Source organism: Rana temporaria, chromosome 3 (assembly GCF_905171775.1).
Source record: "Rana temporaria chromosome 3, aRanTem1.1, whole genome shotgun sequence".
Classification (NCBI taxonomy): Eukaryota; Metazoa; Chordata; class Amphibia; order Anura; family Ranidae; genus Rana; species Rana temporaria.
The window spans coordinates 179,749,805-180,038,162 of record NC_053491.1 but is presented as its reverse complement, the minus strand read 5'-3'; the positions used below and the strand labels follow the sequence as shown (position 1 = coordinate 180,038,162).

The 288,358-nt window shown below is 41.2% G+C and overlaps 1 protein-coding gene across 3 annotated transcripts; it reads left to right on the top strand.

Moving 5' to 3' along the window:
• The first annotated feature begins 99,403 nt into the window (after positions 1-99,403).
• On the top strand, positions 99,404-215,825 carry SLC38A4 (solute carrier family 38 member 4). 3 transcript variants are annotated; one of them, XM_040343910.1, is made up of 16 exons: positions 99,404-99,505; positions 159,154-159,375; positions 162,238-162,331; positions 162,807-162,922; positions 168,304-168,377; positions 169,730-169,822; positions 177,507-177,588; positions 177,674-177,756; positions 177,877-177,935; positions 182,154-182,423; positions 182,666-182,745; positions 184,733-184,833; positions 193,881-194,005; positions 206,832-206,976; positions 208,630-208,727; positions 213,968-215,825. In XM_040343910.1, the coding sequence occupies exons 2-16, from the start codon at positions 159,257-159,259 to the stop codon at positions 214,067-214,069; spliced, it is 1,641 nt and encodes a 546-aa protein (XP_040199844.1). In that variant the 5' UTR covers positions 99,404-99,505; positions 159,154-159,256; the 3' UTR covers positions 214,070-215,825. The 3 variants fall into 3 exon arrangements, with proteins under 3 accessions (XP_040199844.1, XP_040199843.1, XP_040199845.1); XM_040343909.1 differs by lacking the exon at positions 99,404-99,505 and adding an exon at positions 151,548-151,655; XM_040343911.1 differs by lacking the exon at positions 99,404-99,505 and adding an exon at positions 157,893-157,953.
• Positions 215,826-288,358: the final 72,533 nt, after the last annotated feature.

Sequence of the window (288,358 nt, the reverse complement as noted above, 5' to 3'; positions counted from 1 at the left end):
TTTCCTTCTGAATGTCATTTTGTGCAGGGGCAGTTCTAAGTGCGGGAAAAATGCGCTATTTCACATGCTGACATTACACCCCCCCTAGGTACGAAATTTAAAGGAATATTTCACTTTTATTGTTTCACTTTAAGAATTATTAATTTCACTGCTCCCGAAAAAACGGCCGTTTTAAAAAATTAAAAAAACATTGATACATGTCCCCTGGGGCAGGACTGAGGTCCCCAAACACTTTTTAGGACAAAACTAGCAGATTAGCCTTTAAAATTAACACTTTTGATTTCTCCCATAGACTTCTATAGGGAGTTTGGCGCGGCTTTACATATTACTTTCAATGCGCCGGCTGCTACGCTGGTTCATGCGCCCAATTAAGCCTCCACCCGGCGCACTAATTAAGGCATGAACCAGCGCAGCGCACAGAGCATAGTAAATCAGGCCCAATGTGTTTAAGAAGACTTGACAGGCCTATTTGTGTGTGGCATCATGTAAGAGCACTAGCGGCTTCACCACCATGTCTGCATTTTGCAGTAAGTGGGTCTCAGTATGCAAAACCACAAGCAACTCAAGAAATACATGTTTCTGTTGGCTCAGAATAATTGCTGGTAAAGTGACATTTCATTTATGCAATGTTTAAGTCTATCAATCATGTTAGTGTGTTGCTTCATTAATTTCTATCATTTTACAAGTCACTTTGTGAGCAGAAAGAACTAACACAAACGTTAAATTTCTCACTCAGTCTTTACTGCTGAAACAATAACCCCCTGAAGATTTATGGCTTTTAAATCAGAGAACATTTTATTGTCTAAGTTCCCGGCAACAACTTCACCTGATCATTTATTTCCAGAAATGGAACACTGTCTGAGGCCTCGTACACACGACCGAGGAACTCGTCGTAAATTAAACATTGGGGTAGATTCAGAGAGCAATTACGCCTGCGTATCCATAGATACGCAGTGTAATTGCTAAGTAGCGCCGGCGTATCTACTTTCTGTATTCAGAAAGCTAGATACGCCGACTGTAGCCTAAGCTACGACTGGCATAAGTCTCTTATGCCGTTGTATCTTAGGGTGCATTCTGACGCTGGCCACTAGGTGGCGCACCCATAGTTGTCAGCGTAGAGTATGCAAATTGCATACTTATGCCGATTCACAAACGTACGCGCGGCCGGCGCTCGTTTTTTACGTCGTTTGCGTACGTCGTTTTCGCCGTAAGGCTGCTCCTGCTATTAGGAGGCGCAGCCTATGGTAAGTATTAATGTCGTTCCCGCGTCACGATTTTCAAATTTTGCATCGTTTGCGTAACTCGTTCGTGAATGGCGTTACGTTCACATCGAAGCCAATGACATCCTTGCGACGTCATTTACCGCAATGCACGTCGGGAAATTTTCCCGACGGAGCATGCGCAGTAAGTTCGGCACGGGAACGCGCCTAATTTAAATGATCCACGCCCCCTACGGGATCATTTAAATTACGCGCGCTTACGCCGGCCCCTTTTACGATGCGCCGACGTAAATTACGGAGCAAATGCTTCGTGAATGCAGCGTAGCTCCAGTAATTTACGGAGGCGTAGCGTAAAAACGATACGCTGCGCCGCCGTATCAGTGCACGCCCCTACCTGAATCTGGGCCATTGTTTTCCTCGACGAGTTCCTTGTTAAGCTTGTCGAGAATCTTGACAAGCTTTCTTTGCGTACACACTGTCAAGACAAAATCTCATTGTTCTCAAACGTGGTGACGTACAACACGTATGACGGCACTATAAAGGGGGAGTTTGATTCCACTGGCGCCACCCTTGGGGCTGCTTTTGCTAATCTCATGTTACTGCGTGTTAAGTAAAAGTTCGGTAAGAGATGATTTGCGCTTTTTAGTCTGTTACAGCATGACAAATGTGCTATCTCCATTACAAACCCTTCTTTTACCGAAGGCACACTCCCATCTCATACTTTATTCTGAGCATACGCGGGTTTCCAAGCATACACACGAACGTGTTTCTCGTCGTAAACCAGCCCGACGAGAAACACGACGAGGAAATTGAAACTCCTGACGAGGAAAAAGAGAACTTATTCTCTTTTTTTCTCGTCGAGTTCTCGACGAAAAACATACACACGACCGTTTTCCTCTGCAAAAAAGCTCTGCTACCAAGTTTCTTGATGGATTTTGTCGAAGGAAAACGCTTGTGTGTACGAGGCCTAAGGCTCTGTTATAACTTATTAACAGTAGCAAAATGAGATTTAAAAAAAAAAAATGTTTCTTGTTTTCCTGCAAATAAAAATTTGTCACAGTAGTTTTATAAATTAGTCAGAAACTGACATTGAAAAACGAAATGTTCTATTTGACTCCAATCAACCAAAACTTTAATTTTGTGTGACTAATGTAGTTACTGTATATTCTGATTAAGGTTTTTTACATGTTTAAGCTCTTTACGCCTGGCAGATCTTTTTCTTGCTTCCTATTATATTCCTCAGAGAATGGTATAATGTGCTCATATTTTTTGGCTAAACAGCCTCTTATTCAGTATCAACCGTTCTGCCATTGTTCAGTATCAGTTGTTTCATCGGTATAATAAGAGCAAATCCACCGACTCACTGCCTGATGATCCACTTTATGTTATACATATTTTCTTTTGTTGTCACGTTGTTGGTTTAAAGTGGTTGTAAACCTCAGACATGAAAAATTAACAACGTGCATCCCTCTGTACTGTGTAGTAGCCTGAATCCAAAGCACAGTGTGTTTCCTTTCTGATTTCTCCTCTCTACTATCTGCACGACTCACTCATAATAGATTACACTCAGCTCTGTGCTCTAGCTCTGCTGCATGCGTGATGTCATATCCCTGCCCACTGCTTTCTGCTGCAGACAAAAATCCTTGATCTGGGTTGTTTTAGAAGGCTACAGATAAACAGGTACAACTTTATGTAGGAAGATTTGTTTCATCTCCATGTATCACCTGGGACTTTTCATTTTAGTGAGTAAGGTATATTTTGCCTGGCCACATCACATCGTAATTCCATCGGAAAAAAATAGAAAATGTTCTATATCTAAACTCCAATGGAATTCATCTGGATTTCCGATGAAAAAACTCTGATGGGGCTACACACGATCAGAAAACCTGATGGAAAAAGTCCATCAGAAATTCCGATCGTGTGTATGGGGCATAAGAATGTACTTAATTTAATACAAAAAGAACAGGCCATGCATAGAAAGCAATGGGCTCATGGGGAGAGATGTCTCCTGACCAGCCCTGCATTCCATATGTACCACCTGGTGCAGTGTTTTTCACCTGGAGTGCCACGGCAGCAGCCCGATTTGATGTTAACTCCTATGATAGAGGAGGGGGGAGAGCACTGTTAAGTCCTGTGTACAGAGGGGGCAGTAGCTCAGCCCACACCTTCTCCCAGCTCTCTCCTCTTCTCTGTACTATTGCTGGCAAAACAGAAAGCCCACCCACGTCCTGCCAACCAACAACATAATCAGTTACTAAGGACATGTTAAGCGACCCACACAGCTTTCTGTTTCTCTGGTAATAGTGAAGAGAGGAGGAGAGAGCCAGGAGGAGGTGTGGGATGAGCTCTCTCTCCTCTATTACAGACGTTAACCTAGGATTGCTCAAATAGGATTGTCCCGGCCCACTTCCCACAGCTCAGCTGTATTGACCTCTTTTAGCACATGTACAGCCAATCACACTGTTGCAATTTACAAACTTTGCCTCAAGCACATCAAGCATGGCAAAATCACCAGCCGTTTTTGCACCACATGCTTGACAAGGCATTTAACCTCCCACCACTCAATCCATTGGCAAGAGCACCTAAAAGCCACACAAAAGGGATGCAATTCTGCTCCTTCTCACTCCTCACCTTTATGGCCTAGCCCCACTATATCTCATGACCTCTCAGGAGCCTCCACTAACAGGAATGATGGTATAGATATGTCTGCCAGTAGCACATCACAAGCTGTAGACTATAGCAGGCCATTTCTCTGGTCCATCTGCTGCAGCAAAAAAAAGTAATACAGTCACTGCCACCCACATCCCCAGTGTCTAAATTCAAGATTGTCAAAGCTGCTAGCTTTACTCCTGCCCTTTCGCCTGGTGGATGCTGCCCCCTTCTGTGATTTTGCAGAATGTGCTGTACCACAATGGCAGGTTCCCAGTCTCTATTTATTTTCACATAAGACCATTCCAGCTCTCTACCATCACGTGCAAAGCAATGTTGTGGCATCACCGCAAGGTCCATGTTACTGCTGACATGTGGTCCAGCAAGCATGGCCAGGGATGATATATTTTGTTCACAGCACACTGAATAACTCTGGTTGCAACATGGAAGGATGCAGATGTGATTCACTCCACACCAGCTGGAGCCAGGAATGGTGGTGTGCGATAATGGCACAAACCCCCTGTCTGCCCAGGGAAAGTTGAAACGGCCATGCCATGTCCTCAATTTGGTAGTGCAGCATTTCTTAAATAGGTATCCAGGGTTGAAAGATCTGCTAAAGCAGGCCAGAAGAGTCTGTAGCCATTTTAGGTGGTCATACACAGCCATTGCTAGGTTGGCTGAAATTAAGCAGGAATTCCACCTGCCCGTAAACCGCCTGATTTGTGACATGTCCACCATATGGAACTCGACTTTGACAATGCTGCAGCGGCTGCACATGCAGCAGAGGACCGCCAACCAGAACCTGTGTGAGTATGGCACAACCACAGGATCAGGCCGTCTCTGCCTTTTTTCCCTGCACCAATGGCTGCTGTTAAAGGATGCGTGCACTGTACTGTCACAACACTGGCAACAAAAGTGAGTACACCCCTAAGTAAATATGTCCACATTGGGCCCAATTGGCCATTTTCCCTCCTGGGTGTCATGAAACTTGTTAGTGTTACAAGGTCTCAGGTGTGAATGGGGAGCAGGTGTGTTAAATTTGGTGTTATCACTGTCACTCTCTCATACTGGTCACTGGAAGTTCACAATGGCACCTTATGGCAAAGAACTCTCTGAGGATCTGAAAAAAAGAATTGTTGCTCTACCTAAAGATGATAACAACCCCAAACACACCTCCAAGACAACCACTGCCTTGCTAAAGAAGCTAAGGGTAAAGGTGATGGACTGGCCAAGCATGTCTCCGAACCTAAACCCTATTGAGCATCTGTAGGGGATCCTCAAATGGAAGGTGGAGGAGCGCAAGGTCTCTAACATCCACCAGCTCTGTGATTTCGTCATGAAGGAGTGGAAGAGGACTCCAGTGGCAACCTGTGAAGCTCTGGCAAACTCTATGCCCAAGAGGGTTAAGGCAGTGCTGGAAAATAATGGCGGCCACACAAAATATTGACACTTTGAAACCCAATTTGGAAATTTTCACTTACGGGTGTACTTACTTGTGTTGCCAGTGGTTTAGACATTTATGGCTGTGTGTTGAATTATTTTGAGGGGACAGAAAATTTACACTGTTATACAAGCTGTACACTCACTACTTTTCATTGTAGAAAAGTGTCATTTATTCAGCGTTGTCATATGAAAAGTTATAATAAAATATTTACAAAAATATGAGGGGTGTACTCATGCCATTAAAGTTCAAGTGCGTGCAAAGGCAGGCATCCCAATACTTTTGGTAATATAGTGTATATTAAATTATCAGTAGTGTTTCAGTAGTGTTTCACCTATACAGGGTGTAGTCACAAAACAAACTGCTTGTAAAAGGTACTCATATGGTCTATGTTTGTTTATATATTATGAATCTTTTATTATTTCTCCATTCGTGATGCAGTAGGTGTTATTGTCTCTTTATTTCTAGCTTACAGTACCATTTTATGTGATTTACTTATATATTATTTACAAAATTAACACATATGGGCCCAAATTCACAAAGGGCTTACGACGGCGCAACGCCATGTACGCCGTCGTAAGTCCTGATCTGGGCCGTCGTATCTATGCAACTGATTCTTAGAATCAGTTACGCATAGATAACCATTAGATCCAACAGGCATTTTTTTTTTTCGCCGCTAGGTGTCGCCTCCGTCGTTTTCCCCGTAGAGTATGCAAATTAGCTATTTACGCGAATTCCCGAACGTACGCGCGGTCGACGCAGTGAATTTATGACGTTTACGTAAGGTATGCGCATCGTAAGGTTGCCCCTGCTATATGAGGGGCAACCAATGTTAAGTATGGCCGTCGTTACCGCGTCGAAATTAAAAAAATTACGTTGTTTGCGTAAGTCGTCCGTGAATGGCGCTGGACGCCATTTACGTTCACGTCGAAACCAATTACGTCATTTGGAGCAATGCACCCTGGGATATTTTCCCGACAGCGCATGCGCAGTACGTTCGGCGCGGGAACGCGCCTAATTTAAATGATCCACGCCCCCTACCCGGATCATTTGAATTAGACGGGCTTGCACCGGGTGATTTACGCTACGCCGCTGCAACTTTACAGGCAAGTTCTTTGTGAATAAAGCACTTGCCTGTAAAACTTGCGGCGGCTTAACGTAAATCAGATACGTTACGCCCGCCCAGTTTTACGCCGCTGGACGAGAATCTGGGCCATGGTTTATTACCGTTACATACTCACTGGCACATACTTGGTTACATCAGACTGCCTTAGCATTAGTTAAGATGGTAGGCAGTGCTTGTAGCTATAATTAATGCTCAGTTGTTAAAGTCTAGCACGCCAATTCACACAAAACTTGTTTGAAAGCGCCTAGTGACCCACAGGCTGTTAAATCTTTTCCTTATGCTAAATATATTTTGAATGTGAGGTTATCCGTCCCCTTCTTGAAGTTTGCACTGGAGCTCAGGGGGCTTTTAGCTTTGTGACTGATTACATGTGACATTTGTGGTGATGTGTTCTGTTTAACAACTTCTTCTGTATAGTTCCTAGCACCATGTGATGCTGGTAGGTAATTTCATTTGACATAAGGTTAGAGAGAAAGGCCACTTGAGTTTTAATTTTTTATATGTTATTAATATCACGAATGACCCTGCCTGTGTATCAAGGGCAGCAGTTACAGTCATTAACTGTTCATTTTATTGTAATGTAGGATTTATGTATTGTATTTTCTTTTAAAACAGTGATTACATCATCCAGTGATCTAGTGTCATCTAAATTTTAATCACTATAAATTTCATTCATCCTTTTTCAGGTTTACCAAACTAAAATTAGTCAGTGGTTTGCAGCAATCTTCTAAATACTATGGTCTCCCATTTTCATTTTGCTCAAATCATTAAAAAAAACTAATATGGTTTTAGCCAAACATAATTATTCAAGAAGGGGACTTGCTATTATCAGAAAGGGTAGGCTTTTAAAAAATTTTTTTTTACATTTAACTAAAAATGAGCAAGTCAGTCAGAAATAAGGCGTCCAATAAGATGGAGGACCTAATCCTGACGAACCAAGACAGGCAAGAAGCGCATTCCAATACATGGCAATTACGGAATGTCTTCAGGTATTCTGCGGAAGGACAAGCGCTCAGGGGAGAGAGTCCGGTGACATGAGACGCTGGGACCCCCTCTTTCAGTGGTACACCGAGCCCTTACGGGCTCTCTGATATTGATACCCTCCCGAACAGGGTCGTAGATGGAACCCATGTCTGCGGGTCACCCCTCCCCCCTCACCTCCCCTATTTTCTGCTTCCACTTCCTACCCCCCCTCCCTCCCTTTTCTTTTTCTTCTCATTTCCATTATTTACATTTCTTACTCATCCTATTCTCCATTTTCTCGCTCCTACGTTTGGGGACGATGTACTATTCATTGACTACTATTCATTTTCCTTACTATTATATGTGTTATTAAAAAAAAAAGGGAGGCCGGGCTAGGATGTATTGCCTTAGGGCATCCCGAACATGGTAAAACCAGATCGGAATACTCATGTGTTGTCTGTTACAAATGCATATACCTTCCTGTGTGATGTACTTTCTTATTGTACCAATGTTACCACAGTTGCCTTGTATGTGTGGTCCATGTGGACTGGTTTCCTGTTATATAAAAAAAAAAGAAATAAGACGTGGAGGAAGGTGATTGGTCAGAAATAAAAAATAGAGGCAGGGTGAGTGCTGGAGACTGGAAGGGGGATCATAACAGCCCCCCCCCACCCCCGAGTGCTGGTTTTGTTTATTTTATTGTGGCTTCCCTGCAGAACCTAATAAAGAAAAGGGGAGAGTTCCCCTGGGTGGACTTTTTAGGCACTAATAGTATTGATTTCAAATATACAGAGTATTGAAGTAGAAGAAGTTTTTATTCATAATTAGACATAATTAACAAAAACTGAAATATTGAGTTGAAATATACAATTCCAATGAATATCATCATGCGAGGGGGTACATGAAGAACCTCCTTAACACCCGACGCGTTTCGAATGAAGGTGAAGGGCAGGGCATGAAATGTCCCCGCCCCCACCACCTATAGGACTGTGTCATACATGTAATTAAATTAAAGTTTAAAAAAATAAAAATAAATTAATACTTACCCATGATTGGTTAACAATGTTGACAGTTGCCCTAAACAACGATCCTCTAGCACCCTGTGTTTTCCCTCTTTGGACCACAAGGGGGAGGGTGTAAACACATCAATTTAACTTTCAGGCCCCATTATCACCTAGCATAGCAGGAGTGTACATTTTGGGGTGCAGAGCTGCAATCGGGGACGAAGCTTGTCACCCTGTCACAGCCCATCCCTGATTGCAGTAAAGAGCCAATGAAATTGGCTCTTTACCATGTGACCGGCTGTGTCTAATCACAGCCATTAACAGAATGTCAACAAACCGCGGTAACGAGCAGTTCTCCTCCTCACACACAAATCGTGTGTGAGGAGGAGATTGCGGTAACAGCTTGTTACTGCTTACAGTGCACACCAATCACACTGATTCCCCCCCTAATTAAAAGGGGCCTGTCACCACCTATCAAAGTAGCTGTCATCAGCCCATCATAGTACCTGTCACCAGCCCCTCTGAGTACCTGTCACCAGCCCATCTTAGTACCCGAGTACCTATCACCAGCCCATTTGACTACCCGAGTACCTGTCACCAGCACATTTGAGTACCTGTGTATCTGTCACCAGCCCAACTGGTGACAGACGAAAGTACCTATCACCAGCCCAGTTGATTACCCGAGTACCTGTCACCAGCCCACCTGAGTACCCGAGTACCTGTCACCAGCCCAACTGAGTACCCGAGTACCTGTCACCAGACCATCTGAGTACCCGAGTACCTGTCACCAGCTCATTTGATTACCCGAGTACCTGTTACAAATGAAAGCTAGAAAAAAAGGTGATCTTAGCCTTTAACTACTTGGTGCCTTGCGTCCGCATATATACGGTCTTGGCAGCAATCAGTTATACCAGGACTGTGGCTGCAGGAGTTTTTTAGAGCTGCAGATTAACTTTCCTGTAAAACTTCCTGTGATCTTATCGGCTTTACAGCAGCTGGACCACTTTTACAGCATTCAGAAGGGGCCCACCCTCCTGCCACCACCAGCTGCAATCCCTGGGCTTTCCTGTTCCACCGGGGAGCACTGGACCATGGTAAGCAGTTGGGTTGGCTGCCCATAGAGGAGATGGAGGAACAATAAAGCCCTATACACACGGATATCTGATGGAATCTAATCCAATGGATTTTTTCGTCGGATATCCGATGAAGCTGACTTTCATCAGTCTTGCCTACACACCATCGGTCAAAAATCCAACCGTGTCCAAACGCGGTGATGTAAAACACTACGACGTGCAGAGAAAAATTAAGTTCAATGCTTCCAAGCATGTGTCGACTTGATTCTGAGCATGTGTGGATTTTTGACCGATGGACTTCCACACAGACAATCGTTTTTTTTAATCATTTTTTTATCCATAGGAAAAATTGGGGCCCACACACGATCGGTTTGACCGATGAAAACAGTCCATCGGTCTGTTTTCATCGGACAAACCAATCGTGTGTGCAGGGCTTAAAAGAGATCTCCTCTGTGACAAATTAGGCCGGAAGGGATTCGAATTTAAGCCATGGAAAAATTTGATGAAACACAATATGTGTTTGATTAGCTGCCTTGGAAGACAAGGGAGATATCAGGGGTCTAATAGGGTACCATAGTTTGTTGCCATTTTACAGTCATGCACAGCTTTGAATTTTGACATGTTTTGTTTTTATCAACGCAACGTAACGTCAATTGGTTACTATAATGTGCTTGCGAGCACTAAAATGTGTTTAAGTGTATTTTTTCTAACATTTTATGTTTATTAAATGGCTGTGAAAATATCATGTGTTATAAAAAAATTCAACAGCCACAATTTTATTCTCCAGGGCCTCTGTGTTCTAAAATATAAATTGTTTGGGGGTTCTAAGTAATTTTTTAGCAAAGAATGCAGATTTTACCACGTATGTGAACATTTTTAAAAATCGCCACAGTAAACAAGCGGTTAAACACAATGCATATTTTCTGATCTGCAAGAGTGCTGATACCAGCTGGTCTCAGGCTGTCATTGTTAACTCAATTACTAGGACATAACTCAATCATATTTGTACTGTTCCATTGACTGTAAAATATGTACTTCTCTTGAGTTATCAAAATGAATTACAACTAGATTTAAAATCAAATAGACTTGACAAACAGAAGACATTGGATAACACAGAATTATAAATATAGGATTACATAAAAAACCTTTAATAAAAAGTCTTCACACAAAAAACTTAAAGGAGAAGTATGGCCAACGCTAATTTGGCCAGTCTTCTCCTGTGGGTCACAGGAGTGCAATTATCTCTGCACTCCTGTGACCTAGATTCTCGGGTCAGCTCTGTGCTCAAAACGGACCAGAGAACTGAGTGATCACCTCTCTCTGATCGCTCGGATCTCAGTGTAGAGGTGGCAGAGACATCTACATCAATGCCATCTACCGTGGGATTTTTTTTTATTTTATCCCCTGCAGATTTTGTAAGTTTGCCCACTTACAAAGAAATTAAGGTTTTATAACTTTAATCACCTGTGTATTTTAAATGATATAGACAGAATATAAAACAAAAATCCAGAAAAAAACGCATGATACAAATGTTATAAAATAAGAAGAAGCATATTAACCACTTAAGTACCGCCTCCTGCACATATACGTCGGCAGAATGGCACGGCTGGGCTCTTAAAGGCGACGTACCTGTACGTGCCTGTGCCCAGCCGTGCCATTTTGCAGACGTATATGTGCAGAAGGCGGTACTTAAGTGGTTAATATGCTTCTTCTTGTGGGTCCTAAGCTCCGTGACCATGGCCGCAGGACCCGCGGACCCGATCACCGCCGGTGTCCTGCGATCGGTCACAGGAGCTGAAGAACGGGGAGAGGTGTGTGTAAAGACACATTCCCCGTTCTTCACAGTGGCACTGTCATTGATCGTCTGTTCCCTGATATAGGGCAAGACGATCAATGACGTCACAAGTCCAGCCCCGCCCCCCTACAGTTAGAAACACATATGAGGTCACACTTAACCCCTACAGTGGTTAACTCCTAAACTGCAATTGTCATTTTCACAGTAATCAATGCATTTTTATGGCACTTTTTGCTGTGAAAATGACAATGGTCCCAAAAATGTGTCAAAATTGTCCGATGTGTCCGCCATAATGTCGCAGTCATGAAAAAAATCGCTGATCGCCGCCATTAGTAGTAAAAAAAAAATATTAATAAAAATGCCATAAAACTATACCCTATTTTGTAAACGCTATACATTTTGGGCAAACCAATCGTTAAACGCTTATTGCGATTTTTTTTTACCAAAAATAGGTAGAAGAATACGTATCGGCCTATATTTTTTTTATATCTTTTTTGGGGATATTTATTATAGCAAAAAGTAAAAAATATTGATTTTTTTTCAAAATTGTTGCTCTATTTTTGTTTTATAGCGCAACAAATAAACGCAGAGGTGATCAAATACCACCAAAAGAAAGCTCTATTTGTGGGGAAAAAAAGGACGCCAATTTTGTTTGGGAGCCACGTCACACGACCGCGCAATTGTCAGTTAAAGTGATGCAGTGCCGAATCGCAAAAAGGGGCAAGGTCCTTAACCTGCATATTGGTCCGGGTCTTAAGTGGTTAAGGTAATGGAGTGGCCTAATCAGTCTCCAGACCTTAATCCTATGAAAAATTTACGGAGGGAGCAGAAACTTCTAATTGCTTAGAGACAGCCAAAAAACCTTAAGGATTTTGAGAAGATCTTTAAATAAGAGTGGACCAAAATCCCTCCTGAAATGTGTGAAAACCTGGTCACTAACTACAAAAAATGTCTTACCTCAGTTTTTTTTTCCACCAAGAACTAAGTCCTGTTTTTCTTGGGGATCAAATACTTATTTCACTCACTCAACTGCAACTTAATTTATAGCATTTGTCTATGTGTTGTTTTTTTTCTGGATTTTTGGTTGATATTCTGTCTCTGTAACTTAAAATACACCTATGATAAAAATTATAGACCCTTAATTTCTTTGTAAGGGGGCAAACTTACAAGATCTACAGGGGATCAAATAATAATTTTCCCTACTGTAGGTGAGTATGGATGTTAGTTGTTCTTTATTCCCACACTTTTCTTTTAAATAATTCAACTAAAAACTGTACCATTCTCTAAAGCTCCCAAGGAGTGACAGATGACCATAAGGTTTTTTCTTTCTCAAATGTATTGCCTCCTTTTTTTTATATAAAGGAAGAACATTTTTATTTTTTCTTTGAAACTGTAGGTCTTGGTATTGAAAGTCGGTATGGGGTCATACAGAGAGCACAGAGAAACAAAGAAGGCAGGGAGTGAAAGTCACTCCTCTGGCTCATTCAACTGTGTGTGTAATTTCAGCAACAGCAGTTCAGCTCGGTAAATAATAGGCTTTTTCAGCAAATCAGTTAAATAAATGTATAATAAAACACCATATATTTTACCTAAAAATAACCATCTTGTTTGACATGCACAAGCGAATATGAAGGGAATTCAAAGCCAATGTACATTTAATATTTAAAATTAAAATGCAACTAGGATAACTAATACATGTACAGCGTGGTCTTCCTTTAAAGCATTGCATAGTACAATATTCTTTCCTAAAACAGATTGCATTTAACTTTGTATTTATTCTTGATGTGATTCTCTTTTAGATCTTCAGAGAAAAGAAAATATATCTACCGTGGGAGAAATCATAACAATTATGTATGGATAGCATTTTTCATCAGGGAGTTCTTTTTCTAAGGTATATATTTAGTCAATAAGGCCGCGTACACACCATCGGTCAAAACCGATGAAAATGGACTGAAGGATCGTTTCATCGGTCCAAACTGATCGTGTGTGGGTCCCATCGGTCAGTTATCCTTTGGTCAAAAAAAAGAAAACTTGCTTTAAAATTGAGCCGATGGATGCCTAACCAATAGGTCAAAACCGATCGTTAGTATGCAAAAGCATCGGTTAAAAACCCGCCCATGCTCAGAATCAAGTCGACGCATGCTTGGAAGCATTAAACATCATGTTTTTCAGCACTTCGTTATGTTTTACGTCACCGCGTTCTGACACGATCGGTTCATTAACCGATGGTGTGTAGGCACATCAAACCATCAGTCAGCTTCATCGGTTAACCGATGAGAACGGTCCCTCGGACCGTTCTCATCGGATGGACTGATCGTGTGTACGCGGCCTAAGTTGTATTTCTGTTTGTAGATGTTTTGACTAAGATTTGGATACATTGGTTGATTTACTAACACTGGAGAGTGCAAAATCTGATGCATCAAAAAAAATCAGCCCACTCGGCCTGGCCACTGATTGGCTTGAGCGGATGGATTGAGAGCAGCGCAGCCATTGCTGTCAATCACATCCAGTGACGTGGCGCACCGAGGAGCGGGGCCGAGGGATACAATGAGCGGCTATGGCCGCTCGCTGTATCACGGGAGCGCGCCCGCAATTACTGACCACCATGCGAGCTCTCGCATGACTGTGGTGAGTAATTGCGGGGAGGACCAGAGACAGCCGCCGAGGGACCCCAGAAGACGTGGATCGGGGCCACTCTGTGCAAAACGAACTGCACAGTGGAGGTAAGTATGTTATGTTTGTTATTTTAAATGACATTTTTTTTTCATTTACCAACGCTTTAAAGGGGTTGTAAAGAAATGTTTTTTTTGCATAATCAGCTTCCCTTACCTGAAGACATTCCTCCTTTCACTTCCTCATGGTTCGTTTTTGCTGATAAATCGCTCTATTTGTTTTCTGTTCTCTTCACTTCCTGGTTCTCTAATTGTAACTACACACAGTGAAGGGAGGCTTTACTCCTTGTGTGTAGTGACGTGCTCGCCCCCTCCTGGGAACTACAGCAGAGCGGCAGGACGCTCTCTACGTTTTAGAGACTCCAAGGAGGTGTGTATATTCTGATACCGCAATGCCTACTGGGAAATGTAGTTCTGTTACTACGGCGACGTCGCTTACATGAACGAGTGCCGCAAACAAGAAAGTACAGCACAGAAATTAAACTAGAACGCCAGAGGTGATCTAAAAGGAGGATTTTAACAGATATTGATTCGATTTCAAAGAGAATGATTACACTATTCTGTCTGTGTACCTAGCAGACATTAAGTTTAGCCCAATTTATTTTTTTCCTTTACAACTCCTTTAACCCCCTGAGTGGTAATCCTGAGTCTGGCTCGGGGTGGAATTTCAGAACCAAAAGTGGTAACCCCGAGACAGCCTTGCAGCGTCCACAGGCACTGTTACTTACCTTGTCCCTGGATCCTGCGATGCCTCCCCGCTGTGTGATCGAGCGACATCTCCTCGCTCGATTCACAGTGCCGAGGGCTGCCGAGCTCCGTTCCCTGCGATGTTATGATGCACGGGGGCGGAGATCGGCACCAAATTTTAAAAAGTATATAAACACAATACATACAGTATACTGTAATCTTATATATTACAGTACTGTATGAAAAAAATGCACACCCCCTTTGTCCCTAGTGGTCTGCCCAGTGTCCTACATGTACTTTTATATAATAAAAACTGTTCTTTCTGCCTGGAAACTGGAGATTGTCCATAGCAACCAAAAAGTGTCCCTTTATGTCAAAAGTGGTTTTAGACCAGCTAAAAAACAGCGATAATAAATTAGAATCACTTGCAGAATTGAGCGATAGTGATTTGTGGGAAAATGTGTCATCAAAAAATTAAAAGTAATAATTTTTATTATTATTATATTATTTGTGTAGCACACCCTTACTTTAAGTATGGGCACTACGCTAAAGTTAGTGGGGAATGGGAGAGTTATTTTTGCTCCCATTCACAATTTGCTAAATTGGGACTTCTGTCACTCCAGAAATGTCCACTGGGTCAGTCTGTGCTCCAGGGATGCAATACCATCCCTGGCCAGCAGTTGGCACCAGAGGGGTTCTGGCAGAGCAACTTTCCCCAGCAGCCAATTAGAGAAGTTTCTTCCTCGCAAGGCATGCTGGAGAGGGGTATATCTGTGACAGGTGTCATGTGCTAGGCAAGTTTTGCGGGGTCCCGGTTCCAGGTGCGGAATCCACCTTCAGGGTGACTTACTGGGTCTCCAGTTCTATTGAAAGGATCCCAGGCTGGGTGCCGTTCGATTGGGGGGGGTTGGCTTGAGGAGAACCCGGAGGCAGGTTGTCCAACAGGGCTTGAACGAACCAATCTGGGGATCTGGTGACCGGAATGTTGACAGGTACGTTTTGCTGTCATCTGGTGACCCATGCTAAAACCTACTGGGAGGATTCGCTCCATTTATCCATCTAGCTCACCTAAAGTAATTGGCCTGTGGTAGAGGCCCTAGAGCCAGGTCTGTGAGAGAGATCTGTTCCTCCCAGCAAATCCTAAGTGACACTTCGGCTGCCAGGCTTGTGAGAGGGGTCTGTCCGGGGGCACTTTACTCACTCCAACTAGAGTGGCGACGAATAATAATTTGGTACTCTATTGAGCAAGTACTGCTCAATTAATATCCTGACATCCTTATAGCCTGACACTGCAAGGTTCTCCCTTTTCTTCATCAACCTGCTCTTCCCATTTGATGTGATGTTGGCCATGTTTAGCCGGGAAAAAAAGCATTGGAAAACCTTTATTCACTGTCTGGACCTTCGCTCACTGCTTTGTCCTCCAACTGCACCCATACGCCACATTAAGGTAACTCAATATGCCGATCCCAATAACAAATCAGCGGCTCCTGCGGGGGTATCGCTACATTTGTTATAATTATTTATATGTAATTATTATATTATAATTTATGATTTTCTGTTTCAAATTTTATTATACCCGGGATGTCTACTAGACTCTTGTTTGGACAGATTTAAGTGAGTTATTCCTAAGAATTGCAGGCCTACAATACAAAAGGCCACATTTCCATGCAACCCAGGTTGGTTGTTGTAGCTGTCAGTTAGGTGAAGTCATCACGCAGATCGCGATACACGGAAGTGGTGGTTTGGCTGGACTACGGAGGCACGGAAACATCGCCCCGATATGCTCCCGCTGCACCAACGTGATGTGATCTATTGCCTTTGATTTTTTTATATATTGTAAGTAAAGGGGAGAGGTTTTAAATAAAAAGTTTATACGGTATTACACTATTGTGGCTTTTTTTACCTTTTTTTTTTTTTTACCTTTTTTTACCTCTATATCTGAGCACCAGTCGCTGGATGCGTTTATGTACCCTTTTGAATCTGGTTGGTTGTTGTACAGTACCTGTTGCCGAGAATGTGTTTCCAGCACGACATCATCGCGCTGATTCTCGGCGACAGGGTGCCGACATCTCGCACTCGCTGGAATAGACAAAGCACATTCCAGCGAGCGCGTTATAGAAGCGATGGGAATCCGACTTGGATTCCTGCCAATTCTAGCTGTGGCGTTTGGTATGAATCCTGAGGAGGAACTCCACGCCAAATTTCAAATAAAAAAACGGCATGGGTTCCCCCCCAGGGGCATACCAGGCCCTTAGGTCTGGTATGGGTTGTAAGGAGACCCCCCCTATGCCGAAAAGCCAGCGTGGGGGTCCCCCAACAATCCATACCAGACCCGTATCCAAAGCACGCTGCCCGGCCGGTCAGGAAAGGAGTGGGGAAGAGCGAGCGCCCCCCTTCTGAGCCGTATTAGGCCGCATGCCCTCAACATGGGGGGGGTTGGTTGCTCTGGGGCAGGGGGGCGCACTGCGGGCGCCCCCACCCCAGAGCACCCTGTCCCCATGTTGATAAGGACAGGGCCTCTTCCCGACAACCCTGGCCGTTGGTTGTTGGGGTCTGTGGGCGGGGGGCTTATCGGAATCTGGAAGCTCCCCTACCCATTCACCTGGAGGCAAGGTGTAAAAGTAAACACACGACACAGGGTTTTTAAAGTAATTTATTAGTCAGCTCCGGGGGGCCCCCCTCTCTTCTTTAGCTCTTTTACCAAGAGGGGCCGTCTTCTTCCGCTCTCCGGGGGTCTTCTTCCGCTCTCTGGGGGTCTTCTGAGCTCTCCGGAGGTCTTCTCCCATCTTCTCCGGTGCCTTCTTCTTCAGTGTTGACCGCCGCTATCTTCGTGTGTTAGCTCAATTACTAGCGGCGCCGCAAGCCAGCTCTTCTGTGATGTCTTCTTCTCTTCTTCTCTTTTTCTGCCTTCTTCCGATGTTGACACAACGCTTCTTCCCATTGAATGGCGGGTGCGCGGTTCGCACCGATTTATATAGGCCTCTTATGATGTCACAGTCCCATCATGCTCCGGTACCTACCCACGTGGAAATTGCACCAGTGTGAACCAGGGCTTATACAGAGATCTCATCCTTGTTTTTATATATATATATATATATATATATATATATATATATAAAAGTGTTGCGCTGTTACTCCATAATCATTATATGTAGCGTGCACTAAAATGATTGAAATTGGACAGACACTTCTTTTAAGTTCACCATATGGACTCTAAAGCCTCGTACACACGGGCCAAAATCTCGTCAGGAAAAAAACATAGTTTTTCCTGACGAGATTTTTAGCAAGAATCTCTTGCCAGCCGAGTGTACATACACTCCTTTCAAAAGAACCGCGGTACTTTTGAAAGGCAAGAACGCGGTGACGTCATCTCGTACGACGAGCATGCGCTCGTCACATTCGATGCCGTCGCTGCCATCTTGCTGCACCCTACCTATGCCTAGGAAGCTACCGTGCATGCATCAAAGTCATTTTGAGCATGCGCGGGTTTCCACTGCCGAGAATCACGGCGAGAAAATAGAGAGCAGGTTCTCTATTTTTCTCATCGAGATTTTAGGCAGTTTTCTTGATGAGAAAGCTGAAAGCCTCGTACACACGCTCAGTATACTCGGCAAGAAAGCTCTGCCAGCAGTTTTCTTGCTGGTTCTTGCCGAGTAAACCGAGCGTGTGTACGAGGCTTTAGTTGCAATCTTGGATATATTTTTCTTTTTCACTACATTTTAATAGATGGACTTTAGTGCACTCTATATATGATGATCATGGAGTGACAGTGCAACACTTTTATTTTGATTTTCTGTTATGATGTGTACATATGCTGCTGTTTGTCACTTGTTTTTTCACTTGCTTCTTTTACTTGGAATCATCATTTATTTATACATAGCGCAATTTTTTTCTTTTATATATATATATATATATATATATATATATATATATATATATATATATATATATATATATATATATATATATATATATATATATATATAAAAACTAAAATAATCGTAACATTAATAAGTGCAGCATACTACATAAAAAAAGAATCAAATGATGAAATCTAGCAATGAGAAAGATACACATAACGGGCCAGATTCACGTAGCTCAGCGGATCTATAGATCCGCTCGATCTACGTGAATTAAGATCCGCTCCCGCAAGTTTAGGAGGCAAGTGGCTAATTCACAAACCACTTACCTCCAAACTTGCGACGGCGGATCCTAAATCCCCCAGCGGAATTCAAATTCCGCGGCTAGGGGAGTGTCATATTTAAATCAGGCGCGCTCCCGCGCCGATTTAAATACGCATGCGTCGTCCGGGGAATTTCCCGGCGTGCATTGCTCCCACTGACGTCAATAGGACGTCAGTGGTTGCGACGTGATCTAGACTTGCGACGCGCGTGTTCGTGAATCGGCGTACGCAAACGACGTAGGAAATTTCAAAATCGACGCGGGAACGACGGCCATACTTAACAATACTTACCCCTGCTTTTAGCAGGGGTAAGTATACGACGGGTACCGCGCTACGGAAACGACGTAAGAACACCGCGTCGGGTCCGCGTACGGTCGTGAATTTCGCGTATCTCGCTGATTTACATATTATTCAGTGTAAATCAGCGGGAACGCCCCCGGCGCCATTTTTAATTAAAAAAAAAGATCCGACAGTGTAACACAGTGTGACACTGTCGGATCTCAGTCCTATCTATGCGTATCTGATTCTATGAATCAGGCGCATAGATAGGACCAGAAAAAATCCGAGATACGATGGTGTATCTGAGATACACCGTCGTATCTGCTTCGTGAATCTGGCCCACAACGTGCAATTAATCAATTTTACAGCACGCCATCTAGTGGCAGAACTGATAAATTACAGGCTGCTACAATATTGATTTTGTGAACAAAATGAATCTACAAAATTGATAAAAAAAAATGTATGATAAATGCAAAGAAGCACCATACATTAGGATATTAAAACAAACACAAAAAAGCTCTTTACTACTGCAGCTCACCTTTAAGTGCTATATTGCACCAATATCATAATGCTGATATGTTTATAGGTAATAAGAAAACAAATCATATTATATATGATCCTCATATTAAAACATCCTTTTTTTTCAAGTCCCACCAAAACATAAATATCAAACCATGCACTCATATACAGTACATTGCGTCAACATTGCTTTTTTTTTTTTTTTTTTTGCTTTTTTTTTTTTCTTCTCTTTCTATCCTTTGATGCTTAATCAGGGTGTTTCTTGGTTAAGAAAAATACAAGAAAAAGAGAAACCGTGTTGGTTTTGATCATAATTAAAGTTTGCTGAATTAATAAATTAAAGATAATATAGCCTAGCAGTATTTGCAATAGTAAATCTTATTAGCTATGAGATGGGCAAGACTCATTATAGATGCTATGTTTTGGCGATGAGCTGTTTTCTTGTGTAACTGTAACACTGTTTCTGTGAAAATAAGGAATTAATAAAAAAACAAAGCAACAGTCAAATTTCATGAATATATTAAAGTGTCCATAAATATCCTTCTTTTCTTCATCCACCTCTGTATATATAATCTTGGAACACCAAGATGTGTCCACTGCTTGTGCTAATGTAAATCTCAGAGTTGTATATCCTTATTAATGCTTCAGGTCAGACACCCATTCCCCCCTTTATCTGTTCAAATTCACCTCTAGACTCTATTAGAACCTCAGATAATTTTAATTATATGTATATAATGCTCCATACAGTATTATATAGTATTATACCATTAAAAGCACATGTATTAAAACCAAAAAAGGTAAATCCAAATGCACTCACATGCAACAAGTGCAACAACCTACAACCATATACTGTATAGATACCAAGCCACTGTGCAATGTTAAACTGTGCCATCCTGGCTGTCTCTCATCTGTTATAGTTCTCTTGCTCTGGTCTCTGGCATCCTCAGTCAGCAATAAGTGTTTTTAGTGCATATCACAATCAGTACTCCCAACACAATATTTGAATTTTGATGGGATTTGCAAACAAATGGGATGTATTGATGTGAGAATCACATTTAATAAGATTACTGTGCTTGTTACCTATTGTAGCGCCTTGTTACTTTTTAGAACCGGTGCTATTGAAATTTAGAGGGGGTTAGAGAGTTACGTGACTCTGACCATTGATAATTGGTTCAAATTTGGAGCTTCTGTCCCAGCTTGGCTGTGCTGTGGGCTCATGCTGTTGTTCTTGGGGTGCAGTTCTACCCCAGGTCGGCAGGTGGCAGAAGTGGAGTCAAGGACTGGATACTTTTTCCCAGCAGCCTATCAGGAGGAGGCTTCCTCGCTGTGCATGCTGGGGAGACACCATCTTCCTGGGTCTTCTCCTCGTGTGGGGCCCACCTTCAGGGTAGCCATTAGACGGCGCCCCGGCAAATGGCCTTCCGGGCCGGGGTGCACGTGCTACGCAGAGATCCTGGTTTCGGGACCACGCTGGCCCAGAGCATTTGATCTGCCGCTGGGGACTCAGTAATCGACTGAGTCCCACCTAAAGAGGTCCTGGGCTGTACGTCCTGTTGGAGGAAGCTTTTCGGTGGAGAGTCTGCCTGAAGAGTACCAAGGAAGGCTGGTGTTCCAATAGGGGCCTGACTATCCATCGGGGACCAGGGGAACCGGACACTGAGAGGCTGGATGTTGGCCACCTCTCAGTCAGTAACCTAATCTAAACTACCTGAAGGAGATCCAGGTGTTACATCCAGTCAAGAGGACTTTGGACCACTGTTTTCTGCAACCATTGGGAGGGTCTGTGGCAGAGACTTAACTCCAAGTTCGAGTGTCATTCTGGCTGCCAGGCTTGTGAGAGAGGCTTGTCTAGGTGCGCTATACCCATTCCGGCTGGAGTGGCAAAGTGAAAGTTTGTCGTTGGAAGCAGGACTGTTTCCCTTTTGCATACACCTGAATCTGTGTTCTCCATTTCTGCTATTCCTCTACTCTTCACCAAGTTCATCTGTTTTACCTTGTTGGGTAAATAAAAGCACAAGAAAGACACCTGCTGAGTGGACATTCCTTTACTATGGCTCTCATCAACTATCCTAAACGGCGGAGTCACAGAGGTAACATGCCACCCAAAACAAACCAGCAGCTCCTCCGGGGGTAGTGCTACACGATAAAAATATTAGGATTATACAATAATCAAATATGCACTTCAAAGATCTAGCCAGGATCTAAAAAAACTCCACTTAAATAGGACATAAGTAACAATTTAATTAGGACAATAAAAACATTTTAAATACGTTCTCTCAGATCCCAGCTGTGTAAGAGTGTGTTACCTCATCCATAGTAAAGGGTAACATCCCATTCAAAATTCATACCAGCTAGAATGCCACTGTGTAGTTACTCTGTCTGGTATCATGTTCAAAGACCAGTAGCTGAAACAGCAGGCAAGTTTGTGGATCAGTACAGACGTTGCGGTATGAGTATAGGAGCAAGCTGAAACATAGTCAGAGATCAAGTCAAAATCAGTTGCCAAAGGTATAAGCTTTAAGTGAAGAGCGATAAAGAGCGATCAGAGAATGGTCAGCCAAGGTTCGGTACACATGTAGTGGTAGGTAAAGATGCAGTGTAGCAGTAGCAACAAAGAGTAAGGTACTGGCATACACACAATATTCTGGTAAACAGAAAGTGCTGAGGCATGGCTTAAATAGAAAATTCGAGGGAACAGGAAGGAGTTCAGATTTCATCAAGACACAGGGTTTTGCTGAAGAATAATAAGAGATTAGGCAAGCTGAGCAGGAAGATCCACTGCCAGACACAGAAGAGAGACTGAGATCATGTTTTAGTCCTTCTCCTATCCTTCCTCTATCCAGGATGGCTCTGGGCACCTTCAGGGCTTGTTTTTTAACCACTTGAGGACCGCTGCATGATGATATACGCAAAATGGCACGGCTGGGCACAAGGGCGTACATGTACATCCCCTTTAAGATCCCAGCAGTGGGTCGTGAGCGGCCCGCCAGCGGCGCGCTCGCGACCGGTCCTCTTCTCCGTGACCGCCCCCACGGGAACAGCAGACCCGATCGCTGCCGGAGTTCCACGATCAGGTCACAGAGAGGAAGATCGGGGAGAGGTAAGTGTAAACAAACCTCCCTGTGCTTCCTAGTGAGCCTGTCACCGATCCTCTGTTCCCAGTCATAGGGAGCGATTATCAGTGACATCACACGCCCAGCCACACCCCCACAGTAAGAATCACACATTAGGGCACACTTAACCCCTACAGCGCCCCCTCCTGGTTAACCCCTTCACTGCCAGTGTCATTTTACAGTAACCAGTGCATTTTTATAGCACTGTTCGCTGTATAAATGACAATGGTCCCAAAATAGTGTCAAAAGTGTCCGATGTGTCCGCCATAATGTCGCAGTCATGATAAAAGTTGCTAATCACCGCCATTACTAGTAAAAAAAAATATTAATAACAATGCCATAAAACTATCCCCTATTTGGTAGACGCTATAAATGTTGTGCAAACCAATCAATAAACGCTTATATGCGATTTTTTACCAAAAATATGTAGAAGAATACGTATCGGCCTAAACTAAGGAAAAAATGTTTTCTTTCTTTCATTTTACAGCTACCACCACTTACTGACTCCTGTCAATACATCACTTATTGCCTGATGCCTGTGCAACCTGGGTGCGTCCTGTTTGGGGGTGATGTGTCCTATAGTATCCTGCCACAGTCCCAGGTAGGGGCTGGCCTAGCCCATGGGGACCTGTTGGGACTTCACTTCCATGATGGCAAAATTTGGTTACCTGATGAGTACCATCTGGGACCTTGAATTGTTCATGGTCTCTAAAATGTTAGATGCCCTGGATCAACATGAAATGTGCTTATGTCGTTACAGAAATACAATGCATGCTTGCTCCTGATGAGCGACCAAAGTCGCGAAACGCGTAGAGCTACCAACTTCATGCTTTAATATGTATTCACTGCAGTATATTTTTGTACCTTCTGTTTATACACTCGGGTCACTGCTTGAATAACTTTTTTTCCTAACCAAGTCTGTGAATTGTGTATGTTTACCAATTTCATCAATAATGCAATATAGTCTTGTACGATGCATTATGTGAAAGTATTAAAATATAAAATGTATAACTTATTCTAGATATATTATTTTCCCCCAACTAATTGTAATCTTTCCCCGCACATGCTTTATATAAAGTCCAGCTCTCTCCTGTTCTCCTTTATATCATACAATTATTAGGGATGGAGGTAATTAACCCATTACCTCATTTAAAGTCCCAACGTACCCCTTATCCCCCCCTTTTTCAATGAGGAAAAAAAATGTTTTTATATATTTTTTGGGGATATTTATTATAGCAAAAAGTAAAAAACGCAGAGGTGATCAAATACCACCAAAAGAAAGCTCTATTTGTGGGAAAAAAAGGAATGCCAATTTTGTTTGGGAGTCACGTCGCACGGCCCGCAATTGTCAGTTAAAACGACACATTGCCGAATCGTAAAAAGTGGCCGGGTCTTTAAGCTGCATAATGGGCCGGGGCTTACGTGGTTAAGGAAAGCTTTGATTAAATGCTATTGTTAGCCTAGTAGATTGAATTTTTTCTTTTGGTTTCCAAGATTATTCTTCTGATCTATATCCTTTCTTTTGAATTATATATTGTAATTCATTCCTGAAGTCAATAATTCTTCTTTATCTTCAATAGGTTGAAGGGGTGGGAGAACTCAGGTCTGGTTCATGAGAAAATCTCTGAAGAAACTCTTTTGTTAGGTTAGGAGCATAAACATTTACTTGGTTCCCCAAAAAAATCTTCTCTCTGGTCTCTATCCTTTCTAGTAAACCAAATATTGGGCCAAATCCTCAAAATCGTAGCCTAACTTAATTTTTCCCATTTAAGTTACACTGGCGGGAAATTTCTACCTAAGTGCCCGATCCACAAAGCACTTACCTAGAAATTTCACGCAGTGTAACCTAAATTCTCCCGGCGCAAGGCGGTCCTGTTATCCAGGGGGCGATGACAATTTAAATGACAATTTAAATGAGGCGCGCTCCCGCGCCGGCCGTACTGCGCATGCTCGTGACGTCATTTTCCCGACGGGCAGCGCGCGAAATTACGTTACGCCGGGCTTTGTGGATTGCGACGGGACAATAAAGTTGCGTCGGGTAAAAAAAAAGTTACGCGCCGAAAAATAAAATTCAAAATTTAAAAAAAATCGCGGCGATCGAAAAAAGGTCTGTTTTTACAAGGTGTAAACAGTTTACACCTTGTAAAAGCAGCCCTAATTTTACGTATGCAAACGTAAACTTACGCAGAAAAAACAAAGCTGAAAAGCTTTGTGGATCTCCGTAAGTCCTCATTTGCATACGCAAAGCTGCATTTCAATGCGAAATGCCCCCAGCGGCGGATGCGGTACTGCATCCTAAGATCTGACAATGTAAGTGTCTTACAGATGTCAGATCTTCTGCCTATCTTTGGAAAACTGCTTCTGAGGATCAGTTCCAAAGATAGGCACAGGGATACGCAGGCTGAACAGCAGTTCCGCCTGCATATCCCTTTTGAGGATTTGGCCCATTGTATTTATTTCTGAGATTTAGGGTTTAAAATTTTATGAACCACAGATTTTTCTTCACCTTTTACACCAAATAGTTGGAGGAGGTGAAAGAAGAGTGGGTCTTCATAGTTCTGGGAAGTTTTAAGTGAAAGGTGACTGCATTTATTTGAAGTTTATAAAATAAACATTTGGACCAAGATGAAACATGCATCTTTAGATATTTGGTAAAAACCAGACCAGATAGCAAGTTTCTGAGATTGCTGTCAACAGCCTTTTTGTAATTTTCCTGATCAACATTCAATGTCCTGACCATCACTTAGAGCAGGGATCAGTTTTGAGATTGGGAGGTTAGGAATGAAAACTTGGTGATAACCAGATTTACTGTAAGTAAAAAGGACTTTGAGAAGTGGAGCTGTGCCAGAGAATTGTTATAAGCAAACTCGGCAGTAAGGAGAATAATCCACCCAGTCACCCTGAAGCTAACTGCAAAAATAGCAAAGGTACGGCTCCAGAGATGAGTCCTCTCAGTCTGACCATTAGATTGAAGATGAAAGACAGAAGAAAACTAGTTGTAAAACTTGTAAAGCAGAGTTCCACCCATAAAATAACTTTACATAAATCCCCATTCTCCTTGAGCAACAACATTTGGAGACATTTTCTTTTTTACTTAGTAAGCACTGTTGCTATAGGGGCCCTTCTATTTTGCCACTGGCGGTCTGCGGTGATTTATGTAATTTCTGTCGGTGCCTGTGCTCACCTGTGCTCCTGGAAGATGTGTGTCATTCTTTCCCAGGAGTCAGTGGGCAGCACCGATGGCTTGCATTGCATTGTTCGGGAGATGCATGCTGGGTATACAGCATCACCATATCCCAAAATATGTAGACTTCTAAGTGGCTTTACATGCCCTTGTGCTCTGCAGAGGAAATATACACACTGGCCCAGATTCAGGTAGATTTGCCCATTACTTACACATGAGCAGCTCAGCTGAATTTCTCTGCGCTGGAGCAATTTTGCCAAATTGCCACCTGATTCAGGAATCGTTTGTTCAGTTAATTTGCTCCTGTTTAAGGCAAAGCTGAGGACGCAAGGCCGTGCAAGTCAAAGTGGGTGTGCCCCTATGTAAATGAGGAATTTTCGACTCAGCAGAGGTTTGCGCCGGGCGCGCGCATGCGCAGTTAGAGCGCTGCCGTCTGCGCATGCGTCAAACTGCGCCTAGCATAATTTCAGGGCAAATCCTGCTCAGCTGCTTGCACTGAGCAAATAAATAGGAGCAGACTTGCGCAGGTTCTTTGCTGAATTTCATCCTGCTTTTTCCTACCCCCCCTGAGCAAGGAAATTCAGCCCATTTTCAAGAGATGGCACCTCCCAAAGGGACAAAAAAAAGGAAGGCCAACTTTGTGGACATCTTAATTGCTGCACTCCAGCAACATAAAGAAGTTCTATATGGTGCCCAGCGGGAAAACACCACCGTTGCCCAAAGGAGGGCTATATATGAAGCCATAGCCCTGGACATCAATGCCCTGGGTAATGAAGAGCGTACCTGGGATGACATCCAAAAAAAACTCAACGATATGAGGCGCAGGGTCCGGGATAAACTGGCTCTTATCAGAAAATATACCGGTGGCACGGGAGGTGGGCCGCGATGTAAGATCCGGCTAAATCATGAGGAGGAGCTTATTGCCCAAACTTTCGTACAGGAGCAGGTGGAGGGACTCGAAGGGTACGACTCCACTGTTGGGAACTTGGGGACTGGTAAGTTATTTTTGTTTCATATCTGCTGTGCATCATGGGAGGGGGTAGAAGTGAACATATTTGTGGGTAGAAGTGAAGATGGAACTATTATTTTTGTTTCATATCTGCTGTGCATCATGGGAGGGGGTAGAAGTGAACATGTGAGCAGTGTGTTGCACCAGCAAAATATTTCGTTTTGGTGTCATCCACAGGTGGTGATGAGGAAGATGAAGCTGGGCCGTCTTCGGCTGCGGGTCGACCCAGCCCATCCATACCAGAGCCAGGGGTCCAGTCAGGCCCCATGGACATTCTGTCTATGCTGGTCCAGGAGGAGATCCTACCGGGGCCAAGTATGGTGGAGGAAGTGGTATTGGAGGAGGATTCCTTTTTCCTCATCCAGGAGGACTCTGGCTCCCTCCAGGAGGATACCACCATCCCTGGGCAACCCACCACCCCCCCGCCCAGCACGTCACCCCCCTCCAGGGCAAGCCCCTCCAGGGCAAGCCCCTCCATTGTGGACCCCTCCCCTTCTCCCTCTGTCCGTGCCCAAGCCTCTCCTCCCAGGAAGGCTCAGTCCAAAACGAGGCATTTATCCTCCAGCCTCCGTGACGGTCTGCTGGAGGAGCAGGCCCTGCAGACCTGCCATATAGGGGCCATGGTGGGAGAGGTGCGTCGTCTGGCGGACAGCATGGCATCCACCTTCACCTCTGTGCAGCATGCCCTCACCCTGCATGCGGACCGGGACAAACATGTCTCACAGAGCCTGGGGGAAATAAGTGGCAACTCCAAGGCCATAGTCACCTGCTTGGTGGCTCAGGAGACCACACCCACTTTATTAAGCAGGATGGCAGCTGCGGTGGAGGCCAATACCGCTGCTGTGCAGGCCAACACCACTGCAGTGCGGGAGGAGGGGAGAATGACCCGCCGTCATCAGCGGGATACCACCACCCGCCAAATGAGGATGTTGGCCCAGACCAACACCATCCTCGCCCGCCTGGCCAACGCCATGGAGGGCATGCAGCCACCACCTGAGTCTGGAAGTAGGGGTTGATGCTCCTCCCCCCCCTCAATCCCCACCCCATGCCTCCTCCGCACCACGGAGATTGAGGAGCCAGAGCCGGGGCACCCTTGGCCCAAAGAAAAAAACAAAAAAATAATATAATTTCAACATTTATTTTATGCACAGAATATGTTTTTTTTTTTTTTTGAGATATGCTCAGGATATGAGCTTTTATATTTATTTGTAGTCCCTACACACGGTGAGGAGTGTATACTACAGTGTGACTGGTGTGTGAATGGGGGGGGGTGGCACTCCTGCTGGAAAAGGGGTGTCACCCTCTGCCATGTGAAAGGTGTATGAATGGACAGCAACATAATTGGAGCCTTGACGCGGCGTTGCTGCTCCCTAATACCATGGGGTATTGTTGGGTCTAATCCAATTTGGGGTGCATGTGTCGGGTGTGTGCTAGGGACTACAGTGGTGTGCATACATGCATTATACTTGTGACAAGATCAGGGTGTGTTTAATGTGCAAAGAGACGTTCCACAAGACCATTCCGGATTGCTCTTCCCTCAGAAGATCCGGTAGTGTTTCTTGGGGGGGGGGGTTGCGTGGTTCGGGGGTAAGGTCATTGCGTAGCTCAATGTGCATGCCCCTTCTTTGAGCTAAATTGTGGAGAATACTACATGCCCCGACGATTTGGCACAGAAAGTTGGGTGAATACAACAGGGTCCCCCCTGATTTATCCAGACATCTGAATCGAGATTTAAGGATGCCAAATGTGCGCTCCACCACCGCACGGGTACGTGCATGGGCTTTGTTATATCTTTCCTCTCCTGGTGTTTGAGGGTTACGAAATGGGGTCATCATGTGAGGTCCCAGGGCATATGCAGAGTCACCTGGAAGGGAAAAGACAGGAGGATGTTAGTCGTGCATGTGCCCCTTGTGATGTGTGCATCATGGGGGGGGGGGGGCAGTCATACCTGACACCCATGTCACTCACCAATCAGCCAGCTGTCTCCATACATGTTCTGGTCAAACTCGCTTGGGATGGGGCTGTGTTGGTAAATAAAACTGTCATGGCTTGACCCTGGGTGTTTGGCACGGACATGCCATATGAGGCCATGTGCATCCACAATCATCTGCACATTTATCGAATGCCAATGCTTCCTGTTGCAGTAGATATGCTCGAGGAGCCGGGGGGGGGGGCGTAGTGCCACATGGGTACAATCTATTGCACCCACAGTGCGTGGAAATCTGGCTATTGCATAAAAATCACTGATTGCCTTCTGCCGCAGGTCAGCCGTGGTTGGTTTGATAAATTGTGTGCCCATGCGTCTGAGTATTGCAGGGATCACTTGGTGCACACACCTGCTCATGCTAGATTGGGACATCCCCGCCACCATTCCACCTGTGCGCTGAAATGAGCTACTTGACAAAAAATGAAGGGTTGCCACTACCTTCACCAGTGGCTGCACTGCCTGTCCCCGATGGGTCGGGCTGCTGATGTCATCCTGCAGGATTGTTACCAACTCAAGGATGACTTCAGGGCTGAAGCGAAACATGCGATACACCTCATTATCACTCATATGAAAAAGGTTGTAGCGCCCTCTGTAAATCCTCTCCCGTGCCCTCCTACGAGTCGGCTCAGTCAATAGAATATCAAGAACCATAGCTGCCCCTGGCATGTTGGTGCACAGATGTGAGGTCCCGAAAATGTGGGTGCTCTGCTTGTTCAGCTCGTCTGTCTAGGTGCTGCTGAAGTTGCGCGCTCCTTCAGATGACATTTGGCCATCTTTTGCTAACTTGCCCCTGCTTTTAGCAGGAGCAAGTTTGCCCGGGGAAAAGAGCTTGCGCGCTTCCAGCGCAAGATGCGCATCACACGCGCATGTTTCTGAATCATCGGCAGTACCTAATTTGCATATTCGCTGAGGGAATTCCATGAAGGCGCAACTTACACCCCGCGCAAAATTGCGCGCAAATTGCGCCGGAGCAGCTAGGCTGCGTGCGCGGGAAAATGGCCGCAAAACAGGCTTAACTGGTTTACAGAATCAGCCGCAAATTTGCATGGGAGCAAATCAGTACTTGCGCCGTGCAAATCACACTTGCTCCCGCGCAAGTGCTTCTTGAATCTGGGCCAGTAAGTACGAAAAAAAATATTATTGAGATTAATCATGTTTAACGTGTGTAATAGAATGGATTACTTTAAAAAAAAAAAAATTTAAGTCAGTGCAAAAGCTCTTTCGACATTTTGAGGTCAACTATATTCCTCAATAGTTTTGAAACCTTTATAGAACTGCAAAAAATTATAAGGAAGTTGAATCTAGAAGAAATACTTTGGGGGAAAGGGGGAGAGCACTAAAGTGGCAGAAACTCCAGAATACACACATCCAATTAAAAAACAAATCCACTTTTAACCCTAAAATGAGTTCCAATCATCACATAGAAGTGTTTAAAAAATGGTAGAGAAGGAAATAAAGAATATAAAACCACAGAATAATACAAAACAAGACAGAATATGGCAAGAAATAAAGAAATTAGAAAAACTGAAAGATATAGTGGTGAGACCAGCGGACAAGGGGGGAGGGCTGGTCATCCTAACCTGGCGGTGTGGACATTTCCGGCGGGGAGGGGGGAAGTAACGGCGGGTCACCCAATGTAAAGCGGAGCCAGCGGAATAGGGAACCCGGATGGTCCCATACTAGATGGCGGCCTATCTCACATACAAATAGGGGACAGTGAGGGGGGTTTACAGCACTGGCCGCAGAGTGCTAAATGCAACCAGTAGCTGTCATGGCGTAATGTGCATTTCTGGTGCCAGTAGCTAAGATAGCGAACATCTAAATGGTGAATATTGAAGGGGGCCAGTAGCTAAAATGGCGGATTAGGAGTTTCCGGCACCAGTAGCCAAGATGGCGGCCAGAAAACTTCCGGGATTTTGGGAAAACACAATCAGCACTACAGACAGAATGCCAGGGTATAAATACTGTAAACTAAGTAGTATCCACAGCTTTCCTGATGACGCAAGTATTGCGAAATGCGTAGAAGTTGTTTGGATACACACGAAGGGGGAGTGCACCGCATGTCGTAACCATCTGTTGAAACACAGGGGAACAGGAGTGAGGTACGCAAGCCTCTCGAGAAACAACACAAATGCTGGTGAGAGGCTATAACGCTTGACACTGCCAAGGATACTCAGTGCCGGTCAGAGGCACTTTTCTTGTAAGTGCATTGTTTTTATTATTTTAATAAATAACTATTTTTACATACTACACTATGATGAGCCCCTTGTTTTTGAGACAATAAGGAAATCTTGCAAGAGGGAGAAGGAGGATATACCCAGTGGCTGTCAGAAAAGAAATTATTTTGTGGCCTTTTACTATTCGGGGCCTGGTGAGTGTTCAGTCTAGCCGTTGGTGATGGTGGCACATGTTTGTCGCGTGGAAGAGACAGTTGCACCTTTAATCATTTATTTTGTATAAGAAGCACTACCAGCATTGAACCCTTCCCTCCTTCCCTCATTGGAACCCATCGTTCAATTGCGAAGTTGTTTGCTGTTCCATTATTAAACTTTTTAAGTGCTGTTTGCACATTTATTAGCTATTCATGGGACTTTGATCATAATTTAATATTTTTTTGGTATTTATTCACATAAGGAGTACTATTAGCGGTAATATTTCCATCACAGGAGCACAACGTGCATTGATTTTGTCCTTTGATGTTCTATGTTGATAATTAACCGCTGTTTACACTTTTAGTATTTTGTTTATTGCACATTCTATGTAGTTTTTACAACATTTATTTATTTATATATATTTTTTGGTATAGCGTGATCGCCTCATGCATGTTTATCCATATAGTATATCACTTACGTCGTTCCACTTGATATAGCACCTCATTTATGGTTGTTCGTGCACTAATTTAGCTTACGGCTTAATAGCACTTTATGAAATTGCACTTTTGGACAATTGAATCCACGCAGTAACATTTTTTTCTATATGCATCTTTAACCCACTGCTGAGGGTTCACACAGTATTGCAGCAGATCACTTATATATTTAAAATATAATTTCTTTGCGCCGGTGACATTTACAACACTTTATATCAACTATATTCCTCTGTCTGACACTACATTACATAACCATAATAGCTCTTGAACTATTGGCTCTGCAGTTTGTTTAGCAGTAAGTACCTCCTGTTTTGGAACAAAATTAAACATTTTAGTGAGATGGTTTATGACTACAGTATAGTGTTTATCACTTTAAGAGGTAGATCACCCACAAAATAAATAAACATACACCCCCAAGGTCTTGATCGGGAGAGTGACTAGTGTAAACCCATTGGAGAAGATCAGGGTGTCTTATTATGTACACATCAGACATGAAGCAACATAGACATAGATAGTTCTTGATATATTTTTTTGTATCATTGCCACCAAAAGGAACTTGCTCTTCAGCCTTTGTGCATCCAAAATTCCCTGCAATGTTACATTTATAAACCAAGCAGATTGGGTACATAGAGATGAATGAGCTACGTCAAAAAGCCAATTTTAAAGGTGAAGTTAATGTGCTTAGGAGGGCAGTTGAGGAGTAGTTTACTATTTTGTCTATACTTACGTAAAATCTGGAACGCTTTGGAATTTATGGTTCTTACAAAGTTCTTTTGAGATAAGATGGTACAGCTTATCATAAAGCTTATGCCTTGCCATTACTCAACCCAGGTTGATACGAGATAACAAAGTTGAACTTGGAGAAGAACAAGTCCATTGTGCTTGCCTGGAGGACAATCTTTTAACAGAATAGATAAATTCTATGGGGCAGATCCACAAAGATCTGCCCCAGCGCAGTGTATCTGAGATACGCTACGCCGCCGCAACTTACTTTTTTTGGTTTGAATCCTGGAAGAATTTGCGCCGTAAGTTACGGCGGCGTAGTGTATCTCTCGCGGCGTAACGGTGCCTAATTCAAATCGGCGAGTAGGGGGGCGTGTTTCATTTAAATGAAGCGCGTTCCAGCGCCAAACGAACTGCGCATGCGCCGTCCCTAAATTTCTAGCCGTGCATTGCGCTAAATGACGTCGCAAGGACGTCATTGTTTTGACGTGGACGTAAATTACATCCAGCCCGATTCACGGACGACTTACGCAAACAATTTTTTTTTTTTAAATGATACCTGGGAACGACGGCCATACTTAACATTGAGTACGCCACCAAATAGCAGGTTTAACTATATGCCGAAAAAAGCCGACTAGAGACGACGTAAAATAATGCGACGGCCGCTCGTACATTCGTGGATCGTCGGAAATAGCTAATTTGCATACTCGACGCGGAAAATGAGGGGAACGCTACCCAGCGGACGCTGAAGAATTGCATCTTAGATCCGAAGGCGTATGAAGACGTACGCCTGTCGGATCTAACCCAGATGCCGTCGTATCTTGTTTTCAGGATTCAAAACAAAGATACGACGCAGGAAATTTGAAAGTACGCCGGCGTATCAGTAGTCAGTCGCTTTGTGGATCTGCCCCTATGTTTTTATGATCAGTGAGAATAGTCACAGGATGATTTTCTCTGAAGCTGCTAATTCCAAAAGTAAAGGTGGTTTAAGATCTGAATATATCAATATTAGTGTGACACTGAAAATAGTGTTTCATTTTCTTAAAGCAGTCTGTGCCTCAGGCTACCTGAGGAAGAGACTTGAAAGTCTCGAACTCCCGCGCCCGGAAGTGACGTCGAATGCACGTCGAATGCAGCACACAGTGGAGAACTGATCCCTCCTTGTTGGTTCCGAGGGCGCTTTTGGTTCCTGCCGCCGCTGATGTACAAGCAAGAACAGCTCTGCACACCTGCATGAGGACACCTCGTCGTCTCCGGGAACCCCGCGGATGATACTTTGTACCCTGAACTTTGTCATGCCTTCTTTTACATCACCATTGTGAGTAGGTCTTTTATATGCTTTTATACATTTGCCACCATTAAATCTACCTGCTACGCTTAGAAGGCGCTGCATTGTGTTTCTTCTTAGTTTTACCAAAACGAGTGCTCACGTCTCATAGCTTGCTTCTGAGCATGCGCTTTTTTTTTACGTGGTCAAAGCCCACACACGACCATTTTTTACGACGTTAAAAACGACAACGTTAAAAACGACGTGAAAATTTAGAGCATGTTCTAAATTTTTAATGCCCATTTTTTACATCGTGAAAAATGCTCTGGAGCCCACACACGTTCGTTTTTTAATGACATAAAAAAAAAAAAACATTTTTTACATCCCGGAAAACGGCCGTGTGTACCCGGCATGACAGTGATAAAAATGCACTTCTGAAGTGGAGAAGGTTTAGGTGTTTACTGCCCTCTGTGTCCAGCTTCCCTCACTTCTTGTGTGGTCACTGGAATGCACTAATAAAAAATTGACTGGGGTTTTAACTCTTCACAAAACTTTAAAAAGAAACTGTTTTTAACAAATCTATCTCTTCATAGGATATACAGTATACAGTATTTGTTTAGTATTTAGTAATGCTAAGGGCTTAGATATTAGAGAACTAAAGAATTTTCACTTTGCAGCATTAATTCTAACTTGGCTAAGTAAATAAAGTAAAGATATGTTCACTTTAATAAACCAATATATGCAAGTAAGCTGTTTTTTAAGTATCCCTTGCACATGACTGGGCATTCAAAGTGAACCCAGCTTAATGTTATTTTCTAACCCAAGCATTTACTTTGTGAACAGAGCAATCGCCACTCCTCTGATTGATTGATTTATTTAGTAAATCAAAACCGCAGAGTTACTAGTCAATTCTGGTACTTGCAAACCTGAGACAGAAGATTGAGGTTTGTAAGAATTTATTGAGTATGACAGATTACCACATTAGGTAATATTTCAGTGTTTTGTACAAAAGGCTGTCAGCAGGTGTTTGTCAAGGAACAAAACAGCTGTACTTACAAATCCTTGTTCTAGTTTAACCTAAGCTGCTTTCAAAACGTCAGTACACAGCAGGCCTCACTGGCAGATTGCTTATGTTTGTTAATAGGACATAGCTGTCTTGAAATGGGTCCAAATGCTTTATAAATAGGCGAGATTTTTATGACTTGTAAATGGATTAATAAACATTTTCTGGAAGTTTTGCTAGATGTCTAAGTGTATTTTAAATGCTGTCCCTAATAATATATTTGTGATTGTTACACATAAACATTGCTTAAGCAGTCATCACTTTATATCAGTACTATTAAAATGCACATTCTTTCCATCAGATCAATTGTTTTGTTCTTGCACATTTGTTATAAAATCACAATAACTGTTTCATTCCATTTAATCAGTGAAAATGTCTCAAGGTTCTGGAGCAGGAGGCGGGGTCTAGCTGCACAGTCATGCTGCACTAGAGCTCCGCTCTGTGGGGAAAGAAAACCGCAAATAATTGATTTTAATAGAGCTGCAAACGAACAGAAAACGACGGGTCGAGTTCCCAGGAGGTGAGGAGAACCATTTTATTGAAATATGGTGCTGGGGGGTGCCAGAAATAAGGGTAAATCCAACCCTAATAGCACAGCCCAGCAGATGAAGGGCTCTGTAAAAAAGGCGGCATTCTCCTCAGCCACCTCAGCTACCTCAGAGTCTAATACTGAGGGGAAAGGCAAGCAACGCTTGTTAAAGGGAATGAAAGCTTCTCTGAGGAACATGGACACGGACAGTGAGGAGGAGGACTTGTCTAATACCCCACAAATAGCTACATTAAGTAAGACAGTCCCCTCAGAGCTCCTAAGTCAATTCGAGAAAATGCTGAATAAAGCGCTAAAGCGCACCTCAGAGCAAATCACCACTAGTCTAACTAAGGAAATAAGAGACTTGGGCTGCCGCACAGAGACTTTAGAGGCAAAAATGGACGAAATTAAAATTTATACTCAAGATTGCCAATCAGAACTAGATGCGCTTAAAGAGGAGAACTTGGTACTTCATAGCAAACTAGAAGATTTTGAGAACCGCGCCAGGAGATCGAATTTGAGATTCAGGGGAATTCCTGAGACGGTCCTGGACCTTTCAGGTACCATTCTAGCATTGTGTCAGGAGCTAGTGCCGGGACTGCCTGTAGAACGCCTGGAATTTGATAGAATACATAGGGCATTAGCCCCCAAAAAATCTGAGGGACCCCCCAGGGATATCATTGCAAAATTCCACTACTACAGAACAAAAGAGCAGGTTCTGGAAGCAGCCAGAGAGAAGAGCAGTTTAACATTCCAGGGAAACAATTTCCAGATATTCGCCGATCTAGCGCAACTGACAATTACCAAACGGCATGCAATGAAACCCCTTTTAGTGGAATTACAACAGCGAAACATAAAGTACCAATGGGGATTTCCCTTCTCCCTCAGATTTACATTCCAGGGCTCAAAGATAGTGTGCAGATCACCTGATCAATTACACCAAGCTTTAATTAATCTGAAGCTCATTGATCGCAGTATCACACACAACTCCTCCCGCAGAAGATCAGCATCAACATCTTCCCGCAATGGCATCATTCAACCTGAAAAGAACAATGGAACTCATCACACAAACAAACGAGGAAGATTTGTGTCTCAACCCCAAGACCAAGAGGATACCATGGACTGACCACCTTCCAGAGGACCTCATGAATTTCTTCTTCCCCTGGTCACAAGAACACTTCACAAAAAAAGATGTACAGATTGCATGGATTGAGAACTTGATGTTTTTTATTTTTATTTTTATTTATTTTTATTTTTTTTACTCTTATTTTTAATTTCTACTTTTAAATTTTTCTCTTTTGACCCAATTTTATTCTCATTTTCACCGCTTATTGCGATTCTTATTTTTCATTTTTTACCTTGCACTCCTACCTTTATCACATTCTTTCTTACTTTCCATTTTTTTTCCACTTTCCCCCCCCCCACTTTTTATTTCCTCACCTCCTCCTCACCTCAGGGTGGGGAGGAGGGGGGGGAGGAAACGACAAGGCCTGCCTCTTCATTCGCAGGGTCCCTCAGACTTATGACATCCCACACCATTTAATTACACCCCGGGTACCTAAGAGACACCTCTAAAACCCATTCTCTTATCCTCCTCTAGTTATAATATCCAAAGTTGCTTCACCACATTACACCACCTTGTGCACTAGTAGCCCAGTCAGCGTCCAGGCGCAAGGCGAGTTTTGGTGTGTAGAATCTGCATTGTTTTAATGGTCAATAGGTAGATACCCAATCTGACATATATCTGATCAATAGAAGCCTAATCTTACCCAAACTATTGGACCTACTTGAGGAATTTTTTCCTAAAATTCCAATGGAACACATGATCCAATTAAAACATCTTTGGTATAGGCTAATGAATTCTACAATCTCTTTATTTAATTAATTAAGGATAGTTAACCCCCTCTCATATCTCTCGCCTAAACAACAGAAGGCGAGTAGTTAGTGTTATCCTGTTCGAAATGTTATTAACAGCTTAGTTGAGAAAAAACACCTCAGACGGTGTTTACTTGAACATATTTACAGCGGTTTTCCACCGCACGGAACCAACCTGTGCTCCACCATGATCTCCTCAGTTCCCCGCAAGATTAAGCGGGGGATTGATGGGATCCCCTTTTCCCCTGGCGGGGGTAGTCCATCCCCGCCACGGGTAAACCTAACAAACTTTATTGGTTTATTGTTGACTGTTTATTTACAAATGTTTTCTGTGTTTCCCTTCCTTTTCAAGGTTGAATACCCCAGAGTCCCTTTTTCCTTTTCTTTCCCCAAGTCTGCAGGGATTGGGCTGGCCAGATGTCCTCCGGTTTATTACGGTAAGATGGACAGAGAAGTAAAGCTACCATGGCACCATTGAATATATTGTCGTTAAATGTACAGGGATTGAATGTGCCACAGAAAAGAACCAAGGCCTTCAGAACATTTCAGGCCAAAAAAGCCCATATTGTTTGCCTACAGGAAACTCACTTTACTACGAACACGACTCCTAGATTTTTTAACCCCTCCTATCCACAAGTCTATTCAGCCTCTGCTTCAGTCAAAAAAAGGGGAACCCTTATCGCTTTTCATCGCACCACACCATTCACTCTAAAAACGGAAATCAAAGATCCAGAGGGCAGATACATACTATTAACAGGCCAAGTGTTAGATACGGAGATCACGATAGTATCTTATTATGCTCCTAATCTAAACCCGTTACCCTTCTTATCGCATCTTTTCCAAATAATTAATTCACATAAAATAGGGACTCTCCTCATCTGCGGAGACTCCAACCAAGTCCTTCTTCCATTCTTAGATAAAACCCCCTATGTCACACCTAAACACCAAGCTAAATGGACCCTTCCCAACTTATTAGCCAAATACAATTTAGTAGACACGTGGAGAGAACACAATCCCACAAAACGTAACTACACATATTTTTCAAACCCACACCAATCCTTCAGCCGAATTGATCATATTTTTGTGACAATCGGTATGGTCCCTGAAATACTATATTCAAATATAATACCCATCCCTTGGTCAGATCACAATGCGGTGTACACCACAATGGCATCAACCATTCCGAAAAACCATGATCCCACTTGGTATCTTCCTGAAATTATACTCAAACACCCTGCCCATTGCCAATTGATTGAACAAGCTCTAAAAGACTATCTAGAACTCAATGCAAGCCCTGAAATATCCCCACTTACATTATGGGAAGCACATAAGCCAGTCCTCAGAGGAGCATTCCAGCGGCAAATAGGGATCTTAAAAAAGGAGCGAGCACTGATGGCAAGAAAATTGGAAACAGAATTCAACTTAGCATTTCTGGCCCTACAAAACTGCCAAACTCAAACTAATAGAACTCGGCTGGACAAAGCACGTCTGGAATACGACTTGTTCTTAACCGATTCGGCGAATAGAACACTTAATAGATCTAGACATGCTTTCTACAAGCAAGCTAATAAACCAGGGACATATTTAGCTAGAGCGCTAAACACACTCAATAAGACTTTTAAACCCATAAAGTTAAAAATTGCCAACAGGGTTCTCTCCAGCAACCCACTTAAAATAGTTCAAAAGTTTAGCTCACATCTAAAACAACTCTACTCAGAAACTACTGTATTTGACGAATCTAAAGCTGACTCCTTTTTTGCACAAATTAATCTTCCACAAATAAGTCAATCACAGAAAGAACAGTTGGAAGAACCAATTACGCAAGAGGATGTAGCTTTAGCCATTCGGGAACTCAAAATTAACAAAAGACCGGGACCTGGCGGGTTCTCGGCAAACTACCTCAAAACTTTTACTGAGTTACTTTCACCCAGACTGGCAGAGGCATTTAACAACTTACTAGAGCAAAAAACCTTCAGACCTGAAACGTTGCTAGCAACGGTTTGTATGATTCCCAAACCACATTCGGATGACACACTTTGTAGCAATTATCGTCCCATATCTATGCTTAACATAGATATAAAACTATTAGGTAAAATACTAGCTACCCGCCTTAACAATTTTATCGGTACTCTAATCAATCGAGATCAAGTAGGTTTCATGCCATCCAGACAAGCGGGCGATAATATACGCAGGGCATGCCTCTTGGCCAACATAGCAAAGAAAAGGGGTATACCGGCGTGTTTTCTCTCTCTGGACATCAAACAAGCTTTTGATTCTGTTTCCTGGGCGTATTTAAAATATACTCTACAGAAATGGGGCTTTGGCCCTAATTTCACTAATTGGATTATGGAACTTTATAATAACCCTAAAGCTTATGTTAAATACGCAGGATATAAGTCTGACACATTTGATATCAGAAGAGGAACACGTCAGGGCTGCCCGTTATCCCCGTTATTATTTGCCCTCCTTATTGAACCGCTTGCTCAGAAAATCAGATCAGACCCCACTATCCTAGGTATAGAATTAGGAGGTCATAAACATAAATTATGCCTATTTGCGGATGACATTCTTTTATTTCTTTCTTCCCCGCAAGTAACTGGCCCTAATCTCATCCCAATACTTGATAGATTCGCGACATTCTCAGGTCTAGCCATTAATCCCAAGAAATGTGTAGCACTAAACATATCCCTCTCAAGACTAGAATTAAGTGCAGCCACAGTAGGTCTTCCATTTACATGGTCGGATAAGAGCATCCCGTACTTAGGAACACACGTAACGGCTGATACATCTGATTTATTCTCTTATAATTATCCCCCTCTTCTTAAACAGATAACAAACTTACTCAAATCCTGGTCCCAGCTCCCATTATCCTGGTTAGGTAGGATCAACGCAGTTAAGATGACAATATTACCAAAATTGTTGTATCTTTTTAGAGTGCTCCCGAGTCCAATACCGGCTTACTTTCTGAGGATAATACAAAACAGAATGACGACCTTTATATGGGGCACATCTAGGCCCAGAATAAAGGCGAAAATCTTGCATCTCCCCAAAACTCAAGGAGGGTTAGGATATCCGAATTTTACAAACTACTATAGGGCAGCGCAAATTTCAACCTTGGCCAAATATCATGCAAAAAAGGAAACACCTCTCTGGGTAGCGATTGAGGCAACCGAGTGTGATCCCATCCCTCCAGCTAACTTACTATGGATTCTTCCCAAGCTACGCAGGAAAATCTGCAATCCAATTATTAAACATTCTCTCTCACTATGGGATAGCTATAAATCTAAGTATTCACTGGTGTCCCCTCTCAACCCACTGCTTTCATTTTATAAAAACCCAACATTTTATCCGGCATGGATCTTCCCTAACACATTCAAGGAATGGGTAAGGAAAGACTGTATATATGTCTATAAATTTTTGCATTCATCGGGTATCATGCCCTTCCCGACAGTATGTAAAAAATACGGTATACCTCAATCAGAATTGTTTCGATACCTCCAAATAAAAAATTTCGTGGAAACACATCTGACCTCTTCGGCTCTGAAAAACCAGATGTCACCTTTTGAAAGTATATGTAAAGATAATCCACATGTAAGAGGTACAATTTCGGTTCTGTACTTGCAGTCACTATCCCACAATAACACAACAAAGCTTCCTTATGTTCAGAAATGGGAGAGTGACCTGGGTATAGAACTTAGTACCTCGGATTGGAATCAAATATGGCGAAACACTAAATCGGCTTCCTCGAATATAATAGCATTGGAAGCGGGCTATAAGGTATTAATGAGATGGTACCTGGTGCCAAGCAGAATAGCTAAATATGCACCAAACTGCACCGGACATTGCTATAGGGGTTGCATCACCGAAGGTACATATTTTCATACTTGGTGGACGTGTCCAATAGTACAGAAATTCTGGGATAAGATTTTCAAGATGGTAAATGCGGTGACTAAATTGAGAATACTTCCAGACCCTAAATTGGCACTACTGAATTTAAAGCCCATCAATCTAACACACACGCACTTCAAGCTACTAACACAACTCTTTACGGCAGCCAAACAAACCATAGCAAAAGCTTGGAAAACTCCAATTTTATCAACGACGGAAACAAAAAATAGAATGAATATTGCTATGACGCACGCCAAAATGGAAGCGTTAGAAACGGACACGATCGCCAACTTTGAAAAAATATGGAACCCTTGGATACAATATGCTATACCAGAAAATTTTAATAAAGGTGTAATGATGCCATGGTAGCTTTCCTATACAAAAATAACCGTTGTACATTTCATGCTTTGACGACGGATCCTAGCCCATCCCTGCAGACTTTCTTACCTGACCCCCCCCCCATTTTCCTTCCTTTTCTTCCCTTCTTCCTTTTCCTGATCTGATACTGCATAAGGTAGTACCCTTGTGTATTTACCATTAACTTTGAAAAGGTAGCACATTTTAGAAATTTAAAGTTGATAGGTAGTAAGGTTACATTAAATAAGGACGTATTATCTTTGATATATTATCCACTAGCCACTAGGAAAAGTTGTAAGGATTACATATTTGGCTATGTTAACTACTTAAACTCTTCCTGCGATAGTACACAGAACATGGCTAAAATATTCCCGTTTATTGTTGTTTAAGAAAGATGATACTGTTAGTCAATCTTATGTTATAATAACCACCTGATTACTGTAACGAATGTATGCTTCATGTACAATTTATTCTTGCATTTAATAAAGATATTCTTGACAAGGAAAATGTCTCAAGGTTCAATTTACTAAGTTATAACAGGCATCATATTTGCCATAAAGGTCATTACTTTAACCTCCCTGGCGGTAATCCCGAGTCTGGCTCAGGGGGGAAATTTCAGTACTAATAGCGTTGACCCCAAGCCAGACTCAGGCAGGGCTGGACTGGGACAAAAATTTGGCCCTGGACTTCATCCCGACTGGCCCACTTTCATTTTGCAAACACGCACAAAAACATTTGAACAAGTGAAGTGGGAGGGCTAATGTCATGCAGGAACATTGCTACAGCCTCATTGGCTGTAATTTTAGAAGCCGCATTGCTGCACAGCCATTGGCTGCCTTTCAGCAATGCAACAGTGCTGAGGCTGAGACGGGTTGTGCACTACGAAGTGATGTGATGGGCAGTGCAGGTGACAGGTCTCTCCCATGCTTGCCGGACATGGCCAACCCTGATGGCCACCCAAGTCCCCCCCCCCCACCCTCACTGTCCATTAGCCGTTCTGCTTTATTTCTATTAAAGGCAGTACACAGTGGTGACTCTAGGAACATTATATATGGGAGACACATGAGATACCACAGTCAAAGAAGAAAACCCTTGGCTAAAAATGTGGCCATGCACAAGGACAAAACAGGGCTAAACTTTAACTATAGCAATCCATTCTAGATCTAAGCTAAATTAATAAGGCCCTCACCATTACAAATTGTCAGCATTGTCAAACTGCACTCCCTATAATGTGTGGACCCCTCATTCAGCTGCTATAAATCTCAATGCATATACAGTACCTTTAATAATGATACATTAAATATCATGAATAGAAGTCTCCCTGAAAATCTCCACAGAAATATCCTTCCACATCCACCAAGAATCAGTTTAGCAGCATCCCATCAATAAAATGTACACATCACCCAGCACTGGGCATATATGGTGCTCTCATGTCAGTGTACATGAGGAAAATAAAATTAGTACATACTAATACCGCTCTTATTAGACTTGTCAGTAGAAAGCAGATACTTTATTCCTGTTCTTATATCAATCTACTGCAACCTAACATGACAGCATGGAGTAATAGATCATTGGAGAAATAAATAGCTTAAACATATAGCACATCCAATCCATAGATAGCCAGGCAATGCTGTTTGTGACTTGACTAGAGTCCCAATGTGTTTCTTATCAATGGCATAAGATACTGTAGCTCTACTATAGTGATAAAATAATGTTATCTCTCCACATTCTGAATACTGACCCCCAGGTAATGATTCTGGACACTCAGATCAGCCACACCAGAGCACATAGTTAAAGGGGCAATACAGCAAAACTTTCAAACTAAGATAAGGGGAGAGAGAAGCTGCCAAAGACTCTAATCTTAAATCAGAGGTACAAATTAACCCCTTCAGTCACTATGGAGGGTAACTGACTACACTTTTACTAAGTTAACCCCTAAGGAATCACAGCTTTTAGAACTAGTTGTGTTTAATGTTACAGAGCTTACCACTAAAGCCGATCCTCACACTCTTCAATGATCTATTACCTTGTACATTGATGTCATCTGGTGTTGCTGATATCCCCTCCGACTCACTTGTCATATTTCCCGCTGCTTTCTGTTTGTTTCCCCATTGGCCAATACTGTGCTGTAGTTTGGGAGCTAGTATGGACATGCCTGAAGTCACCTGACATAGTGACAGCTTCCTGCAGATCCCGAACACCAACAGGGAGCAGGGAAAACAGCAGTGGGGACACAGCAGGCATAGGAAGTTCTGCTCTCCCTCTTGGCTCACTTAGTCAGCACTCAGGCAGTGCGGAAAAGTCATGCGCGGGCAGCAGAAGAAGAGGATCACACACAGCACTCCCTCTCTGAGAGCATGTCACCAAACCAGAGAAGAGGAGCAGGTGGGTGGAGCTAAGCACTCGGCGCGGAGGAGGAGAAAGTTAAGTCCTGCTCTGCTGTGAATGCCTGGCCGCCTCAGCCTCCTTCTGTGTCTGTGTGCCTGACGTCACTGGTTGTCAGATGCCAGGCGGCAGGTGTGGCTAGCAACCAGTTAGGAAATCTAGCTTAAGACACCAAATGTGTGCCTGTATCAGCTCCACGGTGGCCGGGTGAAGATGCGGGGCTGTGGGTACCCGCTACACAAAAAATAAAAATAAATAAGAGGCATTTCTGTAAAAAAAACTGAAACTGGCCCACAGAGCCATCAGCCCACCGGGAATCTCCCGGTAGTCCCGATGGCCAGTCCATCCCTGGACTCGGGATCGCATCGCAGTATCCAGGCAGAGAGTTACTTACCTTGTCCCCTGGATCCTGCAATGTCTCCCCGCTGTGTGAGCGAGCTGTCTCCTTGCTCGATTCACACAGGGCCCGGATGCTGCCGAGCTCCGTTCCCTGTGACGTTACGACGCACAGGGGAGGAGATCAGGCCCCAAATAAAAAAAATAAAAACACAGTACACATACAGTATACTTTAATCTTACAGATTACAGTACTGTATAAAATAATTACACACACCCTTTGTCCCTAGTGGTGTGTCCAGTGCCCTGCATGCACTTTTATTTTATAAATACTGTTTTTTCTGTCTGGAAACTGGAGATTGTCCATAGCAACCAAAAAGTGTCCCTTTTTGTCAAAAGTGGTTTTAGACCAGCTAGAAAACAGCGATAATAAATTAGAATCACTTGCAGAATTGAGCCATAGTGATTTGTGGGGAAATTCGTCTTCAAACACTGAAAGTAATGACAGCGACAATTCTGCAACTGAGCAAATTTCAGTGTTTTTGATTTGAATACATTATTGAATAATTTTTATTATTATTATATTATTATTTGTTATAATTATTTATAGTTATTTATTATATTATTATTAATGGTTTTGAGTTTCAAACTTTATCATACAAAGGATGCCTACTAGACTCTTGTTTGGACAGATTTAAGTGAGTTATTTCTAAGAATTACAGGCCTACACTATAAAACGCCAAATTTCCATGCAAAACAATTGTACCGCTTTCAGCATCAAAAACCTGACATAATCATACCGCCAGGGAGCTTAAGCTCATTGACTGTTATTTTCAGGTCCTGTTTCTGAAAATAAGAATTTTTATGTCATGTAGTCTGGGAGTCAGAGAAGCTATATTAGCAAGTTCCATCATTATAGAGTATATTATCAAATGTATTGTATATGTAAGAATTTTAAATAGTGATATCTACAGGCTAGATGTATGAACATTACACAATCCCCTCATAGTGCAAAAGACTTTTCTTCAATATTATAAAATACTAATAAAACAGTGTAAAGAATTACAGCACAAAATCGTAATAGGCATTTTAATTACATCACATAGTCCTTGGTCAACAAAGAAGGCATTCTATTGACAGTTTAGGTTCCTGGTCTCTGGTTTGATTGTTATTCTTATGCCGCGTACACACCATCACTTTATGTGATGAAAAAAAACGACATTTTCTGTGAAGTAAAAAATGACGTTTTTGAAACTTCAATTTTCAAAGACGAAGTTGCCTACACACCATCGTTTTTCTCACAATGTTCTAGCAAAGCGAGGTTACGTTCACCACGTTTTTCCATTGAAGCTCGCTTCATAAGTAGCTTCTGGGCATGCGCGGGTGAAAAAACGTCGTTTTAAACGACGTTTTTGCTACACACGGTCAATTTCTGTGAAGTAAAAGTTGACGTTTTGAAAAACGACACATAAAATTGAAGCATGCTTCAATTTTTTTTGGTCGTTTTTTAGAAGACATAAAACGACGTTTTCCCCCACACACAGTCAATTAAAGTGATGTTTTTAAAAACGTCATTTTTTTTCATCACATAAAGTGATGGTGTGTACGGGGCATTAGGAATAGGAAAATGTCCTTCATCAAATCAAACTTCTGAACTTCCTGCTTGGCAGGCAAATGGCCACTGACATTCAATATATATCTATAAGACAATTCATATGTGTAAAGTGCATCTTCTTCGTTCTTTAATAAATTTTTACTGCAGTTTATCAAATGAGATACAAAATGTAGCTGCCCATGGCAGCACAGAGTCATAGCATAACAACAGTAAGATTAACACTGGTTTGAAAAGAAGAAGAACAGAGATAGAATCAACAACACTCTTGGCAATGTTAAACAGGTACAAGCTGAAATTAATTAGTCAGGTATTAACTCAGTTAGTTCATGTTTCCACATATTTTCGAAAGCAAAAAAGGTATATTTTCTCAGAGCTAACATTCTTTCATACCGGAAATGGGTGGTGTATAAAGTCATTATTGATTTTCCACTCTAATCAGACTGTTTCAGTGAGCCAGGTTTCCTAACTAACTAGAGATCCAGGCTGGAATTGTGCTTCTCCTAAAACGCATGCCTTCCTTTTATCTTGGTGGCTTTTAACCATCTTAGCGACTGATTTCTGAGGGACTGGACTTTATGGGATTTGTGTCTTTGTAACATAGTTCAGCTGGTGATAATTGTGCAATTGCATGTCTAGTGATTCTGTAGATATGTACAAACTTCGTAATATAATCATTCCAAGATTTCCCTGTAAGATTTGCAGTCAAATGTGCTTATTTATGACTTCTATTGAATCTGTCAACATTTCCACTTGCTTGGGGGCAACAAACTTAAGGCACGTACACATAATCGGATTTTCTGATGGGAATTTTGTGATGGCAGGCTGTTGTCAAAAAATCCAACCGTTTGTATGCTCCATCGGACAATTGTTGGATATTCCGCCAACAAATGTTGGATAGCATGCTTTAAAATTTTACACCAACAAATGTGTGTTGTCAGATTATCCAATTGTGTGTACAGGAATCCTTCAGACAAAACTCCAAAGTACAAACCCGCATGCTCAGAAGCAATGCTAATCATAACACAACATTAGCAGAAGTTGCTCAAAGGGTGTCACTAAAGAGCTGAAAAAAAACACATAGTCCCACGCTTTGTCCGCCGAAAATCTGATCGTGTGTACCAGGCTTTAGAGTTTCCTATGTTCAACATTTCTCTTTCTCAAGAATGATCCAAACTCTAGGTAATAGGAAAAAGAGCGATCTTCTCCGCCGCTTCCGGGTATGGGCTGCGGGACTGGGCGTTCCTATTTGATTGACAGTCTTCCGACAGGCTTCCGACGGTTGCATCTATCGCGTCACAATTTTTCCGAAAGTAGCCTAACGTCGGTGCACAGGCGCCGTATAGAGCCGCACCGATGTTCGGCTTCTTTCGGCTACTCGTGATGCGATAGATGCGACCGTCGGAAGCCTTTCGGAAGACTGTCAATCAAATAGGAACGCCCAGTCCCGAAGACCATACCCGGAAGCGGCGGAGAAGATCACTCTCTAAAACGGTAAGTACTGCTTTGTTTTTAAAAAAACTAGCCGATTCCCCTAGACAAAATGAGCATGAATCTAATGATAAAAAAAAAATTCGGGTGAACTCCCGCTTTAAAAGTGGGGTATGCCTGTAGTTTGCTTATTTGTGATTTGTTTTACTTGTAGACAGAGCTGCTTTTCATATTTCTATTTTTGTCACACTATTATATAAGTGGGGATCACTTATTAAGTGATCGCCTGTTGTTCCTTATTTATCAATTCATCACGGTTAGGTACATAGTTTTGCAGATTATATTTTCTGTTAAAAAGTTGCTCTGTTAAGGTCTCTGGTACTAGTAAATGATGAGCTTAATGGACAATGTATCCATCAATCTAATCCTGTAGTAAGGTCAAAGAACAGGGCTTAATTTGTTTGCTGAATTTGACCATTTGCTTTGTACTTGAACTGGACATACAAGACAAGCTTGTTCTAGTAATTGCTTTAGTTCTTGGGAAACAGCTTTTTTTACAGATAAGAATAAGTATCTCATTTTCTGACACACTGGTTTCACATCTGATTATATTTAGATTTTGTGTACAAAGTTATCTGCACAGCCCAGTGAAGTGTCACTAATTAGTGAAACTTTGGACACTTGCAGCATATTGGAAACTGGATTGTAATAAGTCCATCCAATAATTGAAGATTTAGTGTAGCAAAAAATATCTTTACCTTATGTTAGAAATGTAAAATTCAGCTTGCAATCAAGTTGAATTTTTAAATTATATAGTCACTAGAAATGTGTGATTTGTTTCATTACAAATCGAAATTCAGACAATAGTTTAGTTATTTGGGGATTCAGATGTATCCAAATCTTGGAATCACAATAGTAATGAATTTCAACAAATCCAAAAGAAATTATAATATTCATTTGTTTCACTTGGATGACATGATGCAATAGTTTGGGCCTTTTGTTAAAGCGGGAGTTCACCCGAAAAAAATGTTTTAACCTTAGATTAATGCTCATTTTGTCAAGGGGAATCGGGTAGTTTTTTTAAAATTGAAGCAGTACTTACCGTTTTAGAGAGCGATCTTCTCCGCCGCTTCCGGGTATGGTCTTCGGGTTTGGGCGTTCCTATTTGATTGACAGTCTTCCGACAGGCTTCCGACGGTCGCATACATCGCGTCACGAGTAGCCGAAAGAAACCGAATGTCGGTGCGGCTCTATACGGCGCCTGCGCACCGACATTTGGCTACTTTCGGAAAATCGTGACGCGATGTATGCGACCGTCGGAAGCCTGTCGGAAGACTGTCAATCAAATAGGAACGCCCAGTCCCGAAGACCATACCCAGAAGCAGCGAAGAAGATCGCTCTCTAAAACGGTAAGTACTGCTTAAATTTAAAAAAAACTACCCGATTCCCCTTGACAAAATGAGCATCAATCTAAGGTTAAATATTAACTTTTCGAGTGAACCTCCACTTTAATGTTTGAAACACCTGAAATAATGTAACCACATACCAAATTATCCAAATTTATTTGGATCTTTTCATTTAAAGGGGTTGTAAAGGTCATTTTTTTATTTTCAAACAAGGTTCCTTTAAGCTAGTGCATTGTTGGTTCACTTACCTTTTCCTTCGATTTCCCTTCTAAATGTTTTTTTTTCTTTGTCTGAATTTCTCACTTCCTGTTCCTCCTCAGTAAGCTTGCCCCCATCATCCAAGCTGTTCTGGCTGGGGGTTAGTCAGCGTGCTTGCCCCCTCCCTTGGGACTACATCACTGCAGAAAGACGCTGTGAACAAAGCGTCTCCCTGCAGGGATGTAGTCATGTAACGTATATTAAAAGGTGAATTTATGCTTTGAAAAATAGTCCCACAATGTGGATCTAGTGTCAATCATGTCGTACAGCAATGTAGATCTACCTTCAGTTCTAATGAATGTCAACCTGACTACCTGTTAACACGAACACAATGACCTCATTGATTTGTCTCTTCTGATACTGTCGCCACAAATTACATTATCCCAGTCAACAGCTGAATGGAAGCAAAGTAGATAGGTTTGTTGGCTGACATAATTGACAAAATATGGTCATCATGACCATATCTGGTCAAAGAAATCACCTAGAATGCCTTCCTGCTGGCTTGTTCACAGTTTGAGATAGAACGGCTGGCAGCATTTTTAAGATTGTGGTGGCCACCTGCATCCTAGCTACTAATAATGGCCTGTGGCTGACTGCATCCCAGCAAGTAGTGATGCTTGCAGCTTGCACAGAATTATTGGTTGCTAGGACAAAAACAGCTGGGGCCGCACATGGTCATTGGTTGTTAGGGGGTAAGTAGCCCCCAGCATCCTAGCAACCAATGATGGTAGGACAGCCCTGAGCAAGAAGTTGACATTTAGTGGTGGGAACAATATGTTACTAAATTAATTGCTTCCAGCTGCAGAATGAAGGTGGTGGACAAACTGACCAAATCTGACCATTAGATTCTCTTGTTCAGCGAATGGCAAATAGCAAGGGTTTGGGTTGAAATCAAGGATGGTCCTTGGCCCTAAATGAAACTCTTTCTCATACTTATCACTAGAAATGACCAGACAATTAGAATTATCAGAAACAAGTCACCCTTTGTTAGCTGTACAGGTTTTCTTTCAGCTCAGTTACAGTATATTCCAAGACAGCATATAATTTAGAATGTAACATTTGTTGTCTATTATTATTTTTGCATTTGAATTTAATTGTAAGCCAAATTGGAAAACTATAAATAAATATGGTGATTACAGCATAATAACACAGTGGACTACAGTGAAATACATCCTCAGGCCCCGTACACACGTCCGAGGAACTCGACGGGCAAAACACAACGTTTTGCTCGTCGAGTTCCTTGTGAAGCCGCCAAGGATCTCGGCGAGCCGAAATTTCCCATTGAACAATGAGGAAATAGAGAACATGTTCTCTATTTCCTCGCCGAAATCCTCGTCGGCTTCCTCGGCCGAAAGTGTACACACGGCCGGGTTTCTCGGCAGAATTCAGCTCCGATCGAGTTTCTGGCTGAATTCTGACGAGAAACTCGGTCGTGTGTACGGGGCCTCAGAGTTCTCTGAGAGATCAAAATCATCATTGGTCCAGGACACCTCTTTTCAGAGTTTAGCTAAGGAATTGAACATTTTTGCAACTGAATTAGGGATCCCAAATCAAGAGGAGACCCCTTAAAGCTAGTTCAACATTAAGGGGATGGCCATGACAGCTAAAACAAAAGAAACACCCCTATTGGTGTTGCTTTACAGACACAATTTCATTAACCATCCAAGTAATGAGTAAATATATTTTTAGCACTATTGAGACCCCAATTCAACATATTTACCAGATTTGCTAATAGCTGTTAGATGTAACTACTGTAAATTGAACATTCCTTCAATGTTACATTTGCAGATTTCACATTTACTCTATGTGTATATTTTGAAGGTGCCACCAAATTAGAAAACTGTGTAGCAGTTATATATATATATATATATATATATATATATATATATATATATATATATATATATATATATATATATATATATATATTTTTTTTTATCAATAAGCATAAATGGATTATCAATAAGCATAAATGAATTAGTTATTTACATAAGGATAGACCATAATGATAAGATTACTTTTCATTTCCCAAAACTAGGGAAAAAATGTCCTACCCTGTTTCTGCAATATATTTGTTTCTCTAATCCAAAAATGTTCCGCACTCTTATATCATGCTGGTGTGTTTGTTTTTACTTGTAAAAATAAAAAACAACATACTTACGCAGTTAAACAGATGTTAGACAGCAAGAGGCTAACAATGTGTGGTATGAGATCAGATGAAGCTTTGAAAGTTGCAAATTTTGCTTTGCATCTGCCCTTCAGTGAACATTGTTATTTGAAGGAAATAACCGATTTCTACATAGTTTCCTTCTGTATTTATTATGGTCTGAAATGAAAAAAACAACATCCTAAAAACATTTTTATTTTTCATTTTTAAAATTCTCCTTTTGAGCCATGAGGTAAAGTTTAAAGTGGAGTTCCACCCAAAAACTTCCACGTTTTGCAACCCCCCCTCTCCGGTGTCACATTTGACACTTTTAAGGGGGAGGGGGGAACAGATACCTGTCTAATACAGGTATTTGCTCCCACTTCCTGGCATAGATCACCTCAGAGATCTACGGAACTTCCAGCGCCTACTCTGTAGCCCTGCTTTCTTCTGGGAGACACACAGCTCCAAGAATACAGAGGGGACCAGTATATGAATATTCAGATAGGAAGAATGTTCATAAACAATGTCAAATCTCTGCTCTTAGGCCCCGTACACACGTCCGAGGAACTCGACAGGCAAAACTCATCGTTTTGCTCGTCGAGTTCTGTGTGAAGCCGCCGAGGATCTCGGCGAGCCAACTTTCCTCATTGAACAACGAGGAAATAGAAAACATGTTCTCTATTTGGCTCGACGAGGAACTCGTCGGCTTCCTCGACCGAAAGTGTACACACGGCCGGGTTTCTCGGCAGAATTCAGCTCCGATCGAGTTTCTGGGGCCTAACACTGCTACCTGAAAGAAACAATTGATCTAAGTCATTGTGATTCAGTTCTACATTAATTAAACAAAACAAAAACAAAAAATTATGTGTGCTTATTTATTGCATTTTTCAGGTAGAGCTCCTTAATTGTTCTTAGGTGTAGTATTTAAGTTTAATCTTCAATATTATGATTAATATTATTATTACTATTATTCTCTTTTTTTTTTCAAACAAATGTGTGATGCTTTGTTAGATATTTTAATTGTCCAGCTTGAATTTTATTCTTTAATTTCGTAAGTTTTATTTTACATACTTATCACACTACTTAATTTAGATAGACAGATCCATGGTACAGAAAATGCTGGATGAATGTGTAGATAATCGTGCATAAAGCCCAAATATCTGTTGTCCCTGGGAAGACTACACTAGAGGGTGATCAGAGTGTAAAAATGGAGTAGAGGAGAGTAACAAAACCTATGCCATAATGCACATTTCTGGTTTAAAACACAAGAATTTGTTAAGTCTTGAATTTATTAGCTTCTGTTTCATAGGGCAAGTTTCAGTAAACTGAAATAACTGTAAATTAGATACCAATTCTATAAAGCCTTGGTACTTAACCGTGCAGCTTCTTCCTGCATCAAACATTGGGACAATTCCCAAAAAATATTAAACAGATGGTACTTAACCCCTTACAAAATCTCAATATTTTTTCCTTCTTCCTCTCCAATATGTTGGTGATGCAATAACCAAATTGGAACCCTATACCATACTTTATAGAGTTGTAAAAACCTATTCAGTTTTTAGAGCTCAGTATCCTCTTTCATTGCCCCCCACAGGGGATATTTACTCCCGCTATGGCTCTATTGAGTATCAATCTTGCCATTTTCCCTTTACACTACAGAATAATAGTAGCAAATACTTGTATATTAATAGCTGCAAGACTTACTATAACAAAACTGAGATTATTGCAAAACTGAACACCAAAGCACAATATGAGCTAATGCTAGCTCATAAATACTACACCCAGAAGCAATTCAAGAAATACTGGCATGTCTGGACTACCCCCCCCCTAAAGCCTCTAGATTTCTAAAAGATTCCTATAATCAATGTTAATAATCTGATATTTTTTTTTTTTAAAGGACTTTGCACCCAAGATACTTCTTGGAGATAACAATTGCAAGATTTCTCTGCCACAGTTCATTATGCCACCCTTCCCACTAGAATATGATGGTGTCATTGTCATACAACTACACTCCCCATTCTGTATGTATTGATTTTTCATTGAATATTATAAAAAAAATACATATATAAACTTGGGTACAAAGGCATAAGACAGTATATAGAGTCAGTATATATGAGTCAAAATAACGTCGATATAGGATGTTAATTTTTTTTATAAAAAACTGAATGACTTTAGTCTTTTGTGCCATGAAACAAGACACAAAAAAAAACAGCTTAACGAGAACATTAATGGAGCAAACACTGCAAAATGAAGCAGCTGTAAGCTGCAACTACATAACAGCCCATCTCTGGTAAAATATGGGTTATTTTTTGAGAAGTACCTAGAACCTGGAAAAACATACCTGAATCTGCTGCCATGTGATTCTTTAAGGCATCTCCTCTGGTAGTAGAAAAGACACAAAGAGAAATTCATCTTTACAATGTCTTCTGCTCAGTTGACCAGTCTTGTGTCAACTCCTCAGATGTTGAAATTTTTCACAACCCTGTGAAGACTCCTGTGAACCCAGAACCTTTTTCCCTGAGAACCTGCGTGTCTTTTTTACTGAGAACCTGCAAGTAATTGAGGCTTTTAGGACGATTGTTTAAAAAAATATATATATATACAATATACTAGTATTAAGTAAGTAGAGTAAGAGACGTTTTTTTTTTTCTTTCTTTTGAGATGTGCTTTAAATACCCAGACAGAAAGCAGATACTTTTGTGACATAAGAAATATGCAAAAAATATAGTTAGTATCAGGTGTTCTTTAAAGCAACATTTGTTGAAGGGAAAACTGTAACCATAGGGACTTAAGGTTTGGAAAGTGAATGGTTTACATTTTAGCATGTAGAACAAATGTTGCATCAAAATTGTTTCTATTATATACTTGCTCAGTGGAGCTAAAAATCTTCATCATGTTGCAACACTGACCAGTATGAAAATTTTATTGCAATGCTTGTAAAAAATTTCCATCAAAGGATCTGGGAACATATAGCTGGATTCGCGTAGGGCGGCGTATGTTTCAGCCGGCGTAGCGTATCGTATTTATGCTACGCCGCCGTAAGTTAGAGAGGCAAGTGCTATATTCACAAAGCACTTGCGTCCTAAGTTATGGCGGCGTAGCGTAAATGTGCTGGCCTAAGTGCGCCTAATTCAAATGAGGAACAGGGGGGCATGTTTTATGCTAATGAATCGTGATTGACGTTTTTAACGAACGGCGCATGCGTCGTCCGTGCACATTACCCAGTGTGCATTGCTCCAAAGTACGCCGCAAGGACTTATTGGTTTCGACGTGAAAGTAAATTACGTCCAGCCCCATTCACGGACGACTTACGCAAACAACGTAAAATTTACAAAATTTGACGCGGGAACGACGTCCATACTTAACATTGGCTAGGCCAGCTTTTTGTTTGACTAACTTTACGCCTGAAAACGCCTTACGTAAACGGCTTATCTTTACTGCGACGGGCAATCGTACGTTCGTGAATAGGCGTATCGCGATGATTTACGCATTCTAGGCGTAAATCAGCGTTCACGCCCCTAGCAGCTGGCCTAAATAGAAAGCTAAGATACAACGGCGCAGGCCGTCGTATCTTAGCTAGATTTAAGTGTATCTCATTTTGATACTGATACGCCGGCTTAACTCTTTCTGAATGTAGCTAAGAGTGACTTAACATATTTGTGAAATTAAGTCCAAATATATATTCCAAAATAGGTAATCATGTTCAGCTGATCCAATCATAACAGCCAGCTGGAGCTTAAAAAAGGTTTCAATCTACAAAGTAACAAAAAATTGTTTTCAGGATAAATTTGTAGTATTTGCTAGCTGTTTATATAATATGTTTTGCCTAGCTCCCTCCCCCTCAGATTTAAATAATTTTACTTGGACATAGCAATGGTTGATTGTGTGTGGCTGTAAAAATAATGAGAAGTTACATTTTTGGACAGGGTGTAACAGTGAGAAAAATAGAATCAAATAAGAAGACAAGGGTTTGAAATGCAATGCAATTTTTGAACATTTAGATGCATTGTATGACCAAAGAAAACGTTTTCCCATCAGTACAAAAATAGTCATATTTGGGTGGTTAAGTAAGGTGAAATATTTTCTCCCACATAGTAGCTCCAGAGTTAGTATTTCACTGTAAAATATTTGCTATTTTCTATAGTAATTAATAACATTTAAGACATATTTTTTTGAGTTAAAAAAATAATAATAGGTAAAGCTTCTGACTTTACTTTGAGTCCTAAAATCTTTTTAAGAACAGAAAATAAAATGTGGTGAAAGTCTGCAGGATTAGATTTTGTACACATAGTATTATCAAGCAATGCTAATTTGTCTCAGACCATTCTTTAAACTTAGGAAGTTAAGCCTACAATATGTTACAAATATTGCAGTGAGTGTTGTATATATTCCTTAAAGAAGAGGTTCACCCTAAAAAACAACTTTGTACCATACCATCCAGCATAATAGTGTCAGCTACAGTATGCCTTTATTTATTTTTTTGCGCTGTACTTACAGTTTAATCCTTTAGTTTTGTTTCAGACTCCCGCTTGGAAAGGCGTTCCTATGAAGAGGGGAACATGATTGACGGCCGGCTATGGCGCGTCACGCGTTCCGAAAATAGCCGGAGTAGGACTCGGCTCTTCACGGCGCGATATGGTGCCTGCGCACAGGCTAGGAGCTGACTGCGCAGGCGCCGTATAGATCCGAGTCCTATTTCGGCCGTCAATCATGTTCCCCTCTTCATAGGAACGCCTACTCCCCGCAGGAGTCTGAAACTAAACTAAAGGATTAAACTAAGTACAGCGCAAAAAAATAAAATAAAGGCATACTGTAGCTGACGCTAGTATGCTGGATGGCATGGTAGACCAAGAATTTTTTTTTTTTTAGGGTGAACCCCCGCTTTAAGCTATTTAGAATTAGGCAATGAATACATATATTTTAAAGTGTTTTCTACCAAATCTCCAATTGGATCTGTCGTTTGGGAAATGTAGCAGAGAAGGGGTTCCTAAGTAGCCTAAGGATATATATTGAGCCTAAAATCGGTTGAGTGTATGCCAGTATGGAAGGCTTACATTATTTGGCTGTCATAACTGCAGTAAAGTGACCTGAACTGAAACGTCTTGTAAACATATTACAGAACCGAAGCAAGATTTCCAACTCCTTTATTATTATTATTATTGTATTATTATTATAAGTTTAGGATACATAGTTAATTACATTCCATTATTGCTCTACCTGCATATAAAAAGACATAACATCTGTAAAATAAGCATAACAGAAGTTAAAAGGAAGAGCTAATAACATTGTACTAGATTCCCTGAGAGATAAAACAAACAAGCATGTGATTCAATTTGCCAACAATCACGTCTAAATGGCTCTCCATTTATCCAAACTAGAGTCTCAAACCAGCCTATAGGCAGGATGAAAAGTATTACATGGCACTCGTTGCTACTATTGCTCAAAATATTCATACCTCAGGTGATCAACGCATGCTCTTTTTGTTTGTACATTACTTTAACACGGGAAGTTTTGTAAAGAATGTGGAGCAAGTGTTACTTTAGGCTATTAGTACACACAATCTGTAAACTGAATTCTTTCCTCTTATTACTTGCAAAAACACTGACATGTTGGGAAGATATATGAGATCTTGCAAACTTTTATTACTGATTTAAAGGTCATGAAAAACAACTCATTAACAGGTGAGTAAACATGAGGAAGGAATTCCCTTATACTGTATAAAGGCAATATACATTTGCATGTGTACAAGTAAAAGTGAATAATAATTAGACAATCCTTTCAATATTTTACATTATAATTATCAAACTGAATTGGTGATATCAAAGAGAAGTAAAGAATCTAACAGTAGTCAGTTAAATATAATTCCAATATGTGTTGGTTTGTTTAAAACATTATTTTAATTTTGGGGAGCTTGTTTCCCCTTTGAGCTATATTGTAATGTCTGCAATGTAATGTAATGCAAAAGTGTTTTTAGCTTGTATCTGATTAAAACTCATACTTTCTCTCAGTATATACCTGTCCACTTTCTTGTGACAACTAATAGAAATTCTTAATTAGAAACCAGTGCTTCAGCTCAGCCTCACTCACCCTATTGATGCTCTGCAGACCACCAAACCTGCAATCCTACCTCAAAGGCTATGGTTGTTTTTGAGGGGTAAAAGGCCTCAGTAGCTAGAGTTTTGCATTTTCCTCATATGTAATACATCTTTTTTTGTAAAGATAAGATTCACATTTGGTACGATAGTAAGTATAGATAGATATATTTAAATGTCATAGATTTCAATCCACAACATACATAATTAATGCAAGTTCAGATTATGCCATAATGCTATTAGCAAAGACCTCTGGCTACAAGAATACCACACAAGTGAGGTTTCTATGTAGCCGAACCCTAAGACCCCATACACACTGTACAACCTTTGTTGTTTGATTTTCTTTAGATTTACTAAAACCATGTAGTGCAAGGGCCTGCCTGATTGCATACAAATTGAAACTCTTAGGCCCCATACACACGATAGAATCCATCCGCAGATAAATCCCAGCAAATGGGTTTCAGCGGATAGATCCTATGGTGTGTACACGCCAGCGGATCTGTTTCCGCGGAGAAATCTCCTCTGGGATGGATTCCAGCAGATCGGATATTTGCTGACATGCACAACAAATCCATCTGCTGCAATCCATTCCAACGGATGGATCCGCTCGTCTGTACAGACTTACCGGATCCATCCGTCCAAAGGGATTCCCCGCACGCGTCGTAATGATTTGACGCATGCGTGGAATTCCTTATATGACAGCGTCGCGCCCGTCGCCGCGTCATAATCGCGGCGACGGCGCGACACGTCATCGCCAGAGGATTTCCGCGCGGATTTCAATGCGATGGTGTGTACACTCCATCGCATAGAAATCTGCGGAAATCTTTGAGAGGATTTATCCGTGGAAACGGTCCGCTGGACCGTATCCGCGGATATATTCTCTCGTGTGTATGGGGCCTTAAGGTTTGACCTCATATTATTATATGGTTTTGGTAAATCTAAAGGAAAAAAACTACAGAAAATTGTATAGTGTGTATCCAGCTTTAGGTGCCCAAGCACCAAGATTCTTTACAGTGCTAGACAAAAAAAAGATTCCAACTGGGTCCACAGAGACGTAGGGCCAGATTCATGTAGAAATCCGGCGGCGTAACGTATCCCATTTACGTTACGCCGCCGCAAGTTTTCAGCGTAAGTGCTTGATCCACAAAGCACTTGCCTGTAAACTTGCGGTGGCGTAGCGTAAAGCCGTCCGGCGCAAGCCCGCCTAATTCAAATGGGGCGTGTATCATTTAAATTAGGCACGTTCCCGTGCCGAACGTACTGCGCATGCTCCGTTTTGAAATTTCCCGCCGTGCTTTGCGTGAAATGACGTCGCCCCGACATAATGTTTTGAACGGCGACGTGCGTTACGTACTTTCCTATTCCCGGACGACTTACGCCCAAAAAAAAATTGAAATTCGACGCGGGAACGACGGCCATACTTTAACATGGGCTGTCTAATTTTACACCACCTAAATAGCAATCGCAACTTTACGACGCGCGTACCTTCGTGGATCGCCGTAAACAGCTAATTAGCATACCCAACGCGGAAAACGGCGTGAACTCCACCCAGCGGGCGCCGAAGTATTGCATCCTAAGATCCGAAGGCGTACGAAGCCGTACGCCTGTCGGATCTTAGCCAAATGCCGTTGTATCTTTGTTTGTGAATTAAAAATAAAGATACGACGCGGCAAATTTGAAAGTACGCCAGAGTATCAGCAGATACTCCGGCGTACTTTTTCTGTGAATCTGGCCCCAAGATTTTGCACGTCTGTCTTTCAAGCAATCAGCTCATAAATGGCCACTGCTGCTTAGCCATAGCAGAATTGGGTGTAAATGCCTCACAACCTACATAGCATTAAATAATACCAATTAGCACAAAAAAAATCATTTAATTATACACAAGTTGAAAAAAATGTGTATATAGGAACAGGACAATGTAACCTGCTGCACAGGTTTAACCAACAAGTACAGATATTGTTTGCTTGAGGTTATTAAATAATTATTATTAAATAAAAATGCATGAAAACTATTATTAAAGTTTGCATGCATTTCAAAGTCACTAACCACTTTAGTAATACAGTTCCATGGCCATAGGACTGCAAATCTTTTTCTATCATTTTTTCTTCTAGGATAAGTACAACTTTTATTTAGAAAAAATACAGTTCAGTTAGTAGCAGATTTCAATAGATTTCTCAGATTGTGTTTTTTTAATTAGGAGGAAAAAAAGGAACATTTGAAAAATAAATTTGACCCTATAATTTTTCATTAAGAAATTTTTGCTTAATTATGCAGCCCAAGATATTTACAGAAAATATATATTTGTATATATATATATTTTTTTTAGCAAATGCTGTTAATAGTTAAATATGAAAATCAATGCTTATTGTTTAACCTAGAAGACACAAGAACGGCAGCAAGGTAGTAGCTGGCAATTGCAGGGCAGCGAGTTTGACATCAGTTGTAGTCAAGTTAATGGAATCACTCCTGAAAAGATGGATCATTAATCACTTCAAAATACACAGCTTGCTGGACTCAAAGCATGGCTTTACTGAGGGTAGATCATGTCAGACTAAGCTGATTTACATTTTTGACTATATTACCAGTGTTTTGGACCAGGGTGGTGCTGTAGGCATAGCATATCTTGATTTCAGCTAGTTATTTGATACAGTTCCACATAATGATCTAATACAAAAATTGTACAATCTAGATACCAAAGTGTGGCTTTAAATGGGGTTCATTCAGGACAGAGACTAGTCACTAGTGGTGTACCACAAGGCTCTGCACTAGGTCCTGTTCTATTTAACCTTTATGTAAAGTAAGTGATACAGCTAAAGATTTGTTGGGCAAGGTATGTGTGTTTGCTGATGATACAACGGTTTGTAATAGGGTTGATATCCCTATAGGTGTCTGTAACATGGAACATGATTTGGCATTGCTGGAAGATTGGTCAAAGCAGTGGAAACTGCAAGTCAATGTTTCTAAACGTGAAATACTGCACCTAGGGAAAAAGAGTCCCTTGAGAGAGTACAACATTGGGAGTACAGTATTGGCCAGCACTATAGAGCAGTGAGTGGTTCTCAACCTTCTTAGTGCCGTGACCCCTTGATAAAATTTCCCAAGTTTCCAGGAACCCCTAATGGTAAAATTATTTTCGTAGCGTGGGTTGTCAGCATCCAAGGCAAGCAATATGTGCCCCTAACCCATGGACATTTAGTGCTCCCTGAGTCCCTTCCACTCATACAGTATTAAAACCACTTATGGTGCATTTGAGGATGTACCCCTCTTTCTCTTTGTTCTCCTTTCTTTCCCCTTTTTTTCCCCATCCCTCTTTCTAGCCCTTTTTCTTTGTTCCTTCCCCTCTTTTTCTCTCCCTTCCATGTAGTCTCTATTTTTATTCTTTCTCTTATTTCTTGGTGGGGGGTGGGGATAATAGGATCAGTGGCAGTGCTGGGTGGAGTTCTGATCAGTCAACTTAGGTGCTTTTAATCAAGGTCATCTGCTGATCTGAGAACTGTAGTGGGGACTTTTAATGGCAACTATAATCACAGGTAGTGTTACTCCGCATTAACGGTGTCTCAGACTTTGTGGTGTCTCGTACCAGTGACACCTATGCTGAAATCAGGAGATAGGGTCTCCTCCAGCCTCTCCCACTTCACATTCCTCACGTCAGCTGATTTCTAGTCTCGGCCCCCCAGCCATGCCGTGAACTGAATGGGCGGCTGCAGGCTCCAGGAATAGCCCAGGATTTGGTGATCCCCTGGCAACTCATCATTTGACCCCCAAGGGGGTCCTGACCCCCAGGTTGAGAGCCACTGCTATAGAGAAATATTTATGGTTGCTTATTTCAGATGAGTGCAAAATGAGCAAATAGTGTGACCAGGCAGTGGGGAAAGCAAATTGAATACTAGGATGCATCGCTAGATGGCTCACCAGCAGGAGGAAGAAGATCCTGATTCTCCTATATAGCTCTTTAGTGAGACCTCATTTAGAATACTGTGTCCAGTTCTGGAGACCTCACTTACAGAAAAATATTGATAAGATAGAATGAATGCAGAGACAGGTAACGAAAATGGTGAAAGGACTGGGGGATCAAACATATCAAGAGTGACTTCAGGAACTTAATATGTACAGTCTGGATGAAAGAAGGGAAAGGGGAGACATAATTAAACCTTTAAATACATTAAGGAGATCAATAGGGTTGAGGAGGACAGTATTTTTAATATGAAACTAAAATTAAGAACACAGGGACATGACTTCAAACTAACTGGAGGACATTTCAAAACTAATCTTAAAAGAATTATTTTATTGAAAGTGTAGTTGAAGCTTGGATTAAACTTCCAGTAGAGGTAGTGAGATAGTCAACAAAAAATGGCTTAAAACATGCTTGAGACAAACATAGATCTATTCGCAAAAAAAACATAAAAAAAACACAAAACATGTATTTTAAAAAAAAACGGCATGGTCTTTTTTCTGCCGTCACTTTTCTATGTTTCTGTGTTTCTATATTTCTGAGACTTATTTCTCTTTAACCACTTGCCCTTTGAAAGATTTACCCCCCTTCATGACCAGGCCATTTTTGCAATACGGCATTGCATTACTTTAACCACTTCCCGACCGCAGCATGTAGATATACATCGGCAGAATGGATCGGACAGGCACATCAACCTACCTGTACGTGCCTGCCTAGACGTGACCCCCGACCCCCCCCCCCCGCTACATGCGGCGGTCAGATTCCCTCGGGGAGCGATCCGGGACGACGGCGCGGCTATTTGTTTATAGCCGCTCCGTCACAATCGCTCCCCGGAGCTGAAGAACGGGGAGAGCCGTATGTAAACACGGCTTCCCCGTGCTTCACTATGGCGCTGCATCGATCGAGTCATCCCTTTTATAGGGAGACTCGATCTATGACGTCAGTTCTACAGCCACATCCCCCTACAGTTGTAAACACACACTAGGTGAACACTAAATCCTACAGCGCCCCCTGTGGTTAACTCCCAAACTGCAACTGTCATTTTCACAATAAACAATGCAATTTAAATGCATTTTTTGCTGTGAAAATGACAATTGTCCCAAAAATGTGTCAAAATTGTCCAAAGTGTCCGCCATAATGTCGCAGTCATGAAAAAAATCGCTGATCGCCGCCATTAGTAGTAAAAATTTTTTTTTATAGAAATGCAATAAAACTATCCCCTATTTTGTAAACACTATAAATTTTGCGCAAACCAATCGATAAACGCTTATTGCGTTTTTTTTTACCAAAAATAGGTAGAAGAATACATATCGGCCTAAACTGAGAATTTTTTTTTTTTATATATATATGTTTTTGGGGGATATTTATTATAGCAAAAAGTAAAAAATATTGCATCTTTTTCAAAATTGTCGCTCTATATTTGTTTATAGCGCAAAAAATAAAAACCGCAGAGGTGATCAAATACCACCAAAAGAAAGCTCTATTTGTGGGAAAAAAGGACGCCAATTTTGTTTGGGAGCCACGTCGCACGACCGCGCAATTGTCTGTTAAAGCGACGCAGTGCCGAATTGTAAAAACCCCTTGGGTCATGTAGCAGCATATTGGTCCGGTCCTTAAGTGGTTAATTGAAAATTGTGCTGTTGTGCGACGCTGTACCCATGTATGTATGATGTATGTATGTCCTTTTTACCCACAAACAGAGCTTTCTTTTGGTGGTATTTGATCACCTCCTTTTTGCACTATAAACAAAAAAAGACTGACAATTTTGGAAAAAATAAATATATATTTTACTTTCTGCTATAAAACACATTCAATAAATAAAAATAAAATTGAATTTCTTCATCAATTTAGGCCAACATGTATTTTGCTACATATTTTTGGTAAAAAAAAATCCCCAAAAATGTATATTGATTGGTTTCGCAAATTTTATAGCGTCTTCAAACAATGGGATATTTTTGTTTATTTATTTTTTACTAGTAATGGTGTCAATCAGCGACTTATAGCGGGACTGTGATATTGCGGCTGACAATTGGACACTAACTGACACTGATTACACTTTTTGGGCATTGTACTAATGACACTGACTGTGAAAGGGTTAATATCAGGGATGAACATAGGGTTAACTGTGTGTCTAGTTGGTGTTTTTTTTACTGTGGGGAAGGTGCTTGTACTAGGGGAAGGCATGGATAATTAGGGAATTTTTTAATACAATACTTACATTTTTTATTTTAATATTATTTAGTTTTTCATTTATTATAATTTGCACTTGATCCACACCTGATCCCACCTCCTATATTCCTTTGCAGCAATTGTGATTTATTACTCAACAGTACTCACAGGAAATTGTGATGATGTCAGAGTGATCTCAGAGGGATGTCAGAGGAGATGTCACTAGGATCTCAAATGTAAGTACAGTTACATTGTTTTATTTCACTTTTTTAGAAGGGTTAAGATTTATTCTCAGTGGTTGTAGGGAAGGGGGGAGGAATTACTTCCTTCACAGGTGCAAAATTCTGTGGACCAAAATATTTTCGTGTTACTCTTTAACAACTAAAACTGTGTGGATAATTTGATGCAAAAAAATCATGCAGAATTTTAAAAATTCTGTTATCATTTGTGTTATTGTTACTTCAAGTAGAAAGGAAGGGACTAGTACATTTTCCATATTTACTGTATCATTCCTTCACTTTCCAACCTGAAGGACCCTGCCGACAGAAAGGAGAGGAAGGAAGCCGGAGGTACTGCAGGGGTGGAGGGCACAAAGGTGGCCTGAACATCAGGGGGAAACATATGGTTCACAGGGAGGCTGATCATTGTGGCAGGGGGCAATTACTGTAACTGATCCCCTGTATAGCTCTCTCTGCAGAGAGAACCATACATAGGATTGGTTCCAGCAATTGCCCCCTGCTGTGCCAATCACCCTCCCTGCCGACATCCAATTCACCCTGCTGCCTGGGCCCCATACAGGAGGACCCCATACAGGAGGACCAATGGCACCCCCTTATCCACAGCCCTGAATCCAAGGCATGTAATATTTGTGTACTACCTAGATTTTATTCTGCCACTAGTTATAATTGCCTTGTCCTCCATAGTGTGCTTGGGCTTGTTTTTTGTGTACTTGTAAAATTTAGATGCCCATATTGTGTTTGTATGGTACCTTGATTGTCCTTTGTGACTTTTCTTTTTCTGTAATGTTAAATCCTACAATACAAATACAATTATAAAACAAAAGGATTAAGATCAGAAGTCTTGTTGTATATGTGTAATTTAGTAGTGTGTTTAGTACGCTGTACATACAATGTACGTGTTCTAATGTAGTAGAGTAGTTCTGAAACTTGTTTTTTTTAATGTGCATGTATATAATTACCAGCAGGACTATGACACTTTGAAGTTGTTTTCTTACGTCGTGAAAATGACCTTAAGGGCAAAACTAAAGCAGTTTTCTACTGGTATATGTCAAAGGTGAAAGTATTTAAGGTGTGTTGTTATGTTCTTCCTCTACGAACAAAACAGGTGAAAGTGAATTATTGTGTGCAAGCTAACTTGTAAACATCTACACAAGGTATTTTTGTGCAGTTTCTAATATTGAAGGCAAAAGTTATGCTTAACTTGGGTAACGTTCACTCATTAATAGCATGTACTGTATGTCAAATGATTCCTTATAAGCACCTGAGGTTTTCAGTTGATTGCATTCACTGGTAGGAAAGGGCAAGCCATGCTTAGAGACAAAGTGTAGTAGTTATATGGTGTACAGGCCTCAAAAATTGTAGACGTGAAAGGAGAAAATCATTTGGAGAACTAAAACTGTTGGTAAATCTAAGATAACAGAAAAGGGACGAAAGATAATAAAACCTGTATAGTGATTAAATATGTATACTTATAGCTGGATTCAGAGACATTTCAGCGGGTGTAGCGTATCTCAGATACACTACGCCGCCGTAAGTTAGAGCAGCAGGTCCTGTATTCACAAAGAAGTTGCGCTCTAACTTACGGCGGCGTAGTGTAACTGGGCCAGCGTAAGCCCGTCTAATTCAAATATGTAAGATGTGGGCGTGTTGTATGTAAATTCATTGTGACCCCACGTAAATGACGTTTTTTACTAACGGCGCATGTGCCGTCCGTGGACGTATCCCAGTGCGCATGCTCCAAATTACGCCGCAAAGACTCATTGGTTTCGACGTGAACGTAACTTACGCCCAGCCCCATTCACGGACGACTTACGCAAACGACATAAAACGTGAAAAATTTGAGGCGGTCCCGACGTCCATACTTAACATTGGCTGCGCCTTCTTTTTGGTGGTTTATCTTTACGCCTGAAAACGCCTGAAAACGTGAATAGGCGTATCTAGCTGATTTACATATTCTAGGCGTAAATCAGCGTACACGCCCCTAGCGGCCAGCGTAAATAGGCAGCTAAGATACGACGGCGTAGGAGACTTACGCCAGTCGTATCTTAGCAATATTTAAGCGTATCTCAGTTTGAGAATACGATTAAATATACGACGGCGGGGATTCGGACTTACGACGGCGCATCTACTGATACGCCCGTCGTAAGTCTTCATGAATCTGGCCCTAAATGTATTACTCGAAATGTACTCAAAGGTAGAGTTACATCGTTACTCTGTATACTATGTACACTTAGGGTGAAACACAATACAATACCTACTTACAGTCATGTGAAAAAGTAAGTAGGCTCTATGGAAATTGTTCACTATTTCAAAATATTTAAGTAAAACAAATATTAGTAGATTTTTTTTATCAAACAGTGCCTGGTGATATAATTGGATAAAAACATATAAAAATATTGCCTTTTCTATTTTTTAGTCAACAAAAATAATCAAGAGATGTAATGGTGTACTATGGTGTAGTAAGCACACCCTGGACCCCAGAAGCTGGTATTGCCACCTTTTAGAGGAAATGCTCAGCAGTCTTTGACATTGACTCATTTTACCACTCCTCCATGCAAAATTCCCTCAGTTGTAAGATGCTTCTAGATTTCCTTGCAAAATCTTTCCGTTTAAAATCCCCCACAACATTTTAATTGTATTCAAATCAGGGTTTTGGCAAAGCCAATTTATAACACCCCATTTCTTCTTTTTGAGCCTTTCTTTGGTGGATTTGCTAGTACATTTTAGATTATTATAATCATGCTGAAAGATCCATTAACAGTTCAATTTAAACTTTGAAACAAAAGGCCTCACATTCCCATGAAATCATGGTTGACTCGACTGCTAGCTGCCTATGTTCTGAAGCAAAAACCAACCCTAAATCATAACATGTCCACCACCATGCTACTCAAATGGCATGAGGCTCTTTTTTCATTTGCACCAAGCGTCTATTGTTACTGTGGCCAAACAACTTGATTTATCAGTTCATGGTACATTGTTCCAGAAAGCCTTGTCCTTGCCTATGTATTCAATGGCAAACTGTAGTCTTGTTCTTTTTGGACAGATACAACTTTATCCTGACAAATCTACCCTGCAGGTAAATTGGTACAATCTCTTTCTGATTGTAGATGCATACACCAATACATCAATTGTTTCAAGGGTTACCTTCAGATCCAGTGGCGGCTGGTGATAAAATAATTTGGTGGGGCGCAAAACAAACCCCTCAAGGTTTATACCTGCAAACGGAGCCTCTAGCTTGGGCTGTCACTGCTCCTCTGATTCCGTGTTCCAAATCTTCAGCCTCCTGATTGGCCGGGACGAGAAGCTGGAAATTGGAAGTGACGCAATGCTGAATTTTGGTTCGCTAAAATCAAAAGTAAAAGGGTTCAGGCGCAGTGCTCTGCTCCCAGAGGACAACGTAAAACAAGCCAATTAGAGCCTCAGGCTGTAATCACGTGCTTGTTAAAAATTGACGGACCTTTTAGACACCTATTAGTCCAGCGCCCCACACAGTGTACTGTACACACATAGAAAGATTTATTTTTAAATAAATGATAATAAAACATGTTAGTCATATTAACATTTATTTAAAATAATCTATTGATATTTGGGGCCCCCCATTTAATAAGGGGGCCCCAGATCCTAGCCCCCACCCTATGTGAATGAGTATGGGGTACACCTGGAAAAAATCGCAAAAATAAAACACACTACACAGGTTTTTAAAGTAATTTGTTAGGCAGCTCCGGGGGTTTCTTCCGACTTCTCCTCCGCTCCCCGGTTCTTCTCCCTCTGTCTTCTGCCGGGTCTCCTCTGCTATCTTCTGCTCTTTTTTACGCTCTTGCCCGGTCTTCTCCGTTGTCTTCTTCCCTCTGCTCTTCTTCTAATGTTGACACAACGCTCTCTCCCACTCTAATGCTAGGTGCGTGGAGTGCCACTACTTATATTGGCAGGGGGCGGGGTCACTGTGTGATATCACCCGGGGGCTCCCAGATTCTGAAAAGCCCCCCGCTCGCAGACCCGACAACCAATGGCCAGGGTTGTCGGGAAGAGGCCTATGTCCTCATCAACATTGGGACAATGTGCTTTGGGGTGGTGGGGCACAGGGTTTTTGAGGGCATGCGGCCTGGTACATTTCAGGAGGGGGTTGCCACTCCCTTTTCCCCACCCCCTTTCCTGACTGGCCCGAGCTGCATGCTCGGATAAGGGTCTGGTATGGACTTTAGGGGGACCCCCACACCATTTTTTCTGGCATAGGGGGTTCCCCTTTAAATCCATACTAGACCGTAGGGCCTGGTATGTTCTTAGAGGGGAAACCCATGCCGTTTTTTTACAAAAATTTGGTCTGAGTTCCCACTCAAGATCATCAAAACACAAGTCTCATGCCAAAGTCAGATCAGGCAAGATGACGATCCGACTTTGATCCGTATTCAGTGATATTCAATGGGCTGAAGTAAGTTTAAAGTTGGACCAAAGTAGTACAGGGAGCTCCCATAGGGAAATATTGATTTTCACACGTCATGAGACATGAGATCCCAATGTCGGAGCGTTTGTCAAACCAGTGTGAACCAGGCCTTAAATAGCAAGTATGACATTTAATAAACTCTAAATCAGCAAATATTTCCTGAGTGCAATATTTCTTATTTACTTAATTGATTTTGGAGTCGGTGAGTGGCCTTGTCCTTCTAGTAGTATTGTGATTTCACTGTGGTGACTGTTAACATACACAGACTGGCTTGTTGCTACCTATTATATGCATACAACTAAACAGACAACTATAACAGACATTAGACTGATACTTTACATCAGTTTAATTATTATTATTTTTATTATACATGATTAATATAGCATCATGAGTTTGCACAGCACTTTACAGAATAAAGGGAGAAAGTACAGTTCTAATGCAATTCAATACAAAAGGGATCAGAGGGCCCTGCATGTAAAAACTTACAATTTAAATATGAGGGTCGCGTGAGGGACAAGCTGATGGAGAAAGTAAAAGTTGAGCTTTTTAGGTGGAGGCAGAATATGCCTCCCTGAGGAGATGAGTTTTTGGGAATATTATAAAAGAGGACTGAATCGAATAGCTAGGTATTTGGCTAGGAAGTTCCTGAAGATGTCCCAGAGGTGAGGCTCTGGAGATGTCATAGATGCGAACAATGGAGGAGGTAATGAGAAAGCTAAAGAGTGGGATCTAGCAAGCAGGGCATTTTTGGGGATGTTTTGGGATGACATTGGTGAATTAGCTGGGTGCAGATTTGTGGATTGATTTGTATGTTGCTGTTGTTAGTAAATTTTATTTTATTTGTTGGGCAAGCGGAAGCCAATGGGGGGGGACACTGAATGGTTGATAGGGTAGTTGAGCTTGGAAGCAGTGTTTGTGATAGACTGAAGGGATACTCTGTAAATGTAAAGGTAGGCCAACAAGATGGGCAGTGAAACTCCCCTTTCATGGCGTATACAAATGTCTTTGAAATGCTCTCTGAAAACAAAATATAACTATTACATCGATTATTATTATTGTATTAATTCTAATAAATGCAGTTGGTAAACACAGTATGATGATTTGTGTGCAAAGCCTGCAGGGGTTTATTAAAGGGTACTTTAAATGAAAGTGAACCTGTTTCCACCCTATGTTCTGGGAAATTTAAAATAAAGGAGAATCAAAGGAGCAAAAGAGCATCTCCTGCTGATTTGATGTAAAAAAAATGTATTTTAGTTTTGGAATGCATGGGGAAGGGTAAAATCCTTGTCAGGTTTAATTGTTATCCCTTTGGGAGATCCATTCTGACACCATTTGTCCTGGTAACCATTGTCACTGAGACAGAAACACAAAGGAATTCAACATTTACAGTTGCCACTGGAACAGAAAAAGAGGTGATGTTTGGGGGGGAAGGGAGGTTACCTAAAGCTGATGTATCTTTCCCAGTCCCATGATTGTGATTGCTAAACATTAAAGAGAGGAAAGATAATGAGTTATGCCACGTACACACGATCGGTTCATCCGATGAAAACGGACCGATGGATTGTTTCATCAGATAACTGATGAAGCTGACTTTCATCAGTCTTGCCTACACACCATCAGTTAAAAATCCGTTCGTGTCAGAAACGGTGACGTAAAACACTATGACGTTCTGAGAAAAATTAAGTTCAATGCTTCCAAGCATGCATGGATTTTTAACCGATGGACTTGCCCACAGACGATTGTTTTTTTCTATCGGTTTTTTAACCATCAGATAATTTTAAAACAGGTTCTAAGTTTTTTCACCGATGGGAAAAAAACGGATGGGGCCCACACACGATCGGTTCGTCCGATGAAAACGGTCCATCGGACCGTTTTCATCAGACAAACCGATCGTGTGTACGTGGCATTACATGCTTCAGTCCCCCATACCTGGAAGTACTGGGTATTTTATTCATTCCTAGAATGGAGCATTGTGGTAGTGCAGCAAAAGTAATGTGCTTGTGCAAAGAGAGACATTTTTAAAGAAATCCGTGGCTTTGCCCTGCAAAACTTTTTTTTTTTTTTTAGGATCATGGGATGCAAAGACAAAAAGCTATTTATTTTTTATTTTTTTTTGGATTGTATAAGCAGTGTTTATTGTTGCCTTTGACATGCACCATGGTTTATTGCAACCTGTTCTGCTGACAGTAGTACTATGTACAGGGCAGTATGAATGTAGTTGGTCTAAATGCATAGTAAATCCACCCATGCCTTCCCTAGAAGCCCCAAAAGCTTAGCTCCCAATGTTCCCTGATTTTGAGAGACTGACCCTGATTTGAAACAAAACCCTTCTGTCTCTCTTTTCTCCTCATTTGTCCCTCATTTAGGTCTGATCTATTTAGTTGTATATTAAATGCACTATTTATCTTTCAAAAAGTGTTTTACAGTGCTAAACATTTCATCCAATTTCTAAATTGCTGCATTTGTAAACTCTAAAAGCCAATATAAAGGAATAGTAGAGGTAAAAAAAAAGCACTTGTGGGTTTAAGAGACAATTTTTTTTGTACAATTCTCTTTTAAGGGGGTGCGGCAGGGTGTGTGTCCTATGCCTTTTGCTAATAGGTGTCCCTCATTCCAATCTCTGAAAGTTGGGAGGTATACTAAAGCATGCTTTCTTCTGGCTGCATTGAACTTGTTTCTGAAATTGACATCTGTATACACAATCCCTAGGGCAAACTGCGAAGGAACCAAGTTAAAACATGTCTGCTATGAAACAGTTTAGTCTTTAAATTTATGAGCCTTCAAAATGAACAAAATTGTGCTGATCATTATTATATTTTCTGTATTTCACTTCCTCAAAATATAATATGAACAGCACCATGAAAATGGAAATTCTGTATAGTTGCCAGCAGATGACACTGCATTACCATCCCCTGTGGTGATACATATGCAGAAAATATCAGCACTGTATTTACTTCCATAGGTGCTAATTACTTGACTATTCCTAATGTTGCAAATAAGTTCTATAATTTAATAAAATGCTATGTGCGAAGGAAAATATCAAAGGCTGATACCATTTCTGTTTTAACCAATGCAATAGCAAAATAAAATGAGTAGTGCACAGGAAAAGCACAATTTAATTTCTACCCAAATTACACTAATTTCTTTGCTAAAATTTTCCTAAAAAAAGGAATGAAGCATTGGAGCAAACATTTTGCAATTGTCTATAGCAAACACATAAAAAAGAAAAAAAGTGCAGCGCTAAAATCGCAAAAGGTATGAATCCTAATACAAAATATTCTTTGCAAAAATGCAAATATAGTACTCACAACCAAGTGAGAATAGATAGAACCTAAAAATGAAAAAAATATATGAATACCTAGGAGGTATATAAAATAAATATACAGTACATGTGAATACCATTATATACCACAAGGTGATGTGGAGGAAGTCCAATGTTAAAACAGTTCTACATATAAAACGTTCTAGTAAAAAGAAAAAAATAATAAAAAATGTCTTTGAGGTAGACTAAGTAAGGAAACTTGTGAGGTGAGTCATCCCAAAGCAGAAATCAGATGCATATTCTGTAATACGATCCAATGGTGGTTTACAGAGGTGAGAGGAATCACATCAAGGTGTCACCCATACAGTATCAGCCAATGCATTATCTGGTCGGTTATTTTGACATATGAATATAAAAAGTGCTGAGCTGTTGATACAATTATATGCAAAAGTATAAAAACGCACAAGCATAAAAGCAATGAGTATAAAAACGCACAAGCACAAAAGCAATGATAATAGGTGCAAAGTGCAAAATATTGTGCAAGTGGCAAACTATGTAAAGGTATAAAAACGCACAAGCATAAAAGCAATGATAATAGGTGCAAAGTGCAAAATATTGTGCAAGTGGCAAACTAAATAACGTGCCAAACAATCTTGGCCCAGATTCACAGAGAGCAAGGCGCACATTACGCCGCCGTAGAGCAAACACTGTACGACACGCCAACGTAGCGTGGAGAGACAAGCATTGCATTCAGCAAGCCAGTGCTCCCAACGCTGCGCCAGAGTGGTGTAGGTTTCGAAGGCGCACGCCGGCGTAGGTGGAAGTGGGCGTGACCCCATGCAAATGATGGGCCGAGCGCCAGACAGGTACGTATCACGAACTGCGCAATGCGCCGTGACGTGGATGCATACACAGCACCCCCCTGCGCCTGCTCACAACCACGCTGGTACAATTGCCTAAGCTACATCGGATCACCACGTACGCCATGAACATAACGTACGCCCAGCCAGACACACGTCCAACGCACAATACGCCGGCTTCTGTTCCCTGGTGCAGACCTGTGCATGTCTGTTGCCGGGTTGCACCTCATGTATGGGGAATAACTTTACGCCGGACGTACAACTTACGCGCATCTCGCGTACCATGCGCCGGGCACACGCACGTTCGTGAATCTGCGTATTTCCCTAATTTGCATGTTTGAATGGCTAATCAATGGGAGCGGCACCATGCGCCCAGCCCATATGTGCGCCCACCCTACGCCGGCGCGTGCAAGATACGCCGGCTGGGTGTAGCCTATTTTTAGGCGCATGTTGGTTTGTGGGTCTGCCGCACACATACGCTGGCGCATATTGGCACTTACGTCGGCGTAATGTTTTATACGTCGGCGTAAGTGCTTTGTAAATCTGGGCCATAGTGTCCAAATAAACCTCAAATGCTGAAGAGGTATGTAACACAATGCAAAATAATCATGGAAAAAACTTCAAATAGTACAAGTGCAAATAACATCTGCTCTGAAACAATCACATCTGCTGTGAAATATGTAAAATAAGCATGAAATGGAATGCAAAGGTGCATTAGGTGAACATAAGGTAAATTCCAAAGTGTGATGCAAAAAAGAAAAGAAAAAGTCCAAAATGTGCAATCGCACATAAAAAGTGATGTGTGCAAGGTGATGGCTTCTTCAGTGCCTTCTACTAAGGTGCAAATGTGCAGAGTGATGGCTGTTCAGTGCCTTCTGCTAAGGTAAATGGATGGCCCCTTACCTCACTGCTGTGAGGTTACACCATATAAGAAAAGCCTGGGGCCCCCGTACACACTCGATCGGAGCCGTATTCTGCCGAGAAACCCGGTGGTGTGTACACTTTTGGCCGAGGAAGCCGACAAGGATCTCGTCGGGCCAAATAGAGAACATGTTCTCTATTTCCTCGTTAGTCAATGAGGAAACTTGGCTCGCCGAGATCCTCGGCAGCTTCACAAGGAACTCGACGAGCAAAACGATGTGTTTTGCCCGTCGAGTTCCTCGGACGTGTGTACGGGGCCTAAGTGTATCCAGCGTAATCCAGCATGTCTGGATGGTGCCTTGGGTAATTCCTGGATGTGGTCCCTGGTTGTGGGGAGCGGCTGTTACTTCCGTGGTGTAAGGGGTCTCCAAATGCCGTGCACATATGATAGCAGGGAAGGTAAAAGGAATCCCAGCATAGTGTAGTATGTTTTAACTACAATTGCGTTTATTGCATAAAAAGTATACAAGTATACATTCAAACAGTAAACAAAACATGCGTATTCACGAGCGACGAGCTCGCCTGCGTCACTTCCGGTTGCCTCTATGTCCCTACATGTATACGTGACATATGGATACAGCCAGTCACATGGTTTGCAGTCCAATAAATCTAATAGTGACCCGCAACGCCCACGCGATGGGCAATGGCGCCCACCTTAAACAGGGATGGGAGTACACAAAAAGTGCCACAGTCATCCTGCGAGGAGAAACACCCTGCATGCCCGTACAATCAAAGATCCCCTAAGCGGTCCCAAAGACAAAATCAAAAAATAAACCTACGTACAATAGGATTGCCGAAAGCAGAAGCCATGGTAATAAAAAAACGATAGTAAACCTCCATCGAGGCAATCACACAATCATTGAGAGAGAATAACTACATGTAGAACCATATATATTGTCATAGTAATGGCATAGCAGAGGGAACATCATCAAAAAAGAGGTATATACAGGAAATAAATTTGAAGCAAATATAAAAAATAAAACACAAATATGGCTTAAAGCTCATGGCCTCATTCAAACCAGGATCAGGGATCAAGTCCTGCGGGAACGCGTGGGAACGGAGTTCCTGCACTTTTTTCACAGCAGGAACTCAGTTCATTAAGCGGCGATACCCAGCACGAGTCACTGTCAGGGGCAGGCGAACCTTAGTAATCCTTTATGTTACTGGCCGCTTCCTGTATATGGATTCATCGGGTAGTGTGCGGGTATTCCGTCACTTCCTCGATGCCGCAATGTCTCCTGGGAGCTTTTGCCATTGTTCCCAGGAGACATTGCGGAGGTCTGCCGCGAGTTATCATGGAATATCACGGAACTTGCTTCTTTCTAAATCCCGCGATAACTCACGGCAGACCTCCCAGGAGACATTGAGGCATTGAGGAAGTGACGGAATACCCGCACACTACCCGATGAATCCATATACAGGAAGCAGCCAGTAACATAAAGGATTACTAAGGTACAGTGGATCGAAAACAAAAAAAAACTTGCGGTTTAGTAAATATGCACATGAGCGTATCATTTTTTTGGTGGGGGAGTGGATCTTGGGTGGGAGTTCCCACACTTTTTTCCCCAGGACTTGACCCCTGACCAGGATACTTGGTGGCTGATAATTTAAAGATCCATCTTGCCTCACTCTGTAAAAGTTTTTTATCAATATTTCCACCTCTTTCATGGAGAGGAACATGATCCAGTGCGAATAAGTGTTCATTAGACAAATCAAATCCATGGTACAATCTTATGTCTACTAATGGGAGTTTCCATTTTCTTTTTGGAACATAGGGAGACATGGCTGCTAATTCGGTGGAAAAAGGGTATACAGCACTGTTTAGAGCACTAAATGTTATGTAATGCTGTGTTAAACACGGCACTACACTAAAACACTACACTGACACAATCCTATACTGACATAACTATACTCACACTACACTATTCTGATACTATACTCACACTATACTGACACTACACTAACACTCTACACTCAGAGTCACAATAAGTGAACACAGTCGCTAGTAGCAAACTCAGCCCTGAGCTATCTCCACTCCAACAACACACTGCAAAAGCTTCCTGTGGGAAGGAACTTTTTATAGTGTGGGGTGGGACTAGGAGCACTGAGCCATGATTGAACAAGGTCATCATCACTTTGTCCAATCAGGGCTCTGACAGTGCTCTGTGCCCTAATTGGCAAAGCCTTGCACCTGACCATTGCTTCATCCAATTGGGGCCCTAGAATGCACTGTGAAGCCGCAGGTCCCGGGAACTCCATGTTCCCGAGAGTCCCGCGATTGCGGACGGGAACAGGGGAATGCCTTTGTAAACAAGGTATTCCCCTATTCTGCCTATTGTCACTGTCACTGATGACGTGATCGGGAACGGTCATCAGTGACGTGTCACGTGTAGCCACGCCCCTAAAAGCAAGAATCACTTCCTAGGAAACACTTAACCCCTGCAGCGCCACCTAGTGGTTAACCCTTTCACTGCCTGCCAGTGTAATTTTTACGGTAAACAGTGCATTTTTATAGCACTGATCGCTGTAAAAATGACAATGGTCCTAAAATGGTGTCAAAAGTGTCCGATGTGTCTGCCATAATGTCGCAGTCCCGATAAAAATCGCTGATCGGCGGCATAACTAGTAAAAACAATTATTATTAATGAAAATGCAATAAAACAGTCCCCTATTTTGTAGATGCTATAACTTTTGCGCAAACCAATCAATAAACGCTTATTGAGATTTTTTTTACCAAAAATATGTAGAAGAATACGTATCGGCCTAAACTGTGAAAAAATAATTTTTATATATATTTTTTGGGGATATTTATTATAGCAGAGGTGATCAAATGCCACCAAAAGAAAGCTCTATTTGTGGGAAAAAAAGGACGTCAATTTTGTTTGGGAGTCATGTCGCACGATCGCCCAATTGTCAGTTAAAGCAACGCAGTGCCGAATCGCAAAAAGTGGCCTGGTCCTTGACCACTAAAATGTTCCAGGACTGAAGCAGTTATAAAGATATAACATGGGAACCTACAAGACTGTTATTTACTTTTATTTTTATTTTTACCTTAACCACTAGAGTACCGGGCCATCGTCAAATGACGGCTCCACGGTGACTCTGAATATTCAACAGGACGTCAATTGACGTCCTGTATTCCTGCGGGCACTGGGGGGCGCGCCAGCGCGCCGGCGCGTCCCCGAGATGCCGATGCGCGTGCCTGGCGGTCGCGATGTCCGACAGGTACCCGACAGAGCAGGGACGTGGAGCTCTGTGTGTAAACACAGAGCTCCACGTCCTGTCAGGGGAGAGAGGAGACCGATCTGTGTCTCTTATACATAGGGACATAGATCGGTCACCTCCCCCAGTCACCCCCCTTCCCCCACAGTTAGAACACAATACAGGTATACATATTAACCCCTCCCTCACCCCCTAGTGTTAACCCCTTGAATGCCAGTCACATTTATACAGTAATTAGTGCATATTTATCGCATTAATCGCTGTATAAATGTGAATGGCGCCAAAAATGTGTCAAAAGTGTCCGATGCGTTCGCCGCAATGTCACGGTGACAGTAAAAAAATCGCAAATCGCCGCCAATACTAGTAAAAAAATTAATAAAATAAAAATGCCATAAATCTATCAGCTATTTTGTAAACGCTATAACTTTTGCGCAAACCAATCAATATATGATCATTGCGATTTTTTTTACCAAAAATATGTAGAAGAATACGTATCGGCCTAAACTGAGGGAAAAATACGTTTTTAAAAAAAAAATTTGATATTTATTAAATAAAAAAGTAAAAAATAGTGTTTTTTTTTTTAAATTGTCACTCTTCTTTTGTTTATAGCGCAAAAAATAAAAAACGCAGAGGTGATCAAATACCACCAAAAGAAAGCTCTATTCGTGGGAACAAAATGATAAAAAAATTGTTTGGGTACAGTGTAGCACGACCGCGCAATTGTCATTCAAAAAATTGAAAATTGGCTTGGGCAGGAAGGGGCGTAAGTGCCCGGTATGGAAGTGGTTAACATACACTTTAATTTGATGTTGTTGTTGATTTTCGAGCATGAGCAGTGGTTACTTTTAGCTGCTATTAGCTTTTCTCTTTCTGAAGTGGACTTTTGAGATATTTGGGGGTTTTCATTTTGTTTGAGATCAATTGTTTGTTTCTTTATTTTTTCATTTATGCTGATTGGGCCTAGTTTTAAGTTGGGACGCCCAAATTGCAGCATTGACATGTTGCTGACCATGTATTTAAAGACCCTGTTTGCAGCAGGGTGTGACTAAGGAGCTACGCATGCGCCAAAACGTGTTACCTCCCACCACCCTCCACTGATGTCATCGGCCTTGTGCGTTCCAGTGTAAATCCGGAACCCAGGCCACCTCACTACCTCCTCGCTCCTGCACATCATTACAGATTTCCGACAGCTGCTGGATGGTTCTCCTTGCTCTCCACCCGCAGACAGAGGAAGGACTACGATCTCACATGAGGACTCTACATTTACATGTCTTATTATCTCTACAAACCTGTAAGTGTTTTTAACCCCTTGTGCGCTATATTAAATCTTTTAATACTGGCGCCTTTCTTTCTTCCATAATCCTCCAGAGTTGCTTCTCCTCCACAAAGTGCTGCCTGAAGTGCCATCTATCCACCATCACCCAAGACCAGTCATCCGCATCCACCAAAGCGCACTTGACTCCAGGGGTCAAGTCCTGGGAAAAAAAGTGTAGGAACTCCCACCTAAGATCCACTCCCCCACCAAAAAAAAAAAAAAAATTATACGCTCATATGCATAATTACTAAACCACATGTTTTTTTTGTCGACCCACTGTACCTTAGTAATCCTTTATGTTACTGGCCTCTTCCTGTATATGGATTCATCGGGTAGTGTGCGGGTATTCCGTCACTTCCTCGATGCCGCAATGTCTCCTGGGAGCTTTTGTCATTGTTCCCAGGAGACATTGCAGAGGTCTGTTTCGAGTTATCGCGGGATTTAGAAAGAAGCAAGTTTGATAGCAATTGGCCAGCTGTATAGTTTGCAATAGCAAGAACATGGATAGCCTCAGTGAGTCACTGGCCAATTTCCATCCACTGGTCAAAGAGGGCTGATGACTGCTTGCTGAAAAAACATGTGTTGCTGCTGTGTCAGTGCACATTGTCTGTGACATGTCAGGGCACGCTGTCACTGAGGTTGTCCATAAAAGTCATACTGTTCCATAACACCACATGAAAGCACCCCCCAAACATGTAATTTAAAGGATTTTTGTATTTTTAATTCTGCCTTCAAAGTGAAAAGATTTCCTCTTATTTATTTTTAAAAAGGGTTTGGCATCGTTACATATCCCCCTATGGAAGTGTCTAACTTCCAATGCCATTTTTGACAATTGCTTGCTTAATAAAATAATCCATAAAATGTCCAGAACTTACTATCAGGATTTGCCTCTGATAAACTTCAATTGGATTTGCTGCTAGGTCTGGGTTTGTCAAATCCTTATCAAATCGAACCTGGCCAAATTTGCTCATCCATAGTTATAATGCATTTAAAGCAAACCCTGCAAGCTACTGACTAAGATAACATGATGCCTCATAGATTCATCTATTATGAGGTGCCTCATGACATGATGTGATAGACTTCCAGAGTAATACAGCAAATTCAATATACCTACATAGTACAGTTACATTTATGGGTAATGCAAACAGAAGCCGTGCAAGCTACCATGCATGTTCACTAATAAGTGCAATAAATTGTGTATACAAAAGGTATTAACCACTTGCTTACTGTGCACATGTACCCCCTTCCTGCCCAGACGAAATTTCAGCTTTCAGCACTGTCACGCTTTGAATGACAATTGCGCGGTCGTGCGACGTGGCTCCCAAACAAAATAAAATTTTTCCCACAAATAGAGCTTTCTTTTGGTGGTATTTGATCACCTCTGCGGTTTTTATTTTTTGCGCTATAAACCAAAATATAGCGAAAATTGTGAAAAAAATGTTTTTTTTTACTTTTTGCTATAATAAATATCCAATAAAAAAAAATAAAAAAAATGTTCTCAGCTTTTTTATTATTATTATTTTTTTTTTTACTAATCATTGCGGCGATCTGCAATTTTTGTCACAATTGTGATATTACGGCAGACACATCGGACACTTTTGACACATTTTTGGGACAATTCACATTTATATAGTGACCAGTGCTATAAATATGCACTGGTTACTGTATAAATGTGACTGGCAGGGAAAGGGTTAACACTAGGGGGCGAGGAAGGGGTTAATGTGTGCCCTGCATAGTGTTTCTAACTGTGGGGGGAGGGAAGTGACTGGTGGAGGTGACCGATGGTTGTCCCTATATACAAGGGACACACCATCGGTCTCCTCTCCCTGACAGGACATGGATCTCTGTGTTTACACGGGTGCCTGGCGGACATCGCGGCCGCCAGGCATGTGCATCGGCACCTGAGTGACGCGGCGCGCGCCACCGGCGGTGCTCGCGCACCCTTCAGTGGCCGGAGGCCGTATATAGACGGCCTCCCGGCAGTTAACATCCACATTGCGGCCGTATATAGTCGTCTGGCCGGCGGGAGGTGGTTAAAGACCAGCTGCTGACACTGATCACATACCCATAAACATGTGCAAATATAATATACTTGTACACTTATGGATAAGTTATGGTTTATATATGTCGTTGTCGACATATAGTTTATCAAATACAATATTTTAAAGCCATTGGAATATTGAGTTGGAGTATGACGTTTACATAATTAGGTGTTTAAAGTGGTTGTAAACCCTCTCATATACCCAGTGGTCTGAATGGTCTCAGATGATACACAGAGATGAATAAAATTCTCCTACTTAAGTTAAAATGCTTATCTGCAGTCTTCTCTTGTTTACAACTTTTCAAAAGAGCACAACTGTGATAAAATCCTTCTTCATCTGTCAGGAGCAGAGAGGAGTGGGCAGAGAGCTGCAGTTACAGTGTGCGGGAGCTGATTGGAGGAAAGGGACACACCCCCATTCCACATAGGCAGTGGAATGAAGGAACATGCAGGGCTGTATTCTGCATAAACAAAGAAAAAAAAACACACAGAATCCTACAAGATTTGTGTTTTTTACACTCTAAATGTGGGGGGCTACTACAAAACCCAGCAATTAAAAGATACAGTATGGGCTCAACCCCTCCCTTACACATCTGGAAAGTTTTATTTCAGAGAGAACATTGTCCATGAGGAAAAAACATGATACAATAGAAAAATATATAAGTGTAAATATAATAGTATGACAGCTCCCAACTATATAAATATATCAACGTCTTTTTATTTTCCATATATACAGTGCCTTGAAAAGTATTTATACCCCTTGAAATCTTCCACATTTTGTCATGTTGCAAATGTAAATGTATTTTATTGGGACTTTATGTGATAGACCAACACAAAATGGCACATAATTGTGAAGTGAAACGAAAATGATAAATGGTTTTCAAAATTTGTTTACAAATAAATATGTGAAAAATGTGGTGGGCATTTGTATTCAGCCCCCTATAAGTCAATACTTTGTAGAGCCAACTTTTGCTGTAATTATAGCTGCAAGTCTTTTTGGGTATGTCTCTACCAGCTTTGTACATCTAGAGAGTGACATTTTTGCCCATTCTTCTTTTCAAAATAGCTCAAGCTCTGTCAGATTGGATGGAGAGCTTCTGTGAACAGCAATTTTCAAGTCTTGCCACAGATCCTCAATTGGATTTAGGTCTGGACTTTGATTGGGCCATTCTAACATATGAATATGTTTTGATCTAAACCATTCCATTGTAGCTCTGGCTGTATGTTTAGGGTCACTATCCTGCTGGAAGGTGAACCTCCACCCCAGTCTCATATCTTTTGTAGACTCTAACAGGTTTTCTTCTAAGATTGCCCTGTATTTGGCTTCATCCATCTTTCTATCAACTCTGACCAGCTTCCCTATCCCAGCTGAAGAACAGCATTCCCACAACCTAGTGACAAGTGCTTCCGCGCTAATATGGATCCTTAATAATCAATACCTCAACAAAATATATACAGTGCAGCAAAACCTAGCAGTGTTTACCATACACAAAAACAGGAATCAAAATAGTGAAAGTGATTCTGCGCAACGTATCTCACATCGCAGTGACACACAAAATTGAAAACACAAAAAAGTGAAACACAATAAAAATCAAAATATAAAATATAAATAAAAATAATAAATATAATGAATACTCCGTGCAATATAAGTGATATAAGAGAGATAATCCCACTCAAATATAAAACCAATTCTATAAGTGTGAACCAGAGTCCAAACTGAAAACCAAATCAATGGTCAGTAGAGTGATGTGAAAAAGAATAAGTCCTTAAGTGTAAATAAATTGGCAAATAAATTGACAAATACAAGCTGCCAGATGATAAGTTAGATGATGCTGAATCCAGTGAATAAAATGGCAAGCAGATGATGGAATATATCCTTCACTAGGCTCTCAAGCCTCTTACCTTCAGATAGATGTAAATAAGCATTAGATCTCTCACACAGTGGCAATCCTCTATGGATAATTCCTGTCCGTTCGCCCCTTGAGCTGGCACCACGTCTCTTTCATAGATCCATATAGTACTCCGCCCAAATAGATAAAAGGAGAGAAAGAGAACAGAGGAGCCTCCGATGGTGAAGTACAGTAAACCAGGGTGTACTTTATTAAAGGAAAAGACCTGTGCTTACAATTTAAAAAACAAACGTGCAGCAATTTTAAAATGAGCGGCGTTCACAGCGCCGGCTTACGTCACTCCAGGTGTACGCCAATCCCTACGCGTTACGACACAGGGTCACGTGTCTTCATCTGGGGCCTATATGGATCTATGAAAGAGACGTGGTGCCAGCTCAAGGGGCGAACGGACAGGAATTATCCATAGAGGATTGCCACTGTGTGAGAGATCTAATGCTTATTTACATCTATCTGAAGGTAAGAGGCTTGAGAGCCTAGTGAAGGATATATTCCATCATCTGCTTGCCATTTTATTCACTGGATTCAGCATCATCTAACTTATCATCTGGCAGCTTGTATTTGTCAATTTATTTGCCAATTTATTTACACTTAAGGACTTATTCTTTTTCACATCACTCTACTGACCATTGATTTGGTTTTCAGTTTGGACTCTGGTTCACACTTATAGAATTGGTTTTATATTTGAGTGGGATTATCTCTCTTATATCACTTATATTGCACGGAGTATTCATTATATTTATTATTTTTATTTATATTTTATATTTTGATTTTTATTGTGTTTCACTTTTTTGTGTTTTCAATTTTGTGTGTCACTGCGATGTGAGATACGTTGCGCAGAATCACTTTCACTATTCCCACAACCTAATGCTGCCACCGCCATGTTTTGTGGTGGAGATGGTGTGTTCAGGGTGATGTCCAGTGTTAGTTTTCCACTACGCATAGTATTTTGCTTTTAGGACAAAAACATCCATTTTGGTCTCATCTGACCAGAGCACCTTCTTTCACATGTTTCCTGTTTCCCCCACATGGCTTCTCACAAACTTCAAATGGGACTTTTTATGGCTTTTTTTCAACAATGGTTTTCTTCTTGCCACTCATCCAAAAGGCCAGATTTGTGGAGTGCACAACTAATAGTTGTCCTGTGGACAGATTCTCCCACCTGAGCTGTGGATCTTTGCAGCGCCTCCGGAGTTACCATAGGACTCTTGGCTACTGCTCTAATCAATGCTTTCCTTGCCCGGCCTGTCAGTTTAGGTGGATGGCCATGTCTTGATAGGTTTGCAGTTGTGTCCTTCTCTTTCCATTTTCGGATGATGGATTGAACAGTGCTCTGTGAGATGTTCAAAGCTTGTGATATTTTTTTATAACCTAACCCTGCTTTAAACTTCTCCACAACTTTATCCCTGACCTGTCTGGTGTGTTTCTTGGCCTTCACTAAGGTTTTCTAACAAACCCATTAGGGCTTCACAGAACAGCTGCTTTTATACTGAGATTAAATTACACACAGGAGGACTCTATTTACTAATTAGGTGACTTCTGAAGGCAATGGGTTCCACTAGATTTTAGTTAGGGGTATCAGAGTAAAGGGGTTGAATACAAATGCACACCACACTTTCAAATATTTGTTTGGAAAAAAAATTGAAAACTATTTATCATTTTCCTTCCACTTCACAATTATGTGTCACTTTGTGTTGGTCTATCACATACAATCCCTATAAAATATATCGACATGTTTAGTTGTAACATGACAAAATGTGTTTTTAAGGGGTGTGAATACTATCTCATGACACTGTAAATATATTAAAATACATGAATTTATGCACACAAAAAATTTGCTTCTGTCCCTGCTCCAATTAAATACCTCAACACTTTGTATAAAAGTGCTCCAAAAAAAGAGGTGCATATAATATATATCATGTTAATGACTGTAGGAGGCCACCCAACTAACATCTAATGCTATAGTGAGAGAGTCAACCAATAGATTTTCAAAGCATAACTGAAAACATAATAATTCCATATTGGGGGCATGGACCTATCTCGGGTCAACATTCATTCATATGCTCCCCCCTCATGTGTGTTACATATTCTTGGCTTTGCTGTATTGGAACAGCCATAAATCGTCTTATAAAGAGCTGCGTTTATATTTTTCCAAAATATTGCATTTAGATACTGAGCTTATGATGAGAGTAGGGTTCATTAGCTGTAGTCTAGAGGAGGCAACACGAAGGGATCCAACCCATAGGAGGTTATACAATGTATACAAACAAGGTATAACAACATGTCACAAATAAATGTCCATAGGTGAAAGTGGAGAAAAAAAGGAGAAATATTGTTTGATGAAAAAGAAGTCCTTAAAGAAACGGCAAAGTTTCTATCCACCCATAAAGTGAAAAACAAAAGGAATGAGCCAATTGATCCACAGAAGAGTCCAGGGATAAAAGGTAACTATCCCAGAGTAGTGATCCACCACCAAGAGCAAATATAGCCTCTTACCGGATAACCGGCGGTCTCTTAGCTAAAAGAAGACCCCAGAAAGCATGATAATAGATGAACCTTTGGAGATCAAATCGCAGGTGGGCTGAGCTGGAAGACAGTCTTTATCCCGTTCCAATGTATACGAACTCGATCAACAGGTCACATGAAAAGATATATAGGGACCGCAATAGTGTGATACCATAAACGTATTTATTTTAAAAGAAGTCAAAAACACACTTACATTAAAACAATGATAAAAGGGCATGTCAATTGGAGCTCCGGCCGGAAGCTGACCAAAAAAAACCCGTTCAATAATGAAGAAGTCGTGCAAGTATGCGGGGGGTGATCCGATGCAGCACTCGTTCCGCCCGACCGGTTTCGCGATAAATCGCTTCCTCTGGGGCACGGGTGACACACCGGATCAACCCCCCTTAAATAGCAAACATAATTATGAAATGGAGCTGCACCACGGCCGCGCATGCGCAATGGCAGCGCAGACCAAGCCTCGATCTGGGCCGCCAGTGGGGCGCAATGGTGATTAATACCCCGTGGACAAATGATAACAAAAAACCCCATAAATTGTTGTGAAAGCGCCAGAGAGTTGACAGACAGACCGAGAGACAACAAGGGGAATCAATTCTGTATCCCCGTGTGTCCTCCTCCGGGTCTAATCTGTCTCGTCCTGGAACGCAAATGCAGCACTTCCGCGTGTCGTCATCACGCGCGCACGTCATTACGCGTCAGCGCGAGACCACGCCAGCCGGAAGTCAGTTAAAGCCATAAGCCAATATACTGCAAGACAGTGCGGGCCAAGCCTCTATTTGAGTTAGAGGAAATAACCGCACACTAGATGCAGCAATTGGACAGAAGCGCCTCACTACAGGAGGCGCAAAGGACCAAATAGGAAAAAATCTCAAAATAAAAAATATACCGTGAATAATGTCTGTATGGCACTGCAGGGCGAGACCCGCTGACATCACAGGTTAACCCCCCGAGTGCCAACACAAATCACTTATTTTCCCAAACTAAATTAGGAAAAGAAGAATTTGTTATAAAAATGTGTTTGCATTAAAATCGGTAATTAAGAAATGTTTAAACATTAAAATCTCATACTATACAAGCTTATATGTGGTTGCAACATACAAATAACCCGTACTGTCACCTCTATTGTTTTTCAAGTACATATTATGATGTTATTATGTGTCAAAACTCCTACTAGTATAGAGAAGCTACAATAACATGAGATAGCAGTATATAACTGCCGCAAAAGAGAGTAAACCAAAAGCATGAATCTTCGAAAAATCATATGAATATTACAATAACAAAAAATAATATTTCATATATTATAAAATATTTTAAAATATTTTACTGTATCAAAAAAAGGGGGGGCAAAAATTATTAAGAATTATTAATAAAAGCGTTAATGTCTGTATCGATATTAAGCCCAAATGGCGTGTATGTTTTGACACGGTGAATCCACGCCATTTCTTGTCTGGAAATTTCCCTGGAGTCATTGTGTCAAAACAAATCTTTAGTCATTAGACCCGCGGATAAGGGTGGGGGGATCGTTGTTCTCGACCAGTGTGATTATCTGAAGGAATTACACCGTCTGGTTGATGACACCGACACTTACACCCCCTTAAATAGAGACCCTTTACGTGGGTACAAAAAAGATCTTGAGGCAATAGTGAAGCGGGGGTCTCAATGTGGCATTTTGAATAATAAGGAGACTTTGTTCTTGGTACCTAGTGCCCCACGAACGCCTGTTATTTACTATTTGCCAAAAATACATAAAAGCTTAACTTGCCCCCCGGGTCGACCTATCGTCAGTGGTATTGATTCTATCACGTCCCGGGTGGGCAAGTTTATAGACTTTTTTCTTCAACCGCTTGTCCAGAAAATTCCATCATATATTAGAGACACAAAACAGGTGATTAATACACTTGCTGGCATCTCCCCCAAATCAGGTACATGGATGGTCACAGCTGATGTGGCCTCCTTGTACACGATTATTCCACATCAATTGGGATTAGAGGCAGTCTCGTTATATCTAGATAGGGATTCTGTTCTTCCTAAACCCCAAATTGAATTCATTATGGATCTATTGAGATACGCAGCCACCCACAATTATTTCCTATTCGACAACGTCTTTTATAGACAAGATAGGGGTGTGGCGATGGGGGCCAAATACGCTCCAAGCTTGGCCAATCTTTTTATGGCTAAGTGGGAGGAGGACGTCATCGATCACCACCGCCGCCCTGAGGTCCTACTCTGGCGTAGGTATATCGATGACGTCCTCCTCCTATGGGATGGTTGTGGTGATGAACTAATCAAGTTCATGGCAGAGTTGAATTTGAACACCAGGGGCATCAAGCTTAACTTTGAGTCTAGCCAACATTCCATACATTTCTTGGACCTTCAGATCAACATTGAGAATGGGGAATTTGTTACATCCACTTTTTTCAAACCCACGGATCGTAACTCATTTATACCTTTGGACAGCTGTCATCTTCCAGTTTGGCTAAAATCTGTACCCCTAGGTCAATTTATGCGTCTCAAACGGAATTGCACCAAAAACCAAGTCTTTGAGAGTCAAGCTCTAGTACTCTCTAAAAGATTTGAGGAGAAGGGTTATGATACGGTCTCCTTGACCCAATCCATGGATAGAACCAGGAACACTGCAAGGGCCTCCTTATTAGCAGATAAAATTCCAACAGCTCAAAATGAGAGATTCTCTTTGCCTTTCATCACAACTTTCTCTGCACAACACTTTAGCGTGAAGAAACTTATACAGAAACATTGGCATATTTTAACCACAGACCAAGTTTTAGCACCCATTCTTCCAACGCAACCAAATGTGATTTTTAAGGGTGCCTCTACGATAGGTAGTCGCATTGCACCAAGTGTACAGGATCCACCAAAAGCTGCTAGGACCTTTTTGGAAAATCTGACTGGTTATTATAGGTGTAAACGCTGCCAAGTCTGTTCTTTGAACAGCTGCAGGGATAGGAGGGTCTGTTCCTTTCAGTCCTCAGCAACCCAACAAAGGTTTGCCATCGAGCCTCTGATCACCTGCTCTACAAAAGGGGTTATATACCTTATTCAGTGCCCTTGCGGGCTTCAGTACATTGGCCGTACTAAGAGGGCACTATCGGTTAGGCTCAATGAACACATCTCTAAGATTAGGAGTGGGTATGATAAACACTCGGTATCAAGACACTTTGATTTGAAGCATAATAGGGACCCTTCCAAAACCCTATTTATAGGGATCGACAAATATCGCCCCCATTGGAGGGGCAGTAATCTTGTCAGGGAAATTTCCAGACAAGAAATGGCGTGGATTCACCGTGTCAAAACATACACGCCATTTGGGCTTAATATCGATACAGACATTAACGCTTTTATTAATAATTCTTAATAATTTTTGCCCCCCCTTTTTTTGATACAGTAAAATATTTTAAAATATTTTATAATATATGAAATATTATTTTTTGTTATTGTAATATTCATATGATTTTTCGAAGATTCATGCTTTTGGTTTACTCTCTTTTGCGGCAGTTATATACTGCTATCTCATGTTATTGTAGCTTCTCTATACTAGTAGGAGTTTTGACACATAATAACATCATAATATGTACTTGAAAAACAATAGAGGTGACAGTACGGGTTATTTGTATGTTGCAACCACATATAAGCTTGTATAGTATGAGATTTTAATGTTTAAACATTTCTTAATTACCGATTTTAATGCAAACACATTTTTATAACAAATTCTTCTTTTCCTAATTTAGTTTGGGAAAATAAGTGATTTGTGTTGGCACTCGGGGGGTTAACCTGTGATGTCAGCGGGTCTCGCCCTGCAGTGCCATACAGACATTATTCACGGTATATTTTTTATTTTGAGATTTTTTCCTATTTGGTCCTTTGCGCCTCCTGTAGTGAGGCGCTTCTGTCCAATTGCTGCATCTAGTGTGCGGTTATTTCCTCTAACTCAAATAGAGGCTTGGCCCGCACTGTCTTGCAGTATATTGGCTTATGGCTTTAACTGACTTCCGGCTGGCGTGGTCTCGCGCTGACGCGTAATGACGTGCGCGCGTGATGACGACACGCGGAAGTGCTGCATTTGCGTTCCAGGACGAGACAGATTAGACCCGGAGGAGGACACACGGGGATACAGAATTGATTCCCCTTGTTGTCTCTCGGTCTGTCTGTCAACTCTCTGGCGCTTTCACAACAATTTATGGGGTTTTTTGTTATCATTTGTCCACGGGGTATTAATCACCATTGCGCCCCACTGGCGGCCCAGATCGAGGCTTGGTCTGCGCTGCCATTGCGCATGCGCGGCCGTGGTGCAGCTCCATTTCATAATTATGTTTGCTATTTAAGGGGGGTTGATCCGGTGTGTCACCCGTGCCCCAGAGGAAGCGATTTATCGCGAAACCGGTCGGGCGGAACGAGTGCTGCATCGGATCACCCCCCGCATACTTGCACGACTTCTTCATTATTGAACGGGTTTTTTTTTGGTCAGCTTCCGGCCGGAGCTCCAATTGACATGCCCTTTTATCATTGTTTTAATGTAAGTGTGTTTTTGACTTCTTTTAAAATAAATACGTTTATGGTATCACACTATTGCGGTCCCTATATATCTTTTCATGTGACCTGTTGATCGAGTTCGTATACATTGGAACGGGATAAAGACTGTCTTCCAGCTCAGCCCACCTGCGATTTGATCTCCAAAGGTTCATCTATTATCATGCTTTCTGGGGTCTTCTTTTAGCTAAGAGACCGCCGGTTATCCGGTAAGAGGCTATATTTGCTCTTGGTGGTGGATCACTACTCTGGGATAGTTACCTTTTATCCCTGGACTCTTCTGTGGATCAATTGGCTCATTCCTTTTGTTTTTCACTTTATGGGTGGATAGAAACTTTGCCGTTTCTTTAAGGACTTCTTTTTCATCAAACAATATTTCTCCTTTTTTTCTCCACTTTCACCTATGGACATTTATTTGTGACATGTTGTTATACCTTGTTTATATTTAGCGCATCTTGTTATTTTTTCTTATGTTTTCACTGTTTCACCGTACACAGTAAGGTGCAGCTTTTTTCAGACTAGTACTCTTTAGGAGGACTACCTTATTGCATTCGAATTTTATCAGCGCAGTTGCTTCCAATTTCTTTTCTATACAATGTATACGTTTGTTGGCTACTGTCTCTTGCACTAACACACACTTCCTCCCTTGCAAGAGTATCCGCTCAGCAAACACAGTGATAATGTCCACTCACAACCCCAAAAATATGGGTGTTGCACTTGTTCATTAACCCCAGCACAGCAATATGTTCGTATGTACTGTTCACATGTACAATAAAGAACGAAGCCTTTCAAACATACAGGATTCCTTGCGTATAGACAAAGCATGTTTGATATATTTTGGGTACTTGTCAAACTACAAATTGCATCCAAATTTGGTCCCCTCTGTATCAGCAGTACTTGTATGAAAGACAGTCCATAGTAAGCAAAAGGAACTTATCATATAGATGTAGGTGGTCAATGTTGTTGGGTATGGTTATGAGGAGTGGAGGTGGGTAGCAGGAATTGAGCCCGACTGTTTTTTCCGGTCATCTCAACTGCTCCAGAGGAGCGAAGGAACATGCAAAGCTGTATTCTGAATAAACAAGTGGTGTGCTTATCTCTCTCACTGTTACAAATTGTATCTCATGTGTCAGGAAAACTTGTCAGAAGTGACTCATGCAGATAACAGAGGAACAAAGCAGCCGAGAGAAACGACACTTAGAATGCTGGAGAAAGATAAATAAACACTACTGATACACAGTATGTGCTTTTTTCACATTTCATGACTGGGGTTTACAACTACTAGTCTTGTATTTCTTTTTCCAGCACTGTTATATTGTTCCTGAACATGTACACCTGTCCTAAAGCTAAGAGAGTAGTTGGGTGTAGAGGCACAATCAAACCAACCTCAGGCATGTGTCTAAATTAGCCATTCCATAGCATACCAAGTGGCTGAATGCTTGGCTTGGCTGAACACTCGTGTTAATGTTATACAGAGAGAAGGGGCACCAAGCCACTGACAGGGCCAGCTTATCAGAGAATAAGAATCAGAACGGGTTTGCTATGAGTCATGTACAATCCTCTACTGTCCCCAATAGTAGTTTGCCCCACAGACATGAGATTGGCAACTTATGTGACTAATAAAGTGGTTGTAAACCCTTACAACCCTTTTACTACAGGTAAGCCTATAATGAGGCTTACCTGTAGCTACCGTGGATATCTCCTAAACCTGGTTTAGGAAATATCCCCTGTATCAGCATGTGCCAACGTCATCGGCACATGCGCTCTGAAGCAACGGCTCGTTTTTGCCGTTGCTTCAGCTGACGTGCCATATCGGCGGGCTCCCGCGTGCATGCATGGGAGTGATGTCATCGCCGGAGCCTGCGATACCCAAAAATAACTCTGGGAGCTATGTCGCCAGCCGAAACAGCGTAGGGGACCACAGCTAAGGTGAGTATTTCATAATGAGCTATGCTAGCTCATTAGGCCTTTGTCTTGCAGGTTGTTTTTTTGTTTTTGTGGGTTTCCAACCACTTTAATGCTCAATCAGATGTCAGTCATCATGTCTATGGTTGCAAATTCGTTTGTCTCCCTTGTCACCTATTTTAAAGGAGCCCCTCTTGTTTTCTTGTTAAATACAGAAATACTTCCCTATTATGATTATTGATGCTTAGTCTTTCTCGTTTCATATAGACATTAACTCATCTGACAAAGTTGAAAAATGTACTTGATGAATCTAATGATTCTTTTATTCCCACTAGTTTATCAAGAAAATATATATTTTTGGGGCTAGATCATTACATAAATGAAGGGCCAGTTTCTTCAAAGTATACCATTTGCTTCTCATTACTAGAAATGCATAAAAGAATAAAGGCGATAAAAATTAAATGTACAAAAAATGTTTAAAGGAAAGCTATGCTGCTGATTGTGATTTTAAGAAATGGTGCTATTTTGCTATACTATTCACCTATCTTTAAAAAGGAAAAATATTTTTCACTAGTTCATTGAATTTATTCCTGTTTTGGCCAAGACTATGACTTATATTTTAAGCTATGTTCCAGCTTGTTCAGCATGTGCTCTCTGCATGATCATCTGTATAAACATACTGATGATCATGTAGAGGGTCATCTTTGTGAAAAAACATGAGGACACTTATTTACAAAGGCTGATGTTAAAGTGCAAATTGCAGTAATCTATAGCATCCAATTCGATTTCAACATTTCCAAAATAGTTGACAGAAAGATACATTTTAATATGGGTTAGCACACAGTGCTCCTTGGTGTGTTCTGTAAGCTTTGCAATCTGTATTGTTGTAGATATTTATATTGTTGTATGATGTTTATGATGTTCATATTCTATACGCAGTAAAAGTATTTAAACGATTGTTTATAAAGGTATTGTAACTGATCAATTTCATTTTGGAAGTACCAGCATATTGCGCATGTTATTCAAAATTATGGAAACAGTCTGACAGTTCAGAGATCCTTCTTATGTCTCACGCAAACAAATATCCTATTTTTTTATTTGATAAGAAGTGGTATAAAATAAAATAAGGCCCATTCTTAAGCCTCGTACACACGATCAGTCCATCCGATGAGAACGGTCTGATGGACCGTTGTCGTCGGTTAACCGATGAAGCTGACTGATGGTCTGTCGCACCTACACACCATCGGTTAAAAAAACGATTGTGTCAGAATGCAGTGACGTAAAACACAACGGCGTGCTGAAAAAAACGAAGTTCAATGCTTCCAAGCATGCGTCGATTTGATTCTGAGCAATCGTGGATTTTTTACCAATGGCTGTGCCTACTAACGATCGTTTTTTTTCCCATCGGTTAGGAATCCATTGGTTAAATTTAAAGCAAGTTGGCTTTTTTTTAACCGATGGTTAAATAACCTATGGGGCCCACACACGATCGGTTTTGACCGATGAAAGCGGTCCATCAGACCGTTGTCCTCTGGTTAACCTATCGTGTGTATGAGGCCTTATTCTTCCATTTAAAACAATGTTTCTCTTGTTTCTAAAGTGTAGGATTAAAGTTTGGAAAGCAACTCTCCCCCACATCTGCATTTGAGAACATCACATTCTCAAATGACCAGTTGACAGACATAACCTCCCTGGCGGTATGATTATGTCTGGAATTTTTTACCAAAAGCGGTACAATTATTTTGCATGGAAATTTGGCGTTTTACATTGTAGGCCTGTAATTCTTAGGAATAACTCACTTAAATCTGTCCAAACAAGAGTCTAGTAGACATCCCGGGTATGATAAAGTTTGAAACACAAAATCATAAATTATAATATAATAAATAACTATAAATAATTATAACAAATAATAATGTAATCAAATCAAAAACACTGAAATTTGCTCAGTTGCAGAATCGTAGCTGTCATTACTTTTATTTTTTTATGACGAATTTCCCAACAAATCACTATCGCTCAATTCTGCAAGTGATTCTAATTTATTATCGCTGTTGACATAAAGGGACACTTTTGGTTGCTATGGACAATCTACAGTTTGCAGGCAGAAAGAACAGTTTTTATTTTATAAAAGTACATGCAGAACACTGGGCAGACCACTAGGGGCAAGGGGGGTGTGTATTTTTTACATACAGTACTGTAATCTGTAAGATTACAGTATACTGTATGTATTGTGTTTATTTACTTTTTTGAATTTGACGCCGTTCTCCGCCCCCGTGGGTCGTAACGTCGCAGGGAATGGAACATCGGCAGCACACAGGCACTGTGTGAATCGAGCGAGGATGCCACTCACTCACACAGCGGGAATGCATCGCAGGGACAAGGTAAGTAACTTGTGCCTGTGGATGCTGCGAGGCGGCCCCGAGTCTGGCTCGGGATTACCGCTAAGGAGGTTAAGCCTCGTACATGCGACCGGTTTTCCCGGCAGGAAAACTTGCAGGAAAGCTTTTGGCCGGGAATCCCGGCCATGTGTATGCTCCCTAGCAGTTTTCCCGACAGGATTCACGGCAGAGTGTTTTCTGCTGAGAAAACCGGTTGTCTGTAGCTTACCTGAAGGGGAAATAAACCGTGCATGCTCGATAATAATTTGATGCATGCACGGTAGCATAGAACGCATTTTAGCCGGCTCATCGTAGTCTTTGACGTCACTGCGTTCTTGCTATTCAAAAGAAAGGCTGGTCTTTTGTGTGGCCGTGTGTATACATGGCTTTTCAAGGCAAGCTTGAGAGGAATCCCGTCTGAGGTAAACTGACGGTTTTCAAACTGACGGGATTCCTGGCCGTGTGTACAGGGCTTTACATTCCAAAATACCCTTTCACCAGCTTAGGAGCCAGGGCTTTTGCAACCTTGTTATCCTCAATTGGGGCTAATTGATAGCATGAAAATCAGCAACCTCTCCAGGGCATTACATTTGCCAAAGTACCAGCATCAAACACTGGTGTCCTTTTATGGCTCAAAGCAACATCCAATACTGAAGGACACATGTTGATCTTCTGATTTTTTTAAGAATGGGTATCACTAGGTCCATTAATTTTCTAATTTCCAAATGTCCTACCCAAATATACTCTGACATTGTTTAAATAAAAAATAACATTCATATTTTTATTTCAGTGAATGCTTGGCACAGAGGGAGGATGATTGCAAATTAGTTCTTATAGCATCAATTTATTACAGTAGTGAACTCAATTCATTTAAAATGTAGTTTATTGTGCAGTTCACTTACCTTATCTAGAGCTGCGACCAAAACTGTCCATGTATGGGAAAGAGTGGATTTTGTTGAGATAATCTTCTCACTGATGTATGGCACTGGCTCGTTTTTGTAGTTTTATCAAAAAATAACTGGTATCCATGTGTCAGCCTATCAAATTAATTATACCACAATACCAGTGTTTATTCATTTTAAAAACTTTTGGCTTCAGTGAATTTTTGTTGCATTTTGTGTCATGGAGCAATTCCCCAACATGTATATCCAGCTTAAAGTGTTACTAAACACAGGAGCCTGCATTCACTATATCTGGTCTTCCACAGTACACAGAACATGGAAATGCAGTAGTTTTAGTAAATATAAAATGCTAAATACCTTTTCTCATCAGCAGTACATAGCAGTCTTGTGACTTCTATCAGAGTCTGGTTAAAGCTTGTAGACGTTTTCATTCTCCTCTGACTGTCCTATATGGCTGCAGGACCCCTGACCTTCTGTCTGGACAGTGCTGATTGGCCCTGTGCTGATCATATTCACTCTTTAGAGATACAGTAAAACCTTGGACTGGGAGCATAATTTGTTCCAGAAACATGTTTGTAATCCAAAGCACGTGTATATCAAAGCAAATTTCCCCATAAAAAATAATGGAAACTCAGATGATTTGTTCCACAACCATTTATTCATAGGTTCTTTAGTCTATAGTCCATAGAAAAAGATTATAGCAATATGATAGGTTGCGTAACCATAAAATGTCCATCCACAAATGGAGGCTTCCACAAGGGGATTAGAAGCAAAATCCAGCAGGAGCTACAGAGTATAAAAAAAAAGAGAGGCTAAGTGTAGCAATATTTAATGAAGGTACAACATTTAGAAACTCACATGGTTGATGATTATAAGAGGCACATGGCACAGGCATCTGGGGAAAAGCTATCCACATAGAACATCCTCCGCACCGCCGGCTCTCACTGCTGTCAGTCTGCAATCGTGACCGGGAAGACTACCCTGCAGTAGAGTGATCTGAAAGCGAGTCTTTAACCGATCGTGGAGCGCAAAGTGGACGGGACGACATCGATGGCAGTGAGGAGTGCCGTCTATGTGGAGAGCTGTACCCCGGATGCCTGCATACTTAGATGTGCCTGTTTTAATCATCAACCATATGAGTTGCTATATGTTGTACCTTCAGTAAATGTAACCATATTTCTACACTTATTGGCGCCTCTCTTCTCTTTTATACTCAGTTGTGACATGATGCTACTTGTATATCAAGACATTGCTCGTATATCAAGTCAAAATGTGTTTAAATATGTTGCTTGTCTTGCAAAGCGCTCTCAAACCAAGTTACTCTCAAACCAAGGTTTTACTGTAAGTTTAAAACTCTAGCACAGGGATATGCAATTAGTGGACCTCCAGCTGTTGCAGAACTACAATTCCCATGAGGCATAGCAAGACTCTGACAGCCACAAGCATAACACTCAGAGGCAGAGGCATGATGGGACTTGTAGTTTTGCAACAGCTGGAGGTCCGCTAATTGCATATCCCTGCTCTAGCATAAACACCAAACTTTCTCCCAAGGCTCTGTTCTTTCATGAGATGGTTTGGGGACAGTGGGAGAAGAGAGGATCATAGAGAACATGATCAAACAGCCTTTTTACACAATATAGTGGATTAACCCCTTAGGTTCCACAGTGAGTATAACAAGCATACTTTACTGTATATACAGACTGATTTTACTGTTGCAGGTTTAGTAACACTATAACACAAAGCCCAAGATGTAACTACTGGTGATGCAGAAGGGGTAAATGCAATGATTCCATGAACTTAGGGAGTCTAGCTATAATTATACCTCACCTTTGATATGCCAACTGAGTGTTCACTTTAAAATATGTGCCGAATAAAACAGCAGTTTTCTTTGCATCATATTATTATTTTATCAAGTTATCTGTGGTTTGAAACTCTAAGGCCCCGTACACACGAGAGGATCGATCCGCTGGAATTGATCCGCGGACCGGCTCCAGCGGATAGATCCCCTGGTATGTACGATCCAGCGGATCTGTTTCCGCTGATTTTTGTCCCCGGGGATGGATTTCCAGCGGATCAAAATTTCTTGACATGCTAAGAAATCTATCCGCTGGAATCCAGTCCAATGGATTGATCCGCTGGTCTGTACAGACTCACCGGATCAATCCGTCCGAATCCATCCCCCGCATGCGTCGTAATGATTCGACGCATGCGTGGAATTCCTTATATGACAGCGTCGCGCACGTCGCCGCGTCATCATCGCGGCGACGGCGCGACACGTCACCGCGGACGGAATTCCGCGGGGATTTTGATCTCATGGTTAGTACAACCATGAGATCAAAATCCGCCAGAGGATTTATCCGCGGAAACGGTCCCCCGGACCGTTTCCACAGATAAATCCTCTCGCCTGTACCCGGCCTAAGGCCTCGTACACACGACCGAGGAACTCGTCGTAAATGAAACATCGTTTTCCTTGTTAGGCTTGTCGAGAATCTTGACAAGCTTTCTTTGCGTACACACTGTCAAGACAAAATCTCGTCGTTCTCAAACGTGGTGACGTACAACATGTACCACGGCACTATAAAGGGGAAATTTGATTCCACTGGCACAACCCTTGGGGCTGCTTTTGCTTATCTCATGTTACTGTGTGTTAAGTAAAAGTTTGGTAAGAGACGATTCGCGCTTTTCAGTCTGTTACAGCGTGACGAAATGTGCTATCCGAATTCCGAACGCTACTTTTACCAAAGGTGTGCTCCAGTCTCATACTTTATTCTGAGCATGCACGGGTTTCTGAGCATACACACGAACGTGTTTCTCATTGTAAACCAGCCCGACGAGAAACACGATGAGGAAATTGAGACTCCCGACGAGGAAAAAGAGAACAAGTTCCATGACAGTTTTCTCAACGAGAAACATGCACACGACCATTTTCCTCGGCAAAAAAGCTCTGCCACCGAGTTTCTTGATGGATTCTGTAGAGGAAAACGGTCGTGTGTACGAGGCCTTAGGCTGGGTTCACACTGGAGAACACAGTGGCCCACAGCAGGAGTCAAATGTGTCTTCATTCACTGTTTCAGGTAAAATTTCTTGATATGGACCAAAAGACGCACAGGGCTCCTCTGCAATTCGCACCGAAACTGCTGCGGAGATGTGTGAACCAGCTCCCTAGAGAGCCACTCACAGTCTCCTGCTATGCGAATTGGATGCAGGGAAACCCAGCCTAATAGGACTATGAAAATGGACAAAAGGTATAAAAGTGTAATTTGTTTTATTAAAAAAATATTATGTATTGCATTAAGAGCTGAATAGTTCAAAACGGATTATTTGTAATTATGTACAAAGAGAAAATGGTCTGGTGTTGCCAGTGACACACCTCCATCGCCAAATTAAACACAATAATGAAAAAAGGGTGCCCGTGGGACTGTAAATGAGGTGAGCACAAAAAGGTCAATAGGAGTATACAAAGTAAACATAGTTTATACATTTATTAAAAATGTTTAACATTCATCGTATATGGGATGCATAAACAAAGGTGCTAAACCACTTGGCAGTGATAGATACAGCATACCAAACAGAAACATACATATATATTGGAATTGTTAATATACAATAAGACACAGGCGTTATAGAACTCAGCGCGTTTCACGAGTCACTGCTCGCTTCTTCAGGAGTAGATGTAAATGCAGTGTATCTACAGAATAAAAATATCAATGAGAAATATATAACAAATATAAATGTCATAAACCAAATATGGGGGACCTTATGCAAAGAGATCCCATACTCACATATGGACTAAGCCAACGTCTCAAAAGCCAATTAGCCCATAGATGGCGGCAAGATGTGTCTGACCCGGAAGATGAAGGAAAGGAACCAGAAATGATCCTCGGGGGACCAATGGAGGGCAAGCATAACATGGAAACCATAGAGTGTACCTTTTGATGTTCTTCGATGTCCAACATGATTGGCAGCTGAAACAAAAATGGTCAAATAAGTACTAGGAAGGCCAACCATGTGTAATAAATATGAAGGGTCTATATAGTGTATCACCCAACCAGGTAATATTATGAGTGTATCTGGTAATGAAGTAGATACCTGGAAAGCCAACCATATATATAGGTCAGGGGTGTCCAAACTTTTTTCAAAGAGGGCCAGATTTGATGAAGTGAACATGCGTGAGGGCCAACCGTTTTGCCTGACATTCTTTGAACCATTAAAATTAAATGCAAATGAACTAATACACTGCACACAAGAATTCTCTTACGTTTTTGGCTGTGTGTGGTCAAGATTCTAAGGATGAGCTCGGGCATGTTATTTGGATATAGCGTATTTATCGGCGTATAACACGCACCTTAACTGTAAGAGGGAAGTTTCAGGAAAAAAAATAAATTTTAAATAAAGAATTGTGAAGCAAAAAATGGTTCATTGCCCATCAATGCAGCCTAATCAGTGCCCATCTGCAGCCTCACCATTGCCATGAATGCAGCCTCTGAATGCAGACCCACCATTGCCATGAATGCAGCCTCACAAGTGCCATGAATGCAGTCTCACCATTTATATGAATGCAGCCTCTGAATGCACAATGCTCGGGGATTCGTTGGGGGCTACAAAAGAGATATATATCCAAATTACCAGTGGGGCCGCATTAAACTGGAACGTGGGCCGCAATTGGCCCCCAGGCCGGACTTGGACATGTCTGAAGCCTCGTACACACGACCGAGGAACTTGACGGGTGAAACACATCGTTTTCCTCGTCAAAATTCCTTGTTAGGCTGTCGAGGAACTCGACAAGGCAAGTTTCTCCATTCCCGTTGAGGAAAAAGAAGACATGCTCTCTTTTTGGCTCGACGGGATCCTCGGCAGTTTCCTCGCCGAAAAATGTACACACGACCGGTTTCCTCGGCAAAAAATAAATCTCAGCAAGTTTCTTGCTGGTTTTTGCCGAGAAACTCGGTCGTGTGTGGGAGGCTTGATATAGGTGTAGTAAATAATGGAAGAGGTCCACATAGTATACATAATTGATTAAGTATGAGTATGGGCATGGAGGCAGATGGAGAGTAAAGTTGTGTGAACGTACAAAGCAATACTGATAGAGAAAGCAATGAGAGGGAAAGTGATGAAAAATATGAACAAACAAAAAGTGACATTTGGACTCTATTGCACGGGTGTAAAGACCTTTTTTCATTATTGCATTTTTAGATATGACTGAGGCTTGTTTTCATTTTCCTCTAGGGTACTGCTATCCTCTGCTTCAATTATTATCCCTACTAGCCACCTAATGTAGAAATACTTAATGCAATCAACTAAGGTTCTTTTGTCGTTTCCTGTAAATTATTGAACAATTTACAGTCAAAACACAAAGCTTTAGTTCTAATTAGTCAAGACAGGATACACTATAATTCAACCAGAGCCTGAGAAAGCATAAACAGTCAGTTTCAGATGCTAACAAACAGGAGGATGCAAGAAAAATGTGTTACGCAATATATTTCAAATGTGTACAACTAGTGATAACTACAGGAGGTTTGTGTGTTTGTTTAGTGTATTTTTTTTTTTTTTTTTTATCTCCACATAGCGATCATGTGAAAAGATTTTTTTTTTCTGTGATTACAGATGTTTCTGAAATGTCTAGAATTACAAAGACTTGGGCGGGATGATGAGTTCTTTTAAAAGCAGGCTCTGCCTTGTGTGAAATGTAATGCTTAGAGGCAGACCCTTTTCTCATCAGTCGAAGTAAGATCAGTGCTGACACAGGCTTCTCTCTGCTGCTCATCTGTGGACTTTACACTGCAAGGTGGGTAGATCTCTTCATTACTTGACTACACTGCCTGATATTCCCCTTCTTTAGCAAACATTTGATTAGAACGCTTGACCTTCTAATAGCTGCAGCTTAATATTGCTATGATAATACTGTATTGATGACGTGTGCTGCATTTTTACTTTCTGATATAAAGTTTATGAATTTGGTTAAAGCCTAAATGATTGTATGTTATAATCATTGTATTTGTATTTAGGAGAAATCCACCACAATTTTGTGTATTTGCTATATATAACGACCTGGTTATTCTTCGCATGCAGTAAACTGTTTCCCAGCAGACAGGCTCTTGCTCTAATGGTCTTATGTATCTGACCCTGAAATAGTATTTCCCGTAGTGTTTATAGTACACAGCGATGTACTCGGTGAACTTAGATTTACCAGCACCAGAATGATGTAAGAAATTAGCAGAGTGGGGAAGTAGAAGTAATTCTGGATTTGCACCCAATGTAAAAATTCATATATATTTCAATGGTGCTTTTACGCACTGCTGTCTTCGTCGACGATATAGAGGTTTTCGCGATTAGATGTTCTGCTTGTACTTCTCTCTAGACAGAAATACACGCACAAGTAATAGTATGCTGCATAGCAAATGCTTCTGCTTTTACAGCACTAGAAAATCAGGTCTAGCATCCATGTTTAATATGATTCCATGTTTCATAACATTTTATGATGATGTCAAGTGTTTCTACTGTGCAGGTACAGCTAAGCCTATATTATGGCATACATTGTAGATCAAATATAAAGCGCAAAAAAATCTGTTTACTGAAAAGAGTTATGATTTATGCATGTCAAATTAATTTCAAATATTAGAGAAATGTCTCTAGTTATACTGTACCATTACAGCATACACGTTATACCTTCAAAAGTTCTAAAGTTGCCTAAAGTGGTTGTGAACCCTCATATATACCCAATGCAATGACTGGCCTCTGGTGATACACAGATATTAAACATATCCTTTTACATAAGTTGTACCTGTATATTTGCAATTTTCTCTTGTCTACATCTATTCAGAATTTATAAAGTTTGTTTGAGCTGTCATAAAACAAGGGGCAGAGAGATAAAATTACACACTGCAGAGCTCAGTAAAGAGAGCTCTGAGAGCTGATTGGAGGGAGGAGACACACCCCCTTCACACAGTATACAGGAACAGAACTGAGGCTCTCAATCTGCTAAAGATCCCTCCCTGTCTCCTTTATTCTCTTGGTGTCAGGAAAGCTTGCCAGAAGTAATTAATGCAAATAGCAGAGGAACAGGGCAGCAGGTACAAGTTACACTTTTGGACTGAGACACGTACACACTATAGAAGGATATGCATTGTTCATATTTCGCAACCACTTTAAATGTGGATCACAGGAGTGCAGTTTGTTCTGAACTCCTGTGACCCATTTCTAACAGACAGCCGGCTGAAGCCCGCTGTCGGCTGATGTTACAGTGTCGGTCCAGGCTCAGGAAAAATTACGACCATACTATATGGTCGAGATCTGCTCACAAGCCTGGACTGGCTCCCAGCTCAGCCTATCAGAAAGCCACTGAGAGCCTGAGCCGGCCACTCCTGTCCCTTTCACAGCCCAGCACTCCAGTGAGTGTGGGGGGCAGAGCAGAGAGACCTACAGTCAGCAGTTCTCTGCTTAGCAAGCATGTTTGCTCGCTCGGTTCTCAGTCTTAGAGCAGTAAGGGGACAGATGCAGCATCTGAGCGATGCTGCATCCACCTAGGTAAGTATGATTCTGCAATAAAGAAAATATCCATTCTTCTCTTTTAGGTAACAAATTGGTGACTCTTGTTCTTTATTATTGGTGCTGAAGCAGGGGGTGGTAGGCCAGCCCTTTAAACTAGAGGGAATTAATGAAATTTATATCAGCCTGCACTTGGATTTGGTGTTCCTGAGACACTGGAGAACATAATTGCTGAAGCCGCTTTAAAGCTGGAGTTTAGAAAAAGAGAGATATGACCTGCCAAACACCATAGTGACAGAACCTCCATCCCTATTATACAGGCATACCCCACTTTTAAGTACACAATGGGGTTTATTTACTAAAGCTGGAAAGTGCAAAATCAGGCTCACCTCTGCATAGAAACCAATGCACTTCTAACCCAAGCTTGTTCAATTAAGCGTTGATAATAAAACCTGGAAGCTCATTGGTTTCTATGCAAAAGTGAATCTGATTTTGCAATTTCGAGCTTTAGTTAATAAACCCCATTGTGTACTTAAAAGTGGCGGATGCCTGTATATATAGAACAGGAAGGGAAATTAGTGGGACTTTATATGAGGAGTATCACTGATACAGATATTGCATAGATCATTTGTATATAAATGTTGATAAATTAGTTAGGGTGCGTGTTATACACCTGTGCGTGTTATACGCCGATAAATACGGTACATATTATAGTCATAACATTGGTATACCATATGCAACAGCGCTGCTTTAAAAACAAGGTAAGATACACATACACATTGATAATTACATAATACTAGATAAACTCTAAGGCCCCGTACACACGAGAGGATCCATCCGCTGGAATTGATCCGTGGACCGGCTCCAGCGGATAGATCCCCTGGTGTGTACAATCCAGCGGATCTGTTTCCGCTGATTTTTATCCCCTGGGATGGATTTCAAGCGGATAAAAATTTGAAGACATGCTTTCAAATCTATCTGCTTGAATCCATCCCAACGGATTGATCCGCTGGTCTGTACAGACTCACCGGATCAATCCGTCCGAATGAATCCCCCGCATGCGCCGTAATGATTCGACGCATGCGTGGAATTCCTTATATGACAGCGTCGCGCACGTCGCCACGTCATCATCGCGGCGACGGCGCGACACGTCATCGCGATGGGATTTCGGCGCGGATTTCGATCCGATGGTGAGTACACTCCATCGGATCAAAATCCTCGCAAATCCTCGAGAGGATTTATCCGCGGAAACGGTCCGGTGGACCGTATCCGCGGATAAATCCTCTCGTGTGTACGGGGCCTGAGGGCCAGATTCAGAATGGACTTAGGCCGACGTATCTTCTGATACGCCGCGTAAGTCCATGGATGCGCCGTCGTATCTATGTGCCTTATTCAGCAAACAAGGTACGCCTGAATTTTGGCTTGATACGACCAACGTAAGTCTCCTACGCCGTCGTATCTTGGGCGCATATTTACACTGGCCGCAAGGGGCGCTTCCATTGATTTACGCGTTGAATATGTAAATGACCTAGATACGCTGATTCACGAACGTACTTATGCCCGTTGCTGTAATCTGCTGTTTACGTAAGGCGTACGTCCGGCGTAAAGTTAAGCCTCATAAAGCAGAGGTAATTCATGTTAGGGTATGGACGTCAGAATAGCCGTCGGATTTTACGTTGTTTGCGTAAGTCGTAAGTGAATGGGGCTGGGAGTAGGTTACGTTTACGTCGAAGGCATTGAGCCGTCGTATCTTAGGGAGTATATGCAAAGTGATTCTGAGCATGCGCGCACATGCACCGTTCGTTCGGCCCTTCATTTACATGGGGTCACGCTTCATTTCAATACATCACGCCCACTACCTGCCTACTTTAAATTAGGAGGGCTTACGCCGGCCCATTTACGCTACGCCGCCGTAACTTAGAGAGCAAGTGCTTTGTGAATACTGGCCTTGCCTCTCTATGTTACGTCGGCGTAGCGCATATGAGATGTGCTACGCCCGCACAAAGATACGCCGCTGTACGTGAATCTGGGCCCATATATATAGAGGTATATATGGGCCAGTAAGTCAGTAATGAGCCAGACATGACTGAGCACCCCATGGAAATTTGACACGTTTCATGGCATATGCCATTCATCAGGAGTTGGGTACAGAAATAAGCTGAAAAAAATACAAATGGATAGTATTGGTTAACATGTTCTACCTCTAAGGGGAGAAAAAACCTCATGGGGATAAGAAAGTCTATACTCATGTAAACTGAAGTTTAGGTATGTAAATTTCTTTTTTTTACATTCCAAAGTTTATTAATGTTCCAGTCAAGAACAAAATATGCAAGTACAAACAAAAACAGTACAGCATGATAATGACAATCATACACAGCGATCTTATGCATCTAAAGTTGACAACCAACACTATTACAACGAGTAGTAATAAAGCTCACGTTATTCGGCACATCTTGGGGCTATAATGAACTAGTCCCAATATAGTCTGCTCTACTGTAACTATGATCATATAACATCTTGTGTAAACCATAAGTGAACCTTTTCTTCACAGTATCCTCTGACATTATGTTTCTGCAGAGTCGTCTAACGCTTTTGTGTGTATTTTCCACTACCATACCATAAAGTAAGGTTAAACATTCCTGCCAATTAGAAAAGGCAGGGCAAGGGGGAAAGGGGGGGATGGGAGAGCGGGTCAGAGATGAAAGAAGAAGAAGTAGGGGAAATAAGAATGGTGTAGCGCAGAAATTGGCTAGGCCAGTGTACTATCTCAATACTAAACCTTAACACTTGGTCAGTGATACATCATCATTCAGCCAGCGCCCATAAGAGCCTCATAGGCCTTAGAGAAGCGGAACTCGAACCAGGGTGACCATGTCTCGTGGAACTTATCTACGTTGTCTGAGGCCTGTGTAAGGGTGTCTTCCATCTCTCGGATCTCAGAAACCTTTTCCAGCCACTGTGTGATCGTGGGGACCTTAGTGGTCTTCCAAAAGATTGGGATCAGGGCCTTTGCTGCGTTTAACATGTGCTTCGTCAGGGAGTTCTTATATCTCTTTAATGAGAAGGAGGAGATGTGGAGCAGGCAGCACGCCGCGTCCAGTACTAAGCTGGTCTCCGTGATTTGTTTAATTAGGTCCTTGACCTGTTGCCAGAAGTTGGCTAGGCGCAGACATTGCCACCAAATGTGTAACAACGTGCCCACTCCCTCTCCACATCTCCAACACCTATCAGACGTCTGAGGATACCAGGAACTCAATTTGGCTGGCGTAACATACCAATCTGTAAGCAGCTTATAAGATGTTTCCTGTGTTTTTGTGCTTATAGAGCACTTGTGTGCCAAAATACAAGCGCTCCGCCATTGTCTTTCTGAGATGGTCTTCCCAAGAGCTTTGGACCAGCCCTTTTGGAATCTATCTTCAGTTGAGGTAGGGGGTACTTGTAACCACTTATAAATGACAGATGTCGTTTTCTGCAGGAGATCACCTTTGTTACCTCTTCTAGGTCAGTCAGCTGTCTGGTAAAGTGTTGTTTGTTCACTTTGTCACCGGTATAACTACGTACTTGTAGATATGTCCAGAGCTGGAGGGAGGGGCGGTCAAGGATTTGTTTGAGCGTCTGATATTCCACACATGTTCCCCCCCGGAAGCATTCCCCGGCCGTAAGTGTCTTATTGGAGGATGTGTGACGTAGTGTCCGTGATCCTAGTCCTGGTTGAAAGTCTGGGTTATCTGAAAGCGGTGTTAAAGGGCCCTTCACTGAGGAGATAGAGGTACATTTGGTCCCCAAGGCAAAAACTGTCAGGGTATTTGCCTGTAGGGGTTGATGAAGCAATAAGTGTGGTTTTCTCAAGCCTGGGTTCCAGGGGGAGAAAAGGAGTGGGAAGGGGCTTAGGTCCTCCTCCAGGGTCACCCAGTCCTTCATCTCTCTGTGGCAATGCCAATCTACGACCCTCGTCACATGTGCAGCCATATAGTATCTCCTGAAATCAGGAAGCCCCATTCCCCCATCCTCCTTCGGTCTGGTCAAGAGGGCAAATTTAATCCTTGCCCGCTTGTGAGACCAGAGAAAGGCCAGAAGCGCTGTTTGGAGCTTTTTAAAAAACCTATTAGGCAGGACTATGGGCAAGGCCCTCAACAGATATAAGAGTCGGGGTAGCATCACCATCTTAATGATGGCCGCTCTCCCAAACCAGGAGAAATATCCCGCGTTCCAAAGTTTCAAATTGTCCTCAATTCTACGCAGCAATGGCGCAAAGTTAGCGTCATAAAGTGACGTCAGGGACGGGGTCAACCAGATTCCCAAGTACTTCAGGGCCTTACTTTCCCATCTAAACGGACAGTTGGATTGTGTCCTGGTGAGGGTCGGGGCAGGTAGTGTGAGATTCATTGCTTCCGACTTGGTCAAGTTTATCTTGAGATTGGTGAGATAGCCATAGTGGCTAAAGGCCTTCAGAAGATTTGGGATAGTAACATGCGAGCCTGTCACAAAAAATAAGAGGTCATCCGCATAAGCCGCCGTTTTGTACATCCTACCGCGAACCGAGATCCCCTGTATTGAGTTGTCTTTATTAACCGTACGGATAAACGGTTCCAGGGAAAGGATAAACAGTAGAGGGGAAAGGGGGCACCCCTGGCGTGTCCCATTTTGAATTTCTATCACGTCGGACAGTGACCCATTAATTTTGACCCTAGCAGAAGGATGGTGGTATAACGAGGTGATCCACGCCATCATACGTGAGCTAAGGCCTATGTGAGTGCAAGTCGCGAACATAAAGTCCCACGACACTCGGTCGAAAGCCTTCTCCGCGTCCGTAGACAGGAGAAGACTCTCGACTTGTTGGGTGTGCGCTGCCTGCATGAGCAAGAGGGCCTTAATGATATTGTCCTTTGCCTCCCTCCCTGGCACAAAGCCTGCCTGCTCCGGACCAATCACCCCAGGTAGATGTGGCCTCAACCTGTTGGCCAGTATTTTCGCCAGCAGCTTCAGGTCTATGTTCAGGAGGGAGATAGGTCTATAGCTTGCACACGTTTCGGGGTCCTTATCTGCTTTCGGGATAACCGTGATGTGTGCAGCGTGGAAGTCTCGCGGGAGGGGCCTAGGGTTCGTCAATGAGTTGAAGGCTTTCTGCAAGGGACCTGTCAATATGTCACCGAATGTCTTGTAGTAAATTGAGCTGAAGCCATCTGGCCCCGGACTTTTTCCGGGTTTCAAGGCCTTAATGGCACAATGAATTTCCTGTAGTGAAATCTGTTCTTCTAGGGCAGAAACGGCCTCAGCCGACAGTTTGGGTAGGCCACTCTGGTTCAAGTAGTCCAGGATGGCCTGATTCCTATTCCCCTCCAACCCAGGCGGTCTGTGTTGCAACTGTAGGTTGTAAAGTGCAGAATAGTATTTATGGAAATGTGCCGCAATGTCTTCCGTTTTAACATCCAGTACGCCTGAATCATTCCTGATCCCAGAAATGTGGGTGGAGGAGTGGGGGTCTCGCAGAGCCCTCGCCAACAGCTTACCCGACTTGTCTCCCGCCTCATAATATATTTTTTTCTTAAAGAATAGGAAACGTTTTGTCTTAGTAGCAAGTACATTTTGTAGCTTTTTCCTGGCTTCCAGAAGGTCTGCAGCCGTTTGTACCGACAGGGACTGTTTGTGTTTGGTCTCTAGAAGGAAGATTGTGTTCAATAGTTTGGTGATTTCAGCCTCCTGCAGTCTCTTACGCCTGGCCCCCATGCGTATCAGGTCTCCCCTGAGCGTACATTTATGAGCACCCCAGACCATCATTGGGTCTGCTTGCTCAGACTCATTCTGCTTGAAAAAATTCACTAAACTTTCGGTTATTTGAGGTAACAGAGTTGGGTCTGTCAAGAGCGATGCGTTCAGTCTCCAGGAGGCTGAATGGGTCGTGGGAGAGGACTCCACTATCGTTAAGGACGTAGGTGCATGGTCTGATATGGTCTGTAGACCTATTTTGGCCCCAGTCACTTTAGTTAGATCTCTTTGTGATATGTACAGGTGGTCAATACGGGAATATCGATTGTGGGGGGCGGAATGGAACGTGAAGTCCCTCTCTGATGGGTGAAGAAATCTCCACGCATCCACCAGTTGCAGGGACTGCAAGAGTGTCTTGATTCTTTTAAGGATTTTGTAGGATATACATGTTTTACCTGTCGAGGTGTCCACCAGAGGATTCAACGGGACATTAAAGTCTCCCCCTAGTATCAGGTATCCGGACGTAAAGCCTGATAAGGCCCGAATCATACGTCTGCAGAAATTTGCATGTGCTGTATTGGGGAAGTAGACGTTTGCCAGCGTGATTGGAGAGCCAGCATAACTACCCTTGACAAATATATATCGGCCTTCGGGGTCGGTCAACCTGTCAGTTAATTGGAAGGGTGCATTTTTGCTTATTAAGATGGACACCCCCTTAGACTTTGCCAAGTCATTGGTTGCGTGTAGGGCTGTCGTGAAATGTGCGTTAGTCAATTTTCGGTACCTTGTTGGTCTGAAAGTGAGTCTCCTGCAGGAAAGCGAAATGTGGTTTACCTTTCTTGAGTTCCCTAAGGAGCGTAGTTCGCTTCTCCGGTATGTTCAACCCCTGGACGTTGTGTGAGATGACCGTAGGGCCCTGACCTAACGATGAGTACGCCATCTGAGGCGTTCCCTGGTATTCCAGCTGACTTGATCTAAAAATAAAGTAACAGGTTAGATGGGTCACTTGTGTGATGATATACCAATTTTCTCTTCACTGAGATCCCCTATAGAATATGTGGAGACAGAAGGAGAGAAAAAATAGAAAAAGGCGTGAATAAAGGGAAAAAGGGAGAGGGGGGAGGGGTAAAGGAGAGTGCACAAATAACACTACGGGATGTGGCAAGCACCCCGAAGTCGTAAGTAGTGGGCTCGCAAGCGTAAGAACCCTCGCGAGACCCACTCTGCGAGGTCGTGGCGTGACTGCGCGACAACAACGGACGCAAACGTCCTTCGTTCACTTCTGAGGAGATGACTCAGGGCCCTGTATCACCATCAGTGATCAGCAACCCGAGACAATCTCCACCACCAACAACGGGGTGGTACAACGGTATTGCAACACAAATAACAGAACAAGAAAACAAAACTTTCTTTCACAGCACAGGTGAGAAGAAAGGAAACCCGGCATATTAAAAGGCTTTATGTCCAGTCCTCTCGTGCGAGCGGCACACGGACTGGAGTTATAGTGTAGAAACCCTGTAAGAACAGATAGTTAATAGGCAAAAATAACAATATTAGCCATTGTCTTTCTGGTGGAGTAAGAGTAACAAAAGGGGAAAACAACCCCACACCTCAAAAAACAAAAAACGTAAAGGATTCATAGGCAGTGAGCACATTCGTTCCAGGTGTCCCCCTGAATTAAGCAGTCTTGTATCAATTCCTGTGGGCCAGCATCATTACACATCTCTACCTCCTCATCAAGCTGATAAAGTAATATTGTAATGTATGTCCACCCAGCCGGGTGAGAAATGCCCCCTCTTGTCCCAGGTGACACGCTGAGACTACTGTCTACATTACCATTCGACGTATATCTCTGAAAGCAGAGTCCCCGCCATCGCTCAGCCGTGTATCACATATTGAGTGTCAGGATCTTGTATGGCCAGTTGATGGTGTCATGCGGCCTTGTAGTCTGTAGAGAGGAGCACTTGTAGGCGCGAGGTAGACTAACACGGTCCTTTGGACTATTCTGCGCGTGCGTGTTAGAACTGCACATCCTGGGTTGAAGCTGGATATACTTGGGAAAAATAACAATAAAAAAAAGGAAAGAGAAAAAGGGGGGGACAACCAAAAGTGAATTTTGAAACCGCCAGTGGGAGATGAACTCCGTCTAGTATTCCTCTTGGGCCCTGGCGGGGCCTTGCCTGGGCCCAGGCGTGCCATTCTGTGAACCGAAGCCTCGGTTCGGCTTAGAGCGTTTGGGAAGCCTCTTCTCCGGTGTAGAGAGCGGGGAGCGGCACGGACCTCCGTCCATCCTGGGGAGGGCAAACTCCTGGTACCATTCCGGGACCGCGACGGGGTTTATGTCCAGGGCTTCAAAGAACTCAGGGAGGTCTGCAGGGGTGCGCAGTATATGTTGCCTGCCCGCTTTCGTAACCGCCAATGCGAACGGGAATCGCCACGAGTAGGTTAGCTCCCTCTCCCTCAGCACCTCCAGCAATGGTCGCAGCGCCCTGCGGTTCCGGAGAGTGATTTGGGATAGGTCGTGAAACAACATGATAGTCTCTCCATTAAACACCACACTGTCACTTCTCCTAGCTTTATGCATAATTTCTTCTTTCAGTGGATAGTTCTGCAGGCAACAGATTATGTCACGTGGAGGAGCTGTGTCGGGGCCTTTAGGCCTCAGGGCTCTGTGAGCACGATCGAAATCAATGGCCGCATCCTCCTGCCTCTCCAGGAGACTGTTGAACACTCTTCTCAGAGCTGGAATAATCTGTGCGTTCTCCACTGACTCGGGGATCCCCCTCACCCTAATGTTTGCCCTTCTCCCCCTATTATCCAAGTCCTCCAAATGACGGTTTATTTCGATGAGGTGGGAGGAATGGGAAACCACAGCACTCTCCAGCCTGTGGAGCCTCTTATCCCTGTGTTTTCCAACAGTCTCCACGGCCGTGAGCTTCTCTGTGAGAACAAGCAGATTGGATTTTAGGTCCGTGATGGCTGCAGAAAATGTGGTTTTAATGTCCGCTGCAAACCCAGTCATGTCAGCGTATGTCAAGGGGTGGTTCGGGTGGCTATGCCCCCTACCTGAGTCCTCCGCCACAGAGAGAGAGTCCTCACTGGATTCCTCGTCTTCTCGCTGCTGGCGCGCCATCTTGTTCCCCGCCATGCTGCCGCCGGAGATCGCGTTGTTTTTAAAGAGGTCCGTGATGTTTCGGGTCGACACCGCTACTGTGCTGCGTTTGGAGCGGGTCTGCGGGGTGTGGAACAGCTTTTTGCCCATTTCTGGCTCGGTTTAGGCAGGGTTTCAGGCTGAGAGCCGGGTTTCCTCACAGAGCCTCTCTAGTGTGCGTCCGTCGCCATCAATCGCCAAGCCACGCCCCCCTAGGTATGTAAATTTCTACATCTCTTGAACCAATGTAAGTATGTATGTGCCATACCTGTGGGATTGCTGGCATTCAGGCACCAATACTAAAGTGATTGCCGCTAGCATCTGGGTCCTGTGCAGAGTGTCCGCTTTGCTGCATTGTGAACTCAGTAGGTCACTTGTTTGGTATATTTGACATTCAGAGAACCCTTCATTTTCTCAATAAATGCTTAGTGTTCTCTGATTGCACAAGGTAGAGATCATGACCTCGCTGTCTTGCCATCCCGTTGATTCAGAAAATGGTTTATTTTCATTAAGAAAATGCAAAAGGTACCCTGATTAGTGCCTGAGCTAAGTGAGCCCCCTCTGAGTTCACAAATCAGTAAAGCAGCTACTAAACATGGGACACAAAAGCTAGTAGAGATCACTGTAGTAGTAATGTCTTCGGCAGTAATGTCTCTCTATTCTTTGACTTCAAAAGAAAAAAGTGGTGTGACCTTCCTAGATGTAAAGTGTGGCAGGAGTAACCTTTGTCATATAAAACATTTCAAATAGGCATATATGTACTAGGCTTTTATTTGTCCGCCTTGCGTTCAGCCTTAAAAATCTGTCAGGTGTAATTTAACAAAACAAAAGGGCAAGAATGGGAAAATGGCTGAAATCAATAGCTATCAATTAGAGGTCACCTTTTTATTATGAGCTGCACATAATTACACAATGTTATAAACCATATAACCATATAAAACAGGGAATGTGCTTCAATCAGTATACTTTATAAAAAAAACTGTACTTGGTATTTGATCAATATTGAAAATTAGACTCACTGCCAAAAAGCATTCCAGAGATCGCTAATAAAAAAAACATTGGTATCAATGTGTCCGGCACCCTGCATGTAGATTAGGGACCGGGCGCATTGATTAGGGGAGCGGCACCCTTGCGCCCTGTATGGACGGGCCGTCACTGTCTGCTGGGCACCTATTGATAGCATTAGCTGAGGCTTACCTTCGGAAATAGTAATCAGACCACCTTGTCTGATTGCTATTATTTTCTTCCTGATACAGTACCCTGCACAGTAAGGCCTCATGCATACAGGGCGTTAAAAAAAATTAGCCAGTACTGACATCAGGACAAAGCAGCTGCAAAAAAAATGATTTTAGAAGTGTTTTGCATTGGCGGTAATGTGTGTCTAGCCGCATTTAACTGCGCTTAGCCACGTTAGCGTTAAGCAGCGTTTCTCTGCCCTCTTTTATTTTCCACTGCCAAATCCAATTATTACAGCTTAAAAATGCTTGATGTTGCCTAATGCTGTATACAGCGTTAAGATGCGTTTAGCCATATGAGGCATTTTTAAAGCTGTTGCGCTTCTGCTCCATGACGTATTGGCCCTTGGTTTCTTGTAAAGCTTAAAAGTGCCTATGCCACTTACAGCTCCCAAAAGCCTATGTGTACATGGACACCTATAATAACATGGAGAGGCGTTTTTAAGCTGTAAAAAAAAAAAACGCCAGACACTGGCGTTGCATGAGACCTTAGTTTGCATTGTGCTTTCCCAAATTATTTCTCTAAGCAGGGCTGCTGATAAAGGGATACAAGTACTACTTCTGTACTGGGTCCAGACCCCATTAGGTTAGAAGAGGGACCCGGATGAACGAGAGGCTGCCTGTGGAAAGCCTTTATGCAGCATCATTAATTTTTATTTCAGCTTCTGGGCCAGAGGCGGATGGTGCTCGAAATTTTTGGGGGGGCGCAAACAAATGAAAAAAAATAAAACAACAATTGCAGTCTCACTGTACCCATCAATTGCCGCCACTGTGCCCATCAAAAGTGGCCACGTTGCCATAAAATTTTTGCCACTGTGCCATAAAATTGTCACCACTGTGCCATAAAATTGTTGCTACTGTGCCATGCTATCAAACGCAGCCACTGTGCCATGCCATCAAATGCAGCCACTGTGCCATCAATTGTCGCCACAGTGCCATGCCAAACGCAGCCACTGTGCCATCAATTGTCGCCACTGTGCCATGCCAAATGCAGCCACTGTGCCATGCCGTTGTCGCCACTGTGCCCATCAATTGTCGCCACTTTGCCATGCCATTGTCATCACTGTACCCATCAATTGTCGCCACTGTGCCATGCCAAACGCAGCCACTGTACCATGCCATTGTCGCCACTGTGCCCATCAATTGTCACCGCTGTGCCATGCCATTGTCGCCACTGTGCCCATCAATTGTCACCACTGTGCCATGCCAAACGCAGCCACTGTGCCATGCCATTGTCGCCACTGTGCCATGCCATTGTAGCCACTGTGCCATGCCAAATGCAGCCACTGTGCCCATTAATTGTCGCCACTGTGCTATGCCATTGTGGCCACTGTGCCATGCCATTGTGCCCCCTTAAAAACCGCCAGATTGCTTCCCCCCCCCTTTTTTTCCGGGACTTACCTTTCTCGGGTCAGCCATCCTCCCTCCACGCTCCCTCGATGTCTTCTCCCTAGTCCCGCCCTCGATGTCACTTCAGCCAATCAGGTTACCGGTAACCAGAACCGGTGAACCTGATTGGCTGAGACGCCTGTCAGTCTTATCTAAGGAACGCACCACCCGTACGTCCCATAGATACGTTTTCGGGAGCCGGAGGGCTGTACTTGGAAAGCTGGCTCTGATAGGCACTTCCGCACTGCCAACCAGCTGCCGTTATTCAGGTGTCCGGCACTCAAGGTCCGGCCATCTGAATATTTGGCGGTAGCCGGCAACAATAACATAGATTCATGCAATGCATGAATCTATGTTATTATCAGTGGCGGTGCTAGAGCCAGAGGGGGCGGCGCTCCAACGCCCCTTATAGACGCACCGCCACTGTTCTGGACTGGTAAATTCTGGAGCAGAGAGAGAAAATCCAGACAACACTCGCGTGCTGCTGATTGAACAAGAAAGGGTCTGGGGAGACCACAAATTCATTCTGTCTGTATGTGAGTGTGTGTTCGGTCTCCTTGACAGTCAAGATCCCAGCAGGCATAAGGGGCCTTGTGTTTGGATTACCTCCCCTTCCTTTATTTACACATTCCTGGATCCTGCTGGCTGTCATATGGGGGGGGCTGGGGTGTTGTTATACTTGGGAAATAATAGGGTCCAAAACCCTCAGAGCATGTGCAGCATTGCAGTATGGGGATCAATGGTATGGGGGATGTGCCCTGCTTCTCTTGCCTGGTGCCCCATGTACATTACATACTTCTGACCCCTGCACTCTGTACATTCCACACATATGACACCTAAACTCTGTGCATTCTGTATGTTATGTAAAATATCACTACATTGTGCCACCTAATTTTTCTTCTCTGGCTGTCCAATAATGCCTCCAAATCTTGACAGCTGTGGAAGTGGGTTTGGGAGGTGGGGAAGTGAGGTTATCGAGGGGAATCTGTCAGGCATACTGTACGGGAACCTATGCTTTCTAATGGCAGTCTAAACAGGACTTGTTTCCAAAGACCTTCATTCATATTTAGGAAAGCACTGGTGATAAAAGATGTGTGGGAATGATAGAGTCATGGCTGCATGATCCCCCTCTACTTTCCATGGTCAGTTTAACAGTGTCCATTCTAAGTACCCTGAAATGCTAAATGATTCATGACTTGGAGGACCTGACAAAAGTGACAGCAGTGTTCTGTATCAATGCTAGGTATCTGTATCTAAGCTAGATTATCACCTCAGGGCAGAAAATGTGTTCGGAATTCTTCCCCCATTCTTATCTAAATAATATGGGAGAGGGATATTCTCTAGTTCACAGACATAGCAGAGGCAAGGCTTAAGATAATGCTGCAGAGTGCCTAGGACATCAATGGATTTCTGTCAGGATCAACACATTTTTTTTGCACCTACGAAACAGATATATAGAAAAATTATTTAAATTACAAAAAAGAGTTCAAATATAAGAAATATATTTGTTCCCTGTAAGAAAGTTATTATTTAGGATTACATACACTTTAAATAACGGTGAACTGTAATCATTGAAGCTTCACAGTAAGTACTTAGTACAAACAGAACAAAGCATACATTCATACTGATTGATTCTGACAATCAGGAGAACCCACACCTTTCGGGAAAAGCTTAATCATGAACTATTTATTCTACAGAAAATAATTGAAGCTTGGGAAACATTCCCTATTAGCAGGTGTCCTTTTGTAGGTTACCCTAATTGAGGTCAACAAGTATACCCTACTGGAGATGTTTAGTAACGTGGTGTGACAGCAGCTTCCCTGCTTTTAAAGCTTATTTCTGAGGTCACTATACTTTATTATATTGTACTTTTATTCTTTAAAAGTGCATTTAAAATCTTTCATGTTACAGAGTAAAGGGACTACCTTTTAATGCAGAAGTGTATCTCCCATGTGTCCTTGATTTTACTGACTTGTCTATATTCCCCTCGCATATGTTCCTGGAAACAAGGCTCATCTGTAGTGGGTGCTGCAGCGACTACCAGCTGGTTCCTCTAAAATCACAGATAAACGCACATATTCGGCAGCACACCAAGGATCCTCAAATGTCGTCCAAAGATTTTTTTTTTTTATCAAATAACTTTTTATTGAAGATAAAAAAAAAGGAGTACATTTCTTACAATATACAGAACCACATGATACAGCATGAGGAGAGATAAAGAGACAAGGCACAGGTCTGCTTTTTTTTTTTTTGCTACATCAATGCAGATAGTAACGAAAATGGACCGTCTGCACGGTCCTATACAATAACAGGCACACAACTGAGGTTGAGAAAGCCATATCATAGCGACATATGTTATCATGTTGCAAAACTTTAAACATGGAAGGGTCATGAAGGTACTCCCAATAGGAGGGAGAGAAAAAGAAAGAATGTAAAAAGAGAGAAAGAAAAGGGAAAAAGAAAAAAGGAAGGGGGGGGGGAGAAGATCATCGGATTAGCTCAGTTACCTAGTCATGGTGGGTCCTCTCGAAGGCGCCATGTCTCCCAGACAATGTCGTGGGCCTCCAACCTGTCCTGCATCCTGGCGGTCATTCTCTCCATCAGCTCCACATCCCAAAGATTTTTATTGCAGAGTGATTACATCACAAGAGAGAGTGCAACATTTCGGAGCCTTGCAAGACCCCTTCGTCAGGCATGTGATGATTGTACTGTGACTTGGTGCTGTAATTTCTCATTACATCAACCAGTATTCTAGCACATACCTCCACTATGGCATAAATAAGGTGACATTGTTGATTTTATTCAAGAATATATGTTTATCAAACAGTATTCTAGCACAAACCTCCACTATGCCATAAATAAGGTGATAGTGTGGATATTATTCATGAATACATATTTAAACAATATGTTTGCTAGTCTCTGAGATATGTGACATAAAATAGTTCAAATGTTTTAGCTGTTTTTTAAAAGCAGCCTAGGCACAAATCTGACATTTTGCTAGCATAAGCACTTTAGTTATTCACCCTAAGGACGTGATCATATGTTTTCTTACATGAGTTACATTTGTCTTTGCTCTATTACCTGTGGTGTTAAAGGGATATGCATGTTTCTGTTTCTGATTATATCTATACCATAACTAATGTTGGTGTGTTTATATGCTATACTATGCTACTGGTGCACTACATCTAAGTACTCTAGAGATAAAATAAGATGTAGAGAGGGGTAGCTTTGTTTAAAGTCAAGTTAGTGTTGTGCTAGGCTGAAATCCCACCACTTACAGCTCAGCTTGCATCGGAAAAGTCTTTGATTAACTGCAGGACTTCTTCACCTTGTCTACTGCCCCAGGGCTGTTCAACCCAGAATGATCTGGAATGTTCTCTGCAAAATACAAAAGGGGAGAAGGTGAAGTGCACAACACAGAATTTTTGACTAAATTCTGAAGATGAGAGAAAAAAACATTTTACGCCCTCTGGTGCTGAATGAAGACAAATACGTAAATCGTTTTTTAAAGCGTTGACAAGCACATGATATTTTACATTTGCTTTTAACAGACTTTTACATGCTTACTCTGCAAATCACATTCCTGTTTCTATACTCTTAGAAATAGCCTACAGCAACGAGAAAGGTTATCGCTTTCTGTAGCAGTGCAGGAAAAATAGGCACGATTTCTAATAGAACACCGTTTATACAAGTTTATATAAGTTTCGACCATTTACCATGATGGTCATCTGAGCTCTCCATGGAGCCCCAGTGAGCCATAAGGTTGTCTGACAGGGGTGCATGTATACTATCACATAAGAGTATACTTGGGATAGTATTAACTATTATTTTAAAATTAAAAATACTGGTGGAAAAATGTATTTAGTTCATTAAAATATTTAAAAAGCGTGCAGATTTAATTTGAGAGTGCTCACCTCTGAGCTTTAGCAACCCTGTGGCACTGGCTGAGTAAACTGCAGATCAGGGACTGCATGGCCTGAAGGAAAAAATCATCAAGGAGCTCGTAATCCATAAAGAGTACCTGTCACTGCCACTTTATGGTCACAAGAGGTTCTTATTAGACCCTCTTGGATAGTAATACAATAAAGTAAAAAAAGGATTAAGACATACTGAAATATATTATGAATAAAAGTAAAATAAAACCATGCTCCCTCTATACCAACTGTTTTCAACATTTTTAGTGTAGAGGCCCCATTAAAAAAATGTCAGTTCTAAGGGAACCCTTAGAAAAACTATTCATTGGGGATGAGTGGGAACAATGGCACCCCTACAGACAATATTGTGAAACAATGATGCGCTAATTAAAAATAATAATAATAATAATAATATATATATGACTTAACTTTCAGCAGTTAAGTTACACAGGCGTTACATTTCTACCTAAGTGCCCGATCCACAAAGCACTTACCTAGAAATTTCAGGCCGTGTAACTTAAGTGCCTCCGTCGCAAGGCGGTCCTCCTCTCCGGGGGGCGATTACAATTTAAATGAGGCGCGCTCCCGCTCCGGCCGTACTGCGCATGCATGTGACGTAATTTTCCCGACATGCAGCGCGCTAACGTAATTTACGCCGGGCTTTGTGGAATTTTGACGCCATTCCACAAGCGGGCACAATTTTGAAGCGTGACATGTTGGGTATAATTTTACTCGGCGTAACATTATCTTTCACAATATATAAAAAAATTGGGTTAACTTTACTGTTATCTGAATGAATGAATTTTTCCAAAAAAAATGTGCTTGTAAGACCGCTGCGCAAATACGGTATGACAAAAAGTATTACAATGACCGCCATTTTATTCTCTAGGGTGTTAGAAAAAAATATATATAATGTTTGGGGGTTTTAAGTAATTTTCTAGCAAAAAAAAACAGTTTTAGTCTTGTAAACGCCAAATCTGAAAAACAGCCAAGGTCCTTAAGTGGTTAATGTATTGCTTATTTATTATTATTTTATTATTATTATTATAAACGATTTATATAGCACCAACAGTTTACGCAGCGCTTTATAATATTTATGATTTTGAATACTTTTTTTGTGGTTTGGCAAAAACACAAAAATTTTAAGGTTCACTGCGTTTGGCATTTATTAACTTGATGCAGTCATTTATTTGTAGCTGTACATTTGTAATGTATAATGTGTTTGTGTATTTTTTTTTTTTTTTTTTTTTTTTACTGCAATCACAGGGTTTGGAACATTTACGCAAATATCATGCAACAAATAAAGTCAGGGCTACCCTCCATTTACTCTATGGAAAAAACGTAGCGAAAGGATAACTGATCTGAACTACGCCAGCAAGACATCTAAGAATAGGAACTTTTGGGCATATAGAATTTTTTTTGACTAATTAAATTATAATTGGAATTTTTCAGTTCCTTTTATTTTTATTGAATGCTACTATAGTGGAGTTGAACTAAAGCTCAAACTTTTTTAGCTTTTAAACAGGGAGTGTAAGCTTTGGAATCTGTGTCAGACTAATTATGCTATCTGTGTGCCAGTTCAGGGGCCTTCCTATGCTGGTGACACTCTGTCACGCACCATCCCCCTAGTGAGGACAAACACAGCAATTAAAACCTGAGAGGGCATGTATCCTTTCTCCATTCCACCTAAACTTTTTTTTGCCTGTAATGTTTCTGCTAAAGACACTTCTTTGTATAGTGCTATATAAAGTGGAAGTGAAGAAAATTCTCCCTAATGGGGACACAGACAGCAATAGACACGTGCATTCGTTTTCGTCCGAATGCATTTTCGTCCGAATTTCGGGTATTTTCGTTATCGTTTTAACAATTGAAAATGAACGTGCAGAATCCAAAATCTGAAAGATACAACATAAAAAAATGCTTTGCTTTCGTTTTCGTTGCTACAACAGTTCGATATAGATAGAAGATTCGACATGATACTGATAATCTGTGTCTATTGAACGTGTGGTCAAATGTGCCTAACCTAACAATTAGTCCAAGATTATTGTAGAGGAAAGATTCAACATAGAGAGAAAAGATTCGACCTTATAGAGATAGTGTTGGGGTAGATCATTCGACATAAGCGATGAAGATTCGACGAAGCAGCGAAAAACATACAAACGTTGAATCTGTCATTGAAGGCTTATGGGGCCAAATTCTCAAAAACGCCGCCTAACTTAACTTTCAGCAGTTAAGTTACACAGGCGTTAAATTTCTACCTAAGTGCCCGATCCACAAAGCACTTACCTAGAAATTTCAGGCTGTGTAACTTAAGTGCCTCCGTCGCAAGGCGGTCCTCCTCTCCGGGGGGCGATTACAATTTAAATGAGGCGCGCTCCCGCGCCGGCCGTACTGCGCATGCGTGTGACGTAATTTTCCCGACATGCAGCGCGCGAACGTAATTTACGCCGGGCTTTGTGGATTGCGACGGGACAATAAAGTTGCGACGGGTGAAAAGAAAAATACGCGCCGGGAAAAAAAAATCAAATTTCAAAAAAAATCGTGGCGATCGGAAAAAAGGTCTGGTTTTACATGGTGTACTAACTTTACACATTGTAAAACCAGACCTAATTTAACGCGTGCAAATCGTAACTTATGCAGAAAACACAAAGCTTAAATGCTTTGTGGATCTGCTTAAGTACTCATTTGCATACGCTAGCCGGCATTTTGACTCGAAATGCCCCCATCGGTGGATGCGGTACTGCATCCTAAGATCTGACAGTGTAAGTCTATTACAGATGTCAAATCTTCTGCCTAACTTTGGAAAAATCCTTTTGAGGATCGTTTCCAAAGTTAGGCACAGAGATACGCAGGCTGAACAGCAGTTCCGCCTGCGTATCTCTTTTGAGAATTTGGCCCATAGTGTCTGTCGAATGTTCTAAGAAGATTCGACAAGCAGCTAAATTGTACGACGCCGCAATCGTACATTTCCGGTCAAATGCTCGGCCCATGGGCTATAGAAGAATTCTAATGTTGGTTGACTAGTAATAATAATTTATAAATATAATTATTACTAGAGTCATACAACATTATAATTCTTCTATAGCTTGTAGACAGAACATTCGACCGGAAATGTATGATTGCGCCGTCGTACAGTTTAACTGCTCCGTCGAATCTTCTTAGAACATTCGACAGACACCATAAGCCTTCAATGACAGATTCGACCTTAATTTATTTGGATTTTTGGACGAATGCATTTTTTTAACAAAACAAAATGAAAAAAAAAATGAATTTCGGGAGTAACTAAATAAATGTATTTTTCAGACGAAAACGAAATTCCAAAACAAAATATTTCAGTGTGCACATGTCTAGACAGCAATAGCATCCTGTCACAGGTTCCTAACTTTACCAATTCTATCAGCAAAAACTTTGCTCCAAGACTGAAGTGTCTACTATAATTAGTCACATAACAGTTAACAACAAAGTGAGAAATGTGCCAATTATGTAATTGTCGCATGTAACACTGTTCCTCTCCTAGGGAACCATTTACAGTGGGCAAACTTACAAAATCTGCATGGGATCAAATAATTATTTTCGCCACTGTATATATAGACATCACAGCAGTCAAAGGACTAAAATAAGCTAATGTCTGCAACATCAGTCATCAGCTCTTTTAAAATTATATAGCCGGCCTCCATGCAGAAAGGGTGGTCATGCTATAATACAATAAGGGTGATTTACTCAATGAGTTGAGAATGTGTATGGGGTGTAATTATAACAAACAATGGGGAGTACTTATAGCAAATTCACAGTGTCCTGCAAAACAAATCAAATTGAATTTTTTTTTTAATGTTACAAGGCTATTTTCTCTCCAGGTCAGGTGTTCTTTATCCATAAAAATAACATGAATCAGGAAAACACTGCATTGTGGTCACTAGAAGGAGCTGAGTCGTAGTAAATAACTATTTATTTCCTTTGATTCTTAGCTCCATCTAGTGGCCATACTGCTTTTTTTTCCTAAAACACAATTTTTATGAACAAAGAACATTCAACCTGTAGAACAAAAAGGCTAGTAACAATTTTTGTTGATAGTATTTACACAAAACAAATGTACATGTAGTTTCAGGGATACATTTTTTTTTCTTTTTAGAAATACTCCTAAATGAATAAAGTGAATTTTCATTTCAGATATACAGTCATGTGGAAATTAAACTCCTGTTTACTTATTTCATCTACATATGATTGGATAATTGAAGTAAAATTTTACAAACATTTTTAAATGTAAACTTTCAACTTCTATCGCAAATCAGCCTTAGTAAAGTGAACTTTGCAGCAATTCGATATTTTCAGAAGCCCCAGATTGCTGTAGGACTTTTCCAATCATGTGACTGCTGTCACAGCCAATCACAGTGCTCACGTAGCCATAAGCCCGCCCGGCCTCCTGGCATAGAAAACTCCTTAAATGGCTGTAAGCAGTTGGTGCCATGGGGTTGAAATCATATTAGAGCCTTTGTTAGATTTTCGATTATTGTTTGTGTCCCCACATTCTCTGATTGTTTGAGTAGGCATTGTCACCAAAACAGACTGCAATTTAGGCTACATGCACACTAGCGTTTTTTTTTCTTATAAGCTCAAAAAATGTTGGATGAAAAATGCTGATAATAGAGTTTTTGTGCCAGCATTTTGGTAGCATTTGGAAGCTTTTAGAAGCATTTAGGAGCATTTTAGCATTTTATTAATGTTTTTAGAGTACAAAAAAAAAAATATAGTGTTTAGGGGCATTTAGGAACATTTAGCGTTTTTTTATCTGCTGGAAAAAAATTCTACAAAAACAAATTTCTGCTCCTAGACGCTGAAGCTCAAAAAATGCTAATAGACTAAAGTGTGTGCACGGACACATAGGATAGCACTACTGTATTTCATTTCTAGGAGCAGAAAAAAAAATGCTAATAACAGCTTTTCGGAGCTTAAAAAAACTTGAAGCCTTAAGGTGTCTTCTTCAACAAAAAAAGTAAGCCTCTGTTGGAGCTTTAACCACTTGCCATAAAGCCGCCGCAGTTTAACTGTGGCAGGTTGGCTCTGCTGGGCAAATCAACGTTACCATACGTTGCTTTTTTCTTTTGGCACCAGGGATGCACCCGCATCGTGTGCCCAGAGCCAATGCGATTGTCCAGCAAGCGCGATGACCGCCGGGCACCCGCGATCGCTTGTGACAGAGCGAGAACTGGAATCTGTGTGTGTAAACACACAGATCCCGGTTCTTTCAGGGGAGTAGAGACAGATCGTGTGTTCATACTATATGAAGTATGAACACTGATCTATCTCTCCTCCTAGACAGTCCCATCCCCCTACAATTAGAATACACACTAGGGAACACATTAACCCCTGATTGCCCCCTAGTGTTAACCCCTTCCCTGCCAGAGACATATATACAGTAATCAGTGCATTTTTATAGCACTGATCAGTGATTACTCTATAAATTTCAATGGTTCCAAAAATGTGTCAAAAGTGTCCAATTTGTCCGCCGCAATATCGCAGTCCCGATAAAAATCGCAGAGCGCTGCCATTACTAGTAAAAAAATTATAATAATAAAAATGCCATAAATCTATCTCCTATTTTGTAGAAGCTTTAACTTTTGCGCAAACCAATCAATATGCGCTTATTGCGATTTTTTTACCAAAAATGTGTAGAAGAATACATATCACCCCTTTTTTTTTTTTTATAGCAAAAGGTAAAAGATATTGTTTTTTTCAAAGTTGTCACTCTTCTTTTGTTTTTAGCACAAAAATAAAAACCGCAGAGGTGATCAAATACCACCAAAAGAAAGCTCTATTTGTGGGGAAAAATGGACATCAATTTTGTTTGGGTACAGCGACGCAGTGCCGTATCGCAAAGATGGCCTGGTCATTGAACAGTCAATTTTCTGGGGCTGAAGTGGTTAAACTGCCATTCATAAAAGACACTGGTAGACAATTGCTTCATGTGTACAGATGATGTTCTTGGGCACCCAATCCTGTCTAATGAGGGCCATGGGCAACTTCTCAGTTTGCCCCATGCTAAAAATGCCTATTAACTATACTAGTGATGTGAGAGAGTTAAAGGGGACTTATTCTGAACTGGAATGATATTAAAATGTTTTTTTTTGCCAGTTTTATTAAAAATGGATGTTGGAGTTACTTGAATTATATATATAAAAAAAAAAAATGTAATGAGAAATGCATTTGAGTTAACATAATCTAGGATCTTTTTCAGAAAATGTTTTTTGTTTAACTGGGCAAAAATATCTGTCAATTCTTGATACTGTGTAGGGTGATTTACAATGGCCAACAACCTATGAATCAAAATTAACATTGATATCAAAATTTGAATTGTACACATTTTATGAAAATGCAGGAAAACTGCTAATAATGGAAATTTGAAAAAAAATTAATGACAAAATATTACTATTTATTTATTGATACATACACCAATAAAATGCAAAGAATGGTAAAGTATCGTTTGAACAAAAACTGTAAAGACAGCTGTAAAAATATATAAAATATATAGATGGAATTTTAGATATATATTGAAAGATATTGACAGACAGGACAGACAGACAGACAGACAGACAGACAGACAGACAGACAGACAGATAGATAGATAGATAGATAGATAGATAGATAGATAGATAGATAGATAGATAGATAGATAGATAGATAGATAGATAGATAGATAGATATGCCCTTTTAATAGATGAGTACATTACAACTGAAAAATTATGAATTTGCCAACTAAGTTTTTAGTGTTGTCAGCTATCAGTAATTTTCTGGTTAGTGCACTACTTAGTAGTTGCTGAAATTATGCTTCTGCTGCAAAAAAGGCTGAATGAAAACACCATATGTCTCGTCTGCACTTGTTACAAAGAAAATTAAAAGGGGTGCAGCGAACATGCTTTATAATATTGTTGAGATCTATTTTCTTCCTAAAAGTAAATCAGAGTGAACACAGTTCTTAAGTTATTAGCAATAGAGATAAAGGGATAATATTTTCTAGGATATACTTATTCAGTTTTATCTTTATGATTATTAAATGTAACTTCAGTTAATTAGCTTGATTACAAGTCAAAGCTTTAAAAGTGGTGGTAAGAGGGATGTAATTAAATGTTTTAAAATAGAGAACTTCAAGCTGATTTAAATAAAATATTTTAGAGTAATATATTTAGCATTTTATTGCAGAATCAATCCTAGAGGGAACTGAGCCAAGGACCTCTATGCTAAAAGACATAGAGTTAACCTCTAAGGCTACTTTCACACTGAGGCGATTTACAGGCGCTATAACGCTAAAAATACCACCTGCAAAGCACCCTAAAAGAGCAGCTTCTTTCACTCCAGTGTGAAAGTCCTGCTAGCCGCATCTTTGAGGCGCTGCAGGAGCGGTGTATATACCGCATTACTGGACTACTACCTAGATCGAAAGTTACACAAGATCTCGGACATTTACAAACCCTTAAACTCTGGTCTAACGAAACCCTTGCTCTTTGGCCCATCTTCCTCCTGGAACAAGGACCTCCACACCACAGAAGCACTAGAACACCCCCTTCTCGATGTCCACCATCTTACCAGACAGACAGCAGTGCCTCTGGTGTGGAGTGCCAAGACTGTCACTATAACACAGATTCTATCCCCGCGTCACCTGCTTTTGGAACCAACTGGAGAACCTTGCTGCCACAGTCACAGGGTACCAACCATGCAATAACCCCTTCCCATTATTGTTTGACTGTCTACAACCAAGAGCCTCCAGAAGTGTTAGACCGTTTTCATCGGTCCAACCCGATCGTGTGGGGGCCCCATCGGCCAGCTAACCTTCGGTCCAAAAAATTAGAACTTGCTTTAAAAATGAACCGATGGACGCCTAACCGATAGGTCAAAAACCGATCATTAGTATGCAAAAGCATCGGTTAAAAACCCGCGCATGCTCAGAATCAAGTCAACGCATGCTTGGAAGCATTGAACTTCGTTTTTTTTTCAGCACGTCGTTGTGTTTTACGTCACTGCGTTCTGACACGATCGGTTATTTAACCTATGGTGTGTAGGCACATCAGACCATCAGTCAGCTTCATCGGTTAACCGATGACAACGGTCCTTCAGGCCGTTCTCATCGGATGGACTGATCGCGTGTACGCGGCCATAGAGGCTCATTCAGCTAGGTTCATTTTTATGTCTTTAAGTTTGGGCAGGTCAGGTAAAATGCCTATGGAGACATCTGCTAAGCAGCAGGCTAGTTGGCGCAGTGCAGCTGCCTCAGGCCCTACAGGGAAAATCCAGGCCTTCGACAAAATGACGGTCCAGACTTCCATGTCCATTGTAATAAAGTTTTATTATACATTATAGCCCTCCCTGTTAAGCTCATTATTTATCTTATGTGTGCTGCCATGTTGGCATCAGGAAAATGGAAAATTGTATCAAATACTTACCGCAATTTTCCTTTCCTGATGCCAATCCATGACAGCATATGAACCTTCCCTTTTTTGATTGTGTTAATTTTACGGAGAATAGTGGAGGTTGCTCTAGCTTTCCTTTTATTATTTATTATTTATTTCCTTTTAAATTTTTGTAATTATTTTATTATATCTTTTCATGTGACAACACTGAAGAAATTACACTTTGCTACAATGTAAAGCAGTGAGTCTACAGCTTGTATAACAGTGTACATTTTCTGTCCCCTCAAAATAACTCACAGCCATTAATGTATATACCTCTGGCAAACGTGTGTACACCCCTAAGTGAAAATGTCCAAATAGGGCCCAAAGTGTCAATATTTTGTGTTGTCGCCATTATTTTCCAGCACTGCCTTAACCCTCTTGGGCATGTAGCTCACCAGAGCTTCACAGGTTGCCACTGGTGTTCCCTATCCACTCCTCCATGATGACATCACGGGGCTGGTAGATGTTAGAGACCTTGTGCTTCTCCACCATCTATTTGAGGATGCCCCACTGAGGCTCAATAGGGTTTAGGTCTGGAGACATGCTTGGCCAGTCCATCATCTTTATTCTAAACGTTTGGGGTCATTGTCATGTTGGAATACTGCCCTGCGGCCCAGTCTCTGAAGGGAGGGGATCATTCTTTGCTTCAGTATGTCACAGTACATGTTGGCATTCATGGTTCCCTCAATGAACTGTAGCTCCCCAGTGCCGGCAGCACTCATGCAGCCCCAGACTATGATACTTCTGCCACCATGTTTGACTGTAGGCAAGACTAGGGATGAGCCGAACACCCCCCGGTTTGGTTCGCAGCAGAACATGCGAACAGGCAAAAAAACATGCGAACCATGTTAAAGTCTATGGGACACTAACGTGAAAAATCAAAAGTGCTAATTTTAAAGGTTAATATGCAAGTTATTGTCATAAAAAGTGTTTGGGGACCTGGGTCCTGCCCTAGGGGACATGTATCAATGCAAAAAAATCCTTTGGATGTGGAGGTAAGTATGACATGTTTGTTATTTAAAAAAAAAAAAACTTTACTAACCCTTTAAGCTAAACTGCTCTGGATTTGGTTTGGCAGGGGTTCAGCAAATTTTAAAGAAGTTTGAATGCCAAACCCAAACCCCAATAAAATCAATAGGAGCCAAATCTGTCAAATTACAAATACCCATTTTCTGGGCTAATAGGTAAGGAGGTGTACAAAAAAAAACACGAGGTGGACACTGTCCTAGGGAGCATGTACCAATGCAAAAATAAATAAATAATTTGATCAATTCTATGCAGCCAGGAGCAGTGATTTTTTTTTTAGCACTGACATTTACAAAGAAAAAAAGGTTAAAAATTGATAGTAAATTACTTTGATAGCTTCTTTGTTAAAAAAAAACAACAACACACACCCATACTGTGTATATATATATATATATATATATATATATATATATATATATATATATATATATATATATATATATATATAAAGAAGTTGGCCATTTGCGGTCTCTACCAAATCCTTAATCTGAGCATGCTGCCTGGCTGGCTAGGAAAGGAGGGAGCATGTACTCCCCTCTTGAACTATACCAGGCCACATGCCCTCAACATGGGATGGTGCTTCTTCCCCACAACACTTGCCCGGTTGTTGTGGGGATCTGCAGGTGGAAGTTATCAGAATAAAGAGTTATAACTTAGAAATTAGACACCCAAAAAAATTCACAATTCCTTTATAAAAAAATTAAATTCCCCAAAAATATCCCTCATTGTAAATATTTTGTTAAATCACGCTGGCCAGTGATACAGATCTACACCAATCATGAAGTCAGAGGACTAACAACCAAATGGAAGAAAAAAATGTCACCACTAGGACATATCCCACATATTCGCTTGGCACTCAATGAATGTGAAGTCCTTTGGATGGCAGCTGTTACATACAAGTGGGTGGGTTTTCCTTGTGATGTCTTTGGACATGACTATATATGGTCAATTCCTGGGTTTCCCCCCTATAGCTGACATGGCTGGTAATTCCCACACATTTAAGTGAAAGGGGCAGGTGATGTCACTGGTTGTTATGGATGCAGAGTTGCCTACACCCGCTAGCATCCATAACAATCATTGGCAGCGGGAAGATGTCATGTATACTAGTGGTAGTATTACCAGTATTATACATGACATTCAGCTCCCACTGAGTGGGTAAATGTTTTGTCATTCGTAGGGTTCAGACCAAACCTTGAGCTTGTCCCAAGTTGTAATGTGACAGCATCAAGCATGGTAGCAGGTCCTTGCTTGTGTGGTTTGTTACTCAGTTTTTCCATCTTTGAGTTACAGGATACTGTGCCAAAGAGTGCATGTGTCTCCTGTGATCTTGTTTAGCACCCTTTCTTCATCTCATCCACAACTCTGCCCCCAGCTAGATGACGAACCTAGTCTAAAATGACCAACCCAACAGTTTTCTTCCTTTATGCCAAGACCTCCCACTCTCTAGCTCCCTTGTCACCTTGTCACCTTCTCCCATGCTTGCTTCCAAGACTTCTCCCAATCCTCCCTCATCCTCTGGAACTTCCTACCCCGGTCAGTCTGATGATCTCCTAATCTGCCCACTTTTAGGTGATCTCTGAAAACCTTTCTGGTTAGAGAAGCCTATTCTACCTCCACTTAAAAACTGTACATTTGTTTTCTACATCTACTCATCCCCCACAGTTATTACCTTTTGTATCACTTGACCCTCCCTTTTACATTACATGTTCTAATGGACAGGGTCCTCTGATTCCTTCTGTATTGAATTGTATTGTAACTGTACTGTCTGTCCTCATGTTGTAAAGCACTGTGCAAACTGGTGGCGCTACACAGTATGTAGATGTGTCTGTGTGTATGTGTATATATATATGTATATATTGTATAATAATAGCCTAATATAATATAAAGATAGGTAGGGAGGTGTTCTGTATTTCACCTAAGAAACCTGACAACACCACTTGACACAGCACTGCAGAGTGTACAACAAGATCACTGGATTATAGTTAGGATCAACAGTTGTTTTTGTACTTTTAGAGTAGCTATAACAAAAGGCCTTCAATTGTACATTTAATTGCCCCAAAAAAGGCAAATTAGAGGAATTTGTTATTATGGTTTACGTACCCTTTAACATAAAAATTTATTTTCTTAATACTGTATTTTTAGCATTTTAAATTTACCTCTAATGTTTTTTTGTTTTTTTGTTTTTTGTTTTTTGCTTTGTCACTTATTTTGTATCATTTTCTTATCGTGATCAGAAGAAATGCAAAACAGATGCATGTACATCAACATGTTTAAAAAAAACAGGCTGGAAGAGGTGATTTCAAGTAAATATGTACTATGGCACAGTGCAGTTGCACACCTTCAGAAAGTTAAACATCAAAGTTCAACAAGAAATCAGCACATATATTGCGCACTTATTTTCATTTACAAAATGTTTTCTCAAACTGCCTTGTGAGTTCATGGACAGTTTTTGATGGACAATTGTATTTTCTCAGTTTTTTTTATATATTTTTTTCCCACTCACAGTTTTAGCAAATGCACCAGCAATTCCTAGCATGCTTATACAGAGAAATATTATTAAATAAGTAGCATCATTTTGAAACAATATATAGCATCTTTTTCTTATTGTTTCCATATTATATATGCTAGGAAATGCATATTTTTGGAATATAAAGTCCCCTGAAATTTACCAACTGTCTCATAAAATTGTCTTTCCGATTACTTTTCTTAAAAATAAAATGAGTTCATATAACTTAAATTTCAACCTATAATTATTTTAATGTATTAATCCAAGAACTTACAATTTTCTAATAGGAACCCCTCCCCCTTTCCAGTAAGATCATCCCCTTAACAATATCGTATCTGCCTTGTTTAAAAAAGTGGTTCTTCCTCTTTTAGGCAGCTGTTAATTTTTAACCATAGAGACACCCTGAGCATGAGTGTCTCTATAGTACTGCATGATAACTGCCTGAAGCGAAAAGGTGGGGCCATGGCACCAAGCAAAGAAAGTATAACATAGATGAGGGAAGATAAGCTCTTCAGGATAGAGGTGAGCCCTATGAAAATTCCAGTACTAACCTCTACACCAGGGATATGCTGTATAGATTTACAAATCCCATGAGGCATAGCAAGACTCTGACAGCCACAAGCATGACTCCCAGAGGCAGAGGCATGATGGGATTTGTAGTTTTGCAACAGCTGGAGGTCCGCTAATTGCATATCCCTAAAAATGTGTCAGTGTGTGGAACTGACAGGGGTAGCTTTGTTATTTCTTTACAAAATAATGAAAACTATACCTCACTGTTTTAATTACGATCAGAAAAAATGCCAATGCAGCACATCTTTAATTGCTGTTCTCCTGTTTAATTGTAAATTATTGGATGATTTTTTTAAGGTTTATTTTTGTAATTGTAGATATCAGTTTGTGTTGATTCAGATAAAAGTATTAATTTCACCCTTATTATTATTGCAATTATTTTCCACCATACAGATAAGCAGCCACAGTTCTGTTCTGTCAAGTCAAGATTTAATATTGACTTGTACAAGTAACATTATCTACAAAAGTACAATGTTAAAAGCTTACATAGTAGGTTGAAAAAAGACAGGATCATTGATCAAGAAAGAAATAACACCCTTCATCCCCAGAACCCTAAAACTGCAGTAGACATAAAAGAAGACAAACAATCCTTATAGTGTTTGATTTAGTTTGTTCTAAGGTCCCTTTTACTTGGATCATCTCCACTCGAATCAGCAGGAAATAACTGAAAAAGACCTGCTACTGAATTGGAGCAAAACAGAAACAGAATGGTAATCACTTTTGTGACATCTGTGTTCATTCAGTTTAAAAAAAAAAATTGCTGCATTTTGAAACCAGAGCTTGTTTTCCCAGATCTATATTATATCCATGGGTGGCAGGGTGTAAATGGGCTTGCTTACATTTACATCCGATTACCTCTGATCTGCCATGTTAAGATTTGAAAAGGAAACTGAAAATGATGCAGATATTTTTCAATTTTTTTCTGGACCTGGACAAACTAATCCGATGTAAACGGGCACATGACTGTTTGCAAATGCCTGTCCATAGTCTTGAATGGAACGTCTGATCAGGTCCACCTAATAAAACTGACAGGCAGACCTGATAGTAACACCAACGTGAAACAGGCCTTATGGTGTCCATTTTTGGACATACTTCAGTTTCCTTCATGCTCCTCCTTAACCCTTCAGTCAGGACTAAGCAAAACATGGTCGATCCATCAATCCCTCAAACAACATTCAAAGTCGTCAGGAGTCAGACTTAGGTGTCAGAGTCGGGAATCAAAGTCAAGTGTCAGAATCAGGTGTCATTGGGTTTATTCAAAATGTCCCTGCTTCTGAAAGTTCCACAATTATAAGCACACATAATTTTTCCATATGATGATTAAAGGGTGATCTTCAAAAACATTGAGGACTGAGCTTGTGCTTTAAGAAAATTTAGAATAAACCCAAGGGCAATACAAATAAAAGTTACAACACAGTTATGAACATTAAAAAAGTTACTTTTGTTACATTAAAATGCAGTGGGCTCCATTCACAGAACCAGTGGTATGTAGGAGTCCGGACACATTTTCTCTAAATATCACATGCAATCCTGCAACTGTCAATTCACTATAACATTTTGCGACATTTACTGTGAAACGCTCAAAACTGTCAGTAAATGCTGCATTAAAAGGGGTTAAAGTTAATTCAGAGAAGGAAATAAATAATTAAATGCATGAATAATTAAGTAGTAGTCCAGGTATGTGTTATTTAAGGAATTTAAAAATATAATAGCCAGTAGTCTCTGCCCTTTTGGATCAGTTCTCTCAAAAGCAATGCATAGAAACCTAAATATGAAAATATGAAAATCATTGGGGTTGATTTACTTAAAGTGTTACTAAACCCAGGATCCTGGAAGAGGATCAGGGAAGACAGAAGTAAACAGCCTTTTTACACAATGTGGGGGATTAACCCCTTAGGTTCCACAGTAAGTATAACAAGCATGCTTTACTGCATATACAAACATATTTTACTGGGTTTAGTAACACTTTAACCTCCCTGGCGGTATGATTCTTTCAGAAAAAACATGCTGAAAGCGGTACCATTATTTGCAAGGAAATTTGGCGTTTTATATTGTAGGTCTGTCATTTTTAGAAATAACTCACTTAAATCTGACCAAACAAGCTTCTAATAGGCATCCCGGGTATGACATTTTTTTAAAAACAAAATTATAAATTATAATATAATAAATAATTATAAATAATTATAACAAATAATAATATAATTATAATAAAAATTATTCAGTAATGTAATCAAATCAAAATCACTGAAATTTGCTCAGTTGCAGAATTGTTGCTGTCATTATTTTTTTTTTTTTATGAAGAATTTCAACACAAATCGCTATCGCACAATTCTGCAAGTGATTATAATTTATTATCGCTGTTTTTTAGCTGATCTAAAACTATTTTTGACATAAAGGGACACTTTTGGTTGCTATGGACAATCTACAGTTTGCAGGGAGAAAGAAAGGTTTTTATTATATAAAATGACATGCATGACACAGGACAGACCACTAGGGACAAGGGGGGTGTGTTTTTTTTACATACAGTACTGTAATCTATAAGATTACAGTATACTGTATGTATAGTGTTTGTTTACTTTTTTGAATTTGGCGCCGTTCTCCGTCCCCGTGCGTCGTAACGTCGCAGGGAACGGAGATCGGCGTCACACGGAGGCACTGTGTGAATCGAGCGAGGTCCTGCTCGCTCACACAGCGCGGTGGCATCGCTGGATCCAGGGACAAGGTAAGTAAAACTCCCTGTACATCCAGCGAGGCGAGCCCGAGTCTGACTCGGGGTTACCGATCCTAGCCCAAAAATCTCACCCCGAGTCAGACTCGGGAACACCGCCCAGGAGGTTAAAGTATTACTCAAGAGAAAAACATTTTATTTTAGTTTTGGATAGAGTGGAGGTTGATTAGAACTCCTGTCAGGTTTTTATTGTTGTTTGTACCCAATTCAGAAGATTCCCCCTCTCTATATTTATCCTTATCATTGAAAGTAAAAGTGAAAGAAAATCCCAGAAAAGTAATTGAGGAGAAATATTTCTGTGGGACACAGATGGCAAAAAAAAACACTGACAATTGTTATAACCCTCCCTTACTCTATCCAAAATAAAAATAAAAAGTTGTGCCTATGGTTCTACTTTAAGGAAAATAGACTGTGCAATTTGCAAGTTGCTCCAGAGCTTTGTAAATGAGATAAAGCTTCACTTTACAAAGAATACTCAATCACATGCAAGGAAAAAAAGAAATAAAAATTTTGCTTGCATATGATTAGATGATGGAGGTCAGCAAAGATCCTGCTCATTTACTAAGCTCTGGAGTAACCACACTTACAAAATACTCAGTCTTTTTGCCTTTAGTAAATCAACTCCATTACAGTTTGTAAATCCACCCCATTACATGTAGTGAAATACATCTATTTTCTAAAGGCTATTTCGCCAGTTTTTTTATACTTTTTTTGTGTATATTGTACAAGCATATACATCATTTTCTACAAACCTCCCAATCACTCCAAACATAATACATCGTACATGCATATCACAATGGTCTAATCCCTTGTTAGAACATATGTTATATTACTTTTAGAGCTATCTTTGTCTCAAATATTCGCAATACAGAATGGGATTATAAATAGACAAGTATTCTTACAAAGGTGTGGAACTTGAGCTATTAAGAGAGTGGTGTCATCAATTTGAAGGTTTGACAGATGAATACCAGAGTGACACTTTCAAAAACATCAGAGAATGGCAATGGCTTTTCTCTAACAAGAAAAAACAGGCCGATGATAAATATCACAGCAAAAATTACTTTAAAGCAGCATTTTGCAACCGGGGTTCCATGGAAGCTGGGTTTCTTCCATAGGTTCCCAGGGGAGAAAAGTATAAAAAATGACATACATATATTAATACCCTTCTTCCACCAATGAAAAAGACAACATTGTATTATTTTATTGGTACAAGGAGAGTATTAATATATTTGTGTAATTTTTGATACTATTTTCATTCAACATTTGACATTTTAAAGATATTGTGTATTTACCTAATTGAACTTAGTTGTTTTCTATACACCACGTGTGTTCTGTGAAAGCAGCTTCCTTTTGACTGGTATTCCAGTCATATTTTTTTTATTTTGTATTAATCCATATGCTGTGGGAATCGCATTGATTGGAGAGTTGGCATATTTCTATGGTTCAAACTAGGGTTGTCCAGATACCGATACCAGTATCGGTATCGGGACCGATACCGAGTATTTGCGGGGAGTACTTGTACTCGCGCAAATACCCCCGATACCTAAATAGAATACTTCCCCCCCCTTTCCCCCCCCGTCGCTGCCGCCGCATCGAGAGACATGGCTAGAGGGACATTGCTGCATATGTGAGGGACATGGCTAGAGGGACATTGCTGCATATGTAAAGGGACATGGCTGCATATGTGAGGGACATGGCTAGAGGGACATGGCTGCATATGTGAGGGACATGGCTAGAGGGACATTGCTGCATATGTGAGGGACATGGCTAGAGGGACATTGCTGCATATGTGAGGGACATGGCTAGAGGGACATGGCTGCATATGTGAGGGACATGGCTGCATATGTGAGGAACATGGCTAGAGGGACATGGCTGCATATGTGAGGGACATGGCTGCATATGTGGGGGACATGGCTGCATATGTGAGGGACATGGCTGCATATGGGGGGGACATGGCTGCATTTGGGGACACATTTAAAAAAAGTATCGGTATTCGGTATCGGCGACTACTTGAAAAAAAGTATCGGTACTTGTACTCGGTCCTAAAAAAGTGGTATTGGGACAACCCTAGTTCAAACCCTTTTACCACTTTATTAGCTATAAAAACTGGCAGGGGTTCTAATTCTTCTCCACTGTATCCATCCTACTGGATATCACATGAGATACAATACCCGATGATTTCATGGGATAAATACCCCACATTTCGATGAAACACCACATGCAGTATTTTAGTAGAGTTTTTTTTTTTAATTGCAAAGAAATTTTGAAAAAATACTGTGAGTTATTTTACGGCAAATTATAAAGAGTAAAATACAGGTTTGTGAATGGAGCCCAGTAATTGGTGCTTTTGAATATGACTTATGCAGATTTATAAAGTTCTACTACCTGTATGTCATAAAGAGCTGAAGGGGAGAAGCATAGTTTAAAAGTATCTAGGGATTTTGACTGCTCACACTGACTCTTGACTCTGACACCCCTCTCTGAAACCTGATTCTGACTCCAGACTCTTACTCTTGTTTCTGACACTTGTCTCTGAAACTTCACTCTGACACTTGATTCTGCCTGGGGTTTTTGACTTGGTTCGATTCATGAACAGTTTTGCAAATCTTGCTTGAAGTTGGAATTTCCAAACTTTGCAGTCAACCTCACTGAAGGTGTGGGGGGGGGGGGGGTAGAGTTATTTAATTCTGGCCATTTTTAGGGCTAATGAGCAAGCTTTTGTCATACAAAAAGCACAGGAATCTGGGTGCTGCATGTAACAATGCAAAAAAAAAAAAAAACAGTGCTGCTCCCTAAAAAAAATGGCAATTACCTCTAACAGCTCCAACAAAAATATACTGGTAGCTGCTCTGAGCTCACCCTTTTTTAGGAAGAGGGCTGGGTTATCTATTTCTTCAAATTATTACTTTTGCTTTAGCTAACCAGGACAAAGGTTATGCACTGCATTTTAGGTTATGCCTTATTGCTTATTTCTGGTAGAGAATCTGCAAGCTTTTCAACCAAAATTTGTAGTGAACCTCATTGTTGGGATCGACCAAAGTTTGCTGGTTTCCTGATAGTAGATTAAAGGAGAAGCATGAAGGAAATAGGTATATCATAAAATGCAGACTGTATTCTTTCTTCATGATACTAAATAATGTTGTTGTTTATAATTATAACGTGTTTTTCTATATAAATATATATTGTGCATGTTTAACCACTCCTCTCCTACATTTTGTTTGCTAGAAAATTACTCAGAACCCCCAAACACTAGATATGTTTTTTTAGCAGACACAAAAAGGAAAAAAATGGCGGTCATTACAACTTTTTATCTCACACGGTATTTGCGCAATCATTTTTCAAACGTCTTTTTTTGTAAAAAAAACGTTTTCATGAATTAAAAAATAACAAAACAGTAAAGTTGGCCCAATTTTTGTATTTAATGTGAAAGATTATGTTACGCCTAGTAAATAGATACCTAACATGTAAAATTGCTCACACTGATGGAATGGTGCCAAACTTCAGTACTTAAGAATCTCCGTAGGTGACGCTTAATTTTTTTTACAGGTTACCAGTTTAGAGTTACAGAGAAGGTCTAGTGCTAGAATTGTCACTGGCACTCTAATGCACGAGACGATACCTCACATGTGTGGTTTGAACAACGTTTACATATGTGGGCGGGACTTACTGGTGTGTTCGCTTCTGAGCGCGAGCTACTGGGGACAGGGGCGTTTTATTTTTATTTTTTTTACTTCATTTTTTTTATTTTTACACTTTTATAAAAAAAAAAGTATATCCCTTGTAATAGGAATCTATTGTGACAGGTCCTCTTTATGGAGAGATGTGGGGTAAATAAGACCCTACATCTCTCCTCCAGGCTGGAAAGCATAAGATTGTGTAAAAAATCACGATCTCATGCCGACAGCCACGATTGCGGCTTTGTTTACTTCTGGGTACCCGAGCGTGACATCATAACATCGCGCCTGGGCCTCCAACGGTCATAGAGATGACCATGTGGTCACCAGTCATCTCTATACTTCCCATCCGGCGCTGACAGGTCATTTCTCCGGGTCCCCGATGACACAGGAGAGCCCAGAGAAGCACCGGATGGCAGTGGGAGGGGGGATGTCCCATCCCGTCACCTATAAGAACGATCAAGCGGTAGAACTGACGCTATGATCATTCTTATGGTGCACTGAATCGCTGGCAGAAAATAGTGATATCTGAATGATGCCTGTAGCTGCAGGCATCATTCAGATATCCCCACTGAAAGTCAAGGACGTCGTATAACGTCCAGGACATCGTATGACGTCCAGGACATTGTATGACGTCCAGGACATCATATGACGTCCTTGGGTGGGAAGTGGTTATAAAATCTACTGAATTGGCATGAAGCATAAGCCTCCTTCCTCCTATGGTATAGAGCAGCCTTTTTCAACCAGGGTGCCCAGGCACCCTGGGGTGTCTTCAGGTTTTTTCAGGGGTGCCTTGGTAAAATGCCTAAAAATTGCCCAAAAATTGTATACCAATAAGTTGCTTTTTAGTTAGACAAAACCACATGTAATTATTGTGCACCATGAAAACATTCCAGCTGCCGGCATCCTAAGAGCCAATGATGTCATCAGTTAATAAATAGGACACTGGGTACCTGAACAGCATCCTTGTTTGACCCCCACCCTTCTCTGTCAGCACTGGGGTCATATTAGCTGAGTGAAAGATTCAAGGGAGAAGAGAAACACTGAAAAATCAGTCAGTACCTCTGTGCAAAGGTGTATTTGCTTTGGAAATCTATATCTAAATCTATCTACATGTGTCTATAAAAAAAATCCCTAGAAATAAAAATGTTAGGAACCATGCATCTACAGGTTATTTTAGTAAACTTTTCTACAGGAACATGTTTCTCCTATATTTTAATTTGTCTACAACCAAAAGAGTTTGAATCACTTGTTAAACATGAGTGGACTATAAATGTGCTAAATCAAATTGTAATAATAATTCCCTTTTATAGAGGTATACAGTAGTAAATCTCGGACAAACACCTAAACCCTACTTATGAAAGACTTTTTGATTATTACTGTATACTGTATACATTTATAATTGCATCTCCCTGCAATCGGATTAGACTTAAACTCAAGAAAGATTTATGCTAGCTATACATAGTTTGGAATGAAATACTAAGCTCAGTAAAGAAGTATAACATTTAAACTTTGATGGCAAGTTTATTAAGTTTAATTGAAATTAAATACAAATTTACAAAAACATTTTATGGGATGTGAAATAACTAACAATTTGGATGAAAAACTTCAGAGGCAAAGAACAAGGTTGGTCTAACGATTCCTTGTTATCATTGCAAAGCAAGATTTAGGGGCAGATCCACAAAGAAATTACGCCGGCGTATCTATCAAATGCGTAATTTCAAATTTTACGCGTCGTATCTTTGTTTTGTATCCTCAAAACAAGATACAACGGCATCTCGGCTAGATCCGACAGGCTTACATCTTAGTACGCCGTTGGATCTAAGCTGCAATTTTTTGGCGGCCGCTAGGTGGCGTTTCCGTCGAATTCCGCGTTGAGTATGCAAATTAGCTAGTTACGGCGATCCACGAACGTACGACCAGCCGGCGCATTTTTTTACGTCGTTTGCGTTCGGCTTTTTCCGGCGTATAGTTAAAGCTGCTGTTATGAGGCGTACTCAATGTTAAGTATGGCTGTCGTTCCCGCGTACAATTTTGAATTTTTTACGTCGTTTGTGTAAGTCGTTCGCGAATAGGGATTTGCATAGAATGACGTCACCGTCTGAAGCATTGACTTGTTCCGGGTTAATTTCGAGCATGCGCACTGGGATACCCCCACGGACGGCGCATGCGCAGTAAAAAAAAACACTGTTTACGTCGGGTCACGACGTATTTACATAAAACACGCCCCCATTACATCAATTTGAATCCCGCGCCCTTACGCCGCCAAAGATACACTACCCTGCCGTAACTTACAGCGCAAATTCTTTAAGGATTCGGAAAAAAAATAAGTTACGGCGGCGTAGTGTATCTTAGATACGCTGCGCCCGGCGCAAAGGTACGTGGATCTGCACCTTAATCTTTGTATCACCAGCTATTTCCACCTACCAATGCCTTACATACAGAGAAGTGACATCAATTTATAAGTTTGACTTAGGCCTCGTACACACGGCCGAGGAACTCGACGTGCCAAACACATCGAGTTCCTCGGCCAGTTCAGCACTGAAGCCGCCGAGGAGCTCGGCAGGGCAAGAGCTCCCATAGAGCAATGAGGAAATAGAGAACATGTTCTCTATTTCCTCGCCGAGCTCCTCGTCGGCTTCCTCGGCCGAAAGTGTACACACGGCCGGGTTTCTCGGCAGAATTCAGCCAGAAACTCGGTCGGAAGCTGAATTCTGCCGAGGAAACTGGTCGTGTGTACGGGGCCTAAGACTGGTTATATTGGTTATATTGGATTATATTTATACACAATTGTAAGAAAATGTATGAGAATCTTTAGATATTGTTCTGGATTTTTGCATGCATGGTTTCTAAAATATAATCAAATCTTTATCTAGATCAGAATAATTGAAACAGTCCAGTTTTACATACATCCCTTCAATCTTATACTGTGATATCTTGGTTTAAACAATAAGGAGTCAATTTTGAAAAGTTTTCACACAAGATTCACACAACGTTCACCCAGGATTTACATGTTTTCACCTTAAATGCAATTAGAAAAAATTGTGAATGTTGGGTGAAATTTGTTTGAATATTTTGTGAATAAATGTATAAATATTCCCCCAGGTTTGTTCATTGAGAATGTATGTAAGCCTCTAGGATATATCACCTTGAAAAGGGGTAACTGCTGTCAGAAACTCTAATGAATGAGGCCTCGTACACACGACCGAGAAACTCGACGGGCGAAACACATCGTTTTGCTCGTCGAGTTCCTTGTGAAGCCGTCGAGAAACTCGACAAGCCAATTTTCTCCATTCCCGTCAAGGAAATAGAGAACATGCTCTCTTTTTGGCTCGTTGAGTTTCTCGACAGTTTCCTCGACGGAAATGTACACACGACTGATTTCCTAGGCAAAAAAATATCTCCCAGCAAGTTTCTTGCTGTTTTTTGCAGAGAAACTCGGTCGTGTGTACAAGGCCTGAGTCAGTGAGTGCATTGTGTGCTTAATCTGCCCTGCCAAAAAAAGGCAGGAAATTAATAACACCTACAGTGCCTTGAAAGAGTATTCATACCCTTCAAACCATTCACATTTTGTCATGTTACAACCAAAAACGTAAATGTATTTTATTGGGATTTTATGTGATAGACCAGCACAAGTGGCACATAATTGTGAAGTAGAAGGAAAATTATAAATGGTCTTAACATTTTTTACAAATAAATATGTGAAAAGTGTGGCGTGCATTTGTATTTAGGCACCCCTGAGTCAGTACTTTGTAGAACCGACTTTTGCTGCAATTACAGCTGCAAGTCTTTTTGCATATCTAGAGTGTTACATTTTTGGCTATGCTCCTTTGTAAAATAGCTCAAGCTCTGTCAGATTGGATGGAGAGCGTCTGTGAACAGCAATTTTCAAGTCTTGCCACAGATTCTCTTTTTTTTTAATCAGATAGTTTTTATTTTGTTTTTGTTTTTGCTAATTCCATACAAAAACTTAAAAGACATAGTGGTAAACATGAAAATTATAAGCATTTCATTTCGTTTCTAGGTGCACATAGAAAACGATTAGATCAATCAATCTATGATATTTTTTCTATTTTACAAAAAAAAATGAACAGGACAAAACAACATCAAACATACACCTCTATATAGTATTATACCATTCTCTGCTTCTTAATTTATTATAAGTCAATCTCCTCACCCCCACTTGCCACAGATTCTCAATTGGATTTAGGTTTGGACTTTGATTGGGCCATTCTAACACATGAATAGGCTTTGATCTAAACCATTCCAATTTAGCTCTGGCTGTATGTTTAAGGTTGTTGTCCTCCTGGAAGGTAAACTATTGCCCCAATCTCAAGTCTTTTGCAGACTCTTAAGCCCCATACACACTATCAGTTTCCCTGCTGGTTTTCTCTTCAGGTTTACCAAAACCATGTAGTACAAGGACCTGCCTGATTGCATTCAAATTGAAACGCTTAAGGTTTGACCTCATATTAGATGGTTTTGGTAAACCTGAAGAGAAAACCATCAGGAAAACTGATAGTGTGTATGGGGCTTAACAGGTTTTCTTCTAAGATTGCCCTGTATTTGGCTTCATCCATCTTCCCATCAACTCTGACCAGCATCCCTGTCCCTGCTGAAGAAAATCATCCCTACAACATGATGCTGCCACCACCATGTTTCACTGTAAGGATGGTGTGTTCAGGGTGATGTGCAGTGTTAGTTTTCTGCCACACATAGCATTTTGCTTTTAGTCCAAAAAGTAAATTTTTGGTCTCATCTGACCAGAGCACCTTCTTCCACATTTGCCGTGTCCCCCACATGGCTTCTCACTAACTGCAAATGGGACTTCTTATGGCTTTCTTTGAACAATAGCTTTCTTCTTGCCACTCTTTGATAAAGGCCAGATTTGTGGAGTGCACGACCAATAGTTGTCCTGTGGACAGATTCTACCACCTGAGCTGTGGATCTCTGCAGCTCCCCCAGAGTTACCATGGGCCTCTTGGCTGCTTCTCTGATTAATGCTCCCCTGTCAATTTAGGTGGATGGCCATGTCTTGGTAGGTTTGCAGTTGTGCCATACTCTTTCCATTTTCAGATGATGGATTGAAGAGAGCTCCGTGGGATGTTCAAAGCTTGGGAAATATTTCTATAACCCAATCCTGCTTTAAACTTCTCCAAAACTTTATCCCTGACCTCAGTGACCTGTCTGGTGTGTTCGTTGGCCTTCATGATGCTGTTTGTTCCCTAAGGTTCTCTAACAAACCTCTGATGGCTTCACAGAACAGCTGCATTTATACTGAGATTAAATTACACAGATGGACTCTAGTTACTATTTAGGTGACTTTGCAAGGCAATTGGTTCATCTAGATTTTAGTTAGAAGTATCAGATTAAAGGGGGCTAAATACAAATGTACGCCACACTTTTCAGATATTTATTTGTAAAAAAAAGTTGAAAAACATTTATCATTTTCCTTCCACTTCACAATTATGTGCCACTTTGTGTTGGTCTATCACATAAAATCCCAATAAAATACATTTCAGTTTTTGGTTGTAACATGACAAAATTTGGAAAATTTCTAGGGGTATGAATAATTTTTCTTGGCACTGTAGGTGTTGATACTGGTGTGGATTTACTAAAGGCAAATAGACTCTGCACTCATTTTTTCCTGGAGCACAGTGTATGGCCCCGTACACACGTCCGAGGAACTCGACGGGCAAAACTCATCGTTTTGCTCGTCGACTTCTGTGTGAAGCCGCCGAGGATCTCGGCGAGCCAACTTTCCTCATTGAACAACGAGGAAATAGAGAACATGTTCTCTATTTGGCTCGACGAGAAACTCGTCGGCTTCCTCGGGCAAAAGTGTACACACGCCGGGTTTCTCGGCAGAATTCAGCTCCGATCGAGTTTCTGGCTGAATTCTGCCAAGAAACTCGGTCGTGTCTATGGGGCCTTAGTGGTGAAGCTTCACTTTGTAAAGAATACCCCAAAAAAAGCATTTTTTCTTGCACATGATTGCATGATGGAAATCAGCAGAACTTCACCCCATTCACTAACTTTGTGGGAAATTGGTACAAAGTACACAGTTTATTTGTCATTAGTGCTTTTAGATTGTAGAACACTTTAAAGAAAATCTGTGCTTTTTTCATGCAGGCAAAGAAACCCTTTTGCTTTATTACTCCCCTCCCTAGTAGAAAATCCTGATATTTCCTTCGTCCCCTACAGCTCTGTTCAGCCACCAAGTGAAAAAATATGGAAATTCCAGGTAGATATGGGTATGCACCATAGTTGCATTTCTTCTGTCACCACGAGGAGTAAGACAAAGTCACCTGCACTGCGTAAGCTCTGAGTAGAACAAGTTGGAGTTTTTTTGGTCTTCCTTTCTTTGCTTTGAGTCAAATGAACTGCTCCAGGGCATAGATTAGGGGCACGTGCACAGCATTTGCACTGGCATGTGCTGAGCAGCGTTTTCTTGTCATATATCTTCTTGGTTGTGTACTATTCAAGCTTTTATTCAATTTATTCAACTTTTTACTACTCATGAAGTGATTTCAGATTGGATTTGCATCACTATTGGCTAGGATCAATGTCTAAAAATGAATGTACCTCAGGGATCCTAATACTTTGAACATTACAAGTATGTACTGTATTGCTATAGCAACTCTAATTTGTAAACACAACACTGTGATTTTATCATAGCTGACAAGTATTTAATGTCTGCCAATTGTACTGATGGTACATCTCGGTGAACTGGAAATTTGGAGTACTAATGTATCAGGACAGCAAATAGTGTTTTGGCATATTCATTACTTTTTCTCTTCATTTTAGGAAAATTAAAAGAGAACAAATTGTTTATTTTTTGTGTGGGATTCTGCAATAGTAATGATCAGGATAATTGCTGAGTTATCCGTTTTAATATTTCAACAATTTTCTATGGAGTTATATTTGATCTGTGGAGAATTTCATGATTTAGATATTCTAGCTATCATAATTCATGATTTGTATAATTCTTTGCAGAGCAGAAACATTTTCATGTATAAAGCTGCAAAATAAAAACAACTTTAAACAATGCTCTCAATTTAACACTATGAACAAACGTACTGGGAAAAGCAGTCAGATAACAAATAATATAATGCTGCTTTTATTTTTTTCAATGAATAGACCAGAGGAAGAGAGATTACTAAGTAAGCAGAATACCAGCAGCATGTTTTCCTATATTTACCTCAGCTATTCGATTAGTGAGTATTTACATGATTTCAACGGGCCAGAGGTTTAACTGTGTCCCCGGAAGATGCAAAAAATGGAAGGCAAAATATATGAGTGAGGTATATAATCGAAACATTATGATTGGGATGTTTGTGTGTGAATATATTATTTCGAAGAGACGTTAAGTCATTTTTTTATTTTAAGTTTCTTCTTTATTTTTGGAAGACTAAAATAGCTATTTAAGGATCACAATTTTTGCATACCTATATAAATGGATTACGTTCAGACTGCTTGTCTAGTACAATTTAGATTGCAGTTTCTATGCCTGGCTTGGCTTCTGAATGTGTATTTGCTTGAAGTAATGTGCTGGTCTGGAGGATAACTCCCTCTCTAATCTAATCTAATCTAATCTCATCTAATCTGTAATCTAAACTACTCTTGAAAAAAATTGAGGATATTTTTATTGGACCTTATATAATAGATATGGGACTTTACAGGGAAGAATTTGCCACAGTAGGCCATTGCCCATTGGCAACCGAGACAAAGGGGAGGTTATTCCCTGCATCATTACTGGCCACCCATTTTTTTTTCCTTGATAAATAAAAATACAGACATCTCAGGTTAGGATAATTAGAGCAAATTCAAGCAAGGTGCCAAGAATGTAGCTCCAACCTCCAGCAATGAAAACGTGAATCCTATAGTATATTTATTTACATTATCATTGTGCCCTTATCTGTGGTATACTGGTGGGATTTGAAGGATGCAATTGATATTTTTAGATGCTATGTTTACTGTATGCAAATAAAAGTGATGAAATCACAGGGAATAATGTCAGAAACTCTTGCTCTGTTTGTTACCTTAAGTGAACTTCATTTAAATGCAAATCAGATTGTTCCAAGCACCCTCTGGTCAACTGGAGACCAGACTAATAAAGGGTATGAATTATAGGTCTTTATATAAAATCTTAAGGGGTTGACATATATTATAGATGAAACAAACCTGTTTTCGCTTCACACATTTGATTATATTAAGCAGACTTCAAAAACACTACACATGTTTGGGTGTTTGATATAAAGTTCACAACATCAAGAGTGAAAATATTTTTTCCTAACAATATATGCTATGATCACCTTATTTGATCACTTTATGCTTAATCAAAAACCCATTCTTTTCTCTAAATTCTAAATATCAAAATATTGATTAGGCAACAAAATTCTTCCACAGCACTTTGGAAACTCAATAGTATACTATATGGCTGAAGGCATACTGTGATGACAAAAATTATTGGAAATAAGTCATAACTAAATAAGGTTTTTCTTTTTGCTTTAACCTTCTCTACTGGCTTCATACTAAAAAATGGCCATGGCGCATCCCATAGCCTATATCACCTTAAACCTAATGAAAAAGCTATCATAGTCTTTCTTAGGTCGATCTATATTCTAAAATATCAAACCATCGCTTAAGCAACACAATTCTTCAACAGTGCTGTGAAAACTCAATAGTATATGTTTAAAAGCATATCGTGATGGCAGAAACAATTGAAAATGGGTCATAACTAAATAAGGTATTTTTCTGTATGCTTGAACACCTCCTTAACTGACTGTATGCTAAGGAGTAGCCATGGTGCATAGACTCAGCTTTAAAGGGATCAGTCTTATGTATTACAGCTATTTATATAACACCATCAATTTGACAGTGCTTTATATACTGTACATTTACATCAGCCCCTGCTCTCAATCTACGGTCCCTATTTCACATACATTGTAGGACGAATTTAGACAGCAGCTAAATAAACTACCATCACATCTTAGGAGCGTGGGAAAAAATCCATGCAAACATAGGAAGAGCATAAAAACTCCATGACATTAGTGTCTTGGTCAGGATTTCAAGCAAGGACCCAGTGCTGCAAGCAGAAGTGCTAACCTTTAGTCTTAGAGAATGCATTGTTAAAGAAGGTTTAACAGAGATGGATACACACACAGTTCCTACTGAACCCAAAATAATTTCTGAACATGTATGTATATATATGTATATATATATATATATCAAAAGAGCCGATATAATAAAAGTGACTGAGTTGTAATAGCAGTGGCAGTACCACCACATTAGACCAGTGTGTTGTGCAGCTTTGTGAATAGACATTGTAGAGGTGTAAGCTCATCCTGGGCATGTGTAATGTTCAGAGATAATACCAGCCTACTTTTTTTTATAAATATCAGAATTTAGCTGGATCTTACTATAGATATGCTGAAAAAATAATCACTAGATTATCTAGCTAGCTCTGATTACAATAAATACAAACATGTTCTGTAATTTAGTCTCCCAAAATGGTTGTTAAACCAAAATGCCACTCTCTGACTAGTCTGCAAACTAATTCTTAGTGTGCTTGAACTAATTTAGCTTTACTGTGAAATGTGATTAAAGAATGACAGCTTCCATCATAGTGCACACACTCTGAGATCGGAATGATTCTTTCAAGATTTCAAGGAGACTTTCATGTGTTACGAATTACAGCGGGTGACCTCTGATGTATGAAGCCAGTTAAAATGATTTATTTTAGTAATATGTATGATAATGATTGACCTTTTATTGTTAGAGGAAAAGAAGATTGTATGATGTTTGGATGGATTATTTTTGAAAATACATTGTAATCCCCTGGAAACGCAATAGAAAGATTCAACAATGTTAATAGAATTTCCATTATGATTGTGTTTTCACAAGAACAGGTGTCCCCACCTGAATATTTCCAAAACTAACAAAAAAAAAGGAATAGTATAAATACTGATGCTGATGGGGCAACCACAATGTTAGTGTTGCCACCATATAAGGGTAAATGTTCAAATTGGGACACATTTTCTGGTGACAGTTGACTAAGACAGAAATTCCTTCACTTTGTAAATATTTCCTTTCAGTTTCTGTTGCATCTCCAGAGCAAGTGAAGAGAAATCTCCTCAGTGGGGCACAGACTGCAAAAAATAAACAAATCATAACTTGGGTTGTATAATTCTGGCAGAAATATGAGAAACACAAATTTAGCTGTGAACCTCACTTACTGTAAGTCTGTGGGGGAAGAGGGGGTGAATCTTGATATTAAATATGGGGATTTTTAAGAGGAATTAAACCCTCTGCAAAAAAAATACCCTGTAAGACAAATGCATAATGAGCAAGTATGCATGCGTGCGCATGCATGCGCCGTAGACACTGTTCAGGTTTAGGAGATATTTCTTGCACCTACAGGTAAGCCTTAATCTAGGCTTACCTGTAGGCAAAAGTGGTCTGTAAGGGTTTACAACCATTTTAAGGCTAATTGACAAGTATTGTTAATTAAAAAAAAGGTTCATGGAGCTGGGTACTGCCATGGGGAACATTTCACATAGCAAAAAAATATATATTTTTTGAAAATACCATACAACCGGGAGAGGGTCCTTTCCATGTTAAGAATTTTATTGAGGACATAGCAACGGTAAGTCAATATTGGCGCATACAGAGGTCTCTCTAGCCGACGGGATTACATTAACATTTCTTACTATATAGATAGGATACTCATGTACTGCCATAATACATGTAAGTAGTACAGGTTACAAAAAGTCTAATATACCTAACCCACCCCACCCTGCACCCAGCTCAACTTGTGTGGGCATGCATCCTAAATATCATAAAACATTCGCTGTATACCAAAACACTCGGTAGGACTTTGCATGTGAAGACAGATAATCAGTCTGTAGTCAGTAACCGTATACTATATTTGTGCCTGCTTGCAAGAGCACCATAGATAACAAATGTGATGAGAGTCGGTCACCACCCCGTGAAGCTCCCAGTCACAGGTAAAATAAGGGGAAAAAAACAATCCAGGAGGTCCCCTTTTAACAAGAGATGTAGACCCTGGGTGAAGTTTTCTGCTCGGCAGACCCAGCAGAGAAGTTGTGGCTTCAGGCTGAATGCGCTGCACACCTAGGATGTCATCAGCATGGCAGGCTCCATGAGGCAAAAGGAAGGAAAGAAAGGGAAAGGGGAGGGAGAAAAGGGGGAGGGAGAAAGAGGAAATAAGGGAAAACCAGAAAGACAGAGGGTGAGAAGAGAAGGAAGGACAAGAAAAAGAGTGAAAAGAATGGAAAAAAGGGAAGGGGTAAATGTGCCTGTCTCCCAGAGTATGGCCTTTCACCAGCAATGGTATAGTCATTATAAGCACGGGAACATAGCACATAGATTAGTCACAGTTACTCACAAACCGATGAGGAGTAGAACTACTGTTAATAAGTTGCAGGTTTGGAGGCGTCTGACTGTTCCAGACAAGTTATGACAGCCTTCAGATCATCAAAGAAGTGGACTTTGTTGTTGTCCTACCACTCGTAAAACAAGCAGGAAAGACCATAGCATATTTAAGATGGTGTACGCTAAGGTAGCACTTCCATGAATCTTGTACACTGTAAAAATGAGAAGGAATGGCTGCATACCACTGTAGATCCGTATGTACGGTTTATTACATCAAATTTTCAAGGGCAAACAGAACACCAGATAAAGGAAACAAAGTAGCTGCTAGTTAATGCGGTTTCACACGAAACTGTGCTTACCTGCGCTGTACCTCGACCAAAAAGTTTGGGAACACTGCTATCTTCACGTTGCAGAAGGGGATTTTACCCTTTTTCACACATCAGGTGAAGGACCGCATTCCAGGCCTCGTAATTAAGGAGGTTATCGATGAATGTGCGAGGAGGTGCACCTTAGGGGGATAGTTTAGTGGTGAACTTGTTCCACCGCAAGGGTGGTAGAGAAAGCCTCTCGACCGAATGTAGACACCAGGAGTTGTTTGAAAAAGGCAGGTGTGTCAGAGCCCCCTCAGGCAGCCCAATAAACCTGAGATTACATTGGCATAGCTGTTTTTCTAAGCTATCATATTTTTGCAGGAGCTGGTGCACCTGGTGCTGTAGCCAGTCAGAGATATCTTGTAGAGCGAGGAGGGAATCCTCCACTCCGCCAATTGGTCTACGATTTCTTGACTTAGTCCCTGAGCTTCTGTTGAAAAGATGTCGACATTCACCTCCTCTATCTTTGTTAGTCTAGCAGGATCAAATGGCTTCCAGCACTTTGGTTGTGTCACTTGTTGCTGGTTTAGATTCACAAGAAGACACTAATCCATCTTCTCCAGAGGTCTCCTTGTCTTGCCAATTAAACTTCGCTAACTTAGAGCTAGCATTTAGGGCTTTTCAAGGTGACAACATGGTGGGCTAAGATGTGGGGTCCCTGGTGAACACTCTGAAGCAAAAAAGCAGGGTACCAGAAAAAAGAGAACAGGTTATCGTACAAGTGAAGCTATCTGCACTATCATCCTACTCCATGCTAATCTAGGCCACATCCCCATCGGAGAGGGTCCTTTCAAAGCAAATTCAATCGCAATGTGGGGGAATATGACAGGTTTAAAAGCAATAGAAAAGATTACAAATGTACAAATTTAGCAGTTGCACGACAACATACAGCAGCAAATCCCTGGTTATCGCCTTCTCCTGCATTTCTAGTGTCTATCAGGCCATGGTTTGCGTGCTTCAAGAGGAACATAAAAATGGGATTGTATCGTTTTAGCTCATCATTTTTGGTGACAAAATACTGCACATGTCCTGAATGGTGAGCCATTGACAGGATAAAAATAAGTTAGTTATGAGGAAAGTTTGCGAGCACTGAACTTATTCTCTCTGGAGAAGAGACACTTAGAGGGGATATGATTTCAATTTACAAATACTGTACTGGTGACCCCACAATATGGATAAAACCTTTTCGCAGAAGGGAGTTTAACAAGACACGTGGCCACTCAATAAAATTAATAGAAAAGAGGTTTAACCTTAAACTGTGTAGAGGGTTCTTTACTATAAGAGCTGCAAGGGTGTGGAATTCCCTTCCAGAGGCGATGGTCTCAGCGGGGGGGGGGGGGCATTGATGGTTTCAAGAAACTATTAGATAAGCACCTGAACGACCACAACATACAGGGATATACAAGGTAATACTGACATATAATCACACACATAGGTGTACGTTTAATAAACCATGATAAACCGAGATCATGATGATCACGACTTATCTCAGAGCATTGCCGGTTTAACCTCTCTGGTGGTATGATTCTGTCTGGAATTACGTACCAAAAGCGGTACAATTATTTTGCATGGAAATTTGGCGTTTTATACTGTAGGCCTGTAATTTTTTGGAATAACTCACTTAATTCTGACCAAACAAGAGTCTTGTAGGCATCCCGGGTATGATTTTTTTTTTAAAACAAAATTATAAATTATAATATAATAAATAATTATAAATAATTATAACAAATAATAATATAATTATAATAAAAATTATTCAATAATGTAATCAACTCAAAATCACTGAAATTTGCTCAGTTGCAGAATTGTCGCTGTCATTACTTTTATTTTTTTATGACGTATTTCCCCACAAATCGCTATCGCACAATTCTGCAAGTGATTATAATTTATTATCGCTGTTTTCTAGCTGATCTAAAACCATTTTTGACATAAAGGGACACTTTTGGACAATCTACAGTTTTCAGGCAGAAAGAACAGTTTTTATTATATAAAAGTACATGTAGGGCACTGGGCAGACCACTAGGGACAAGGGGTGTGTGTTTTTTTTTACATACAGTACTGTAATCTATAAGTTTACAGTATACTGTATGTATAGTGTTTGTTTACTTTTTTTAATTTGGCGCCGTTCTCCACTCCCGTGCGTCATAACGTCGCAGGGAACGGAGATCGGCGGCACACGGGGAGACTGTGAATCGAGCGAGGAGGACCCGCTCGCTCACACAGCGGGGTGGCATCGCTGGATCCAGGGACAAGGTAAGTAACTTGCCTGTGGATCTAGCGAGAAGGTAAGCCGCGCCGCTGCACACTCTGCACGTCCACCCCGAGCGTGACTCGGGGATACCGATCCTAACATTGAAAACCCACCCCGAGTCACGCTCGGGTTTACTGCTAAGGGGGTTAATAAACTGAGATAAGGAGCAGAGAATATATTCTCTGCTTCTCATCACAGCACATGGCTGTTTGTCACAAACTGCCAGTTTAATAAACCGAGATCTGAAGATCTCATAGCCCTTCCACTGAAATATCTCCATTCCAGATTCACCAGGTGGAGAATCTGGGAGAGAAGCTGGTGTGATAAGAGGAAGAAGGCTTATTTCTTCCTAATATCAGCACCAGCGGGTTAAAAATTAATATTAACAACTATATATATATATATATATATATATATATATATATATATATATATATATATACACACATGTGTATATAAACAGGATGTATATATATATATATATATAGTTATCACATATCTGAAAACATGTAATTACATGTTCTTTTAAACTTTAGTTTTACTTTTTGAACTCGGCTGCACTGTAATCTCACAATATCTCATGAGATTACAGGCAGCCCACCCACTTTTGCACAGATCTCTGCTGTTTTCAGAGGAAACACTTCTCCTCTGTTCTCCCTCTGAGAACTGAAGATCTCAGTTTATTAAACCGGCTGCAGAGGAGATAATTTTTCTCTGAGAACTGCCGAAAACTGATCTGAGAAAAAACCTCTCAGTTTATTAAACGGACACCATAGGTTGGACTTGATGGACTTGTGTCTTTTTTCAACCTCACCTACTATGTAAGTGCAAGCATAAGAAGCTTTGCCTTTGTCAGCAACCAGTGTACTGTATACTGAGCACTCTGAAATAAAAAAAGGCCCTAGCAAACAAAAATAAAATATACCCTCCCCAAAGAAAGTAAAGACTGAAACACTAAACACCAATACATTTTGTATTAACCTAGTGAAAATAAAAACATGACATAAGAAACATGAAAGAAAATAAAAATCCAATAAAAAGGACTGCAGGTGTGTGAACCAGTTAAACAGCAATTACAGTTGTTGCTGATAGACACAAAATGCAGGAATGTTTGACCACCACACTGCAAACCACAGTAACTTAGTGCAATATAGCACAAAATAGCACTTAGATTTCTCTCATTCTGTCACCCACCTGTGCAGAACAAATAAATCGATTTAATTCCCCATCCATGCTATACAGTATGAATGGAAAAACCCACACTGCCAGGTATTGTATTTAGACAGTTGCAGCACCTGTGACTGCCTGAGTACCAAGACAGTGACTGCATTTGATTGAATGCAGTTACCGTTCAGCTAACAATTTTCCATCTTCTTCCTTCTATCAACTTTTGTTCAGCTGGGTGGTTCTGACAGGGTCGCCCACAGCTGGATTTTTAGCTGATTCAATTAGAATCAGCCAAAATTTGAACCATGTTTAGCAAGCGTAGATCTCCCTACACAGAGAGCAAGCTCCCCAAACTACAACAACACACACTGAAACATGGCTGCTGGAGATACACCAATTTATAGTAAGGAGGCTGGCACATAACAAAACCTTATTATTGGCCCCTCTAAGCCAGCTATAATAAGTTGGTAGGCTATGCTGTTCATTATGGGTACAGAGCATTTGGTCTGACAAAATTCACCATACATTTTCAGGAACCACAAATCTTGAGCACACCGGGTTCAACTCGAACCCATGGTAATGGCTATCCCAAAACTCATCTCTAGTTAATGAGTGCATAATGATGTAAAGCAGAAAATGTGTGGTTATCTTGCTTCCATTTTTGAGGAGGATGTGCAAAGGCAAATTCATTAAGTACACAGTGTCTGGCGTAATCTGATTTTATCTGCAGAATCTGACGTCTGACGCAACTTGGATAGGTTTGGTCTTGTAAGTCTGATCTGATTGGTCTGGTAGACACACTCCCTCTAGTCTTTAAATGCTACACTGCTGCATGACACTTGACAATTTTTCTACTGCCTTGGTTAGCCAAGAAAAACAATTAAAAATCAGAAGTCCATAAAGTGTGCAAGCCAGGATTTGAAGGTATATTTATATATATATATTTTTCTATTTAAGTCAATATTGATCATGTTTTTTCTTCAGTTTTACATCTTTATAGCTATGTATAGTTAATGTATTTGCATCCATAGGTATTTAAATTCTACAGTAGATGGCCATTAGATATGAGCTGTTATATTAATATGCTTACATTAATATGACTTTTGGTGTTCACTTTTGTAGTTATTTGTTATGTAGTTATTCTGCCTTTACTCATGAGCAATAACTCACTCTGTGATTTTGTTGCTGACTTTTGTCACATAAAATAATAAATTTTTATTGATTATGCACAGTTATAATTGGAACTAGGTTTACATATGAAGTATACCTGAAATAGATCCCTTTATGCCTTTTAGGATTAGGAACTGAAGTAATGGTCGCTATTTATTTCATTTTGTGAAATAGCTTGGAAATCAAATATTACTTTAGTGCTGATGCACTTAGTTTTTAGTTTTAATTTATTTTACACTGGATAGTGGTTACTATTGTCACTATTGGTCTTTATGTTTTTATTCTATTTTGTTTTTAATCAATAGAATTTTTTTTATTTATTTGTTAATTCATTTTTTTTTTTTTTTTTTTACAAATATAAAGAAAAAGTTAACTTTTTAATGGGAATTCATTATTTACGTTTCAAATATTTGTATATGTCTGATTTGTTGCAAATTTTATTTTTATGAAAGAATAATCAACACCTAATAATAAACATATAATGTTAAAAAAAACAATGTATATAAATATATAATTCTTGGTTCCTAATTTTTCACACAGTAAATGATTTTGTTTTCTGTATCATGTGTATTCAAGTATTTAAGATACACATGATATTCCTATGTATGCTAAGAAGCCTGTAAAACTTAGCCCTTTACATTTTTAATGTTCCTTCTGTGACAATATTAATTCTCGTGCTTTATTTATACACTTTCCTATATTTTACAAGAACAGGTCTGGTTCAGTGATCAATCTGCACTTTGTAAAATGCTTTATGAATCTTTATCTTATAGTATAGATAATATTAATCCTAACAATAGTACCCTTACTGCTCTTATATACCAGACAATTATCTAAGCAACAAAGTAATGAAGTTCTTCCACCTGTCTTATTTTCCATCCTCTCATATTGTAAGTCATAGCCACTTACTTAATTCAAAATTGATATAGGTTGCGCATTGGATTGTTACATCACACAGTGGAATTGATTCACTAAGGCTGGGTTCACACCTATGTGAATTGGATACAGGTTTTCCCCGCATCCAAGTCGCATGACAGGAGATTGTGACCAGCTTACTATGGAGCTGGTTTACATTTCTCCATTGCAGCTGTGGAGCCGCTTGCACAGGAGTGTTGTGCGTCTTTGGCTCCATTTCTGGGTCGAATTAAGGCAAAAATTCGGGCCTGATTCACCCCTCAAATGTAGATCAGGGACCCCTGCTGTGAATCATTGGAGGTGTGAACCCAGCCTTAAGCAGGCCATACACCGTCGAATTTCGAACAAATTTTATTTTCAAAATCAGAACATTCGTTTTTTTTTTGTGATCCGATGATGCCACCATTGATTTTCGAAATTCTGCTGACCAAACTTTCATGTTGCCGGGAATATTCGTTTCTCTCCGAGAATATTCTTTTCTCTCCGTAAATATTCGTTTCTCTTTGTGAATTTTCTTTTCTTGCACATGCACATTTTTTTTCTATTACATTTCTCGTACGATTCTCCCATCATTGATCAGAAAATCTTTTGTTTTTCCGAAAATTTCCAACATGTCGGATTTCTCAAATTTGTTTGCCGCACGAAAATCGGCTGTTGCTGCAGCCCACTAACGGTGCGAAATTCGTCCGAAAAATTTTTCATATGATTTTCGAAAGAAAATTATTTCGAAATTCGTATCGTGTATGGCCACCTTTAAGCTGGAGAGTGCAAAATCTGGTGCAGCTCTATAGAAAACAATCAGCTTCCAGGTGTTTATGTCAAAGCTTATTTGAACAAGCTGAAGTTAGAAGCTGATTGGCTACCATGCACAGCTGCACCAGATTTTACACTTTTTATATCTCTCTATTTTTTCAGTTTGGCCTTGATTTACTAGAGGCAAATCGACTGTAAACTTTGAAACTGCAGTTGCACTCATTTTCCTTAGAGCTTTGTGAATGTGGTGAAGCTTCACATTGTAAAGAATACCCAATCAGGTGCAAGGAAAAAAAAATGTACTTGCGCATGATTGAATGGCGGAAATCAGTCGAGCACATTCTATTTGCCTTTAGTAAATCACCCCCATTGTTCAAGGGCATAATGAAGGTGTTACTCTCCCATATAGACTTTCTAGTAAACTTTCTATAATACGTTATCTACTGGAGGGAGCGTGCAATATAATTTGAGTAGTTGTGCAGAAAAGGGAATTCCATTATGAATGTCTTGACACTGCTATCCTTAGGAGATATAAGAAGCCACTATGGGATTTAACTTGCCAGCAACAATACAAAGCTGTAGCAATAGAGATTTTTACCTCTGCTTTGGGAATGCTAGTTCCCTGTTTATCATGTTGATACTTTGGATTCAACGTTGACTAATTTGCTGACCCAGAACAGGTAAAAAGAAAAGTAATTGTGATGCTTTTCTAAAACGTATTTCCAGCGTGCATATTCTGTGTCTGTGACTCAAAGTTGCTAAAGTCATATCCAGCTTGCATCTGGGAAATTCAGAAGCAGGTAGGCAATGACAGGTTCCCTTTAAGAAATAAAAAAAAACTGCAAAAAACACCTAACCTATGAAATGAAAAAGTGGAGGGGGTCAGGCCTCGTACACACGACCGAGAAACTCGTCGTAAAAGAAACATCGTTTTCCTCGATGAGTTCCTTGTCAGGCTTGTCAAGAATCTTGTCAAGCTTTCTTTGCGTACACACTGTCAAGACAAAATCTCGTCGTTCTCAAACACGGTGACGTACAACACGTATGACGGCAATATAAAGGGGAAGTTTGATTCCACTGGCGCCACCCTTGGGGCTGTTTTTACTAATCTCATGTTACTGCGTGTTAAGTAAAAGTTTGGTGAGTGACGATTAGCGCTTTTCAGTCTGTTAAAGCGTGACAAATGTGTTATCTCCATTACGAACTCTACTTTTACCGAAGGTGCGCTCCCGTCTCATACTTTTTTGCTGAGCATGCGCGGGTTTCTAAGCATACACACATACACAACAAACATGACGAGGAAATTGAGACTCCCGAATTGAGACTTTCTCGTCAAGATCCACAACAGTTTTCTCGAGGAAAAACATACACACGCCCGTTTTACTCTGCAAAAAAAGCTCTGCCACAAAGTTTCTAGATGGATTTTGTCGAGGAAAACGGTCGTGTGTACGAGGCCTAAATGTTTTGTGGTCCTAAACTAATTCCTGCTCAAGGGTAAAAATGCTGCTTCCCCATAGATACAGCACACTGAGGGAGCATTGCCATCCTAGGACAGTGATTGTTTTGCTGACATGATTACAAGGTAAAAATACAGGAAAAAAAACTAAAAAATGAATGTAGCTATTACATTTAGGTTTCTGTAGCCTGCAATATAGTCCTTTTTTGTTCTTAGATTCACTTTATTATACCAAAATATGCAAAACACAGGCAAAAGCAAATAAAGGGAAGTGGAAATTAATGTGGGCTTATTATCTTATTACCTCACTTCCTGTTCCTGTGACAGTGAGGTTAATTTTACGAAAACTGTAGAGTGCAAAATCTGGTGCAGCTGTGCATGGTAGCCAATAAGCTTCTAGTGTCAGTTTGTTCAATTAAGCTTTGACAAAAAACACGAAAGCTGATTGGTTTATTTGAAGATTTTGCACTCCAGTTTTAGTGAATTGACCCCAGAGAGACAAGAACTGAAGGGTTGAATGCCTTCTCATTTTACCTAAAAAATATGTTGTTTTTTTAACGGAACTTCAGTAACAGGTATCTCTACAAATTCATAGGGTAAAAAAAGTTAACTCTTGTTAGGAGAATTAAAGTCTAAAATCACTAGTTAAAAAAATGCAATAAATGCACATAGTTGTGAAGGTTAAAAAAAGTGCATTTATTATTTATTTTTTCTGGACCCTGCAGAGCATTGACCCTGTGATCAGCAGATTGTGGGTTCAATGCCAGGTTCCTGCAGAATCTCAGTATAGCCATCTGCCCTTACCTCCCATATGGACAGACAGTTACCGGAGAGCAGAAAGATCAATTAAATACGAGAGCACTCACCAGCACCTTTGCAGTTTATTGAGAACTACAAGCCATCTGTCACGCTGGAAGATGGTAGTTCATTCATTTACAGATCACTGTGATAATGTGGCTGTGTAGGCGCAGCCCCTTTTTAAACTGTGATAGCGGGTGCGGGGAGAAGATACCCTGCCCGCTGACAGCAGGGGATCAGAGGCGTGCAGGCAGGTCCTCTTTGGTAACATGTTTGGTACCAAAGGGGAACATGCCCTTTAATTGCTCAGCACTGTAAACAGAAAACAAGGTGTTCTGTGAATGGACAAGAGCTGTGCCTCTCATTCACAGAACCCGCTGAAGTGGTATTGTCATTTACTCATGCCTCTTCTGCCACTGTCCATTCACAGAATGCCTAGTATCCTGTGTATAGAAAGCATTTTCTGACAGAACAAAGAAAGAGAAAAGTGGGGGTAAAGACAAGAAGTATAGTGCCAGATGCAGTATTTGGTGAAAATAAATGGATTAAAACAGTAACATTTTCCTCTTACCAATTTGTGAAGATGACTGCATCTTGAGTTCTGCTTTACAGTCGGGATATGCAAATGTAGAGGTTTCCCATCATTTCCTGTCGCAACACAAATTGTGAGGTGAAATCTCTCTACTGGGGCCACAGACTGCAGAGGGGTTTGGGTCCTTTCCCTAGTTGTTGACTAGAAAATAAAAGGTTTTGGATATTGTTTGGTTTTAGGAATTTCAGATTCTAGCACAGAGTAAATACATTTGTCTCCTTTAATTGGTGCAAATTGCAAGTAGACTTTTACTGAAACGTCAGCAGCAGGTTCTCTGTGCCAGTTCTGACTTATTTGCAGAACTACATTACTGAGAATTTTCTATTTTATCACAATGTCCTGAATCGCCTTTCGGTATAAGGCGTGTTTTGTTTTGGCAGAGTTACAAACAGTAGGCCTGATTTCACTGGATTTAAAAAAAGAATTTAACAAGTTAAATGAATGTAATCAGTAATTAAGCTTGAGTAATCAATGGAATAAATTGTATTCTATTGTATTTTTAGTCTTGTATTCTTTTCAGTAAATACAAGGCTTTCTATGAATAGGTGAGAAGAGGGGTTTGTAAACCATTGGATCTCCTCTCAATAATTCACAGAAAGCTTTGTATTATTTTAAGTAAATACAAGGCTTTCTATAAACAGGTGGGAGGAGGGGTTTGTAAACCGTGGGATCTCCTCTCAATAATTCACAGAAAGCTTTGTATTATTTTTAGTAAATACAAGGCTTTCTATGAATAGGTGGGAGAAGGGGGTTTGTAAACCATGGGATCTCCTCTCAATAATTCACAGAAAGCATTGTATTATTTTTAGTAAATACAAGGCTTTCTATGAATAGGTGGGAGGAGGGGTTTGTAAACCATGGGATCTTGTCTCAATAATTCACAGAAAGCATTGTATTATTTTCAGTAAATACACGGCTTTCTATGAATAGGTGGGAGGAGGGGTTTGTAAACCATGGGATCTCCTCTCAATAATTCACAGAAAGCTTTGTATTATTTTCAGTAAATACAAGGCTTTCTATGAATAGGTGGGAGGATGGGTTTGTAAACCATGGGATCTCCTCTCAATAATTCACAGAAAGCATTGTATTATTTTCAGTAAATACAAGGCTTTCTATGAATAGATGAGAGGAGGGGTTTGTAAACAATAGGATTTCCTCTCAATCACTCACAAAAAGAATTTCTGAAGTAAGAGGAAGGGGGAGAGCAGGCAAATGTATTCTAAACTGTATATAAGCCTAAGCTGAGCTGCGGAAACTCAGTTTCCGACATAATAAAAATAACACTTTTAGCATTCCCAGACTCCTTTCTGAGTATGTTTGACAAATGATTGTTCTTTCTGGAGGTCTGTTTTAAAACACCCCGTGTAAAAATCACCTGCTGATAGTATGTTTAAAATATTTTTTTAAAACAATGTTATACTTACTTTACCCACATCTCTTGCATCACTGGGCTTGACATTACCATACTTTTTTTTCTGGGTAATGCATAATTCCATGAGAGAACACTCCAGTCCATTACAAGAGTTGGAGTAAGATAAGTATGTGATCTAACTTTTATCTTAGGCCTCGTACACACGACCGAGAATTTTTTTTGCCGAGGAAACCGGTCGTGTGTACATTTTCGTTGAGGTAACTGTCGAGAAACTCAACGAGCCAAAAAGAGAGCATGTTCTCTATTTCCTTGACGGGAATGGAAAAAATTGGCTTGTCGAGTTCCTCGACAGCCTAACAAGGAACTCAATGAGGAAAACGATGTGTTTCGCCCGTCAAGTTTCTCGGTCGTGAAAAAATTGTCTCCTGATGGTATGTCCAACACACCTGCTTCACAGGTGTGTTGGACATACCATCAGGAGACAATTTTTTCCTGACCTGCAGCCAAAACGCACTGCTCTTTAGCAGACACTTGGGAAAGGAATTTATAGTACTGTCATGCATCGGAAATTGTATATCACGCCTTAGCACCATGCGGTTCAGTGTGGTCGCGATTAAAAAGAAAGGATTGGGGGACTTTTTTCCCCATGTTTCTTGCAGGTACAGCAGCTTATTTAAATTAATGGTTTACTGTGCCGCACAAACGAGCACTCACAACCCGTCAAAGTGTGAGCCTACTCTAAAGCCTTGTACACACGTCCGAGGAACTCGACGGGCGAAACACATAGCTTTGTGAAGCCACCGAGGATCTCGGCGAGCCAAATTTTCCCATTCCCATCGAGGAAAAGAAGACATGCTTTCTTTTTGGCCCGACGGGATCCTGGACGGTTTCCTCGTCGAAAAGTGTACACACGACCGGTTTCCTCGGCAAAAAAAAAAAACAGCAAGCTTCTTGCTGGTTTTTGCCGAGAAACTCGGTCGTGTGTACGAGGCCTAAGAGAGAGTTCATCAAGTTGTACTGTTGGCTCTATATAAATCCTGTATAATAATGTAATAATCAAACTTCCTAATATCCTTTTATGTCATGTTGCATCTCTGGGCACCAGTAAGAGGAAATCCTCTAATGGGACATAGATAGGAAAAACATCTAAAAAAAAAATCAAAATGTTCTCACGCACACACTTTAAGATTTTATTTTTATTATTCTATCTCAGAGTGCAGTAAAAATGTTAAGTAAATGCCACCAATGTACATCACAAGTAAAAACCATAGATAAGCAATTAAAATAACAAAGTTTGCTTATATGAGATTGATTAATAATCTGCTCATATTGGAAAAATATATAATTTTGTATGTTTTGTTTGCAGAACAAAGTGTTCTGAAGACGACTGTGCTGTACGTAGAACCCTTAACAGGAACAATAGTGTTTACTTTGAGTAAAAGTGTGCATCGATCGATTAATTGCTTAAAATGGACCGTATGGAGCTGCAAAAAGTCAACACAGATCTTGATGATGACAGCAACAGTGGAGACAGCATTGAGGATGGATACAGCAAAGATATGGATTCTGAGAAAGCTACAATGAACAGGTAGCATGTTAAGCTATTATTGCTTATAATTGTTAAAGCCCCGTAACTGGGATTTGATAAAACGTGCAATATGCTGATGTTTGCTTGAAGTGGATCTATCAGTAACTATGCAGGTCTGCACAAATACATTTCTGACTTGTCACAATATAATGAAACAGTTTACTGTTTACAGAGCAACAGAAAAATCAGAAATTAGGAATTAGAACACACTCTGAGCCAATTATCAAGGCCTTCATTGTATCCTTATAATTGGATGAAGTGAGCCAAATGCACTCCTTTAGCAAATCAACATCTGTGTGTTCACCAGTACTTAGTTGCTTACCATTCAACAAACTCCTTATTTCTAGCATGTTAGGCACCAGGACCAATAGTGGGAACTAAGTGAGAACTAATGAGAGGAGAAGAGAGTTGACAAGCTAACAAGAAACTGGGGAAATGCATGGTCCTTTTTAAAGTGGTTAACCACAAATGCAAATTCAGGGGAAACAGTTTCAGTCCAGTGTGCATTTTTATAGTTGCAGAGTATGTACCAGAACAGCTGAGTCCTGCCTACTGTTTTGCTTTAAATGCTGGTCATCTACATGACATGGATGCAGGGGCGGCTCATGCATAATGGAAAGATTTATGTGTTGCATGAATCTATCCATGGCTGCTGCTGCCATCCCCTATTCAAGCGTCCAACCTCTTTTCGGACACTGGGCATCTGAATTACAGCGGCGGGGGTGTTTTTTTAAAGCACCCGATTAGAGCAATAGGCTTAAAAAGGTGAACAGACAGAATTCTCACCGCTCCAGGTGAGCCTCGTGATGATCAGGGGTTGTTGAACCACCAGGGTGCTGGCAATGCGGTAATAGCAAAAAAACAAAAGAACAAAAGCTGGACAGCCGCACTCCAAAATTTTCTTTAAAAGAGATGTCTTTATTTTCAACTGTGCATACAGTCACTGCAAGCCCACAAAAATCAGTATGGCCAACGTTTCGCACTGGCGTCAGTGCTTAGTCATGGCTGATTTTTGTGGGCTTGCAGTGACTGTATGCACAGTTGAAAATAAAGACATCTCTTTTAAAGAAAATTTTGGAGTGCGGCTGTCCAGCTTTTGTTCTTTTGTTTTTTTGCTTAAAAAGGTGAACTTGGAGCGCAGAGCATTGAGCTCGGAGTCCACCCAGATGTGTTAGAAAAGCTTTTCTAACATTGGCCTCTCTGCCAATCAGGAAGCGTGGGTCTGTTACTCGTTTCCTGATTGGCTGAAAAGTTAGGGGATCCTATTGGACGCCTAGGAGGAGGGGAGCAGACACACAGTGAAAGCCACCATGATCTCAGAAGGACACGGAAGACACTGGAAGATTCCTGCCGCAGCCTGTCCCCCTGCACAATGTGCCCAATGATCCCGATGTGCCCGCTGATCAAGTAAGCGCCGATGGACCAGCAAACAGCGTGGAAGGGTTAGAGGTGCCACGGGGGGGGGGGTTTCTTGCCGCCCCTCCCAAACAAAAAAGCAACTGCCGCTGGATGCAATCTAATGTCCAGTTCTACGGTGACCATCTACCAATGAAAAATTTACAGTGAACTGGAAAAATGTAATATTTTCCCTTTAGGATTAATAAAGTATTCTTAATCTGAATGAATATGTTGTTCATGTTAACCATTCCAGTACCAGGTTTAATTGTCTAACCCACAAAACAAGATGGCTTTAGGAACATGATGCTGTGCATACTTTACCCATTTTCTCCACAGATGACCAAATGGTAAAGTTTTAGAAGCAAAAGGGATTAAATAATTTTATTCTTGAAACACATCACCATTGACCGGATACTCTGCTCTAAGCCTAATTTAAAATAAATTCTCAAAACTAAGAATTGGCAGAGTGCAAGTGACTGTGCAAGTATTAGTAACTGTGGTCAGAATGGATTCTCCTGCCATTTGAGCCTACTCTGTTTAGCATTTGCTTTAAAATAGTGAAACACCTTGCTCTAGGTTGCAGCTAACAGCAATGAATACATTTGTTTATGCTTAGCATTGTAGTGGAATTCCTATTTATTCACCATCTCAGATGCAGGGGCTGGTCCCTTTAATGCCATTTCCTTCAACTCTCTGGAATCCTGAACATGCCCCTGGAAGATATGTTCTTTAGTGTCCCCTTCTTAGCAAGGGAAGCTGAACAAGAGATCTTTAGCCAGTTTAATGTCAAAACCACCATGTCGGCAGCTGGACCAGAGCCCAATAACATGCTGGTTTTCCAGAAGACCCAGCAATTGTGGGGTGCACCTCCCAAGTTGCTATTAGAGCACTCCAATAGAGCGGCCCTTTCTCCTTGGACCTTGGACCTTGGATACCTTCAGTAATTCACTTATATTACTAGAGTTACCCTGGACTTCGCTGTGGGGGATGAGGTTTCTGAGGATGATCACAAGTAGCTTTGTTCTGAACTGTTTTACTAAAGTAGTGATTCTCAGCTGGACTTTCTGCTGTCTTTTAAGACTATGCTAAGAGATATTGCTGTGAAGAGTCCATGTATGTGTGGCATTCATAATCTTTTTGTATTATTCTGTAGTGTAAGCATGCCCCTTTGCATTATTGCACCTTTTAAACTGGAGGTTGCAGTCCAATGTCTAATCATTTGGCCAGTTATCTATTCTGTTAAATTCTGTTCCCAAAGCAAATATAATTTTAATAATGACTACAATTCCCTGGCATATTTAGAATATAAAGAAATTCAGCATTTAATCCTATATAGTGGAAATACCTGATGTAGATGAATAAATACTGTTAGTTAATTTATAAAAAATGTGATTTAATTGTTATAATGTTTTAATATAATACACACAACTTAAATACTATTATATTCTGATATTTCTAATGCAGTCAGTATGTTGAGGGAGACGATGCCGAAAGTCAGAAGTTTCTAACAAATGGTATAGGCGGAAAGAAGAAACTGGATGAATATGCAGATGAGCATGTGAGTATTATTATGCTGAATCATATTAAAAAAACTTATATTAGTAATTTTATAAACTGTATATTGTCTTTTATAGCCACTGCAATTTATTCTTATAGTTTGAATCAGGCATATTCGCAAAATCAGTAGGAAAAATCTGTTACAAACCCAATCCAGTTTCCTATATCTATTATTTAACCATGATTTTTGTAACTGAAATACCAGTCTTGCATTTCCCTTGTGAAACACTGTCCTTAACCCATTGACCTCACCATCTACGTTGCTTTGACATAGCAAGCCTCAGCAAATGTAGGGCAGTGTCAATAAGTTTATATTGTGTGTAATTATTAACTCATAAATGCAATGAAGCTTTGAGTACATTAAAGCTAATACTTACCAGAAGATTGAGAAATCTGTGACCTGCTGGCATATTCTCTCTGAAAGTCTCTTTCCCAAAACTGAAAGAACTATCTCTCTTTTTATTTTTACCAAAAAGCATCCTGGGACCACTTCATTTGGCATGTCAGTATTCAACCTGAGCAACGCTATCATGGGCAGTGGAATTCTCGGTCTCTCCTATGCAATGGCTAATACAGGCATTATACTGTTTGTGTAAGTAAAAGTTTGTTAATAAAAAAATCCTAACTAATTAATATAAACTCTTTATAATACTCATGTCTCTTTTAAATCAAGTGCTTATACAACTCATTCTGTGAATTTTACCCCAGTAAACAAAAATAATGTTGGGACTCCCTTGCTTTAAGAAAGGCCTGGATTCTTTCCTAAATGTACATAATTTAACTGAGTACTAAGATTTGTAGGCAAAGTTGATCCAGGGTAAATCCGATTGCCTCTCGGGGGATCAGGAAGGAATTTTTTTCCCTGCTGTAGCAAATTGGATCATGCTCTGCTGTTTTTTTTTGCCTTCCTCTAGATCAACTGTGGGTATGGAGTTGGGTGTATGGGATTGTACTATGTTTTTTATTTTATTTTTTGTTTATTTTCTTGTGGTTGAACTGGATGGACTTGTGTCTTTTTTCAACCTGACTAACTATGTAACTATGTAATACTTATCTATTGTAGCAATAACGATGATAATAATAATAGTAAGAATAATAACCGCAATAACAATAATAAAAAGATAATGACCTAAAGCAAGTTTTTTTTTAACTAGGCCTCCTCCAGATGTTGCAAGGGGTTCTTTGAGCAATGAGCAATTTCTGCCTTTCAGATAATTTCACACTGACAACAATGATCTTTTTAGCTATCTGTAAGGAGGGAGATTCTTCCCAATAACCACAAATGTAAAGCCTCGTACACACGACCGAGGAACTCGACGGGCGAAACACATCGTTTTCCTCGTCGAGTTCCTTGTTAGGCTGTCGAGGAACTCGACACGGCAAGTTTCTCCATTCCCATTGAGGAAACTTGCTCTCTTTTTGGCTCGTCGAGTTTCTCGACAGTTTCCTCAACGAAAATGTACACACGGCCGGTTTCCTTGGCAAAAAAATATCTCCCATCAAGTTTCTTGATGGATTCTGCCGAGAAAACCAGTCGTGTGTACAAGGCTTAAGGATCATTCTTCCCAGGGACCCCCACGCTAATGTTTTAGGAGTTGTGGCTATAGTCATTTTTAGTAGGGGTTCCCTGTAACTGGAAAGTTATTTCAAGGGTTCCTCTGTGTTTAAAAGGTTGAAAAAGGGCAACCTAAGGTCTTAACATTTAATTAGATTTATGTTAGAAGGGCATTTAATGAACTTTATGGATAACTTGGCTTAGTCCCTAAGCCTGATGGTAGGAGAAAAATGCATCAGTGGGGCATGGCCTATGAGGAGTTAGGCTGAAGCTTCTATCTCACAGTGGGGCTGTTCCCTGGTGTGTGGCATCTTTCCTATTGTTGATTGCATGATCGAATGGCTTGGATGAGCTCCTTGAACACCGGCACCCAACAGCAATGAGTCACGAGTGCTCTGACTTGGCATATAGAACAGTGCTCTAAGATTTTTGTGTATAATCACAGAAACATTACTCTTTAACTTAAGGCTAACCCCGGCCCATAACAAAACAGACCCCCTGAAATTACCTTACCTAACCCTTAAACTTAAATAACACTTAAACCAAATGTTTAACTTCTGAATTTAACTGAAATAATGATACAACTATAGTAAAATACAATAAACTTGAACCTACTCAAAAGGTATGCATAGCCCAAACATTTTTAGTGAAGATTCACAATCTTTGTTAGGTTGTCCCTGCTGGATAGACATACTCTCTCTACTTTTTCCTAGTGACCATTGTCAGCAGGTTAGAAAGTGATGGAAAATGTAAAATTTTTGCAGATGTTACCAGGACAGAACAATAACATATTATAGTTACAACTGTCTAATTGAAGACTTTGCTTACTTTGAAGAGATTAGCTTTTGTGTGCAAATATGATTTCACTGCAATGAAACTGTGCTTGGTTTTATAAATCCCTGAATCTGTCATTCACCAAACATCAGAGGGCACCGATGAAATGTGTTTAGCACAGTGGGAACTATAAATAAAACTGGGGACAACTTTGAGCAAAGACAGTAGAGTGAGCACAGTGGTTTAGTGAGTAGCACTTTCGCCTAGCAGCAAAAGGGTCGCTGGTCCGAATCCCGACCATGACACCATCTGCCTGGAGTTTGCATGTTCTCCCTGTGCCTGCGTGCGTTTCCTCCGGGCACTCCGGTTTCCTCCCACACTCCAAAGACATGCTGGTAGGTAAATTGGATCTTGTCCAAATTGGCCCATATATACGTATGACTGTGTGTCCCAAGTGTGTCACGATCCTACGGGGTAAAATGACCGCACCAGCCAAGCAGACTCTGGCTGGAAAAAGCGCCCAGAGGTGATTCAGTTCGCATGAGTAGCGCTATACAAGTCATTCATTCATTCATTCATTCATTCATTCAGTGATCACCGGTGGCAAGGGACAGCAGCCTTGTGGAGCACATTTTCAGGCACAGGTGACAAACTCAAGGGCTTATTAAATCAAGGGAAAGGTAGCAGTAGTCCTAAAGAGTGTGAAAGGGAGAGGCATTAGATTCAGGGCAGTGTTTGACAGATTCAGAAGGGTTATAAAGTAGAAGAGCCAGAAATGTCAGCAGGGGAGTGAGAAAGTCTTTGGGGCACAGAAGAAGACACGTGCATACACAGAAGCATGGCTGTGCTTGCTGAATGTTAGGTATCTAGTGATGCAGTAGTCCAGAGGTGTCAAACTCAATTTCATCATGGGCTGGGATGGAGGGGCACTGGAGGAGAACCGGAGGGGGTCTATAGTAAGCTGCCTGAGTCTGCTGACTGCTGAGACAAGGTGAGGCAGAGATGAGGGGGTGCTGTGGCTGCACAGATAGGTGCAAGATATGTTAAAGTAGTTATGTACTCTCTGCTACAGACTGCTGAGAAAAGGCGGAGGCAAATATGATGGAGGTGCAGCAACTGCAGGGGAGGAGCATGGGCCACATGAAATGGTCTGGAGGGCCAAGATTCTATTATATGTGCAATAGTCAATAGTTTAGGCAGATAGGTCTTAAACAAATTTCACCCCTTCTGCTTTGTATTGCCCCAGCCAATTCTGGGTATTCTTTTATTTTAATTAAAAGTTAAATGCAAGACATAATTATTTATCCTTGTTTGGATATAATGGGAAAGGCTTGGAACCACTGTCAATTTTATATTGCTATGTCACATTTGGTGAGCATTTTCTACACTTCCTGTCCTGGTAACAGTTGTCACCAATATATGAAATGATCGGAAACCCCTTTTTTGGAGACAAGTGCAGCAGAAAAGCATAGAGAGTGGAAAGTGGAGAGGATTAGAATGTCTGTCAGGATTGTATTATCAACATTGGCAAGATTCCTTTAATTTCCTGACCCATTCATAGAACCCAAATATAAAATAAATGATCAGTGAAATCTTGAAGCAGACTTGCTAACCTTCCCAATAAAGAAACCCGAAGCTAGACATATTTAGGTCATAAGGCCAAGACTGAGTTGTGCAATGTCATCAAACCCTGTCCCTTCAATGCATTTCTGTAATTCCAGTCTGTTAGGCACACTCTAGTCTGCTATTTAGAGAAGTATACCCCTCCTCCATTGTAACTTGTTTCTTTTAATAAATATATACAGTATAATAATATAATTAAGCGAAGCAATACAGAGACTTGAGCATATTTTAATAGATTTTAATATGTTGCTAGCTCTTTTAGACTATTTCTTGTACGGTATATCAACAAGTACCTTCTTGTGAATCTGCCCCATTCAAGGACATAAACAGCAAAAAACAATGCACTATATTTGTGGCTTACATATACGTCTTTTTTTTGTAAAAAGTATTGTCCTCCCTCATTTTATACAGTGAGCTGCAAGCAATTGACAACACTAAATTGATACTACACATTCATATTCTAAGAACTAACATGTCCGATGTAATGTGGACTACATTCTGTTAGTAACATCAGTCAGTGCTGCTCATTAATCACATACAAGTTCCCTTCCGAAGCTCACATTCCACAATGATCATGTGTATAGAACATGCTCTCTACTTTGAAATGACAGTCATGTCTAAACAAATAAGAACTGAATGAACTTACTCTATGTACGCATTACTATAATACACAAACACACACCCACACACACTATTCTGTGTAAAGTGCACAAGAAAGATTGTTCTGGTTGAAGTTGGGCTATAAGTTACAGCATCTTGTGCTAATGTGATCAATAGCAATTTTACTATGCCACTTATTCATAGTGATTTATGTGTCCAAGCATGAGATAACTAATGGAAGAATTGCTGTTTGTTTAACAGGCTGTAACTTTTTCAAATTTCATAATATTTCCATTTACCATATATTTTCTAAAGATAACAAAGTTTGAGTACATTAACCACTTAAGCCCCGGACCATTTTGTTGCTAAATGACCGGGCCACTTTTTGCGATTCGGCACTGCGTCAGTTTAACTGACAATTGCGCGGTCGTGCCACATGGCTCCCAAACAAAATTGACGTCCTTTTCCCCCCACAAATAGAGATTTATTTTGGTGGTATTTGATCACCTCTGCGGTTTTTATTTTTTGCACTATAAACAAAAATAAAATTACAATTTTGAAAAAAATTCAATATTTTTTACTTTTTGCTATAATAAATATCCCCAAAAAATATATTAAAAAAATGTATTTTCCTCAGTTTAGGCCGATACGTATTCTTCTACATATTTTCGGTAAAAAAATCGCAATAAGCGTTTATTGATTGGTTTACGCAGTTTTATGCCATTTTTATTAATATTTTTTTTTACTAGTAATGGCGGTGATCAGCGATTTTGTATGGTGACTGCGACATTATGGCGGACACATCAGACACTTTTGACACATTTTTGGGACCATTGTAATTTTTACAGTGATCAGTGCTATAAAAATGCACTGTTACTGTGAAAATGACACTGGCAGTGAAGGGGTTAACCACTAGGTGGCACTGTAGGGGTTAAGTGTGCCCTAGTGAGTGTTTCTTACTGTAGGGGGATGGGCTGTGTGTGACATGACACTGATCTCCGCTCCGATTACACGGAGCAGAGATCAGTGTCATTGTCTCTAGGCAGAGCGGGGAGATGCTTGTTTACACTATCTCTATCTCTCCGTGAGATGATCACGGGTATCCCCACGGCAATCAAGTCTGCGGGACCTGTGGTTGGGTTCACAGAGGCCATTTTGTTAAAGGCCAGAGCAGTCACTTCTTTCTTGGAAACTCTCCCCCTCTTATTGGTCTCAAACACTTAATGTCACTTTCTTAATGTCACAAAGCTTGAATCTAACCATTAATGGGCAAGCTGAATGTACAAAGTTATCTGATAGCTATAATCTAATGTCTTCTCTTGACGGGGTGCGATGGGGATTAAGGTATCTAGTGGTTTTTAATTTTTATTTAAATGAGCTATCACTTCAAATAAATTAAGTCAATGTTCTTTTCACATCAGGGTGCTTCTTCTTGGAGTTGCCATTTTATCGTTATACTCTGTACATCTCCTGTTGAAGACAGCAAAGGAAGGAGGTAAGGAGTGTGACAAATAACTGGAACAAACAGCTAAAAACACAGCTAACATGTGTATATTAGACATGTGCATTACTTTTCTTCCGAATGCATTTTCGTTCGAATTTCAGGTATTTTTGTTATCATTTTAACAAACTATAACGAAAGCACAGAAAACGAAAACCAAAAGATCCGACATAAACAAATTCTTTATTTTCGTTTTCGTTGCGGTCGAATGTGCCTAACCTTAACTCTATTAGTCCAATATTGTTCTACATAATGAGAAAAGATTCGACAATTTAGAGCCATGAAGAAGAGTCGACACAGAGAGAAAAGATTTGACATAGAATAGAGAAAAGATTCGACATAGAATAGAGAGAAAAGATTCGACATAGAGAGACATGAAGATTCGACATAGAGAGACATGAAGATTCGACATAGAGAGACATGAAGAGTCAAATTTTTTTTTATTTTTTTTTTAAGATTCTGTCGAATCTTCTTTTTTCTTTTTTTTTCTTAGAACATTCGACAGACACTATAAGCCTTCAATGACAGATTCAAACTTAATTTGGATTTTCGGACGAATGCATTTTTTTTAAGAAAAACGAAATAAATAACAAAACGAATTTCGGGAGTAACTAAATAAATTTATTTTTCGGACGAAAACGAAATTACGAAACAAAATATTTCAGTGTGCACATGTCTAGTGTATATGTGAACTGTTCAATTATCCTAATTATTTGCAGATATGTTTAGATAATCATCAAATAATTACATCTCATATATCTCAATAATCCCATATCCCTTGCACACTACAGAGCCAGGAACATAATTCCACTATTTCCTGGTTCTGTGTTACATCTACCATCTCCATGGACAAGGAATCAGCAGGGTAGTGATGCTAGTTCCTCACCCAATAAGCATGCATGAGGTGGAGAGGTGACAAGGGAAACACGAAATAGTGTTACTTTCTTGGATGACAAATGTCACTTTAGCAGAAACAATATATTCAGCAGCTCTACCACCTAATACAAGCTTATAGCCAAATTAATTAATTTCAAATTATTGATACATTTTATAGCACCCTATAAGCTTTTGTCATATGGTTCTGACCAGCTTAGCTGTACAAATAGACACGTGTTAAAAAATACAACATTTTCAACATGTCTCTTGACAGTTGGGGGCATATAGGCACCATGTTTTATTTTTTAAAGAAAATAGAGCTTTTGAAAATATGGTAATATAGATAACGGTCCTCATCCTGTGAAAAGTAAATGCATTTTGCCTTCGCCACACCAACAGATATCTTTATATTTGTGTTTTATATTATTTTTTTTGCACTAATAAACACAAGTTATTTATTTTATTAACAGGTTCATTAATTTATGAAAAATTAGGAGAGAAAGCTTTTGGATGGCCTGGAAAATATACAGCTTTTGTATCTATTACAATGCAAAACATTGGCGGTAAGTTAATTTGTTAATAGTTTCCTGTTGCGTATCTTTCCAGCAAATCCCTAAGTAGAAAAGCCTGGCCTCTTCTAGCATTTTTTAGAGAATGACTCTTGCTCCTTGTGTGGAAGCAGCAGTTTCAATACAGCAGTCCGACATGCCCCCCACTGAGTCAGAAGTATAACTCTGCATTTAGCAAAGTTCATGCTCCTTGCTGATTGGAAAGCATGTAACTTTCCCTCAGCCACATTCATTTTCAAAATGTTTCTGTAGCTGTGTATATAGATCATATATTTATGGGTTGGTACTGTGTCTTATCTATGTGAGTTTGTTGACTTTATCAAAGCCTGGTACACACTACTAGTTTTTTTACGATCAACGGAAAGCTGAACGGAAAAAAACTGGCAGCTCAGGTATTAACTATGCAATGTTAGTACAGTGATCTCCCCTGCTGTTCAATTTTGCTTTTACAGGAGGGACGCATCCCCAACGCCAGAATAATTTTTTGATTGTGACCCGATCGGCAGACCTTTTTCGGTCATGCGCCTTCTGGCTGCAGTACACACTGGCGGATGTAGGCCTGGTTTCTAATGAAACGGTCAATGCCACTCAACATTTGGCCCTTGTGTACTAGGCTTAACTCTCTTTACAGAGATGTTCTTTTTTCCTGAGTTTTCTTATGCATGCATTGACCTCCTTGATGTGTATATCACACTGTGATTCTAGATGGGTCACATCAATACTGTAGTTACAAAATCCCCAGATTGCAGTAGGTTATTCTAATTATGCCCGTGCAAACTTGAAACACTCATTGAAAGTGTTTTTGCAATTATTACATGTGTTTGAAATATGTTCTGAGACCATCAATTGCAAAAACAAAACAAGGGATAGGCTTGAAAAATTCAGCACATGGGTTACCCAGAATAGAGTTTAAAGTAAGCCCACATGAGATAAATGTATTTAGACCCAGAAATAAGCTCAAAATAGAATATATTCTATGGGCCAGATTCAGGTGGAGCGGCGTATGTTTAAGCGGGCGTAGCGCAGCTCATATGCACTACTCCAACGTAAAATAGAGAGGCAAGTACAGTATTCACAAAGCACTTGCTCCCTAAGTTACGTTGGCGTATCGTAAATGGGCCGGCGTAAGCCCGCCTAATTCAAAGTAGCAAGGCAGTGGGCGTGTAGTATTATAATGAAGAGTGACCCCATGTGAATGCATGACCGAATGAACGGCGCATGCGCGCACATGCTCAGAATCACGTCGCAAAAACTCCCTAAGATACGTCGGCTCAATGCTTTCGACGTGAACGTAACCTACGCCCAGCCCCATTCACGTACGACTTACGTAAACGGAGTAAAATCCGATGGCAGTTCCGACGTCCATACCCTACACGACTTAGACCAGCTATTTGGTGGTTTATCTTTACGCCAGACGTACGCCTTACGTAAACGGCGTAGCTTACTGCGACGGGCGCAAGTATGTTTGTGAAGTGGCGTATCTAGCTCATTTACATATTCAATGCGTAAATCAACGGAAGCGCCCCTAGCGGCCAGCTTAAATATGCACCCAAGATACGACAGCGTAGGAGACTTACGTTGGTCGTATCTTGGCAAAATTCAGGCGTATCTCATTTAAAGAATCAGCGCATAGATACGACGGCGCTCATTTGGACTTACGACGGCGTATCAGTAGATACGTTGACGTAAGTCTTTGTGAATCCGGGCCTATGTGTACAAACTTTTAATCAAGTGTTTGGTTTGGGATTGCACAGAAAGTCGCACTTCTTAATCTTAACATTTTTAAGGTTTACGGGATGCTTCATGTAGAAATAAAACAGGCCCCATTACATTTTTATAAGACTGGCAGAATCATCATATCAGTTCTGCTGCAGGTAGATCAAATACAAAAATATGCCACCCATAAGGTGGAGAATTACATAAACAATTGCAAATTAAATTGCAACATCTGTTATTCTCTTACTGTGACCCATTTTTCACCCACAAAATTAAAAACCTTACACAGTGGGGGTTTTGAATAGGTGCTTTATTTAAAACTGATATAGATTGGACATTGGATTGTTACATCAAATGGTGGGACTGATTTACTAAAACTGGAGAGTGCAAAATCTGGTGCAGCTCTGCATAGAAACCATCAGCTTCCAGGTTTTATGGTCAAAGCTTAATTGAACAAGCTGAAGTTAGAAAATGATTGGCTACCATGTACAGCTGCACCAGATTCGGAGTGCTCCAGATTTAGTAAATCTCCCCCAATGTGTTTTTTTTTTCACTTATAAAACTGACTTTTGTGTTTATTTTTTGAAAAATCCATGCTCTCTAGTTTATTAACCTGCCTGGCGGTGTTCCCGAGACTGACTCGGGGTTAGATTTTCCTGCTACGATCGGTAACCCCGAGTCAGACTCGGGCTTGCCTCGCTAGATCCACAGGCACTTTTTACTTACCTTGTCCCTGGATCCAGCGATGCCACCGCGCTGTGTGAGCGAGCGGGACCTCGCTCGATTCACATAGTGCCTCCGTGTGACGCCAATCTCCGTTCCCTGCGACGTTACGACGCACGGGGACGGAGAACGGCGCCAAATTCAAAACCGTAAACAAACACCTTACATACAGTATACTGTAATCTTATAGATTACAGTACTGTATGTAAAAAAAACACACCCCCTTGTCCCTAGTGGTCTGTCCTGTGTCATGCATGTCATTTTATATAATAAAAACGTTTCTTTCTCCCTGCAAACTGTAGATTGTCCATAGCAACCAAAAGTGTCCCTTTATGTCAAAAATAGTTTTAGATCAGCTAAAAAACAGCGATAATAAATTATAATCACTTGCAGAATTGTGCGATAGCGATTTGTGGGGAAATTCGTCATAAAAAAAAAAAATAATGACAGCAACAATTCTGCAACTGAGCAAATTTCAGTGATTTTAATTTGATTACATTATTGAATAATTTTTATTATAATTATATTATTATTTGTTATAATTATTTATAATTATTTATTATATTATAATTTATAATTTTGTTTTTAAAAAAATGTCATACCCGGGATGCCTATTAGAATCTTGTTTGGTCAGATTTAAGTGAGTTATTTCTAAAAATTACAGACCTACAATATAAAACGCCAAATTTCCTTGCAAATAATGGTACCGCTTTCAGTATGTTTTTTCTGAAAGAATCATACCGCCAGGGAGGTTAAGGGCTGACCATAAAGACAAGGGTTCCAAAGCCTTATTCTGATATATGCCTAGCTTTAAATGTAGTTAAAAGAGAGGCTCTCAAGCTAAAAGGCCAGAAGGTATACACTTTGCCAAGAAATCTATCTTATCAAGTCCATGAGCTGAGAGGCCACATGATATATCATGTGTCAAAATCAAATAGGTTATGTAACTGGTCATGGTTATTATTGCAAACAGAAATCTTTTAGATCCATAGGTTGAGTCTTTCGGGGGAATTTTACCTTTAATCAGGATCTGGACCACTCTTGTATCCTCATTTCTGTACCATTTTAGAAAGGTCAGGGCGTTCAATGCTGGTGGAAACTCCTGGTTTCCAAACAGAGGGGTCATTGGTCCAATCTGTGTGAACCACTTTTCATTTTTTAACATTGCATTCCATGCCTTTAGTATAGAGGATACCAACATCGGCATTTCTCTCATGGAGGGTAGTAAATTACGATTTATCCATGGTAATGATTTGAGTTTTATTTCAGTGATATCCTCCTCTAGTTTCACCCATTGTTTGGTTTTTGCACTCACTATGAATCCAGTCCACTATTCTCCCTATAAATACCACCCATAGGTATAATGAGAAGTCTGGAAGTGCTGGACCTCCATTTTTTTTTGGCCCTAACCAGTATACTTCTTCTGATTCGGGGTGTTTTATGAGCCCATATAAATGCCCTGATCACTCTTCAGGGTTGATGTATTAAATTAGATGGAAAATATATTGGGATTTTTTGAAATACATATAAAAGTTTCGGAAGTATATCCATTTTTATAATGTTGATCCTTCCAATCCAGGAGAAAACCGTTCTATTGTATTTTTGAAGTGTCTTAATTATTTTTTGTATTATTGGTTGATAATTCAATTCTTGAAGTTTCGTTAAGTCCTTAGGAATAAACGTTCCCAAGTACTTACCAGCTACCGTCTGCCATTTAAAGGAAAACATTTTTTTTAAGTTGTCAATGTCTTTACTTAGGAGTGTAATCTTCAAGGCTTCTGTCTTGTCATAGTTGACTTAAGTTGCTCATCTTATCAAAATGATTAAACTCTTGAATTAAATTTGGTATGGATATTGTTGGATTTGTTATATATAGCAGCAGGTCATCTGCATATACAGACATTTTGTATTCTATTCCTTTAACTTTTATCCCCTCTATGTCTGGATTTTTTCGTATAGCTGTAGTCAAATGCTCCATCACTAGTACATATAATAGTGGAGATAGAGGACATCCCTGTCATGTCCCATTCAATATTTTCATAGATTCCGAGAGATTTCCATTTGTTCGAATTATCGCTGTTGGATTTTTGTAGGGGGCCATTATTTTCCCCTTGAGTAATGAGCCTATTCCCCACTGATCTAGGGTTTCTTCCATTAAACTCCATCCCACCCTGTCAAAAGCATTTTACTAGGACCATTATAACTGGGTCTACCAGGAGACTTTTTGCCCCTTAGTTTAGAAGGTTGTTACTTGTGATGTTGATATGCTTTCATGAACTTGGAATTCCCTCATTTGTACTTTAGAGAAGGGTTCTGTTATCTGGTATTTATTTATACTTTCTTTGTTTGTATCTTGAACTATTGTGTAGCCAAGGGAGCATTTTGTTTTTATATGGTCCAAGTTTGACCCTAGGCTTCCTAGGCCATTATTTCAGTTTTTTTTTATTACCCTCTTTCTATTCAATATATTCTCTCATTGTTTGCAGAGTTTATTTGGTCATATTTCTACCCACTGCTAGAGCATTATATATGCATGGAAACCCATTTTGAGATGTGATTGGCCACACATGTGTCATGTTTGAGCGTGAGCGGGTGGGACCAACTTTTGTTTGGGCTATGCTGTGCTGAGTGCTGACATGCATGTTTGCCAGGTGATTGGAACAACTATCAATTGTTGTACTTCTGGCACAGTTGTGAAATTTTTATGTCACCATCAGTTATGAAACTATAGGGTTGATTTACTGAAAGCCAATAGGCTGTACACTTTTGCATGGGAGTGTTCTCTTCGCAAGGGAAATTTCCCTTAGCTTAGTGATTTTGGTGAAAATTCCATTTGTAAAAACTACCCAATCATGTTAAAAGAAAAAAAAAAAAAAAAGAGTATTATGTTTACAAACACGATTGGATTATGGAAGTTAGCAAAGCTTTGCTTCATCCACTAACTATGGGTATAATTCCCTTGAAAATGTATGTTTGTCTTTAGTAAATCCATTAATTTCCTGCAATTTTGAAAGATTTAAAGCAGTAGTAACGTCTCCTAAACCTAAGAAAATGTGCCCCCTGCAGATTTAAGTCATAATGCAGTAGTATGCACTGCATACTACTACATTATGGGAGACTTACCTACATTATGTCACGGCTCCCCCTGGTCCCCAGCTCTTTAACGTTAACCGGTCTTCCTTCCAAGATCCGAATCTTTGACCGCTTTTTTATGGCCAGGCTGCAGTGACATCACTCCCACGCATGTGGGTGGGAATCACTTTGCTTGCTGCGGCACTCAAAACGTTCTGTAAATGCAGTCTGAGCTGTGGTGGCTCAGAATGCTTTGCCCCTTGACAGACAGGCGAGACATTTATGAAAAAAGACTTCAAGGGTCTCTTCTGTTATAAAAGAAACCCCTGCCTGTCAGTTGTTTTTTTAGAAGGGAGTTTACTACAACTTAAAGCAATGTACAGTATGTGACTATATATTTGCCAAGTTATTTTATTTGCTTGCTTGCTAATTAAATGTAGTACTTTGTCTATAGGGTTATGCTTTTAGCTGATTGACTGTTTAGATTATTTAACAAGCACTGGCTTTTGCTACAATTGTTATATGACAAAGGATCTGATGTAGAAACATCGCTGAACCCTTGTGACTAATATAGAAAACTAATAAGGAGAGAGTGCACCATATTTCTGTATTTATTTTTCATTGCAGGGTCTGATCTATAGCCTATTTGCTATTAGCAAACCTCATGCTCCCCTCTGATTTAAAAGCTATATCTCTGACTTAGTAGGGGGCATGTAGGATCTCTGCAAAGAGATCACTGCTTTTTTACAGAGAGCAAAAGTCTTTCTCTGCAACATACTGGCAGGACACAGGCTTTTCTACTCAGGTTGTATTTGATTTGTAAAGAAAACAAACTAAGACTTTGCACACTTTTTGTTTTACAGTTAGAATTCATTCTGCCTCTTTTTGTGAATATTGGATGACAAGCTGTGGGATAGGATATACATAACTAGATTATTTTTTCCTTTTCTTCACAGTCTGTTTTAAAGTAAACATAGCTGACTATTCCTTATGTGGTAAACTTTGTTTCTTTAACAGTATGACCTCATGGGAAATGTATGAATATCCAGCATTCTCTGACATTTAAGAATGCTTAGCATGAATATATTCAATTAATTATATCATAAAGACAATTCTTCGAGTTCTGCATTCTGTCTTATTGAAATTCGTTTTTATTCAGAAAGTTGTGTTTAAAAAAATGGCTTCAATGCCTTCAATCCTCAGGAACTAATTTCAATGCTAGCAGTTCCGAGATTTCTTTCTTTCTTTCTTTCTTTTTTTTTTTGTCTAGAAAGTAAATTCTTTAAACCTAAAAAACATATTTAAATACACACACACTATATAATTGCTTCAATCACAAGTACCCAAAAATAGTATCTCTTCCTACTTTGGTTCAAGAAAGACAAAAAAATTCCTTTATGCCCTTGTGGCCAATTATTATTCCAAAACCACTGGATTATAGCACAGAGTCTAAATTTAGAACTATTTATTTAACTTATATACAGCTGTTTCAATCTTGGTAACTATTATCAGTGTAGGATATTGAATATGAAAGAATGCCTTCTGTGCAACAGGGCTAGGAAATATTGGATAAAGGACTTGCTGTCATTATATTAAAGTGATACCAAAGCTTCAGGTTTTCTTTTTTTCATAAAAATAACAAACATGTTATACTTACCTGCTCTGTGTAATGGTGTTGCCTTGAGCCTCTTTTCTGGGTTTCTTTCAAGGAGATCTTTCAAGCTTTTTCTCTTCCTATAACTCATGATATGGGAAGTTGCTTTAGCTAATGTTAGGCTTTGATCACTGGAAACGATTGGCCAACAGGAATAGAGAGGATCCTTCACTTTATGGCTCTTCCTGCGGTCTTGAGAAAGACGAACTGAGCTTCATTGAAACAGCAACAATAAAAATGCTGTTGTTTTGATTTACCTCTGCTGCAAGACCTGTGATTGCCTATATATCTGTTTTGGCTTTACACACTATATACTATATATATATATCTTCTTTAAAACTTAAGAAAATGTTTGTATATTCTGCAAAAAAAATAGCATAGCTTCATAAAAAAAAATTATGTTTTTTCTGTAACAGGTTAGCAGTCCTTATGTGTTAAAGTATAAATACAAACAGTTATACCATAAGGTCATCTAATTGCCCTTTTGCTATTATTTAATGTTTTTTTTTTCAGCTATGTCAAGCTACTTGTTTATTGTGAAATATGAACTTCCTGAAGTAATTAAAACTTTCATGAGATTGGAGGAGAATACAGGGTATGTGTATACATTTGTATGACTATTTATACAATTTTTATTCCCGCTTACACTAATTCTAATTTGAGTGCATCTCTATATTTAGAGAATGGTATCTGAATGGGAACTATCTGGTGATCTTTGTATCTATTGGGGTAATTCTTCCACTGTCTATGCTGAAAAATTTAGGTAAGTACATATTTTTCTTATGATCAAATATCTGCTGATCATAAAGAGTGATTGGCAGACTTGTCCAGATTTACATTGTTAATAACGAATGTCTTTATTTGTATGTTATAAATTGAACAGGTTACCTTGGATACACAAGTGGATTTTCTCTGTCTTGTATGGTGTTTTTCGTCAGTGTGGTAAGGAACCATTTTTTAACCTCTTGACCACTGGGCACTTAAACCCCCTTCCTGACCAGACCAATTTTCAGCTTTCGGTGCTCTCACAATTTGAATGACAATTACTCCGTCATACAACATTGTACCCATTTGAAATTTTTGTCCTTTTTTTTCACACAAATAGAGCTTTCTTTTGGTGGTATTTGATCACCTCTGGGTTTTTTATTTTTTGCGCTATAAAAGAAAAACGACCGAAAATTCTGTAAAAAAAACAAAAAACAAACTTGTTTCTGTCATATTCGCAGGTTATTTCTCACACACAGCATATGCATACCACAAATGACACCCCAAAACACATTCTGCTATTCCTCCCGAGTATGGCGATACCCCATGTGTGCAACTTTTACACGGTGTGGCCACATACAGAGGCCCAACATGCAGGGAGCGCCATCAGGCATTCTGGAACACCCAGGCCAATTCTGACATTTCTCTCCTACATGGAAAAATCACAATTTATTTGCTAGAAAACTACATAGAACCCCAAAACATTATATATGCGGAGTATTGGGGTATTGCGGAGTATTTGGGTATTGCAGAGTATTGGGGTATTGGGGGTATTGCAGAGTATTGGGGTATTGCGGAGTATTTGGGTATTGCAGAGTATTGGGGTATTGGGGGTATTGCAGAGTATTGGGGTATTGCGGAGTATTGGGGGTATTGCAGAGTATTTGGGTATTGCAGAGTATCGCGCAGGGTATTGGGGTATTGCAGAGTATTGTGCAGGGTATTGCAGAGTATTGCGCAGGGTATTGCAGAGTATCGGGGTATTGCAGAGTATCGAGGTATTGCAGAGTATGGGGTATTGCAGAGTATGGGGTATTGCAGAGTATCGGGGTATTGCAGAGTATCGGGGTATGGCAGAGTATCGGGGTATGGCAGAGTATCGGGGTATGGCAGAGTATCGGGGTATGGCAGAGTATCGGGGTATGGCAGAGTAACGGGGTATGGCAGAGTAACGGGGTATGGCAGAGTAATGGGGTATGGCAGGGTATGGGGTATGGCAGAGTATGGGGTATGGCAGAGTATGGGGTATGGCAGAGTATGGGGTATGGCAGAGTATGGGGTATGGCAGAGTATGGGGTATGGCAGAGTATGGGGTATGGCAGAGTATGGGGAGTATGGCAGAGTATGGGGTATGGCAGAGTATGCAGAGTATTGCAGAGTATCGGGGTATGGCAGAGTATCGGGGTATGGCAGAGTATCGGGGTATGGCAGAGTATCGGGGTATGGCAGAGTATCGGGGTATGGCAGAGTAACGGGGTATTGCAGAGTATGCAGAGTATGGGGTATGGCAGAGTATGCAGAGTACGGGGTATGGCAGAGTATGCAGAGTATGGCAGAGTATGGGGTATGGCAGAGTATGCAGAGTATGGCAGAATATGGGGTATGGCAGAGTATGGCAGAGTATGCAGAGTATGGCAGAGTATGGGGTATTGCAGAGTATGGGGTATGGCAGAGTATTGCTGAGCTGGGAGGGATGGCTGGATCTGTGACTGCAGTTGTCACAGATCCAGCCACAGCACTGCTGACACCCCGCGCTCCCCCCCTCCTCTCCTCTCCTCTCGCACTGTACCGAACGGTACAGAGAGGAGAGGGAGGAACCGGCGTCATCAAATGACGCCGGTTTGTTTACAAGTGATCGCTCCGTCATTTGACGGAGCGATCACGTGGTAAACAGCCGCGATTCGCGGCAATTTACCGTGATCCGTGATGCGCCGGGTCTTCTAGACCCGGCGAGCACGGACACTTCCGCGAGCGCGCCCCAGGGGACGCGCAAACGCGGAAGTGCACGAGGACGTCCCAGGGACGTCCTGTCACAGTAACTCGACCGCGCTGTAGCAGTATTTTTGCTATAGCGCGGTCGGCAAGAGGTTAATTATGTACATTAAATGTAAAATTATATTAATCTGAACTCTAGGCAGTTATAAAAGACAAATGATTGCAACTTTGCATTTTTAAAAAGTTAGTATAAGGGCCCTTTCACACCAGCAGACCGTATGTCCGCTTTTTCATCCATCCGTTTACGGATGAAAAGGGTACGTACATGTATCCCTATGAGATAGCGGGTGTCAGCGGATGAACATCCGCTGACACCCGATCTCATCGGTGTCCGCTATGCTCCGATTTTGCAGATGGAGGAAAATCCTATTTTTCCCTTCCATCTGTGGATTGGATCGGATGAACACAGACAGACGGTCCATGTTCATCCGATCCCCCAAAAGGAGGAGAGCGAAGATCTGACAGAGCGGTCCCTGCACAGTGTGCAGGGACCGCCCTGTCATCTGCCGGCTCAGCGGGGATCAATGGAGCGATCCCCGCTGAGCAATCGGGTATTAACGGTACGGATCCTCGCGGGATCGGCACGTGGGAAAGGGCCCTAACTACCAAATGAGGCATTTTTCAGGCGCTAAAGGGCTAAAAATAGCACCTGTAAAGCACCTCCCCAACCACCCCAATGTGAAAGCCGGAGTGCTTTCATACTGGGGCGCTGCACTGGCAGGATGTTAAAAAAAGTCCTGCAAGCAGCATCTTTGGGGCAGATACACCACTCCTCCACCGCCCCTGCCCATTCAAAAGAATGGGCACCGCTGCCGAAGCGCCTGAAAAGCGTTTCAACAGTGGCATTATTAACGCTAAAAACACCCCGCTAGCGGCCAAAAATCTCCAATAAAATTACAGTAAATCTATGTTAAAACTAGCAGCGCTTTACCGCTAACGTGGCAGCGCTGTTAGTGTGAAAGGGCTCTTAAACTGGGAGAGGGAAGTTCAGCACTAGGAGCCAATCAGGTGTATTGCATGCACATGTGCTTACAAGAAACATGTTGATAAGAGCTGAGAGTAAGGCCTCTTTTACACTTGTCCTCGGACTGCAAAGTTGCATGACAAGTCATACCCAATGATTTCCAATGAGTACGATGTCTGTTCCAGTCACAGCGACTTCAAAGTAGTCCCTGTTCTATTTTGGTCCGACTTTAATGTGACTTGAGGTCCATAAACCTCAAGATTACACAGGCATTGCTTTAAGTTGAGTCAAAGTCGTGGCAAAATCGCATCAAAGTAATGGCAAAATTGTGTCAAAAATCGGGCGTAAAGGGCTTGCCTCTTCTGTTGCTCTTTAATTGCACACACCAGAAGTCTGGGGTGGAGAGAGGACACCTCTATATTCCTTTACTGCAGGCGGTATCATGCACTTGGCTGTCCTGTGTATTAGAAGGTAGAACAACTCCCTTATATGTGTTTTATCTGTGATTTAGCTGTGCATCAGTAGTTTAGTTTCAACACAGCAATTTTATTATTACTACGTATAATGTCCACATTCTAATTAAACTTCATGGGAACTAGGCTGTTTGATTTGTTTAGTTACAAATCAATATTCTACATTTTTGTTCTTCGGAGATTTGACTTATATGAATCTCTGAATCACAATAGTAACTAATTTAAACAAATCCAAAATAAATTATAATGAAACAACAAATTAATTTATTTCATTCGGATGACATGATGCAATAGTTTGAGCCTTTTGTTAATGTTTGAAGCATCCGAAATAACCTAACAATTTAACGAATGATCCAAATTGATTCAGATCCTTTTTGTTCTTATGTTGCATTAACATTTTTATTTTTAAAATGCACTACATATGAAATGGAGACATATTGCAAAAAAACATTAAGGTGTAAAAGTGAAATAAGATGCTGCTTCCTACGTATTGTGTTTGTGTTGGATGAAGGTGGATCCATCAGAATCTCTGAATCTTAACATAACGAAGGAATCGGAAATGATTTTCATTGCATTTGCTATGTTATGATTCAGATGGATTCACCTCCATTCAACCCAAACAAAGTGCATAAGTAATCTTTTAAAATAACAAATTAACTTGTTAAAATTAATATAGTCAATCTTTTGAAACATTAATCAATTTGAAACAACGGATATTGGAAACAAATCAAAATACACAAAACGAATTCCGAGAAACAAATCATTCCAACAAAATGAATATGACCAATCAAAATGATGAACTTAATGAATGAATCCAAAACGAAACCGTACACATCTGTAATGGCAACTCAATTATTTTTGCTAACACAAATCTGATCACTATTGTTTAAGAATAAGATATAACATTGCAGCTCTTGATAACACTGGTAATAAAAAATGCTAAAAATTGTTTTTCTATTCTAGGTGATTTACAAGAAAACTCAGATACCATGCCCATTACCCTTGCTGGGCCCCCATCATGGAAATTTGACAAGCAATAATACCTATCATTTGCATCCCCTTATGATACAAAATTATACTGTCGATTCTGGTGTGAACTTTATGATGGATTACAATCAAGGGGAAACAGCAGGGATTGGTGAACACAAAGACAATACCCACGGAAGTGGGGTGGAATTCGAAGCCCACACAGATGAAAAATGCAAGCCCAAATTATTTGTGTTCAACTCTCAGGTAAGGCTGTATGGTTTCTGTACTCATTTGTAATATACCCATGTTTATGTATTATGGTTATATGTTCTAAAGGCAGTGCTATACAGGCTCCAGTGAACCGTATTTGCACATTTTAACCAGTTTTGTGTACACTAACCTTTTTCAACTTCACATTTTTAAAATAGCTTTAACAATGTCAATTATAGTGTAATGTACTTTTTTGAGCATAGCAAATAATTCCTTCTCCTTCTTATATCTTTTAGACAGCCTATGCTATTCCAATCTTGGCCTTTGCTTTTGTGTGCCATCCTGAGGTGTTACCAATCTACAGTGAGCTAAAAAGGTACATGAGCATTTATGTTTTAGATGGATGCATTGATTATTATTCCCACACACAGCCTCAAATGCAGCCATCCAAACCATTTACTATCTGTCGTTGCTCTTTTTTTCTGCCATAATGAGCATTTGCCAGCACTGGTCAGAAAATATAAGGGACCATAATCAGGGTGTCTGGATGCAGCCCATAGCACTTTACAGATGGCGCGTGTTTTATGGCATGAAGAAAACACAGATGGAACAGGATACATTCATAATCTTTGGCCAGTATCCTGATGAAAATATTTGCATATGAGGTCTAAGGTTTTAAGGTGGTCAATGAGAAAAGGCCTGTTTTACATTTATTTATGGTAAAGTCCACTTGTCCTTTTAAACAGCGGTCCCCAACCTCCTGGGCACTATGGACCGGCCGCTAAAAAGTCAACCCCTCCACGGACCTGATGGGGGTGGGTCAACTTGGTGGTTATTTGTGTGGAGATTGCATGGACTGGGGGGGGGGGGGATTTAGTGGTTATTTTTGTGGTGGTTGCAGCTTGTCACCTTAGGGGGGATGCACTTTATCACCTGGGGGGGGGGGGCTGAAGCCTGTCGCCTCGGCTTGGGGTGGGGGGTGGTGTAGCCTGGGTCTCACCAGTGCAATGAGATCCTGTCACCGGCTAGGCTCTCCTCTCTCCCCTTCTCCTTCTTCATGACCACAGAGAGGGAAGAGAGCAGTGGTGCTGGGAGAAGGGGCGTGGATGTCCTCTGGTGTTCAGAGCGTGGCAGTGCAGGTTGTGCCGGCTTGCTTCCCCTGTGACGTGGCTTGGCTCCCAGTGGGCCAAGGACCAGCACAGGCCCGTGGCCCTGGGGACCCCTGCTTTAACTGCTTGCCGACCAGCCGCCGGTTATATGGCAGCAGGTCGGCTCTGCTGGGCGAGATCAAGTAGCTATACTTCATCTCGCCGCCCCCCGCTATAAAAATGCCAAGGGTCCCAAAAATGTGTCAAAAGTGTCCGAAGTGTCCGCCATAATGTCACAGTACCGATAAAAATCGCTGATCGCCGCCATTACTAGTAAAAAAAATATTAAGAAAAATGCCATAAAACTATCCCCTATTTTGTAAACGCTATAACTTTTGCGCAAACCAATCAATAAATGCTTATTGCGAACAAAATAATACAAAATATGTAGATGAATACGGATCGGCCTAATCTGAGAAAAACATTTTTTTTTTATATATATTTTTGGAGGATATTTATTATAGCAAAAAGTAAAAAATATTATTCTTTTTCAAAATTGTCGCTCTATTTTTGTTTATAGCGCAAAAACTAAAAACCGCAGAGGTGATCAAATACCACCAAAATAAAGCTCTATTTGTGGGAAAAAAGGACGCCAATTTTGTTTGGAAGCCACGTCGCACGACCGCGCAATTGTCAGTGCCAAATCGCAAAAAGTGGCCTGGTCTTTGACCAGCAATATGGTCCGGGGGTTAAGTGGTTAAAAGGCAGCAAGCAAAAATGTCCTGTTCTCTGTACTTTTCTGTCTGATCTGAGATAACCTTGTTCAAGTTCTCTTGCTATCATTGTTAATTGGCTAATAACTGAAAGATATACAATGCAACAATGATACTCTCCAACTATGACACAGCACTGTGATTGATTGATTGATTGATTGATTGGTGATTGATTGAGTGAACTGACATGGGAATTTTGAAAGCTTTATTTGATTTTTTGGAACAGTTTTTATCCCAAATTAGATTTTTTTCTAAAATGAACTGATATTTTTCACAATTTGCATTTGATATATGAATTTATTGCATGGCATTTCTTATTTTTATTCATATTGATTTATCATTTGGGCAATAAGAGTATGGACTATTGATTACATTTATTTAGCCTCTGCTTCTTTAGTAAATAACTCCCATTATCCTGTACATGAACAATGCAATTATCAGTGCATACTTAACATATATATTTTTTATGATAGCCTGACATGCTTTCAATGTGTTTTTCTAGTCGATCCCGAAGAAAAATGCAGACCATTTCCAATCTTTCAATAACAGCAATGCTCGTGATGTATCTCTTTGCTGCACTTTTTGGCTATCTTACATTTTATGGTGAGCACAATTATTTTCTAATATCTATATTCTAATATATGGCCAAATGCTGAGAGCATTTAGTATTTTGCATTTAAACTCCAAAATTGTGTATGTATAATGTTTAAAACAACAACTGTACTTTTTAACTACATTTTTCAAACAGCTGTTAGCTGACCCATTAACACAAAAATCTGTAAGCACAGTTTGATCTGTGTGGAGTCAGCGCTGTGTTTGCACCTTCCAGCTACAGACATTGGCGTTTCCTTAACTTGATAATGGATGGACAGGGGCTGGCTTGTAATTAAGAATGAATGGCCCCTCTATATTCTGCTCAGAGAAGGTGCCCATTTCAGCTGACATTTACAAAGAGGCCGAAAAATGTAAACATTATACTAGCTGTACAGTGCCATGCAGTGTTTTTGGACAAAGACAATAAAGTACATACTCTTAAATGTTTTCAGCCCTGAAACTTAATTAACCACTTGCTTACTGGGCACTTAAACCCCCTTCCTGCCCAGACCAATTTTCAACTTTCAGCACTGTCAATCTATTGCCGCGTACAGACAATCGGACATTGCGATAACAAAACCGACGGATGTTGGCTCAAACTTGTCTTGCATACACACGGTCACACAAATGTTGTTGGAAATTCCAATCGCCAAGAACGCGGTCACATACAACACGTACAATGGCACTATAAAAGGGAAGTTCAATACCAAGTGCGCCACCCTTTGGGCTCCTTCTGCTAATCTTGTGTTCGTAGTTTGGTGTGAGAGACGATTCACACTTTTCACCCTTGTGCTTTTCAGTCCATTACAGCGTGATGAATGTGCTATCTCCATTACGAGCGCTAGTTTTACCAGACCGAGCACTTCCATCTCGTACTTGATTCAGAGCATGCATGGAATTTTGTGCGTCGGAAATTGTCTACACATGATCGGAATTTACGAGAACGGATTTTGTTGTCAGAAAATTTGAGAGACAGCTCTTAAATTTTTGTTGTCGGAAATTCCGACAACAAATGTCCGATGGAGCCTACAACAAGCAAGCTCCCATCGAAAATTTGTTGTCGGAATTTCCGAGCGTGTTTACGCGGCATTAGAATGAGAATCGCGCGGTCATTTTTTTCACACAAATAGAGCTTACTTTTGGTGGTATTTAATTGCTGCTGGGTTTTTCATTGTTTGCTAAATAAAACAAAAATGTGGAAAAAAACAAAAACCGGTTTCATAGTTTGTTATACAGTTTGAAAACAGGTACTTTTTCTCCTTTACTGATGTGCACTGATGAGGCTGCACTGATAGGCTGCGCTGATGGGCACTGATAGGCGATACCGATGGGCACTGATAGGCACTGTTAAGGCGGCAATAAAGGGGAATGATAGGTGGCACTGATAAGCACTCATGAGGCAGCACTGATAGGTGGCACTGATGGTTGGCACTGAGGGGTGGCACTGAAGGTCAGTGATAGGTGAGCCAGAAGGTCACTGATAGGTGGCACTGATAGGTGGCACTGATGGGCACTGATGATCACTGATGGATGACACTGATAAGCACTGGTAGGCACTGGTATGTGACACTGATTATGAGACACTGATGGGCATTGATTGGCAGCACTGGTGGACATTGATGGATGGCACTGTGGGCACTGGACAGATGTTCCTCTGACAGAAGCCAGTGATTGGCTTTTTTTTTTTGAGGGAAAAAAAATACTGATTACCAATCTTCTGTTTACATCACATGATCAGCCATCATTAGCTGACAGCTGATCATGTTGTAAGGGGCCGGGATCAACCCCTTACTCTGATCTGTGATCAGGCGAGTCTCATAGGCTCAGTGATCACAGAGCGCGATGTGCGCGACCAGCAGGGACGCGCAGACAGCTCCTGCTAAGGGGGACTTCCATGGATGCCCTCCCGGCAATTAAGGCCCAGGCTGTAGCCGTATTTTGGCCATAACGCGGGCAGCAAGTCGTTACATTTTACAGCTATCCTTAGAAAAATACTGTAATGGTTTATACAGCCATGGAAAATAATGATTATGTTTCTATCATCTCATCCGAAAATACAATACAAATACACTACAACACATTACACCACTTCCAAATTTTTGATCTGTCGTACGAGACTTTTCGTACTTTTGTAACATCTTCGTTTTCAATATGGAGATTAGCATCCAAAAAAAAGAACGATCATTCATCCGATAATCTCATCATCTGTACTAGGCTTTAGTCCTCAACCATGACAAATGTAACTTTGTTGAGTAGATTGATTGTAATCCAACATAAAGGCGCTTCAAATAATACAATAACAGAGGAAAGTGAAAGCAGAAATGATAAGGATTGAGAGGTCAAAGCATTCTAAATGAGATTGAATGATGGCACTTATTAGTTTACCTTCCCCTTTCACCACATTCACTTGTTAACAGCAAGTGTAGTTGGAACAGTGGTGTATTTAGGTTTTGTGCTGCCCTAGGCCTGACTAAACTCATGCACCCCCTAATTTAAATATGAGCCACCCCTTCCTGTCAAGACCACATCTCTTTATGTTTAAGACCCTCCCTGAAAGTTTCAAGTGGGGATACTAGTTCTGAGGGCCGGGGGGAATAAATTCCCTTAATTTACATAGATTTCCTCTCATTTCCGGTTTGTCTATGGGGCAGGAAGTGAAGGGAAATCCCTGCAGTGGGACAGGGATAATAAAAAATAAACTGACAGGGGCTATAACCCTCCCTTACACTATTCTAAATGAAAACAAAAGGGCTGCCTATAGTTCTACTTTAACCTCTTGACCACTGGGCACTTAAACCCCCTTCCTAACCAGACCAATTTTCAGCTTTGGGTGCTCTCACAATTTGAATGACAATTACTCAGTCATACAACATTGTACCTGTCTGAAATTTTTGTCCTTATTCTGGGAGGACGTCCCAGGGACGTCCTCCCAGAATAACTCCACCGCGCTGTAGCAGTATTTTCGCTATAGCGCGGTGGGAAAGTGGTTAAGCACACATTTCGGATAATTTTATGGAGAGAACTAAGAAGATCCAACCATGCCAATGGTGCAGCCGAAAACATATAGCACAGTGAGGAAGATCTGTGGTCCAGGATGATAGGACAGTCAAAATTAGAAACAGCGCCCCCCACACACACACACACACAGTTGTGGAATTCCGGCCACCCGCTTGGGGGTGCTAGACTAATTTGCCTCTCAGCCCAGTCTGCCCCATAATACTGGTGCTACACTAGCCGGTGGGGACACTTTTCGTGCTGCCCCCCTGCAAAGTGCTGGCCTGGGCCTTGTTGGCCTAGGCCAGGATACAGCATTGAGTTGGAAATACTGGTATATGCAAATGTAGGTGGAAAGCAAGAAGGGTTGGGTTGTGGGAGAAAACAGAAGAAGAGGAAGAGTCTAAGGATGGAAAAATGGGGGGGGGGGCAATAACAAGAATGAGCTGACTCAAGTCACCTATAATGTGAGTATTGGCTTGTCAACATGGTAATGTGATAATGGTCTATCCAGGGAGCCCAGCATTATTGCTATTTAGCTATCATGTTATCCTGCATTGCTGTGAATTTCTCCTTGTTTATCAAAGCATGTGGTCTATGTTAGAGAATGATCATAGATTTGAACACGTCAAGATAAACACAATCAACAAGGAAATAAATTGATTTAATTGACTCAAGTTTCCACCTAGACTGATTATCCTTATTAATGAAAACAATTGCCTATTGGTTAACCTACTCATTTACCGCATTTAGTCTAAAAAAAATAGAATTATTTAATCAAAATAATCATGACATCAGAAAACTGTATTACTACCTGTATGGACAGTCCTGTAAAAAAACAATTGGAGAATGAAAGTTCAAATCTGACTAATGTAATTATTTTAGATAGGTGGTTGTCAGTTTCGTCCAGCAGAATCAAGTTTAATCCTAGAGCATTTAGAATCATCAAATGTGGCAAAGTTCAGTGTCTGTTCAGGTCAAAGGCCTTTTGCATAACATCCAAAATGCTAATATTCATAATACCTAATTTCTCATTCTTACATGAAGTATCATCAGAAAATTTGGTATTTGCTGACCTCGGCAGAATATTGTGCTAGAGTTCATCCAAAGACCATGCTACCCATACAGTCTTAGCAGTGTGAGGCCCCGTACACACGACCGAGTTTCTCGGCAGAATTCAGCCAGAAACTCGATCGGAGCCGTATTCTGCCGAGAAACCCGGTCGTCTGTACACTTTCGGCCGAGGAAACCGACGAGGATCTCGTCGGGCCAAATCGAGAACATGTTCTCTATTTCCTCGTTAGTCAATGAGGAAACTTGGCTCGCCGAGATCCTCGGCGGCTTCACAAGGAACTCGACGAGCAAAATGATGTGTTTTGCCCGTCGAGTTTCTCGGACGTGTGTACGGGGCCTGAGAAAGTTGGAGTAGCCTCTCCATAGCCAGCACATGGAAGAGCACACTATGCATGCCCCCAAATGGGTTTTGTTTGACACTTTTCTAGTTTAGCTTTTTCTGTCATGGAAATGTTTTATTGGCATTATCTTCCAGAGCAAAATGAATACACATTTAAGAAAATAATTGCTATTTATAAAGAAACTTGATATGTGTGTGAGGCTTTATATAGACATTTTCATATTTCACATTTAAAAAAAACACATTGCATTGAATATGTTCAGTGCTTGTAAAACATTTTACCCAGAGCAACAACATCTACAACAATCTGTACAGGCCTCTCCAATTTCACCTGTCAGCAATTTAGTGTTCTCTGATCAATGAAAGATAAACTCTATCTCCATTTGTCTGTAACGTGCACAGATTTTGTTATTTAACATTACGTTGATGTAACTGTTGCACTTCCAAAGACACATTTCAGACTGGTGTGTGAATATTGTCATGCACATTGATTTCAGTCCTCCAAGCAAATCAGGGTTTAACATTTTAATATGGATATCTGCAAACCTGAAAGTTTGCAACAAACATTTTTCCTTATTAATTACTATCATAGGTGTGCGCAGCCCATTGCATTAGGGTGTGCACCCCCAAAGCTCAAACACATATGCGCTAGGCTTGCCACATCATCCCTTTAATCCAGGACACACATTAATTATACAGGTTCTGTGGCTGATTAAAGCGGGAGTTCACCCGAAAAACAATTTTTAACATTAGATTGAGGCTCATTTTGTCAAGGGAAATCGGGTGTTTTTTTTTTAAATCGAAGCAGTACTTACCGTTTTAGAGATAGATCTTCTCCGCCGCTTCCGGGTATGGTCTTCGGGACTGGGCGTTCCTATTTGATTGACAGGCTTCCGACAGGCTTCCGACGGTCGCATACATTGCGTCACGAGTAGCCGAAAGAAGCCGAACGTCGGTGCGGCTCTATACGGCGCCTGCGCACCGACGTTCGGCTACTTTCGGAAAATTGTGACGCGATGTATGTGACCGTCGGAAGCCTGTCAATCAAATAGGAACGCCCAGTCCCGCAGCCCATACCCGGAAGCGGCGGAGAAGATCTATCTCTAAAACAGTAAGTACGGCTTCGATTTAAAAAAAAAACACCCGATTCCCCTTGACAAAATGAGCCTCAATCTAATGTTAAAAATTAAGTTTTTGGGTGAACCTCCACTTTAAGGTAATTAAACTCACTCTGCATTAAATCAGCCTCAGAACCTACAGTATGTAGTTCATATGTGTCCTGGATTAAAGGAATGATGTGACAACCCTATTATGAGCATGTGTGTATGTATACTGTGTCAGTAGTGCTTTGGATTGTGTCAGTAGGGCAGAGGTTGGTGTCAGAAGCACAGTGGACAGTGTCAGTATAAAGCCTCGTACACACGGTCGGACATCCGACAAACTTTCCCTTGGATTGTTGTCCGAAGTGATTTGTCCGGTCACACCCATAGCATACACACGCTCGGAATTTTCTGAAAACTTTTCTAAAACTTTCCCAACATCACATGGTTTTTCTGCTCTTTTCTGCTCTTTATCACCACCCATTGGTTAACTTCTGCTATTGTTGGTTGATTTTAACATTGGTTCTGGGCATGCATGTTTGTACTTCGGACAAAAGTCCGATGGCTTGCTATACACACGGTCGGACTAGGCACCATCGGACTTTTGTTGTCGTAAAGTTTGTCCGTTTGCAGACCGAACTTTTTGTCCGATGAAACCTGAAAAAGTTGGTCCGATGGAGCGTACACACGATCGGACAAATGTGAAAACTTGCAGATTTTGAAGTTTGTTGGCCGAAAGTCCGACCGTGTGTATGGGCCTTAACAGTGAATGATGTCAGTCTGTTTTTTATTATTTTCCACAATATGTATTTTTTCCTGGGGATCGGCAAGGAAGATTCACTGTTTACCCATCACCTGCCAGTGATTGACAGGTGATTGTGATTGAAGGGTCGTTGAGCCCCGGATTAGAGTGTACCCAGGCACATCCGGCACACCCTGTGCGAACACCTATGGTTACTAGTGGCCTAAGGTTCCTCCATGCCATCCCTCCCTTTCCCACAGCCTGGAAGGGCTGTGTCATCATGAACAGGGGACTTGTTTCCTACCCTTATTAGTTGTAGTCATAATGCACTGAGGTCTCCTCTGATCCAATACCATACACATGCTCTACATCATTTTTGATCACAGCCACAGACAGCATAGTTGCAAATTGCAATGAACTTCTTGATTTGCTTCCTTTTGGTCTGTTAAATATTTCCATTGATTCTACTTGAAAACTTTTAAGTGTATAACTTTCTGTACTCTCTGCCTATGCTGCACTCTTATCAGTTACATTGATCCCAGCTCTCTCTGCAGCCTACAAACCACTTCCCCCTAGATTATGTTAATTATAAGATGGGGAGATGTTCTTTAGTATTAAAACACTTCCTGTTCTAGGGTGACACTGCTGCTGTTCCTTGATAAATACAGTATATTTGAACCAGCTTTGTTACCCTAGAAAGAAAGTGTGTTATTGACAAGGTAAAAAGAAAAGAAAAAAGCATAACAAAATAATGCAGCCACCACATCTAAGGGCTGGTTGCAATATGTTATATTTTTGTTATTAGATTTACATATACTTTAAATTGCTGAGTAATTGTCAGTAACTCCTAACAAGTGCAAGTTCATAAGGTTATAGTCATTGCTACTGTCAGGCCCCGTACACACGGCCGAGGAACTCGACGTGCCAAACACATCGAGTTCCTCGGCCAGTTCAGCCCTGAAGCCGCCGAGGAGCTCGGCGGGCCGAGAGCTCCCATAGAACAGCGAGGAAATAGAGAACATGTTCTCTATTTCCTCGTCGAGCTCCTCGTCGGCTTCCTCGGCGAAATTGTACACACGGCCGGGTTTCTCGGCAGAATTCAGCCAGAAACTCGGTCGGAAGCTGAATTCTGCCGAGGAAACTGGTCGTGTGTATGGGGCCTCACACATAAAGACAAGAGGGTGTTAAGCTCAAGTTCTCATTTTGTCATTGGCTGTGAACCACGAGTAAGGAGCAAAACTTTTACAGCAGGGGCAGAGTCAGGATATATATATATATATATATATATATATATATATATATATATATATATATATATATATATATTTGTGTGTGTATATATATATATATATATATATATATATATACATATACATATATATATATACACACACAGATAAATCTATATATAGATATTATGTCATTCAAACATTTAGTCTCCTACATGTACCATCAAATATATTCCAGAGGTAGGCAACCTTAAAGAGGGGGAGATCTACCTGAACAACATGGAAGTCGAATATCTCCGGGAACAGTGTCTCCTCCTCACACCTAATTTAAACCTCTAATTGTCGTACTACCGTGTCACAATCGTGTTCATTGCAGGGCAATCATGGGATTAAATCAGGTGGTAAAGATGCAACATGTTGCATCTTAACATCTTAACTATGGGGTTTTACCAATCGCCAAACTGCAAATGTAAATAAACCCTTACCGTTCTGAGCCCCCTATAAGGCTACTTTTACACTCATTTGAAGCAGTTTACCTGCAAGGCAGGTGTAGCGCAGTGCATTTGCGACTTTCCTGGCTTAGCTGCACTTTGCCAACGACTTTTATTATATCTAAAAGCGTACCAAAACTCCTGCATGCACCAACCCGCAGGATGTAATAGAAGTGGCTAAGCACAGCAAAACTGCAGGAAAGCTACAGGTACACTGCACTGCACCCACGGTAAAAGCAGCCCTATACTATTATACCCAGTGTTTTGCTTCACACTGTGCTGAATATCTCTTCTTTCCTGCTGCTGGCACTAATCTGGAGACCGCTAGCTGGGATAAGATGTAGCGTGCAGTTGGTATTACTCCGTATGGGACAGGAAGCAGCACTACAGAGGAGGCATCGACTTATGCAGCTCTTGCTCCCTACTACAGCTCCAACTTTACAAGTAGTCCCTCTGAACACTACACTGCACTCTGTTTGATGCCCTGGGATGCCGGGTCAGCAAGCCCAGACCACAATCTACCAGTTACCTGGGAACAGTGCCGGGACAAGGTCATCCAGCACCCAGGTCAAAAGATGCCAAATTTTACCCCACCGCCCAGTCCCTTAGGGTTATGATCAGAGGAACTCCCATGCTTGCAATAATTACGCCCAGGGCAGCTGATCCTCCTGCCCACTCCTTGTCCCGGCCTTGCATGGGCATGATCTACTGGTAGATCACGATCCATGGGTTGCTAACCCTCCCGTATAGATGATGAACATTGACACAAAAGGGCATCTACTTGTAAAGACAAATTGCTGATATTATTATTTTTATAGAGGAAGTCAAAGTAACAACAGCGTTTTCTGTACCTGTGACAGTAATTTGAAAAGGATTTGTTGGTGGCGTTGTCACTGCTGTCACTTCTTCTGTTCATTTATGTATGTATTACACATATAAACTGCAAACTCTCTTCCAGTATAAAAATATTTTGTGTGCCATTCCACAATTTGGTATACTCGGTGCTGCATAATATGCTGGCAATGTAAAAACAAGCAAACGGCGGTAATTATATATTTTAATGTTTACATTTTCCTTTCCTTGCAGGAGAAGTTCAAGACGAATTACTTCACACCTTCACAAAAGTCTATAGATTTGATACCCTTCTTCTCTGTGTCCGCTTAGCAGTGCTGGTAGCAGTGACCTTGACAGTGCCAATTGTTTTGTTCCCAGTAAGTGCCTTAAAAGCTTTTAGAAAATACAGACATAAAAACAAATGTAATATTAATATATATAGATCTATCTATCTATCTATCTATCTATCTATCTATCTGTATATCTATATCTATAAATATAGATAGATAGATAGATAGATAGATAGATAGATAGATAGATAGATAGATAGATAGATAGATAGATAGATAGATAGATAGATAGATAATATGGGCCAGATTCACGTAGAATCGCAAGTGCCTGATTCACAAAGCACTTGCGATGAAAACTACGCCGGCGGCCTCCGGCGCAAGGCGGGCCAATTCAAATGGGCGTGTGCCATTTAAATTAGGCGCGCTCCTGCGCCGGACCTACTGCGCATGCTCCGTTTCGCAATTCCCGTCGTGCTTTGCGCGTCGTGACGTAATTTTTTCGAACGGCGACGCGCGTAGCGTACTTCCGTATTCCCGGACGTGTTACGCAAACGACGTAAAAAAATGTATTTCGACGCGGGAACGACGGCCATACTTTAGACAGTAATACGATTGCTGACTAAAGTTAGGGCACCCAAAACGACGACTAAATTTGTGACGGGAAACTAGACTAGCGGCGACGTAGCGAACGCGAAAATCCGTCGTGGATTGCCGTAACTCCTAATTTGCATACCCGACGCTGGTTTACGACGCGAACTCCCCCCAGCGGCGGCCGCGGTACTGCATCCCAAGATCCGACAGTGTAAAACAATTACACCTGTCGGATCTTATAGATATCTATGCGTAACTGATTCTATGAATCAGTCGCATAGATAGAAACAGAGATTCGACGGCGTATCAGGAGATACGCCGTCGTATCCCCTTTGTGAATCTGGCCCTATATATCTTTACACATATATATATATATATACTGTATATATATATACATATATATATATATATATATATATATATATATAAATATAGATATATACAGTAGATAGATATGTATATCTATATATAAATATATAAAAGGAAAATGTTTTTGTAATTAATTTGCTTTAAGGTGCATTTGGGTTTGAAATAAAAGTTGTCACATAAATGAATTAAATGATAGCTGAAACTCAGCAATGGAATGCATATGGCTTACATGCTGTAGCGCCCTCTGCTGTTACCTCAGTAGTTTTCCTACTGTGCTGAACTACTACTGTAGTTCCTGAATAAACCTGGATAATGATCTTAGCTGTAGTTTTTGCTCTGTGAAGATTTAAGGCAGCTGTTGGCTGGTTATGGCAGTATTACCTTTCATGTGCTGTGCTATAAATATAATCCGGTTGTCACAAAATGTTCAAAATGTTTTGATAGAAACGCGGAGTTGCAATGCCTCGTCCTTGGAGCAAGATATTGATTTCTTGTCAAATGTAACGGATAGTTTGATTTAATAAATTTAGAAATTGGCTTATTAAAATTAACTTTAATTTTGAATCAAAATTGTGTTGCATGTGATTGGATGAGTGAATTGAATACAGCTTCACTTTATTCATTAAACGAAGTGAACATTCTCCACTTCTGTAGTATATCAATCCAGACAGATAGATTAAAAGACAGATACAATTTGGAGATGTATAACAAAGATAAGTCGGTAGCTTTGAAGTGACCTATCGTCCCCTCTTTCATAAATATTCCTATGTCCTCTGAACAAACGTGTTTTACCTGTCAGTCTGGCTCAGCATTGTCAGTTACAGGCAGTGATTGCCCAAAAATTTAAAAAGGGCTCTAGACATTTTTACAAAAATATATCTTTTAGACATGTACATTCCTAAGTGACACGTTTTTTAGATAGTCTGCTGTTTTTATCGGCATCAGGATTAAAAAATTAATAATTAATAGTTATAACTGCAACTATTAAATCATGCATATAATAAAATAAATTGAATTATTTTTGGAGCTGACTTTCTCATGCAAAATCATGCCTGGGGCAATGTATGCTGCCTGGGGCTTGTGATAAGATAGTCAATTAACAAAACAGCAAAGTGGTAAAAATCATAGAGAATTACATTACAATATTTTGGAAATGAAAACAAGTGGAGACAATTTTTTGCATTTTATAATTTATTTGTCATTGATTCATAACTTTTCTCCATTAATGCCACTAAAAATTAGGTTGGATACAATTCAACAATTTAAAAAAAAATTGATTTAAATAAGATATTTTTTTATTTAAATCAGTTTTTATCAAATTAATTTTAATAAAATGTTTTTGGAATAAAATCTATCTAAAGATAGTTTTTTATTTAAGATACATTAATAATTTTGTTTATTCAGCATGAAATTTAACTTAGATATGTAGCATGAGGCAATGTGCAAAAGTTATAGGGCCAGATTCTCTAAAGAGATACGATGGCGTATCTCCAGATACGCCGTCGTATCTCTGAGTTGCGCAGTCGTATCTATGCGCCTGATTCTTAGAATCAGTTACGCATAGATTTCCATTAGATCCGACAGGCGTAAGTCTCTTATGCCGTCGGATCGTAACTGCATATTTACGCTGGGCGCTAGGGGCGTGTACGCTGATTTACGCGTCGAAATATGTAAATCAGCTAGATACACGAATTCACGAACGTACGCTCGGCCGATGCAGTACAGTTACGCCGTTTACGTTAGGCTTTTCCCGGCGTAAAGTTACCCCTGCTATATGGTGGCGTAAGTGCGGCGTACCAATGTTAAGTATGGCCATCGTTCCTGCGACGAAATTTTAAAATTTTGCGTCATTTGCGTAACTCGCCCGTGAATGGGGCTGGACGTAATTTACGTTCACGTCAAAACCAATACGTCCTTGCGGCGTATTAGGAGCAATGCACACTGGGAGATTTCCACGGACGGCGCATGCGCCGTTCGTGAAAAACGTCAATCACGTCGGGTCACAGAACATTAACATAAAACACGCCCCCCTGTCCCACATTTAAATTAGGCGGGCTTACGCTGGCCGATTTACGCTACGCCGCCGCAACTTACGGAGCAAGTGCTTTGAGAATACTGCACTTGCCCGTCTAAGTTGCGGAGGCGTAACGTAAATCAGATACGTTACGCCCGCACAAAGTTACGCACTCCTACGAGAATCTGGCCCATAGTGTCTACAAAATAGGGGATAGTTTTATGGCATTTTTATTCATATATTTTTTTTTACTAGTAATGGCGGCGATCAACGATTTTTATCGTGACTGCGACATTATGGCGGACACATTGGACACTTTTGATGCTATTTTAGGACCATTGACATTTATACAGCGATCAGTGCTATAAAAATGCACTGATTACTCTGCAGTCTTTCCATTCTGCCGATGTAAAAGTGTATGAGGCGGCCGGCAAGCGCTTAAAGATTCTAACTACAGCAAGAATAGTCCTTACATTTAAAGAGAACCTGTCATTTCAGATCCATCATGGCAGCTCCTGTTAGCGTGCATTAATTCACCTGCGGCAGCCACGTCCCTCACCTTGTTGTGTCCCTGCCGCAACACCAGCTAACCAGTCAACAGTGGGTCAGAGGAGAAGCCGATGTGGGACAGAGATGCTAGTTGCTCTTTAAAAATTATGATTTAAATCGAGTTGATTTAAATCAAGCCCTTTTACTAGTGATTTAAATCATGATTCAAATCCACCCTGCTAAAAATAAATATCTTTATATTGCCAGTCACATGGTCTTACAGGCAAATTTGCTTGGATTTGGATTACATGTCCCAGTGGCCCCTCCTATTTTTATGTAATAAAAGGTTTCTTTTGATATTTATTACATGTGATCAGTTAATAAAATAAGGAAAGAAAAAATGTGGGTCCCAGCCTATGTGACTTCCAGGGCATACACCCATTAGATGCAATGCTCTGAAATTTAGTGTAAAGCAGAACTACGCTGCATCTGTGCACCACAAAAAACTCTATTTAATCAATTTTTTAAAGGTTGTAAAGGTAAAATGTTTTTTTTCCTAAATAACTTCCTTTACCTTATTCACTTTACAGTCAACATTTAGGACAAGGGGGCACTCTTTACGTCTAGAGGAAAAGAGATTTCACCTCCAAATACGGAAAGGTTTCTTCACAGTAGGAGCTGTGAAGCCTTGTACACACGACCGAGGAACTTGACAGGCGAAACACATCGTTTTCCTCGTCGAGTTGCTTGTTAGGCTGTCGAGGAACTCGACAAGGCAAGTTTCTCCATTCCCGTCGAGGAAAAAGAAGACATGCTCTCTTTTTGGCTCGACTGGATCCTCGACAGTTTCCTCATCAAAAAATGTACACACGACCAGTTTCCTCGGCAAAAAAAAAATCCCAGCAAGTTTCTTGCTGGTTTTTGCAGAGAAACTCGGTCGTGTGTACGAGGCCTTAAAATGTGGAATAGACTCCCTGCAGAGGTGGTTCTGGTCAGCTCAGTAAAGTGCTTTAACAAAGGCATGGATATTTTCCTAAATGTACATAAAATAACTGGGTACTAACATTTATAGGTAAAGTTGATCCGGGGAACATCCGATTGCCTCTCTGGGGATCAGGAAGGAATTTTTTCCCCTGCTGTAGCAAATTGGAGCATGCTTTGCTGGGGGTTTTTGCCTTCCTCTGGATCAACTGTGGGTATAGAATTGGGTATATGTGATTGTACGATATTATTATAATTTTATTTCTTATGGTAGAACTTGATGGACTTGTGTCTTTTTTCAACCTAAATAACTATGTGACTATGTAACCTTAGTGCAGTCCTCCTTCACTTACCTCATCCTTAAATTTTGCTTTTAAATGTCCTTATTTCTTCTGAGAAATCCTCACTTCCTGTTCTTCTTTCTGTAACTCCACACAGTAATGCAAAGCTTTCTCCCTGGTGTGGAGTGTCGTGCTCGCCCCCTCCGCTTTATTTTGGAGAAACACCTTCTTGCATTTCTGGTTGTGGCTGTCTTGAGTAAGGGCAGATGATTCATGTAACATTTACTTACTGGAATCCATCAGCCCTTAGCTCAGGCATGCATGCAGGAGAGTGAGCTTAGCCAAGAAAGCCCATCCTCCCCTTCTGAAGACTCCTGGGAAATATAATATAATTTGCCTAGGTCTCAGAAACTGGAAAGTTACTGAAGGAATGTAAAAAAACATTTTAAACCTAGTGGTTGTAGATGCATTAATGAAAATTCCCAGTTCAGCTGTTTATAGTGCAGTGTGTTCAGAAGCTATGCTGTGGTATATGGAAGCTGATGTAAATGTAGTGTGGCTTAAAAAGAAAAGCACTAGACATTGAAGCAGAAACAGGAAACAGGTGGCCGAACTCATCCAGTGTTAATAACTCAATTTATAGGTACGGGAACTAGCTGGGACATTGGAGTCCTCATTTGAGATAGTGATTTATGACCATGTTATTAGTAGATAAATATTACCCTGAACACATATATTCTATGACAACACACATCAGGAGTCCCATTATTTGGAATACATTAGTACTGTATTTAATATTATCTAGTTCATAAGTATCTAATACTAATGTAAACCTGTGTGATTTCATTCATATTAAATACATTGGCATTGATTTACTAAAGCAGTAGAGAATGTTCTTTTTACAAAGGGGAAAACACAATTATGTGTAAGGGAAATATAGAAAACAGGATTTTTGATAGCAAATGAATGGATGATTGAAGTGAACGCAGGTTCACCTTTTTTTTATTACAGTATATTTAAAGGAGTTGTAAAGGAAATATTTATTTTTTGCTGAAATGACTGTTTACAGGGTATAGAGACATAATAGTTAACTGATTCCTTTTAAAAATGATTAACAATAGATAAAAATCAATCATATAATGTGCCTGCAGTTTCAGTTTCGTTTTTGCATGCTGTTTCCTGCTCTGTGATGTACAGAGACTCAGAGCCAATACAGGGCAGTGATAGTTTGTAAAACTAAACTGATTGGTGCTGAGGGGTTTTAGACACACAGTAATCACACCTTGATTAGTGACCACAGAGAGAAAGCTCCCATGACTTTTTTCATCAGGAAACAGACAACCAGGAAGTGTTCAGAACAGAGAAGGATTAGAGCAAAAACGAACACTGCAGTAAGGTAAAGGAAGCTATTTAGCTAAAAAAATTCCTTTAGTGACCCTTTAAACCCAAAAAATAAAAATATTACAAATTGCAGCTTACGGTCTTTAGATGTGGTGGCTGTATTCGTTTTCTTTTTTAGTCTAAGTACACTTTCCTGCCAGTACAGGTTATCCTCCCTGCCCTGTCCCATGCACTGAAATTAAATCACAAACCGACCCTAGGGATGGTGTTCAGGTTTGCGGCACTGCAGCTCGTTCACCCACCTGAACCTTCTGCTGCTAGCATCAAGAACTCTTTAATTTATTGGCAGTATTATTACTACCAATGAGAACTTACTGCTGTGCAAGCTGCTAGCTTCATTGGTTGCTGAAAACTAGTGGCCGCACAGCCTCGTTGGTTGATAAGGCAACTTCCGGTATTCTAGCAGCCACTATTCCGCTGCTTTCTGGCTTGTAAACAAGCTTGCAGATATCCCTTGTGTGGTCATTGACCACATATGCTCATGAACCAATTTTGGGCAATGCTGTCAACCAGTAGCGGGTGGTGCTCAAAAATTTTTGGGGGCACAAACAAAGTGAAAAAAAAATCAATTACAGCCACTGTGCCCATCAAACGCAGCTACTGTGCCAAACACAGCTACTGTGCCATCAAACGCAGACACTGTACCCATAAATTGCTGCCACTGTGCAAACAAACACAGCCACTGTACACAACAATTGCTGACACTGTGCCCATCAATTGGCGCCAGTGTGCCCCATCAAATGCTGCCAGTGTGCCCATCAATTGCCGCTACTGTGCCCCATCAGATGCTGCCAGTGTGCCGATCAATTGCCGCTACTGTGGCCCATCAGATGCTGCCAGTGTGCTCCCTCTACCTAGGACTACCGAAATACGAGATTTCTCGTCTACAATCGTCCAGAACAGCCAGACAGGTAACGAGAAAAAAAAACTGGGAATCGATCATCCTGGTCCTGAGGACTCTCCATTGGCTAGCCGTAAAGGATTGGGTTACATTCAAGACCCTCTGCCTCATAAATGCACACAAGGAAACATGCCTCAATACTTATGCGAGAAAAGAAACACTACACCCTTAATCTGGCCCTCCGATCAACTAACCAAAACCTCCTCCGCATCCCCAAGTCCCGCTACAAATCTAAAGCAGAACGAAGATTCGCAGTCCAAGGACCACGGCTATGGAACGCTCTACCCAGAGATATCCGCATGGAAGAAAACCATCAGGCCTTCAGAAAAAAACTTATGACCCACCTCTTCTGAAGGTTCTGGACGGCATTGGATACAAAGCACCTTGAGGCAATTTAGTCCGCATTTGTAGCGCTATACAAGTTACTCACTCACTCATCAATTGCCACTACTGTGCCCCATCAGTTATTGTCATTGTGCCCATCATTTGGCGCTACTGTGCCCCATCAGATACTGACAGTGTGCCCATCAATTGCCGCTACTGTGCCCCATCAGATTCTGATGGGGCTAATTCCTTTGCTTTGCTAACACACAGCTGAGTGAACAGCGAACGCCCAGCATTGCGCCCGCTGTTCACATTTTTGGGTGCCTAATAGAGCCTATGGCTTTAATCAGGCACTTCCAAAAATCACCCCTGCCGCTGTAATTCAGGTGCCTGAAAAGGGGCCGGACACCTGAATAGTGGGTGTCAGCAGCAATCATAGATAGATTCATGCAATGCATGAATCTATCTATGGGGATAGAGCGGTTCAGGAGAGAGGGGGCGGCGCTCCTGCGATCTGCAATTTTTATCGGTACTGCGACATTATAGCAGACACATCGGACACTTTTGGCAAATTTTTGAGACCATTGGCATTTATCGTGCAATTTGTGCTATAAAAATGCACTGATTATTGTGTAAATGTCACTGGCAGGGAAGGGGTTAATGCTAGGGGGCGATTAAGGGGTTAACTGTGTTCCCTAGTGTGTGTTATAACTGTGGGGGGAGGGGACTCACTATTGTTGATGACAGATCGTGGTTCCCAGCTTGTAGGAACTCACAATCTGTATCTCCTTTCCTCACAGAACAGGGATGTGTGTGTTTACACACACATCTCCAGGTTATGCCTCTCGTGCCGGCGATCACTCGTGACCAACAGTCACGAGCATCGTCACCCCTGCAGTGCAGCGGGCACGTGCACGCGCCTGCTATCCCGCTTAAAGGGACCGACGTACAACTACGATGGTTAGCCGGATCGCGCAGTATAATGACGGCGGCAGGTCAGCAAGTGGTTAAGATCATTGGGCGGATGTGATGTTTGACGTCGCTTCTGTCATCAAATGGTATGGAGCTGAGTGGGGGCCATCTTTCCCTCACTCGATTCCATGTCTCGCAGGGGAAAAGACCCGATCATCTCTGCCTCTACCGACAGCTCAGGTAAGCGGCGGAGACCACCAGGGAGCAACGGGAGGAGCACCTCTCCCTCCGCTGATAAAAGTGATCAAGCCGTCGTAGAGACCACTTTTATCTGAAACGATTTCTGCTGCCATAACAACGGTATTCAACATCAAACAGCTGACGTATACCGTCGACGTCGGCGTTCCGTAAGTGGTTAAACAGCTTCAGTCAGAACTAATTATATAGTAGCAGGTAACAGCAGCGTCCTCTCTCCGCCCAAAGAATTTTCGTCAGAGAAATTTAATCTGCATCAAACCACTGCTGAACTTTCACCTACTTTCCTTCACTTAGTGTAGTGGAAGGCTTGCTTCCAGAGTTACTGAAAAAATGTTGCATAAGATGTATATTTGGGTGTCTATCATATACCACAAAAATATTTTACATTATTTGTTTTATATGTTGATCTTGCTTTACAATTTGGAGTGCCGGCTATGTGAAAGTAGATTTATTATATTCCAAAAGAGCCTAGAGATAAACATACCCAATAATGCTAATGTAAACTACATTGAAAAATGTATAAAAAACATCAGGAATACCGTTGCTATATAGTCTAAAGCTGACCATTCATTTTTAACCAGGAAATTGACTGGTCTGAGCACTGTGAAAAAAGGAGCTACAAGAAATAAAAATCTCTCACATTTCATTAACTTCCCCTAGTTTGCTTTCAGAGATGGCATAACATGCTGAGAAATCTTCACAACAATTTAAAGTAAACCTGTCCTCAAATATCATGACGCCATCTGAAAAATGCTAACTGACATGCTGCCATGATGACCCACTAGATTTAATAGTGCGCCAATGAGTCAGAGAAAGTACAGTGGAACCTCGGATTATGAGCATAATCTGTTCCAGGAGAATGCTCATAATCCAAAGTACTCGCATATCAAAGCGAGTTTCCCCATTGAAGACAATGAAAACTAAAATAATTTGTTCCGCATTAACTTCGAAGGCATGCAATACCGCATGTGCCCAGAGGTAGGGGGCGCTGGAGAGCTTTGTAAACACACGGAAAGGCCCGAGAACAGCTCGGCTGACCTTGGAAAACCTCAGAAAGGCTTGGGAACAGAATATTTCCGAGTCCTTCCTAGCATTTCCGAACTGCGCCGATCGGCCTCCGATCAGTGCCGTTTGGCCCCCGGCACCCCCCACCTCAGGCCAAACGTGGTACAGCACACCACTGTAGCTTGAATCCTGCTCGTTTCGCGAAACAACACTCGCAAACCGAGTCAGGATTTTGTAAAATACAGTGCACGTATTGTGAAACGCTCGTATTGCGAAACGCTCTTTAACCGCGTTACTCGCAACCCGAGGCTCCACTGTATACACATAAAGAAAATCAGAGAAGTCTATATCTGCATGCTTGTTCCAGGTAAGTGGTTCTGAGGGCAAATTCACATATAGTGTTGTCATTTTATTGTTATTTAAAGCGCCTGTCGTCGCAAGAACACACATTAAACAATTGTTTTCTGTGTGTCCCATTCAAACTGCAACACAGCTCAGAGCTGTACAGACATGCTGTATTTTATCGCAGAGAGTGAACACAAAAGAAAGACAGCTAGTATTTTTAAAATGAGAGCTCAGCAATGACAGCCTCCTTGTTTCTCCAATAGCAGGTTTCATTCACATGGGGCACATCGGCTTTGCCCAGCAGGGGATCTGTCCGCTGATTCCCTGCTGAGCAGAGCAGGCAGGTGACAGGTCCATGCACAGTTTATAAAGAGTGGACACAAACCCAGCCCACTTTGTCTATGGTTGGTCTGGAGTCAACAGACCGGCTGTCCGTTTACACTCAACTGCCGTCCAATCCGATCCACTCTGTTTTAAAAAAAAAAAAAATGCAGATCAGATCGGAGGTAGGCAGGTGTAAACATACACAAGTCCGTTTACACCCGCCTGTCCCACATGGACCATCCGTTCAGGTCTGCCTGAAAACTGACTGGGGGACCTGATCGGATCACTCATATAAAAGGGGCCTAAAGGCTATGTTTGCATTTTACACTGGCCCATACAGACAAGGGGCCACAGTAATTTAAAAAGCACATTGGAAGAGCTTTGTAAAAATATTGTTTACCCATGAAGCTTGCGCACAGGGTGTGTCAGGTGTGCCCAGGCACACCCTAATCACCCCATGCGGTTCCGGAAACCCTTACCGTAGGGCTGCCAGCTTTCCTCCTCTCCCACCGGCTGCTGCTGCGGGCACACACAGATGATGTTTTAGGATGAGTGGGGGAAGTGGTAATGTCATTTACCGGCCCGCCCCTTACCTTTGTGAATGGACACAGTGATTGGTACCAGGTGTTTGAGCTTTGGGGGTGCACACCCTAATACAATAGGCTGTGCACATCTATGAGCTTGGCCTAAATACTCCCAATGTTTACATTTCCACATCCCAGCCTATTTCCAGGACATGGGCTACAACAAAAGAAAGACATTCAGTGGCCATTTTGTTGTAGCCCAGAGTATGAGATAGAAAGAAAATTCAAGCAGTGTGTGAACCCTGCTGGGAATGTGCGACTGAAACTTGTAGCTTGTCAATCAATACCTTGTCAGACCTAGTCCAGCCTGCTGCGTTCTAGATTGAAAGAAGTGCCTCTGTTGATAAAATAAAAAAAAGATCACTGTGAACTACAGTGTCTGGGGACATGTGAGACACAAATGAAGGAGGGTTTGGCTCAGTCAGGGATGATAAATGACATTCATTTACTTTATGAAGCGTGTACTTCACATAGTAACTGGATTTATTATATGTTTAGTATTTATTTAGACAGAACATTTATTTTTTCATTTTGGATAGAGTAAGGCAGGGTCATAACACCTGTCGGTTTATTTTTTGCCATCCATGTCCCATTGGGGAGATTTCCCTTAACTTCCTGTCCGATAGCCAAAGTGAGAGGAATTCTGTTACTAAGCCTAGGACCATGCATTCACTATATCTGGTCTTCCACAGAATATGGAAATGCAATTTTTTTAGTAAATACAAACTGCTAAATACCTTTTCTCATCTGCAGTTAGAGCAGTCTTGTGACTTCTATAAGTGTCTTGTTAAGGCCCATTTCACACTAATGCGACTTCAAAGTCGCGCGATTTTGCCGCAATTTCAGGGATTGCTTGTATAACTGGCATCAAAGTCAGACCAAAGTAGTGCAGGGACTACTTTAAAGTCGAAACGACTTGAAATCGTACTAATGTGAATGGTTGTCATTGGAAATCATGGGGAACTACTTCATGCTACTTTGCAGTCCCAAATCGTGGGACAAGTTGTACAAGTGTGAAATGGGCCTAAAGCTTGTAGGAGGAGTTTTCATTCTCCCACGATTGTCACATGACAATGCAGGACCCCCGACCCTCTGTCCAGACAGTGCTGATTGGCCCTGTGCTAATGACATGCACTCTCCCAAGAAAAAAAAAACTCTCTAGCAATACACACCAAACTGAGCATGTGCAGCCTGCCCCTTGGCTCTGTAAATATAAGGAAATATATTGGATGTCAGTGAAAGAAGGAGATGATCAGGGAAGACAGGATCAAACAGCCTGTGTACACAATGTAGAGGATTACCCCCTTAGGTTCCACAGTGAGCATAACAAGCATATACAGACTGATTTTACTATTGTGGGTTTAGTAACACGTTAAGGAAATCCTTTGGGGACCCTCAAGTCACCAGAATGAGTGTCCTAATTGGGAAATTTGCCCTCTATTACTTTTCTGGAGACAACCCAAAATTTGGGGATTTTCTTTTACTTTCACTTTCAATGATCGTGATAAATAGGCCAGATAGAGAGGGGGACTACCCCTAAAGGGGGGCACAGACAGCAATAAAAACCTAATACTGTAGGTGTTCTAAATTATCTCCACTCTGTTCAAAACTAAAAACAAAAAAGTTTTGCCTTTAGTTGAACTTTAAGCTTTGTATACACCTAAAAATTGCCTGGAACCTGAGAGTTCCACTTACTGGATTAAATTAAGAAACAAAAAAAACATTCATGCACAATACTCTATATTTAGTTGCCAAAAAAAAGGAAAATACTTTTTGTTCCTGTTTTTCTTATATATATGTCCCTACTATAATCAATAAAAACTAAATAAGAAATGCATGCAGGTGCGCATTTAGTTACTCAGATAGTAAAAAAAAAAGATACAAATTCTGTCTTTTTTTGGAAACTCCTTTTCATAGATTTTCAGTAGCTGGATGAGCAATAAATTGTGCACCTTCACACTATGATGCAGTTTAGACTCGCTGTATATTTTATTTGTCTCAAATAGAATTTCTTTGTTTTCTACAGAACAAAGTGTTGTGTATTAGAAATGCAATATTCACAGCTGTTTTGCTTTTATAGCGGTAAGAATTGTAGTCTGTGCATTACATATATTATTTCTTTTATGTTTTTCAGATCCGCTCATCACTCACTACACTGTTATTTCCTGGAAGGCCATTTAGCTTGCTTAGGCATTTCCTGATTGCCTTCGTTCTCCTGGCTTTTAATAATACCCTTGTCATATTTGTGCCTACTATTAAGGATATCTTTGGCTTCATTGGTATGTTTTTCAGTCTACTTTTTTGAATATATTTAATAGTGAATCTAATATGTACGGTAAACAATAGGTAAACTTAAGGTTTTCGGGAGGAGCAGGTTTGGGCTTGTTCCCCTATTAGGTGTTTTCCTGGAATATTCCTCCTGCTGTGGTATATACTGTAGTAATCATGTCATGCAGCAAGAATAATTCTATGGTTGCTAACCCCAGAATATTATATTTCTATTAGCACAGTGCCAGAAAAAAAAATTATGGGCACCAAACTCTGCCCCATTCCAACAAAAATAAAAAATGTTTAGTTGAGTTGTTTATTAATTAAAACAGTATTAGATCCACAAGCAAACATTTATGATATTGCAGCTTACCACTTCTTGGATGTGATGGCTGTATTAGTTTGCAGTGGTGGCTGGTACTCAAGGCCACCCCAGCCAGCAAGCCAAGAAAGCACCACCCACAGGCGCATTGCTCGCCCATCGCCTGCCAGGCCTTTGCCAGTCCCGCACTTATCCCATCCAGGTTGCGTCTTCCCCCTGTATCTCCTCCAGAGTCCTGGCTGTCGGTTCTCCTCCCAGCCAATCAGGACTTAGGACTCCCGGACAATCTCTTTGTTTAGTAGGAGAAACTGGAAGACATTGGGGAATATTAATTTGCTAAAAACACACAAAACTGGGTGGGCTCCGGGCGCAGTGCTCTGCACCCAGGCCCACCCTTTTTGAATCCAATGAGAGTCTCAGGCTCCAATCATGTGCTTTGAAAAAAAAACCCATTGGAATCCATGCTTCTGGCACCCTACATGTCAGGGGCGGACTGACAACTCATGGGGCCCCCGGGCAATAGAAGATTATGGGGCCCCCGGGCAATAGAAGATTTCGGGGCCCCCGGGCTTACAGATGGCCACCAAGCCAGGAGGCAGTGCGAGGTGGGGCAGCTAAAATCTCAGGATTTTCACATCAAAAGCATGTTGATATTGGACATATCAGGGACAGATGTAAAAAAAACACAGATTTTTACATACTGTCCCTGGTTTTACTGAGCCTGGCAACCCTGATGGGGCCCCCTAGTGGCATGGGGCCCTCGGGCAGTGCCCGAGTGCCTCAATGGTCAGTTCGCCCCTGCTACATGTAGATTAGGGGCCATGCGCACGGATTAGGGGGGTGGCACCTCTGCGCCCTGCATGAGCGGCGTCCCTGTTAGTTTGCCTTTTGTTCTTCTATTTTCATCCATTAATCCAGCCACCAAGTTTTTCCAACCACAAACTTTCTTTATTTTTATCATTATTTGCTTTTATTTATTTCATGTAAAACCTTTATCCCAAAGGTACTTTGTAATTTAAATGTACTTTGTACATTATTGGTATTCCAGGTAAATATAGCTTCACCAAATGCACCAAGCTAAAAAAAACATTCTGTACTCATTAGTAAGTCAACCCAAATGAAGAGAATTTAGAAACAGATGTGTTATCTATTCTGAGTGCAGTTTCAGTCGATTCTTTAAATGAATGATGATAGAATGGCGCCCAGCTAAAGCACTTGACTTGTACAAACAGCTGTCATGCTAGTATTTATATTTATTGAAACATATTTTAGTGTTCCATCTTATAAAAGGCATTTCAAGTCAGTAAAAAAAATGAATAATCCAAATGTCTTATAATTGTAGGTGCATCTGCAGCAACAAATTTGATCTTCATTCTTCCAGCTGCATTCTATCTACGAATAGTGAAAAAGGAACCTTTCCGTTCCCCACAGAAAATTGGGGTAAGAGCATAACAATTTGGTAAAGATTCAAATTTCTGCCAGTCCAGTACAAATGTACCTAGCATTCCATAAACTTGGTAACAGAGGACATTTCCCACATACAATTTAGAGGGTTGACTAGCCCAAGGAGAATTTTTTTCAAAGATGCCAAATGATGAGTTGGGTTGTGAAAGTGGACCATTGACATTTTTGGTGCATCATCTAAGACCCAGGAAAAATTGTAAGATGTGGCAGCACATCTTTGGCCACATTACGGGTGCCAATAGTAAAGATGCCGGTGCCACCGAGGGAGGACATGGGGAGAACACGGTTGCGATGAGTGCATCACTGGATCATGAGATCGTGAGTGTGTGTTTATTAAAAGTCAGCAGCTATGCTTTTATTAGATACTGACTTTTAATAAACAAAAAAATGACTAGAAATTCGCTTTAAAGCACATTTACGTCTTGGCTCTTCTGGCCACCAGAGGGAGTATTGATCTATTCATGACATTATGTCTGATGTCACAGTGAATAGCACAGTTTTTACAGTACGTTAATGACAGAGAAAGTTTGCAAAACAAAGGTAACATATTGTGGTGCTTGGAATTGCTATGATTAATCACTTGAGCTCTGCTAACTGCTAATTTAACTGATAATTGCATGGTCATGCAACGCTTTTTTTTTACAGAAATAGAGCTTTCTTTTGGTGGTATTTGATCATTTTGTGATATAAACAGAAAAATACCAAAAATTTAAAAAAAAAAAAAACAATATTTTTACTTTGTGCTACAAAACGTATCCAATAATAATAATAAAAATTTAATTTCTTCACCATATTTGGACGAAATGTATTCTGCTACATGTCTTTGATTAAAAAATCCTGATAAGTGTATACACTGATTGGTTTGCTTGAAACTTATAGCGCCTGCAAACTATGGTATAAATACTGAATTATTTTTTTTATATACCACTAATAGCGGTGATCAGCTACTAATTGCCACTGACATTAATACAGTGATCAGTGATAATACTATACACTGTCACTGTACTAATACACCGACTGGAAAGGGGTTAACATCTTTGGGCAAACAACGGGTTAAATGTATGCCTAACTATGTGTAATATGTGTTTAGTGTGCTGCTTTTACTAAACGACCTCTACGTTTCTCATCCCTGAACACCTGACAGATCGCTCCCTCTGTACAGAGCTTTGTGTTGATCGTCAACACAAAGCTCTGGGTTATGATTGTACACAGTCGATCAGCAGGTCTCGGGTGTGAAGCATTCACAATGACTTGCTGATAGGCTCCCACTGTGTACAATCACACCGGGTGCCAGGGAGGGGGGGCGCGTATGCATGCTTCCTAAAGTGGCTAAATATTGCCTTCTAAGCATTCCTTTCAAACCTATATTACAGAATCTCAGCAGCAGTTAGGTTTAGATGTTACTGTAAAATGAATTCTTAATAAGTATGTTTTTTTACAAGTTGTATTATTTCCGATTTCATAATAACTGAACAAATGTACTTGCCCTCACCCTTTTTTTTTGTCCTAGCCAGTTGTCTATGTTAAAACAAGTTGTATTACATTACACACCCTAAAAATGTACAGGCATAATCTTAGAACAATGAGTCATCCTTTTAGAAAAATTGGTGAATGTACTACAGTAATGTTATACATGATTCACAGCTGTAGGGGGTGCTGTTCCACACCGCATAATGTGGTTATTCAGCCCAAGTACAAATCGCAGTAATCTGACCTAAGCCATTAATAGTTTATCCTATTTTCGCAAAAGGTGCAACAAATTATAGAAATCCTCCAACATGTTGAAACAAACATACTATTAGACTGTTAAAACAGCAAAAATTTCTAGACTTGGAAGTAGAATTCACATCTTAGGTGCTGTTGCATCTTTTGCACTAACAGACAAAATATCTGTCCACATATGGCCAGCACAACTGCTGCAAACTTGCTCCCGTGCTGCTCACATAACCAAATGATTGAAGTGCCACAAAATGCTGGTTTAAAAAAAATTCTATTCAAATATGTATTCCTAACTCATATTTCCTTATTTTTTCTGCTGTGATCCAATTCCCTGTTAGAGGCTGGCTACATTCATTCTCCAAAGTCCCAATGTATGTAGGAACATAGCCACCCTTTCTTAATTGAACTAGGGACTAAGGCTCGGTTCACACTACCTCGACCTGAAAATTGCACGACTTCGCCAGGTGACTTTGGTGCTACTCTGGTGCGACTTTGGTGCAAGTTCAGCGTGACTTTGAAGCAACTTCGGGGAGTGCCTGTGTAATATTCCTGTAATGTCGAATCCAAATCACATTAATTAAGATGAGGATCCGACGTGAATGCGACTTTAATTTAATTCTATAGGCTGAAATTGGACAGAGGTCGGACCAAAGTAGTGCAGGAACCTTTTCCAAAGTCACACCGATACAAGTTGGACCAGTTAACCACTTCCCGACGGCCGTACGACTATATACGGCCGCAGGGTGGTTCTACTTCTCTGGGGCGCCGTCATTTGATGTCCGCCCCTTTCCGCGTTCCCCGCGCGCGCTCCTGAGCGCGCAGCGGGGAACTTCTGTGCTGGCCGTGTCCCTTGGACACAGCCAATCACAGATCGTCGTGAACGGCCAATCGCCGTTTGCTAGGCGATCTGTGCGGCCAATGAGAGATGATCTAATATGTTTACATATGAGATCATTTCTCATTGCCGACTCTCACAGACAGCGGTGCTGTCAGGGAGGGAGGAGACCGATCTGTGTCTCTTGTACATAGAGACACAGATCGGTCACCTCCCCCAGTCACCCCCCTTCCCCCACAGTTAGAACACTATATAGGGAATACATTTAACCCCTTCCTCACCCCCTAGTGTTAACCCCTTCCCTGCCAGTCACATTTATACAGTAATTAGTGCATATTTATAGCACTGATTGCAGTATAAATGTGAATGGTGCCAAAGATTTGTCAAAAGTGTCCGATTTGTCCGCCATAATGTCGCAGTCGCAATAAAAATCGCAGATCGCCGCCATTACTAGTAAAAAAATAAATAATAAAAAATAATAATTCTGTCCCTTATTTTGTTGGCGCTATAACTTTTGCGCAAACCAGTCACTTATTGCGATTTTTTTTTTTTTACTAAAAATATGTAGAATACGTATCGGCCTAGACTGAGGATAAAAAAAAAATTAAAAAAAATTGAGCTATTTATTATAGCAACAAATTAAAAATTTTTTTTTTCAAAATTGTGGCTCTATTTTTGTTTATAGCGCAAAAAATAAAAACCGCAGAGGTGATCAAATACCACCAAAAGAAAGCTCTATTTGTGGGAAAAAAAGGATGTCAATTTTGTTTGGGAGCCACGTCGCACGACTGCGCAATTGTCAGTTAAAGCGACGCAGTGCCGAATCGCAAAAAGTCCTCTGGGCAGGAAGGGGGTTTAAGTGCCCAGTAAGGAAGTGGTTAAAGGGGTTGTAAAGGTTTGTCTTTTATTTTCTAAATTGGTTCCTTTAAGCTAGTGCATTGTTGGTTCACTTACCCTTTCCTTTGATTTCCCTTCTTAATGTTTTTTTTCTTTGTTTGAATTTCTCACTTCCTGTACCTCCTCTGTAAGCTTTCCACCATCATCTGAGCGGTGGAAAGTCAGTCAGAACAACTTACTGAACAGCTTACTGAGGAGGAACAGGAAGTGAGAAATTCGGACAAAGAAAAAAAACATTTAGAAGGAAAATCGAAGGAAAAGGTAAGTGAACCAACAATGCACTAGCTTAAAGTAACCTATTCAGAAAATAAAAAAACGAACCTTTACAACCCCTTTAAGATGACTCTCATAGGGAACCATTGATTTTTACATGTCATGTGACATGTGCTCTCAAAGTTGGAGCAATTGTTGCGACATTGTGAATCGAGCCTTAGGGATGTGTAGTGTGCATAGAGCAATGCAGATATCCACTAATAACTAATATGCACTACTCATTCCAAACAAATTAAAGTGACAAAAAGGAGAGGACTGGGAAATAAAAATGCAGCAGAAAAACAATAATAAGAGCTTGTTTACACTTACTTCCAAAAACATTAGCTTTAACAAAGTGTGTCCGAAGCCTTGAAGTGTAAACTAGACGTTAATGTGTGTTGACGCCGGAGCAAGTGCAAATGATCCCTAAGGGTCTTTTCACACGGGCGGAGCACCCGGCTGACTCCGTTTTGCTCAGTGGAGTATCGATCCCTTGATCCCCGCTTAGCAAGCAGATGACAGGTCAGTCTCCGCTCACTTTGCAGAAACGGACCTGTCAGAGCCCTACTCTACTCTATGGGGAGATCAGATGAAAATCGGATAGTGGTGGATGTCAGCAGACATCTCACCGCTGACATCCGTCACTCCAAAGGAGTGAATGAAGCATTCGATCAGGTCTGCCTGAAAAGCTGACAGGGGGACCTGATCGGAAAGCCCGTGTGAAAAGGACCTAAGAACCAATTTCTTGAAAATAGTTTTCATGGCCTTAATGGTGATTGTAAAGTCACTTTTTTTCTCTGTAAAAATAACAAACATTGCTCTTTTGCAGTGGATTTGCCCAGAGCACCCCCGATCCACTTTTTCTCAGGTTCCTCTTCTGTGACCTTGGCCCCTCCCTCCTGTTCTGTGCCCCCACAACAAACAGCTTGCTATGGGGACACCTGAGCCCCGACCCAGCACGGAGCCCCGACCCGGCCCCTCCTCCTTGCTTTCCTGATTGCCTAGCTGATTTTGACTGACAGCAGGTGTGTCTCAGACAATCAGGAGGGACAATCTCAGATGGCTGAGACCCTCGTGGAAATCGCTGGATAGAGAGGGGGCTCAGGTAAGTGTTGGGGGGGATGGGGGATATTGCACACAGTAGGATTTTTATCTTAATGCATAGATAATGCATTAAGATAAAATGCATTAAGATAAAAAAAAACTTCAGACTTTACAATTCCTTTAAGTGGTGGATGTGTATAGTTTATTTTTCAAGAATAAGTATATAGCTACGTGTAATTTAATCTTTTGGGAGCCTGATCCCAGGAACAGAGATCACATGGCTGTGTGATTAGTACTGGAAGGGGCCTGGAAGATCAATTTACAGAGGAAAAGTATTTCAACTCATGTATTACTAATTTCTCACCACTACAACAAGATTGTTAGAAAGCTTTATGTTAATTTTTGAAAAATCGACTTTCTGTACAGGATGTTCAATGATCAATTTCAATGTTTTTCTTTTGCCCTGCAGGCCCTTGTATTCCTTATTGTTGGAGTCATATTTATGATTGGAAGCATGGGACTTATTATATCCGATTGGATCCTTAACCCACTTTCCTCCAAGCATCATTAACCCCGCCTGTGCCTTAACACAAGAGTGAATGGCTATAAGACAGTTTTTCTAAATGAGTCCAAAGACTCAATGAGTCCAAAGACAAGTCCAAAGACTTGTTGGTACCAACAAATGTGATACTGAACACTTTTTTAGGGGTGATTATTTATGCATTATACATGCACATGTTAATATTTCTAGAACTACTGAAATTGAGTACATGGAAACAAGTGATACAATCATGGATGAGCTGCTGGAATAAGGATCAATGAAGGATACTGGAGAATGGATTATGCCAGAACTCTATTTTTGCAACCACTGCTCATGTCTTTAGTGGAGACGGATTCTGAAAAATGTGCATCTTGGAAAGTAAACATACTTGGACTTTTTTCCTTAGAAGCCCTTAGTGGATTCCTTATCCCTGGATCGTAAATATAACATCAAACCTAATAGTGAAAGCCAAGCTTCAAAATATTTCCTTCATTTTTTTAATAGAGTGATTTTTTTTTTCATGTGTGTTCCTATTGGGTAGATTTCCCTTCACTTCCAGTCAAGACAAACAAATATCCCCAGTGGGGATGTATATTAAAACAAAACTACATTTTTTGAGGCACTTAGAACTTCAGATTGTTTTATTGCCACCCTAACACCCTATCCTAGTGACAATTGCACCCACACCCCCATTTTTTTTTATCTTTTCATTGGGGTCACAAACAAAATGCCTTACAGAAATGTTTAGTCTTTCCCACTGTATCAATAATAAAAACGCTGTCTAGATTTTGGCTTTAAAGTCCTTCAAAACCTCTGTTTTGAGGATATCATCATGGCCATACATGGCATAGGATTTTATTCACAGTCGAATTTGAATTTTCTCATCTTATTTCTGGTATTTTGCACCTAATATGTATGAATAGTTGAACCATTGTACAGATTTTTGAATGTATAGTCCTGAGAATCTGGAGTTATAAACCTTTAGGTCTTAATTTATAGTAAATATGGAAATGTAGGGTGCCCTGGAGTACAGGAATTTTGTATGCATCAGGAGCTATCAGGAGAAGAGGAAAGGCACTGCTGCACTTAGACACATAGGGTTAAATGATCCTGGGAATACATTTTACGTGCAGCGTACCTAAAGGTTCTGGTTTCCTGATATCTAATGGATCTGGCCTTATCTGAAGAGGGGAAAACTAAGAAAAAATACCTAGATTATAAGACATAATGTGCAAATGATCATGCCATATCCAGACCGTAAATTTGCCAGATACGGTCATTGTATAATTTTATCTACCCAATTAGCTGTTTAATATTTAATAGCTTAAGGGACCTACAAACATACAGGGGCTGGCTGCACATATCCAGTTTCTTTTCTTATACCGATGTGCAAACATGACTTTTAGAGACAGCCCTAGCGCCAGTCTATCTTGGGGAGAAAACAGTAGCAGACATCTGGGAAAATCCCACCAGACCAAATAATTCTTCTCCTAAGAAGGTTTAGGCAGGGGTTGCCTGCCAGAGTCAGGAAAGGCTTAAAGAAGTATAATTTTTTTCTCCAATTAAGTCATAATTGAGCTAGATCTATTAATGCTTCCCTACCACAATGTTATAGGCATATTTTGAAGTCTGCTGATAATGTTATTAAATTTCACATTGTCCGTACTGCAGATTTGGGAATTTGTGCCCTTGTGTGCATTAGTGATGAATTAGGGAAAAACTCATATTTTCTGTTATCCTTTATTTAAAAACAATCCCCTGAATATTAAAATGTTGGTCTGTTAAATTGTTTGTTGGTTAAAGTGTATGCATAGCCAAAACTTTTTGACTTTTGGATGGGGTAGGGAAGGGTTCATTTTTGCTGGAGAAAATTCCCGTTGCTTCCTGTTCCGAAGACACACCAGTTGACAACGGTTAACCCTCCTCTTATGTTAGCTTTCTGTTACTATCCATGATGTTAACGGGTCGGTTTTGACCCGTGTCTTAAATCAGCCATAAAATACCCTCTGAACAATTATTTATCATCCAATTTGTTTCTTACCTCTTGGTTACCTTGTTAGGCTTCTTTATCCTTGAAAAGATTGGTTTTAATATTTTTGGTGTGACCCCTTAGACCTTTCTTTTGATAGCATACCTCTCATTTTCAAATTTAAAAAATGGTAAAATAAACCTCAATAGAATAGAAATGTATTGGTCCTATGTTTCTTTACTTTATTTAGAGAAGCAGACAAGTAGGCAAAGAGATAGGCCCCTCCCTAACTACAGCTCACAGGGTTGAGAGGTGATTGGCTGTCAGTGTTACTAAGCAGAGAGAGTGTTTATGATTTCAGTTTTGGCACTTATTAGTGTCCTATAATCCTATATTATAACTGGGTCAGAATTGACCCTAACACCATAAACGTCTTAATTTTCACCACAGTATTTTATAATTTAGTGAAACGGATTCTTTTTCTATTACATTGTTTAAATAGAGGTTCCTGACAAAGTAAAAAAATCTTGATGCAATAAACAAATTTATGTGATACTTATAGACATTCAAAACCTGAAAACGGGTAGGTTCTGATCCTAACACAAGAGGAGGGTTAAACTGTACTGTAAACTGTAAATTTTGGGATTTCTCAATTTCTGTGTCTGTGACAATGGTCACCAGAACAAATATAGATGATAAAACCTTGTGGGAACACAGACAAAAACAAAAACATCCCTACTCTAAGGCCCCGTACACACGACCGAGTTTCTCTGCAGAATTCAGCCAGAAACTCGGTCGGAGCTGTATTCTGCCGAGAAACCCGGCTGTGTCTACACTTTCGGCCGAGGAAGCCAACGAGGATCTCGGCGAGGAGATAGAGAACATGTTCTCTATTTCCTCGTTGTTCAATGGGAAATTTCGGCTTGCCGAGATCCTCGGCGGCTTCACAAGGAACTCGACGAGCAAAACGATGTGTTTTGCCCGTCGAGTTCCTCGGACGTGTGTACGGGGACTTACTGTTCCTTCTACTCAAAACTAAAAAGCAAATTTGACGATGCATACAGTAGCACAACAGACACACTTTGCTCTTCAAATTTGCATCAGACACTTTACTCAAGCATAATTGCTTGATAAACAATAAGCTAATGTATTTTCTTTTATGCCCATAAGGTAATAACTAGACTATAAAATACACCTTTATTTTTATAGCAACCAAATTATAAATGCAGAGAGTATATGGACATTGTTTTACTTCTGTCCTATTTTCCCAAAGCAAGCCATCAATTTTCTGTAGTATATATATCCAAAGATACTCCATAATACTTTTATTTAACTAGCCATTGTTGAATGTGGAGCTGGGTTACTGATAACAGCAAACCTTATTTATAAAAGTGCCTGAAAGATTAATTTTCTGTAGGACTGTCCCAAACATCCACATACTGTATATCCCTCCTCCGATTTTTGCTGCGCAAGTTTGAAGAAGAGAGAAAGCATATGTTTGGGGCAGCGCTGGCCATTCTTAATTCAGGCAAAATTGAGACCCTGTATTTGAACAATACCCATTTACCATATTATTGTGTCTTCCACAATGACCCTAAGTAGTGTATGGGTAGCACTTAGGATCTGGATAACTTGTTATAGACTGATAATGCCTGTGTAGTAAATATGTTCAGTGCAGGAAACTGGGATAAAAAAAGGTATATAAATATGTATGTATATAGTATCCTATTTCTTTTCAAATCTTAGTGTTATTCTAAAGAAGAATAGTATATGTGTGTGTTGTATAATTTTTAGTTCTGGTACACTGAAATGTGTTTTCTAGTATTCCTAGTACATGTGGTACATTGAGCCATGCTTTCTAAATTATGTGATTTGTGAGATGTTTATGTTTTATAACGTTAGATCCACACAAGGAAGTGTATTTATAAACCATCCCCACTGGGTCTTTGGGAAAACGCAGCTTGGCAACTGGCATAGAAGATACAGAAAGTAAAACTTAGCTAGCCTGTCATAATCTAAAATGCAAAATCAAAACTAGGACTCCATAACATCAACCTAATACATAAAACTTGCGAGTATGACATCCTCTTAAATTAAATGGGTCGTCAACAAGACACCAATGAGGGTCAAAGTTGCCCCGCTCAAACACACCCAGAAAACTGCACGTCAGCCTAAACATTTATTTAGTTGTTATTCCTGATACCCTTGCTGTTATGCAATTTTACAAAGTACTTCTGTAACTGGATGATTCCAAACCACACTGAAGTCATTTTAAGTGGAAGTATTTCCTGTAACGAATGTACCATTATTATTATTAGCAGCAAACTACAGTCAGCCAAACTGTGCCAAAGCTGCAGCCACTACAATACATTTTAAAGACCTGGGTCCATCAATGTCCTTTCTATCTAAAGGACGGATATACGGGACTCCCACACTATTAGTTGCAATTAGTTTGATAATGTCTTCAAGTTTTACCTTTGGTGGCATAGCTGCCATACCAGGATCAGACCTGCTATTTGGCTATGCCCCTTGCTGTAAAGTTAGATGCTTGTAACAATTTACTTATTTTTCCATCCAGGGTTTTATTTCCCTTGTGCAGAGCAGGCTGGACGGTCCTTATGCTATTACAGTATGTAGACATTGCCCTAACATATGACTTTAAGGAGTTCATATCAAACATTAATAAATATGTGTATACACGGATAAAAGGGTTCTACGTGGACTGACAAGGGAGTGCTGGTAGGGTGCTCCCACACTTAGCTTTTCTTTCCTTCAAGACTCATACTCCAACTCTGGGGCAAGTCATCAATGACAGTTAATTGGATTATTGCAGTCCCACTTGCAGGCTCAATTGCCCTGTACTTATTGAATTTCTTGTTTAGCTTGTCAGTAAAATTATAAAATATTAAGCTGTACATTTCTCCAAACACTCTCAAATGAGCTCATATCAACTGTTAAAGAGTATTTTACTATTATACCAAATGGTGTTAATTTCAACTTTAGTGCATATGTACATTTTAGCAGAAGATACCTCAGACTAATGATTAACTATACCTTTTTAGATATATCATTACAGCAATATTTATTTACTGTATATGCACAACTCTCTTAGAGCTCATGGAATATAGTGATACTTTTTTTCTTTGGTATGGTTTGCTATATTTTCTAGTATATGGGTACTTCCCTGTTTTCATAATATGCTAGGTTTAAGAAAAAAAAACAACTGTATTGTTCTCTCACATAATTAATAATAGACCAGTTGGTAGTATATACTTGTATTATACTGTATAATATGTTTATGTTTTTCTTTAAACAAAAAATGCCCAAAAAAATTCAGGGAGTGTGTTTAACAGTGATTTGAATGGGTTTTTCAAAATGGAACTGTGCTGTTTTACTAAACTTGTTTGTAATATACTATAGTTTTTCATAAAATGTTTTTATAGTAAGGAAAAATAAACTCTAAAACACTTTGAACCAAATGTCGCATTTATGTTTTATTGTTCCTGCTCAGTGCTTTATAGAATACAATAGAATATATGTGATGTTCATATTAGTGACAGTTGTGCTCATTTATAAAATAGAAGAATTGTCTAAAACCTTGTACACACTTACGGAATTCCCGGCTGAAGACAGAGATTCCCCAGAACTTTTCTCTGCTCTGTGTTAAACGCTTGCCTGTTCATTCACAAACTGAAGCATAGTAAATGCCTATGGATCTGTTCTATACTGCATGGTAAGACTTTGGTGGGTTGCCATGATGTAGTACTGCATGACAGAGTACAAATAATTTAATAAATGAGGCCTGGTAATGATTAAACTGGATTTATATTTATAATAGTTTATTCATAATGCTTTTCTACAAGTTTGAAACTGAAGCAAACACATGGCACATACTGATATAGTTTCTATGAGCAAAGCACATCCTTTTCTTATCATGTAACAAGTGCACAAAGTAAAGTAAACATATCGATGCACAAGGTAAAAAAAAAAAAAAAACAATATAAAATGTAAGAAATTATGTATTGAGTTAATTGCACACAAACAATATTTCATCCCAGTTTTTAGTTTACTTTTTGGTTTTAACATTTATTATCTACAAACTGACATGTTAACAGCATAATGCTGAGTAAGTCACTTAAAACAATTAGTGAGCATTGCCTTTTCTCTGTATATTCTTTAGAATTCAGCAAGGTGCATATCTAAATGAGATCTCCACTTTTGGCTCCATGCGATGTTGGAAGCCAGAACATGACCTAAGGCTAGTCTATATGTATAGATGTCTCCCATTCAGCCTGCAGGTTGAACAGGAGAAATGTAGTAGATCCCTCTAACCACTTTAAACAGCAGCTATTGCATTCATCTGAATGGATATCATCACAGCAAATATGTTTTCAGTCTGCTTCTTTTACAAAAGTCCAGATGAAAAGCCAACTTTTGATGAGCCAAGAGGTTCCAATGGGGCAATCTACAGATTGAATTTCAGCTGTTGCAGCAGGAATCTGGCAAAATTAGAGCCACATATAGCAGGTTTTGCTTTGTCCACCCAATATTGACATATCAATTTTATGTGGGATAGTTCTACATTTTTTGCTAGAAAATTACTTAGACCACCCTAGCCCCCCCCCCCAAAAAAAAAAAATCATTATCTATATATTTTAGGCAGAGGCCCTAGAGAATAAAATGGTGGGTGATGCAATTTTTTTATGTCACACAGTATTTGTGCAGCGGTTTTTCAAACGTAAACGATGCTTTCACAGACCAGTAACCAGAAGTGACAAAATACTCATCTTTTACTGTTTCCTAGACTAGAGATGATCAGAGATGTTCTGGTCCTCTGTCATCCCTATGGTAAGCCTCTGGCTTCAGCCCTGCGCTCTCCCGTCCCTATGGGGGCGGACCCCTTCCACCACATGTTAAAGTGATCCAGCTGCTTTTTAGCCACCTGCATTGCTTTAAAAATTTTCAGCATTGCCAGCTGACAAAAAAAACTATCCCGGGGGCAATGACTACAGCTGCAGCCATGGCCCCAGGATACCTGTTTCAACCAGAGGATGTATGAGTACATTCTTTTGGGGGAAGGGGTTAAGGCAGTGGTAGTCAATTTACTTGATGAAAGGGTCCTTAAGGGAGAGTCCCTTACATCAACAAAGAGCATATATTGTTGAGTATGTTTATTGCTACAAATTGGTAAGAGAGTGGACATACTACATTAGAGGGTCAGAGACTACAGACTCGCTACAGGCATAGTTGGAGACTGTGGACATGCTACAGTTGTGGTTGGAGAATGGGTAAATTCTGCTGGCAGAGACAGAGGATATGTTACAAGATAATGATAGAGATTACTACCATTACATGTCAGCAACCCAAGGAGCTCCCTTAAATGGCACCACATCTGATATTATTTATCAACATCCAATATAAAAGATTTAGATAAAAACACAAGTAAGAAAGTGTGAAAGAAATAAACAAAATTATTTATTTAGTAGAAATCTGTTTAATAAATAATTGTTTCTCAAGTGCCTAGGCAAAGAAAATACTGACTACTGGTTGCTGGGATGGATGGCCAAGCTAAGTAGAGATGTCTTTATCAACAGGGTCTCCAGAGTTTTAGGACATTGAAAAGAGAAAATGAGCCCCTGGGACTTTAAAATGAGGCAAGCATGGGAGCCAGCAAAGTAGAGTAAAATAGTAACATGGTTTATTAAAACCTGACTATATACATCGACATAAGGCCAAGTAGTTGGTCATGATAGCATATTGCTTAACTGCTTGCCGACCAGCCGCCGCAGTTATACGGCGGCAGGTCGGCTCTGCTGGGTAAGATCACGTAGCTATACGTCATCTTGCCGAGCAGCCAATAGGGGCACGCGTGCGCCCCCCGCTCGCCCCTGACTCCCGCACGTGTGCCCGGCGAGCGCGATCGCCGCCAGGCACACGCGATCGCTCGGTCACACACAGCTCCCGGTCCTGTCAGGGGAGAAATGCCTGATATAATGTATGAACAGAGATCAGTCATTTCCCCTAGTGAGTCCACCCCCCCCTACAGTTAGAACACACCCAGGGAATGTCACAGTACCGAAAAAAATCATTAATAAAATATTAATAAAAATGCCATAAAACTATCCCCTATTTTGTAAACGCTATAACTTTTGCGCAAACTAGGGGTGCACCGAAATGGAAATTTCAGAACCGAAACGAAACCGAAATAAAATAAAAAAATCAATCCGAAACCGAAAATTATTTATCTTTTTCTCCCCCCTAATTTAATTTTTTTGAATGGGCACAGTGGCTGCGTTTGATGGGCACAGTGGCTGCGTTTGATAGGCACAGTGGCGACGTGTAATGGCGCAGTGGCTGCATGTGATGGCACAGTGAGGCTGCAATTAACGTTTTTTTTGGTAGTCAGAGAAGGCAAGCATGGCTCAATAACACACAGAAGTTAAAAAAAAAACATTTGAGTGTTATTGAGCCATGCTTGCCTTCTCTGACTACCAAAAAAAACATCAATTGCAGCCCCACTGTGCCACTGTAAAAAAATGGTAGATACATTTTTTTTATCTGCCATTTTTTCATTAAGAAAGTGCTGGTCAGTCACCTCAGTCAGTATTAACCACCACCCCACCCCCGCCCCCCAATCCAGCAATTTTGTTTGTTCTATGATCTAAGTTCTAACTTATTTTCTAACAGGTTCTGTTGTTCTGCTAGTGCTTACTTTTTTGGAGCACACTGCTCGATTCCTCCTAAGCAGGCAGTGTGACTATTCTGTGTCACAGGCAGCTCCGACACAGCGCTCAGAGTCCTCCCTTGCCTCCGGCCGTGACGTCACGCGGCTCACGCCGCTGGACTGTACCAAGAGACTCCCCCATAGGGGGAGTAAAAAAATCAGGAAATGGAGCTAGGAGGACTCCGGTGGAGCGCGATCGACAGTCGGCACACAATTTGTACAGTGCCACTGCCGCTGCTCGCGCTCTGTACTGGTCTGGCGGCCGCAAATGCATCTGTATAAGAACTGCGCCCCCTCCTAGACTAAATGGTACAGCCCAAAGAGGGCGGTCATTATCGGCGATTTTAAATGTGTTTCGGCTTGTCCCTAAAATTGCTATTTTCGGCCGATATGTATCGGCACCGATATATCGGTGCATCCCTAGCGCAAACCAATCAATAAACGCTTATTGCGATTTTCTTTTACGAAAAATATGTAGAAGAATACGTATCGGCCTAAACTGAGGAAAAAAAATTTTTTTTATATATTTTTGGGGGATATTTATTATGGTAAAAAGTAAAAAATATTCATTTTTTTTCAAGATTTTCGTTCTATTTTTGTGATAAAATATCACCAAAAGAAAGCTCTATTTGTGGGAAAAAAGGACGCCAATTTTGTTTGGGAGCCACGTCGCACGACCACGCAATTGTCAGTTAAAGCTACGCAGTGCCGAATCGCAAAAAGTGCTCTGGTCTTTGACCAGCAATATGGTCAGGAGCTAAAGTGGTTAAAAACATGCACATGTTGTATATAATATTAGAGTTATACTAGCATCTAGAACTGCTCGCTTCTTCAGGAGTAGATGGATAGGTGCAGTCTCTAACATGGCAAAGCCGTGGTTCCATGAGGTGATCCCCCCAAAGGGCGGCCACACGATGCATCTGGCCCAGGAGCTGAAGGGATGGGGCAGACAACAAACCGCCACAGGAGCATGCGAAGGACAGACATGGCTCGATGGTGAAATTGGTGTTGACTTGTGTGTCTTAGCATTCAGGATAAACCACAGTGGATGTGTCCTCAGTTTGTGAATCAAGTAACTTTGTGTGTGTACTCGATTCACACACTGAGGACACATCCACTGTGGTTTATCCTGAATGCTAAGACACACAAGTCAACACCATGTCTGTCCTTCGCATGCTCCCGTGGTGGTTTGATGTCTGCCCCGTCCCTTCAGCTCCCGGGCCAGATGCATCATGTGGCCGCCCTTTGGGTGGGATCACCTCATGGAACCATGGCTTCGCCCTGTTAGAGACTACACCTATCGATCTACTCCTGTTAGGAAGCTGGTTTTTGATGTTGCACAGCTCTCGAGGTTGTAATGTTACACAATTAAAACCTGTGGCTTTGTGTAACAAAAAAGGTCAGGCTTGATCAACCTGCTGGCTTGTACACAATTTTTGAGCAATTTTTTGAGCAATTTTTGAGCAAAAAACACAGAATGCATCCAGGTTAAAAAGGGTTGCTCTACATCATTCTTCTATAGCATTCACAGCATTATACAGTAAGTGGGTTGAATGATGATGGGTGTAATTTACCTGGAAGAAAAGCGGCATTGAGCAAGTGAGTCTGCAGAGGAAAGCACTGGATATAGGGTGTCTGTGACTTATAAAATATAAGATAAGATACTATGTACAAAGCTTTCCTCTTGGGTAGCAGATAGCAGCTACTTATTTTTGGTTTTACTTGATAATTTTAGGGGCAATGAAAAAGATTTCTGAATGTGTTTTATATGTTCTGGTAATGGTTGTGATCTGAGTTGTCCTGTCTCCTATTTTAAAGAGATACATAGTTACATAGTTAGGCTGAAAAAAGTCCATCTAGTTCCACCAAAAAAAAAAAAAATTCTATAACCACAGTTGATCCAGAGGAAGGTGAAAAACCCCAGCAAAGCATGATCCAATTTGCTCCAGCAGGTAAACAGTTCCTTCCTGACCCCCCCCCGAGAGGCAATCGGATATTTCCTGGATCAGCTTTACCTATAATTGTTAGTATCCAGTTATATTATGTACATCTAGGAAAGAATCCAGGACTTTTTTAAAGCAATCTACTGAGCTGGCCAGAACCACCTCTGGAGAGAGTCTATTCCACATTTTCACAACTCTAATGCCCTGTACACACGATCGGTTCGTCTGATGAAAATGGACCGATGGATTTTTTCATCAGATATCCGATGAAGCCGACTTTCATCAGTCTTGCCTACACACCATTGGTTAAAAATGCGATCGTGTCCAACGCAGTGACGTAAAACACAACGTGCTGAGAAGAATGAAGTTCAATGCTTCCGAGCATGCGTCGACTTCTTGACCGATGAATTTCCCCACAGACTATTGTTTTTTTCTATTGGTTTTTTAACCATACGAATATTTTAAAACAGGTCCTATTTTTTTTCACCGATGGGAAAAAAGCTGATGGAGCCCACACATGATCGGTTCGTCCGATGAAAACGGTCCATTGGTCCGTTTTCATCAGATGAATCGATTGTGTGTACAAGGCATTACTGTGAAGAAACCTTTCCATATTTGGAGATTAAATCTCTTTTCCTCTAGACGTAATCCGTGCCACCTTGTCCTCTGTGATGACCTTAAAGTGAATAACTCAACACCAAGTTCACTATATGGACCCCTTATGTATTTGAACATGTTGATCATATCCCCCCTAAATCTCCTCTTCGCAAGAGAAAATAAATTCAGTTCTTCTAATCTTTCCTCATAGCTGATCTCCTCCATGTCTCTTATCAGTTTGGTTGCCCTTCTCTGCACTTTTTCCAGTTCCCCGATATCCTTTTTGAGAACTGGGGCCCAAAACTGAATTGCACATTCCAGATGAGGTCTTACTAATATGAGATGTGTATTGCTAGCAAGCTGTTCGGGTTTGATCTCCCTGTTCATAACACAGTTGTTGTCCCTATGCAAGGCATCCACCAGAAAAGGTCATTACTGATAAGTCCATTTCAAAGTCATTCCTGTGAAAAATGGGGCACCCATCCAAGTCGGTAACTGTTGTGGGTTGAGTTAGCAGACTGCCTGTTTATTATTAATCATTACAGTCTAAACGAAAGAAGAAGAAAAGACCACATGTACATAGACCTCTAAATATCAATAGCGAGTTTTCATTTTATCAAAGAACATCTAAATGATCCTTCATGTTAAACTAAACATTGGGTGCTTATAAAATGAATTAGGGCAAAGCTTTTGAAGCAGATGCTCAAATCCATTTTTATTAAAATAATGTATCAATAGGAGAGTTTAACAGATTAATTTAAACCTAAGTACTGAGCAATTTTATCCAAAGAAAATAAGGTTAAGTCATACAAAGAAAAATTCCCCTCTTTATTACAATATAAAAGTATTTGGCAAGTTGACCTTGTAGGAAAAAACTCAAACTGGAAATGCAATTGCCAAATGGTTCCATTCTTAAGAAATTAAGAATATACAATTTATAACAATAAAGAAATTACAAAAATAGTCAGGCCAAGCCCAATTGTCTTACTAAAGACTAGATATACAGTACGTGGTAATTCCTATTTTATTCTAAGTATATTCAAACAATCAGTATTTCATAAAATACTGAAAGATGGACATATACGACATTGTGGTGACAGTACACCTGGTAGTACAGTGTGTGCAACACAACAGTATACTTATTGCAATTGAAATGATTGTGTCACAGGTTAATGCCATTTAAATTGAATTACTTCATATCAAGATTTCCAAGGCCTGGAGCCTGTTTTTTATTTATTTTTTATTTTTAACATACTGTGACCCGCCAGTGTCCCTGATCACTGCTACACGAGATCCTTTGGTCAGACTAGAAATTTCTAAAATTTGTTGTTTAGCACTAATTTGTTCTGTTTCATCCATGCATCCATGGGTCTGTACTGGTTGTGATGGAGGGGATCTGTACTGGAGACTGGAGAGTGGGTTTGTACTGATGTGTTACACACTCTTGATCCCTGCACTTTGTGCATTACACACTCCCCTGACCACGACACTCTGTGTGCCACGCTCTATTGACCCCTGCACTCTGTGCCTTATGCACTTCAGACCCCTGCTCGCTCGGTTCCACTCTCCTGATACTCCTATGCTGCTATTGAATAAGATTGCAGATCCCAACGTCTGATGGTTCGGTCATCCGATGCTCCAGGATTCGAACTACAGCTATGTGCCATTCAAATCCAGTTATGATAGCTCAGAACAAACACCAGGCAGGCTGTATGTAAGTTTAAACAAGAATCTCCTTTATTGGATGCACACCACACACTTTTTTACATAGCAGTTTGAACACGCCACTCAAACAACCACTTTCCTATTGGTCAATTGTAAAGTACACTCTAGTACTCACTTAGGTCTTCTTGGCCATGCAAATGAGGACTTGAAACAGGGTCAGCAGGGATTGGTCTGATAGCTTGAATAGGAGGACTAATATGTGTAATGACACAGAGAAACCCCAGGGGGTAATTAAAGTACATAAACAAACAGTCAAACACAGAACTTTTCTTTTCTTCCAGACCACAGAGCCGTCTGGAGGGGGGTTAGCCTTAAGACAGGGCAGAAGACCCACCACTGTGTAATAGAATCAAAGGAGAAATACTTCAGTATTCCAAGGTTCATGACAATACCCACTCCTGACCCCTGTGTTCTGTGCATTATATATTCCTGATGCCTCCACTCTGTGGGATACACACTCCTGAGCCTTGCACATTAGACACTATGTTGTACATTTCATATTTCTGTCCTAACCTTTTACTGGAGGAGTGTCTGTACCAATGGGGAGGATCTGTTCTGGAGTGGGGGGTCTAAATTGGAAGGGGTTATGTACTGTTGGGGTTCCGTACTTGAGTCAGGGTCTGTACTGGTGGGGAAGGATGGGGTCTGTACTGGGGGATGGGGTCTGTACTGGGGGATGGGGTCTGTACTGGTGGGAAGGAAAGGATTGATTTTCATTCATTTGGCTTATGGACCAGTGGCGGTGTGTCCATTAAGGGCGCACGGGCGCCTCCCCCTCTCTCCAGCCACCCCCTCTTTGAATAATGGATAGATTCATGGATTGCATGAATCTATCCATGGCAGCTGCTGCCCCCCCCCCCCTATTCAGGCGCCCAGACCCTTTTCAGACACCGGGCGCCTGAATTACAGCAGCGGGGGTGTATTTTTGAAGCACCTGATTAGAGCCATAGGCATTTGATGGGCACAGTGGCTGCATTTGATGGGCAGTTTCTGCAATTGAAGGCATAGTGGCTGCCTTTGATGGGCACAGTGGCTCCTATTGATGGCACAGTGGGTGCATTTGATGGGCACAGTGGCTGCAATTGATGGCACAGTGGCTACATTTGATGCGCACAGTGAGGCTGCAATTGATGTTTTTTTTGTTTGTTTTTTCAGTTTGTTTGCACCCCCAAATTTTGAGAACCAGCCGCTACTGTTATGGACACGGTGATTGAGGATAAACATACATTTTTTTGGCTTGATGATCTTATACTGTATATGTGGATTTATCTAGCTTGATTTGTTCTAGCAGATGCATTGCTGAGTTTATTGTTCACTTAACATTTTTGTGATTATATATCATGTTTATTAAAGCTGTATAATATATATGTTTCTTTGTATGTCTGTGAGACTGCACATATTATGAAGTTGATAGAAGTCTTGAGTCATATGCTAAAAATTAGCTTTAGCTGCAATTATCTGTTTTCAGATTAGTTAAGGTCTTGTTTTTCGTTTTGTATATTGTATACTGTGCATGAAAGCCAGAAGCCATGTACTTCAGCACACAGATTCATTTCAAGTGATTCATTCCATCCTGGATTACTGGAAATGTGTGTATACAGTTCACACACAATTGTAGTGTTACTTAGAATTTATGTTTATACCATTACAATGGAGAAATGCTGTAAAATTTAAAGTGAACCAAGCAGCCAGAACCTCTACTGTTATTTGTAATACCTGTTTTAAAAAATAATAATTATGTAGCATTACCCCCAGTTGAGCTACTGGATTTTTGGGCGGCGTGTTACCTCGTGGCTCCTCCGAAATTTCTAGGGGTGAATGGTGCGTATTGCATGTAGTAGAAGTAAAGGAATGTCCAGACAGGTGCTTTTTGCTGTGCTCTTTATTACCCAGCCCGGTAAAAACAGTAAACTTATGGTGAGGAAAGTAAAGTTAAAGAAGAAAGGAGAATAGCAGATTCTGGCGTAATGATAGGAAAAAGTCCAGCTCCCAAATGCAACACTTCCCTGCACCACTCCCGCCGGAGTGGGCCTAGCGCACCTGGACAGGCCTCCCCTACCGACCCGGCAGCCGGAGCATCACTTGGACAATTGTAGGACAAAGTCTCTGCCACAGACCCTCCCCGGTGAACCCGAACCCGGGAGAAAGTCTCCGCCACTGACCCCTCCCAATGTGCCTCAAAAAGACACCTCCGCCACAGGTCCCGCCCGGGCCGAATCCTTGGAGACATGCCTCCCCAAATGAGCCACGCCTGGATCTCCCTCGACTTGTCGCCCAGGCACCGACCGACAGGTGATCAATCCCCCGGCATGCGGCCACCTCTACCCCCGGCGGCCCTTCCAGGCCCCCCCACCAGCCTCTCAACGGCGCTCCCCAGACCGACCCCCCTCCGAACAGCAGCACAGCCCGGGACCCTGAAAGTGGGAACCCAGTCACTCACTGGGCCCCCGTCGCCGCCCAGATGCTCCGGAACCAGGAATGCCACGCGGCACGCACGCCCCGCACGCCCCCGGCCAGGCAGGCCACCACGCCGGGGCATCGCGACATAGCCACCCCAAAGGTGGGCGCCACACTGGACGAAGAAAACCCAGAACCAATGGCGCCTGCCCCACAAATACCCCTCCCTAGAATGCACAGCCAGGACAAACCCCCGTGACCGGCTGTCGGGAAAGAGCACCCAAACCCTGAACTCCACTGCCGCCACCTGCAGCACCGGAGCTGGAAAAACACCCCAGCACAGCAGAATGGGCCCACAGCACAGCCAAGCCGAGACAGAGACCGCAACTTGCTACTAACAATCTGGATTAGAGTTTAACTACACTCTGATCTACCCTTAAATTTAACTAGCACTAGTACTGTAAAGTACATAGGCGCTACAATTACAATAATAATAACAACAATAAAAATGATAACAATACTTTATTGTCATTGTATGAAAACATATGTAGCCATGCACCCGTATGGATTGCTGTATGTAGTGGTTCACTTGGCACCCTGTCCATTCATCTCCCAGACGCTCAGAGACATAGAACAATTATGGGATGCCCAAGAATATTCAGTGCAACTTGCTTGGAACTTCTATATACACTCCAGTATATACACTGTAGTCTACTCTCCAGCACAAATCTTGCTTTAGACCTCTTTTCCTCACTCCTCCAGCACTTCACCTCCTGCAGACTGTTACTTCACCAGCACTTCCCTTGCTGCAGACTGTTACTCCTCCAGACTAGCTAGCACTACATGGTTAGGTCTGACACTAACTCAGCCAGGCCTCAGTGGATTGCCTTTTGTGGGCAGGGGCCTCGGGGCCCCTATGGTGCAGAAAATGGGGTAGGTGCTAACTGCCCTCTGCACAGCTAACAATCCCAGATAGCTCTCTTCTGGACCTGCTGCCAGCCTGGCTGCAATAACCTCTTTCTACTACTCTTCCCACAGTCCTCTCTTCTGGTTCCACACCCAACTCAAACTGCAAACTCCCAGTTTTCTCAGGCATGCCTCCATAGTCCTCCTGACTGTGCTCCACTCACCAGCCCTCCTGGCTTTGACCAGTTGTCCTCCCTGGAGTGTCTTAGCAGTGTTCTCTCCCACTGTCCTCTCTTTGCTCTCTCATGTGCCTCTCCTTCCAGGATCTCTTCTCTCCTGCTGGATGCACCCGAGACCCAGCCAAAGGTCACCCTCCCCCAGACTGGGGTGCTCCCCATGGGCCCAGACAACCTCCACACTCTCTCACTCCAGCTCTTATACCCGACAAATCCTCCCCAGCTGGGCTGACCCTGCTGTATTTAAGGAGGCCTGCCCCTGTCAGTTCGGGATTGGTCAAAGATTCTTGGAATACCCCAGGCAGCTCCACCTCGCCTCTCCTCCTTTCATTCTAGCACCTTCTAGAAAGAAGAGGGAGGTGACAGTGATGCTACCTGTGAGTCATCCAGCCCTGCCTTGAGCCACTCCCAGCCCAGAATGAAAACAAACATTCCTAGCAACCAACTAGGCCTATCTAGATTTTCCTACTCTGCTAGAAAAATCTTCACTCTAGCACCTGCCTAACTAGTGGGTGTTACACATACAATGAAACTTACATTTGCATTCCTTAAATAGTGTATTTTAGTGTATTATATAATTTATACAGTTACACAATAAAAAAAGGTTACACAATAAAAAGAGACGTAACATATAAATAATAATAATAATAATAATAATAATAATAATAATCTTTATATAAGAGATACTATGTATTATTCAAAATAACGAATTGCTCTTAATAATGTAGTGATTGACTCAGCTGGCAGTAATTGATAGTGCCAACATAGAGAACATTGAAACATTCAAATTAGTGTTTGCTCCATCTGTTGGCAGCAGATGTGTTATTAAAAAAAATAAAGGCCCAGACTGCTAAGCTATGTAGAGAAGTCTGAGAGATGACAATGACCTGCAACCACGGGGCAGTTCCATCCGGTGGTTTATCCATCCAATCTTCTGCAAACTGCCCCTTTCCAAAATCCCACCTTACTGTTGTTGTTTCTCTCCCTCACTTTCCTCCATTACAATGTTTAGCACCCAGATAAGGTTTGTCACCTTGTCATCACCACGCTTCTTCATTGCTTTTAGCCCATTTGGCAATAAGCTACAGCTGCAGGAACATCAATGGCAACTGGTGCCCCATACCTCTATGTTCCTGGCACTCTATCCTTCAAATCCATTAAAAATAATTTTTGAGCAACATTCTGCATCAAGTTACTCATGCTGTGTTCAAGTAATTCAACCAAATCATGCAAGCCAGTTTTTAGGGTAAAGGCAGAATTATCTGTAGAGGAGGTGGAATAAGGCCCCGTACACACGACCGGATCGATCCGCTGAAACTGGTCCGCCGGACCAGTTACAGCGGACAGATCCGGTCGTGTGTAGGCCCGAGCGGACAATTGTCCCGCGGATCGGACAGTTTCCAGCGGATAAAAATTTCTTAGCATGCTAAGAAATCTGTCCGCTGGAAACCTGTCCGTCGGACGTATTCCGTCGTCTGTACAAACTCACCGGACACGTCCGACCGACCGCCATCCCTCGCATGCGTCATACTGATTCGACGCATGCGTGAAAGCTTTGAACTTCCAGGGCCGCCCACGTTGCCGCGTCATCGTCGCGGCGACGGCACGGCCTCGCCCCGCGTATTGTTTACGCGCGGATTTCTGTCTGATGGTGTGTACAACCATCAGACAGAAATCCGACAGCGGTCGCATCGGTCGCAGCGGATCTATCCGCTGAAAACGATCCGGTCGTCTGTAAGGGGCCTAAGAGGACGCATTTGCAGCTGCTGGGGAAAATGTGCTGCTCTGCATCTGGGAGAGGAGGAAAAGGAAGGCTTGGTGAGCCACTCCACGACCTTCTCTGTGCACCCTGGCTATAATCCTTTGGTCAAGGGTATAACTATGGGCAATTATGAGAAATAAAATAAAATTGATTATTCACAGATGACATTGTCCTTTCACTGACTATTCCAACTATATATTTAACGCAGCCCTCAAACAAAATTCCACTCTCTTGCTTGAATTAGGCGAGTGGAAATAAGATGAGGGTGAGTGTGGAACAGCATCGGAGGGGAGGGTAGGCGCCATCGGCAGACAGGGTTTAACGGGAACCAAGTCTCCTCCCAGCCTCCACCCATCAGTGCAGTGCCGCTGATGTCACTGGCACATGCGCATTGCACGCTCAATGAACCGCATGCTGTCCATAGAGAGAGCCGTGCAAGCATGTGGCCAGTCAAACGGTGGCTGCCCGCAAAGCCAAAAGGAAGACTGGGTGAAGATGGAAGGCCTGTTAGTGGCGACAGCACACCGCTGGGGGGCTTCATTTTTGGGTAAGTCTTTTATGTAATGCATACTAGCACATTATTACATTTATTTGCAGGGAGAAGATTATTTTGTTTTTGTTTTTTTACTACCGCTTTACTACCGCTTTAAAGTGTTTTGGATGGAGAACATCTGGATTATATCCTACATAAGAGTGGTCCCCAATTCTTAGTCTGAGAGGGTGGATGGTGCAGTGCACATTCTGTAAGGAACACAAACTACTTAAATTAAATATACAACAAATCATGCATTACAATTGGTGGAGTTCCTTATAGAAACTTCTTGTCTTGTGGTTATAGACTTTACAATTTCATAACTTGTATGTTTTTATTTACCCCACAATTGCAAAATGTTTTTTATCCCCACAAGAGATTATTTTTTTCATTTTTATTATTATTAAAGTGTCCGGGTGATGCAATGGAGCTCAGCATGGGTGCCTTAGGTCCTGTTCACACTGTAGCAGGAGCTCATATTCCCGCTCACGATTTTGTATGGGCAATTCTCAAACAATTCCGTGTGGCACTTGACTGTGCTGCTCAGGGATTGAATTTTGGCCCCAAGTCAGGCGCAATTTTACAAGCATGTTTTGCCACAATCCTCGTGCGTTCTGTCCTGTGACCATCATGTCATTCATGATGAATGGCACCCAAAAGCATGTTGCTTGTGTTGCCGCAACTTGGAATCACAGGCAGAATTGTGCCAATTCTGCTCCCGATTCCTAGTCACCCAAGGGTAAACAGGGCCTTATGGTTAGGAAAAATTACACATTCTTTAAAAATGATATAGCTCATCCATAAAATACTCTGCAGCTTGGGTCTCAGAAACCTTTCCCAGCACCAGTGCTTTCCCTCAGAACAGAGGACACCAGCGATGGAGCAGGCACACTTATTTTATATCCATTTAAACGTACGGTAGTACAAAGGTGATTTAAGAGGTGGAATTTACTTTGCACATAATTATTATTTTACTTATGTATTTATTTCCTATGTATGTATAATAAGTTTTAAATATAGATTGTACGATTAGTAAAAGCTTTACAACTATGGTGCAATTTGTTGAAGGACACACTGACATTTTGGTAACATGAAACTATTTTGTCTTAAATGTGGGTGCATCATCCACCCAGGCACTGATTCAAAATTTATCATTATCAGTGTGAGAATTCTAAATCTAATTGCCACACATTTGCATGTTCTCATAACAATGCAGGAGCTTGTTAAATAAATGTTTAATAACAAGTCCCACAGCTTAGAAAGTTGTAATTTCATTTGAAAGATACCTTACATTTCTTTGTTTATTTCTGATTGCAGGTGAGTGCAAAGTTCTGGGCACGCCTTATCAGATGTTAAGTTTTGTCTATTACAAAAAAATCAAATAGTAGTGTTGCGCTGCCTCATGAAATAATATATAAACCTAGATATATGAATGCAGAGAGAATAAATTATATAAAATTATATAAATAAATATATAAAGTGCTGCAAACAAGTGACTACAGGTGCAATGACATAAAGTGCAATGATAATAAATATTCAAAAATTGATAATTATTAGAATAAAAAACAATGGCCCAGATTCTCAAAGGGCTTACGACGGCGCAACGCCATGTACGCCGTCGTAAGTCCTAATCTGGGCCGTCGTATCTATGCGACTGATTCTTAGAATCAGTCACGCATAGATATCCATTAGATCCGACAGGCGTAAGGCTCTTACGCTGTCGGATCTTGAATGTATTTTTTTTTTGGCCGCTAGGTGTCGCCTCCGTCGTCTTCCCCGTCGAGTATGCAAATAAGCTAGATACGCGAATTCCCGAACGTACGCGGGGTCAACGCAGTGAAGTTACGACGTTTACGTTAGGTTTGCGTGGCGTAAAGTTGCCCCTGCTATATGAGGGGCAACCAATGTTAAGTATGGCCGTCGTTCCCCGCGTCGAAATTTAAAAATTTACGTTGTTTGCATAAGTCGTCCGTGAATGGGGCTGGACGCCATTTACGTTCACGTCGAAACCAATGACCTTCTTGCGACGTCATTTGGAGCAATGCACCCTGGAACGCGCTTAATTTAAATGCTCCACGCCCCCTACCCGGCTAATTTGAATTAGGCGGGCTTGCGCCGGGTGATTTACGCTACGCCGCCGCAACTTTACAGGCAAGTTCTTTGTGAATAAAGCACTTTCCTGTAAAACTTGCGGCTGCGTAACGTAAATGAGATACGTTACGCCCACGGAGTTTTACGCCCATCTACGAGAATATGGGCCAATGCGTGTAGAATTAGAAACAAATGGAAATAAAGTCCATTGTGAGTGTATCAAAAGGTGCTAAAGTGCTGGCGAATCTCAGAAGGGGAAAATCAATTCCTCTGGATCCAGGGTGCAGAGTGTAGTGTTGCTGGTGCTCTGTAACAGTAACAGGTGGCACTGTGACTTCTGTGAGAGGTGGCTCTTCGGTGTAAGTAACACCCGTGGGTGTATTACCTTCTTACCTTACTGCTGTAAGGTAAGCAGCATTGAAAGATATGGTGGAATGCTAGGTCATTCGAAGTGGGGGAGGGGATTCCTTCCTTCTCCAGCGTTTCCAGTAATGTGTGGATGCAGGATGGGGGGGCCACTCGGGGGCTTGAATATGGATGGAGAGATAAGAGAATACAGAGCCTCTTGGTGTAGTATGTTTGGCGTTTTAAAATTTACAATTTATTTAGATAAAAAAGGTACTCACATTTCAAATGATGTAAAGTTCATTGCATAAAAAGGAGCAGCAAGCTCGAGACCTTGTTGCGTCACTTCCGGTGTCCGTATGCCTGCGTCCTACGCGTTACATCACTCTCACGTGACTTTAACGGGGATCATCCATTGCTCCTTTAAAAAACAAACTCAGTCCCACTAGCATTCACTGCGAAAAAATTTAACTCAAAGAAATTTTTAGGAGCATATAGTTCCATTGATAAAAGATGACAGTGTTTGGGAGGTGGTATTAATTAGGTACCAAGGACATTCAGCATATGTTTCTATATATTGTCCAAACCACTAATGGTATCCTCAGCAATATCCCTAATGATTTGCTTATACCGCGACAAAAAAGTAGCAAAAAAGTTCCAAAGAACGGAACATTGATTTCTGGTAGGTAATTGCTGAAAACGCAGAGTATGGCCAGTTCTATCATCAGCAGGGTAATTGAAACTGGCTGCTGTGTGGGTGGACAAAGTGAAGAAGCACTGCACAGTTCGCACAGTAAGGATCAAGGCATTTTACAGAGCCTGTTTTCAGCAGTCAAAGTCAGCTATTTCAGGAAGAATTGCGTCCATACATTACCACCCCATGAAGTTAGCTGATTGCTGTATCCCGCTGGATCTTTACTAAGCTGAGGTCCAATTTCAGATGTGCTTGTGATCCATAGGCTCCAAGAGCACCTTTATGAAGGCAAGTCTTCCGGTGTAGGGCTGCTTAATCCGCGGCAGTCGCCGTTCGGGATGTGTTACTAAGATGGATGCGGAGGCATACGCCTTCCAACCCGCGATCTCGGTTTAAATGCGGCATTCGGTAGCTGGCGTCATGTGGCTGCAGTGACATCAACGTATTTCGCTAGAGGAGTAGCGTAGCTTCGTCTGGACACAACACTGTACACAAACACATTTTTATTATTTATTTCACACAAATGGTGCTTTCTTTTAGTACTACTTATTCACTACTGAGTTTTAAAAAATTTTGCTAAAAAAACTTTTGAAAAGATAGAAACTTTTTCATAGTTTGTTATATAATTTTGCAAACATGTAAATTTTTCCCTGCACCGAAGTGCACTGATGAGGCTGCACTAATGGGCACTGATAGGCATTTATAGGCTGCGTTGATAGGCACTGATGAGGCAGCACTGGTGGGCACTAATGAGGAGGCACTGATGAGGCTGCACTGATAGGTGGCACTGATGGGCACTGATAGGTGGCATTGATGGGCACTGAAAGATGACACTGAAGGGTACTGGTAGACAGCACTGATAATTGACACTCATTAGGAGGCACTGATGGCACTGATTGGCAGCACTGATGGGCACTGTTGGGACTGCAGTTATAATCAGTGCCCTGATTATCAGTGTACATGTCCCTTTTACCCAAGCTGGTTATTGGCTCTCTTCTCCTTATGCTGTCAGCACAAGGAAAGTAGTGCCAAGAAATATTGTGCAGGTGATGTAAAGCATGAATTCTACTAAGGACAACTTATAACAAGTCCTGAAAGTCAATTGTCTACTGTCTGTGATAAAAAAAAAAAAGACCCTAGTATGTGTAGAACAGAAAGTGCTTTGCTTTAACGTATACCTAAGGGTGTTTTTTTTTAGTTTTGGATGAAGTGGAGAGGGGTTAGAACCCTTGTTAGATTATTATTGCTGTCTGTGCTTCTGTCAAGGAGATTCACCCTCTCTATGTGTCCTGTTTACCATTATTACTGAGAGTGAAAGGAAAGAAAATACAGAGGAACCTCGGATTGCAAGTAACGTGGTTAACGATCTTTTCGAAATACGAGCACTGAATTTAAAAAAATCCAACTCGGTTTGTAAGTGTTGTCTCGCAAAATGAGCAGGATTCAGGCCAAAGCAGTGTGCATTACCACGCTTGACCTGAGGTGGGGGGCGCCAAACCGAGCCGTTCGCTGCCGAAAGGCGGCGTTCGGTAATGCTCGGAAAGACACGCAAATACTCCGTTCCCGAGCCTTTCTGAGGTTTGCAGAGGTCAGCCGAGGTGTCCTCGGGACTTTCCACCAATTTCTGAGGCTCTCCGGCACCCCCCCCCCCAACAAACACATCTGGCCACATGCGGTATTGCATGCCATTGAAGTCAATGCGGAACAAATTATTTTCGTTTCCATTGACTTCAATGGGGAAACTCGCTTTGATATGCGAGTACTTTGGATTACGAGCATTCTCCTGGAACGGATTATGCTTGTAATCCGAGGTTCCACTTTAACACATTTTGGGTTGTCACAGAACAGGATTAGAGATGAAGTCTCCCAATGGGGTCAACCAGGGATTCCCTCACTTTGGAAGGATGTCCTCTCACTTCCTGTTTTGGCTATGGGACAAAATGAGAAGTGAAATCTCCCCTTCGGAAGACAGGTGGCAAAAAAAAAAAAAAACTGACGAGGGTTATATCCTCACCTTAGGCTGAATTCACACCTATGCAGTTTTAGTGCTTTATGCATTTTGCAGATTTGCACTACATTCCATTTAACATGGTTTCCTATGGAACACATTCTGTAGTACAAATCTGCAAAAAGCACTAAAAATGCATAGGTGTGAATCCAGCCAAACTCTATCCAAACAAAGTTTCACTTTTAGCTCTATAATACCTGTGGGAATTAAATGTTTTAATTTGTTTCTGAGAAACTTTCGTATGAAGCAGTCAGCATAAGATAATTATATATTTTTACTAAATAATTATATACAGTAGAAGTGCCTAGAACAGGGGTCTCCAAACTGTGGCCCGAGGGCCAGATGTGGCCCTTTGCTAGCTTTATCCGGCCCTTGGGGCACTATTCCTCCCACTGATATGTGGCACTATTCCTCCCACTGACACTAACAAGGGAGCACTATTTCTTCTACTGATGCCAATGATGGGATGCTATTCCTCCTACTGATAGGGGCACTACCCCTCCTCCTACTGACCACCAACCCTGAGGCCAAATTTATTCTCACTGATGCTCGGCCCAGGACATTTTCTGCCCCAGCTGGACACAATCTGGCCCTCCTAAAGTCTGAAGGACAATAAATTGGCCCTTTGTTTAAAAAGTTCGGAGACCCCTGGCCTAGAAGATTATTTCCTTGACTAAATCTAAGAGCAGCACTGCAAGAATCATATTTGTTGTGAATCTGCTCAATAAATTCTTTACTTTCATAAAAAATAGTAAGAGATTACAAAACAGGTGTTACTAATTGTCCAATAACAAAAGTGGTACATTTTTTACATTTTCTTCTTGTAGACAAATACTTCTTACAACAACAGCCATAGGATAGTTATGACTGTTTTTGGAGACACGTCTTCATTGATGTTTTTATCTCCAACTCAGTGACAGCAAAAAAAAAAAATATATATTTCCCTTAAGGTATAGTACATTTTTGAATGAAATATTTAAAATTCTAAAAATATGGAAAAAAGTATAACACAGTATTGGTTAGCCAAGAGCAACAATGTGATAAAAGGAAAGTTTGATGCAAACACAAGGCAAGCAAAGAACTATCCCCGGACATAGACTGTCCATATCACTTCCAGCTTCACTCCTTACTCTGAAGGTCAAATACTAAACAGACCTTGAAATTAACAGCTGCTATGTGTAACAATGAACAAGTCACTCTGAGCCACAAGAATAAAGAAGAAATTCTAAGAATTAGGGAAAACTAGCATTGACAATTATCAGATACTTATAACAATATGGCAAAGATAAACAACGAGGGGGATGGGGGGGGGGGGGTATTGTGACATAGCAATCAAATGCATACATAGGATGATGACAAATGGGCAAGACTAAAAATAAAGGCACTGAGCAACACTGAAAAACTAAGCTTAAAGGTGGCACTGTTCAGAATTTTTTTTAATCAATTACCTTGCACCAATTTTTTAGCTCCAAGCCCCTCTTCTTACACCATCCTACAGTGTATAGGATCAAAGGCACTGTTTCCTCTATAAACCAAGCTAATTTCCTACCCAGGGAACCAGACATTTTGACCTTCTTGTTATCTTCTTGGGCACTGGTCCTCTCAACACCCCTGTAAGTTTTCCTGCCTCTGGAGCCTATGAGAAAGGTCCCGGACACTGGTCCTAGTTTTTCTTTTTTGGGAACAGGACAGGAAGTCATTATCCTTCTGCTGTAAACCAATGCTGTAAACCAAGGGTCCTCAAACTTTTGAAACAGGGGGCCAGTTCACGGTCCCTCAGACTGTTGGGGGGCCAGGCTATAGTTTAAAAAATGTGAACAAATTCCTATGCACACATCTTATTTGTAGTGCAAAAAAACAAATTTTAATCAACATAAACGTATTAGTATTTCATAGACTCCCCTCATCACATATCCCCTCTCCATCACAGATCCTCCTCCCCATCACAGAACCCCCTCCGCATCACAGAACCTCTCCATCACAGATCCTCCCCATCACAGATTCCCCCCCATCAAAAAGCCTGCATATCAGGTCATCCATCACAAAGCCCCCCATAAAAGATCCCCCATCACAGACCCCCATCACAAATATCTTCATCACAAAACCCCCCTGTAACAGACACCCCATCACAAAGCCCCCCATAACAGATCCCCTATAACAGACTCCCCCATCACAGATCCCCCTATAAAATTCCCTCCATAATAGACTCCCTATCACAGATTCCCCCCATCACAGTCTCCTCCCCATCACAGATCCCCCATAACAGACTCCTCCCATCACAGATCCCCCATAATAGACTCCCCCATCACAGACCCTCTCCATAACAGACTCCCCCATCACATAACAGACTCCCCCATAACAGATCCCCCATAACAGACTCCCCCCATAACAGACTCCCCTATCACAGATACCCCAATCACAGACTCCACCCATAATAGATCCCCTCATAACAGACTCGCCCATCACAGATCCCCCCCATTCACAGATCCCCTCCATCAATATTATACTTTTATAATATCACAGCAACCCCCTCCCCGCTGCTACCTTAATCACACACGTGAAGCAGGGCAGGTCCAGACAAAGGGCAGGACTTTGCAAGTGAAAGGCAAGTGATTGATTGCTGGGAAAGTCCTGCTGCCTAGTAACCAATCACTCAATCACTTAACTCAAGAGGTCCCGCCTTTGTCCGAACCTGTCATATTTCTCGTCTTGTGTGATAAAGGTAACAGAGGGGAGGGGGATTGCTGCAATGTTAAAGGGGCAGTCCATGGGTCGGGTAAATCACAATGGTGGGCCGGACCCGTAGTTTGAGGACCCCTGCTGTAAACTGTAAGGCAGACCATAAGTGGTGCTAGGTTGTTGATGCTACATACAGTTTATATAGCGCTCCCAACAGGCCCAGCTGTTAGTGAAGGAAATTGTTTATTTAGACCAGCTTGGTTGAAACAAACTACGGTAATTCAAGTCACAGGACACCTGTAATTAGGCTTTAAACAATAGGTACAGAGTATCTTCTAGTTATGGGACTTTAACCACTTAAGGACTGCCTAACGCCGATATACGTCGGTAGAATGGCATGGCTGGGCACAGGCACGTACAGGTATGTCGCCTTTAGGAGCCCAGCCGTGGGTCGCGCAAGGTGGTCCAAAGCTCCGTGACAGTGCCCGCGGGACCCACAGACCCGATCGCCGCTGGTGTGCCGCAATCGGGTCACAGGAGCTGAAAAACTGAGAGAGGTGTGTGTAAACACACCTTCCCCGTTCTTCTGTGTGGCAGTGTCACTGATCGTCTGTTCCCTGATACAGGGAACGACGATCAGTGACGTCACACCTACAGCTACACCCCCCTACAGTAAGAATCACTCCCTTAGGGCACATTTAACCCCTTAGCGTCCCCTAGTGGTTAACCCCTTCACTGCCATTGTCATTTTCACAGTAATGAGTGCATTTTTATAGCACTTTTCGCTGTGAAAATGACAATGGTCCCAAAAATGTGTCAAAAGTATCCGATGTGTCCACCATAATGTCGCAGTCACAAAAAAAAAATCGCTGAGCGCCGCCATTACTAGTAAAAAGAAAATATTAATAAAAATTCCATAAAACTATCCCCTATTTTGTAAACGCTATAACTTTTGCGCAAACCAATCAATAAACGCTTATTGCGATTTTTTTACCAAAAATATGTAGAAGAATATGTATCGGCCTAAACTATATATATATATATATATATATATAGGAGGACTATGGACTATATAGAGAACTATTTGTGTATAGACCTGAAAGGGGGCTTTCTATTGCTACAGGTAGAGGACAAGTGGAAGGATTTGTTTTTGCTCTTTTGTTCCTCTCCGCCCTCTTTCTTGCTTCTCACCCCTTTTTTCCCCTATTTTCACCCCCTCTCCTCCTTCCTGTTTTTTGTCCCTTTACTGCTGTTGGATCAATATGGAAGGTGATCGGAATAGGAAAGGAGAGTAAAAAGATCCCTTTACTGTACTATATCGTGACCTCACAAAAAGTTTTCAGCAGGCCTCTATAGAATAGATAGAACAGGCTTGGTAGGTAATTTGGATCTATAGAAAATGAAAGATCCCCCCCCCATATCTCCATTTTAGGAATATTCCTATCTAATAGAACAATTATATATTCCCTTTTTTCTCTCTTTCTTTCTCAGCCTTCCAGGGGGGGGTTTTGTGTGGATGGTGGTCCCAAGGCCCATGATTCCAGTCCAAGATTAATCTTCAATTTTAGCTTAAAGGGTCACTAAAGGAAAAAAATGTTTTTGCTGAAATGACTGTTTACAGGGTATAGAGACATAAAAGTTAACTGATTCCTTTTAAAAATGATTAAAAATAGATTAAATTCAATCATATAATGTGCCTACAGTTTCGTTTTTAAACTGGTTTCATGTTTCTGTGAAGTAAAGAGACCCACAGAACAAAAACAAACAAATCCAGGGCAGTGTTTTGTTTTTAAAATGAATCTGATTGGTTCTGTTAAGTTTTGGACACACAGTAATGATAGCTTAGACCATCGTGAAAAGCTCCCAGTATGATGGTTATAAGGAAATAGACAACCAGAAATAGACAACCAGGAAGTGTGGAGATCACAGCAGAATTACAGCAACATCAAAGCAAAAACGAACAATGAGGACATGAAACCAGTACTGCAGTAAGGTAAAGGAAGCTATTTAGCTAAAAAAAAAAATTCCTTTAGTGATCCTTTGAGGTGTTGGAAGAAATACTGTATGTTTAAACAATATATGAATGTAGTTCTAAATTACTTAAAATCAATTCTCACTGTATCTTATAGTTTCACAGAACCTGAGGAAGCGGGGGTGGATACGTCATAATTATTGCATTGTTTACCTTAAGTGGACCACTAATGTCCATCTGGGAGCCTCACTGTTGAATGGAGGGAAAAACATAGCGATTGACTGTAAAATACATGGAAATAAGCTTTATGTATTTATAAAGGCAGTCCCCGGGTTACAAACAAGATCGGGTCTGGAGGTCTGTTCTTAAGTTGAATTTGTAAGCAAGCCAGAACATATACATTTTTTAAGTGTAGCTCCAGCCAAAAAAATAATGTTTACGCTTTTTGGATAGCATAGGGAAGGGTTAACAACCCTGTAATGTTTGTTTTGTGACAATTGGATTTTGAAAATGTTGGGTTGTTGAGGAAACAAGGATCGTGGGTAAAGCTTCAGGGGAGACACTTTTTTCCCATGATAACTCTTACAGAAGAGAATTCCCCTTCCTAGAGGTAGATTTCCTCTCACTTCCTGTTGTCTCTTTCCGTTTGTAAGTAGGAGTCATTTGTAGGTTGGATGTTTGTTACTCTGGGACTGCCTGTATTATACCTGTAAAACGCATGGTACTAAGTCCAAATCACATTTGTTTCAACTGTTTCATAATAAAACTTTAAATTTAACAGTGGACCATGTTTAGTACAATTTTTGGCACCTTTAAAGTCCAATAACTGGAAGAAACTGTGTTTGTATCTATTGACCCCAGGGATGTTGGTGCATATCCACACAATCCTGGTATCAGATATACTGTATATGGGATTTGTAGGCTTTAAAAATGTGGAAATGTTTTTGTTTTCCATATTTCTTATCACTTCTTCTTTCTTCTTGTTGCTCAGAGTGACTTGTCCATCGTTACACAGCCAGTTTCAAGATATGCTTTGTTTATGACTTTTAGAGTAAAGCTGAAAGAGATTTTGACAGACTTATAAGGAATGGACATAGTCTGTTGCTTGTTCTGTGTTTGGATCAAACTTTCCTTTAATCAGTTTGCTGCTGTCAGTTGAACAATACAGTCATACATTTTAATATTCTATTCAATATGTACTATACTCCATTTTATTTGTTATGAACCTTTTTGGATTGGGGAGGAGGGGCAGCCCATGGAGCTAAACAGGTAGGCTGCATGTAGATGCAGGGACATGCAGTCAGGGGAGGCAGGTGAGGAGCCTCACCTGCCATGAACATAACCAAAAAATGATCGCACTTTGAGGGTCGTAGCTCGGCGACCTGGGGTCAGAGAGACCCCATATCTGGGTAGGGGGTAGGTAGCCAAAGTTCTACCCCTTTACTGGTCAAAATTTGGGGCTGCTATGGTTCTCAAAGATACAGGGTTTCTTGTGCAGTCTGTCAGAAGCTACATACAGCAGGGCCAGTTTAAATACAAGCTGGCACACTCTGTCTGTAGAAGACAGAGAGGATGAGCTTACAGTGCCTCTCACTTCTTGTCAGAGGCAATGAGCTCAATGGACATCTTGGAGCCTTGGACCAATGGTAAAGCACCATTGGTCCCAGCTGTCCAATAATAATGCTGCAGTGCAGGCTTTCCTCTCACTGAAGTGTCATAGAAGGGGCATGTGTCTAAAAGACAAATTCTCCCTTACAGTCCAGCCCTCTTAACTAGAAGGAAAAAAACATGGGTTTATGTAACAGGCGCTCCGCGTGCCTGTTACTTTCTGTAATACCTGGCACTTTCAGCGCCATAGTGCGTTCCATGCTGGAACACATACGGCGCTCGCACAATGACGTCATCGCCCGGCGCCGCGTGCGTTCCAGCTTGAAACATGGAAGTGTGCCGCTATCCACGGCGGTCATTTGAACTGCTGCAATGCACTGCAGCTGCCCACTTGCCTATAAAGGCATTAATTTTAAATACAAACTCCGTTCTGTTATTGTCAGCCGTTCCGGCCACGCTACGATAGAGGCAACATAATGGCCAACTAGTAACAGACCCTCACTGCGTCCAGGCTGCTATCGCTCCCCAAGCTGCAACACCGCTCCAGGCAACAACTACTACTTTAGTGCTAATGCACCTACTACAACACAGCATTGCTGGGGACAACCTTGAGGCCTTCGCTGAACACCCTACACCACGGAATCCCTTACTGATAATCACTTGCATATAGAGGTGTGTTGGAATATTGACCTTGAAGTATATTATAATTTTTAACGCTAAGCTCTGGTCACATGTTGTAATGCGTCCATCCTTAGTGGCTCGACGCCTTTCTTTATGTGACAGAGAGATGATGTAGAGATCCCCCAAACTCCTGTTGCGAGGAGTGACTCCTGGGGCCAATATTGAGTTGTCACATAAAGCGCATTGAAATCCTTGCTAACCGCAGTTGTGGTTCACTCCGTTCACCAGTGCTGTTACAGTTTATGGGTATAAGATTTACCCATAATCCCATGTTTTTCTCAGACAGTTAAGAGGGAGAATGAGAATTTTCTGTTGCTGAAAGGGTACTGTTTTAATCAAGCTAAATCATATATTATTATGCTATATGGTATAACATAATAATGTATTATTTATCTATTTACTGTGAAATTACTGGTTTGAAGTTATAACTTCAAACTTCAGCAATTTGTCCTGTAAGCCATCTGCTTGAGTACAGTTTTTGAAAATATAGTAATTTACCTTAAAAACAATATATAACAATTATTTGTATATTACTTACTTATGGTAATTAATCAGTTGCCACCCAGGCCAATTATGTCACTTCTCTCCTACGTGTAAAAATCTTAATTTTTTTGCTAGAAAATTACTCAGAACGCCCAAACATATAGTACCGAATTCACATACATTGGCGCATATTTATGTCGGCGTAGAGAGGCAAGCACAGTATTCACCAAGCACTTGCTCCTACTCACTCTCAAATCTATGCTGGGTTTCCTCGGCGTAAGCCAGCGTAGGTGGAAGTGGGCGTGAGCCATGCTAATGAGGCGTGACCCCATGCAAATAATGGGCCAAGCGCCATGGAAGTACTTAAAACGAACGGCGCATGCGCCATCCCGTGGCCGCATCCCAGTGCGCATGCTCAGAATCACGTCAAAACAACTGCCTAAGATACGTCAAATCACTGCCTACTACGTGAACGTAACCTACGCCTAGCCATATTCACATACTACGTAAACTACGTAAAATACGACGGCTGTGTTGCGCCTCCTATATGGGGAACAACTTTACGCTGGACGTACGACTTACACAAAGCGTGTATTTTATGCGTTCGTGAATCGGCGTATCTCCCTCATTTGCATATGTGCATAGAAAATCAATGGGAGCGGCAAATGCGCCCAGCGTAAATATGCGCCCACGATACGACGGCGATGGCAAGTTACGTCGGTCGTAGGAAGCCTATTTTTAGGCGTATCTCAGATTGTGGGCACGGCGCACAGATACGACGGCACAAAGTTAGACTTACGCGGCGTATCTCGAGATACGTCGGCGTAAGTGCTTTGTGAATCCGGGCCTATATATATATTTTAGAAAACACCCTAGCGAATAATATGGTGGTTGTTGCAACTTTTTATGTTTCACGGTATTTGCACAGCAATTTTTCAAACACTTTTTTTTTTTTTTTAAAGAAACTGAATAAAAAAAAACACTACAGTTAGCCCGATTGTAAAGGGGAAGGAAAATAGGGGTGTATAAAAGGGGTGTCATGTGGGAGTTACCGACCAATAGGAAGCCTTGAAATACGATCGGCTTCAGAAATACAAAGAAAGTGGAGGAAAAATAAATTGCTATTAGTTTAAAAGCATTACGCTTTGAAAGGTGACAATTAATGGATTACAGGATCGCTGTATTTAGTGGAATGACATATTATATATGTATGGGGCCAGCATAGCAAGAAAAGGACATGCCAAGCAATATACAGGTCCCGGAAAAATAAATAAAGGGTCAATCACTTCCTAAAAACACATGAGAGAAGAGCAGGAAGTGCCAGTAATAGACAATTTGTATGACAAAAAAAGGGGAGAATATTGACATCATGTGTATAATAACATACATAAAAATCTCCATAGGCAACTCTTGATTTTCTTTTTACATGTTACGTGTCTAGGGTTACAGAGGAGGTCTAGTGCTAGAATTAATGCTCTTGCTATAACGTTTGTAGCGTAGGTAACCTGTGTGTATCTGGCTCTGATACTAGCCAGTGCGTCACCAGTCACTGACCTCACCGCACTTCCCTGTGTAGATGTGCTGACAAGAAACATGATGAGAGCAGGAGAAAGCAGTGTCAGCAATGAGGGAAAATGATGCTGTACCCTCACTGTCCAATCACAGGTTGAGAGGCTGCTTAAATTGTACGTAAATCCAACCACTAAAATCTCATTTTAACATGTTAATGTGATTTTAAGTAATTTCAAATGTACAGTTTTCATTAACATCATAACAGGTTGATTCTGCCCTGCGGACCTTTGCTCATGCATTTCCTGTTATGGGGTAAAATTGCTCTGTCTTCTTCTACCTATTGTGTGTTACTGTGTTGTCACCTTCTGACATGGACTTCCAAGTGGCTTCCAACACATATTAAGCATAGATGGTCCACTGTTGTCCACAGTAAACCTCTCCTTAGAAATACCATGCAGACTTCTTTGTAGTGTATACATGTAGTCAGAAAGTGGCAACAATGGGCCAGATTCACAGAACAAATACGCCGGAGTATCTACTGATACTCCGGCGTATTTTCAAATTTGCCCCTTCGTATCTTAATTTGTGATTCACAAACAAGATACAACGGCTTTTGGCTAAGATCCGACAGGCTTACGGCTTCATACGTCTTCTAATCTTAGGCTGCAATACTTCGGCCGCCGCTGGGTGGTGTTCGCGTCGTTTTCCCGTGTCGGGTATGCAAATTAGCATTTACGGCGATCCACGAACCTACTTGCGTGCGTAACGTCGTTTTTTCCCGTCGCAAAGTTAAGCAATCTTTTTCATTGCTTAACTTTACACCAGCCATGTTAAAGTATGGCCGTCGTTCCCGCATCGAATTTAAAAAAAAATTTTTCGGCGTAAGTACAGCGTAAGTATGTTACGCATGTCGCCATTCACAAACACGTTGGGGCGCCATAATGTCGGGAAATTTACTAACGGAGCATGCGCAGAACGTTCGGCGCGGGAGCGCGCGTAATTTAAATGGTACACGCCCCATTTGAATTAGGCGGGCTTGCGCCGGACATCTTTACGATACACCGCCGCAAGTTTTCAGGTTAGTGCTTTGTGAATCAGGCACTTACGCTGAAAACTTGCAGCGGTGTAACGTAAACGGGATACGTTACGCCGCGGCGCAGGTACCTGAATCTGGCCCAGAGAGACTAGCTATGACTAAGCACTAGTTCCAGTGCGAAACGCGTCAGCAGCCAGGTTTTATTTTATTTATTTTTTGCTGTGACTTGTAGTGCTGTCCTTCTTTTAATAAAGGCTACAAATTTGTTCAGAGTGCGTCTGTCCAAAGACATTTCTTGTTCCTGCCTTGCCGAGTGCATTGACTGTACCTGAGTTATCTGCTACGGTGGATCTTCATTTGGGTTCCCACCTGGAGCGGCTACTCCCTCTCTCCTAACAAAGAGACCAGAATAGAACAATGCCACAGAAATATACGTAAATATGTGTTAAGAAAAAGAAAAATTTCATAAGATTCAGTGTTTCAAAAAATTACCAGTTAGGGTTTATACTGCATCTACTTTAACTGCAGAAAAGAAAAATCAGCTCACCAATCTGACTGTGTTTTGCTGTAGGCAGTTTAAATCTAATGATTGGCAGGACAAAAATACAAATCCTTTGACAAGTAGAACAGCTCTTTTAAATGTATTTCAATAGTGCATTTAGGTATTTTCTTTTTAACTATTGTAAACCAGTTGTTAAGGGGAAAAGACAAAGGGTGCTTTTTTTTTAAAAACTCCATTCAACATGGTTCAATGTATTGCTCCCAGGCCAACAAGTAGAGGCAAAACAGATGTGTCTTTGCCTGTGTTATTTCCTGCAGGTCTGCACACTTAGACATACAATTACCGTAGATGATTCATGTTTACAGAGCATAATATTTTGACTTTCTAGGTTAGTGTTTTTGACGGCATCATCATAAGCTATTATAAAACCCTGTAGATTTCTTTGTTATTTCTCAATTATTTCCTAATTGTGTTCAAACAAACAGAATGTAGAAACTTCAGGAATATCTACTTCTAGATTCCGTGAACGAAGAGTGCACTTTGTACACTAGATACTATGGAGCCTTTGCATTTATAATTTTATCATTATAAATCATTACTAGGCTTACTTAATTAAAGCAGAAGTACAGCCAAAGCTTATTTGGTTGTACTTCTGCTGTGAATCACAGGAGTGCAGTTCATTCTGCACTGCTGTGACCTGGTTTCAGTAGCCCGCTGTTGGCTGACATCACAGAGCCGGTCCAGACTGGGGAAAGATCATGACCAAATGGTCAGGATCCATCCAGATACCTGGACTGGTACCCAGCTTAGAATTTTAGTGAGCCGCTGAGAGCCTGAGCCAGCTGTCCCCACCCCCTCCACAGCACAGGGGGCAGAGCAAAGAGCCAGTGACTGAGAGTGACCAGCTCTCTGCTCACGGAGCACTGTGAACTGAGCGATCAGCGGTCTTTGAACGCTCAGTTCTCAGCCTTAAGCCGCGTACACACGACCATTCTTCATGTCATGGAAAAAAAACAACGTTTTTCTCAACATGATTCTTGTCAAGCCTGCCTTGCATACACACGATCGTGAAAAAAAATGCTCGAGCAAAGCGCGGTGACGTACAACACGTACGACGGCACTATAAAGGGGAAGTTCCATTCGATTGGCGACATCCTTTGGGCTGATTATGCAAATTTCTCTTCTCATAACCTGCTTCTGAGCATACATGTTTTTTTCCCCTTTGTCAAAGCCTACACATGACCGTTTTACACACAATAGAGCATGTTCTAAATTTTTAACACCCATTTTTCTTGTCAAGAAAAATGCTCTGAAGCCTACACACGGTCGTTTTTTAATGACCAATTTAAAGAATGGCATTTTTCTCGTCATGAAAAACAGTCGTGTGTACGCGGCATAAGAGTTGGTGTGGGACAGTTGCAGCATTGGACCAATGCATCCACCTAGGTAAGTATTTAAACAATTTTGTTGTAATGAATTACATTTATAAAAACTGGAAAAAAATAAAAGAGGCAGGATGCTACTAAGCCACATAGGCTGTGACCTAGAGCTGCATGGCCTTCGAGGGTAGCACCTACCCACTTGCATATTTTCAATGTGCTCTTTTTTATACTGATACTTTTGGTCACAGAGCCTAATTCCCTACAAAACCACTGTCACCATTTACTATTTCAATTGAAAGTCAGCAATGGTGGTGTCTTGGTTGACAGTTATGCTAGGTACAAACAGGAGGTTTTTTTTTTATTTAATCCAGCGGATTTAAAAATAAACTGAGAGGTTGCCGTATTACCTGTGCGATGTTAGTGCGGAAATCTCCCCCACTGTGCTATTGTCTTTTAACAGGGCCCCCTCTCCGTTGGCCCCCACTACCACCCCACAAAGTAGATGGCCTAGGTGAAAAAATAGTCCAAATCTGGCACTGAAAATAGGTGTTACCCATGGCCAACAGATATAATTGATCAATGCAGGTTTAAATATGAACATAATAAATGGTTATGGTGGCAACACCTCGCCTTTTTACTTACTCTAGGTTTGAAGTGACAGCGCAAGAAGGACAAATGGGGCTCACTTACATAAGATGTAGGGTATGTTTGCAAACATCACTTGCCCCTTACAATTACATTGTAAAAAAGTTTGATCCCCTGGAATGTTTTACCTGGCTTATGCTGGCCATACACTATACGAAAATTCGTAAAGAAAGATCTTTCGTTTTTCGGCCAGTTAATTGGCACAAAATCGAAAATCGTTGGGACGTTTTTGAGCCGAAAAAACGAAGGACAAGTTTGGAACGAACGATAAATCAAAAGGTTAATGTGTTTCCCGTCCAAACTTTCTGCACTAGGTATATGTAAAAAAAACAAACCATTTTTTTTTTTTAAGTCCACTGAACGATTTATCGCCCATTACATGATGGCACTATCGTTTGCACTCACGAAAGAACTTTCGTTTTTCGAAAGTTCTTTCGGACAATTTTTCGTGGAGTGTATGGCCAGCATTAGGCTGCAGAAGAGATTTGTAGCACGACTGTCTGATTCAAGTATTATTATCGTTTTTGCAAGGGTAAAGCCAAAAATGTTGAATTTGTGGACTTACAGGCTCGAATTCTCTCCCTAGTTTTCATGACGTATGAGACACAAAATATTATAATTGAATAATTCAGATGTTGATGAGGATAGAGTATAAAGATCAAGGGAGGCTTTTTGCTTTTACATTTCATATCTGAAAAACATTTATTACCTTCCTATTCATAAAAATAATTTCATAGCCATTCATTCTATTCTTTTTTCATTTTCCTAAAACATGGTTTATTTTTTCATTCAGATGAGAAAATAGCCTAAAGAAGCAAATGTACATTCTGGGCTAGATTCAGATAGCCCGCCGTAACTTTGTGCGGGCGTAGCGTATCCCAGATATGCTACGCCGCTGTAACTTAGTGAGGCAGGTTCTGTATTCACCAAGAACCTGCGCCCTAAGTTACGGCGGCGTATCGTAAATCTGCCGGCGTAAGCGCGCCTAATTCAAATTGTGAAGAGGTGGGCGTGTTTTATGTAAATAAAACATGACCCTACGTAAATGACGTTTTTGACTAACGGCGCATGCGCCGTCCGTGAACGTAACCCTGTGCGCATGCTCCAAATTAACCCGCAAAAAGCCAATGCTTTCGACGTGAACGTAAATTACGCATAGCCCTATTCGCGAACGACTTACGCAAACGACGTAATCGACGGAAAATTCAACGCTGGCCCGACGTCCATACTTAACATAGGATACGCCTCATATAGCAGGGGTAACTTAACGCCGGAAAAAGCCTAACGTAAACAACGTAAAAAAATGCGGACGTACGTTTCTGAATCGGCGTATCTACCAAATTTGCATATTCCTCGCGTAAATCGACGGAAGCGCCACCTAGCGGCCATCGTAAATATGCAACTAAGATACGACAGCGTAAGAGACTTACTCCAGTCGGATCTTAGCCAAATTCCGGCGTATCTTGTTTTCTGGATACGCCGGAGCATCCTAGAAGTTACGCGGCGTATCAATAGATACGCCAGCGTAACTTCTTTATGAATCTACCCCTCTGATTTGTTGCATGAATGGCTATAACCCCATGACTAAAGGTAAAGGTAACTATTTGAAATCAGGTAATTTTTTCATATAAACTCAGAAATAAAAGGGTAGATGCTGTTTGAAAGAAAAAAAATCTCTACATTCCCAATTCCAGCATTCCTAATCACAGGACTCATATATATAGGCCGCCCCAAAAGCGATACTAAGGCCCCTTTCACACTGAGGAGTTTTTCAGGTGGTACAGCGCTAAAAATAGCGCCTAAATACCGCCTGAAAAACTCCTGTCCAGCCTTCTCAATGTGAAAGCCCGAGGGCTTTCACACTGAGGCGATGAGCTGGCAGGAGAGAAAAAAATCTCCTGCAAGCAGCATCTTTGGAGCGGTGAGAGGAGAGGTATGTATACCGCTCCTTCACCACTCCTTCCCATTTAAAACAATGGGAAACCGTGGTAATACCGCAATGTGCCTCTGCAGAGGCGCATTGCGGGCGGTATTAACCCTTTATCGCCCGCTAGCGGGGGTTAATGCTGCAACGCTAGTGGCCGAATCCCGCGGCAATTCCGACAGTATAGCGCCACTATTTTTAGCAGCGCTATACTGCCACCTTGCCTCCTGCCCCAGTGTGAAAGGGGCCTAAAGCTGCCTAGGTCTCCTGTGAAACCAGGAATTAAAAGGAGAGGACCTGCAGCTGGGCACAGCGTTGAATTAATTAGAGGGGACATGTAAGTGTTTAGGTGCAGTAAGGGAGGGGGGAGGTGCATTGTGATACAAAATATTTAGACGTTAGAACCACTAAAGCAATTTTAAAGGTAAAACAAATATAACAAGCATGTCTATACTTACCCGCTCTCCACCGATCGATCAGTTAGGCCAGGCAGCTCTAGAAAGAGTTCTGGTGGTTCCAAACTTCTCCCATTTACAGATGATGGAGGCCACTGTGCTCATTGGGACCTTCAATGCTGCACACATTTTTCTGTAACCTTCTCCAGATCTGTGCCTTAATACAATGGAATGGTTTCGATTAAAAGCATATTCACATGGCCCAGTCAAAGTCCAGACCTAAATACAAATGAAAACCTGTGGCAAGACTTGAAAATTGCAGTTCACAGAAGCTCTCCATCCAATCTGACAGAGCTTGAGCTATCTTGCAAAGAAGAATGGGCAAAAATGTCACTCTCTAAATGTGCAAAGCTGGTAGAGACATACCCAAAAAAGACTTGCAGCTGTGATTGCAGTGAAAGGTGGTTCTACAAATTTTTGACTCAGGAGGGCTGAATACAAATGCACTCCACACTTTTCACATATTTATTAGTAAAAAAAATTGGAAAACCATTTATCATTTTCCTTCCGCTTTACAACTATGTGCCACTTTGTGTTGGTCTAGCACAGGGGTCTCCAAACTTTCTAAGCAAAGGGCCAGTTTACTGTCCTCCGGGCTTTAGGGGGGCCTGACTGTGCCCAGTGAGAGTAGAAAATGCCCCGGCATCAGTGCCCCGGTTCGGGGCACTCTTTCAAGTATGGAGCCATTTGGCTGTTTTTATGTATACACATTTTTAATAAAACAAGATTACACTATTGCGGTATATCCTTTCGTTTTTGAATATTCGCTTTGGGGAGCTGTGGCAATAAGGGTATTGAGGTGTATTGATTGATCCATCTAGCAGGCGCATCCTGCAATAAGCGCATTTGACCTCTTTTTTGACTAAAAGGGTCAATATCATCTGGTAAGCTGCCATCCATATTTGAACACATTGGGTGTGACATCACGGACGGTGACGGTGGATCTCTGCACTTTGTATTTGCACTTATAGGAAGAACAAATTGAATTTTGATGGACTTTATTTTTTATGAAGCACTGTATTCCTTGCACTGCAGTTAATTATACTCACGTTTATTTTGCATTGTTATTCTCACCATTGGTCAATGAGTATATGTTGCATTATTATTCAGTATATTGTTTGTATAAGTTAGGTAATACCATCTTACATCACATCACTACACCGTATAGGGATAGGGGATTTTGACTCACATCATATTGAATGGGCAGTTGGTGTTTTTAGGTAATTAATTTGGTATATCACCTATTATATTTATATTAGTTATTGTCTCGCTGGCAGCTAGTCATGTGGCACCAGTCCTGTGGTAATTATGAAAGTGGAGATTCCTTTCTCAGCATGGCTGCTAATCAGCATTTATGCATTACGTTTCTTTTGAAGAGGATATCTGATCAGTGCTGCAAGGCAAGTGTGCCTGACCCCTAAAGAGGGCAAAGTAAGTCCTGTTTTCTTAAGGAAATGTACATTTTAGACTTTATGCCGCGTACACACGATCATTTTTCGGCATTAATAAAACGACATTTTTCGGCATGTAGAAAAAACAATGTTTTTCCAACTTCATCATTAAAACGACGTTGCCCACACACCATAGTTTTTAAGAAATGCTCTAGCAAAGCGCGGTGACGTACAACACGTACAACGGCACTATAAAGGGGAAGTTCCATGCGGATGACGCCACCCTTGGGGCTGCTTTAGCTGATTCGGTGTTAGTAAAAGACGATTCGCGCTTTTCTGTCTGTTACAGCGTGATGAATGTGTTTACATTATGAACGGTAGTTTTACCAGAACGAGCGCTCCCGTCTCATAACTTGCGTTTTTAATGTCGTTTTAGCCTACACACGACCATTTTTTACAACCCGAAAAACGACATTGTTTAAAACGTTGTTAAAAAATGCAGCATGTTCGAAAAAAAAATATTGTAGTTTTTCAGAACCCAAAAAATTATGTGAAGCCCACACACATTTTTTTAAAACAACGTTTCTTTCATGCCGAAAAATGATTGTGCATGTGGCATCAGTTTTACTAACCTATCATTTGTCCAATAAGCACGTCTGATACAGTTGTTTAGGTTACATTTTTGATAATGGACCTAATTTAGGACCTCTTTTGGTAAAGCTAGATACATAAATGGACACATAAAATTAAAACAGAAACCTATATTAGAGGTGTGTATAGGCAGGATGAAGTTATATAAACTTACAGCCCACACACTGTAATGTACAATAAAGTTGCAACACATTATAACCTAACAATAAACAATTGATTGGACTGTGGCTCTAAAAGTTGAACGTATCTTCTTACGTTTTCAGCAGGCTGATAAAATGAAAGAACTTGAAATAATGTTATCATTTAAAATATTTGATATTTTATTTCTACAACTGTTCCACAGCTGAGTACGTGCTATTGTTCCTACTATCAGTTTTTCAAGCTGTAGTGACCTTCAATATTTCTAAAATATTTGCAAAGCAAAGGAATTTATCTTTTCAAAACATTTTATCTCTAGTATCTTCATTTGAGCCCCTTGCGTGGCTCAGCGTACATTTCAGCTGACAGGTAGGATTTATGACTCAACAGGGTCTCTTCTGCCATAAAAACCCTACCCATCAATGTTTTTACATATTTTTTAAGTTTAATTCCACGTTAAGGTTGCCTGGTCAGGTTTTGTAGTCTGGTGCATACAGCACCAGACTACAGAGCTTGTATTAAAGTATATTTTGTACAAGGAAAAGGGGACTTTCTCTGTATTTCTTTCTTCTCTGAACTTTCTTTTATGTTTAATAATTTTTTTACAAAACATTTTATTGTCACATAATGAGTTAAAATACTCAGTGCTGATCCTAACCTCCCTGGGGCCCTAAGCAAAATGAGACATGTCACATTAAAGTTGAGAAGCGGGGGGGGCTGCTGAAAATGATGACATGTCACATTTAAGTTGAAAAGCGGGGACAGTATCACATTAAAGCGGGGGTTCACCCTATAAAAAAAAAAAAAAAAATTTTTTCTTCTAGCATAAAATTCGGCATAGTAGCGCGAGCTACAGTATGCCTGTCTTAATTTTTTTATCCCCGTACTCACTGTGTAATCATACATAGAAGATTCCGACTGCCCACGGGGAATGGGCGTTCCAATCCAGACGGAAGGTGATTGACGACCGGCTCTGGCGCGTCACGCTTCTCCGGAAATAGCCGAAATAGGCTTGGCTCTTCACGGCGCCTGCGCATAGTCTGTGCGCAGGCGCCGTGAAGAGCCGAGACCTACTCAGGCTGTCTTCGGGGAGCGTGACGTGCCAGAGCCGGCCGTCAATCACCCTCCCTCTTGAAAGGAACGCCCATTCCCCGCGGGCAGTCGGAATCTTCTATGTACGATTACACAGTGAGTACCGGGATAAAAAAATTAAGACAGGCATACTGTAGCTCGCGCTACTATGCCGAATTTTATGCTAAAAAGTTGTTCTGCAGGGTGAAACACCGCTTTAAAGATTAAAGTTGAGAAGCGGGGGGAGGAGTGTTCTGCTGTCGGAAATTACATCTTACATTAAAGTGAGAAGCAGGGGGTGCTGACCTTTTATCTCTCCGCCCATGCAGCCAGCAAGTTGAGAAGCGGGATGAGGGGCCGAAAATGACTTCTCACCAGGCGGGGCCTCTAGTAATTTGGGGGCCCTCCACAGCTTTGTGGGGCTCTAAATGGCTTGCATAGTGAGCCTATAGGGAGGATCGGCCCTGAAAATACTTATGAACATGCATAACTGTGTGTTCACAAACATATACTCCCATATAGCAACAAATATTCCCATGCAAATAATCCAGAACAGATATCAAAAATAGCTCATGTCACGTGTTGTAACAATCCAAAACAAGAAAGATACAAGTACATGCATGGGGCAGACATACATACATGGGGCGTGGACAGGACAAGCTGCTAGATATATCACAATTATATGGTTTGTTAACAATCCCTATATGGATGCCATTGGTCCTGTTTCCTGAAATTTGATATTGATTTGCTCCTGTCGCCTTGGGTCCACCCCCACCCGCAGTCCTCTGGTGCCCTTGTACCTGCCGTGGGGAGAAGTTTTCTGGTGATTCTGGCATCATACTGAAGCGGGTGGTTTGTAAATCACATCTGAACAACTCCCACTTCTCCTGAGGAAGCAGCTTAGGGCTATGAAACTGCGACATTACTTCCAATGCATGTACTTGTATGTTCTTTGTTTAAGATTTTTACTACACATATGACATGAGCTATTTGTTATATCTTTTTTTTTCTCGAAAAAGGATGTTTATTGAACATTATGGTAAAAAATACATGGGTACATACTTTTTTTTTTTTTTTTTTTTTTGACAAATTTGTCTCACATCATCCTCATGTAACAGCACACAAAGAAGTAGAAACAATACCAAACATTTAACATGGCCTACTCTCCTCACACTAAACCTAGAAATACCACAGTAGTACGGGTAATTTTTAACATCGGACCCTCACACTCCCCGACACACGCCAGTTTAAGCAACGCACCCATCCCTTGGCCCTCTCATCCTCCCACCTGCGCGGGGTATCATTTGTTCTGTTCTCGCGTCATTGACGCCAGCTTCTTATAAGAGTAGTCTGTCCAGTACCAGCTCTAATGGGGCCAAGCCTGGGGTGTTTAACCAAGGGGCCCATAACGACTCAAACCGTCCCGGTCTCTTCCTATGCTGATATATATATTTCTCTGCCCGGAGGGTGAATTGCATCTGAGCTATCCATTCCCCTAGCCTAGGGGGTTCCACATCTTTCCAATGGGTAAGAATGAGTTTGCGGGCCTGGAATAGGGCCCTCCCAATGGCTGTCTTCGGGTTATCCTCAAGTGGCAGTTCATCTATGATCCCCAAAATGCAAACCCTGGGGGCCTGTGGTACCTGGATCATAAACACATCATTCAGAGTTTTGAGGACCCCCGCCCAGTATGGGTGCAGCTTGGGGCACCGCCACAGCAGATTAATGAGGTCCCCACGGTCCCTGGCGCATCTAGGACATGCGTCGTCATTTACCAAACCCATCCTATGCAGTCTGGCTGGTGTAAAATGGACCCACAGGATAATATAAAGTTGTGATAGACGTTGTGCCACATTAAGCAAGGAGCCCTTAATAGCCAGCAAAGCCTCTTCCCACTGTTCCTCCTCAAAAGTGCCCACGTCATCCTCCCATGAGGTCACCACCCTAGAGGGAAAGCCTGGCAGAAATGCTGATAGAAGCCTAGCGTAAGCCTCTGAGATAAAACCCCTAGTACCAGCCACCCCAGTCATAAAGTGGAAAATTGGTGCTGGGGACAGAATCCAAGGGTTGTTTCCTGCCTGGGCCCTGATGGCATGCCTCAGTTGCAGATAAAAAAAGTGCATTGTCTGAGGTAGTTTAAACTTCTCCTGGAGCTCCGCAAATGAGAGCAGACGGCCCCCGGAGAATATATGGACCAGATGTGTGACCCCATACCTCCTCCACCGCTCGCCACATGTCAGGGACAGTAGCTCCTCATAGTAGCGATTGTTCCAAATTGGGCTATGTCCCGTAAAACCCTCTATGTTTTGTAGCTGTCGTGTTTTATTCCAGACTTTCTGCATTAGCGCATACGTGGGAAAGAGTCTATTTGATTTGGCACATTGTAAAGATTCGAGCCCAGTCACCATGTTGTCTATTCCCGTCATGTGTTTCACTATGTCTACCACCGGGTCTCCTAGTCCCCCTTTCATGGCTCTGGCAATATGTTGTAGTTGAGCTGCAATGTAATACAACCAGGGATTTGGGAGGGCAAGCCCTCCCGCCTCCTTTGGCCTTTGGAGCTGTTCTAGTTTGATCCTGGGAGTCTTATTAAGCCACAGAAAAGAGCGGAATAGGGAATTGATAATCCTGAAAACTTTGAGGGGGACAACCATGGGAGTATTATGTAGGACATACAATAATTGCGGCATAAACACCATCTTCGTGAGGTTTACCCTGCCCACTAGGGACATTTTCAATTTTGACCAGACTTTGATTTTTTCTTTAATTCTGCCTACTATGGGGGAGAGGTTAAGCGTAACATAGTCCAGAGGCTGGGGGGTAACCCAGACCCCGAGATACTTGAATTTGTTCGCCACCGGAATGTTCTGCAATGTGGGGTCCGACGGAGCCGTCGAGTCTAATAGCATTATTGCGGACTTAGTCCAATTAATCAGTAGGCCAGAGTAGGAACCAAAGGTCTGAACCACAGACATCGCCTCGCTAAGGGATCCCGACGTGTCTCCCAGCAATAGCATCGTATCGTCCGCGTATAGCATACGTTTTTCATGCGTCGACCCATACCTAAATCCATTAATCCTCTGGTTAGAGCGCACCAGAGCTGCCAACGATTCTATGGCAACCGCAAACAGCAGGGGTGAGAGGGGGCACCCCTGCCGGGTCCCCCTATGCAGCGGGAAGGGAGAAGACACTCTGCCCTCCTCTCTAATAACCGCCAGGGGGGAGTGGTACAGGAGCCGCACCCACGACTGAAACACCGGTCCGAATCCAAATCTGCCCAGTGTCGCCCATAGGAACTGCCATTCAATGCTATCAAATGCTTTGTGAGCATCTAAAGACAATAGTGCTCTATCCCCCATATTGTCTGCCGTCGACTGAATGTTAACGAACAGTCTCCTGAGATTAATGGCCGTGGACCGTTCCGGGATAAATCCCGACTGATCCGTGTGTATAATCTTAGCTATTACTTTATTCAATCTTATTGCTAAGACCTTTGCCAATATTTTTATATCGCTCTGCAGTAGTGAGATTGGCCTATAGGAGCCAGGATCTAATGGATCCTTCCCTGGTTTGAGTAAGAGGACTATGCTAGCTTGTCTCATGGAGTCCGGTAGACGCTGCGACTCCCTGGCCGCATTCAGAGTGTGAAGCAGTTTCGGGAGAACAACATCTCCATATTGTTTGTACACTTCTATCGGGATACCATCATCCCCAGGTGCCTTGTTATTAGGGAAAGAATTAGCCGCCTCTATCATCTCCTCAATGGTGATAGGAGTCTCAAGGGACTCCGCCTGGGACTCCGTTAAACACGGTAGATCTATCCCCTGCAGAAAATCCCGAGTCTCCTCCCCAGTGTATGTTTGCTTTGATTCATACAGGTTAGCGTAAAACCTAACCAGTTCCCTCATCACCCGATCAGGAGTATTGACTAGCTGTCCCCCCTCCACCCTCAGAGCTCCAATGGATGGGGACGTCTGTTGCGATTGCACTATTTTGGCCAGGAGTTTGCCCGTCTGCTCCCCCTCTTCATAGAAGGCCATTTTTGAAAAGAACCTTTTCCTGTTTGCCTTGGAGGCGTCAAGTCTAGTCAGTGCATCTTGTGCTGCAATCCAAGCCTCCCGTGATCCCTCCCCTGCATTGGCAATATACTCTGCTTCCAGGCGCCTAACCATCTAAGCCATCTGTTCCCTTTGTTCAGTTGTGCTGCGCTTTATGGCGTTTACCTCTGCAATAAAGATCCCTCTCAGAAAGGCCTTAAAAGCATCCCATGCTGTGTCCGTGCCAGGATGATCCGCATGTCTCTGCCAAAAGGCCACAATGTCTTGTTCAATTTTGTCATGGGAAGGGAAAAGGTTGAGCCAAAAGGCGTTAAGTTTCCATGGTGCACGCGGAAGGGTAGTAAGAGGCCTGACCCTCAAGGTGAGCAGAATGGGGGAATGATCCGAAATGCACCGGGGGAGATATTGTACATCTTCGACGTACTGGGTGGCGGAGGATGAGCACATGCATAGATCAATCCTGGACAGGGACATATGTGATTTGGAGAAGCAGGAAAACTGCCTCTCCAGGGGGTTCCTCATTCTCCAAGGGTCTACCCACCCCACCTCCTCTATAAACTTTGCCATGGCTGTCCTTGTCGTCCCCGGGTGCCCTCCCCGGCCAGGGTGTCTATCAAGGTGCGGGTCCATTATCCCATTAAAATCCCCTACCACCATCAAAGGGACACCTGGGTTGCTCAGCTGAAAGGACAGGAGGATACGCAATATTTGAGGGCTGAAAGGAGGGGGAACATATAGCGCAGCGAGAATGAATGTTAACTGGTACACTCTACACAGTAAGAACACATATCTTCCCTCCTGATCAATCCTGGAGTCTAGTAGTTGAAAATCTAGGGACCTATGTACCAGTACACTCACCCCCCTTGAATAGGAGGTGTGAGTGGAATGATACGACCATCCCGCCCAAGCGAACCCTATCCATGACACAGTGTCTGGAGTCAAATGAGTCTCCTGCAAGACACATATGGCAGGAAAATGCTTCCTCGAGGCAGACGATACCATGGTTCTTTTAAGTGGGTCCCCCAGTCCCCTTATATTCCATGAAAGTACTGCTATCCCTGTCATCACGTACCCGTTATAAGAGCATCACATGTCATATCAACCCACCACCCACCATAGCAGACACTACCCCTCTCATTCCTGCCAGCGGGTATATTGCATTTAACTTTGCCAATGTAAGATAAGAGTCCTCCTTTTAAATCTACCAATAATAGCAATAAAACAAGATATACAGTACAGGGAGGAAGTGTTAGGACACTGTGTAAGCAGTCAAGCAAGCCTCGCTGCACCATGACCATCAATACCTCACCGCTTGGGTCATGTGTAGCCCGGGCAACTGCAGGCCTGCAGTTCCGGGCGTGAGTCCGAAGTGGCAGTCCATCCGAGTGCGGTGAGAGGAGAGCATCAGCCATAAAACAAAGAAAAATTAGTAGGACCAACATGAAAAAAAACAAAAAACATAACATCTTTGCAGCACACTGCTGTGGGGCTAAACCTGCGCCCCTTCTCCGCCACAGACGCAACATGCAGCCTGCAGTCCCTCTCCTGTGCCTCTCAGGGCACCGCCTATGCGATCCAAGTCTCACGTAAAAACCTGGAAAGTCAATTAGGACAAGGGGGGAAAAAATAAACCAGTTCGCACAAATTCCGAGTAGTAACAAAGTCAGATCAAGGCTCTTTTTTTTGTCATCTGCATATAATGTTCTCCCAGTCCTAGGACCCTATGGCTAGTGGCAAAGAAAAAAAAAATTCCCCCCCCCCAACACTCCCAGGAGGGAGATAAAAATCAAGAAAAAAAGAAAAACACATAGGGGGGTTTGAACCGGCTTACCACCGCACCACTTGATTCATCAAAACAGGATAGTTCAGTCCGCGTCTGCCTCCTGCCTCTCCGCCTGGCGAATCAACTGTTCGTTCATATCAAGCCACGATGAGGCATCCGTCGCCGATTCGAAGAACTGGGCCCTGCCGCCTGCAATGATGCAAAGTTTAGCAGGGTAAAGCATTGCATAGTTGGCCAGCAGGCGTTGCAATCTCCTCTTCACTTCCCCAAATTTGGCCCTTCGTCTCTGCACCTCCGCAGAGAAGTCGGGGTAGAAGGACACTCTCACTCCATTGAATTGAATGTTGCGGCGCTCTCTGGCCAATCGCAGAATAATTTCCTTGTCCTTAAAGTTGAGCAATTTGGCCAGCATGGTACGTGGTGGATTGCCCGGTGGGAGAGGTCTGGGTGGCACCCTGTGCGCCCTCTCCACTGAGTAAAAAGGTGTAAAGGAATCTTTTCCAAAGACTTCTTGAAGCCAGGCTTCCACAAATGCAGTGGGGTCTCTGCCCTCCGTTTTTTCAGGGAGGCCCACTATACGGACATTGCTCCTCCTCAAACGGTTCTCAATGTCTTCGTTGCGGTTTTCGTTGGTTATCGCTGTTCTAGCAGTGACCTGTAGATCCCTAATGAGGGGGGCCATTCTATCTTCCACCTCGCTTACACGACTTTCCACCGCTGTAGTGCGTTCCCTTATTTTCTGGAAGTCGTGTCGAATCAATCCCACCTCCTCCTTCAATCCCCCAAAGTGTTGCTGCAATGTCTGCACCGAGGCCGTACATTTATTGACCGCTTTAAGTATCTGGGCTAGTGTGGGTTGCTCCATGCCCTCATCATCCCCCTCCTCCTCCGCATGTACCTCTGCTGCTATTTGGATTGAGGCCTGCTGCGATGCCTGGGCAGAGCCAGGCCTCTGCATCTGTGTGTGAAAGATATCTGGCGTGGCGTCCAGCTCCTCATCCGAGGGACGGTCTGCTATGCCATTAAGCTTCTGTGCATAGTACACCATATCCCTGGGTGCCTCCTTCCCCTGGGCTTTAGGTGTCTTGGGGGGATTCTTACCCGTGACCTTCTTGTCCCCTCGTGTCTTCCATCCGGCGGCGGCGCCATTTTGCAGGTCCTGCAGCTCATCTCCCTTGAGCTGTTTGCGGGTCATCATACCGGTAAACGGGCAGACGTGCGGGGCGGTGTGTTCCCTGGATGCCGCGGTACTTCGATGCGGTGTTTGGGACCGGAATCCAGCAATATTCTGGCCGGGAGAAGGATCACTGCAGTGTGCTTACAGGGAGCTCTGTGAGACACGTCCGCTCACATGCCGCTCTTGACCACGCCCCAGCTATTTGTTATATCTGTTCTGAATTATTCACATGTTGCTAGTATAGAGGAGTATATTTTTGGGAGACACACAGTTGTGCATGTTCACAAGTATTTTAACTCATCATGTGACAGTAAAATGTTTTATAAAAAAAAAGTAAACACAAAATTGTTGGTGCCGTGAAGTTACTCTGTTTAAGGGTACTGAGAAAGTCCCCTTTTCCTCGTACAAAATGTACTTTAATCTAATGTTTCAGGATGATGGTGCCCCAATAACTGTTTTACACACATTTTGCCATGGTTACTAAATTAAGCAATATTCTGAGCTTAGTGGACTAGTCTATATACTCTGAGGTCAGCTCAGCTTGCGCCAAACAGAAATTCCTTTTATTTGCTTTATTTATGCACATGCTAGAGGGATTAAGCCTGTATTTTTTATTTAAAAAAAGTATTTTCTTATAGAGATTGTAAAAGATTTTTTTTTAATATCTAATGTCATACTTACCTGCTCTGTGGAATGGTTTTGCACAAAGCAGGCCTATTGGTCCTCTTCTGGGGCCTCCCGTCGGTGCTGCTGGCTTCTCCCCCTGCCGAGTGCCCCCATAGCAAGCAGCTTGCACTCATGCGGCCTCGATTGCCAAGCACATTGACACACAGAGCCTGGCCCCACCCCACTCCCCGCTCTCGCCTCAAGCTGTGATTTATAGCAGCAGGAGCCAAAGTCTCCCCCTCTATGTCCAGTAAGGTAAGAGAGAGCCAAGAGAGCCACTGCTCTCGAGCACAGCACTGGATGAAGACCGAACACAGAAGCAGTGGCGGCCCGTCCATAGGGGCACCATCCCCCAAGCTGTAAAAAAAAGGGCCCTTTAAGAGTGGCGGTCTATGGGAAGCTTTCCAGCTTGCAATCCGCTGATTGCGAGCTGGAAAGCTGATTTGCTCATATTTAGGGTGTGTTCAGGGTGCAAACGAAGCGCCCGCAAACACCCGCAAACACTCCCACTATGATTTTTCTCTGTCCTCCCTTCCTGTATTTTAATTGACGGGGATGGGAGGACGGTGGGCGGTGCTTTTTTCAGCACACTCACATCACTTCCAGTTTCCCAGCTCACTGCAGTGTGGAGTGAACCTGGATCGATGGAGTGAGACTGCCAGCGCGGCTCTGTAACGATAGCCTGAGTGTGTTAGGTGTACACCTTTCTTTAAATAAAGAACGTAAAAAAAAGCTTCTGCCTCTAGAACCAATTTAACTACAACCAATATAGGATGTGCTACGCTTTAGAAGTAGTGAAATATTTTTTATCTAGCAGGAGGCTTCCCTATAGACACAGTAAATGCAATAACTGTCAAAATCTCTCGAAACATCGATTTCTGCCTGAAACATTATACTAGATTGAATAGTACATCTGCCAACCTTTGTTTTTAATAAGCTGGCCATACATTATAAAATTTTCCATTTGATTTATCAAAAAACATATAATATGAGGTCAAACCTAAACAACACTCAATTTGTATCCAGTCAGGCAGGCCCTTGCACTATATAAATTAAGGTAAATCTAAAGGATATTGTACAGAAATTGAATGATAAAATTGTATAATCTATGGTCAGCTTTAGCCAGAAGGTACAGTTATAATTTGGTAAAGGTTGGTATAAAGGGTCTATTCAAAGGCTGTATGCAGCATGCTTTAAGTTGAAATGGTAAAAGGTAAAAGGTAAAATGGTAAAAGGTAAAAGGTAAAATGGTAAAAGGTGAAAGGTAAAATGGTAAAAGGTAATATAAGATCTTTTTGTGACATGTTTGAGATGCATGCACATTAATTCCAATGGAAAAAAAGCAGAGCAATGTGCATGGCAAAAGCAATAATAAATGTAAGCAAACGCTGCTGGATAATATCCAGTTTAATTTTAATACGCTACATCTAGATCCCGAAAAAATATTTTAGAGATGCTTATCAACAAAACACAAAAGCTAGCATAAGATTCAATCTCGAACTGATATTTTGATGCTCAAAGGAAAGAAGAGCGCTATCTACTGCACTGCTTATTAGTGCCATAAATATTTGGATCCTGGGCTGAGAAACAAGAAAGGGAATGCACTGCAAACAACATAACAACCAATTTAATTCCTATGTTTCTTTTTTATTATTATTATTTGTATTATTTTATCACTGTTAACTCATTATTGGTCTACATATTACCATAAGACCCCTGTCCATAGAGTCAAGGTGTATGTAGACGTCTCCTATTACATGACTGTCTCCTGATTTTGTATTTTTTGCTTTATGTTACTTAAACATTAGTCTTTTATTGAATTTTTCAGATAAGAAAAACTTTAAGCATAAGCATACAATCAAGTAAGATAAACGATAAATGACAGACGTTGTTTGTCGTGTTTAAAAAGTGTTAACATAGATCATCTATAAAATGAGAGTGATAACTTCCAAAGAAGAACATTATAACATATATTGAGCCTTACATAGCGGCTTATTTTACTAGATCAGTAAATGCAGTTGTATGTAGTGTGTATAGTGTCTCCCTCTCTCTGAAACTGTGTGCAGAGGGAGGCCTACCCGTCAATTCCTTGTTTTTGTAGGTTGTGCTAAAAAGTATAAGACAACAACAAAGAAATTAATACATTTATATTCTATACTTAGTGTGGTGACACTCTTGTGCTTTCTTAGTGAGTGGGGCCTATGGTACGCCTAGGTCATATCATTAAAAATATAATAGCCAGTTTTCATATCGACTGTCTGTAGGTGTCTAGGGGTTGTGGTGGTTTAGCTATCCTTAAGCTAGCTCAACCATGGTTGCCAGAGTGATATAGTCTCAACATGTGTACCTCTGCTGAAGGACATTGATATTTCATAAGAGGAGTGTGTGTTTACTATCTCTGATGTATCTTTGACATTAGGGGCCTTGTTTGATTTCCACATTTTTGTCAGGCATAATTTTGCCGCTAGGAGAACATGGGTTGTTAACATTCTGAATTGGTGCGGTATGTTGCCTATCAAAAGGTTAAGTAGGGCTAGTGCTAGGGAGTGCGGTATATTCCTTTTTGTGATAGCATAGTCCCAATATTCTAAAGATATGTGCTCAAAAGTATTGTAGTGCAGGGCATGTCCAGAATGTATGGAACATATCTCCCCTTGCTCCATGGCATCTCCAGCATGAGTCGGAATGTTGGGGTCCAAAAGTAGCTAGCTTTTCAGGGGTCAAGTACCATCTCAGTGAGATTTTTTGATACTGTACATCTCCCAGAGAGCGGTGCAGTGAGTATATTTGAATAGACTTAATTGCTTCTGTCCATTGTTGGTCTGAGTAGTTTTTGCCCAGGTCTGACTCCCACTGTAGACGGGGTTTAAGTTTAATAAATTCTTTTTTTTTCTGGAGTGTATTGTAGAACAGGGATATAAAACTAGAAGCACACACACCTCTTCAGGTGCATCCAGCTCCAGGTGCAAACCCCGGCTCACCACCGTCCGTAGCATGAAGAGGAAGAAGAAATGATCGCACACCACACCAGCGAACAGGATACTTGTTGAATGAAGATAATTGTTGTGAACAACCATGGTACATTTGTGTGAAACGAGTCAACTGTAACTCAACAGGATTGTCTGGCTTATGACAATAAAGACTTTATTCAGCAAAAATCCTGTTGACTCTGGTGGGCGACTATTTCCTCTTCCTCTTTATAGAACAGGGATATACCTTTTTGTTTAGTTGTTGGGTCGGTGAGGTAACACCTAGCAGGGATGTGGTATATTGGGTTAGATAGGTATTGTAAGCAGTGAGATATACAGAGGTAGTTAAAGTGTTCCAAGGATGGGAGGTGATAGTTGGTTAAAAGGTTTAATTTTCTTTCCCTGAAATTGGTCCTGAATTAATTGAATGCCCTTTTTTTGCCAGTGTGTTATTCCAAGGACTGGTGTTAGTTGATTCATGGTCTCTAGTGGGATAGGTGGAGAAAAAAATACCAGGAGGGTATTGTTGATTTGGCCAATATAAGCCATGCAATAGCTGAGGCTCTCATTGTTGGAGGGTAGGCTGAGGGGATCAGAGATCCAAGTGGGATTCCTAGAAGCCATGATTTTAGGTCAGATTGGGGTATTATTGAGGAATCAAGGTGACCCCAGAGAGTTTTAGGGATAGGTTGAAACCAGTCACGCATTTTGGCTAGAATTGAGGCTAATAGTCTTCAAAGTCCCATGCCTCCTACTGACCTGTTTTTTGTAAGGTATGAACGTGCGCAGTGTTTTTTTTTGTCCACAACCATGCCAAACAAGTGGTCATGTGCAATAAAATGAGCAGGTAAGTATGAAATACTTGCCAAATCAATATACTGTATATACATATCTCACAAAAGTGAGTACACCCCTCACATTTTTGTAAATATTTTATTATATCTTTTCATGTGACAACACTGAATAAATTACACTTTGCTACAATGTAAAGTAGTGAGTGTACTGCTTGTATATCAGTGTAAATTTGCTGTCCCCTCAAAATAACTCAACACACAGTCATTAATGTCTAAACCGCTGGCAACAAAAGTGAGTACACCCCTAAGTGAAAATGTCCAAATTGGGCCCATTTAGCCATTTTCCCTCTCCGGTGTCATGTGACTCGTTAGTGTAACAAGGTCTCAGGTTTGAATGGGGAGCAGGTGTGTTAAATTTGGTGTTATCACTCTCACTCTCTCATACTGGTCACTGGAAGAACTTTCTGAGGATCTAAAAAAAATAATTGTTGCTCTACCTCTACATAAAGATGGCTAGGTTATAAGAAGATTGCCAAGATCCTGAAACTGAGCTGAAGCACAGTGGCCAAGACCATACAGCGGTTTAACAGGACAAGTTCCACTCAGAACAAGCCTCGCCATGCTTGACCAAAGAAGTTGAGTTCTGCCAGCATTGCTGCAGAGGTTGAAGGGTTGGGGGGGGGGGGGTCAGTCTGTCAGTGCTCAGACCATACACTGCACAAATTGGTCTGCATGGCTGTAGTCCCAGAAGGAAGCCTCTTCTAAAGATGATGCACAAGAAAGCCTGCAAACAGTTTGCTGAAGACAAGCAGACTAAGGACATTGATTCATGGATTACTGAAACTATGTCCTGTGTTCTGATGAGACCAAGATAAACTTATTTGATTAAGATGGTGTTAAGCGTGTGTATCGGAAACCAGGTGACGAGTACAAAGACAAGTGTGTTTTACCTACAGTAAAGCATGGTGGTAGGAGTGTCCTGGTCTGGGGCTGCATGAGTGCTGTTGGCACTGGGGAGCTACAGTTCATTGAGGGAACCATGAATACCAACATGTACTGTGACATACTGAAGCAAAGCATGATCCCCTCTCTTCGGAGTATTCCAACATGATAACAACCCCAAACACGCCTCCAAGATGACCACTGCCTTGCTAAAGAAGCCAAGGGTAAAGGTGATGGACTGGCCAAGCATGTCTCCAGACCTAAACCCTATTGAGCATCTGTGGGGCCTCCTCAAACAGAAGGTGGAGGAGCGCAAGGTCTCTATCATCCACCAGCTCATTGATGTCATTATGGAGGAGTGGAAGAGGACTGCAGTGTAAACCTGTGAAGCTCTGGTGAACTCCATGCCCATGAGGGTTAAGGCAGTGCTGGAAAATAATGGTGGCCAAACAAAATATTGACACTTTGGGCCCAATTTGGACATTTTCACTAAGGGGTGTATAAAAAATGACTACATAAATTACAGTGAAAACTTTGCTGGAAAATGTCATAGGAACTAGTTTGTTAAGATCTGTACTACTATTTCCTGAAGATATTAGTTGGTACCTGTCATGATTTGCAGGATGGTGGAACTGTTTAATTCAAATAATGTATTTTTGAAAGCAGAACTTAAAAAATAGGCATAAAGAAACTAAATGTTATCTGAAATTGGAGTACACACTCCACTTCAGAGGCCCCTCAGAGGCTAATTTACTTAAGGAGTTTGAGTGAAGAAGAATCTCAAAATCTTTAGTAAATCAGCCTCCAAGTGTGTAAGAATAACAATAAGCAAATGAGGATGTGAAAACTGGAATAACTCCTAGCAATCAATCACATTATTGAAGGCAGGTGAACTTTTATGTGCACTGGAAAATCTGCCCAACTGTATTTTCCTGTTTTCATCCTCTTTCTGTTTTCCTATTGTTATTGAGTCTCAGCTTATTATGTCATACTTTTCCATGTGTTCCAAATATATCAGTTTTCCACTAAAGATATTTTGGGTGTAACTGAACAGGCATCTTTATGGTATTGATACTTAACAGGCAGACTAGACAGAATTAAATGTTTTATACAAAAACTGTTGTGTTTTTTTTATCAACATATACAATACTTTGACTGTGACAAAAGTTTTAGGCCTCATTCACACAGGCGGACTGCGTCGCTACGGAGTCCGCCTGCTCCCGTCAGCTCAGCGGGAGATGAGTCCGCAGATCTCCGCTGAGCCAACGGATGACAAGCTCCTCTCTGCTCACTGAGCGGGGAAGGGCTTGTCGGGCACCGCTGTCCTCCTATGAAGCGATCTGATGAAAACAGACAGCATGTCCGTTTTCATCAGATCTTACCCAATCCGATCCGCATGGACGGATGGGGACGTGGCCCCCATACGTCTGTTTTTAGCGGATCGGGTCGGATGTCAGCGGACATGTCTCCGCTGACATCCGACGCTCCATAGCGATGCATGGAGCGGCCGTTCAGGTCTGTGACAGACGGACCCGAATGGCCCGTAGTGTAAGTGAGGCCTTAGGCAGGTGTTAAAAAATGCTGTAAATTAAGAATACTTTCAGAAATAGAAGTGTTAATAGTTTATCTGTTATTAATTAACAAAATGGAAAGTAAATGAACAGAAGAGAATTCCAAATCAAATCAATATTTGGTGTGCCCACCCTTTGCCTTCAAAACAGCATCAATTCTTCTAGGTACACTTGCACACAGTTTTTGAAGGAATATTGTTCCAAACATCACTCTGTGTCTGGAGGCAACAGTGAAGCATGGTGGAGGTTTCTTGCAAGTTTGGGACTACATTTCTGCAAATAGAGTTGGATATTTGGTCAGGGTCAATGGATGTCCTCAATGCTGAGAAATACAGGCATATACTTATCCATCGTGTCATACCATAAGGGAGGCATGTGATTGGCTTCAATTGTTTTCTGCAGCAGGACAAAATGACCCCAAACATACAACCAATGTCAATAAGAACTAATATTAGTGTAAAGAAGAACAAGGAGTCCTGGAAGTGATGGTTTGGCTCCCACAGAGCCCTGATCTCAACATCATTGAGTCTGTCTGAAATTACATGAAGAGACAGATAGATTTGAGGCAGCTTACATCCACAGAAGATCTTTGGTTAGTTCTCCAAGATGTTTGGAACAACCTACCTGCCTAGTTCCCTCAAAAAATTGTGTGCAATTGTACCTAGAAGAATTGATGCTGTTTGAAGGCAAAGGGTGGTCACAACAAGTATTGATTTCATTTGGATTTCTCTTCTGTTCATTTACTTTCCATTTTGTTAATTGATGATAAAAAAAAAAATATTAACACTTCTATTAAAGCATTCTTAATTTACAGCTTTTCTTCACAGCTGCCTAAAACAGTACTGTGTAAATGCTGTATATAGTATATGTGACTGTGTTGCCACAACTGACCTTTACTTTGACTTTGGAGAATGCTAGTTTCCTGGTTATCAGGGCCGATCCGCCCTATAGGCTCGCTATGCAAGCCGCTTAGGGCCCCGCAAAGCTGCGGAGGGCCCCCCAAATTACCGCCTGGTGAGAAGTCATTTTCGGCCCCTCACCCCGCTTCTTAACTTGCTGGCTGCATGGGAGAAGAGGTAAGAAGTCAGCATCCCCCGTTTCTCACTTTAATGTAAGATGTCATTTCTGACAGCAGAACACCCACTCCCCCCGCTTCTTAACTTTAATCTTTAATGTGACATGTCACTGTCGGCAGCGCCCCACTTCTCAACTTTAATGTGACATGTCATTTTGCTTAGGGCCCCAGGGAGGTCAGGATCGGCACTGCTGGTTATCATACTGGTGCCTTTAAAGTGCATTGCGCTGAAGCCCTGTTCACACAATACATGTACAGCGGTGGGTGTTGTGTAAAAATGTACCATGTTTTTATATCACCGCATGTTAATGTACCACAGCAAATTAAAAAAATAAAGTGTAAACAGTAAAATGTATTGTAACAACTCATCATGATGCCCCTAGGTGCTCAAAATTTTTGGGGGACACAAACAAACTGAAAAAAAAAACATCAATTGCAGCCACTGTGCCCACCAAACGCAGCTACTGTGCCCATCAATTGCCGACACTGTGTCATAAAACGCGGCTACTATGCCCATCAAACGCAGCCACTGTGCCCATCAAATGCAACCACTGTGCCATCAAATGCAGCCACTGTACCCATCAATTGCCGCCACTGTGCCATCAATTGTCGCCACTGTACCAACAAATGCAGCCACTGTGCCCATCAAACGCAGCAACTGTACCCATAAATTGCTGCCACTGTGCCATTAAACGCAGCTACTGTGCCCATCAATTGCCGATACTGTGCCTATCAACTGCTGCCAGTGAGCCCATCAATTGCCACTACTGTGCCCATCAACTGCTGCCAGTGTGCCCATCAACTGCCGCTACTTTGATCATCAACTGCTGCCAGTGTGCCTATCAATTGCCGCTACTGTGCCTACCAATTGCGGCCAGTGTGCCCATCGTTTGCTGCTATTGTGCCCATCAAATGCTGTCAGTGTGCATCCCCTGGATCTCTGCCTTCTCATGTACAAACACTCCCCCACACAGTTAGTAAGCACTTTGTAGGAAGACATTTAACCCTTTGATCACCCCTGATGTTAACCCCATCCCTGCCAGTGTTATTAGTATAGTGACAGTGCATATTTTTAGCACTGATCACTACATTAGTGTCACTGGTCCCCAAAAAGTGTCACTTAGTGTCAGATTTCTCCCCCGCAATGTCGCAGTCACACTATGAGTCGCTGATTGCCGCCAATACTAGTAAAAAAATGTAAAAAATAAAAATTCCATACATCTATTCCATTGATTGTAGACCCTATAACTTTTGTGCAAACCAATCAATATATGCCTATTGAGATTTTTTTTTTCAAAAAAATATGTAGCAGAATACAAATGATTTTTTACATTTTTCTTTTTATTGGATATGTTTTATAGCAGAAAGTACATAATATTGCTTTTTTTTAATTGTTGTCATTTTTTTTATAGCGGAAAAAATAAAAACTGCAGAGGTGATCAAATACCCACCATTCTATTTGTGGGAAAAAAGGACTTACATTTTTTTTTGGGTACAGTGTTGCACGACCACGCAATTGTCAGTTAAAGTAACGCAGTGCCGTATCGCAAAAATATGCCTGGTCACGAAGGGGGATAAACCTACCGGTTCCCGACTGGCGCGCGGCGATGTACGTCAACAGAATGGCACGGCTGCGCACATGGTACAGGGGCGTACAGAAAAGTCCCCTTTAATTTGCAATAAATGTGGTCGCGTGCACGCTGCCGACGGCGCTCTCGCGACCCTGCCAGGAGCTCTGTGACCACGCCCGCGGGACCTGCGGACCCGATCGCCACTGGTGTCCCGTGATCAGGGTCACAGAGCTGAACAACGGGGAGATGTTAGTGTAAACACAACATCTCCCCACTCTGCCTAGGTGACACTGTCACTGATTGTGTTCCCTGTGTTTGGGAACAACGATCAGTGATGTGTCACGACAAGCCACGCCCCTAACAGTTAGAAGCACTCCCTAGGACAGACTTAACCCCTTCAGCGCCCCCTACAGGTTAACACCTTCACTGCCAGTGTCATTTTTACAGTAATCAGTGCATTTTATAGCACTGATCGCTGTAAAAATTACAATGGTCCCAAAATGGTGTCCGATGTGTCAGCCATAATGTCGCAGCCACGATAAAAATCACTGATCACCGCCATTACTAGTAAAAAAAAAAAATATTAATAAAAATGCCATAAAACTATCCCCTGTTTTGTAGACGCTATAATTTTTGCGCAAACCAATCAATAAATGCGTATTGCGATTTTTTTAACAAAAATATGTAGAAGAATACATATCGGCGTAAACTGAGGAAAAAAATATATTTTTTTATATATTTATGGGGATATTTATTATAGCAAAAAGTAAAAAATATAGCATTTTTTTCAAAATTGTAGCTCTATTTTTGTTTAGAGCGCAAAAAAAAAAAGCAAAGGTGATCAAATACCACCAAAAGAAAGCTCTATTTGTGGGAAAAAAAGAACGTAAATTTTGTTCGGGAGCCACGTCGCGCGACCGCGCATTTGTCAGTTAAAACGACGCAGTGCCAAATCGCAAAAAGTGGCCCAGTCTTTAACCAGACAAATGGTCCTGGGCTTAAGTGGTTAAGGTGGGAACATCCTCATCTACAGAAACTGTCTATATGTCTTCCAAAAGACGAAGATAACTAATTATTAATTGTTTACTTAAAAAAAAAAAGTGCTTTATCATTTTCCCAATTACAAGATTCTGAAATAGAATGCAGTTCCCAACAAGCTTCATGCTGCTAAGGCAAACATGATCAGTCTATTTATGTCCAACTACTAAGAAGAAATACATCTATCTACATATATCTTTCTGTTTTACAACTCTTAATGTCAAATAGATTAATGAAATGTTTCCCATCCTGTGTCAAAACTAAAAATGTTTTATTTCTGAAAAGAAGCAGCTGCACCAACTATCCACCAGACACTCTGGCATAGGGGTGCAACGGATCAAAAAACTCACGGATCGGATCGATCCTCGGATCAGGAGTCACGGATCGGATCATTTTCGGATCAGCAAAAAAAAAAAAAAAGGGTCCGTTTTTTCATTGGTCCAAAAAAAAAAAAAAATTATATATATATATATATATATATATATATATATATATATATATATATATATATATATATATATATATATATATATAATAAAATAATATATATATTTTTTTTGGACCAATTAAAAAAAGGAACCTTTTTTTTTTTTTGCTGATCCGAAAAAAGAGCACAATAGCAATTCACAGGGGTGGATTAAAGAGGAAGCAGGTGAGGCTGTTTGGGACTTAAAGTACAATCTTGATGTTTTTACAGCATATATATATATATATATATATATATATATATATATATATATATATATATATAGATATATATATATATATATATATATATAATTTGCTGTAAAAACATCAAGATTGTACTTTAAGTCCCAAACAGCCTCACCTGCTTCCTCTTTAATCCACCCCTGTGAATTGCTATTGTGCTCTTTTTTCCCCCTTTCCCCCCCCCTCCTCTCACACCAGTGCTTCACTGCTAACATTCCTATTCAACTTGCTAGAGCCCAGTGCACAGCGTGACACGCCTCCCCGGGGAGGCGTGTCACGCTGGGCTCTGGCAAGCAGACTGGCCGCCGCTCCGGAGCTAGGCCGAAGCCGGGGACTTTCCTAGGCCTAGGCTCCGGAGCGCTCCGCGGATCGCGGGGTGTGCCGATCCGAACGGGGTGGCCCGTTCGGATCACGGATCGGTGACGATCCGTTACACCCCTACTCTGGCATAACCACAAGTGAAATGAATGCCAAGCCCATTAAGTCCTATCTTTGCTGTTTCAAAAAATCTGTGCAATCCCTCAAGAATAGACACAAACATACTGTAGATTCCCTGTGTAATCTAAAATTATCAGCAAAGACATCATCTTGAAATGCACATACTAAAAGAAAATGTATTTATTTTTGCCATTGAATATAATACATGAAATGATCAGTATGATTTAGCTCAATAATCACAGAAACATATAAAATTTTCCAGAAAGCTAGAAACCTCCAGTATGTTCAGCAACTGTTAAATAATTCAGTGTTTATTATGGTAAAAGGCTACTTTCATAGTAGTATCTATGGCTACTTGTCAGTTTCAGTGTGTCACAGTCAGAACTGTTTAAAAGTAAAACTATGGTCAGGCTATGGACAGTCAAGTACAAGATATATGCATAATATCTTTCTTTGTACCCTCTCTCCGACCCCTTTTGAGACTGAGGTATGTAATGCAAGCAGGCCCCTGCATGCTTCTCCATGCTGGCCATTGGGTGGGGAAGACATAGTTGTGCAATTTGCTGATCAGTTGCTTGATTACACTCTAATAGATGTAATCAAGCAACTGAACAGCGGAATGCACAACTAAAGTCTGCACCACCCAGTGGTCACACATTTGAAGGGATGTTGGAAATGTGTTCTTTAATATAATGCTTGGACACAGCAGTAGAGTGACCTTTAGCAAAAATTATGTAGGCAAAGAACACAACCTTTCCACATTCCCAGTTGTATGAACAATGAAAAATATATAGATATAGATCATTCCTTTTTTGCCCAGTAATTTTCATTAATACTGGCTTATCAGAGTATAAAATGTAATAATTTGAAGGCTGCATAACAAGTTTAGTTCACTTTTTGTAATATATCTATATATATATATAAATATATTAGACATGTGCACTGTCCAAAAATGTGTTCATTTTCATTTCATTCTTTTTATTTTTTTTATTTTTTTTCTGGGTCATTGGTTATGATGGCAGTTCGTAGATTCATAAATTTGAAAATTCATAAATTCGAAAATTCATAAATTATAAAATTTGCTAATTCAGAGATTTGAAAATTATAAAATTTAAGAAATCCGAAAATAAGAAAGGATAACTAACTAACTAATAATAACCAACTATTAAATTATGGGTATTGGAATTTCCTTTCAAATTTAACGAATGTGGATTTATCCAAAGTTACGAATTATCCAAAATAATGAATACTGCATCTAAACAAATGGAATGGAACAAATTAATAATAAATAATAATAATAAAACATTTTTATTATTATCATTGTTATTTATTATTATTAATTTGTTACGTTCTATTCATTTATATACGGCATTCCTTATTTAGAATAATTCATAACTTTGGATAAATTAGTTTTCATTACGTTCACGAACAGCCAAATTTGAAAGGAAATTCCAAGACATATAATTTAATAGTTAGTAATAGTTAAGTTATTATTAGTTAGTTATTATTTCAGATTTTCGAATTTTCAGGACTTAGGATTTTCACATTTAGAATTTACGAATTTTTGAATATTTTTTGTTAATTACGATAAGTATGAATTAAATAATTTGTCGTAATTCGTTAAAGATTAATTTGTAACTATACAAATTGCACATGTTTATATATATATATATATATATATATATATATATATATATATATATATATATATATATATATATATATATACACACACACACACACAGTATCTCACAAAAGTGAGTACACCCCTCACATGTTTGTAAATATTTTATTATATATTTCATGTGACAACACTGAAGAAATGACACTTTGCTACAACAATGTCAATTTACTGTCCACTCAAAATAACTCAACACAGCCATTAATGTCTAAACCGTTGGCAACAAAAGGGAGTACACCCCTAAATAAAAAAAAATCAAATTGGGCCCAATTAGCCATTTTCCGCCCCCGGTGTCATGTGGCTCATTAGTGTTACAAGGTCTCAATTGTGAATGGGGAGCAAGTGTATTAAATTTAGTGTTATCACTCTTACTTTCTCATACTGGCCACTGGAGGTTCAACATGGCACCATATGGCAAAGAACTCTCTGAGGATATGAAAAAATAATTTTTGCTCTACATAAAGATTACCATCATCTTAGCGGCGCTATTTGGCCACTAGCAGTGCATTTTTAACCCTGCTAGCGGCCAATTACATATCGATTGCAATAAGCAAAAGGAGACAGGACAAGAGATGGATGTCCGGAGAGAGGTGGGTTCGGGCGGAGGGACTCTTTATAACCTGGTAATTCTAGCACTTTTTCTATTTTTGTATTCTTATTCTGAGGCCGGAATTGGCCCCTTATATTTATATATATGTATCGCAACCTCCGAAGGAGCTGCTGGTAATTGATTGGGCCTGTACTCTGCTTTGACACCCCCCCCTTAAGTTGGTCTCACTCCCCTTGACACAGCTGTGGTGCAGTGCTGGTGTAAAGCTCAATAATAAAGGACAGGTAAATAGACACAGATCATATACACTTTACCTGTGTTGTCACCCGGGCATACACTGTTACACCTACTTGGAGAAATAACAAGCCTCACAACAGATTATGTTAAAGCAAAAGGTAACTTTACTAGAACAGGTTTTAACGTTAACATGGAATCACAATTGGTAGACAACAATAAAAGGCTATAAGTGGCAATCGCCCAAGAGCCTCCTGTATTGCTTCAGCAGGAGTGTCTCCAAGTGGGAATAATGCTCAGGCAACAACCTCAGCACTGGGCACCTTCCCACTTCCAGCACACCATTTAGACACTATGAAACCCACTATGCGGCACACAGTATTTGGCAAGAATGATATATCACAGTATAATTTACTCAATATTCCCCCCCCCCCCCCCTTACAGTCTCTAGTAAGTGGTAACAGCACTGCAAGGCCTTGCGATAAGAATATAGTATAGTCTCTGGTCTTCTTTCTTCTGCTAGCTATAGTGAAACAAAGATTGTAATCCAAAGGGCTTTCTGATCAATAAGCAATGTAGAACAACATGGAACTGTAGTTTAAATTGTGAAAAGTATCTGCACACTCCTTCCCAGAAGCGCACCTTCAGCAGCAGTCACCAAACAATCAATTCAGGCTTGAGGCCTATGCACATGTGACTCTATTGAACTGAACTGTTCCATGGAACTACCGGTCACAGCAATACTATGCACTCAGTCTAAGTGTGTGAAAAGCAGTAGAAAGTTCTGGGCATCAGCCCTATTACCACACGATGTCCAGGCAGATGGATGCCTCTGCTCCACAGGATCTCAGTCTGTTTGCTGCTTCACAGATGACCAGGAGTTATCGGTTACCTCCTTCAAGAGTCTCTGGTTTGATCACACTGCTGCGTTGTTCTCTTTCACAGACAACTGGGAGTTCTCAGTTACCTCCTCCAAGAGTCGCTGGTTTGATCATCAAAATGTAGGCCAGAGCTCTGTGGAACACACACACACACAGAGCTCTGCTGCAGGTCATGCGTCCCAGAAACAAGAGACCTAAGATGGCCGCTACAGGGCTTTTTTTATCTCCTTCCCAGCATGCACTTCAGCCCCAAGTGTTCATGGGTAGGTGATTTGCATAATTCACTGTGCTCTTGAAAAACAAAATGAATGAAGTCCATTTCACATTTTAACCACTAGATGGTGCCAAATACCAATTTATAGAATTTATAGCATTAGTCATGAAACAATACTGCTCAACATTAACATTACATTAAAAGGCAAAAATGCCCCCGCTACATATATGCACGTAATAAACATATGCTATGAAGCAATTTCCTACTATGATGTGAACTAGGATGGAGACAGTGAATGAACGCAAAATTGATTAAGTTTCCTGATAGAGTTCTCTGAGGTGGAAAAAAAGAAAAAGAAAAAAAAAACATACACAAAAATGTCCCAAGGCATTCAGTGTGATGCCAGTCCTACTGCAGCTACTTTGGGTCCAAAATGGAAGATAGTACACTGTATTTCATTTTTTATTTTTTTATTCTTTATTTATAGCGACATTATAGACAGGTAGTATACATATTAGACCACCAAAATAGCCCAAAAAAGTCCAGAATCAGTCAACAGAAAACAATGCAGAGGGTTTCTGTATTTAATTTATTATTTTAAAATGTATAGTCCTGCCAGATCCCCCAAAAGCCAGTGATTTTATTTTATTTTTTTATCCAGTAAAGCCTTCTCCATGCTCCCCTCTAGCTTTACTTTTTTACTGGAGACTGACCTTCTCTGACTTTATTGCTAAACTGTGCTGACTGCCAATGCACTGCCCATTGATGCAGGTGGCCATTGGTGAATATTGGCCATGAAATCAAGGAAAGTAAGGACCCATTATCAAAGTGAACTAAATCAGTGAGAAACTAATGACAATAATAATAGGTATCCTATGGAATATGCTTTCATTTAGGGCTCTGACATTTATACATTTCAATTGGGTACAGGATTACCCTTGTATACCCCACATGGGCAAGAACAATTTCTATATTACAGCTATGGGTCTATTGATTTAGAAATAACTTTGTCAGCAACCTAAAATAACAAAAGAATAAAAAAAATGTATACAGTTTTCTATTGTAATATTGTCTTGACAAAAATTGTTTTATTTGTTATTCAATTTGTTGTCTAAAGTTGTAATAAAAAAAAAATATTATTCCAGTATCTAGTGTTGGTTTCCTCATTTTTTTTACAAAGACTGAGGAAGTTATATATATATATATATATATATATATATATATATATATATATATATATATATATATATATATATATATATATATATATATATATATATATATATATATATATATATATATATATATATATAACTTTATGACCACTGACAGGATAAGTGAAAAATATTGGTTATCTTGTTACAACGACATCTGAAAATGCTTTGGCAATGTTCTGCTGGGAAACCTCGGGTCCAGCCCTTCATGTGAATGTTACTTGACACATACTACCTACCTAAACATTGTTGCTGACCAAAGTACACCCCTTCATAAATGTTGTATTCCCTGATGGCAGTGGTCTCTTTCAGCAGGATATTGCACCCTGTCACACTGCAAAAATGGTTCATGAATGGTTTGATCGAGTTTGAGATGTTTTCTTGGCCTCTAAATTCTCCATATGTCAGTCCAATCGAGTATCTGTGGAATGTGCTGGAATTCCGAGAAATACAGGCAGATACTCTCCCTGTATCAGGGAGGCATGTGAATGGCCCCAATGTTCATATGTCATTAAGAACCATCTTCAGTGTAAAGCAGAAGAAGGAGTCTTGAAAGTGATGGTTTGGCTCCGCAGAGCCCTGATCTCAACATCATCGAGTCTGTTTTTGTTACATGAAGAAAAAGAAGGAGTTGAGGCAGTCTAGATGCACAGAAAATATGTGGGTTAGTTCTCCAAGATGTTTGGAACAACCTAACTGTCGAGTTCCTTTAAAAACTGTGTGCACATGCACTGTGTGTGTACCTAGAAGAATTGAAAATGCAGTGTGCCGCATATGGTCTGAGCACTGACAGGCTGACCCCCCACCCCTTCAACCTCTGCAGCAATGCTGGCAGCACTCATACGTCTATTTCCCAAAGACAACCTCTAGCTATGATGCTCACGCTGAGCATGTTCACTCAACTTCTTTGGTCGACCATGACGAGGCCTGGTCTGAGTGGAACCTGTCCTAATAAACCGCTCTATGGTCTTGGCCACCGTGCTGAAGCTCAGTTTCAGGGTCTTGACAATCTTCTTATTGTCTAGGATATCTTTTTGTAGAGCAACAATTATTTTTTTTTCAGATCCTCAGAGAGTTCTTTGCCATGTTGACCTTCCAGTGACCAGTATGAGAGAGTGAGAGGGATAACACCAAATTTAAAACACCTGCTTCCCACTGAGACCTTGTAATACTAACTGTGATGGAGTTGATAAAATGATTATTTTGTGTTTATGTTCTCTCTCTCCTAACCACTCAAATATTGTTCTTCTTTATTATTTTTTATTAATTTCTTTCTTGTTGCAATGTGTATATATATATATATATATATATATATATATATATATATATATATATATATATATATATATATATATATACATGTATGTGTATATATATGTGTGTATTTCAGTATTACATTAGTATTATTTTCCTTGAATGAAAGTCAACATAGAGTTAATCCTCCTGGGGTGAAGAGGAGAAACAGATGTCTTTCAACCCCCTCATTTCTGCCCCTCCCATCGACCAAAGAGAAAATGGCCCCCATGTCCTGGAATGCTGGCCTTGTGGTGAAGAAACAGATGTAACAATAGAACACCATATATGAATGAGCCAATCAGGTGCACCCATATGTGATGATGTTTGCTTATGTCACTGACTATAAAAGCTCTAACTTTTCTGTTGGAGACGATGATGGAGACTGAAGCGTGAATTATTTCCTCCTGCCTGCATGCTCACATCATCATAGATTTGGCTCAGCGGTAGAATAGAACATGTATCCTGGAATTGAGCCAGGGAAAAATCTATTACATAAGGAGTCACATGACATCGGGGAGGGAAAATGGCTAATTGGGCCCAATTCTGACATTTTCACTTAGGGGTGTACTCGACATTAATGGTAGTGTGTTGAGTTATTTTGAAGGGACACTGTTATACAAGCTGTACACTCACTACTTTACATTGTAGCAAAGTCTCATTTCTTTAGTGTTGTCAAATGAAAAGATATAATAAAATATTTACAAAAGGAGTGTACTCACTTTTGTGAGATACTGTGTGTGTGTGTGTGTGTGTGTGTGTGTGTGTGTATATATATATATATATATATATATATATATATATATACACACACACACACACATATATATAGTATATAAAGTGAGATTAAAGCGGGGGTTCACCCTAAAAAAAAAAATCAAACAATACATGGAGCCGACCTAGGAGACCAACAGTATGCTGTTGTTTGTTTTGTTTTTTTTCGTACATACCGGTATAGCGCTATTTTCACCCCCGGCTTTCTCTCGGGAGTGGGCCTAATGTGGAAGGGGGGGCGTGTTTTATGTTAATCTACTGTGACCCGACGTGATTGACGTTTTTCACCCGAAGTGATTGACGTTTTTCACGAACGGCGCATGCGCCGTCCGTGGAAATCTCCCAGTGTGCATTGCTCCTAATACGCCGCAAGGACGTATTGGTTTTGACGTGGACGTAAATTACGTCCAGCCCCATTCACAGGCGAGTTACGCAAACAACGTAACTTTTTAAAATTTCAACGCGGGAACGACGGCCATACTTAACATTGGCTGCGCCTCATATAGCAGGGGCAACTATACGCCGGGAAAAGCCTAACGTAAACGTCGTAACTTTACTGCGTACGTTCGGGAATTTGCGTATCTAGCTAATTTGCATTCTCGACGCAGAATTCGACGGAAGCGACACCTAGCGGTCCAAAAAAAATGCAGTTTAGATCCGACGGCGTAAGAGACTTACGACTGTCGGATCTAATGGATATCTATGCGTAACTGATTCTAAGAATCAGTCGCATAGATATGACGGCTCAACGCAGAGATACAACGGCGTATCTGGAGATACGCCGTCGTATCTCGGTTGAGAATCTGGGCCATAGTGTCTACAAACTGAGAAATGTGAGATATATACTGGAATGTTTTTTTTTTTTATACTTGTGTTTCCCCAAAAATAAGACCGGGTCTTAAATTAATTTTGGCTACAAAAAACACACAAGGGCTTATTTTCAGGGGATGTCTTATTTATTTATGGTATGTACAATATTCTATATTTATTCAAATACAGTCATGTCATCTTCTTCTGGAATAAATAAATAAATATCCTGATCCTTTAAGGCATGATAGACAGCAGAGTGCTTGTGCTGTGTCATTTATCCCTCTCTATGTTCAAAAAAACCTGAAATAAAACAATAAAATGTTTAAAAAAGTTCATGTGTTCCCTTTCTTCTGTCCACCTCTCCCCCTGTTATCTCAGGAGTCAGCATTATGAAATTCTGTAATCCCAAAACCTTGGTTAAAGTTCTTGTAAAATAATTTAATCCATTCTGTAAAAAGATCATATAGTGTGCAGTGTGTCTCCTTGTGTAACTTTATTGTGCAAAATATCTTATTTACAGTGCCGCTGGGCGCTCAGGAGACCTGTCGGAGCTCTCCTTCCCCACTCCAAATACTGCAGAGGGAGTGGCGCGAGATCCCTGCTGACGTCAGCCCCTTTCGGAGCACTGGAGAAGGAGGGGGCGCTGATGTCAGCCGGGAGGAGAAGATCTCCAGCGGGTCACGTGATCACCCAGTGACGCTGTAAATAAGGTATTTTCCACAATAAAGTTACACAAGGAGACACACTGCGCATTATATAATGTTTTTACCATACAAATTACATGTTTTTACAATGACTTTAACTAGGGCTTATTTTTGGGGTAGGGCTTATATTGCAGACATCCCCAAAAATCAAGCTAGGTCTTATTTTCGTGATAGGGCTTTTTTTTGGGGGGGGGGGTACTAATGGCGGGTATCAGCGAATTATAGCAGGATGGCAGGTAATATGAAATTAATTGACACTTCGTGGTAATTGGCTAACTGCCACTGATATCTCCATGGACACTAATACAGTGTGATCAGAACTAATGATATACACTGACACTGTACTAATGGCACTGGCTGGGAAGGGGTTAACAGCAATCAAAAGGGTTAAATTACAGTACAGTACAAGGCTGGCAAGTGGTTAACATACAAAAAGAAACCTTCTGAAACATTTTGTCTTTGTTCCCCCATCCATTCTTATGTCATACAGACTGACAGCAGAACTTTCACACAGAAGAATTAGAGAACTTATTTATTAGTGACTGGTGACTAAAGGAGAAAGTTAGTAGCTAGTCTGAGACTAGGACATCTATGTCCTAAGGAGGAATAGACAAAGATGTGTAAGAAAATAGCCAGGAGGTTGAATATATTTGTGTTTGTTGTTATGCTGCACAACCCCTCTGGGGGCAGAACACTCTGTTACTTTGACATCTGAATGAGGAAAAAAGCCCTAAAATGTATCCTGCCCTAAAACACATTCAGCCCTCAATTTTTTTATAATTCCTTTATTGACCAAAGAAAGTTACACACAACAGTCAAAGAAACCAACATTCACAGTATGTCAATTGAGTAACATTTTGGCTCTTAAAAGTCATAAAACAACAGGCAGAACGCTGCACAGAATACGTGGACTTAGTAACGACAAATATAGGTATATTGCTCAGTGCATCACGCTACAACTATCGAAAATTCCTATACATGGTCGAGAGTGACAGTTATGCTTAAAAGGATAGTGAGACATACGGATCATAAAACAAATGGTAGCAGGGAGTAACTTGGTTTGGGATTTTCCAGTAAAACTTAGCGGGAAGTAAACCCTCCCTTGGGCCTAGTGCGCCCGGGGATGGGGCAATATAAAAACAAAAGATGCCTAAAGATACACACCGTATCTGTAAGGTATTCCCACCCCTGAATCTCAAAGAGGGGAAAGGTGAGAGGGAGGGAGGAAAAATCAGCCCTCAATTTGTACCTTAAAGCGGAGGTTCACCCAAAATTTTGACTTTAGCTCAAGTAAACTAGCAGGCAGAGACAATAATTAATCCATTGTTTTGTTTTTTTAATGGCGATCCTTACCTTAGTCCTGCAGCAGTTTCTCCCCTGTCACTCAATATTCCCCGCAGGAGTGGGCGTTCCTAATCACAGGCTGTGATTGACGTGCTTCCGACCGGCGCATACTGCGCATCACGGGTTGCAGAAAGAAGCCGAACGTCGGTGCGGCTCTATACGGCGCATGCGCACCGACGTTCGGATTCTTTCGGCAACTTTGAGAATCCAGCACTTGACCGTGTAAGTTGCGGCGGCGTAACTTAAATCAGATACGTTACGCCGCCGCTAAGATACGCCAGTCTTTTTTATTGGACACGAAAGAAATATAATTTTTTTTTTTGCAAAATGAATACTCTTTTTTAATTTATAGTGCAAAAAAATGAGTGGTGATCAAATACCACCTAAAGAAAGCTCTATTTTTGAGGGAAAAATGAAATAAATTGTGTATGTGTGCAGCATTGCATGCAATCGCCAGTTAGTAGCGCAGTACCGAAAAGCAAAAAATGGCCTGTGCATGAAGGGGGTAAAATCTGCTGGAGCTTAACCACTTCAAAACCGCACGCCGTCATATGATCTCTTATCCCGGGTGGACGTCATATGACGTCCTGTACTTTGTGCGGGGATATCTGAATGATGCCTTTACCTAGAGGCATCATTCAGATATCATTTTCTTCCAGCGGCGATCCTGCGCACCGTAATAATGATCATAGCGGTGGTTCCACCCCTTGATCGTTCTTATAGGCGGCGGGAGGGGAAATCCCCCCCTCCCGCCGCCATCCGGTGCTTCTCCAGGCTCTCCCGTGCCATTGGGGGCCCGGAGAGATGATTGCCGTCTGCCGGATGTGAAGCATAGAGATGGTGACCAGTCATCTCTATGACCGTAGGAGGCCCGGGCGCGATGTGATGACGTCACGCCCGGGTACCCATAAGTAAACATACCGCAATTGCGGCTAGTAAGAATGAGATCTGTGATTTTTTTTTCACAATCTCATTCTTTCCAGCCTGGAGGAGAGATGTGGGGTCTTATTGACCCCGCATCTCTCCTTAAAGAGGACCTGTCACACACTGTTCCTATTACAAGGGATGTTTACATTCCTTGTAATAGGAATAAAAGCGATCTGAAAAAAAATGTAAAAAAAAGTGTGAAAAATAAATAAATAAGTAAAATAAAAAATAAATTAATTAATTAAAACACCCCTGTCCCCGGTAGCTTGCGCTCAGAAGCAAACGCAAGTCCCGCCCACGTATGTAAACGTCGTTCAAACCACACATGTGAGGTGTCACCGCATGCGTTAGAGCGTGTGCAACAATTCTAGCACTAGACCTCCTCTGTAACTCTAAACTGGTAACCTGTAAACAATTTAAAGCGTCGCCTATGAAGATTTTTAAGTAACGAAGTTTGGCGCCATTCCATGAGTGTGTGCAATTTTAAAGCATGACATGCTAGGTATCTATTTACTCGGCGTAACATCATCTTTCATATTTTACAAAAAAATTGGGCTAACTTTACTGTTTTGTTATTTTTTAATTCATGAAAGGCGTTTAAAAAATATTTGCGCAAATACCGTGCAAGATAAAAAGTTGCAATGACCGCCATTTTATTTCATAGGGTGTCTGCTAAAAAAGCATATATAATGTTTGGGGGTTCTGGGTAATTTTCTAGCAAAAGAAAGAATGATGATTTGTACATGTAAGAGAGAAGTGCCAGAATAAGCCCGGTATGGAGGTGGGTTTTAAAGCCCTGTATTGAAGTGGTTAAAGTGATACTAAACCTAAAAAAGCAATACCACTGCACAGCGCAGGTCAGTATAACATGTTTGTTTCTTTACTTTTTTTTTTAATTCAGACTTTAGTAACACTTTAAGTGCTTATTATTAGAAGAACCTCCACTGCAAAGAGATAAAAAGAAGGTAAAAACTTTTTGTTAGGTCAAGGAGTATGAACGTATTTAAAGAGGCTCTGTCACCTTTCCCTTTCAGACAAATTCTTTTCCCGCCAGATTTACTACACTTGCCAATGGAAAACACTGCAAGGCAGTGCCGGGGGAGCATAAGCTCTGTACACACGGCCGGGATTCCCGGCCAAAGCTCTCCCCGCAGTTTTCCTGCCGGGATTCCTGGTGGGCTTTATACCACAGAGAATCCCAGTCATGTGTACAGGGCTTAAGAGAGCAACTTAAAGCTCATCTCATAGTCAATTATTCCCCACTACCGATTATCCGCTCAACCCCCTCACTGTCGAAGTGACGTAACGTGATGGGTTTCTTTGCGTGCCCATCAGGTAATAAGCTTTACGTTTACGCCTACGCTATGCTTACGAGAGTAATTTTAAATACAACCTATTTGCTGGCCTCGCTTGAGATTAAAAAATTGGCTGGGAGAGATCTCGGCCAGGACCAGATTTCTATCACTAGAGACTGTAGGCACACAACCACTATCACTCAGAGGAACCCCCCTTAGCTTGCAGCTTCTCCTTTTAACTCTCCAGATACATTACAATCTGATTATTCTTTCTATTGTCCTTTTTAGGTTTATATCCAACCAGGCAGGCATTTGTTGTTTGTAGATCTAAAGGTGATTGGACAGTCAGATTCCAATGCATGTCGTAAGATTTCCAGAGAACTTTTTCTTGGTTTGCTAGCCCTTACCTGGCTCAGAATGCTATGACAATGTGTCAATAAATGTACATTAGATGACTGTATTCCTACAGATGGCGGTAAAAATGTGTGGTGTATACAGGGGAAAGTCACCTTCTTGCCTTTGCTGTCTACAGGGAAAAGGTCTAATATGCCTAATAGTAATCTGGCCTTTATCCTGACCAATTAATTTCCTAACTGTTTAGAATGGGGGAGTCTATTGTTATTGGTAAAGAATACAGAGAAAGAATGTTCCCTTTTCCCTATCTGACTTCATCAGGCAAATATTCCCAGAAGGCTGTGGGCACAATGAGTTGCTTTTAAGCCCATGGAACCTTAAATATATTAGGATGGCAAAATTGTGTAATGTTTTGGAGTCAGATTGGCTTAAAGTGCTGACACTTTTAGTCTAAGCCTGATTTCTGATAGATTATGGGAAGATTTTGGTAAAATTTTGGCATTGCATTCAGTATGCTAACCTCTCAGACTAGAACAGACAAATAAAATAAGTCTCAGGGTGACCCCACTTTATGAATTGCCCCAAATGTGGAATGAGCACAGTTTATGGGTTCAAAAGTAAAGTCTGTAGTCCGCCCAAGCGGGGATTAAAACCTCTATTGGTGCACAGGACCATGCATTTCCATCAACCAGCGACACTGGAAACTGTGAAAACATAAAGGAAAGGCAGAGTGCAGTAGCTCCTTGTGCAATGTGGTTTTATTGCATGACTACACAGCAATTAAAAACAAGTTGCACTCACAAAGGTAGTGTGAAAACGAGCATTCCTGCAGATACCTGCAGCCAGCATACGGCAAGTAATCCTCCGGACAGTGGGAGGGTGTCAGGGCTGGGCTTAGCCCTTCCTTCTCAGTGCTCAGCTATCGGTTAATTGCCAGCAGTCATTGTTCCACAGTGCCTCACCTGGTGATCATTTCCTGTTCGTCAGCCAGCCCCTTCTGGCTATTTAAACTGCCTGGTTTATTTCTCCCATGCCTCTGTCTTGGTCACTATTTGTATAATTTTTACCACTATTTAAAAGGTGTGATTTTTAGGCTTCATTTCCACTGGCGTTTTTACAGCCACTTTTCTGAGTGTTTTTTACAGCTTAAAAACGCCTGTCCATGTTATTCTATGGCATCATGCCCACATAG

Bases quoted from the DNA above. Each gene is read 5' to 3' on its own strand.
- SLC38A4 (XM_040343910.1), top strand. From the start codon at position 159,257: ATGGACCGTATGGAGCTGCAAAAAGTCAACACAGATCTTGATGATGAC. The intron at 159,376-162,237 runs GTAGCATGTTAA...TTTCTAATGCAG, and splicing joins GAGAAAGCTACAATGAACAG to TCAGTATGTTGAGGGAGACG. The intron at 206,977-208,629 runs GTATGTTTTTCA...TTATAATTGTAG, and splicing joins GGATATCTTTGGCTTCATTG to GTGCATCTGCAGCAACAAAT.